Here is a 279,115-nt window from a genome sequence, read left to right on the forward strand (position 1 = left end):
TCTCCTCTTCTCCTTCCTCCTCTTCTATAAATTTATGCTTTTCATCCACTAAAGCTGTTCCAATGAGTTTTTTTTTTCTTTCCTTTTTTAAGATTGATTTGAAAGGCAGAGTTACGAGAGAGAGAGCAAGAGAGATCTTCCATCTGCTGGTTCACTCCCCATATGACTGCAATGGCCAGGGCTGGGCCAGATTGATGCCAGGAGCCTGGAGCACCACCCTGCTCTCCTACGTGGGTGCAGGGGCCAAGTATCTGGGGGCCATCTTCCTCTGCTTTCCCAGGCTCCTTAGCAGGGAGTTACATCGGAAGTGGAGCAGCTGAGCCTGGCGTCACAGGCAGAGACCTGACCCACTGCGCCACACTGCCTGCCCCGGCTGGCTTGCTTCCTTCCGCAGCTCAGAGCTGGCTCCAGGGAACTGACTCCTGCCAACCAAACTCAGGAGAGACTGAAACATTGGAGCTAGAATCTTACAGTTAAGCTGGGTGAATCTGTGGGATCGGGAGGGATTCTTCTCCAGTGAGTAAGTATTTGCACCTGTTCCCCCCACAGTGGTAACAGTGGGAAGAAGTGTATATGCCAGGGATATTTAAATATCAGGGCTGGGTCTGCTGTCATTGGCCCAGCCTGAGGTAGGAGGGCGTGGGGGTCCCAGCGGCCCCTCAGCAGCAGGCACAAGATTTAGCAGGCCAGAGCCTGCTGGACAGCATCTTGTGATGGGGAAGGCCCCCCTGCAGTATTCTCATCAACGCCGCGTTTCATTTTAAATTGCAGCTGAAAGCAGACACCTTCTCTCTCTCTCTCGCCTTTTCCACCTCTTAATTTGTCTCTCCCTCTGCTGTTATTTGTATAAAATGTTTTGCGCGAAAGACCCCCCCGCAGCACAGCGGTGCTTTGCCCTGGGGTAGGCTGAACAGGAGAAGCGAGCGGAGGAAAGTGTGAGGGCGTGGGGCCGAGACCCGTCAGGGGTCCCTGCCTAGTGGGGGTACCTACACGCACGTGTTTGGAGGTATCTGCTGTCGGCCGCGGCTACATGGGGGCCGTGTCAATGTTTGCAGGGAAATACTTCTAAGTCCATGCAGACTTTGGTATGATCACATAATCTCCTGGGCGTTCGCACCTGAGTTAGGTGTGCGAGTGGGCTGAGTGCGGGCTCTGCGTGTACATGCATTCACGCACAGAAGCACACGTGTGCACACATTTAGCTGCACAGATGTCACCTGCTGTGTGTGGGCTCCTGCGCACCCACCAAGCTCGCTTTCTCTCTCTCCCTCTCTTCCTCTCCCTCTATCTTTCTCTCTCTCCCCCTGCCCCACCAGGGATCCCGGACCCCACTGGAGTTGTGGGGTCTCTGGGAGGGCCCGGGGACAGCGCCTTAGACCGACCCAACCGTGGCCCCAGCCACCAGTGACCCTCTTGCTGCAGAAGCTCCAAGACGCCCCGGGCAGCCCCGAGGGATGACAGGGGTCACCCCCGACGGACCGAGCCCTGCAGACTAGCCCGGTCTCCAGCCCTCTCTGGGGCTGCGCGGGCGGGGGCGGGGGTCTCGGTCGCTCGGGTCCAGCGACCGCTGGGCAGTAACCAATGGGCGGCTGTGCCCCAACGGGGATCCCTCGGAGGCAGCCAATGACCTCGCTCCGCTCTCCGCCCCCGCCCCCGCCAGCCCCGCGCAGCTGGACCATTGGTGCCGGTGGGACGGGGGGAGTGTGCGCGGCGCGGGTCTTCGGGCAGGGGGCGTGGCCTGAGTCGCGCCTCCCTCCGCACCCCGGCTCAGCCCCTGCGCCCCCAGACTCCCAGACGCGAGGCCATTGGCCGGGCGGCGGCGCCGCCGGTGCGGCGGTGGTGGCGGGGAGGGGGAGTCCGGGACTCGGGGCGCGCGCAGGTGGGCGTGGCAGGAAGGCGGGGCCTGGCGGGGGCGGGGCCGCGGGCGCTGTCGCAGTGAAAGCCCGGGCGGCGGCGGCGGCGGCAGCAGCGGCGGAGGCGGGCGGCGGGTGTGCGCGCGTGCGGGACGCAGGCTCGGCAGCCGCGGCGGCTCAGCCTGCGGCGGCGGCAGCGGCAACCCGTCTGGAGCGGCCGCGGCGAGGACGCCAGCTGCAGCGGGGGAGGTGCAGCTAGGGCTGCGCGCTCCGAAGAGCCGGCGGGGGCCGGGAACAGGTGATCCCAGCGGGAGCCCCGAGCCCTGCAGAGTTGGCTGGGCGGGAACCCGCGCTCCCGGGTGCAGCTGCAGCTGCCCAGCCGGCGCTCGGCGCCCGGCTCCAGACCCGGGCTCGAGCATCCCCCGGCTCGCGGGGGCCTCGGGAAGCACCCCCGCCCCCGCAGGCTAGGAAGTGCAGGCTCCGGCTGCCGGGCCCCTCTGCGCGCCCCGCGCCCGCTGCCCTGCGGAGCAAAGTTGTGGACGTGTCCCGAGAGCCGCGCCCGGGCGCTGTCGCGACTCTGCGGGCTGTGCCCCGAGCCGGCCCCCTCTGAAAACTGCCTCGGAGGCGGAAACTTTGGGCGCCGGCGAGCGCGGGAGCGAGGCCGGGGCCCGGGCCTGCGGACGGCCCTCGGCGCGGCGGACGGCATGTGACGGCCCCGGCGCGGCCGCAGCGCGGGAAGGCGCGGGCCCCGCGGGCGGCGGGAGGGGCTGCGGCGCGCGGTGACCGCTGCGGGCCCGGTCCCGAGCCGCGCGCCCCGCTCTCCTGGGCCCCCGGCGCGGGAGGCCTGGCTCCAAACTCGCTGAACTTCGGGGACGGTCTCCGAGGCGGCGGCCCTGCCCGGGGACCCCCGCGGCGGGCGGCCTCCGCGGGCCCAGCCCCGCGCGGACACGTGCCTGGTTGCCCAGCGCCGCCGGAGTCCGGCACGGCGCCGACAGGCCCCAGCCCAGTGTCCAGCCACCATGCCCTGGAGGAAAGTGCCGGGCTTGGCGCCGGCCTCCCTGTGGGGGCTCCGGCTGCCGCAGAAGTTCCTCTTCCTCCTCTTCCTCTCGGGCCTCATCACCCTGTGCTTCGGGGCCCTCTTCCTGCTGCCCCACTCCTCTCGCCTCAAGCGCCTTTTCCTGCCGCCGCGGATCCAGCAGCCTGGTCTGGAGGTGGTGGCTGACATCGCCGGCCACCCCCTGGCTCGCGAGCAGGACCTGCTCCCCAACCCAGCGCCCGCGGCCCCTGCCCCGGGCCAGGATGGCCCCAGCAGCCAGTCCAGAGTCCGGCGCAAGAAAGGGTGGGCGCGGCGCGTGCGGCCCACTGGCGCGCGGAGGCTCCCGGACGATGGCACCCGGTTCAGCTTCGACTTCAACGCGTTCCGGAGCCGCCTCCGACACCCAGTCCTGGGGAGCGGGGCTGAGCAGCAGGAGGAGTCCGGCAGTCCAGTGCGAGCCCAGCGCGAGAAAATCAAGGAGGTAAGGGCCCCGCGGGGAAGCCAAGACCTCCTGGTGCCCCCGTGCGCTGTCCCTGGCCCGTGGCGCGCAGTGGGCCCTAGACGTCGCACCTCTACAACCTAGGCGCTTTCCCACTGTGAGCCTCCAGACCCTCGGACTGCCTGCCGCCCACCCCCGGGCTCTGGGCTCCCCGTCCAGTTCTCAGCCCTGGTGGCCTCCACTCCTCCCCCTTGGAGTTGCTGGTGAGAGTGGAGTTAGGGTCATTAGTTGGCACCCTCCGTTTGCCACCTGCCACAGTCATTCTCTCGACGGGCCCTGACTTCTCCGAAACCCCTGTGGGGACCGGCTACCTGGACACCCAGGACTGCAGCCGGGTGTGTTGCCCTGTAATGAATTTGTGAGCAGAGACGCTGTGCGTTCTTGCTGGCCGATTCCGTGGAGCGTGGGAACTGTAGTACATCCTTGTCTGGGGTGTGGGAAGGACGGAGCAGTGCGGAGAGAGGGGTGATGTTTCGGGAGCCCTCAGATGATCGGTTCTTGGGCCGCTTTTCTGTAGGGCTGGGACCAGGGAGGGATTTTGAAGGAGCTGTCCGAGTCAGTTTAAGAAGTCGAAAGCAGACATGGTCTCGCCACCTGGCGAAGATGGTTGCCGCATGGCCACGGGTGCCTGATATCCTGCTGGACCCCTGTTGGAGCTGCTTGCAAGGGGTTTGTGCTCAGCAATGCAGCGGGGGCTGCAGTGACACCCCCAGGCCACGAGGGGGCTGTGGGCCGGCCACCGGGCCAGGGTCTCCTCCCTAGGAAGGAGGATGCTGTGCCCGCCCTGGGGACCCAGAAGGAGAGAGCTGCTAGGTCGGTCTGGACTTCTCTGCTTGCTGCAGAGGCGTCGGCTGGGCTGTCCTGATTTCTAGGGCCGTCAGGCAGCCAGGGTCAGGACCTGTGTGGCTAAGACCTACTTAGCAGAGATGGTGGCGAGCTGCACGGTCCCTTCTTATCTGAAGTCCCCTCCCTGCCTGCGAGCCTCGCATTCACACTCATCTCTGCTGCTGTTCTGTGCTAAGCCCTGCGTGGAGACTCTGTCTTAACTGGCAGTCACAGGGGATTTCGTGAGATTGAGATCAGAAGCCACAAGAAAGCCAGAGTACGTGGTGTGTGTGTGTGTGCACAAGAGCCTGTGTGCACGCTTGTGCTCTCAGTGGCTTCCAAAGTCTTGTTGCAGTTGCAAAGGTAGGTTGAAGGCCGGACTTGGCAGGGGCTCCGCAGGGGGCTTCCTGTCTCCCTTTTCCATTAAGCAGGTGTCCTGTGGCATCTGACCTGGCCCACCGGAAGCTCCCTTCTCAAAGCTGCCTGTGCCCTGCCAGACCTCCTGGGAGGGCAGGAATCCCCTGGAAATGACATATAAATTGCATGCATGCAGTTTTTCATGGGGCGTACAGAGCTGCCATCAGATTTTGCAAAGGATCCCCAAAAGGATTAAGAATGAACTGCTCTCCCCCTCGAAAGACAAACCGTCCACCCTCGCATCCAGACATGTGACCGGTTCCTCAAAGCCTGGGCTTGGGAGCCAAGGCAGGAGAGGTGGGCCAGCTAGCAGGGGCTTGGCTCTCGCCTTCTGTGTGAAGACAGCCTCCTTTGCCAGCACAGGCTTGTGGCGGTGACTTGCCGCTGCCGTGGGGGCAGGGGAGGAGGTGTGAGGACTATGCTGTGCAGATGGGCGTAAGCTAACAGGATGGGAGGAGGGCTCTTCCTATCTCCTTGCACCCCTGGTAGTAGCTGGAGGCCTGTTCACTGCCTGCCATGGTCAGCTGCTGTTGCCCCAGCGGAGGGGCTGCTTTCTCTACACTGTGCCTTGAAGCGTGGTGTGTCCACAGGCTTCTCAGATTTGACCTCCCCCTGCATAGTCCGGGAAAGTGGGGCAGAGTATTTGGCTTGGCTGTTAACATAGACTTTGTGCCCTGCTGTCCTACCTGAGGGAGTGCCTGGGGCCGCTGCCAGAGGGCCCCTTGAGTCCCTTCTGGTTTACATGTCTGTGTTGTGCCTGCGGGGAGACTGTGCTGGTGAGGCAGTGCCTTCACGGAAGGGGCTGTCGCTGTCCTCTCGCGTTTCTTGGCAGACATGGATGGATTAGACCTCAGGAGCACAGGGGGAGCTGGCATCGGATGAAAAGGGTCCTGTTCTTACAAGATGAGTTCTTTTTTTTTTTTAAAGTCAGAGTTACACAGAGAGAGAACAAGAGGCAGAGAGCGAGGTCTTCCATCCACTGGTTCACTCCCTAATTGGCTGCAATGGCTGGAGCTGCGCTGATCTAAAGCCAGGAGCCAGAGCTTCTTCTGGGTCTCCCATGCGGGTGCAGGGGCCCAAGGACTTGGGCCATCTTCTACTGCTTTCCCAGGCTATAGCAGAGAGCTGGATCGGAAGTGGAGCAGCTGGGACTCCAACCGGCACCCATATGGGATGCTGGCTCTGGAAGCGGTGGCTTTACCCACTATGCCATAGCGCTGGCCCCACAAGATGAGGTTTTATAAAAGTGAAACAAACACACCCAGCTTGTATCTCCCCAAAGTGTATTTGTGAACATTCTGTTTGGAGAGATGGACGCGGGCACGGGGTCTATGCTGAGAAGGGGGCTCTGAAGCTATACCCCCAGGCATCTGGGCACAGGGAGACACTCACTAGAGCCCACTGGGTTTTTTTTTTTTTCACTAAAACCTTGGAGAAAGAAAGGTGCAGAGAGGGGCGGCCCAGAGGAAGCAGTGGAGTTGCAGTTTGGCTGTGGTGGTCTGGCTCGAGGCCGGCCGCCTCTTTTCCTCCCTGGGCCTTCCTGTAGAACAGGCCAGGGAGACGTATGTGCCTGCAGCCCTGTTCCTTCAGTGGACAGGGTCTCGTGGACAGGGTCTCGTGGACAGTCGTGTCCTCAGCTATTTCGAGCCATCTCAGTCCCGTGAAGTCTGGGATGATCGTGTGGTGGTGGTGATGGTGAGGAGGTGGGTGGAGGAGGTGGTGGAGTGGTGGTGATGGTGGAGGGGGTGGTGGAGGTGATTGGTGGTGGTGGGTGGAAGAGGTGATGGAGGTGATGGTGGAGGTGGTGGTGGTGGTGGTGATGGTAGAGGTGGTGGTGGAAGAGGTGATGGAGGAGGTGATGGTGGTGGAGGTGATGGTGGAGGTGGTGGTGGTGATGATGGTAGAGGTGGTGGAGGTACTGCAGGAGGAGGTGGAGGGCATGGTGGAGGTGATGGAGGTGGTGGTGATGATGATGGAGGAGGTGGTGGTTGTGGGTGAAAGTGGTGGTGGTAGTGGAGGTGATGGAGGAGGCTGTGGTGATGATGGTAGAGGTGGTGGTGGAAGAGGTGATGGAGGAGGCGGTGGTGATGGTGGAAGGGGTGGTAGAGGTGATGGTGGAGGTGGTGGTGGTGATGATGGTAGAGGTGGTGGTGGAAGAGGTGATGGTGGAGGTGATGGAGGAGGTGATGGTGGTGGAGGTGATGGTGGAGGTGGTGGTGGTGATGGTGATGGTGGTGGTGGTGATGATGGTAGAGGTGGTGGAGATACTACAGGAGGAGGTGGAGGTGGTGGTTGTGGGTGAAAGTGGTGGTGGTAGTGGAGGTGATGGAGGAGGCTGTGGTGATGATGGTAGAGGTGGTGGTGGAAGAGGTGATGGAGGAGGTGATGGAGGAGGTGATGGAGGAGGTGATGGAGGAGGTGATGGAGGAGGTGATGGTGGTGGAGGTGATGGTGGAGGTGGTGGTGGTGATGGTGATGGTGGTGGTGGTGATGATGGTAGAGGTGGTGGAGATACTACAGGAGGAGGTGGAGGTGGTGGTTGTGGGTGAAAGTGGTGGTGGTAGTGGAGGTGATGGAGGAGGTGGTGATGATGGTAGAGGTAATGGAGAGCATCACGCTGGTGGTGGTGACAGGGGTGATAGTCACTGTTGTGTCCCTGGCACATACCCAGGAGCAGGGTATCCGAGAGCGGATGAAGTTCATTGCTCATCTCGCCCAGTGAACTTGGGAGATGGGAAGAATGGAGTTCTCAGCTAGAATGCAGAGGCAGCGTGGCCTGTGAGCAGCCTGCCTTTTCAGATCCAGGGGTGGAGTCAAGTTCAGAAAATGACTCTTCTGACCTGTGATGAGACTTGGTGCTGCACAAGTATGGCTCTTGCGCGTTACGTCCCGATGGAAGAGCCCCGCCTATCTGCACCTGCTGTTGAAGGCTGGCTGCTCCTCTGGGCAGCCCCCGTTGTCCCTTCCGGGAAAGGAACATGATGCTGGGGTGAGACCGCCCGGAGCCCCAGGGCCCTGCTGGCTGGACAGACGCAGCCCTACTCTGAGTGTAGGGCTGACTGGGAAGAAAGGGGGCTGACTCTACCCACCTGCTGCCCCCTCTGCCCAGAGCCTTTATGCATCACTGTGTGTGTGCGGTCCTGCTGAGAATGCAACCTGGGTTCAAGTCCTACCACTCCATCAACTCTGACCTTGGGGGGAAATTCCTGTTTGTCACGGGCCTCACCTTCGTGGCGAGCCCGAGAGGCTGCTGCGACTCTCTGTCCCCCGGCCTCACTTGGGTACCATTTGTGTGTAGGCTTGCTTCAGTGCCTGGCGTGGCTCAGATCCTTGACTGAATGGCTCCGTTAAAGACCTGCAAGTTCCCGTTTCAGTTGTTGGTGGCAGAGGCTGGGTCTTCTCCCTGATGGAATTGTAGGGAGGCTCAGAGCAGGAGCTACAGCCAGGTGTAGGGGCCCAGCAGCTGAGCAACCCAGGGAGACTTTTGGAAGTTGCAGTGGATTTCCAAGTGCAGGTCTGACTCGAAAGGAGTAGGGAGGTGATGCTTTTTTTTTTTTTTCCAAATGTTTATTTATTTATTTGAAAGTCAGAGTTACACAGAGAGAGGAGAGGCAGAGAGAAGGTCTTGCATCTGTTGGTTCATTCTCCAATTGGCTGCAATGGCCAGAGCTGTGCCAATCTGAAGCCAGGAGCCAGGAGCCAGGAGCTTCTTCTGGGTCTCCCACATGGGTGCAGGGGCCCAAGGATTTGGGCCATGTTCTCCTGCTTTCCCAGGCCATAGCAGAGAGCTGGATTGGAAGTGGAGCAGCTAGGACTTGAACCGGTGCCCATATGGGATGCCGGCACCACAGGCAGCAGCTTTACCTGCTACACCACGGTGCCGGCCCTGGGAGGTGATCTTCTTAAGAGAAAGCTTTGACGCCTGGGTAGCAGACACCCTCTGGGCTGCCTTGAGTTGTCCCCGAGTGCCCGCGAAGCCCCAACTCTTGCGGTCCGTGTCTGCTACGCTGTGTGTCCAGGACACTGTTGGTTATGACAGGTGAAGGAGTCTGAATAAGTCATCTTGGCAAATGATCTTTGGCTCCTCATTAAAGGCCTGGTTCATTAGTCGTGTGTGGTTTTTCTGTGCGTCTGATTTATCGTTGCTGGTGCCAGGGACAGGTGGGAAAATGAAAAGGCCTTGTGCTCTTTGTAGCATGTGAATCTGGGCCTGTGAGATGTTCAGGATAACTGATAGCAGACACAGCTCAGATTTAACTGCCTTCCTAGGAAGAGCTCTGAGCTGCAGATCCACCGACGACCCTTGCTTTCCCTCCTGTCTTTCAGTTTTTTCAGTTTCCCTCTTGTCCTGCTCTAAGCTGCCTTTCACAGAGCAGGAGCCTGGCCTGCGAGCCCTGGGTGGGTCCCCAGGGAGACCTTCCACCCTATGCCCCGCCTGGCACCTCCGCCTTCTTCCCTAGAACTCAGTGCATGGTTGGAGTGAAGCTTAGAGCTTGCGCCTACCGGGTCAGGCAGCTTAACGCCTGCAGGGCGGCCGCTCCCTGCTCTGGATGGATTTGCACCGTCCCTGTGGGGGATCAGGCATTCCAGTGGCAGCCGCTTCTCGGGCCTCACATCCTTAACTCCGTCTTCAGTGTTGAGGCTAGAAACAAATAGAACGATAACTTTTACAAGTCAGCTGCTTATTTCACAGTACAGTTAAGGGGGTAAGAATATAGATTCCCCTGTGGTTTTCAGAGTGACTGATTTACATCCAAGTTCAAGAAATGCCTTTTCTCTAGCTTTCCCGGAAGACTGATCCATTACCCCGCCAAAAATAAATATTGTGATGTATATCAGGCATACTTTGCTCAAAGGGACTTACATCTTTTCTCTTATTGCAAAAAATAAATCAGGCTCGCCGATTGTAAAGCCCCATGGAAGGAGGCTGCTCGCCAAGCCAGGTGGGTGCCCAGCCTTGGCGGGTGCTGGCTGTGCCCTGGGAAGGCACCTCTCTGTGCGCCCTGAGTGAGTGTGTGCTCTGGGAAGCGCTGGGAGCCGTGGGAAAGCCCCTCATGCTGCCTTGCTCTCCTTGGCCACACCTGAAAGGTTCAGCGAGGATGGGATGAAAGCGCAGTTGCCCAGGTGGATTCTGGGTATTTATCACACTACTTGAAGAAAGGGGCCACATGTGGAGCAGGGGTCAGTGTCATGAACCAAAGATGATGATGATTCCAGGTCTGTGCACCTGCAGCCCCAGGAGACCTGGCCTACTGAGACCAGAAGCCGTGGTTCTGGTTCCCCACTGCCCCAGGCCAGGAGCTCTGCGCATGGGAGTTCGCATCCTTTGGGGGAAAGAAAGGACAGGATTTTGCTGGCCCTGTGTTTCCGTGGCAGGTGATGGCAGGTGACACCAAACTGAAGGCTCCTCAGAGAGTCCTGAGGCCTGCAGAACCTTAGCCTCCCCTGCTCCCTCTGGGGCCCCAGCCAGCAGCTCAGTCGGTGTAGTTTCGGTGTTCTTAAATTCTGAGTCGTTTCAGCTGAGATTGCTGTACGTCCGCCCTATTTTGGTAGCTCCGCCTGCAAAGAGAGCTCTGAGAAGCCACAGAGAGCACAGCCATGGGGCTCCGTGTGGCGGCTCAGGTGCAGGTGTTTGCTGGTTTCTAAGATCTGGGCTGAGAGCGCCTCCACACCCGGCACCCAGGCAGGCACGTGGGCGGAGCAGCTCTTCCTCAGGAGGATGTCTCCCACCTCTGCAGCTTCTGTAGTTGAAGGTGGAGCAGGGCCCGACCGCGAGTGTAACCCTGGCCTGAGAAACTTGGGCATATTGACTTGTACACTCCTTGGTAGAGAAGCAAAAATTATGCTTTCATCCAGTATCCTCCGGGAGCCAGTCACTTCACCAGTGAGTTTTCACTCAGTAGATTGATTTTCAGTGGCCAAATGGTAGTGCCGTGGGCTGCTGGGGTCCAGGTTCTTGCCTCCAACACAAGAATTTGAGGACAAGGTGTAGGTAAAAGTCAGTAGAGAAGCAGGATTTACTTAGCATGCAAAGCAAAAAACACACACTCAAGAACACACACACTCTCCTGGAGAGACGGCTGCACTCAGCGGGGTTCAGGTCCCCCCTCTGTGGGATTTGGACTCTGGGTGGAGTTTAGTTGAGGATTCATAAGGGGTAGAGTCTGGGGCAGGACTTGCTCTTTTCTGGAGATCTGAGAAGTGTCATGGTGTCAGGTGCATGATGGGAATAAGGGAGTAGGACTGTCAGCCGTGGTGTTAGACATTAGGATGAGCTCAGAGATCCTTGTGGGGATATGGCCGGCCAAGCCCTGGTTTCATGGAAGCTGTGGCTTTCCACTGCGTGGGGTGGGGAGGGTTTGGGCCGTGCAGGCAGGGCTGTGGGGGAGGGCGGGAGACCCCTGCTGCTTCCTGCCAGCTCCCTCCTTTCCCCTTCTCAGAGGTCTTCGTCCCTTCGTCCTTACAGGAGGTCGTGGGGGGAAGGTCTGTCTCTGTAACTTCATGCTGTCGGGGCATCCGTGGTCCCTGCCTACCCAGGGGGTGACAACCCCTGGCCCACTGCGCTGGAGCTCGCGTGGAGGAGCTGCAGGTTCACCACCAGGCGTCGGCAGTGCCTGCGGTCCCTTACGACACCGGCTGTACCCGGAACTGTGGAATTCTGCAAGAGATGCGTTTGGCCATCAGGAGGAGCATCCGTGGGCCAGAAAGGAGCAAGATGAGAGCCGTGCGGGAGAGGAGCAAGCACTTTGGGCTGCTTCCCAGGTGGTGGGAGGCGAGAGAGTTCCCTTTACCGAAGTCATGTCGGTATTAGTGTGTTCACTCAAGAAAAGGCCTTTTATGTGCATCTGAGTTTAAGAAAATTTAAAGATTAATCAGTATGTATTGAAGAGACTGCAAATCAGCGTTGGCCTGGCACAGATGGCTTTAAATATTTTCATCCATGTGATTACTAAGAAAAGAGTCAGCTGGACCTGTTTAATTTGGGTCATGAAGAGATGCAGAAAAAGATCATTCGCCATTTCTGCCGTGCCGTCAGCGCTGGCCCAGAGGCGGCCTCGGGAGCTTTGCAGGCTTTGCCCTCCCCAGGCTGTGTTGAATCTAGTTGTCAGCAGTGGGGCCCAAGAGTTATTTTATTAGCGCAAAACTTAGTCGGAACTCAACAGTTTCTAAATAAAAACGTCAATAACAGCGGAGCTCCAAAATTTGCTGAATTAAATAATCCCCAACTGCCTTTAAACTGCTTTATTTTTAGCAGCATTGCTAAGAGGCTGTGCTGTGTTTCCGGCTCCGACTATAGGTTATGCGCTTGGTGGAAATCGTGACTCAAAGGCAAGGCCGTTCCTCTTCCCCAGGGACAGCACTGTCCATCCTGTGGCCTTCTCATCTCTGGTAGCTATTTCCGTGTCAAGTGCTTGATGACCACCTGGCAGAACGCAAGGCGTAAGGGCTGTGTGGTGGCACAGTTGGCTAAGCCACTGCCTACCATGCTGCCATCCTGTATAAGCTCTGGTTGGAGTCCCAGCTGCTCCGCTTCTGATCTAGCTCCCGGCTAATGCACCTAGGAAAGCAGCGGAAGACTCGGGAGACCTGGTTGGGGCTCTGAGCTCCTGGCTTTGGCTTGGACCAGCCCCAGCTCTTGTGGCCATTGGGGGAGCAAGCCAGTGGATGGAAGAGCTCCCTAATTCTGCCTTTCAAATAAAATTTTTTAAAAATGCAAGTGTAACGCCGGTGCCGTGGCTCAATAGGCTAATCCTCCGCCTGCGGCGCTGGCATACCGGGTTCTAGTCCCGATCGGGTCGCCGGATTCTGTCCCGGTTGCCCCTCTTCCAGGCCAGCTCTCTGCTGTGGCCAGGGAGTGCAGTGGAGGATGGCCCAAGTGCTTGGGCCCTGCACCCCATGGGAGACCAGGAGAAGCACCTGGCTCCTGCCTTCGGATTAGCGCGGTGTGCCGGCCGCGGCGGCCATTTGGGGGGTGAACCAACGGCAAAGGAAGACCTTTCTCTCTGTCTCTCTCTCTCATTGTCCACTCTGCCTGTCAAAAAAAAAAAAAAAAAAAATACTAGGTTGGAGCTTATCCGCGCTGATCCGATGGCAGGAGCCAGGTGCTTCTCCTGGTCTCCCATGGGATGCAGGGCCCAAGTACTTGGGCCATCCTCCACTGAACTCCCTGGCCACAGGAGAGAGCTGGCCTGGAAGAGGGGCAACCGGGACAGAATCCGGTGCCCCGACCAGGACTAGAACCCGGTGTGCCAGCGCTGTAAGGCGGAGGATTAGCCTAGTGAGCCGCGGCGCCAGCCTCCAACCTAGTATTATTTAGAAAATTTATTGTAGTCCTTACAATGAATATTTTTGTAGTCCCTACAATGAGACATTTTGTTGGCATAAATAAGACTTTAGAACTTGGTGATAACTATACTCACATGAAAATATTTTTAGTGAGAATTAGTGTGCATAGTTTGCTGCCTTAAAAAGCAAATGCATTATTCACAAATGTGAGGAATCTAAGTTTGTTACAGTTGATGCATGAGCAGTACTGGCTAAACAAGGAGACTGTAGCTCATAGAAACAGAATTAAAAAAAAAAATTTGTTTTATTTGAAAGGCAGAGTGACGGGGGGCGGGGGGGGGGGGAGATCTGACTGCTGGTTTATTGCCTAAATGCTCGTAACAGCCAGGGCTAAGTCAGCCTGAAACCAGGAGCTAGGAGCTCCATCCACGAGGGGCCCAAACACATAAGCTGTCATGTGCTGCCTCCCCGGTGTGTTAGGGGGAAGCCGGGCCACAGGCAGAGCAGTGGGATTTGCACCAGCGCTCTGAGAAGGAATACGGCCATCGCAAGCAACAGCTTAACCCGCTGTGCTAAGGCGCCCACCCCAAACACGATGGTGGCTGTCACTAGAAGATCTAAATTAATGCATTTTCTGAAGTTCTTTCTATACGTGGACATAGGTTCACGTTCAGAAATACCTGACACGTTTCACCTGCAACTTGAGACGGAACGATTCTGTCAGTGGCAGGATCGAGGGTCCTGCACATGTGACGGGATTTGTGAGGACACGTGTGGCGAATGTCGGCAGAGGTGTTCCTGCTCAGATAGAGGTGGTGTACGTGAGCCGTGAGGGCCTTGCAATCCCACAAGTTCAGCCGCCTTTACGTTTAGCGCTCACACAGTTCAACGTTAATTTTGTTCATGGCATGAGGCAGAGGCTGCAGGTGGTTCTCATTGTGGCGTCCAGTGGATTTGCACTGTTTGTTGAGAAACTTTTCCTTTCCCCATTGCATTGCTTTGACGCCTTTGTCAAGTTAATTGACGTCTCTGCTGGTGAGCGGTTCTGTTTCCGATCTCCCTTTCTGCTGGTTTGTGCTATCCTGATGCTGTGACGTGGTAGTAAGTCTTAAACAGGGAATACCTTCCTCCATCTTTGAAATTCCTTTTCAGGTTGCCTTGGCTAGTACTGGTTGTTTGCATTTCTGTCTACATTTCAGATCATGCTTGTCAGTGTCGATGAAAAATCCGGTTGGGCTTTTGATTTAATTTGCCTTGAATCTGTAGAATAAATTGGAGAGAGTTGTTACCTTAATACTGTTGGGTCTCTCCGTCTCTGAATGTGTTCTTTCTCTCCATTTATTTAGATTTTCTTTAACTTCTCTCAGTTGTGTTTTATAGTTTCCAATTTAGACAATTTGAACATCTGTTATTAACTATATTTCTTTTTAAAACTATTTTCTTTTTTTTATTTGAAAGAATGCTGTATTTTATATTTTGTGCTGTTGTTAATGGTATTTTTATAAGATTTATTTACTTACTGATTTGAAAGGCAGAGTGATAGAGAGAAAGTGAGAGAGAAATTTCCTTTCTGCTGGTTCTCTCCCCCAGTGGCCACAGCAGCCAGATCTGGGCCAGGCCAAGGCCAGGAGCCAGCAACTCCATCTGAGAGGCCCACATGGGTGGCAGAGGCCTGGGTGCCTGGGCCGTCACCCACTGCCTTTCCCGGTGTGGTAGCAGAAGCAGGACAGCCGGCACTCCTGGGACACTGGCAGCGGCCCAGCCTGCGGTACCACTTCCTGGTCCTTGCAGGAACGCCCTTCTCTTCCTGTTTTGTTTTGCTCTTTCATCAAGCGTGGAGTTGAATGTTGTCAAATTCTTTTTCTGCATCTGGGGAGATGGGGTATGGTTTTCCTCTTAATTCTGTTGATAGGATGAATCATATTGATTTGAAAAGAATGCTAAGCTAAACTTGCATTTTATTTTCTGATATTTTGTGGAGGAGTTTGGCATCTGTGGTTATGAGAGACAGTGGTCTGTAGTTTTCTTCTTGTTAAGCCTTTGTCAGCATTATGTTGGGCTCATAAAGTGAACTGAAAAGTGATCTTTTTATTCCATTTCCTGAAATCGTTTGTGGAACACTAATGTTATCTTTCCTAAGTGTTTGATAGAATTTACTGGGAAAGCCTGATAAGGGCCTGTGAGATCTTTTTTTAGGTGGTAGGATGTTTTAAAGTATTAATTGAAGTAAGATACAAGAGTACTTTTAATTCCATTTTCTATGATTTTTAAAGTTAAGTTTATTTCTTATCTTTTTTGGATTAAAAACCATTATTTCTTATTCGTGTGTTGATGGGGCTAAGCTGGGCAGGTCATGTGTGTGAGGTCACACACTTGTGTGTCTGAGGTCACATGTTGTATGTGTCTGAGGTTATATGTGTGTGGTCACACATGTGTGAGGTCACACGTGTGTACCAGAGGTTACATGTTATATGTATCTGAAGTTCCCTGTGTGTGGTCACTTGTGTGTGTCTGAGGTCACATGTGTGAGGTTCTGTGTGTGTCTGAGGTCCTGTGTGAGGTTGCATGTGCGAGGTCACATGTGCCTGGGGTTACATGTGAGGTCATCTGTGTACGAGGTCACATGTGTCTGAGGATAGATTTGTGTGTCTGAGGTCACATGTGTGAGGTCACATTTGTGTGTCTTCATTCATCTGATAATTGCCTGGAACTGAAATGTCTAAGATGGAAGATAAGATTTATTTATTTATTTGAAAGTCAGAGTTACACAGAGAAAACGAGGCAGAGAGAGAGAGAGAGAGAGAGAGAGAGAGAGGGGTCTTCCATCCACTGGTTCACTCCCCGGATGGCCGCAATGGCCAGAGCTGCGCCAATCTGAAGCCAGGAGCTTCTTCTGGGTCTTCCAGGTGGGTGCAGGGGCCCAAGGACTTGGGCCATCGTCCACTGCTTTCCCAGGCCACAGCAGAGCTGGATTGGAAGTGTAGCAGCCAAGACTTGAACCGGCACCCATATGGGATGCCAGCACTGCAGGCGGTGGCGGCTTTACCTGCTACGCCACAGTGCTGGCCCCAATAAGTTTATTTTGATGCAAAAAAATTGAAATCCATGTGTATGAGGGGTGTTCAAAAAGTTCATGAAAAATGCATACTATGAAAAAATGATTCATGGATTTCAAAGGTTTTTGTGTCCAAATGAACTTAGCCTTTTCAAAGATTATTTATTTTAGAAACAGGGAGACACATGTCTAGACAGGGAGCAGGCGAGCTTCTGCCCACTGGTTTACTCCATCCGCTGCCTACTTCCCAGCTGTGAAGGCTAGGGCGGGGCCAGGGCTGCAACCAGGAGCCCAGGGCTCAACCGAGTCTCCTCCGTGAGTGGTGGGAGCCCGATTACTTGGGCCGTTAATTCTGACTCCAGGGTTCACACTAGCAGAAACCTGCAGTCAGGAGCCAAGGCAGGTGTTGAGCCTAGGTGCTCTGGCACGGGACAGGTGCACCCTGACCACTAGGCTGAGCTGCTCTTCCTCCCCTCCCGCCCCTACACTTCCAAATTTTGTTTTTTTCACAGACTTTTTCAGAATCTCTTTTCCTGTATTGATGTTGTCAATTTGACTTGCAAGGAATTTGTCTGTTTTACCCAAGTTGTAGACTTTATTTTATTTTTAAAAATTTTTTTTTTTGACAGGCAGAGTGGACAGTGAGAGAGAGAGAGACAGAGAGAAAGGTCTTCCTTTGCCGTTGGTTCACCCTCCAATGGCCGCCGCGGCTGGCGTGCTGCGGCCGGCGCACCGCGCTGATCCAATGGCAGGAGCCAGGTGCTTATTCTGGTCTCCCATGGGGTGCAGGGCCCAAGCACTTGGGCCATCCTCCACTGCACTCCCTGGCCACAGCAGAGAGCTGGACTGGAAGAGGGGCAACCGGGACAGAATCCGGCGCCCTGACCGGGACTAGAACCCGGTGTGCCGGTGCCACAAGGTGGAGGATTAGCCTAGTGAGCCGCGGTGCCGGCCCCAAGTTGTAGACTTTATCGCAGTGAAATAGTTCTGAGGTTTTTGTTTTCCTTTTAATGTGCACGCTTGTCCCCAGTGGCGTCCTAATCTCCGTGCCAAACACTTGGGGTACCCTGTCGCCAGGGGCCAGCACTGTGGCGCGGCAGGTTAAGCTGCCTCTTGGACGCCGGCATCCTGTATGAGTGCTGGCACAAGTGATTGTTTTAATAATTAGAATTTCATCCTGTCCCATCGACCTTGACGTAGTCTATGGTTTCACCGCTAACTGTAAGCTCTCACAGCTGTGTGTTTCCACCTGCCCTCTCCAGTATGTTCTGTGGTTATCATCTATTCAACATGTTATAAATATTGTAACACAGTGGTATCATTTTTGCTTTAAACAATCAGTTGTCTTTTTAAAAAAGATTTATTTATTTGAAAGTCAGAGTTATGGAGAGAGAGGGAGAGACTAGAGAGATCGTCCATCCGCTGGTTCACTCCCCAGATGGCCACAATGGCCAGGGCTGGGCCAGACTGAAGCCAGGAGCTTCTTCCAGGTCTTCCCCAGGGGTGCAGGGGCCCAAGGACTTGGGCCATCTTCTGCTGCTTTCCCAGGCTACAGCAGAGAGCTGGATTGGAAGTGGAGCAGCCAGGACCCGAATCAGTGCCCATAAGGGATGCCGGCACTGCAGGCGGCGGCTTTACCCACTACGCCACAGCGCCAGCCCCTACTTTGCCTTTTTTTAAAAAGAGTATTTTTGCTGGATATGGAGTTTGAGGTTGACTTGTTCTTTCTTGATGCAGAAGATCGGAGCTGTTGGTTGTTTCTGGTGAGAAGTCACGGGCATTCGTTCTCCCTGGCCGCAGGTCTTCTCCCTGGGGTGGCGCTAAGGCTTTCTGCTTGTCTTTGGTTTTCGGCAGTTTAACCGTGCTGTGCTTTAGGTGTGGCTGTCTGTCTGTATCCTTCTTGGGATTTATTGAGCCTGTCTTGGCCTTGGGTTATTTTTCATTAGTTTGGAAGAAATTTGACCTATGTTTCTGCATACTTTTTTTTATTTTTTTGAGAGGCAGAGTGGACAGTGAGAGAGAGAGACAGAGAGAAAGGTCTTCCTTTGTCGTTGGTTCACCCTCCAGTGGCCTCCGTGGCTGGCACGCTGCAGCCGGCACACCGCGCTGATCCGAAGGCAGGAGCCAGGTGCTTCTCCTGGTCTCCCATGGGGTGCAGGGCCCAAGCACTTGGGCCATCCTCCACTGCACTCCCAGGCCACAGCAGAGAGCTGGACTGGAAGAGGGGCAACTGGGACAGAATCCGGCACCCCTACTGGGACTAGAACCCGGTGTGCTGGCGCCGCAAGGCGGAGGATTAGCCTAGTGAGCCGCAGCGCCGGCCTCTGCATACATTTTTTCCGCCTCCCTTTCTCTCTTCTTTTGGAACTCCAGGTTCAGGTGCGTGGGATTGCCTGGTGCTGGGCTGGAGGCCTGAGTCTGTGCAGGTTCTTTGCAGTGTTTCTTTGTCTCTGTGCGATAGTATGGCTCGTTGGTGGGAACCCAGCTGTAAGCTCACAGAACTTTGCCTCTGTAGGGTACCATCTGTTGTTAAGCCACTCAAGAAACTTTCAGTTTGGGTAGTTTTTATTTGTTGAATCTCCACGTGGGCCTCTCTATGGTTTTTGTTTTTCTGAGATCGCTCATGTGTTCATTCATTGTTCCTGTATTTTTCTGTCATTCCTAAGGGATATTATATCATAGCTTTTTTCCCTAAAATGGAAAACAAGTATTTGAGAGTCAGACACACACACACACACACACAGAATGTGAACGAGAACGAAAGGCCATGCACCACTCCCATCCACTGGTTCCCTCTCCCAGTAGCTACAACAACCAGGGCTGCCGGGCCACATCCGGGAGCCAGGAATCCGCCCAGAACTCCTGCATAGGTGAGAGGGACCCAGCTGCCTGAGCCATCGCCTGCACCACCTGTGTATTAGCAGGAAGCTGGGATCGGCAGTGGAGCTAAAAGTTGAACCCAGGCACGCCTGTGTGGAGTGTGGGTGTCCAGCGGGCGTCTTACCTGCTCCGCCCAGTGCCGGCCCCTGTGGCAGTTTTTTAAAGAAATCTGCTATTCCAACACCATGGCCATGTTTGGTCTGTCTCTACCGACTGATCTGCCCTCTTGTTAAGGGTCACATCTTCTTCTGTTCTTACCCTGTCTAGCTAGTTTTTTAATTCTGTGCCAAACATGGATGCTACTTTTTGTGAAATTCTAGATTCTTCTGCTCAGATTTTTTTTTCCCTTTCTTTTTGTTAACTTGTCAGCTGTCACTTCTTGGAGCCGTCAAGATGCCTGCCTTTGGCTGCTTTATTCTATAGTCTTCCTATTTTGTTCTTTTCAAACCTGTAGTTGGCCAGGTAACCATTTAACTAGATTATTAGCATTACATATGGAGCACAGATAAGCAGAAGCGGAGTAGATCTCTAAAGATTCCTGAGTCAAATGTATGAACTTTAATGAGCAGATCTTAGCAGAGTTTAGATATTTAAGGACTCTTATATTGTAATTGACATTGGGTGTATAATTTTATGCAAAAACTATGTCCTAAATGGAGACAACAGTTCTCATAAAGGCCCTAATTTCTGGTTGATGCCATCTTAAATTACTTGTGCATTTTTGCCCATTTACTTTTTGATGTTGGAAGAAATGTTTGTTCGTATCTGTAATATTCCAGCAGCCTCCATTAATGTGATTTTCCTCTCAAGATGAAAAAATCCTGTTAAATATTTTCTCTGGGCTCTTTGCCTTAAGTCTGATGACTGCATTTTAAAACTTGGTTTGTAGATCTTTACATTAAGAAAAAAAAACCACCCCCATAAGGCAAACTGCTGAGTCACACAGAAGCCAAATTGCTGAGTCACTGATCAGAGGGGAAGCTGAGTGGTCGGTGACTGCTTGTGTTCTGGGAGATCTAATCTCAGCACCCGTCATTCTTTCCTTTCAATAGGAGGTCGAGTCATGTCTTCCCAGAGGCCACCTTCCACGTCACTTGTCCCATTTGGGATGGGCTAGGGTGTTGAATACCAGCCTTAAGCCTCTCATTTAAGATCCTTTAAGACCCCTAGACCTAAACTTTGCCAAGCAAATGCTGATTTCTGGGAAGACATTTCGGCACCTCCTTTGTGGTTCTGTACTTGTGTTCTTGACCTAAATCAGCAAATCCGCCAGGTTTCCAGCCTCCCGAAAGCCGTTCTCCATGTCTGCCACACGCTTCCCCGGGTCCTGGGGTAGTCTTGGTGTTTAATGGTGAGGATCAGTGCGCAGGAAGCTGGAGTTTCTTCCCCTTAGTACTGGACCTTTCAGAGCCCAGTTTGTAAAATACAATCAATTTTGCTACTTCAGGGTATAAGGAAAACCCTTTATAGAAGAAGTTCATGGCTTGGCAGAAAAAGAGCAGCTCTGTCTAGAGACTGATACAGCAGTTTCAGATAGAGTGCTTCTGGGGTGTTCAGTTCCAGGTGGCGTGGAGCTGCCACACTGATCCTCCGGGAATGCGTCATCTGGTGGCTTTGCTGCAGTCCTGCTGGGGGTCTGTGTCGGAGAGGCCGCGGTCCCGGTGGAGCCGAGGGAGGTCGACATTGGACGTTTCCTGTGATTAGGCACTGGATTAGATTACAACGTAAGAAGCCCCTCTGTGCTCCGAGTGCAGAGCTCTGAAGCTGACGCCAGTGAGGGCAGGATTCCAATTTGTCAACCTGGAATTTTTAGTCTACGCTCATGTTAGAGCAAGGGTTCCTGGGTCTGGCGCTGTGGTGCAGCCGGTTAAGCTGCCTGCAGCGCCGGCGTCCTATATGAGCACCGGTTCCAGTCCCGGCTGCTCTGCTTCTGATGCAGCTCCCTGCTAATGCGCCTGGGAAAGCAGCTGAAGATGGCCCGTGTGCTTGGGTCCCTGCCACCCACATGGGAGACCCAGATGGAGTTCTTGGCTCCTGGCTTCAGCTTGGCCCAGCCACAGCCATTTGGTGAATGAACCAGTGGATGGAAGATCTCTCTGTCTCACTTTTTCTCTCTCTCTAACTGCCTTTCAAGTAAATAAATAAATCTTCAAAAAAGAAAAGTAAAAGGATTTCTGATATTTGGCCCACTCCTTGTCTGTTTCTTTAAATGATTATTTATTTATTTGAAAGACGGGGAGGGGCCAGAGACCTCTTCCATCTGCTGGCTTACTCTCCAGTTGTCTGCAGTGGCTGGGGCTGGACCAGGCTAAACCCAGAATCCTGAAACTCCGTCCCAGTCTCCCTGCATTACGCCACCACGCCAGCCCCCCTCGTCTTCTGAGTGAAAGTCTGCTTTGAAGGGAGTGGGCACTGGCTGCTGTGACCACCCACTCCTAGGCAGAACACGTCCGAGATTCCCTGTGTGTGTGCATTGTTCTTAGGAGAGCCCCCGAGCATCCCATGAAGGGTTTAGGTGACCCACTCAGCAGCGCTGTGACAGAGAGGACATGGGCCGTGATCCCGTTTTAGTGCTGGAGAATGAAAATTCTGAGAAGGGGAGCAGCCTGTAGTTTAAGCCGTGGTGCCCCGACCTCACCCCCCGCCAGTGTAAGCCGTGGTGCCCCGACCTCACCCCCTGCCAGTTTAAGCCGCGGTGCCCCGACCTCACCCCCCGCCAGTTTAAGCCGTGGTGCCCCGACCTCACCCCCCGCCAGTTTAGGCCGCGGTGCCCTGACTTCACCCCCCGCCAGTGTAAGCCGCGGTGCCCTGACTTCACCCCCCGCCAGTTTAAGCCGTGGTGCCCCGACTTCACCCCCAGCCAGTTTAAGCCGGGGTGCCCTGACTTCACCCCCCGCCAGTTTAGGCCGCGGTGCCCCGACCTCACCCCCCGCCAGTTTAGGCCGCGGTGCCCCGACTTCACCCCCAGCCAGTGTAAGCCGCGGTGCCCCGACTTCACCCCCCGCCAGTTTAAGCCGCGGTGCCCCGACCTCACCCCCCGCCAGTTTAGGCCACGGTGCCCCAACCTCACCCCCCGCCAGTGTAAGCCGCGGTGCCCCGACCTCACCCCCCGCCAGTTTAAGCCGTGGTGCCCCGACCTCACCCCCCGCCAGTTTAGGCCGCGGTGCCCCGACTTCACCCCCCGCCAGTGTAAGCCGCGGTGCCCTGACTTCACCCCCCGCCAGTGTAAGCCGTGGTGCCCCGACTTCACCCCCCGCCAGTGTAAGCCGCGGTGCCCCGACCTCACCCCCCGCCAGTTTAAGCCGCGGTGCCCTGACTTCACCCCCCGCCAGTGTAAGCCGTGGTGCCCTGACTTCACCTCCTGCCCTGCTGCTTACTTTGAGCTCCTTCTGTTGTGACACCTGAAGGCTGGTGGGTGACAATTTAGAAGAAGAGCTTTTGCTTTGGAATAAAGTAGAAATTGTCATAGTGTTGGTAGACTTTCAAAAGGACTGGTCCTGGAGTGGGTGTTTGGCCTCAGGTCTGACATCGGAGCGCCCAGGTTCAGTTCCCGCCCCTGCTTCCTGACTCCAGCTTCCTGCTAATGGGGCCCCCGGGAAGCAGCAGTGCTGGCTCCAGTAATTGGGTCCTAGGAGACCTGGTTTGAATTGCCAGCTCCCAGCTTTGGCCTGGTCCAGCAGCAGCCACTGTGGGCATTTGGGGAGTGAACCAGCTGATGGGAGCTTTCTCTCTCTGCCTCTCAATCAATCCATCCATCAATCGTTTTAGAAAGGGCTGATCTTTGACTCTTTAAAACACAGATGCTAAACTTCGTTTCTGCCCGGAATCGTCTAGGGGATTTTAGTAAACACAGATGACCCAGTGTCTCCCACTCGACCACACACAGATTCACCTGGTCTGAGCTTCCCGGGTGGTTCTGGTGTGCAGCCGGGCCGGGCAGGGGTCTGGCGCTGCCAAGGCAACTGCAGGCGGGACTGGAAATTCAACAAGCCAATGGCAGGCTAGTTTATAAGTTGATATTTTTGTGCAGCCGACGAATGCTGCTGTCAATATCCACACGGCCCTTGGCGCAAGGAAGGTTCCCCAGCTCTGCCCCAGAACGGCTGACTCCTCTGTTCCCTTTTACCCCTGCTGAGAGAGGTGGGGGATTTTCTTTCTTTCTTAACCCTTCCACCGAGGTTGGGTCAGGAGGAAGCTGGGGAAAAGACAGCTGGAACTCAGTGTTCCAGAGCGAGGCGCATGCGTTGTTCTTCCCGGGCTCCAGAGACGCCTCGGATTTGTTAACAGAGGAAACGGCCGCTGTCGACACTGAGCCCGTGTTGTACACCTGAGCTGGAGGGAAGCGAAGACGGATCTCCGCTGCAGGGAGCCTCCTCGCGCCATGCTGTCCGGCCGCGTCCAGATGTATGGAGGCAGGTGGACGGTGCCGAGTGCATAAACACCTGCCTGTCCCACCTAAATCTTTCTCGGGGAAGCAGGCGAGACAGAAAGAGCTGACATGAAAATATTTGTTGTCCAGAGATTTCCCAGCAGGCCACCGCCTTCACTCCCACGGCTTCCCGTGCCTCTTTCTGGACGCCCGAGTGGGCTTTCGCAGAGCTCTTCAAGCCTTGCGGAAATCCCGCGGGCAGCAGGGCAGATCGCTAGCTGTCACGTCCAGGTGACTGATGGACGCGCTGGAGGAGGGAGACACTGAAGATGCGAAAGAGCAGAACCCAGCCCAGGTGTTGGGCCCAGTGCTCCGCTCTCTTAGGATGCCTGTGCCCTGACTGGTGCCGCGTGAGACAGCCTGAGACTCGCTGCCTGGGGGCTGTCGGATCCCCCTAAGGTGGAAGCTGCAGGAGGCGGGAATATTCCACGGAGCACTGGGAGTGCCCGCGCGGGGGCTTCAGCTCGCAGGGTCCCTGAGCGAGCTCTATGCAGGAACCCTATGAGTTCTCAGCTGTTGCCAACTTGCCCTGTTTCTCCAGTCTGTCCCGTGATTTCTAGCAAATCCTTTGGCTGCTGCAGCCTATGAAGCACATCGCACTTGTCCCACGCGTGTGTCATTCCGGCGCCGAGGGGTGGACATTCAGCCCAGGAACGTTTACGGAGAGCCAGACGTCAGAGGAGAAATGTCGCTGTTGTTGCAGCGTAGACAAACCGCGCATGCCCGGCGACCGCTGGCTGCAGGAGGCGGTGGTGGGGCTGGGGCTTGGCAGATGGCTGCAGCCGAGCGTTCCCGGGGGCCTGTGTGGGAGACGACTGTCTGTGTGTTGGTTTTCATTTATGTGTTGGTCCTATTCTCATCTTCTGGAGGTACCCAGATGTCATGGTGATAGATTGATTGGAAACGACTCATTTGTCAGGGTTCCGTGGGGGACGTGGGTCCCGTCTTGTGCGCAGTGGAGTCTGAAATGTTTAATTAGATGCCGAGGCACTTGTGCCTGGGTCCGTCTCTGCCGGTCCTCCCAGGTGGGTGCCGTTCCCCAGGTTGGGGAGGGACTGGGGGCTTCGCAGGCTCAGCGTCTCTGCCCTGATGCCCTGGTCATGCTCCTCACGCGATCCTCAGTCCTGACTAGTCCTCCCCCGCACCCCGCCCCAGAAAAACTGCTTTTGTGTGACTGCTGGAGTTTTCAGAGAGCCATTCGGGTTGGAAATCTGGTTGCCAAACGGGTCCGAACCAGACTTTACGAAATAACCTAGCCAATAGGCGGAGAGAGGAATGTCAGCGCCCTGCTGCTGACCTGCTGTGTTGCAATCCAGCTTTGCCACGGCACAGGCTGTGCTCGAGATCCTGGGGGTGTCACAAGGGGAGGCTGCCCTCAGCGAGTGGACCGTCTAGTTAACCTGGCACACAGGTGTACACGATGGTAACAGGTGTCGAAGATGCAAACAAAGGGTGAGGGGTCCTGGGGTCACCTCAAGATATGAGCTAGAGGCTTGGGGAAAGGATGGTGTTCCTGGTGCACATGGGCAGTACTGGGAGGTATTGTGGCAGGCTAGCGAGCAGCTGCTCGTGCTGAATCTTTGGAGGTGTTACAGGTATGGACGTGGGATGTGAAGGTAGCACTGGCTCATGTTTCTACCTGGGGCGGATGGTGCCATCAGGAATGGGGACAGTGGGGCTGGCTACTGTGGCACAGCGCATGAAGCCGCTGCTGAGATGTCGGCATCCCATATGGGCACCGGCTCGTGTCCTGGTTGTTCCACTTCTGATCCAGCTCCCTGCTAATGGCCCAGGAAAAGCAGTGGAAGATGGGCCATTAAGTGCTTGGGCTTCTGCCACCCACATGGGGGACCTGATTGAAGCCCTTGGCTTCTGTCCAGCCCAACCTTTATCATTGTAGCCATCTGGGGTGTGAACCAGTGGATGCAAGATGGATCTCTCTCTCTCTCTCTCTCTGTAACACTGCCTTCCAAAATAAATGATAAATAATTCTTTAAAAAAAAAAAAGGGATTAGGGACAGTGAGAAATCACGGGAGGGGGAGATAAGTTTTTAGACATGTTAAAAATGAGGTGCTGGGGCTGGCACTGTGGCGTAGTGGGTAAAGCCGCTGCCTGCAGTGCCGCCATCCCATGTGGGTGCTGATTTGAGACCCGGCTGCTCCACTTCCGATCCAGCTCTCTGCTGTGGCCTGGGAAAGCAGTGGAAGGGCCCCTGTACCCGTGTGGGAGACCTGGAAGAAGTTCCTGGCTGCAGATTGGCACAGGACTCCCCACTCTGACCTCGTCCAGGAAGGGCTGGCTGCTCTGAGCTGTCGGCTTTCTCACTCCGGCTGAGGATGCTCACGTGACTGTTTCTTCTTCTGGCCTCTTGCCAGCCCCTCCTTACCCCAGCAGAGTGCCCAGGGCTGTGCCTCTGCCCCCTCGCTGGAAACAGGCCGAGTGCAGCCCCGCTCAGGCCCCACACTACAGAGTCACGGCGTCTCCATCAGGAAAAGAGGAGACCGTGTGCACGTGGAGAAGGCGTGGCTTAACCCGCATCGTTGTCCAGGAACGGAAGGAGCTGTGGGTGATGAGGCCGCTTTTCGCAGCGGCCACAGGCAGCCCGTGGCCAACGCCACCCCGTCCTTCTCGGCTCGTGGCCGACGCCCCTGCTGGCGTGCTCGTGTTTTTCTTGAAAGCCAGCCCCAGAGCACTGGAGGAGGGCAGAGCGCTGCTGGAACTGCCTCCCGAGGACGCGCTGAGTGCGCCGCCCCCGGCCGCACTCCGGCCTCCTGCTCCCCGTGCTCCTGGCTGGGCCGTGCAGCCAGGGAGAGCCTGCAGACTCGGGTGCCCGAGCAGCCTTGACTCGCAGCCGGGTGGCCTTGGCATTTCCTGCCTTGTCCGAATCCTGCTGCCTTTTTCTTTTTCTTTTAAAAAAGACTTAGTTTTTTATTTATTTATTTGAAAGTCGGAGTATGGGGAGAGAGGGAGGGAGAGAGAGAGATCTTCCATCTGTTGTTGGTTCACTCCCCAAATGGATGTGATGGCCAGGCCTGGGCCAAGCTGAAGCCAGGAGCTTCATCCATGTCTCCCACGTGGGTGTGGGGGCCCCAGCACTTGGGGCTGCGGCTCTCCCAGGAGCTGGGTCAGAAGTGAAGCAGTGGGGACACAAAGCAGCGCCCATATGGGCTTTCTGGCATTGCAGGCTGCAGTTTTAACGCGCTGCGCCACAGCCTCGGCCCCTGCCTTTTTCTTTAGTGGCTTGGGCATCTTGAAGTCTACGCGCACAGGTCTGCTCGCCCCGCCCACCGTACTGGGGCACCAGATGAGACGTGGCCGGTGCTGGTGGACCCCGGCTGATTGCAGAACTGGAAAGCGTGGGGCACCTTTCTCCTCCATGGTCACCGCGTTTCTAGCAGCAGGTGTCGGGTGGTTCGGCCCCCTTAGAGGGGCGCTGAAAGCTGGACTGAGCTCTGGTCCCCTGTCCACGTCGGACCTCTCAGGTGGACCTCGCGGGGTCTGAGCGAGCAGAGGAGCCTGGCGGCGTCTCACAGCTCTGCTGGGAAGCATCGAACTTCCTGACCCCCCACGCTGTGGGGGTGCCGCCCTCCCCACGGTCCCAGCTTTGAGGGCTCCAGAATCTCCATTTCTAGCAAAGGCTGCAGAGGCCGCTGGGTTGCACCCAGGAGCTTCAGAGACCGCTGGGCGAGGAGGTGACCTTTTTAAAAATGGGTGAAAATGTGTCCTTGGAGTCATCTGAGCATGTACGATTCAGTGGCATTAAGTACGTTCACAAGGTTACGTGGCCACCACAACTGTCTGGTTCCAGAACCTCCCCCCCCCCCCCCCGGGAAAGCCTATGCCCAAGAGGCCGTCCCTCCCGAAGCCCCTGGCCCCCGGCAGCCGCCAGCCTCCTCTCTCTGCAGATTCCTGCAACCCCGGGCATCAGCTGCAGTCACCGGGGTGTGGCTTTCTCACATCTGCGCAAGTGTTGGGGTTGCAGGTTTTTTTTTTTTTTTTTTTTAAGTTATTTGGAAGTCAGAGAGGAGAGAAGAGAGATTGATCTTCAGTCTGCTGGTTCATTCTCCAAATGGCAAAAAGCAGCCAGGGCTGGGGCCAGGCCAAAGCCAGGAGCCTGAACCCTCATCCGGGTCTCCCACGAGGGTGGCAGGGGCTCAAACACTTGCACCATCTTCTGCTGTTATCCCAGGCCATCAGCAGGGAGCCGGATCAGAAGTGGAGCAGCTGGGACTCAAACCGGCACTCATATGTGTGCCAGCAGTGGCTTAACCTGCTATGCCACCATGCTGGCTCTGGTCTCATGTCTTTTTATATCTGAATAAAACTCCCCTCTGTGGATAGAACACTTTCCTTTGCCCTGTTGGAGGGAGGGCGTCTGAATTATGTCCACCTCTGGCTATTGTGGATGCTGCTGCCGTGGGCATTCACAGGCCTGTTTTAGGGTGGACCTGTGGTTTTCATTCTTGTGGGTGCAGACCTAGATGTGGAAGCGCTGGGGCACGCGCTGGCGCTGTCCTGTGTGTTGAGGAGCTGCCAGGCTGTGCTGCCTGTGGCTGCACCACTTCACGTCCCCATCAGCTGGGAGGGGAAGATGGGACCTTGGGGGATGAGTGTGGCAGCCGCTGTGACCTAAAGCAGGTCTGCAGAGAGCCTCCATGCAGGGGATCTGGCACCAGCAGGCAGGGGTCACAGGGCCTGGGGGACACAGGTGCAGCTCAGCTCGGGGCAGCCCAGGGCCCCTCCAGTTTGTCAGAAGGGTGTTGGGCAGGCAGGTGACTTGGATGGGGTGGGGGCTGCATGGTGTCTTAGACGGCTGATCTGAGTAATGCCTGTGGGTGGGAGATACTTCACCCTGAGCCTGGGATGGTGGCAGAGTGTGGCCTCACCTGGGGAAGCCAGGTTACAAGGCAGAAGGAGGGGGTGGGCGCAAGGCCAGCCTACACCCTGGGCTGAGGTGGGGAGCGAAGGCACTTCTCGGAGCCCCAGCATGGAACTGCCGGGCCCTCAGCATGGCCACTGGTGGCTTCCCATCTGGGGCTAGCTTCTGAATCAGGATGTGAGGGGAAATCACGTCGGGTCGAAACTGCCCTTGAAAATCTCTCGTTTCCGGGACGCAGGCCCCCGGGAGCTCAGAAGTCAGGGCTTAGCATCTCCCGTTTGCCTCTCAGCGGTGGCTTCTCGTTCCTCTGGGCAGTTGAGGCCCAGGAAGGCATCAAGGAGACTGGAGATGGGGGAGCAGCTGGCAGACAGGTGGAACGTGCGAGGTACATGTGTGTGCTGTGGACCCTGGGCCTCTGGCTGCTGACCAAGAGGAAGCAAGGGGGCAGGGAAAACCAGAAAAGCTGACCCCAGGGCTCTTGGGGCAGGGGCAGGTGCTGTGGGGGCTGTCCTGGCACCCCTTGCTGTACCTGGCCCCGGGACACCATAAACCTGCAGCAGCCTCACCCTGATGCAGGCAATGTTGGGGTGGGCGCCTGTCGCTGTCCCCATGCACCGAGGACCTTCTAGAACAGTGCTCCGGTTCTGCAGTGTCGCAGGGTCGTAGTGATGGCCCCACACCCCAGCCGCCTCGAAGCATCTGACAATCAGGAGGCACATTCCTGAGAGAAAGAGCGGCATTCGGAGTTCCGTGGTTAGGAAGAGACAGAACTGGGCCGTGCAGCTGGGACTTCTGGCTCTGGATTCAGCATTCCTTTTCTTGCATTCCAGCTCTTGGGGAAGCCATCTGATAGTGGAGCCAATCTGTTCCTCCCTCTCTGTGTCAGCACAGATGATAACCTGGGGCCACCCGACCGGGTTCCTGGGGAAGGGTCAGGGCTGTATCGGAATCGAATGCGGGTGGCGTTCTCTCTCCCTGGCCTCTGGCCAGACACGAGATGGCTCTGTTCTCTCTGGTCTGCCCAGGCCCTCGAAACCTCTGGCTGTGCCCCCATCTCTCCGTGCCCCCTTCTGGGCAGCAGCCTCCCAAGGAGACAGGCAGGCCCTCGGCTGACTCAGATGTTCCTGTTAGCAGCCTCTTTTGCAGCCCCAGCTTCGAGCAAATGGTAAGCTCCACTCGAGGGCAACATTCAATTATGAAAAATCTATTTCTCTTGCCACATTCAAAAAGTCTCCTAATGCGCCTTTGTGCACACACAAATTTAGTGACACATCGCTAAATGTGTATGTGGTTGCCATGGAAATGTCTCTCTTGTAATGTGGCATTCCAAGAGCAAAGCCAAGGGAAGTTGTCTTTGTAAAGAGAAGCAGAGCAGAACTTGGCTAATTGTCATCACACTAATCCCCAGACTGTCATTCTTCCCCCACTACCTGTCTCCTCCTCCTGTCGGCGACTTCACAGCGGAAGCCAAATCGGTGTGCGGGCCCGGGTCTCTGCCGTTCCCTGAGGAATTTCACATGCACCGTTCTTAGCCCTTCCACCAGGCACCAGCCGGGGGGAGCCCAGGTCTTGCTGAGTCTTCCCCTGGCAGCCTAGAAGGTGCGCCGTTCTGGACCGACCAGCACCTGCCACTCACCGCTCGCGAGATGCCCCAGCTCCCTTGGCGGTGTTTCTGGGCTTGGGTCTTCTGAAGATGCCTTGTGTTTCCCCTGGAGACCGCGAGCAGTGGTTTTTGTCTCTGGGACACGTGCAGGACCTGACAGCACACACAGCGTGCCGGTACTAAGGCACTGTTTGAACATCAGAAATCCCAGCGAGGGGCCAGTGTTGCGGCCCAGCGGGTTAAGCTGCCACCTGCATCCCATAGGAGTGCCGGTTCGAGTCCTGGATACTCCATTTCTGGTCCAACTCTCTGCTAATGGCCTAGGAAAGCAGTGGAAGATGGCCTGAGTGCTTGGGTCCCTGTACCCATGTGGGAGACCTGGGTGGAGTTTGAGGCTCCTTGGCTTTGTCCAGGCTGCAGCCATTTGAATAGTGAACCAGCTGGTAGGAGCTCACTCTTCCTCCCTCCCTCCTTCACCCCCACTTCCTTCTCTCCCTCCCTCCCCCTTCCTTTTCTCCCTCCCTCCCTCCCCTCCTCCTTCTCTCCCTCCCTCCCTCCCCCCCTTCTTCTCTCCCTCTCTCCCTCTTCCCTCCCTCCCTCCCCCATTCTTAGAAATCTTAGAAAAGAAGGGGGCCAGTGCTGTGGTGTAGTAGGCTAAGTCTCCACCTGTGGTACCAGCATCCCATACAGGTGCCAGTTCCTGTCCCAGCTGCTCTCTGCTTGTGGCCTGGGATAGCAGCAGAAGATGGCCCAAGTCCTTGGGCCCCTGCACCCACGTGGGAGACCTGGGAGAAGCTCCTGGCTTCTGATTGGCACAGCTGCTGTGGCCATTTGGGGAGTGAACCAGCAGATGGAAGACCTTTCTCTCTGTCTCTCTAACTTTCCCTCTCAAGTAGACAAATAAAATCTTAAAGAAAGAAACCGAGTGTGGAGGAAGGTGGGGGACCCCCCACCCCCGAGACCTGAGTCCCGTTGGGAGCCTCTTCCTGGCTCAGCCTTAGGCTAACTCTACCCTCACCCCCTCTTCCCTGGCTTCCTGGCTGAGCCCATCGGTGAGCAGAGAAGTTCTTGCTTTCTGGGTCGTGGGCTGATCGTGAACAAGGTCATTGGGCTGCATTGGCCTCCCCCAGTGTGGGGGCTGGTAGCTAATCTTAACGGTTCTGAAGTTCAAGTGTGAGTGCGTCTTCCGTCAGGTTCACAGTGTTGAGATGGCCTCGGGGCTTCAGAGGCCAGCTCCAGCTTACACACGTTTCTATTCCTGGCATCCAACATACCTGTGCCTTCCGGGGATAGGGGGGTAGGTCCCAGAATGCTGACCCCTTGAGGGTCCCTCTCAGTCCCTGGGGTTCTCAGAGCCCACTCGCTGCCCTGCACCGGATGGCAGCCTCTGGCTCCTGTCTGAGGTCACAGGGTGAACCTCAGGTTGAGCGTCTTCCAACTGTGTTACTTTTAATACTGATAATAGGGTGCTCCATTTTGCCCACGGCTGGACTGGCTCCAAGAAGACTTTTTGCCACTGGCCTGGCTGAGTTGCTAAGTTGGAGAGACAGAACCAGCTTCGACTCAAATCAGGGGCCATTAATGCTGGAATGTTCCCCGCTCCCAACTAATCATGTACATATACCTCCATTCCCAGCGGAGCCTGGAGGGTCTTGCAGGTACCAGGGGTCTCGGCAGGTCTGTGGTCCTATAAGAGTGGCCCTCTTGCTTGTATAAATCGGTCTTCAACATTGTTTCTTATCCAGCGTCGACTTCTCCTGTCCTCCAGAGGTGGACTAGAAGCTAGCTGGCCCAAGCTGTGACCTCACTGAATGTGAGTAAGTTTGCCAGGAGCCGAGGGCACCCAGCAACAGGCCTGGAGGCATTCAGAGCCTTGTGCTACCTGACGGTGAGTGCCCGTGCTCACTGCGCTGAGGTCTCCGCCTGTGACCCCCCCTGCAGACTCTGCGTGTCCTTTTTTGCTTCTGACATTGTCCCGAGCTTATTTTAGGCCCTGTGTTGGGAGCTCGTGACTTTGCTAGAGAGAGACTCTCTGGCTTCTTGGTGGCCTCACCGAGTCTCCCTTCTCCAGCAAAATGCAGGACTTGCAGGGACAATGGTGAACTCCACTGGGGACAGCAAGGAGCTTGAGTTTGACACATCATGTTCTGCAGTCTCTCCCTCCGCCCTTCTCGGCTCTGGTGGTTACCAGATGCGTGTGTTATCGGTGGCAACACGGAGAGCCCCCCTGCGTCTCTCTGCTCTTAGCTTGGGCAGGTAAATACCAATTTAGTCCTCACCAAAGGAAAACGTAGGAGCCTCAGTTGCCTCTAATCCGCAAACCCTGTAATTCTCGCCTGGAAAATCTGGCTCTCCTGCTTCAACTCAGTTTCAATGGCAAAGGCTAAAGGGAGGTTTTATTGCTCTTATCTGAGCTTATTTTTCAACTTATTTTTTTTAGTTGTTCATTGAGTAAATAAGAACCCCTCCGAGGAGACTGCAGGGGACTGGCTTAGGGTGCAAAGGGACAAGACGAGCCGATCCGCGGGAAGTTTGGTGCTGGAGCGGTTTCCTCCTGGCAGAGGCCAGAATAGGGTCCACCAGCCAAATGAGCAGGCAGTCCGGAAATCAGTGGGCCTGAGAATGGCGGAGGGCTGCTGCTACTCCAGGCATCACCCCCGGCCTTTCTTCTGTCCCAGAAGGGCAGCGGCCACAGGGCTCAGAGGCCAGGAAGATAAACTTCCCAGGGCGAGAGATGGGGGTCGTGGTTCTCCTGGGCCTGAGCCCCAAGTCCGCTCATCTTTTGACCTCTCCTGGGTTAGGAGCTGGACAGCTTCCTGTTCCCATTCTGCCCTGGGTGTTTGTAAGTAGCCCTCCTAGCGGGTAGAAGAGATAGCCAGTGCCGTGGGCCAAGGCTCCTCAGCAGATGTCCAACCCCTCCTCTGGCCAAGGGACCATGGCCCAGGGCACAAATCCTTTCTTAAAGATGCTGAGATGGGCATCGTGGCCTCGTGGCAAGCATCCCATACCAGAGCACCAGTTTGAGTCCCAGCTGTTCCACTTCCAATCCTGCTTCCTGCTAATGTGCCTGGGAAGGCAGTGGGAAGATGACCCAAGTGCCTGGGTCTCTGTCACGCACATGTGAGACCCAGATGGAGTCCTAGGCTCCTGGCTTCGGCCTGGCCTAGCCTCGGCTGTTGCAGCCATTTGGGGAGTGAACCAGTGGATGGAAGACTTCTCTCTCCCCCTCTCTCTCTAACTCTACCTTTCAAATAAATAACTTAGGGAAAAAATGTGTTTTCCACAGGGAGAGACAAGGACGCACTCTGGACCCGAGTGCTCAGCAGGTGCTCAGGATTGACAGGCTTATTCTCCCACCACAGACAGATCCTTGCATCAGGTTGGGGCGCGGGGGTCCCCGTCCCAAGGCTGCGACCTGAGCTCAGATGTCAGGTCCCGTCTGTGCTGTGGGGGTTCCACCAGGCTCATCTCGGGGTCTCCTGACTGGTGGGTTGTGGGTGTGACACAGCAGCGGAGTCCTCCCACTGAGGCACAGAGTGGTCCTCGTCCTGGAGCCGAGGGACTGACCGGGGCCTGCCGAGGCTCTTGGGAGCCCAGCCAGCCTGTCCTGCTGCCTGGCCGCGGCCATGCAAGGCCAAGTGCCTCCTCCCCTGGAGTGGCCCCTCCGTAGCAGTTCCTGGCACTTCCCAAGGACTCCTGCAGGCCCCCTCTCCAGGGTCTCTGGGCTGAGAAGCCTCAGCCTGGGTGTCAGGGCTCCTGGCCAGAGGCCTAGGCAGTGCACGAGGGACCCCGCCCCTGGCGGCTGCCACCGCCCCGGTTGCTGTTGGGAAACAAATGGCTTCTCTGACACGGGGCCTCTCACAAGCACCGCTCGCTGCCAGAGAAGCCTGCTCCGTGGGGCGGAGTCACGCTGTCCCTGGAAGTGAGACTCCGCTAATGTGTTCTCAAGTTCTGTTCCAGCTGGCGCCAGCCGTTCCCACCCCACCGGCTGGAAGGCCCCCAGCACCGGCTCAGGCTTGGGCTGAGCGGCTGGCGGCGCTTGGCACGCGGCTGGCTGTTCCAAGCCTTTAGCGGGGCCATCTTTTTCCTGCTGCAGTGGGTCTTGACATGGTCATGGGGTGCCCGGCCCAGAAGCACAGTGTGGGGCCCTCCCTACCCTTAGCCCCGCCCCCACCCCACCAGTACACACAGCGTGCACCTGTGCCTCACATAGAAGGTACCGAACCGCTGCCTCGATTTTCTTTACTGCACAATGGGTAGCAAAGGGAACAGGCTTAGTGGCGGAGTATGTATAAAGTGCTTAGCAGATTACTTGGCGCACAGTAGGTGCTTCATAAAGATGAGTGTCTATTGTCGTTCTTGGCTGAGACCCCTGACCGTTTTCCAGTGCCGCCAGCTCTCCGAGGGGCCTTGAGGGGCCTTGATGGGAAACTACCCTTTGGTGTTTGATTGACCTCTTGGGTCAGCTTACTCAAATTCCTCCTGAATGGGTGGGGAGGTCCTCCAGCCTCGAGGTGGGGAGCATCCCGGACTTGCCCTCTTGAGCCCCCAGGTGTCGGGTCCTGGGCCGCATCCTTTCCCCAGGGCTGGGCTCCAACCCCTGGCCTCGGCTTCTCCTAGGAAAGCTGCCGGGTGGCCTGGGAACAGGCTGAGGCGTGGTTGGGACTGAAGGAGGGGGCACGCTCTGTGAAATGCGCCATGTGCCTCCTGCAGCACTGCTCAGCCAGGCCAGGCTCGTCCGTCTTCCAGGCGACATTTGTCAGTGTCACAACTGGGGTTGCAGCTGGCATCCTGTGGGTGGGGGCCGGGCAGGCTGCTGCAGCCTCAGACACACAGGGCAGCCCTCCACGGCACAGGCCCCCAGCCCCGAATGCCAGCACTGAGACACCCCCATCTCCCCTTGCGCAGCGGGAGGAGTCTGGGGACGCCCAGGCTGTAGGAGCGACTTCGGCCATGGGCCAGCCTGAGGCCTTCATCCCTTCATGTCCCCCAGCCCAAGGACCTGGAGTGGCTCGCCTCTTACTGGTGTGCTGCGTAACTGTGGGCAAATTCACTGACCCCTCCAGGCCTGGTGTCCACGCGTGCACCGCGAGTTTCCTTTCCAGGTTAAAATCCGTCAAAGCTGTGGGGTCTTGTGTAGATGGATTGTTGTTGTAGGGGACCCTGGGCTGTTGTGCTGGGCCACCAGGCACCTGTCTCCTTGCCAAAGGTCAGGCTTTGTAAAGGGAAATCCATTCCTATTTTTATTAGGGGTGGGGGGGGTACTGCTGAGTTGAGTAAATTGTACCAGCTGGGTGGGTGTTCTCCCCTGGGCTCACCCCCAGGCTGTCCCCCAGGCTTCCCTCCCCGTGTCCCCCGGGCTGTCCCCCCGGCTGTCTCCCAGGCTCCCCGCCCTCCCCCCGTGTCCCCCGGGCTGTCCCCTGGGCTCACCCCCCGGCTGTCTCCCAGGCTGTCCCCTGGGCTCACCCCCCGGCTGTCTCCCAGGCTGTCCCCTGGGCTCTCTCTGGTCCTAGCCTTTGCAGAAGCAGCTTTCCTCTTCCCCAAATAATTGCCCTTTCTTATGCTTTGCAAGCTTTGCTTGAATCTGCCTGTGGCCACGTGGGGAAGGCCAGCCTTCTGGCAGGTGCAGGGCTCACGTTGAGGCTGTAGATTTTCCATGCTTCCAGAGTGCTGTGGTGTCACAGGGACACTGGCTGTGCCTCTGGCCACTGAAGGGGCTTAAAGCAAAGCAAGGCCTTACAGGTTTGAAGCAAACCATCTTACGAGCTTGGCTGTCTTGAAAACAAGACTCAGAATGTTTGGGGGAGCTTCAGAAATTTGTGGCAGATTCACATTTTTAAAAAGATTTATTTATTTCAAAGAGTTACAGAGAGGTAGAGAGGTCTTCCATCTGCTGGTTCGCTTCCCAAATGGCTGCAACAGCTGGGTTGTTTTGAAGCCAGGAGCCACGAGCTTCTTTCGAGTCTCCCATGTGGGTGGCACGGGTCCAAGCACTTGGGCCATCTTCCACTGCTTTCCCAGGGGCACTAGCAGGGAGCTGGGTCAGAAGTGGAGCCTCTGAGACTTGAACCAGTGCCCACATGGGATGCTTGGAGCTGCAGGCCGGGGCTCTAACTCTCTGCGCCACAGCACCGGGCCCCTCATTCTCTTTTAATTCTCCTGAACCTTTTGAAGCCTACTTGTAGCTCTGGTTGACCACCACAGCCGGCTTTGTCCCCAGGGTCAGGGATTAGGGAATTAATTTGCCATTGCTCTTAACTCCCCCAGGTCTGAGTTTCATCTCTAGAATCATGGGGACAAAGCCAGCTCCCCAAGTCACCTTCCTGCTGCCTCTTGTTGGGTCCTGGATCCGTGGGACTAAGGGAGGAGGGAACCTGAGTGGGTGCAGGCTGCTCTTCCAGGGTTAAATTGCGCCTTCTGACAGGTGTGTGTGGGCGAGCCACAGAAGTGAGCCCGTCTCCTCGCCTCCGTAATTAGCACCCCAGATGCTCTCAGAACACCGGACGGCCGGGTGAGTTACAGGGACCCGCAGGCACTTGCAGTTTAAATCTCTTTGCTTGGCTTCGAGGGAGTGAGCCAAGTTTGACAAATACAAATGGAAAGATGTTCTCCGGCTCGTTCCTCGGGCCCCCGGGGACAGCATATGACGGCTGCGCAGGTCTGGCTACCTGGCAGCTCTTCCTCCAGCCCCTCCCCAGCCCACGGCTTCTCTGCTCGTCTGGTCCACTTCAGATCCTGTTACTGCTGGATGGACTCTCTTCCTTTTGAACGTGGAAAATGCCATTTTCCCCTCTGGGACTTGTTCTGGGGGTTAATCAGAGAGCACGCGGAAGTTCGTTTTGCTCCGGAAACTTCAATTTCTCCCGTTCCATTTTGATTTAAAGAAGGAAATCTAGCTCTGGAGCCTGATAGTAGGAAATAGCTTCAGGCGTGGGGGGAGGGGAGGGGGGCTGTGGCCAGCAGCTTGTCCTGGCCTTGGGTTGGGGGTTGCCGGGAGCTGTACCCCCTTTTCAGGGGGGCCCAATGTTCTGCGCCACCAGTGTCTGTGGGTGCTGGGTTGGGATGGTGTCTCTTTAAAAGACACTGTTTTGGCATTTGGCTACAGGTACATTTGGCACTGGCCCCATGGCTACTGATTTGCCAGTTTTAGCGTTGGCTGAAACACCTTCCTCGACTTACCGGGGTCAGCTTCACGTTTGGCAGAAATGTGGCTGAGTGTGGGATCCCTTCTGGGGTCCGCACCTCCCGCGGTGAATGACATCATCAGGCCGAGTCCCGGCCTGCTCAGTTGTGGGGTTCGTTCAAGAGGGGCCGCGTGTCTGGTCACGCTCCGGAGCCAGCATCCAGCTGTCTGTCTGGGTTTCCTGGTCGGAGAGGAGTCAAGGAGAGAGTGAGGGAGGGGCCCACCTGGCTGTCAGCCAGGCAGAGGACCGGTCTCTGGGTCCCCATCCCTCGGCCTCTAGGCAAGAGCCGATGCTTAGCACACGCCCCGCCGTGGGACTTTCTGTTCTGAAAACCCCTTTTTCCAGGAGTGCAGGAGCCTCGAGCCCGCTGCCCTGCACGCGCGCCTCTCTTAGCACCTGTTCCCAGAGCTGGAGGCCAGCCTGGCTGGGGTGCCTGTGGGTGGGACCACTGGGAGTACAGGGCCCCGGGCATGGCCGTGGTGGCACCGCCTGTCTCAGACAGTTGCTCACCTCCTGGCGAGGCCCGCATACGACAGCGGGTGGTGCGCTGCACTGTTCTCTCTCGGGAAATCAGGTCCTCCATGCTTCGTCCCCTGCAGACTCCGGCCTCACATTGAGGCTGCGCTGGCTATGTGCTTCTCTTCTGCTTACATCCCGTGTGGGAGGCCGGGGGCTGCCCCCCCCCACACACACACACTGACAGAGTGAGAGCCGTCGAGGAAGGAGGGCGGTGACCGCATGTCACGCTCTGTTACCCACGGGGCCCTGAGCGATCCCCTGGGTGTTACTGCTGTGCCTTGGCTGTGTCAGCCTCACCAGGGTAAAAACACCCATGCACCTGGTACTGCGCCAACCCGCTGGTTGCTTGCCGAGTGACATGGTGCCGGCTCTGAGCTCTAGGCCGCAGCCTGCCTCCTGGTAGAGGGAGAGGGGGCACCCCCTTCCAGAGCTCCCCGATTGCAGGAGCATTGAAGCCAGGCCCCCTGGTGCTCAGCAGGGGTCTCCCCGCCCCAGGCCTTGGAGCACAGTGCCTGTAATCCAGGAGCAACTGGCCCCACGCTGGGTGGCCCAGCAGGTGTTGGCCACCCGCAGGGAGCAGCTCAGTGACCTCCATTGGGGGAGGGCTTTGGCCAAGGTGGTGGCTCTGGAGACGGGGTGGGTCTCGTTTATAGGAGGAGGTCAAGGTCTAGAGAGGTTACGCAGTTAGAAAGTGACGCGGCCAGGGTCTGGGCCCTAGAGCCAGGATGACGCCAAAGGAGCCTTGGCTAGGTTAGCCCAACTGTCCTTGATCCCAGGTGTGCAGGCTGCAGCCTGAGGGCTGGCTTGGTGGGGAGGGGGCCCCGTGTCGAGATTGTGCAGGGGGTGGGATGAGCCGGAGACGGCCTGGTGCACACCCAAGCCTGCCTCTGAGGCTCCTCTGACCTGCCCACCCAGCCCTCTAACAGGGTCCTCTTTCAGTCTCGCCTTTGATCTGGAACATGGTCCTCAAAGGTCGCCTCTCTTCCCTGTGAAGACGCCGGGGCTGGGGGACAAGCCTGAACACAGTGGTGTCGCGGACTGCAAAGCTGGGGCTTGTGGGGCCCGAGTCGTGCGGACTCCAGGTTCCGTCCCGCACCCCCAGCCTCCGTCTGCTGTGCTGGGGATTCCTGGCTCTCCTGAACCCCAGGCCTGATCGTCCTATGGGATGGGCTCTGGGCTGCGGCCTGGGGTGATCTCTGTTCATTGAGCTGCTCTCCCCTGCCCTGGCCCTCCCAGCGGCTCCACCCAGCACTTCTCACTTCCCCAAATTCTATCAAGCTTAGAACCACCACGTGCCGCCAGGAGGCTGGGAGAGGGTGTCCTGCGCTCTTGTGTCCCCTGAAGTCTGCGTCCTCTGTCCCTGGCTGGCCGTGTCGTCAACGGCGCTGGCCCTGCAAGGATTTTCCCAGCATGCCCCCTCGTTCAGGCCAGGCCCCTGCCCAGGGGAGAAAGGTGGGGAGGAACCAGAGGCCGCCGTGGGGCCTTTCTCCTTCCCAGCCCCTGACTGAAGAAGCCACTGGCTCGCACGGCTGCTGCCTAATTTAACCACGACTGCTCCCAGCTGGGGCTCAGCTGGGCCGCGGGCTGGGTTTTGGTTTGCCTTGTCGCCGAGCCAGCCAGCGCCACGGGCAGCTTTCTTTCAAAGTCAGAAAAGTCACTCACGTCTTTGACAAACAGATGAAATTCTGGCATTTAAAAAAAAATGTTTATTTAAAAGGCAGAGAGACAAAAAGAGACTTCCCACCTGCTGGTTTGTTCCCCAAATGCCCACAACAGCCAGAGCTGGGCCAGGCTGAAGCTGGGAGCCAGAAATTCTGTGGAGTCTCCCATGCGAGTGGCAGGGACCCAAGGACTTGCGCCATCATCTGCTGCCTCCCGGACTGCATTCCTGCACATTAACGGGAAGCTACAGCCGTTCAGGAGCGGAGCCAGAACTGGAACCCAGACGCCGATCATGGGATGCAGTGTCCCAGGCAGAGGCTTAACGGCTGCACCAGTGCCCGCCCCCGGTTGTTTTTGTGGTTCCTACTGGTTAAATGAAAATAGCAGCCAGGGTTCCGGTTGGAAGTGCGTCCGGAGAGCTGGTGGTGACACACACACCGCATTGGAGCTTTGCTGCACGGCCCGTGGGCTTTACCACCTCCTTGCCTTTGTGTCTGGCTAGTTCCTCTGACTGTCATGCCCAAGTCCCCTTTCATTCGCTGATTCATTTATTTCGCAAGTATTGAGCGTGTGCAGTGAACAAAACAGACACAAGCGCAAACATCGCTCTAGTGGAGAGAGAGAGAGGAAGGGCGGCGACTCCGTCCTGCGTGTTGGCAGGCCCTGCCCCCGCTCCTTGGGGGCACAAGGGTCCCCCTCTGTCTCTTGTCTTAAAAAAACATTTTGTAAAATTTTCTCGTTCCCTGAGCCATCGCTGCTGCCTCCCAGGCTGAGCGGAGCTGGAACCCAGGCACTCGGATATCCCAGAGAGTGAGCGCTGTGCCAAGCACCCCTGCCCCGTGCCTTGATCTGCTGCCCAGAGCGTGAGCTCTGCCGCCATGGGGGTCGCGTCCTCAGCCTCACATGGGTGGGACTGAGTCTAGCTTGAGGAAGGGGCCGGAACCGAGTTGTGGATGAGTGGTGAGGAACCTGGCGTGACGGCCGGGGGTGGAAGTGGAGCAGCTCTGTGGGAGGGAGAAAGCCACAATGGGGACCAGCTTCCTCCCAGTCTCGTGATTTGTTAGCTCTTCTCCCGTGCTGTGTGTGGGTTTGAAGGAGATCTGAAACCTTTGCACCTCCAACGAGTTAAAAATACTTAATATGAGAACTATCCCAGGAGCGCCTGCTCAGTCTCCTGCCTGTTTGTTCAGCAAATACAAGCGCCTACCCAGCACCAGGTGCTGCAGGCTCTGTGAGCTGTGATGCCAAGTGCAGTTTCTCCCTTAGAGAAATTTGCAAACTTGCACGGTGGATTATAATCCAAATTGCTGGCCAGTGAGCATAGCGATCGGAGTGCTACAGAAGCCATTCCCCTGTCTCTGAAATCCTCAGTCCCCCACCCCAGGTATCCATTGTCCCCTCTCTCTGTCCTCTCCCTACTTGGCATGGCCCTGAGTTTGTAGTTGTACATCTGTGTGTTGTGTGTGTATGTGTGTCTGTATGATTTTTTAAAAATTTTACTTTGATAGCATGATAGAGGGAGTTACAGAGAAAGAGAAATATTCTATCTGCTAGTTCACTCCCCAAATGGACCAGGCCAAAGCCAGGAGCCTGGAACTCCATCCACGTCTCCCACATGGGTGGCAGGGGCCCAAGCACTTGGGCCATCATCCACTGCCTCCCAAGCAGGGAGCTGGACTGGAAGCAGAGCAGCCAGGGCTTGAACCGGCACTCGATATCACAGGCAGTGGCTTAACCTGCTGAGCCACGACGCCAGCCCCCTCTGTCTCTCACGGGCACGGCAGCCCCAGGAGGGCGGGCGCCCAGGTCCGTCTGGTACACAGCGCTCAGCCCAAGGAGGCGCTCAGGAAACAAATGAGCAGAGGGAGGAGAGAGCATGGAGGAGGGAGATAGGGAGCTGGGTGAGGGTGAGACCTCAGGGGCCATCCGGGAGCAAGAGGCTTGAGCTGGAAGAACGAAGCCTTGGTTCTTGGGCATCAGGCTGGGAAGACCAGACTCCTGGTCAGGCCGAACATTGCCTCTGCTGGGTAGCTTTTTCTTGCCCTTCTCTGTGGATGGGTTTCTGTAACCGAACACAGAGATTTGTTTTCCGGCTTTTATGTGACTTTTTTTTTTTTTTTTTTTTTAAGATTTAGTCATTTAGTTATGGAGAGAGATTGTCCATCTGTTAGTTCACTCCTCAAATGGCTGCAACAGCTGGGGCTGGGCTAGGCCAAAGCCAAGAGCTAGGGGCTTCTTCCAGGTCTCCAAGGTGGATGGCAGGGGCCTGAACACTTGGGCCATCTTCTGTTGCTCTTTCCAGGCCATTAGCAGGGAGCTGATCAAAAGTGGAGCAGCCAGGACTCGAACCAGCACCCATATGGGATGCCAGCATCGCAGGTGGAAGCTTTACCTGCTATGTCGCAATGCTAGCCCCATGGTTCTTATTTTTTTTGGGTCATAGACCCTTGTGCTAATCAGATAAAAACCATATTCTGCTCTGAGTAATACTGGTGGCACACACAAGCACGCACACATGTTAAGTTTCAAGGGGTTCACAGGTTCTCCGAAATCCATCCATAAATTCTAAACCAAGAACCTTGCTTTAAAAAACATGATCCCAGGGATGGTGTTGTGGCATGGCTAGTTAAGCCTCTGCCTGCAGTGCTGTCATCCTGTATGGACACTGGTTCAAGACCCGGCTGTTCCATTTCTGATCCAGCTTCCTGCTAATGTGCCTGGGAAAGCAGCAGATGATGTCCCCAGTCCTTGGGCCCCTGCATCCATGTAGGAGACCAGAATGAAGCTCCTGGCTTCAGCCTGGCCCAGCCCTGGCCATTGCAAACATCTGGGGAGTGAACCAGCAGATGGAAGACCTCTCTCTGTCTCTACCTCTCTGTGTAACTCTGCCTTTCAAAAACAAAGAACCGTGGTCCCCAGAGCAGCCATACACCCTGTCCCTCCAGGGCCCCAGCTTACAGACGGGGGGAGATGAGTGGGAGGTGACTGGGTGCACGGCTGTGATGACAGTGTCCTGACTTGCTAGGACCTGTGGAGCAGAACAGAGTAGATCCCCTGGATGTCGTGGGGAGGGGTCAGCCTGAGCCAGTAGTGGCAGCTCTTGCACTCAGAGCTGCCCAGGCCCCGGGACTGGGGCTCTGCCCTCACTCAGCATGCTTGCTGCAGCCTGGAGACTGTTTGCCAAACACACACAGAACATACACCACGTTCTGACTCATTGTCCGATTGTCTGTCTCATTGTCTGATGGGGAGACAGAAGGTTCAAAGTCTGGTTCAGCAGACTGCGGCTGTGTGGTTTTGAAGGAACCAAACCCAGTCCTGGGCCTTAATGGGATGTCCTGGGGGCATTTGTTAAGCCCCAGCTGGGGGTGGTCAGGGACTGGGTTAGTGCCCCCGTTCTGGGTGGAGGGGCCCTCAGCGTGCCCTGTGATCTCCTGTGCTGGGGCACCGGGCCTGGGATCCCCTGCTGAGGGTACCCACCCTCCCCTCTCCAAATAAAGTGTTGAATCCCTCCCTGGCTTTTAAAGCTCTGAACTCTGGAAGCCTGTGTTTGTGCCCAGTTTGTTGCTGTTATTTCTGTTTTGATCCCTATTTTCCACATTAGGGCATTTGACAATGTTGATTTTTAGATACCAGAATTGTTCAAAACCCTACAGTTCCAGAGTTTGCCTGGAAAACAGTTGTCAAGGAAATAGATTTTGCAAAACATTTCCTCCCCAGACAGCTGTCTTTTCCCCTGTATTCCCACACTGAACATTATTCTGCTGTGCAGTAGTGGCAGGTGAGTTGTCTAGCCAGCATCTAATCATGAGTTAAAGCCCTGGCTGGCACTTGTGTAGCTCAGCAGCCAGTGGTGGACCAAGTTCAAGTTCAGGGAATAGGGCATCTGAAATGTTCTTGGACACAAGAGAATGACGGAAGATTTCTTGGCCCTGGCCTACAGATGGGGAAATAGGATTCCGTAAGCTCTATTAGCAGACAAGGCTGGGCCTGATAAATGGAGCTGAAACTGCAACATGTTGCTCCATTAGAAGACGGAATGAAGGCTGTGGTGGGAAGGGGGCTGTGGCGGTGGGGAGGGGGCTGTGGCTCAAGGCCCTCACCTGAGGCGATGCCTATTTCATGATGAGCCGCGCCGGCCTGCCAGGCAGCAGCCACAGCTACTCGGGGAAGCCGTCCCGAGAGACGTGCCGGAGCATGGATGTACCACTCCGTGCTGAGCCGGGCTGGCGGCTTTAATTAGCGTGTGAGAACTTAGTCAAGAAGTGCCAGCCCAGTTAGGTCTGGCACTGACCCTGGCAGGTGGTTAATTACCAACCTCTGCTTCTCCATGGCGTGCACGGCCGTGTGTAGACAGTCGGAGAGGTGCTGGCAGTGGCCGAGCCGGGGCCCTTTCTCTCCATTATGCCTGCTTCTGTTGGGATCTGTTTGCGGGAATCTTTATAAAAGCGATTGCTCTGGAATGCATTATCAATGTTACTCATTTCGGAATGTTGCCTGGTAACGTTGCTTTGTGCCCACGACCCACCCGTTCCTGTCGTCACAGGCTGAAGAAGTGACACCTCCCCTCTCCCTTAGCCATTTCACCGTCATGATGTTCCAAAGAGCTATTTTAAGGGTTGCGAAAGCCCGGTCGGTGGGGTGAAAAATGGATAGCCTGCGTCGTCAAAAAGACTTAATTTCAACCAGTTATTCTTCACCATGCAACATCCCCCAGGAGCAAAAAACGAGGGCTCCTAAGCACCCTGCCACATCCGCTCTCCGTTCTGGGTACCGCTCTGTCCCATCGCAGACCACTGTCTGCCCCGGGACCCAGCTGTAGGAGACGCGAGAAGTTATGGGTCTTCAGGTTTTTGATGATTTCCACCCTAAGAAATGATCGTTGATGGGAAAGTAGGGCATTAGATACGGCAGGTGGAGCCCGTGCACCCCCGTGGCGCCAGGTCATCATCTTAAATGCCCCATTTGTGGGAGAGATGGTGGCTGTTCTGTCCAGAAGTACTCAAAAGTCATTCTCTTTAAAGGTCACATGGTGGAGTTTTCAGATAATACTTGGCATTGCTGGTTTTTTTTTTTTTTTCTTCAAGTGGAAAAGCAGCTGCCCTGGGCTTGGGAAGGGGTCACCCACTGGGCTTCAGATCTCAAGTTTGATCTGTAACCCTATAAAATTGGTTATTGCTTAAAGGTAATTACATTCCACATTGTTCATGCTAAACTCTTGAGATGGACTGATTGGCATATTTAAATCTTGTCTCCCAGGCATTTGCTAATTATCATAGCCTTGTTGGGGGAAAAACCTAATCAAATAGCTGTTTAGAGATGCTTTGCATTTTAAAATTTTGCTGCTGTTCATAGGAAGAGAGAAGATGTGCCTTTGACTTTCCTCTGGTTCTTTCCCTGACCTCAAGCGGGTTTAAACTTTTAATGGTTTAAATGGCCCTTGCTAATCACTCGGGAAACATTGTTGCATTTAAATTCTCCATCTTCTTGCATCATCTCTATCCTGATGGCTTCCTCACTGAGCCACTTCCCACCCAGGAAGGAGGCTGTTGAAATCCAGCTAATGAGGCTCATCTTTTTATCTGTTTTAAGTGGTCCCAGCTAGGCCTGGAGTCGAGAGCAAACGGTTACATCTTTTTCAGGTTCATAAGTGGAAGATCAAGTCCATGATCAAAGTGAGAGCGGTGTTTCTTCCTCCTGCTGGGGAAAAGAAAAGCAAAAGGAGCAGCCCTCGGGTCAGCAGAAGCCACTGTTCTTGGGAAAGGCACCAAGAGGCGGGTGTTTCGTGCAGTGGATAAGTCACTGCTTGGGAAGCCTGCATCCCATTTCAGAGTTCCTGGTTCAAGCCCTGGCTGCTCCAGTTCCCATCCAGCTCCCTGCTATGCACCCTGACAGGCAGCAGGTGATCGCTGAAGGGCCTGGGCCCCCACCACCCACACGAGGGACCTGGATGGAGTTCTTGGCTCTTGGCTTCGGTTTGGTCCAGCCCTGGTTGTTGTGGACATGTGGGGAGTGAGCCAGCAGGTGGAAGATCTTTCGGTGTGTCTTTCTTTCTACCTTTCAAACAAAATGATTTTTTTTTTTTTTTCAAAAAGGAGAGGCACTGAGACTTGGTGTTACTTAATGAATGGCAGCTAGGGAAGACCCCGCCCCCTTCCCACAGCAGCTGGCTGAATTGACTTCGTGGGACACAATGGCTTTTTTCAGCCTTTGTGCTGAGTTGTGAGCCAACCTGGTGGTTGACTCCTTTGTGTAGGACGTGTGGCTGTCAGCGACAGAAATCTTACCAAGGCCTTGCTTTGTAGGGAGGTTCTGAAAAGGCCCAGGCTGGTACCTCAAAAGCAACAACAGGGAAGAGGAATTCTGTGTCGGTTTTGTCAAATTGCCTGTCTGGGCTGTCAGTTCATTTGTCTCCCTTCCGTGATGGTTGTGTTTTGCCCACTCGGCAGGAGCTGCCACTTCCTGCAGCAGGTTCCCAGGCCCCGGCAGGGAGCCGCAGAGCAGGGGGCAGCTTAGGAGAGAGAACCCCCCAGGCCTGGCAGGAACCAGAGCGGCAGAGCTGGAGACAGGCGCGTTCAGCTCTGGGGAGGCAGGAGTGTGGACTGCAGGGATGACACGGAGAAAGCCACGGAGCCAGCGCGAGGCCCGCGTGAGCTTTGATGCTGAGCCTTCAAACAGCCCAGACAATCTGTGCCGCTTGCAGATCTGAGTTTCCGCTCCCTCCGCCTGTCCCATCAGCTCACCACGATGAGAGTCTTTTGGTTTCGCGGTTAATTGTTCTTTTGTATTCTACTTCAGGGGTTTGAAATCTGAGTGGCTGCTGTCTCCCGGCTCCTTCCTGTGTGATCAGGTTGTCTTTTAGCTCATGGCTGGGGTGAGCCCTGCCAACAAAGCACAGTGCTTCCGAGTGCCCCGTGAAATTCAGAGAATACCACGGCCCCTTGTGAGGAATCCAGAAGTGGTCCCGCACGTCATCCATCACCGCAGACCTAGAAAAATGAGAAGAAAACCCACATGGAGCTGTGTGAGCGCGTAGACCAGGGAGGTTATGGGGTGGTGGCTCCTTGGCTTCCTAGCGGACCGGAGCCATTTCCTGTGGCTGAGCCAGCCTCTTCACCGCTTTGGAATTCTCTCCCTGGGGTGCACCCAGGGAGAGCAGTGGGTTTTGTAAGCCCTTTTAGCCCACACCCACACCGACACCCCCCCATACACACACACATACACAAAAGCAAATATGTGCTTGGAACCCTGTTGATGAGGACCTAGGAGGAACAAAGAGAAAACCCCAATGCACTTTGCAGGTATAAACTGCAAACAGGAGGAGCGGCCCCTTTCTCTTTGTAAAAAGATTAATTAAGGCCTCGACTGCGCCATCACCTTGCTCGCCCTTACCTCCCCTGCTGGGCCACCTTCTGCCCCCTTCCTTGCTTCTTCTCTCTCCCTGGGGCGTCTCTTTGTTCAGGATTCTCTTGCGTGTTACTTTCTGCTGCCCCATATGCAGGTGTGCACGCCCTGCAGGTCGCCACTACTGCAGGCACCACACGCGTGGCCGCGGTCCATGGTCTGTCCGTGTTTTCTGAGTGGATGTCAGGCGGGGGAAGGTGAGAACAGGAAGAGGCAAAGGTTGCGATCAAATAGACCTGGCTTTGAAAGCAGCCTCTGCTTACTGGCTGTGTGCCTTTACAGTAGTTGCTGAACCTCAGTTTCCTTGTCTATGAAATGGGCTTAACACCTGCTTCCCCGCCTGGCCGTGGTGGATTAAATGGCACAGAGGCTGGAATATGGTGGTGCTCATTAAATGCTGGCTTACCCTGCAAGCCTTGATTGAGATAACTTTACTGGACAAGAAGCAGAGCCCTCCCCTGCCCTAGAGGGTCCTGGGCCAGGAGTGGGATCTCCCAGGAGAGCCCGGCTGAGCCTCTTCTGGCTTCAGGGAGAACCACTTGGAGATGCAGATGGCTCCAGGAGCTTTAGCACAGACCCCCAAGGACTCTGTCCCCAAAACCTGGCATCCCAAGAGCTGATGACCCCAGCTCAGACAGGGGACTCCCGCCCTGGCCCAGGGCCTCCTTGTGAGCCGTAGGCCCTGAAGCAGGTGCCCAGAGGCCGCAGAGCAGTCTTGGGCCGGTGATATGGGGCTGGCCTCGGCGGGGTCCTTTCCTCAGGAAGCCCAGTCCCTGCCTCCAGCCCAGCCTCTGCCGCCGGCTTTGGTATTTTCCTGGTGTCTTTCTTTCTTTTAAATCCTTCAGGCTTCCTGTTTCTGCCTCCTTCCTGTTTCCAGGCTCTTCATTCTCTTCAGCAGGCTGAGCCTTCAGGGAGCGGATTTGGGCGTTTCTCATTTTCAAAGAGCAGCAGACACGAGGATGGGCCGCTTGGCGCTGGCACTGGGCAGCAGCCAGCCCGCGGTTGGTTGTCTGTGTGCCGCCGTCTGGGGTGCTGGGTTGATGTGTTGTTGCTGTGCTCATTTGTGCAGTGGAGCCTGGTGAGACGGAAGAGGCACAGCCTTTCGAATCAGCCAGAGCCCGGCTTCCGACGCTGGCTCTGCCACCTGCCAGCTGCATGGCCCTCGGCGTTGGGACACGGAGGGGCTCGTCCCGCCTCACAGGGCTGCTGGGTGGGAAGCAGTTTGCTGTTCTGGCTGAATGCAGGCTCCCGAGCCACCCTCGCACGGCAGTGCCTGGCTCTGCCTCTGTCCTGTGTCCTCAAGCCAGAGTGTTCCAGGTTGTAAAATGGATCGTGAGGACGACCCCACCTGGGCGTGGGCTCAGCACACTGGCAGTGCTCAGTGGAAGTCATTACTGGGTGACAGGCGATGCCTGAGCCACTGGGGGGACTGCTGTGCTCTGTGCTAGGGGTGGGATGCACAAGGGAACGGCTCACAGTACTCCAGGGCAGCGAGACAGACATGAAAGAGGTGACCACCCTGCAGAGGTGTGGTCTGGGCACACCACTGGCAGGGGCTGTAGTGAATGCCAGGATGCTTGTACCCAGATCCCAGGATGTCAGAATTCCTGCTGCACACAAGTGCTATGGAGGAGTGGAGCGAGTGCTGGAGATCGGTGGTTGCCTTGTTCATCTGGTTGTTCCTTGGCAGGTAACAAAGGTCCTGGGGTGGCGTCTTAGGTTCCTGTTGCCACAGTAACAAATGTGCCTCCTGTCACAGCTCTGGAGGCCACGGTCTGACATGGGTCTCAACAGGGCTACATTCAGGGTGTTGCCCAGGTTGTGTTCCTTTCTGGAGGCGCTAGAGGGGTGTGTTAGTGAGGGTCTCTGGGGCAGTAGAGCCAGTAAGATACGGATACACAACTCGGACGGACGGATGGACGGACAGATGGCTAGATGAATGGATGGACAGATAGACTGATGGATGGATGGACAAATGTGTGGATGGATAGAGGGACGGACAGATGGGCAGATGGACAGACAGACATGCTAGATGGACAGATGGATGCATGGACACATGGACAGACAGATAGAAATGGACAGGTGGATGGAGGGAGGGTGGGCATGGAGTCATGTGACTGTGAAGGCCTGAACAGGCTATCTGCAGGCAGAAAAGCCCACAGTGTGGCTCAGTCCAAGTTCATGGCCCGAGAACCAGGGGAGCTGACGTTTATAACTGTTGGTCTAAGGTCAGAGGCCTGGGGTCTAGGGGCTGAGGAGGGACGTTCTTGAGTTCCAGGGCTGCAGAACTGGGGTTCTCATGTCCAACCGCAGGAGAAAGAGGTGTCCCAGCCCACAGAGCGAGCACATTCACCTTCCCTCCGGCGTTTTGCTGTCTGGAACCTCTGCTGATTGGATGGTGCCCACACACAGTGCTTGAGGGCAGATTTTTCTTTAAAAAAAAAATCATTTATTTGAAAGAGTTACACATACAGAGGGAGAAAGAGAGAGAGAGAGTTATTCTATTTGCTGGTTCACTCCCCAATGGCTGCAACAGCAGGGGCTGGACCAGGCTGAAGCCACAAGACTGGAGCTCCATCTGGGTCTCCACATGGGAGCACTTGGGCCACCTTCTACTGCCTTCCCAGGCACATTGAAGGGCACTGGATTGGAAGTGGAGCAGCTGGGACATGAACCAGCGCTCCTGTGGGATGTCGGCATTGCCGGCCCCAGGGGCAGATCTTTCTTACCCAGCCTGCTGACACACACACACCAGCCTGTCCAGGAAGCTTGCTCACAGACATGCCCAGAGTCATGCTTAACTGGTTACCTGGTGTCCCTTGGCCAGTCGAGTGGACACCTACAGCCAGCCACTGTGGGGGGAGAGGGTTCCTTCCCAAGGCTGCCTTCCCAGGCTTGTGGTCCACTTCCTCCACCTCCCAGACCTCCCATAGCAGGTGGCGTCTCTCTCCCATCTGCACCTTGTTGCTTTGACCCTGGCTCCTGCCTTCCCACCCCCTCCCTTAGGAGGGATCTTGAGATTACCTTGGGCTCCTCTGGGCGTCAGCCTGATCGCTCCCTGTCGCAGGTGGCTGGCACACCACTTTTGTTCTGTCTTACCCTGTAATCTGGTAGCCCCATCCATGATCAGTGGTTAGGGCCTGGGCATCTTTGGGGGCTGTTGGTCTGCATGGCTGGGAGGGGGTGATGCATGTTGGAGGTGGCATTCAGAAGCCCCTGGGGATGAAGTATGGGGCGCTGGGATGGGTGGGGAGAAGCCACCAAGCAGGCGGTTCAGGCTCCGTGCCCTGGGGGGGGGGGGTGTCTTGGAGACTCCCACGCAGAGGAAGGATGTTTGGTGGTTTGTGTTTTCTAAGACTCGCTCTTCTGGTTGCATGGAGAAAGGAAGCAAGAATGTCTGCCTCAGTTTCCCCATCTGAGGCTGAGAGCAGTGAGATAGAATCTCGGAAGCTCAGTGTGAGGGTTAAGCAAGAGTCAGGATCTTCAGGCTGTTCACGGAAGATGTGTGTTAAGGAAGAAAACTGTATGCGTGCACTTCCGAATTCTGTTGCCCAACAATAAATGTTATCTTTTAACTCCATTTTCCGGGGGCATTTTAAAGTACCTGCGTGTGTAACGTCCTGGTGACTCCCAGGAAACCCTGGACCGGGGTGACGGACCCGTATCCCAGCCTTTAAAGGGATGAGCAGGTGGAGGCAGAGAGGCTCAGCGTCTGTCAGAGGAGACACAGCTGGGTGGCGCTGGGGTCAGAGCTCAGCTCTTGCCTGCTGCTCCCCACTTCCTCTTTTGGAGCGCCTCCCGCAGGTGTGCTGGGAACTGGTCTTGCCAGTGCACCCCTGAAGAACTTCCCGGTGCTCCTTTGGTTGGCTCTCCGTCCTCAGTGTGTAGCCAGCACCCCACTTCCTCCCTTCCTCGAGTGCTCCCTTCCTGTCCGGGTCCCATTGTTCTGTCTCCATGTGGGACTTGGGTGCTTTTCTGTGGGAGAGAATTCTCCTCGAGCCCTGAGGGTAACTGGCCCGTGTCTGCCTGTGGGATGCAGCTTCTTTGTAAAATGGGGGCACTGCCCCCACCCTGCCTAACTCAGAAATGACCAGAAGGCATGGATGAAGGAGGCAAAGCGCTTTGGGAGTGTGGAGCCGCCCACGCACAGGAACGTGTGTTTCCTTGAACAGGTCCTGCTGAGCAGTTTCTCATTGGAGCTTCACTTGCAGGTGCTCCGAGGCCCTGCCCGTGTTGCTCATCTTTGCTCTGTCTCCTGCCCCCTCTCCCTGACCTGTCCCTCAGCCTGTGAAGGGATGGGGGCGGGGCCGGGGGTGGGGGTGGGGGCGGGGGCGAGATGCGCCTAACCGCACTGCAGGGCTGCTGTTGGGTCCTGGGTCTTGTGACCACCTCCACCGTTACACCTGTCTGCAGACTGTGCCACGGTCAGAAAGACCTCTCCCCAGAGAGCGTCTCACCCCTTCTTGCTCCGCCTCTGCCCTCCCCCTTCATGGGCCTTTGGACAGTCCTTGTGCAGGAAGTCAGAGCCACTGGCCAGTGGGTCTCTCCATCCTGGGCACGCCCCTCTCTTGTGGCCTCAGGACAGGAGCTGCCCAGGGGAGGTTCCTGGGTGCCCAGGTGTGCTGTGGGAGAGCAGGGATCGGGCCACACCACAGTTGCCTTCGTCCCTCTGCGTTCCGGTCGTCCAAGCAAACCCGAAAGCAAGAGGCTGGAGGCAGCACCTCCCCCTACCACATCCTGACTCCCTGCACAACCAAACCCCCGCCGTGTCCAGCTTCTGACTCTAGACTGGGGCCTCTTCGGCCGGCGCCCATCACATCGCACCGGTCCGTGGTGGGGAGAACCATATACCTGATGCAGCGGGTTTCTGGCGACCGAGCTGTCAGCCATGCTCAGTCCTCAGGGCTGACTCTGTGTAGTCGTTAGACCCCAAGATCGCCAGCGACCAAGCCCGTTCCTGCACAGCCCCTGCACACGGGGCCAAGTGTCACCGCGGGGCTGGACATCACAGTGTGAGCCCTTGTCTTTAACGACAGAGAAAATCCATTTCCTTCTTGGCAGCTTTGCGACGGGGCCACTGTGGTTCCGGTCACTGCCAGACCAGACCCCACATGTGTGTGCCTTGTTTTTAAAAGTGGGGAGGCATCTCGTCCAGGGCTCACCCACTCCCACCCCAGCTGCACCCCCGAAGAACTTCCTGGTGCTCATTTGGTTGCTTTCCATCCTTGGGGCGCACTGCCAGCACCCGGTTCCTCCTGTCCTGGTCCCATTGTCCTGTCTCGACGTGGGACTCCACGGATTTAGGTGCTTTTCTGTAGGAGAGAATTCTCTTTGAGCTCTGAGGCGGGTAGAAGAGAATCTTAAACAAAATGATCATGCCTGCCTTGAGCTCGTAAATATTTTTCATGCTACAGTTTCGTGTCATTGTCACACATTCAGGTGGACAAGAACATCCTTTGTTGCAAAGAACTGAAGTGGCGTCCTGGGCCTCGGCTTCCACGGCTCTGCCGGCGTCTCTGTCGTTGGAGCTTTGTGTCCCTGCCTTCGTGGGGTGCGGGTGAAGGGAAGGCTTTGTGTTTGCGTGTGCAGAGTGTGGGCACAGCGTGGGCTGCTGCAGGGGAGGGGCTTAGCGAGAGCACCTGCAGCTGCCCCGGTCTGGCAGACAGCACCACGCACACGATGACCGTGACGGTGACGGTGGCCCCCGTGCGTTTCTGGAGCCCGGTGGGGACAGAGTCTTGCCTCCTGACTCCTGCAGCCCTGTGCTGGAGTCTGTGCTGAGTCTTGCTGCAGTGCCGGCCGCCACAGTCCCGTTAGCTCCTTCAGTGCCCCGGCCCTCAGTCCTGGAGACATGATGGCTGCTGTCCTGTTCATTTCCGTGTCCCGGCTGTCCATGGTGTGCCACTTCCTGTCTCTGGGGAAGTTCATACATGCTTAATTTAAAATGTGGCTTTGGGAATAGATGATGTCTCCGGCCCTCAGTTTCTGTTTGACTTTGAAATTCTGCATCTGTGCTTGTTTGTTTCTTCTGCTGCATGGGCTGCTCTGACGCAGCTGTGAAGACCTCCTCTTGGCCAGCGAAGTCTAGCTCACTTCCAGCTGTGCAGGCACCCTGCTGGGTCACTCCCCAGATGACCACAAAGGCCAGAGCTGGGCCAGGCCCAAGCCAGGAGCCTGGAGCTCCATCTGGGTCTCCCATGTGGCTGCAGGGGTCCCAGTACTTGGGCCGCCATCTACTGCTTTCCCAGGCCATCAGCAGGGAGCTGGATTGGAAGTGGAGCAGCCGTGAATTGAACCGGCGCCCTGATATATGGGATGCCGGCATCCCAGGCGGCCGCTAAACCTGCGGCACCACACTGCCGACCCCTGTGTTCTGTCTCCACCTATTTCTTTTTTCTCATTTTAACAATTTTTTTTAAAGATTGTATTTATTTGAGAGGTAGAGTTACAGACAGTGAGAGGTAGAGACAGAGAGAGAGAGGTCTTCTGTCTGCTGGTTCACTCCCCAGTAGGCTGCAACAGCTGGAGCTGTGCCGATCTGAAGCCAGGAGCCAGGAGCTTCTTCTGGGTCTCCCACATGGGTGCAGGGTCCCAAGCACTTGGGCCATCCTCCACTGCCTTCCCAGGCCATAGCAGAGAGCTGGATCGGAAGAGGAGCAGCTGTGGGATCCCAGTGCTACAGGCAGAGGCTTCGCCCACTAAGCCACAGTGCCAGCTCCAACAATCTTTCTTTTCTACATTACAGCTATTTCTAGGTATTTGTTAAAGAAAAATAAAAAATATAGATCAATGAGAAGAAAAAATAGAAATCACTGAACTTCTCACTCTCAGACATAACCACTGCCAGTCTCCATTTCTGTGTATTTTCCTTGAACCATAGATAAAACAATGAGGCTTTTAAAAAAAAATTAAAAATTTATTTTCATTTTATTCAAAAGACAGAGAGATGGAGAGAAATTTGCCATCTGCTGTTCATTCCCCAAATGCCTGCAACACCCAGGTCTGGCCTAGGCCCAAGCTAGGACCTGGCACTCCATGGCTGATCTTGCACAGGGGTGGCAGGGACCCAGGCACGTGAGCCAACTGCTGCCTCCCTGGGTGCACACTAGCAGGAAGCTGGAATTGGAAATGAGCAGAGTTGGGACTAGAACCCAGGCACTGCCCTGTGGGCTACTGGTGTCCCAAGCAGGAACCTAACAGCTGTGCTATGTATCTGCCCCCACCAGCAAGCTTTATAATAGAGAATTTGATATCCTGCTTTTCACCTTAATGTTATACAATGAACATGTTTGTTTATCACTAAACATTGGAAAGCATCATTTAAAATTTCTGTTTATGGGTCCGACGTTGTGGTGTAGCAGCATCCCATGTGGGCGCCGGTTCCTAATCCTAATGCGCCTGGGAAAGCAGTGGAAGATGGCCCAAGTGTTTGGGCCTCTGTATCCATGTGGGAGACCCTCCTGGCTCCTGGCTTTGGCCTGGCCCAGCCCCAGCCATTGCAACCATTTGGGGAGTGAACCAGCAGATGAAAGACCTTTCTCTCTCTCTCCCTCTCCCTCTCCTTCTCCCGCCCTGCCCCACCCAGTAACTCTGCCTTTCAAATAAATAAAATAAATCTTTAAAATATTTTCTGTTTACTACAGTACATATCCTATTTATTTAGCCCCTGCGTAATGATTTCTGAACGGGATGATACTGATTGAGTGAAGCCACCGACCTGCATGAATCAGGAGATGAAGTCTGCCAGGAGCTGTGGGCAGGGCCCTCTGCCCCCGGGAACCGCTGAGCTGTGTCTTTGCGGAATTGTGGAACCGCTCTGCACAGTGGTGGGCAGAACAAGCTGCCCGGCCGCGGTCTTCCAAAAGGCACGTACATATCAATGACCTTTCCTCCCTAGCAGTTTCCTAGAGAAGAACTGGAAATATCTCATGCACAAGGATGTCCTCTATGGCATTGTTTACGGTGGCCTCACGCTAGAAGTCCCCAACATGTCTGGTTCTATGGGAAGATGATGAAGTAAGTGACGACGCATCTTCTTGCAGGGCCTGGTATGGGCCTTGTATGGCCATTAGAAATGATATGAACACAGCCTTTGCAATAAAACGGAAAATGCTTATGTCATAATCACGGGAAGAATCAAAGTTAAAGAGGTGGAAAAAGAATAGAAAGACACCAAAATGAGGATGGTGGTTAGAGCAGAGGACAGGTGCCCCTTTCTGCAGTGGGCGTGTGCACCCCCTATGTGAGAAGGTAGATAGGCAGGCCCCAGCGTTGTGGTGCAGCCAGCTAAACTACCGCATGCAATGCCGGCATCTCACATGGGTGCTGTTTTGAGTCCTGGCTGCTCCATTTCCGATCCAGCTCCCTGCTAGTGCTCCTGGGAAAGTGGTGGAAGATGGCCCAAGTACTTGGGCCCCTGCACCATGTGGGAGACCCAGATGGAGTTCCAGGCTCCTGGCTCCGATCTGGCTCAGTCCCGGCCGTGGTGGCCACTTGAGGAGTGCATTTGGAAGATCTCTTTCTGTGTCTCTCTCTGTAACTCTGCCTTTCAAATAAATGAGTAAAATTTTTTTTTAAAGTTAGATGGACAGATGGATAGGTAGATAGACAAGATGAATGGATGGATGGATGGATAGACAGACATAGGTAGACAGGTGGAGATCCACCTTATTTTTGAAATGATCTGAAAGGATGCCTCCGTCCATTCTGTGCTGTAACGGAACACCTGTACCCCAGCCAGGGCTGGTACTGTGCTCACGGGCCGGGAGGCCCAAGCATGTGCTGCCCTGTTGGCTTCTGGTTGAGGGCCTTGTGTGGTGGCACATCGGGGAGGAGACGCAGGGAGGGGAAGAAGAGAGACAGCACAGGAGAGCAGATGGAAAAAGCTGTGCTCACATCCCAGCAGCCCGCTCTCGGAAGCACCAGCCAGTCCCGTCCTGCAGAACCCCTCCTGGGGCAGTGCCCCCAAGCCCTGGTCACCTCAACCATAGAAGTGCCATTGCACAGGGCCAACCTCGGGCACAGGAACCCTCCCCCTGGGAACCAACCACAGCCAAACCGTGGCAGTGGACACAGGCAGGAGAGCTGGGGCAGCTGGCCCCCAGCCTTCTGGAAAACGCTCAGAACCACAGAAGCGGCCTTTGGATTTATTTGGGGCGGGGAAGGGCGGGAGAAGCAGGAAGAACAGGTGTGCCCCTGGTTTCAAGTGGCAACGTAAAATCTCTAGTGTCTGATCTGTTTGCTGGGCTCCATCCTCTGCCTGGAGTTGGGGGCTGGGGACCCATACGCAGAGCCAGCCAGGCTCCGAGCAGCTGGGGTAGGAGGAGTCCCGAGGAGACTGGCGGTGGGCATGCTGTCACCATTGATAAAACGTGGGGAAATCAAAATGGTTTAAGGATACATTTGGGTGATAGTGGAATCCCTAATGGTTCTGAAAAAATAAGGTCAGACCCTAACACAGACCTCACATTTGCCTTTCCCAGATTCCTCAAATGTTAACATTTTATCCAGTTCCCTTTCTCTCTTTTGCTCATTCATTCTCTGTGTGTGTGTGTGTGTGTGTAATGTGTCCCCTTCCCAGGCTGTCACTGCAGATCACACACACACACACACACACGCACGTGGCTGCTTTCTGAACCACTGAAAGTGGCCTCCCTCGGGTGGAAATCCCCCAGTCCTCCCTCCTCTTCCAGGACCTTGTTGTTTGTGAAGGGCAGGACGCCCCATGTTTGGGTTGTCCAGGGTTTCTTCTCCAGCAGTTCAGGTTATGCGTTCTTGGCAGAATCGTCATGGAAGTGACATGGTGTCTGTCTCCGTGCTCGTGTCAGGGGCTTGGACCCAGGGACTCCCAGATGTGAGTCTGGGATGTTAAGCTAGTGTCTCAACCGCTGCGCCAAGTGCACAACCAGTAATAGCTTGGTTGAGATAGAACTCGCATGCTATAAAAGTCACCTTTACAAAGCGGAGTCACAGAGTCACAGAGTCGCACAGTCTTAATCATGTTCCACTTTAGAACACTTTGCTCACTCCAGAGAGACCGCACCCCTCCCCACCCTCGCCCCGAGCAGACACTGGCCGTGGAATCACACAGACCTCACCCCTCCCCACACTCGCCCCAACAGACACTGCTCTGCTTTCTCTCTGTGGATCTTCTTCCCCTGGGTGTCTTCGGAATCATGTACTGGGTTGTGTTTTGTGTCTGGTTTCTTTCATTTATCGTAATGTTTAAAAGTTCACATTTTATTTATTTGAAAGAGTTACAGAGAAAAAGGGAGTGACAACAGAGAGAGAGAGAGAGAGAGAGAGGTCTGCCATCTGCTGCTCCATCCCCAGATGGTTGAAACGGCTGGGCCTGGGCCACACCAAAGCCAGGAGCCAGGAGCTTCTTCTGAGTCTCCCCTGTGGCTGGCAGGGACCTAAGACTGGAGCCATCTGCTGCTGGTTTCCCCAGGCCATTAACAGGGAGCTGAATTGGAAGTGGAGCAGCTGGGACTCAGACTGGCACCCATGTGGGATGCCACTGTCACAGGCAGCAGCTTTACCTGCTGTGCCACAACACGGGCCCAAAGTTTCACGTTTTTAACATATACAGGCCTTTGTTCCTTTTCATGGCTGAATAATATTCCACCATATTATGGATATGCCACATTTTCTTGATCCACCCATCAGGCCTTGCACATTCAGGCTCTTTCCACTCCGGGGCTGTTACAGATAATATGCTGTGAGTATTTGTGCCTACGTCTTTGTGTAGACGTGTGTTTTTATTCTTCTTGGGCATGTGTTGGGGATCCCCAGGCATAGTCCTACTCATGCCCGTGACTTGTTACAGTTGAAGGGGTGCAGAGCAAAACCAGCAAAGAGTTGGAAACTGGGCAGAAACCGAGAGGAACCGCGCGCAAACTTAGCTTCCCCCAGCATCGAATCGGGACCCTGGTAAGAGGCTGTGTGCCGCTGGAGCTCCACAAAGACGCGGGGCCAGGGTTTCTGCTGGGGGCTGGTACGGAGGCTCCCTCTGCCTGCGTGAATGAAACCCAGACTCCCAGCAGGACGGCAGGTGTCCGGCGCGTGCCGTGGTGTTTTCACCGTCTCGGCACAGGCACTCAGAAATCCACCTGCCTCTTCCCGCACGAGTCGCGGGGCACGCCATACGTGGATTTTTTTTTTTTTTCCAAACTGTTTTCCTTCCCACTCACCGTGTGTGAGGGTTCCGATTTCTCCAGCTGCTGGATGACATTCCGTCGTCCGTCGTTTTGATTGAAGCCATCCGAGGGGGACTCGTGGGTTTTTAAGTTTGTGATTTTTCAGCCTGAGAACAAAAGCGTGCCGCTCAGGAGTCGCCCAAATGAGCTCTCAGAGCAGCCGTGCCGGTCCAGCCTCTTATTTCCTTTTTTTTTTTTTAAGCAATTTTTTCTGTACTAGCTGTACCAGGACAGAGTGCTTCTATGTTTCAGCCTTGTCTTTCACAATATCTTCATGTGCAAAAATGGAGCCCCAGGGCTGCGCTGATGGCAGGTTCCTCGGTGCTCCGGTCCAGGAGGGAAGCCCCAGCCGCCGGCCTCACACAGCAGCGTCTGTTCCTTCCCGGGGAGGCACGGAAGACAGCCCCATCAGGCTTGCCGATTACCTGCAGCCGGCGCGTGTGCACACACACACACACACACTCGTCACTTGGTGAGAGCTGTTCCAGGAAGATCCAGACCGCGTGGAATGGTGGGCAGAGTCCCGTGATGTGGAGTTGTCAGGGACCCTCCCACCCGACCACCTCCCCTCCACACCTACGGGATCGGCCAGCAGCAAGCAGGGCGAGTCTGACCTTGGGTTTTGAATCACTAAGGAAAGAATCATCAGCGTGAACAAACGGCCCCACCCACGGTCTGGGGACACCCTGGGGCAGCCGTGTGTGGGCCTGTGGCCTCAGAGGCCATGGTGGCTGAGCGGTGCCAGAAGGGGAGGTGTTGAAGGGGCCGGGCTGTTCTGCCAGCCAGCAGGCAGCTTCTGATGCCTGCAGGGTTGGATCTCCACGGGAAACCAGATTTGGACGGGCTGAGAAAGAGCTCAGCCCAGTGCTGCGTTCCGGGGCCTGCGTGGTCAGGTGGTGAGCACGCCGTCGCTGGGGAGGCTCAGAGATGCGAAGGAACTTCTCCGGGGCCAGGAGGTGGCCCGGGAGACCTCTGAGGTCTTCAGGCTGCCCAACCATGAAGCAGGAACTGAACACCTGTAAAGAAAGCCAAGGTGGGGGTCGCTGACGGCGCGGTCACTGGTTCTACAGGTCACAAGTTTGTGTCTCTGTAGCGGGGGTCATCTGTGGCCCTCCCAGTCTTCCTGGCCTTCGGGACACTGCCCCTCGACACGTGACCTTGCCCCCTCTAGCACACCTGCTGCCCGGGAGCGCCTCGTCTCCTCCTGGTGGCCTGTTCCACATTTGCCCTTGGGTTTAGCTGTGATGTGTGGTGTCCGTCCAGTGTTCTGGTCAGGTGTTAAGGTCCAGTCAGTTTTCTTGTTTGTTCTTACCTTCATTCCACAAATGGTAGCGCCGGGATAAGTTGTGGGCCCATGGCAGTGAGTAGGGGAGGGCGACTGACCACATGGGAGTCCAAGAGGCTGACCACTGGCTAGTGCCCGGGGCTGTGCATCAGGAACCTGGTGCGAGTCTGGTTACAGGGCCTGGCTGAGACACGGCTGGGAGGGAGGTCCCCACAAAAGCAGCCCTTTGGCTGGGCCCTGGCAGGAGAAGGAGAGCTGGCAGGGGGCGGGCAAGCGGCTGAGAGCGTTCCCACCACTGCTGCCACCATGCTGTGGCCCCAGCACAGCACAGGGCACCCGGCGGGTGTGTGGTTAGGGTGTGCCAGGGACGAGAGAAGGGTCACGTGGCTGGGAGCATTCCCAGGCCCTGGCCGAGCCCTCTAGTGATAGGAGTGGGAGGGGCATGTCTCCTGTGGGTCTGCACCTAGAGGCAGAACCCAGTCCCAAGTGACGGGGGGTTGCTGGTGGGTGACGCTGGGAGAACGGGCCCCATTGCAAACATCGGCCCGTCCCTGCGATGTGATTACCCAGCTCCCAGCCCCAGACCTCTGCTCCTCCTGTCACTCAACACCCTCCCACCCGACCACCTCCCCTGACCCCGGCTTGTGAGCCAGAACCCCCAGAGGAGAGAGACTGAGGGAGGAGGCCGGTCTCCCTCAGGCACTCCTACCCAGCAATTATTTTCTGTTATTGCCAATTCAAGATAAGTAGAAAATAACAGAGGAGTGGAACCGGGACTCAAAGCCCACACCAGGCGCCTGGCATGCGCTCCTGTGATATCTGCGTGTGGCCCGCGTCAGGCCAGGTGTGGGCTGGGGCTGCCGCCTGGCCGCCTGTACAACCCTGGCCACTCTCCACCTGTGAGCCCCAGTGTCATCGGCCGTGGGTTGTGGCGCTGGGCTGTTCTGCCCCCTCACGGAGAGTCCAGGCCATACACATCTCTCAGGCGAGCCCTCTGGGTCCGAGGTCTCAGCTGGTCAGTGAGCCCTGCTGTGGTGACCTCCCCGATGTGCCAGGAAGAGGTGGCTTCCGAGGTTGGCACCAGGAGTGGCTGAGCAGGTAGATGTCCTAGAGAGAGGGGCCCCGAGGCAGGAATCACAGGCAGGGGAGGGGAGGGGAGGGACAGAGGACAGGGTCTGGAAGGGAAATGAGCCACAGAGAGAACACACGTGACCGACGGGGCCCTCAGATGTGGTCGTGGCCCTGCTGCGTCACACGGGAACTTGTCAGAAAGCCAAGGTCCTGGGGTCGGCTCTGTGGCATAGTGGTTAAAGCTGCTGCCTGCAATGCCAGCATCCCGTAGGGGTGCTGGTTCAAGCCTCAGCTGCTCCACTTCCTATCCAGCTCCCTGCTAATGTGTCTGGGAAAGCAGCAGATGATGGCCCAAGTGCTTGGGCCCCTGTCTTCTACATGGGAGACCTGGATGAAATACCTGGCCCAGCCCTGGGTGTTGCACAGCCATCTGGGGAGTGAACCAGTGGATGGAAGATCTCCCCTTCCTTCCCCTCCCCTTCCCTCCCTCCTTCCCTCCCTCTCTCTCTAACTCTGCCTTCCAAATAAATAAATAAATAAATAATTCTTTAAAAAAAAATAGAAGAAAGACAAGGTTTTGGGTTCCACTGCAGACTCCGTTTTGTTTTTGCTCCTCAGTAACTCAGGGATGGCTAAAGCTCCCTCCTGGTTGTAGCAGCCCCTGGTCCCCAGCCCCCGGCTCCCAGCTCCAGGCCCCTGGTGGTGCTGATGCCTGCTGACATGTGAGAGCTAATGACCTGGCTGGCTGGGTGGGGCCTGGAGAACCAGGCGGGTACCCTGGAGGCCATGGAGGGAGGAGAGCAAGCGTGCTCATCACCCCTGTCACCCTGTCACCCTGTCACCTCTGTCGGAAGTGGGCGTGGCCCTGGTGTGCTTTCATTTAGACTTTGTTTTTTTTCAATTGCCAGATGGTCATTCTGTCAGGTTGTTTGAGCGCTAATTTCTCCTGGTTTGCCATGCAGAGTCATTGCCTGAAGTCTGCTGGGGTGAGTGTGTGTGTGTGAGAGTGTGAGTGTGTGTGTGAGTGTGTGTGTTTGTGAGTGTGAGTGTGTGTTTGTGAGTGTCAGTGTGTGTGTATGTGTGTGTGTGAGTGTGAGTGTGTGTGTGAGTGTGTGTTTGTGAGTGTGTGTTTGTGAGTGTGTGTTTGAGTGTGAGTGTGTGAGTGTGTGTGAGTGTGTGAGTGTGAGTGTGTGAGTGTGTGTGTTTGTGAGTGTGTGAGTGTGTGTGTTTGTGTGTGTGAGTGTGAGTGTGTGTGAGTGTGTGAGTGTGTGTGTGTGTGTTTGTGAGTGTGAGTGTGTGTGTGTTTCCAAAGCTCTTCGGCACAGTTTCCTGGGGCCACCACAAGAGGAGTGGGGAGAGAGCTTTTCTTCCACGCTGCCCATTCGGAGCATTTCGATTTTGGTTTGTTTGGGTTGTGGCTCTTTTTGTGTTTGAAGTCTGGGTGCTTTACTTGTAACAGTTGTGTTTTTCTATATCCTCTAACTCCAGGGATGTGTCCTGCCAGCTCCCCCTGCGTCTCCTCCCCCGCGGAGCCCTGGGACAGGCGCCTTGATGAACAGAGCAGGACAGGCGCTCTGACCGTTCGTCAGTGTTTTCCCTAGAATAATTCAGAACAAAACAAAACCTAAAGAGCGTCTTTCCATTTTTTCTTTTACATCTCTCGTGCTGCATCTGTAGATAGAGCGTCGGTTGTATCAAATGCACCATCCAACCCTGTGTTTTCTGGAGAAAAGAAACCTCAGTGACTTGTTGAGAATGTGGATGTCGCCTCACTCACACACACTTGTTCTCGGGCTGCACAAACCCCTCCCTCGCCCTCCTCCTCCCGGCCGGCAGGCACACCGGGCCACGTGCAACAGAGGTGGGCTCGAGAGCCAGGCCCCTTCTTTGTCCTCTGTAGCGCATCTAAACTTCTCAGGGCCTCGCGATGCCTGGCGCCGGAGGCCTCAGATGAGCAAATGAGACAGAGAATTCAGTTGCGTGCTGCAAAGGTAGCAGTAGAGGTGGGATTAGAACCCAGGCCTCTCTAGACTGCAGCCTGAGATTCTTTCACTGCACCTGGCTGCTTCCCCACCCCCACCCCATGCCTCCCCCATGTGCCCATGGCCCCCTCTCTGCCCCACTGTCACCCCAGACCTCCGCTCTGCTGTCCCCGTGCAGCCTGCCGTGCATAGACAACAGGCATGCACCATGTAAGCGAATGAGGGGGACCTCGGGCATCAAGCAGTGGGGGTGGGGTCATCATCTTCAGCCTTCAGTCTAAATGAAAGCACACCAGGGCCACGCCCACTTCCAACAGAGGTGACAGAGGTGATAGGGTGACAGGGGTGACAGGGGGATGAGGTGCTGGTGGTGCTGCTGAGAGGCCCGCACAGTGGCTCTCCATAGGAAGCACTTGTGCACACACCGGGTGCTAAAGTCCACGTGCCCATGGCTGCTTGTGTGTCCCAAGCCTGTGCTGGGTGCTGGGGGAAACTGAGGCAAGGAAAACGTAGGATCTGACCTCTGCGAGCTTACGGCCCAGAGTGGGGGGAACAGTGACCAGCTGGGGTCTCCGGAGCTGGGGAGGCCAAGGAGGTCAAGGTAGCTCGGAGAAGCTCATGCCGAGACTGTGGCTTTGGGGGATGGACCTAAGGCTTCAGAGCTGGGGGCATGGGTTCGATTCTCAACTCCCTCAGTGGTCTTTGCCCTGGCTCCTTGCCTACAGCGTGGGGTTAACACCTGGCTCGGGGTGGTCCTGCTCGGTGATGGCAGGCGCTCACTCAGCGAGGCTTGGCTTCGATCCCAGCAGCATAGGGTGGCCTCAGGCCAGAGCAAACCAGTGAAGGCTTCACGGAAGAGGTGGCTTTCCATGTGGCCCTGAAGCGTGGCTGGGATTCAGTGGATGCTTTCCGTGGCTTCTCTAGGAAATCTGCGGGGAGACTGGACGCCCGGCATTCTCCCGGGAGAGTGACCTTAGGCAGCTGTAACTGAGTGGAGCTGTGGTGAGACGGAGCCGTCTTCCCCAGTGTGCACAGTTGTTTTTTTAAAAAATAGGGTTCGGAATCCTGGTGCAGAAGGCAGTGCGGCTGAGCGCGCGGCTGGGTCAGGGAGCGTCACCCTGGGCCAGGGAGCGTCACCCTGGGCTGTTTCTCTTGCAGATGATGCAGTTCGCCTGGCAGAGCTACAAGCGCTACGCCATGGGGAGAAACGAGCTCCGCCCGCTCACGCGAGACGGCTACGAGGGCAGCATGTTCGGTGAGTCGCTGTCGCCGCCACCGTGTCGGGGCGCCCGCCGAGTCCTGGCGCTGAGCGCGGTTCTCTTTCCGGTTTTCGCCTCCTGAGCTCTGTACTGTTTTCTCCAGGGCAGGGGCCGGGGCGCGGGGGAGGGGGAAATTCTGGGTCTGCGTTCCTCCTCTTGGGCTGTTCTGGAGGCTTCCTGGGTTTGGGGAGAGCCAGGTGCTGCTCTGGGACCTTGGCGATGCCACCATTGGCTGTGTTAGGGCAGCGAAACTTGGAGCTGTGAGCCAGGGCAGCACGAGGCGGAGGTGTGTTTCCCCGGAGGAGGTGGCTGAGTTTAAACCTGTGGGTGGGGAGAAACCGATCCCGGCTCCGATGACACTGGGCACCCTTGGAGTCGGGGGGCACAGGGAGTCTTGCACACACTGCTCAGGTGACCACAGAACAGCCATGCGTCAGGGCTGCGTGCTCTTGGCCTCTTTACCTTATCCTGGCTGGGGAGTTCTCCTCCAGAGCCCGGGAGCATCCCTCCGTCTTAGAGGGACCGCGAGGTGCTGGGCATGGCCTGATTCCAAGCACGATGCCCACCGCAGGGCCCGCTCCCCTCCCTGCAGGCCTTCCAGGGGAAAAGCTGCTGGTGGCAGCCTGCGGGGACACAGGAGCTGCCAGGGGAAATGCGCCACCCAACCCTCACCCCTGAGAGACATGCGCTGCTCAAGTCAGGAACCAAGGGCCACGTCTGAGATGGCTTCGCCGGGTTTACTGGGGGTGGCCCTGATGCCGATGGCCTCTGGCCCCTTTCCCAGCACCGAGCCTGGCAGAGCAGGGGCCACCTGGAGTGCTGGGAAGGATCTGGAGCTGGAGTCAGGAGGCCTGAGCACAAGTCCGCACCGTATCCTGAGCTGTGTGGCCAAGTCCAAGTGCCTTAGCCTCCCCAGGCCCCTGTTCATTTCCCCTTCAGACCGGGGCTGCCATGAGGAGAGAGGTGTATGGACACACAGAGGGCCGGGCAGGTGTGAGTGGTGCACGACGTGTGTGGCCAGCGAGGCTGGCAGTTGCCACAGTGAGTCCCTGTGCGCTCTGAGGTCCCCTGGGTTGTCTGTCTTCCGGGAGCAGCCTTGGCAGGGTCTGGGAGCCCAGCACCTGCCGTCCTCCTGGCCTTGAGGCAGCCAAGGAGCCACCATGGCGGCCGGCTCCTGGGAAAGGAGGAGGCAGAGGGAGGAGGCCAGGCAGCAGGCGGGGAGAGCGGCTCTGGGTTTACTCACTCGTTCTCTCAGCCAATGCTTGTCGGTTGCCGTGCCCAGGGCTGACTGCCGGGGCTACAGCGGCCAGTGGTGCAGAGAAAGCATCAGCAGCTCTGCCAAGACACGCGCTGGCCTCTCTGGGGCGTGCCCGGTGCTCTCCGAGAGAGGGACAAGCGGAGGCAGCCCCAAGCGGTGGCAGGAACAGACGTTCCTGGCTTGGCTGCTGCACTTCTGGAGCCAGCCAAACCTCGCTTCAAAAGCTGTGTCTTGGTGGTGCGATCCTGCGAGGGCATCTCTCCCTGAGGCTGTTCCTCCGGGCACTGAGACCAGCGGCCACCTCGGATCCTGAATCCATGGCCTGTGTGGTACATGGAACGCGGGAGCAGGTGGGAACTGTGGTTACCATTGTGGGTCCGGGGATCCAGAGGCTCCTGGCTCCCCCGCAGGCTGGGGCTGCGGGAGGGGCTCTGAGTGAGTGGGCTGCCAAGGGGCTTTGCAGCTCTGTTCCCAGAGGTAGAGGAGAGCTGGACTCAGCCGCTTGTCACGCCTCCGCTGCTTTTCCTGGACCTGTGGGGGCCGCTGGCTCGTGTCGTTCCTGGGCTCGGCCACTGCCATTTTTGGGTAACTTGCTGTAGCCGGCCCTGCAGACACGGGACGTTTTGGATAAGGTCAGCTGAAGGCAGTGCCCACCCTGCCCGGTGCAGCGGAGCCAGGAGCGCAGAGCCCCACCCCCACTCTAGCAGCGCCAGTGCTCGGGCTGCACGTGGGCAGCCGCAGCCTCGTCCTGGGGCCTGCGGGCTTGCACGCACATGGGAAGGGCGGGAGGGCAGCCGTGGGCCTGGGCCTGGTCTCTGCAGCGTCTCACCCAATGGCATCCCCTCCCGACCGCCTGTTTGTTCTTTCCTGAGTCTCTTCTTTCTTTGAGGACGAGGCCTCTGGGTCAGCTGTCTCTCCAGCCAGATGTGTGTCCTGAGCAGTTCAATGTCAAAGCGACTTCCTTTTACCCGTTTGTGGCTCAGCAGGTCCTGTCAGAACCACTCCTGAGACCCCCGTGGTCCCCAGCAGAGGACACGGCCTGCTCCTGGCCCTTTGGCTCAGGCCCAGGCAGATACCCACTCTGTCCCCTCCTCTGAGAGGTGGCCAGATGGGACGATTAGTGTCCAGCCAGGTGGCAGGAAGAGCAGGGAGGTTTTCTTGCATCCAGGGTGGCCTCAGCCTCCCTCAGTCTCCGCGTGGGGCAGGGCCCCCATCTCTGGTCCTGGGGTGGCAGAAAGGAGATAGCCCAGCCCCTGCCAACACAGAGCAGGCATTGATGGGGGCGCTGCCATCGCTATGAAGTCACAGAGGGGACTTTGCAGCTTGAAGACCACAACGGGCAGTGAGGCAGGGATGGGGTAGCCCCGTGCCGTTGGCCAGCGCTCGGTGCCATGAGAGCGGCTTCTTCACCCGTGGAGAGAGCAGGTGTTTATATCTGCCGCTGAGACCGGGGGACCAGCAAACAAGCCGGCTAACGGGCACAGAGCCAGCGCCGGTGGCTTGGGTCTGCACCTGCTCTGCCAATCACCAGCGGCAAGTTTCTTAACCTCTCTGGCCTCAGTTTTCCCAGCTACGAAAGTGGGACAACAGTAACACTTCTTTTATGGAAGCATTTCCAGAACAAAGTCGGCCAGTAGCCGTGATGTGCTTGCATTCACGCTGGACATGTAGAAGCGTCATTTGCGTGTCCCCTGCTTGGCTTTGACCGGGGCATCCCCTGTCCCCTGGGCCCAGCCCTGATCCCTCCTGCCCTCAAGTCCCCAGGGCAGAGATCTTGGTGGGCAAGGCACCTCTCCCCTACATGTGAGCAGCCTCTCTGGGATTGTCCCCAGGGAAGAGAGAAGGTTAGGGCTCAAGGCCTTGACACAGATCAGCATCCTGCCAGCCTAACGGTTTCCGAGCAAGTTCCAAGTGATGCTGGCGCGGTAGCGTAGCAGGTAAAGCCGCTGCCTATGACGCCAGCATTCCACGTGGGAGCTGGTTTGACTCCTGGCTGCTCCACTTCTGATCCAGCTCCCTGCTATGGCCTGGGAAAGCAGGAAGATGGCCCAAGTACTCGGGCCCCTGCACCTGCTTGGGAGACCCAGAAGAAGCTCCTGGCTCCTGGCTTCAGCCTGGCTCAGCCCTGGCTGTTGTGACCATCTGAGGAGTGAACCAATGGTTGGAAGATCTCTCTGTCTCTCTGTTTTTTCTTTCTCTGTAACTCTGCTTTTCAACTGAATAAAACATAAATATTTAAAGGGGGGGCAGCGCTGTAGTATAGCAGGTTAATCCTCCACCTGTGGCTCCAGGATCCCATATGGGCGCCAGTTCGTGTCCCAGGATGCTTCTCTTCCATCTCCTATGGCCTGGGAAGACAGTGAAAAATGGCCCAAGTGCTTGGGCCTCTGCACCTGCGTGGGAGACCTGGAGGAAGCTCCTGGCTCCTGTTTTTGGGTTGGCCCAGCTGTGGATTCTGTGGTCATTTGGGGAGTGAACCTGGGTGGAAGACCTCTCTGTCTCTGTCTCCCTCTGTAACTCTGCTTTTCAAATAAATAAATAAATCTTGAATAAAAACAAATGCAGCACTCATCTTTGCAGCAGCCAGCATACTCAGGAGAGCTTCATTAACCCTTCGCAGCAGGGAGCCTTGTCACGGTACACAGAGTCCGGGGGTCTCGCTGCTGCAGGGCCTCTGGTGGGGACTCACACCCTCGTTTTAGAGTGGTGGGGACAGGCTCAGAAGGGACGAGACCTGCCTGAGGTGACAGCTCATGAACGTCGGTCCATGGCTGGGACCCCACGAGCCCGAGTCCCTGTGCTCTGTGCACCTCCTGCTCTGAGCTTAGCCAAGCTGTTGGAGACGACATTGTTGCAACCCAGGCCCGCAGTAGTGGCCTGGTCACCACCAGGAGCTTGGAATTCTCAGGGCTTCAGGAACAAACTGCCCTTCAGAAGGCAGTCATCCCGGGGCCACAGTTTCCAGGGCCACAGACTCCGAGGCCACAGACTCACTCCGGGGCCACGGACTCCCTGGGCATGCATCCTGTCGGGCGCTACAGCGGCGTTCTCCTGTGTCCACCTCACAGCCCTCGTAAGGTGGCCGTTTCCCAGCTCATCTCCAGTTCACAGAGAAGGAGCTGAGGCTTGGCGAGTGTAGGGACCCGCGGCGACTGAATCCTGCATCTGTGAGTCCAGGCTCCACGTGCTGCCCACCCGGAGCAGGACAGGGCGTGGCCTCGGAGCTGCTGCCCCGCTGCCCCGTGGACGGCGGGGAAGGTGCACGCCTCTTGGCAGGGTCTTCTGCTGCCCATCTCCAGCTGCCTGTCTACGAATCGGACATGAGCCGAGGGGCGGAGCTTGGAGAGAACTCAGTTCCCTTTCTCTTCCACACAGGAAAATCTTTTGTCTTGTTCCAGTAGCCTAAGATCACCTACTTGCAGAGCACACTTACGTTGGTTCCAGCGCGATGACCTGAGAGGGGCATGGGTTTGAGAACCAGGTCAACCCGAGTTTGAGTCCCAGCCCTGCCACGGAGGTGCTTGGGCGATTCGGAACCTCTCTGCTCCTCAGTTGCTCCATCTTTGCAATGGGGATGGCACCTCCATCACTGAGCAGCTCTAAGCACAGCCAGGACACAGTGGTTCAATGTCAGCCGCTGTCGTCACCACATGTGTTAAAAAATACTAATGAGCGTAATTAGAGCCCAAGAACAACCAGTGCCTGGCGCGCAGCGGCCTCTCGATAGATACCGCGGCCCACGTGAGTCCCCTGCTGCAGTCTCTGCCCGCTGTTCCCCTCCCACCCCTGGCCTTGGCGTGGCTGGGGCCCGGCTGGCGCTGGCCGCGCCCTGTGCCTCGCAGGCACTTCAGCCGCCCTGACCTCCGGCCGCTCAGTGCGCTGAGAACCAGCAGATGGACCCTGTACAAGTAGTGCTTCTGCTCAGTCAGCAGATCTGACCCCGGGGAGGGTGGAGGTGCTTACGCGGCCAGAGACAGCGCCCCCTCCCCAAGCCAGCCGGCCCCGGGGTAACCACAACCATGAGAGCCCCGAGTGGGATTCCGCCTCCGCCCTGAGAACCCTTGCTAGAGCTGCTGACCAATTCCCTGTTTGCTGGGATGATTGATGGCCTTGGGTGAGCTAAGAGGCAACACGAACACGGCATGGTTTTCAGATCACAGGCGGGGAGTGTTCGGCCTTGGCAGAGAGAAAAATCATCTTTGCCTTATGAACGGAGTAGATACGATGCTGGAGAGGGAATTAATCCAGGCCCCGGGATGGCGTGTTTACAATGGCTTTGTGGTGTCTTAGCATTGCCTTCTACTGACTGCTTACACTCTCCCACAAGTGAGCACACACATGTACACACACGTGCACACGGGCACACACGTGCACACACACGTACACACGTACACACACATACACATGGGCATACACACGGGCACGCACACATGTACACACACATACGTACACACAGGCACACCGGCCTCACTGGGTCCTTCATGGAACAAGCGCTGCTCCACCAGCACGGCCCCCTCGCAGCTGCAGCATCGCCGGCCGTTGGTGAGAGCCCCCGCGTCGCGGCCTGCCGTGGAGCTCCCCCCGCCTGCTCTAAGTTTGTTTCTGGGAGGGAGCAGATTTCATGTCAGCGGGGATTTCAAGCCCAGCCCCCCATCTCCCAGCTGACCACACATCTCTCTGGGCCTCAGTTCATGCCCTGTGCCCTGGGGGGTTGGCACCCAGCAAGCCCTCCCCAGATAGACGAGCTCCTCGCCACACCCTGCCCAAAGCCGTTAGCCTCTTTGGGTTGGGAACCAGAGCATTTTGATTTATCTGGTGAGAATTCCATCTTTTGTGACTTTTGGTTTTTGATTTTCCCTGGAAAAATCAGTGTCGGGCTGTGTGGATCCCTGAGCCTGGCGGGCCATGGTGCTTTGAGTGATTTCTTTATTATTGTTTTGTTTTGTTTTTGTGAAAGAACTGTGGCCAGCCTGGCGCGCGATGATGTTGCAAGGCCTCGGCTAGGACGGGTCAGGCCTCAGGGTACTCACGTGTTTTGGAGCCAGAGGCAGTGAACACACAGAGGAAGTGGAGCAGAAGTCCTGGCCACCAGCAGACAGGCCTCTCAACGGGAGGGCGGTGGGATGAAAACAGTGACCACCCGCTCTGAAGGACGGGCAGAGCTTGCGGGCACCGGACAGCTGCTGCGGCCCCAGGGTGGTCTCCCCGTGGCCTGAAAACGACAGATCCTCTGCCGGCTTCTGACAGCCAGTGTCCCTTGGGTCGCCGTGGCTGACTGTCAAAGCTGAACGCTCGTGCCGGAGCCGCCTGCCGGGCCTTGCCACGCTCCGGCCACTGACCACCCGTGCCCCCGGCTCTGCCCTCTTCTCCCACAAAACCCTGTTTCCCGAGCGCTCTCTAATTAAGATGCATCTTGGCCGCCTTCCTTCCCTCTCTCTCTCTCTTTAAAAGGCCTCCCACCAGCACGGAGCATGATTGATTTCTCCAGAAAGGAGTAGCAGGCTGTTGGACAAAGGAAACTCGAGGTTAGGAGCGGCGGGGCCGGCGCCGGCAGCCATGTGAGCCGGCCGCCTCCCTGGGGCCTGCCTGCCTTCACCCCTACACGGGGGTCTGCGTCCAGGGCCCTCACGCCCCTCTCTGTGGTCCTGGGTTGACTGTTTTTCCCCCTCCATCTCTGGGAGCGTATTTGGACTATTGCTGATTCTCTTGGAATCTGAAATGTTAGCAACAAGTCTTGTTCCCGTCAGGAGCGCAGTGAGTCAGGGTATCTGTTCCCAGAGCAGGTTGCTGGGGATGCATCAGATGATTCAGATTGAAACTGACATTCCCTCCTGGTGGCGGCGTGTTCCGCCCACTTCCCAAAGCCCTTTCCTTCCCGGCAAGCAGGGCTGCACCTAAGCAACCAGCCCCCTTCTCACCACGCCGATGCCAGCCACTTGCCGGATCGCCCAGCAAGCCGTGTGACAGGTGTGGGGGCCGCAGAACCCAGGTGCCGGGGCCGGCTCTGTTCTTTGCAGCCATCTCGTCCGAGCCCTGAGGCTAGGGGATCCATGCTGGACTCACTGGAGGCCTGACGGGCAGGATTTGAACCCTGGTTTCCTAACTTGAACCTCTTCTTAAACACAGTTTTTTAAAAACTGCTATAGGGGCTGGCTCTGTGGCGTAGTAGGCTAAGCATCTGCCTGTGGCACTGGCATCTCGTATTGGGCGCCAGTTCATGTCCTGGCTGCTCCTCTTCTGATCCAGCTCTTTGCTATGGCCTGGGAAAGCAATGGAAGATGGTCCAAGTGCCTGGGGCCCTGTACCCACATGGGAGATCCAGAAGAAGCTCCTGGCTCCTGGCTTCAGATCAGCTCAGCTCCAGCCGTTGTGGCCATTTGGGGAGTGAACCAGCCGATGTCTATAACTCTACCTCTCAAATAAATAAATCTTTAAAACAAAACACACACACAAAAAAAACTGAGCAATATTGGATACCTAGAGCAAAAGGCACAGGTCTTACGTGGCAAACCCATTGGATTTTACGTGTTGGAGCTCCTGGGTGGCCACCTGCAGGTGCAGGCATCGGGCACTCCCACGGCCCGGGAAGGTCCCCTTTGGTCCCCCCGGAGTTGCCGCTGTTCCAACATGCATCGCCGTGGGTTAGTTTTTCTGCTTTAGAACTCCACCTCACGCTGCACGTGCTCGTCTGTGGTTTGGTGTCTTCACTCCTTCGTAGCCCGTTCTATGTCAAGTTTACCCGCCCATTCGACTGTTCCTGGACGTCTTTGTCCCCGGTATTCGGCCGTTCCGAGTGAAGCTGCTGGGACACATTTGTTCACAGTTTGGTGATTTTTTTATAATGTATTCACAGATTTACAAGCATCGCCATTGACCATTGCAGGTCATTTCCATCGTCCCTAAAAGATACTCTGCACCCATTAGCAGTGACTTCACACCCCTCCCCCCCAGCCCTCCCTGGGCAGCTGCCCAGCTCCTCTCGCCCCGTGGGTTTGTCTGTCTGGAAGACTTTGTGTGAAGGGTACGGTGTGTCTGGTCTTTGGTGACGGGCTTCCTAGGAGGCTGAGGATTCGAGGTGCGTGGCTGGGGCAGGCATCAGGACTTCATCGTCCTCCCGACTGCAGAATTAGTCCCTGGAGTGGCCGATGGGTGTTTGCTTGGTTCTGCTTTTTGGTTGGTTGGTTTTACCCTTCTGAACGATGCCACATTTGAATTGTCAGGTGTTAAGTTTTTCTGTGGGCCGGGGTCTTCATTGTCTCGGGTGCGTGCCTGGACGCGGAGTCACTGGGCCACGTGAGAACCACGCACGCAACTGCCAGGAGCTGCCGGCCTGCTTTCCACGCGCCTGCAGCTCTGTGCATCCCACCGGGAGCGTTCCGGGGTTAGGAACACTTTTGTACCTTTAGAGGTTGTTTTTGTTTTTTATTTCCCGGAAATAAGCTGGCATTTATGTTGGGATACATCCCTGGGTGTGAATCGCTGGGTCACACCCCGTGAGCTTGGGCCGGATGCTGCCAGGTTAGAGGTGAAGCCGGTGACGCCCCCCACCGCCACTTTCCACTGATGCACCTGCTGTACGTGACGGTTCCTGCCGCGCCCTTATCTTTGCCAGCACTTGCCATTGTCCATGTGCTCACTCTAGCCTCCTGCTGCCTGCAGCCTCCCTCTTTATCAACCCCACCATGTGCAAAGCCCCAGCTTCCTGGCCCTGTGCTCCCCAGAGCTGCCCCCCACTGCCTGCTCAGCCCTGGTCTGGAGGGGGTCCTGCTCTTCCTGCCTTCATGTGGGGGTGAGTCGGACCCTCAAGTGCATCTTACAACTGGCGAAGGCCCCTCTCACCCCCTCCTCACAGTCTCCCCAGCGCCACGGGGCAGCTGCTGGACTTCCAGTCCACCCCAGCTGGGGCACGGCCGGCTTCAGAGGGAGGAAGTAGAACTCCCCCAGTTTGGTGACTTCCGGGAAAGAGATATTTATGGGACAGGTGTTGAGCTGGGAGTCAGGAAACTGGGTTTTCTGAATGCTGGCTCTCCCTCTAAATCACCGGTCAGGGGCCACGGCTGCTCTCTCAGCCTCAGTTTTCTCTCCTGTAGAATGGGGATGAAGAATTCTCTCTACAGGGTGGATGTTGGGACCCGGGAGACCATGCCTTTGTGGGTCAGTGAGTGTTCAGTGCCTGCTGGGTACCAGGCTCTGTTCTAGGCACAAGGCAGACACACCCGTGGCCCTCCCCAGCTACTGGGGAGTTAGATGCATGAGCCCCTGGTGTCAATGAAGGCAGCACAACACGCCCAGGGCTCCTGCACTCCTTCCTGGAGGGCCAGGCTTCCTGGAGGAGGAGGGTGAAGAGGCATGGGAGGGGGTCACAGTACAGAGGGGAGACTGAGCAAGACCACGGCCCCTCAGGCTTGGAAGGGTGATGGTTGGAATGCGTGAGAGCCTAAGAGAGACCATGTGTGAGCAGAGGCGGGCCTGTACGTGGGTCCCACGAAGGTGAGCAGAGGCGAGCTTACAGATGGGGCCATGACAGCTGCCAGTGCTTCCTTCCCACCCCTGCCCCGAGCCAGGGGCCCTCTCCAGCCCTCGGGCTGTGCTTCCTGACCTGCGGGCTCTTGGGCTACTTCCCGGTCCTTAAGCAGCAGGCAATTGGGCCACTTCTGGGTGTGCCGCACCCTGGCCGCAGGGAGAGGGGTGGAGACGGAGGTGCCCGAGTCCCGGCCACTGCTCAGGGCCTCGGAGGCAGGAGGATGGGTTTCCTGGCTCTGGACAGGGCTGCTCTCCCAAGCATAAACAGTCGCATGAGAACCCTGCGGCGATCAATAGAACCGGGGAAGGATTCTGAAAAGAGGGCCCCGCGGAGGGCAGAGAGAGCCGGAAGTGTGTTGTCAGCACAATTTGGCGCGGGCACTCAAGGCTGTTTTCCTTTTCATCAAGTCTGAGAGGCGGTTTGGAGCCCCCCCGCCCCCGCCCCGTTAATGACTGGACAACACTCGGCCGCATTTTCTCCCCCAGTGACTCTGAATTCTTGGAACAGACCACGTGGGGATAACTGCCGAGAGCCCCCCAGCCGCTGGGGCACAGCCCCCGCCTGCGCCTTGTGCCCACGCCTCCATTTGTCCGTCCATCAGGGGCACATACCTCCCCGTGGAAGACTGTCCCGGAAGTGTGCCGGCTAGCGTCTCACCGCCACCAGCCCCCCCACGGCCTGTGCAGATGGGAGCATCCGAGTTACCTTGAGTTTCCATTCGGTTCAGCAACTTTGTTCCATGTCTGAGTGTGTGCCAGGCTCTGAGCTGGTGCGGAGAAGGGGAGAAAGTGTGGAAAGGAGCCAGGCCCAGTGGGCTGGTTGGTGGCAGAGCAGACGGTGCGCCCGCCTCGGCCACCAGACAGAGATGTGCCCGGGGGCACGACCATAGAGAGGAAGCCAGCCTCCCGGGAGGGGTCCTCCCTGGTTCCTGGGACTGCTTGGAATGTGTTTCTTTTCATCCCGTGTGAAATGCAGAGTCACACAGAGAGCTCTCCATGCACTGGTTCACTCCTCAAATGCCCACAGCCGTCAGGACTGGGCCAGGCTGAAGCCAAGAGCCAGGAACTCCATCCGGGTCCCCTCCGTGAGTGGCAGGAACCCAAGCACTTGAGCCTTCACCTGCTGCCTCCCAGGGTGTGCGTTATCAGGGAGGGGGACCATGTGGTCTCCCTGCTTTGTGCTGTGGGGGAGCCACAGAAATGCAGAGTTAGAAGGGAGGGGCAGAGTCCTCCGTGCCGGAGGTGCTGGGCTGGGTTCGTCAGACTTCAGTGAGATACCTGTTATGGGCAGGGGTCAGCACAGGCCGTGCCAGGAAGTGTTGGTGCTGCAGACCATGGGGGGCGGGGCAGGGCTGTTCCCTCTCCCTGCCTCTGGCCTGGCCAAACCCTGCGCCACACAGTCCTCCACTGGGCACTGTGCCCAGGGGCCCACAACAATGTTGTAATTTTAATTTCCTTTAAAATGAGAAGAGCAAAATGAACATCACAATCCGTTAAGCCTGGATTATCCCCTTTCTTGTGCCCACGTAATTGTAAACAATGATTTTTAATATTTTTTATGGAGGAAGGTGCTCTGGAAGGCGTCATTGCCAGGGCCCGGGGACATCGTAACACAGTCCTGCTCCTGGTCCTGGCCTTCCTCACCGTGAGGCCTGGAAGCTGGCGCCTGCTCGGGCTGCTTGAGGGGGACCCCTTCCTTCTCCCTGTTGTCCCGAATTGACAGGAAGGCCAGGGCAGCGCGGGCTCTTTGTGTTAGTGTTGAACCCGAAGGGCTTAGCCATGATGCCCGCCTGCCGGGCCAGGCGCCTTCTCGTGAGTTTGGTTTCTCTGCAGATCTCACCACGATGAGGAGCTGTGACTCCCGCCCCCTCCCCGCTGCACACCTGCTACAGACAACAGCGCGGCCCTTCACTGCCCGTTTCCTCGTCCCCTGCACGGGGACCTCAGCTTCCTGTTTCACCACCCTGCACAGCACCATGGGCACCAGGCCCAGGCGAGGGGCAAGGCAGTGTCTGCATGTTCTTTTGGTTGGAAGACAGCCACGAGGTCCGTGGGTGCTGCTCACCCTGGCCACTGGCTCCCTCTTCCCACGTCGGGCATTAAACATAAAGCCACATGGTTACTTTTACCTTCCCCAGACCGAGGAGGACGAAGTCCCCCATGCCGCAGACCAGGCTGGCGTCCCCGTGGGGATGCAGCTGTCGGCTCTGGGTCTTGCCCAGAGGCGGCAGTGAACCACGCCTGGTGTGACCCCTTTGAAGAGGCCTTGAATTCCCAAAACACAGACCGCGCCTGGAATAAGTGCAAAAGCAGGCAGGTCATGCAGCCCACGGAGACTCCCACTCCCCCAGCTCCGTGGCTTAGAGCCATGGCTCTCCCTCCTCCTCCAGGGAGCAGGGCTGGGCAGCTCTTCTGGGGTCAGGATCTATAGCTCCACCCACAGGCTGGGGAGAAAACAAAAACCTGGGGTGCAGAGGATCCTGGTGATTTGAGGCAGTTGAGCCCATTGGTTAGGAACACAGGCTTTGGCACCACTTCTGGCTGTGTGACCTTGAGCAAGTGGATTAACCTTTCTGTGACTCAGTTTCCTACAATTACTCTGCAGATTTTCCCTACTCTGAAATCTGAAATGCTCCAAAATCTGAAACTAAATATATATATGTATTTTATTTGAAAGGCAGGCAGACCACAGAGATCTTCCTCCCACTGGTTCACTCCCCAGATGTCCGTAACAGCCATGGATGGAGCAGGGTGAAGCCAGGAGCACGGAGCTCCATCTGGGTCTCCCACACGGGTGGCAGGGACCCAGCTATCTGAGTTGTCACTGCTGCCTCCCAGGGTATATGTTAGCAGGAAGCTGGGATCAGAAGTGGAGCTGGGACTGCAGCCTAGGTACCCCAGTATGGGATGCGGGAGTGCCAACTGGTGCTCTAACTCCTGCCAAACACCCACCTCAATCTGAAACATTCTGAGCATCCTCTCTGCTCAAAAAAGCTTTGGATTCTAGGGCATTTTTTTAAAAAAAGATTTATTTATTGTATTTGAAACAGTTACAGAGAGGCAGAGGCAGAGAGAGAGAGAGAGGTCTTCCATCTGCTGGTTTACTCCCCAGATGACCACAATGGCCGGAGCTGCGCCAATCCTAAGCCAGGAGCCAGGAGCTTCTTCTTGATCTCTCATGCAGGTACAGGGGCCCAAGGACTTGGGCCATCTTCTCCTGCTTTCCCAGGCCATAGCAGTTGAGCTGGATTGGAAGTGGAGCAGCCGGGACTCAAACCGGCACCCATATGGGGTGCCAGCACTGCACCCGATGCACCATCAACCCCTCTAGAGCATTTTAGGTTTGAGGTTTTCTGATTAGGGATACTCACCCTATAATGTCTATGCAGACATTCCAAAGCTCCCAAAAACAACAAGATCTGGAACGCTTCTGATTCCAAGCCTTTCTGGTAAGGAGATTACTCAACCTTCACCTACTTCATAGAGTGGTTGTAGAAATTCAGTTAGTTAATTCACTGCGAAGGCAGCAAGTAGTTCCAGTAAGCAGCAGCTGCCTTCGCCGTCATCATCACCTTCATCATTCGTGCTGGCAGGGCTGGGAGCAGGGGAGTTGGGTCCTACCCTGCCCGTGTGACTTCCCCGTCTCTCCCTGGGATTCAGTCTTTCATCCTGTGAAGTGAGCAGCTGGGCGGTTTGTGCCTCTGAACTGGGAGGAAGCAGCAGAATTCCCTGCTGGGCTTTTGCAACATGAACTTCAGGTTCCATCCCCAGAAATTCCAATTCCGTGCGTCTGGCACTGGGCCAATGATCTGCATTCAAAATAGAATCTGTAGTGCCAGCATCCCATATGGGCGACAGTTCACGTCCCGGCTGCTCCACTTCCGATCCAGCTCTCTGCTGTGGCCTGGGAAAGCAGTGGAGGATGGCCCGAGTACTTGGGTCCCTGCACCTGCGTAGGAGATCTGGAGGAAGCTCCTGGCTCCTGGCTTCAGATCGGCGCATGGCCAAAGGACACGGGCTGTTTGTGATGTTGCAGCCATCTGGAGAGTGAACCAGTGAATGGAAGACCTCTCTTTCTTTCTCTCTCTCTCTCTCTCTGCGCCTCTGTGCTTCTGCCTCTCTGTAACTCTGCCTTTCAAATAAATAATCTTTAAAATAAAATTAAAAAAAATAGAATCTCTGGGAGTGGCCACTGAGTCCAGCAGTATAGACACCTGCATTCAGCATCGAAGTCTTGGGTTTGAGTCTTGGCTCCGGCCCCGGCCTCCAGCTTCCTGCCCTGGGAGATACACGGACTCAAGTTACTGGGTTCCTGCCGCCCAGGTAGGAAATCCCTATTGAGTTCTGGGCTCTTGGCTTAGGTTTGGCCCAGCCCTGGTTATTGCAGACATTTGGAGAATGAATCAGTGAAGGGGCGGTGGGGGGGGGGGGGGGGAATACCCGGAAATACCCAGGTTAGGAACCACAGTTACAGAACCAGGGTAGAATCCTGAGGTGATGGCTTGCCCTGCCCCCCATATTCGCCTTAGCCCAGGCAGTGCTTTGCAGAGGGCGAGCCCCCTGCTGCCTCTGTGGGTGCCGAGGGTGCCTCTGTCACCTAAGGGAGTGGGGTCCTGCTTTATTGGTGTGGCAGCAGGAGGGCAGCGCTGGCCTGGAAAAGGCCGCCTGGTGTGGACATCCTGCAGCCCTAGGACTTTTCACACAGCAGGTGTTGGGGTCCGGGCCTTTGCCAATAGCAGTCAGCTGTGGTGTGACAAGAAGGTGCTGGGGGCTGGCCCTGCCTTGGAACCCAGGGGACTCTCTGCAACTTTGTGCAGCTTCTGAAGCATGGCGGAGAGGGGGCTGGGATGTGGATGGACGTGTGGCAGCCCCCGCCTCCTGCTTTTGGGTGCCTTTGGTGAGAAAAGCCTTGCAGGAACTTTATCATCACAAATGGCCCATGTCCTTCGGCCCTACAGAGTCCTTCACGCCCTCGCTCTCTCCCAAGGCTGAGGGCACGAGCCTCCCCGGCCCGTGCAGGCTCTCTTTTGGGTCCTACCCTGCTCTTGGCCTGCTGTCGCCTGCGTGGGGAGATTGGCTTTGTGTATCCCGGGAGACCTGCTCTGCTGCTGAAACCGGCCCTGCCTGGGCCTGGCCCCCGAGCCCAGCACAGCCCGGCCGCCCACGGTGCAGGTGCTGAGAACAGGTGGCTGAACAGACGCGGCCCCAGGACAGGAGAAGACAGCAGCAGGCGGGGCTCCGGGCCGCTCGGCGCGTGCTCGCTCAAGCTGCAGACTCCACGGTGTAGCTGCCACGGCTGGCGCACAGAGCCACTTCACTCCGGCGTCTGTGTCGAGGTGGCGTCTTGCCGGCTAAGCGTCTTGTCAGCTTCAGTGCCGCTGACAGAGCTGTGACACGGATGGTGTTTAGCCTCTGTGGTTACCCCAGCCTCCAGCTGATGCCGTGCTGGTGTCCCCTCTCCGTCCGCAGGGCTCATTGGCGTCCCACGTGCCATCGCAGTGGGCAGGGTCTCTGCCGGTGAAGCCGTAATTCCTCTCACCCTGAGCCGGCAGGTGGGCTCCTTTCGCGTCTGGTTGGGTGCTGATTTTCAAGGCTGGTTTCTCGCAGGATGGAGCGAGGAGGGAGGCTGGCGGGGTGGCTGAAGATGCTCATTTCCCAGCTTGTCCTCAGACACAGCCTCCCCAGAGCTGTGCTCGTCCCTGCCCTAAAGGCTGCTGTTTTCCGTGCACCCTCTCAGGCAGGCAGGGATAAAGGCTGAGCAAATCCCCTTATCCGTGTTAGAATCAGGAGCGTGAAAATCCTTTTCTTTCTTATCTCTCTCTCTCTCTCTCTCTTTTTTTTTTTAAGATTTATTTATTTATTTGAAAGGTAGGGTAACAGAGAAAGAGGGAGAGACAAAGAGAGCTTTCATCTGCTGGTTCATTCCCCAAGTGGCCACAATGGCCAGGGCTGGGCCAGGACGAAGCCAGGAGCTTCCCACATAGGTGGCAGGAGCCCAAGCACTTGAGCCATCTTCCGCTGTTTTCCCAGGTGCATTAGTAGGAAGCTGGATTGGCAGTGGAGCCGCCAGGACTCGAACCAGCACCCACAGGGAATACTGGTATTGCAGATGGCAACTTAACCCCCTGTGCTGCAGTGCCAGCCCTGTGAAAATCCTTTTTTACCCTTAAAGTTATTCTACCTCTGTTTTCCTTTTTAAAAATGGTATACATAGGCCGGCGCCGCGGCTCAATAGGCTAATCCTCCGCCTTGCAGCGCTGGCACCCTGGGTTCTAGTCCCGCTTGGGGCGCCGGATTCTGTCCCGGTTGCCCCTCTTCCAGGCCAGCTCTCTGCTGTGGCCCGGGAGGGCAGTGGAGGATGGCCCAAGTGCTTGGGCCCTGCACCCCATGGGAGACCAGGATAAGCACTTGGCTCCTGCCATTGATCAGTGCGGTGCGCCGGCCGCAGCAGCCATTGGAGGGTGCACCAACGGTAAAGGAAGACCTTTCTCTCTGTCTCTCTCTCTCTCTCTCACTGTCCACTCTGCCTGTCAAAAAAAAAAAAAAAAGGTATACATGATATACACCTATTGTAGAGAAATTAGAGGTTATGAATAAGAACGTAAAGCTCGAGGCCGATGCTGTGGCGTAGCGGGTAAAGCCACTGCCTGCAGGCTGGCATCCCATATGGGCACCAGTTCGAGTCCCGGCTGCTCCACTTCCGATCCAGCTCTCTGCTATGGTCTGGGAAAGCAGTGGAAGATGGCCCGGGTCCTTGGACCCCTGTACCCACGTGGGAGACCTGGACGAAGCTCCTGGCTCCTGGCTTCAGATCAGCCCAACCCCAGCCATTGTGGCTATCTGGGGAGTGAACCAGTGGATGGAAGACCTGTCTCTTTCTCTGTACGTCTGCCTTTCAAATAAATAAATAAATCTTAAAAAAGAGGATTAGGCACCACGTGTGAGCACTGGCCACGTGCTAAGTGCTTTACATGTGTGTCTAGAGGCTCCTGCGGGGATTCCGTGCAGAGCCCACATTTCACAGTGGAGACACAGAGGTCAAGCACCTCGGCCTGGTCGCACAGCTGCGCATTGCAGAGGGGGGTCAGAACCCAAGCAGCTTCTGCTGTGAAAGGGCGGGGGCTGTGCGGCCCCCTGCTGTGAGGTGGGAGGGTGCCTGCCCCGCCTCCTCACACCGCAGTCTCGTCTTGAAACCGAGCGGAAGAGCAGGAGTTGGCTGTGTTTAGCGTTGTCCCTGGACCCCTTCCTGGATTCTCAGTCCTTGGGAGGGGCTGTCAGGGCCTGGAGGAAGTGGCCAGTGCAGCCCGGCCGTAGGGGAAGTTGTAGGCGTCCCTGGCTGAGATCCAGGGGCTGAGCGAGCGCTGTGCCTGGGGCCTGGTTCCTGCAGGGCCTGGGCTCTGGCTGGAGAGAAGCCTTGCCGGCCAGGACAAGGGCAGGCACGAGCAGCCTGGGAGTGTGAGCCCTGGGCAGGGAGGAGGCTGAGCAGGTGGCAGGGCCCAGACGGGAGCTGTGGGCCTGCAGAGAGCCACCGGACTGGACAGATCTAAGACCAGGGCCCTGTCCTCACGACCTTCCCTGGGCCTGGCTCGTTGTCAGTGGCTCTGCCCTTTAGGGAGAACCAGAGGCCCGACTGCCTTTGCCAGGAGCCAAGGGGTGCGATGTGGCCGGTCCCCATGCAAGGCAGAGTGGGACCAAACATCTCTGGGCAGTGGAGGCCTGGCGGGGGGTCCCTCCTTGGCCGCCTTGCGGGGGCTGTTTCTGCCCAGCAGGAGAGAAGGGGGAGGCCTTGTCCCCTGCTCAGCCCAGGCGCCTCTCCCCGATGTAGCCATAGAGTGAGCTTGATGATCCGTGCTGATATTCATCCAGCTAATCACGCGAGTTATTTCTGCAATTTAGGCCTTCGAATAAGTGCACTTGGTTGCTGAATGTGTGATCAGCCACAGATTTCTCATTCTCTAAAACCCAGGGAGCGGAAACGCCAGCGTAGAAAGCCATGGACACGAAGCAGAGATTTCCAAAGCGTGGAAATCAGCCCGTGCAGCGCGTCTGCCCCTGGACCTCCCATCAGGCTGCCGCTGGGCCAGCAGTGCCCCGGCATTGCCGTGGGGGGCTGATCTGTGAAGCCGCAGGAGGGTGGCCATCAATAGATAACTGCTCACATTCCTTTTGCTTAACCAGGGCTTTGGTTTGCCTCTGGAGGAGAAAATGCGTCCGAGGGCCTCCAAAGAGGAAGGTGCTGTAGGCCCGACACTGGGAGGCCAGCGTCCGACTCTCACTGCCCTGGCCTTGGCTGCAGCCTTGAGCTACTTTTCTTTCTCCCCTTTCTGCTTTTTCTTTTGTTTTTATTTTGAAATATTTATTTATTTGGGGCCGGTGTTGTGGCGTAGTGGGTAAAGCTGCTGCCTATGACTCCCAGCATCCCAAATGAGTGCCAGTTTGAGACCTGGCTGCTCCACTTCCGACCCAGCTCCCTGCTCATGTGCCTGGGAAAGCAGTGGAAGTTGGTCCAAGTGCTTGGGCCCCTGTACCCACGTGGGAGACCCAGAAGAAGCTCCTGGCTTCTGCCTGGCTCAGCCCTAGAGCTTGTGGCCATTTGGGAAGTGAACCAGCAGATGGAAGATCTTTCTCTCTCTCACTCTCTCTGTCTCTTCCCTCTCTGTGTAATTCTTTCAAATAGATAAACAAGCCTTAAAAAATAATAAGATTTATTTACTTGAAAGTCGCTGCTACAGAGAGAAAGAGGGTTCTTACATCTACCGCTTTACTCTGCAGATGGCCACAATGACTGGGGCTGGGCCAGGCTGAAGCCAGCAGCTTTCTCTGGGTCTCCCATGTAGGTGGCAGGGGCCCAAGTACTTGGGGCATCTTCCACTGCTTTTCCCAGGCCGTTAGCAGGGAGCTGGATGGGAAGTGGAGCAGCCGGGACACGAGCTGGTACCTGTATAGGGTGCTGCATCACAGGCAGCAGCTTTACCCGCTACACCACAGTGCCAGGCTCCCTTGCGTCTTCATCATTTTGTCGTGGGCACTGAACCAGCTGAGTCCCTGGTTCAGTAAAGCAGTCACTGACTGCGCGGGACTTGTCACTCATTCCGTCTTTGGTTCATTCAAGGAGCCGCTGTTGAACTATGGAGTTCCAGGGACTGGAGTGGGCGCTGGAGGTCTCAGAGGTAAACCGGGCCTGGGCCCTGCCTTGTCCTGCCTGTGTCCTCTCAGGGAGGAGGGCAGCAAACGACAGAATGCAGGAGCCTGGGCCGGGTGTGGGGTGCAACGTGACATCACCCTCGGGATACCCCATCCCGTATCACAGGGCTGGGGTTCAAGCCCCACCCACTCCACTTCTGATCCCACTTCCTGCTAATGCCCCCCCTGGAGGCAGCAGACAATGAACCAATACCTGGGCCTCTGTGGGAGACCAGGATGGAGTTCCCGCTCCTGGCTTTGGCCTGGCCCGGCCCAGGCTGGAGCAGGCATCTGGGGGAGTGAACCAGCCGATGGAAGGTCTCTCTCTGTCTCTGCCTTTCAAATAAAATGAAAATCAATGAATACAGTGTAGGTGTGGGAGACAGTATTGGGATGAGAAGAGAGGGGGCCTGGAGCCCCTGGCCTGCGGCTGTGTGGAGGAGCCGGGGTGAGGCGCTCAGCTTCCACTTCCCGTCCAGTTGGGAACCAGCTGTTTGTTCCTGCCTCTGCAGGGCGTCGGGTGCCGCACGCTGGGCGCCCCGCACCAGCATTCTTCCTTGTCCGCGGCCAGGGCCCCGTGGGCGGAGGAGCCGGCGGTGAGGGTGTGCAGAGGGCGGAAGCCGTCTTGGCCGGGCCCCAGGAGCACGGCTGCCTAATCGGGCTCTGGGCCAGCTGTCATCCTCTCAGACAGACAGGATCATTGTCTTTGATCAAATCTTGTTTTACAAAACAAACCTGCTAGACTGATGGGCGGCTCCTCCTCTCAGGCCTCAGGGAGAGGCTGGCTCCCTGGCCCGGGGCTGCCCCAACCTCCCACGGATTTGTTATCACTCTTGGGACTGTGGCCCCAGGGAACCCTGATTTTAGAAAGTAGTTCTCTGCGGCTGGCTCTGTGGCATAGTGAGCTAAGCCTCCACCTGCAGTGCCGGCATCTCATATGGGCGCTGGTTCAAGTCCTGGCTGCTCCTCTTCCAGTCCAGCTCTCTGCTGTGTCCTGGGAAAGCAGAAGAAGATGGCCCAACTCCTTGGGCCCCTGCACCCACGTGGGAGACCCGGAGGAGGCTCCTGGCTCCCGGCTTCAGATTGGCTCAGCCCTGGCTGTTCCAGCCATTTGGGCAGTGAACCAGCGGATGGAAGATCTTTCTCTCTCTCTGCCTCTTCTCTGTGTCTCTGACTCTACCTCTCAAATAAATAAAATCTTTAGAAAGAATTAAACAAAACAAAACAAAAAAAAAAAAACAAAAAGCAGCTCCCTGCTGCTGCTGTGGAGTTTGGAAACCTGGGCATGAAATTGGTTTTGCCATTGTGATGCTGGGAAAATCCACTCACCTTCCTGGGTCTGTTTTCTCATCTGTAAAATGGGTATGGTGCAGGTCATTCGACTGGTAAGGTTTGCATAAGGTAGCAGAAAAGCACCTAGCAGTGTGCAGGTTCCTAGCGCTCTGCTCCCTGGCCTCACCTCACTTGTGGGAAGACGTGAGATATCATAGGAACAGCACTGGATTCAGTGTCAGGAAAGAGGCCCGTGTGCGCCCTCTCTGGCCTCAGTTTCCTCGTCTGTAAAATGGGAAGAACAGATCCTAACTCCGGCAACCTCGGAGGGCTGAGGTTAGAAGGAGTAAGAAAGAAGGCTCCTGTGGAAGTGTCTAAAATAGAAAATTCTGGACTCTGATCCCTGCCCCTGGGCTGGCGGTGAGTCAGTCCCGAGGGACCGCCGTCCTGGCCAGTGTCAGACTCCCTGGGAAACTTCTCACTCAGAAAACTCCAGCCGGGCCTCTGGTGCTGGCCAGCCCCGGGGAATCCACAGAGCTGTGGCCATCCCCTGGGCACTGAGCCAGGGAAGGCAGGAAGGTGGCCCTGCCCCCACCACACAGCCCCCTGACGAGGAGAGGTGCAGGCAGGGGAGAGGTCACCCGGCCCGAGCCCGGAAGGCAGGTGCGGATGGCGTCCTCACCACCCTGCCGTGTAGGCAGCATCTCCTGCTCCAGCTGGGGCACGTGGGGCCCCAGTGCAGCCCAGGCAGCAGGCACCAGCAGGCCGAGCTGGTCTAGAACCCAGCGGGACCCCTCCTGGTGTTGGATTCGCAGCAGCAGCTCCAGGCCCTCCGTGCTGCATACAGTAGGTAATCAATAAATGTCTGCAGAAGCCATGCTGGGCAGACCAGCGTCCCAGGGGCTGCTTGTCCACCCTCACTGTCCAGCTCCGTCAGCCCCCTCAGCTCTGTCCGTCATTCACGCTGTGTGGGCAGCCAGGGTGGAGCAGGGCGACGGAGCGAGGAGGGCTCCAGTGGCTCCGTATCCTCGCCGGGGCTTTGCAAGTCGTCTGCCGTTCAGCCTTTGTGGAGCAAGGGTGCGCTGGATTCTTTGATGAGCCCCCTGAGTTTGTTTCTTTCCCCCTTCCGCACCTGCGTTCAGCCCCTCCCCAGGGGCGTGGGCCGGGCTTCTGGGGTGGGACTGTAACTGGGGGCGGATCCGCCTCACCGGGCCTCAGCTGCTGCATCTGTAAGACGGGGTTGGGGCCCCAAGTGCTGTAAGATTCCCAGTGTGGCTGTTCGTGGAAGGCCGGCGCAGGCGTTCAGCGGGGTCAGCCGTGGCTGGTTCTGTCCATTCGCTTTGCTGCTTGGCTGATGAATGGCGACACCAAAGGTTTAAGACGACTTTGTGAGAGAATTTGATAATAATAGCTAGCTCTTACTGAACACTGACTGTGTGCCCAATGCCTTTTATAGATTACTATTACGAATCCTGTTGATTTCCATCATTTTTCACAGATGGGCAAAGGCCAGCGTGGTTTGCTTTTCGTGTCGGAACACGTGCTTGCAGTTTGTGGAAACCCAGCGGCTTTCCAGAGGTGGGGTCTGGCTGGGAGATGACGGGATGCCCTTGACCGTTTGTGGCTGCTCCGTGACCTTCATGTCCCTGCCCCCACCCTTTGTTCAGAACCTCGGAGCCAAGGACTCCGTGCAGGTGGGAGGCAGTGGGTTCCTGCAGGAAGCTCGGGTTTTGGTGTATTGGAAGGGCCCTTGGCAATGATGCTGCCCTTGGATGCCCGCACTGGCCAGTGCGGTGACGGGGACGGTCCCTCTGGGCCTGCGGGTCCCCAGCTGTTCGAAATGCTGAGCTCTGTTAGCGCCTGCTGTGTCACGAGCCACTCTGAAACTCAGTGGCTTGGAACAAAAGCCACTCATGGTTTCTCCTGTCTGTGGGTCTCCTGGCTAACGCAGTGTGTGGTCAGCCGGGGGCCGCCCAGCCCGGGGACCTCGCTCGGAGGAGGCTCAGCTCCTTATGTCCTCGTTGTGCTGTTTCTCGTGCAGAGACTTGGTCTGAAAGAGCAGGTGGACGTGGGTGTGGCCTTGGAAGACCCCCTCTCTTACGGGGACAACTGCCGAGTCACGTGGCCAAAGCCATAGACATGGGGATGATCAGGAACAACATCGCAGTCGACCCCACCCAGATCCCACCCGCCTGGCGCGGCTCTGAAGTGAGACAGCTCTCACAGCAGGCTGGGAAGAAGCAGCTGAGCTCCCGTCTGGGGACGCCGGTGCTGGACCCGCCTTCCTGGCTCAGGGATCAATGGGCTGGGTACTGAGTCGCTGTCGGCTCTCAACTCAGCTCCACTTGGTCAAACGGGCAGCACGAATGGACGTGTTTTTACTGCATAACACATTCGGCATCTATTGAGCACCACTGTATGCCCGTCCCGAGCTGAACCTGCAGCAGGGTGCCCGCCCCTGCTTGGCTCTTTGGGGTACACAGACAGGCACACCATCACGGTGCGGTTGCACAGATCCAAGGCCACGGAGAAGGCATTCCTGGGGCCCGTGTTAACACGACCCCAGAGGCCGGCCGGCCTGCCTGCAGTTCCAGCTTCCTCCAGCTCTGTGCTGGGGCAGATCCGCGAGCCTTTTCCCACAGCACATGGCGCATTGGGAAGCTCAGCGCCTGGCAGCCCCATGTAGGATCCGTGGCATTGGGGTTAGCCCCCTCCGGTCCCCTTCCCCCCGGCCCGGCCCTGGGCCACCAGGAAATGCACCAGCAGAGTCAGGGGTCCTGAGCCAGCCGCGAGACTGACAGGGTCACCCCTTGAACTGCCATTAGCTGCCGCAAAGCAAGGCCATGGTCACCCGTGCACCTGCAAGCAGCTGGCGCGGCAGAGGGAGTGACACCAACCCTCGCGTTTCCTCCGCCCCTCCTCAAATAGAGGCCCAGCTGGCATTTTCCGTAAATACCGCTCATTTGTAAGGGGAATCGCTGGTGGCATTCAAGTCGACCCCGCTGTAAAATGCAGAGCGGCAGAGGCCCTTCGAACGAGCCCCTCAGTAGAGTCCTTGGGAGCGAGGAAGTGACAAGGGGACGTGAGCACTCCTGCTGGGGCGCAAACCTAGGACCTCGGCCGTGTGTCTGCAGCAGGCACTCGGTTCCCAGGGCAAGGGGTCTTCAATGAACGAGATCAGGTGTCGGGTGGTCGGGGGCGAGGCCGGCCCGAGCCCCAGACTAACAGGAATGTCTTTCCCTTCGAAAGTTAAAAAGCGCACAGCACATGTGTTCCATTACAGTTCCTTCTTGATCTGATAATTAGGGAAAAGCTTTGTTTAGAAGTAGAACCGCTCTGGCTCCGGTCCATGCCCAGGCCTTTTTTGCACTAAGGCCTCTGAGACGCGTGGAAACATTTCCGTAGCGATCCTGGTAAAAATGCACGCCCCGGCATTGATTTTTGTAGCTGAAGTGCAGTATGTGTTTTGCATGAGCTTTTGAAAGCTTAGATAAATGAGGTGGCTCAGAAAGCAGATAAAAAAATATGGGAGGAAATTATACCGATCCAAAAGAAGATAAATGTCCACTAATTCTCAGATTAACATTTTAGACTCCTGTGTTTTCATAGGGGGATTTTTGCAGTGCTGATAACGTGAGATTGGTTTACAGTGTCACATACCAGGTGGAATCAACGAGGCCTTGTTTGAGTTCTCGGAGCCGGCTCTGCTCACAGGGGAGCGGAGGTAACGCCCGACCCGGCGGAGCCCTGGCCCCTGCCTGGTGTAGGAGCTGGCGCCGCACCTCACGTGAGGTATTGTAAGGGTGACGTTGCCCTTCAAGGTTAACTGTGTCCATCTTTCTGGGTGGTCAGAGTACTGAAGACCCAGAAGAGATTTTCAGGAGGTGGGGAATGGCTGCCCGTGGACCTAGAAGGCGCACAGATCGTTTGTTCTGGCCCTAAGCACCCACAGGCGGCACTCAGGGTTGAGTACAGGTACAGCAGGCTAATTTTGTAAGTTGATGATTATGGATGGCTTGTGAATGGTGTGGTACAGATCCTCCCGTAAGATCATCTGATTGGAAGTCACTAGGATTAGCCTTCAGGCACGGCTTGATCCAGGGCTCAAATGAAGAGCCAGGCCCAGTTTCTGTGTCTCTGGGTTGGCTTCATTCTCAGATCGCTGCCTCCTCCAGGTTAGCAACGTCAGCCTCCGTCTACCCAATCTGTGTCTGGTTCAGAGGCGCTGGAGCCACTGTCTTGGTTATTTCAGTCCCAAGGGTAGGAATCCTGCTGGGTCTTCACCGGGCCCTTGGCTCTGTGCCTAACTCGCCGTAGGTGCCGAGGGATGGAAGGAGTGGACTGGGCGGAGCACAGACCTCGCGTTCGCCCATGGCTGGGGGTGCGCACAGCCCTCCCCCAAGCAGAACACAGCACTGGAGCTGATGATGAGGGGAGGGGCCCTAGGAGGCCACGCGGGGACCTGCACACCGGCCATCTGGGAGGACGGGGGCAGGCTGGGCGGCGAAGCCCCTGACCTGTGGCGTCAGCCTTTCCTTCCCTCCTCCTGCGATTCCTGAGCACGCAGCAGGGCTGGGCAAGGCTCACTGCGGGGAACAGGAGGGTCGGGCCCTGCCTTCAGGAAGCATCGTGTCCGTCTTGTGCTGGCGCTTGAACAGGCCCTGGTCTTTGGCCACCCGGAGGATTTTACTGAGCACCTGCTGTGTGCCAAACCCTAGAAACAGAAGCGGGGAGACCAGGGCCTCACCTCGAGCAGCGTAGGGCAGAGCACCGACGGTGCTGTCCAGAGCGCCCAGCGCACCGGGGACCTTAGCACCGCGCCTTTCTCTGCCTTTCTTCGATACATTAGAGTTGGGTTCTGCTGGAATTAATGGAAAACTCCAGACAGCAGGCACTTAAACAACATAAGTTTATTTCTCTCACGCTTACAAGTCCAGGGAGTCTGTCCAGGCCTGGAGCAGCGATGTTGCCGTCATCATCGACGTGGGTTTCACCATCCATTCATCCTCAGGAGTGGCTTCTCCCTTGTGGTCCAAGATGGCTGCCATGGCTCCAGCCATCATGACCACCTGCTAGCCAGCAGGAAGGGAAAAGAAGAGAACAAAGTGTCGCTTTTCTTAGCCTGTTTTCTGGATGCTGCACACACTGCTTCAGCTGGCATACCGCTGCGGGACTTTGCTCATGTGCCCAGGATATGTGGTCTTTATTCTTAGGGCCTTGTTCTCAGCTACAGCTGTAGCTTGTTTCTTTCCTTCTTCTTCGTTAAGATTTATTTTATTTGAAAAGCGGAGTTGCAGGGGTTGGGGCAGGGGGAGAGATCTTTGATCCACTGGTTCTCTCCCCAAGTGGCCACAACAGCCCAGGCTGAATCCAGGAGCCAGGAACTCCATCCAGGTCTCCCACATGGGTGACAGGAGCCCAAATACCTGGGCCGTCGTCTGCTGCTTTCCCAGGTGCATTAGCAGGGAGCTGGATTGCAAGCTGAGCGGCTGGGACTTGAGCTGGCACTCATGAGGTGCTGGCCACTGTGCCGCCGCAATGCCAGCCCCGTGGCTTATCTCTGTAGCAGTCAAAAATAATTGATGTTAGGATCAACCAGGAGATCTGGACACACTCATGTTTGCTCTGACCGGCCCCAGCCCTTTCTTCTGCATGTCTCTCAAATTCGGTTTTTTAAAGGATTTATTTTCTTTTTATTTGAGAGGCAGAGTTACACAGAGAGAGGAAGAGACAGAGAGAAAGAGCGATCTTTCTTCCTTTGGTTGATTCCCTAAATGGCCACAACAGCCACGGCTGGCCAGACTGAAGCCAGGAGCCAAGAATTTCTTCTGAGTCTCCCATGTGGGTGCAGGGGCCCAAGCACCTGGGCCATCTTCTGCTGCTTGCCCAGGCACATTAGCAGGGAGTTGGATCAGAAGTGGAGCAGCCAGCGCTTGAACCAGCGCTCCCATATGGGATGGCAGCATCACAGGCAGCAGCTTTATCCTCTACACCACAATGCTGGCCCTCAAATTCTTTTTTTTTTTTTTTAGATTTATTCATTTATTTGAAAGCGTTACACAGGGAGAGAAGGAGAGGCAGAGAGAGAGAGAGAGAGAGAGAGAGAGAGAGGTCTTCCATCCGCTGGTTCACTCCCCAATTGGCTGCAACTACCAGAGCTGAGACGATCCAAAGCCAGAAACCAGGAGCTTCTTCCGGGTCTCCCACGCAGGTGCAGGGGCCCAAGGACTTGGGCCATCTTCTACTGCTTTCCCAGGCCATAGCAGAGAGCTGGATCAGAAGTGGAGCCGCTGGATCTTGAATTGGTGCCCATATGGGATGCTGGTGCCACAGGTGGTGGCTTTACCAGCTACACGAGAGCACCACATCCTCAAATTCATTTTTAAAGACCAAGCTTTTGGAGCGGACACACTGGCATCCCATATGGGTGCCGGTTCGAGTCATGCCTGCTCCACTTCCAATCCAGCTCCCTGCTAATGCCCTGGGAAAATAGTGAAAGATGGGCCAAAATGCTTGGGCACCTGCACCCATGTGGGAGACCCTGAAGAAGCTCCTGGCTTGGGATTGGCACAGCTCTGGCTATTTTGGACATTTTGGAGTGAACCTGCAGATGGAAGACCTCTTTCTGTCTCTCCCTCTCTCTGTAACTTTGCCTCTCAAATAAATAAATCTTTAAAAAAAAGACCAAGCTTTTAAACTGCCTCCTCCCTAAAGTCTCCTTAGTTTTAATCCCAGTTGGAATCAATAGCTCTATCCACTTTTTTTAAAACTTTCAGATCAGTTATATCGAGGTGTAGTTAAATGCAATAAGCTGTACCCATTTTAAGTGTGCAGGTCAAGTGCATTCTGGGAAAAGCTTTTCACCACCACCGGAATCGAGATAGGGAGCACGTTTTGCCCCTGAGAGTCTCTGCCCTTACGAGTCATCTCACATCTTCCAGCCTGGATGACCCCTGCGCTTTCTGTCACTCTGGATTGGCTTGAACCTCGGAGGGACCTGGAATCCTGCAGCGGGGAGTCTCCCCGGGCTGTGGCTCCAGGTCGTGCGTGTTGTCGGATGGTTCAGTATTTGCTCCGCCTCCTGGCCGAGTAGGATTCCATTGCAGGGATGGACCACGATTGGCCTTTCCCATTGGCCAGGTGCTGGGCTTGGGGGTGGTTGCTGATTTGGGGCCATTGGAAGTGAAGCTGCTTTGAACATTGGTGTACGGGGTTTGGTGAGAGCGTGTGTCCCGAGGGGCCCCGTTGGGTCCTGTGTTCGGCGGGTGTGTGACTGTCAGAGGCTGGCGCCGTGTTGGGGGTGCACGTGCCATTCCCTGTTCCTTGCTCCACATTCCTGCCAGCGCCTGGGGAATCAGACTTGCTTTTTCACAGCTGTTCCAGCAGATGTGCCTGGTCTCCCTCTAGTTTTATTCCCGCACACAACATCCCGTCCCCATTCCTGCCGGTACAGTCATCACCGTAGTGATCCTCCGGTGCTGGACGGCGTGACAGCTGTGTACCCACGCTGCCTCCTGGCCGATCCCCTCCTTTCCTACTGAAGTCTCGGTTTTCTCTGGAGCGACTCCTTGTCTTGGGCGCTGCTGCTGAGCTTGGACTCCTCCCTGCTGTGCAGCTGACCCCTCCGTGAGTTCAAATCGTTGGGCACTACTCAACTTCTTCCTCTTGAAGAAGTCTCTCCTAGGGGGGCCGGCGTTGTGCAGCAGGTAAAGCCACCGACTGTGACGCCAGCGGTCTCACATGGACGCAGGTTGGAGTCCTGGCTGCTCCACTTCCGATCCAGCTCCCTGCTGGTGTGTCTGGGAAGGCAGCGGAGGAGGGCCCAAGTGCTTGGGCCACTGCCATCTACGTGGGAGACTCGGAGCTCCTGGCTCCTGGCTTCTGGCTGTTGCAGCCACCTAGGGAGTGAACCAGAGGATGGAAGACCTCTCTGTGTCTCTCCCTCTCTCTGTAACTCCGCCTTTGAAGATCGATTAATTAATCTTGAAGGAGAAGGAGTCTCTCGCGGTGCCGTCCATCTCGTCCCCTCTGGAGACGGTGACGCCGAGGGCTGCTGCACAGCTCCTGTCTCTGGGGATGTTTTTACCTCTCTGTCTTTTTAAAGTCCTTTTGTGGATGCGCAGTTTATGCCACGTGAAGGTTGCCCGCCGTGGGTGTGCTGAGCTGTCTCTCCCGGACAGAGTTGCGTAAGCGTCGTCACGGTCTAATTATGGAACATCTCCTTCACCTCAAAAGAAAAACTCGTCACTTCCCATGCTGGCTGCCAGCGCTAGGCAACCACGGAGCTGTTCCCCCCCGGCTGTACATTAGCCTGTGTCGGCCGCGGCCTAGAAACGCAGCCCTCCAAGCTGTGGTCTTTTGTGCCTGGCTGGCTTCTTTCACTGAGCGTGGTTTTGCCAAGGTTCAACCATGCCGGAGCGTCATTTCTTTCTGTTACCGAGCAGGGTTTCATAGCGGATCCACCACGTTTGGTTTATCCTTTGGCGGGGGTGGACGTCTGTGCTGTCTCTATTCTGCTGCTAGGATCGGCGTTGGCCAACTTTGATGTGAGCGTGTGCGTTTGTTTCTCTTGGCCACAGAGGCCAAGGTCATGTGACGGTTATGGCAGTTGCTGGTCGTGCTGGACTGTTTTTGAGGAACTGCCCAATTGGGTTCTTTTAAAAGTATTTTTATTTGAACATCAGAGTTATAGAGAAAGAGGAAGAGACAGAGATAGATCTTCCATCTTCTGGTTCATTCCCCAAATGGCTGCGATGGCCAGGGCTGGGCCAGGCTGAAGCCAGGAGCCAGGAGCTCCATTTGGATCTTTCACGTTGCGGACAGAGGCCCAAGCCCTTGAGCCATCATCCTCTGCTTCCTGGGAACATCAGCAGGAAGTTGGGTTGGAAGTGGAGCAGCCAGGACTCAAACCAGCGCTCTGATATGGGATGCCAGCATCAGAAGTGGTGGCCTCAGGGCCGGCACTGTGGCGCAGCGGGTTAACGCCCTGGCCTGAAGCACCGGCATCCCATATGGGCACCAGTTCAAGACCCAGCTGCTCCACTTCCGATCCAGCTCTAAGCTATGGCCTGGGAAAGCAGTAGAAGATGGCCCAAGTCCTGGCTTTGGATCTGCGCAGCTCCGGCCGTTGTAGCCAACTGGGGAGTGAACCAGCGGATGGAAGACCTCTCTCTCTCTCTCTCTCTCTCTCTCTCTCTTTCCCCCACTCTTCCCTCCCTCCTCCCTCCCTCCCTCCCTCCCTCTCTGTAACTCTGACTTTCAAATAAATAAATGAATCTTAAAAAAAAAAAAAAAAGTGGCGGCCTAGCCCTCTGCCCCACGACACACCCCCACACTGCTTTGCTTATTGGAGCTTTGCAGTTTTTCCAGTGGGGACTGTGCGTCTTCTACCTCTGTTCTTTCGTAACTATTTCACTGCTGTGGGTTCCTTGCATTTTGGGGTCAGCTTGTCAGCTTCTGCAGGGACACCGCCTGGCAGGGATCACATTGCAACTGTGGGTCAGTCTGGGGAGCCTGGCCGTCGTGACCGTGCAGAGTGTCTCTCCCTCGAGGTAGGCCTTCCTTAGTTCGTCTCCACAGTGTTTTCTAGTTGTCAGCAGACAAGGCTTATAACAACTGTAAGAAATGTATACTTCAATACATTCTTCTTTTCAGATCTATTGTAAACGGAATGTTATCTTTCATTTTCAGACTATTCATTGATGAAAGATAAGAATCCGATCTGTGAGCCCTAAGAGTGCCGTAGTAGGTGCCTGAAGACTCTGTGCACAAGCTAGGTCCAGTGCAGACACGCGGCCTCAGCCCGTCTTCCCGGCACGGGTGCTTCTGTCTCTCCCTTGCCTGATGCCCTGCCTAGGACTTGCAGCTCAGTGCTGCATACAGGAGGACAGCCTCGTTTGCCCTGGCCCTGGGGGAAGCTGGCCGCCATTCCTATTGGGTGTGGCGTCAGGGGCCAGCGCCGGGGCATAGCAGGTAAAGCCGTGGCCTGCAGTGCCGGCATCCCATATGGGCACCGGTTTGAGTCCCGGCTGCTCCCAGTGTCACGCATAGTGGATGACACTGCTGACTGTGATGCCAGCATTCCATCGGGGCCAGGTTCGAGTCCCGCTGCTCCACTTCCAATCCAGCTCCCTGCTAAGGCACCTGGAAAAGCAGCAGAAGATGGCCCAAGTGCTTGGGCCGCTACTCCCACGTGGAAGATCTGGATTAATCTCCTGACTCCTGGCTTTGACCTGTTGCAGCTTTCTGGGGAGTGAGCCAGGAGATGGAATAGTCTCTCTCTCTCTCTCTCTCTCTCTCTCTCATCAGACTTTCAAATGAATAAAAATTTTTTTGACAGGCAGAGTTAGTGAGAGAGAGAAAGACAGAAAGTTCTTCCTTTTTCCGTTGGTTCACCCCCCAAGTGGCCACTACGGCTGGTGTGCTGCGGCCGGTGCACTGCGCTGATCTGAAGCCAGGAGCCAGGTGCCTCTCCTGGTCTCCCATGCGGGTGCAGGGCCCAAGCACTTGGGCCATCCTCCACTGCCTTCCCGGGCCACAGCAGAGAGCTGGCCTGGAAGAGGGGCAACCAGGATAGAATCTGGCGCCCCAACCGGGACTAGAACCCAGGGTGCCAGCCCCGCAGGCAGAGGATTAGCCTAGTGAGCCGTGGCGCAGTAGGACCCCTAGATCTGCTGTCAAGAAAACACCCCCTCTCTCATTTCATCCAAAAACTGTGAGACACAGGAAGGAGTGGGACAGTTGGCCCTTGGGCTAAGTGAAGGTGTCTGGCCTGTCCCATGGGATCCCCAAGCCCTCTCGCTCACCCAGCTCTCAGAGAGCTACAACAGGGGCCCTCTCCCTGGGCAGTGGACTGGCAGTGCCCCCCACGCAGGGTCAAGCCCACCCCAGAGGAGCTACCCGTGAGGCCTCAGTGCACACGGCCCACTCCCACACTGGAGCCCCCACCACCTTGTTTCCTGCCCCACAGGCTGTCCACTGCTCAGAGAGACCACGCGGCCAACTCAGCGCTGCTCCACTGGAACGTGGCAAAGGGGCAAGACAGCAAGTGGAACAGGCGGGTGCTTTTCCCAGCCCACGCTCCCAACCTGCGTTCTGTCATTAGCTGAAGTCGGCCACGTGGCTGAGCCCAGGGTAGGACGACAGATACCAGGTGTGCGTGCAGCAAAGGGTGAGGGATCAGGGCCGCAGCGGCAGCCTCTCGGCCCTGGGTGTGCGGCCGGCCCTGGAGCAGGGGACACCAGCCGTGCTCAGAGCTGCTTCTGCTAACCCAGAGCCTTCTCCCTCAGCAGGCGGGCTGGGCCCACCCCCTGCTGTGCACTCAGCTGAAGGACTCTAACCAACTGGGGGGGGGGGGGGGCTCGGCTCGGAGGAAGTGCCGCCTGTCTCTGGTCTCTGAGGCCGTCAGAAGTGATCTCCCTCCGACAGGTCACAGCCGTGCGTTCCCCGGGCCCGGCCGGGGCTGCGGTTCAGAGGCGGCCGATCTAATCTGCTTAATTATTTGATTCAATCAAAGTTGGCTTAATTATTTTCCTGCTTCTCACCCCTTTTGAATCCATTCTGAAAACTGATTATGTCTTTAACACCAGCCCAGAGATAAGCATTTCAATTGGGAAATGTAATTAGCCAAGGAAAATGAACTTGGGAGCTGCCTTTTGTCAGAGGACCATTAAAAACCAGCTCTGGTCCATACAGACGTGGTGTGGACAGAGGATGAGGTCTGCTCCTCTTGTGACCCAGGCGGAGGGCCCAGCAGGGAGTGGGGAAGTGGGCATCTTGGGATCATTCATTTTTTAAGAAAAAAAAATTTACTGATTTATTTGAAAGGCAAAGTTTCAGAAAGAGAGAGAGACATCTTCCATCCTCTGGTTCACTTCCCAAATGGTGGCAATGGCCAGGGCTGGGCCAGGCCAAAGCCAGGAGCCAGGGGCTTCATCTGGGTCTCCCACGTGGGTGGCAGCAGTCCAGGGACTTGGGCCATCTTCTGCTGCTTTCCCAGGCATGTTAACAGGGAGCTGGATGGAAAGCAGGGCAGCCAGGACTCCTGGCACCCATGTGGGATGCCGACGCTACAGGTGGCAGCTTTACCTGCTACACCACAGCAACGGCCCTGAGATCATTCCCTTCTAGGCCAGATCTGGATGCTATAGAGAGGCAGAGGGGAGTCGGCCGTGTCCTTGGCCACCAGAGGGTCCTTGTCCTGGAGGAAAGCCCTAAAGCACCCTGGGGACACAGAGAAAGGAGCCACTGACTCCACTTCTGGGAGCTTGACAGATCAGGGGACCCTGAGCGGGGCTTCCCAGGCAGACAGGAGCAGACGGGCAGAGGACACTCTGTGCAGGGGCGTGGTCGTGTGAGCACAGCGTTCAGGGACCGCAGGGGCTCACGGGGCCTCCTGGACGAGGCGTGCAATGAGTCCTGGCATCACCCCACCTCACTCTCCCGTCCCCCTCTCCCTCTCCAATCCCCCCTCCACCCCACTTTGTCCTCTAGGCAGTTATTAGGGGTTCTCCTAATACCTTGTTTGAGTGGAAGTTTAAGGTATATGACTTTTTTTTTCAAGATTTATTTATTTGAAAGAGTTACAGAGAGAGATCTTCTATCCACTGGTTCACTCCCTAAGTGGCTGCAAAGGCTAGGGCTGAAGCCAGGAGCTTCATCCAGGTCCCCCACGTGGTGCAGGGGCCCAAGCCCTTGGGCCATCTTCCGCTTCTCTCCCAGGCACATCAGCAGGGAGCTGGATGGAAAGTGAAGCAGCCAGGATACGAACAGGTGCCCGTGTGGGATGCCAGCTTTGCCCACTCTGCTACAGCACTGGCCCAAAGCTGTGTGACTTTTAAGGAGACGCTGGCCCATCTGGAAGCTGGAGATGGGCTCGGGGAGGCAGAGGAAGGAGGGTAGTCAGGCAGAAGGCACAGCCCTGGCGGCTCCACTCTGTGGCAGATTAAACGCAGTGTGACTGTGGCATGAAATTGAAGGTGGGTGGCGAGCCGCCGGCTGGGCTGGGGCTGGATCTCAAAGGGCCTTTCAGGGCGCTCCGTGGCCTTGGCCCCTCGGATGGGGGACTGCCTCTGAACACTGCTGCATTGTTGGCCGATGCCTCGGCCCCTCTCCTGCAGGTCTTTGCTTTCTCAAAAGCTCTAAGAGCTCAGCACAGCGCTCTCTGGCTTGCTTGGATCTCTCCTGCGACCTGAGACCATCTGGAACGCGGTGGGGTGGAGAGGTTACCTGGCCAGGTGGCTCTTGCACCTGAAGTGGGGAGGGCCCCTCCTCCAGGGCCAGGGGGAGGTGGAGCCACCACACCTGCACCTGCCTGGTTCGTAGTCACCTAACCCTTAGCTGCTCTCGCAAGGAAGAGTTTAGCCAAGGACCTGAGCTAACAGAAGCTGGCAGGCCCCACCCCACTCTGAGACACGTGCGCATGGTCCACCAGACCCCACCCATCTCAGCCGTGTACCCATGGTCTCTGGGCAGTCTTCTCAAGCCTTCTGCTTGTAGCATAGTTTTTGTTTTTTAAAGAGAATATTTTTTGAAGATTTATTTATTCGAAAGGAAAAGTGATAGAGAGGGAGACAGAGACAGGTATCTCTCCCATCCACTGGTTCACTCCCCAAATGACCACAACCGCCAGGGCTGAGCCAAGAACCAGAAGCTCCGTCCAGGTCTCCCGCATGGGTGCAGGGACCCAAGCACTTGGGCCGTCTTCCACTGCCTTCCCAGGCCATAGCAGAGAGCTGGATTGGAAGCCGTGCATCTGGGTCTCCAGCTGGCGCTCAGATACAGATGTAGGCGTTGCGAGCAGCAGCTTACCCCACTGTGCCACACGCCAGCCCCTCGATGGGATCTTCATGCCTCTTGCTCTGCCTTCCCTGGGTGGACGCCGTCTCGCCTGTGGAGTGACTGGTGCAGGGACAGAGCACTAACCCTGTGGGCAGTCAGGCCAGAATTTCTGCTTATTTGCTGTCACTTAACCTCTCTGAGCCTCAGCTTTGTTTTCAGGAAATGGAGAGAACATAGCCACCTATGCTGTAGAGCTGTTAGGATTAAGAATAAAATTCTTGGCCGGCGCCGTGGCTCAACAGGCTAATCCTCCGCCTTGCGGCGCCGGCACACCGGGTTCTAGTCCCGGTCGGGGCGCCGGATTCTGTCCAGGTTGCCCCTCTTCCAGGCCAGCTCTCTGCTGTGGCCAGGGAGTGCAGTGGAGGATGGCCCAAGTGCTTGGGCCCTACACCCCATGGGAGACCAGGAGAAGCACCTGGCTCCTGCCTTTGGATCAGTGAGGTGCACCCGCTGCAGCACGCCAGCCGCGGCAGCCATTGGAAGGTGAACCAACGGCAAAAGGAAGACCTTTCTCTCTGTCTCTCTCTCTCTCTCTCTCTCTCATTGTCCACTCTGCCTGTCAAAAAATAAAAATAAAAAATAAAATTCAAAAAATAATAAAATAAAAAAAAGAATAAAATTCTCGGGTGCTGTGGCGCAGCTGGTAAAGCCGCCACCTGCAGTGCCTGTATCCCATATGGGCGCTGGTTCCTGTCCCGGCTGTTCCACTTCCAATCCAGCTCTCTGCTGTGACCTGGGAAAGCAGCGGAAGATGGCCCAAGTGCTTGGGCCCCTGCACCCGCGTGGGAGACCTGGAAGAAGCTCCTGGCCTCCTGGTTTCAGATTGGCGCAGCTCTGACCACTGTGGCCATTTGGGGGAGTGAACCAATGCATGGAAGACCTCTCTCTCTGTCTCTGCCTCTCTATACAGCCTTTCAAATAAATAAATAAATCTTTTTTTTTTTTAAAAAAAGGAATAGAAGTCTGGGTTTAGGTCTTAGCTCGTAGGATTTATTAAACGTGGGCATTACGGTGGCTCTGCTGCCCGGCTCAGATGACCACTAGTGGACAGCTGAGGGACCTCAGGCACCGGTCATGGAATTTCTACAAATCTCAGGTTTTTTTCACCTGTGCTCAGGGGAATGTCAGGAACAAGCAGAAGTGTGTGTGGGGACTGTGGGGACGGGTGCTACCATCCAGGGTGGGCCATTCAGGGGCTCCTCACTCGCCCAGCTGGCATCGGAGCAGGGGAGGTGGCCAGGGCTGTGTCAGCACCAGCCGCTGACTCCAGGCCCCAGGGAGTGAGCAGGGACCTGGGATGTCGCCGCTGGCCAGAGGCCTCCGATCTCATCACACGCCACCCAGGCCTTCCTCCTGACTCCCTGTGGGGCCTCACACGGTCCTGGGCAGGAGTGCGGGGCCCAGACAGAGTGTCCACCGCCCATGTGGCCTCCCGTCCTGAGCCCTGAGAAGGCACAGCCCCAGGCCAGGTTCTCCGTGCTGTGCACTGTGCCAGGCCATGTGGGGGCTGGGTAGAGGTGGACAAGGGTTTGGTAAGGCGTCTCCCTGACGTGTCTGAGCCAGGCGGGAGTCTTCTGGGAGGGAGCACAGCTTCCCTTAATGAGCTGTGAGAAGCTGGAACCAGCTACAAGGGGGAGGCTGGGCCGACTCCTTCCCAGGGGAGCCCCCAGCAGGTGGAAGCCAGGCGCCAGCCTCCTTGCTCAGGGGTTCCGAAGTAAAGCCTGGAGTGAGAGCCCAAGGTAGGGTCAGGACGTGCTGGTGGCCTCGAGCCCTGGCCGGGAGCTTCTCCCTGCTCCTGCTCTCAGGGACACCAAAGGCAGCAAGCCCTGGGAGCACGGCACCTGCTAGTGTGTCCTCTTCCTGGGCCCTCTCACGGTGTCTGTGAGAGAGCCTGAGGCTCAGAGAGGGGCGGGCGCAGCCGAGCACGTTCTGCTTGGTGGTCGTCTGCCTGGCGGTGGTGTGTCTGCTTCACATCAGGCAGCCCAGAGACCTGCGCAGGTTGAAATGACAGACCGCGATTTCTCGCTCCTGGAGAGCCCCAGGGGCGGGGTGGGGGGGGGCTCTGTTCCTCCCGCTCACTCAGGGACCCAGGGTGCCAGAGGTGCCATCGCCTTCCAGTCGTGACCCCCAAGGTCAGCTTGGCTGTGAGGACCCCACGGGTGGTTTTAATGGAGCAATGCTCCAAGTGGCATGTTGCCCCATCCCACGGGCCAGAGCTTGGCGCGGGCCCCACGGAGATGCAGAGCCAGCCACTCCAATGCTGGGGACCCTGAGCGAGCGCTCCAGGTCGGGTGGTCACTTAGACATCCATGACAAGCGCCCGCGTGGCCTGAGACCCAGGGGCAAGTACACCATGAGGCTCTAGAGTGAGGGAGGTGTCTGGATCCCCACGCTGTCCGAGCCTTCGCCACACACCTCCGTCAGCCTGCAGTTCACGGGCCGCCCGCAGGCCTGCACTGCTGACACCTCGCTGCTCCCCACTGCCCTCAGCATGGGGGCCGGCCCCTGACCCTGCATCCACGATGCTCCCAGGAGGGCTGCAGCTTGGCCAGCAGCGCTGCCTCCCCCACCCTCTCCCTCCATGCCCCGAGCTCCTCCCTCACCAACATTCATCTCGGCCTTTCACCTGCTGGGCCCTGCCTGGAATGTGCCTCTTGCCCTGTCCCTCATTCCTGGCCCAGAGGAAGTCTCCGTTGAGGCTCCTGCCAGCAGGCATAGCGGCTCAGCAGGCGTTCTTTGAGGGCTTACTCTGCTCCAGGCACTGTAACCAAGACCTTATGGGAATGAGCTCCTTCGCCCCTGAGCCTGTGGGGTGAGCATCCCATGTTACAGACAGGATCCTGGGCCTCGGAGAGACACAGGAACCTGGGTGAGGTCCCACAGCTGGTGAGTGTTGACGTCAGAGTCCAAAGCTGGGTCCCCAAGGGCTACAGCCTGGCCCTGACCACAGCCCCCGGTCTCCTACCCTATTAACGGCACCTGCCACAGGGCGTCCTGATGGCTTGTGTTTTGATGGTTTGCTGTGAATTTCTTTCTTTCTGGAGTCTGCGAGGGCAGAGGTCAGGCCCGAGCCATCCTGGTGTCTCCCCCGTCTCCCTCGCCACGGTGCCCACCGCCACCACGGCCGAGGTCTGGGTGGTGATCTTCCGTCAACTAAATCCTTCGCCCTCTGAGAGCCACTTATTGTCCGTCACAGTCCCTCCCTGCCTGCCTGTCAATTTTTGAAAGTTACCCTGAAACCATGTAGAAATGATCCGAGAGGCGTGGGCCGGCCTTGCCCTGCGAGATTAAGCAGGACGGCGTCTTACTGACTTGAGCCGTGCCTTCGCAGATCGACAAAAATGGATTGGCATGCATTTCTGAAACCCGTTCTGCTGCCGGCATCAGGTTTCCAGCGTGTTCTCCGTCGTCCTGGCAAACCTTTGCTGAGCGTGACAAGCCCTGGTGGGGGAGGGGGGGGCTGTAATTGCTCGGTCACCCGAGGGTGCTGCCCCCCTCCCCTGGGTTCCCAGAAACGACTTCTCCAGGAAAACCTGGAAGCGCTGCCGGGGCTCGATCTTTAGGAAATTGAACTGTGTGTCTCCTCTGAAGCGGAGCGAGCTGTCTCGGGCGTGTTTGCTGCATTAGTGAATTGGTTTGGCCCGAGATCTAAAACAGAGGCAGTTCTCACCCAGGAAGCACGCCCAGGGCTGCCACACGCAGGGTGTGGGTGAGCAGGGCAGGGGGCTCTCCCTGCACCAACCCTGCCCCCTCCTGCTCCTGTTTCTTGCCAGATTTTATTCAAGGAGTCCTGTGCCTGTCACCTGCGAGGGGGATGTCTTTGGTCCCTTGGGCAGATACAGGCTGGCTGCTGGCTCAGAGAGGGTGAGCCTCTTGGTTGTGGTCACACAGCCTGTAAGCCACAGAGCTGAGTCCAAAAGCTTTGAGAAGCTTATGATTTTCCAACTAAAAAGTCAGGTCGCTCATGGGCGCCCCCTGCAGCTCATTTGCATGAAAAGAAGCCAACCTCATCAGGCACCTGCTGACGTCAGTTGCCTCTGTGACGTTCGTTATCCCATTCCACAGAGGAGGATGTGGGGACCACACAGCTGACCAGAGGTCACACCACTAGGAGCAGGCCACGCAGATCTGACCTGAGCCTACTTGGAGCCAGGGTAACTGCCTCGCCTGTCCTGTGCCAGAAGGCTTCCCCCAGTAGGTGAGCGAGATGTAAATGTAAAATGAGAGCGAGTAGCTTTTCAGGTAAAGGCAGGCAGTGCGCTGGCTTCTGGTAGATTCTGGAATAGTCTATGGACCAAAGACTTCACTCACTGCTGGGAATGGAGCAGGCAGGTCTCTCTGGGCCGGCCTCTGGCCCCGCCTACTCTCAGCTCCTCCTTCTTATGCCTTCAGGTGAGCTCCGCCTATCCTTACTGGGAACCCACCGTGTTCCTGGTGCTGTGCTAGGCACCAAAGAGGAATGCGGGAGCATCTCTGCCTTCCAGGGCTCCACTGTCAGAGACACAGACCCAGCACAGACCCTGGCTCCTGGGAGACAGCCTGGGCTCAGCCGCGGGACCCAGGATGGCATCAGGAGGACGTGTCACCCCTTGAGGGGGTCACGGGGAGACTTCATGGAGGAGGCAGTGTGAGGCTGGGCCCTGTGTTACAGGGAGGCTCCTGCAGAGGGTACCAGGCCTCCAGGGAGAGGCACCCAGCCGCTCTCAGATGGCAGCACCTGTTCCAGAGGGGGCACTGCTGCGGCCCCAGGTGTGAGACGTGGCCAGGCCCTGGCGTGGGGACTCTGGGATCCGCTGGAGCTGGCTGTCCCCAGGAGTGTATATACAGCAGCAAACCAGGAGCCCCCGGGGCAGGCGTGGAGTCCCGGCTCCCCAGTCACCCACCTCAGGAAGTCGTCGTCATCCTCTGGGCCTCCGTCTCCCCTTCTGTAGAGCAGGGGTGGGAATTGTGAGGCTTAAAAGAGGGGCTGCCCGCCGGGTGCTCAGCGCTCGGGCTTGGCGGCTGTCAGCCATTGCTGCGGTCATGGCCAAGGCCAGCCTTGGGCAGCTGGTACAGCAGCGTGTTGCACGCTTTCAGGGCCTTGGGGTCGTCTACAAGGTGGAGGTGTGGTTGTCCCATTGTACAGATGAGGAAACTGAGGCTGCTATAACTGGCAGATCCCAACTCGGGTCTTTGTGGCCTCAGGGTTTGACCCATTCCCTGCAGCCCAGCCAGCCCAGCAGCTGGAAGGACGCTGGTTGGGGGCTGCGCTCCGTGCCAGGCTCTCCAGGCGCTGTCCCCGCATCTCTGTGTCTCGGGGTGAATGGCGCCCTCTGATTGTCTTTCTGGTACTCGTCGTTCATCATCTTATTATCTGGGCCCTGCATCTGGGCCTCCTGGCGCTGGCCCAAGCCCATGTTTGGCCATGATCAATGCATAGCTCTGTGTGGCCACAGTGTACACCCACGATGCCGCTGTGACCCTGTCACACCCCTGGGCCAGGAGGCTCCGGCCAGGCAGAGGCAGCTGGCGCTCCCCCGGGCCTGAGAGGGGCAGCTTCCAGCACCCCGCCGGCCACCGAATTCTCCTTGTTCCTGGACAGGGGAACAGCTGCCCCTCCCCAACCCCTACCTGCACCCCAGCCGCCTTCCAGGGGTCTCGAAGCACAGATCCCAGTGCTCCGCCTCCCTGTGTCCCATCTGGAAGTGACCAGACCAGGACAGGGATCTGTGTGGTCAGCCTCATGTCCTTGCCCTCTGCTCTTCTCCCCCTGTCTCGCAGCCAATCCGAAGCCAGGAGCCAGGAGCTTCTCCCACGTGAGTGCAAGGCCCAAGGACTTGGGACATCCGCTGCTTTCCCAGGCCATAGCAGAGAGCTAGATCAGAAGTGGAGCAGCCGGGACTCAAACCAGGACTTGAACTGGCGACCACATGGGATGCTGGTGCTGCAGGCGGCAGCTTTACTTGCTATGTCACAGTGCTGGCCCCTAAAATATATCTTAAAAACAGAGCTCTCTGCTGTGGCCCGGGAAGGCAGTGGAAGATGGCCCAAGTGCTTGGACCCCCGCACCTGCATGGGAGACCAGGAGGAAGCACCTGGCTTCTGGCTTCGGATCGGTGCAGCGCTGGCCGTGGTGGCCACTTGGGGAGTGAACCAACGGAAGGAAGACCTTTCTCTCTCTCTCTCTCTCTCTCTCTCTCTCTCTCACTGTCTATAACTCTACCTGTCAAATTAAAAAAAAAGAAAGAAAGAAAACAGAAACATGTCTGGGAGGGCATGGTGTCACCAGCTACTTCCACACTGGTGCTGGGTAACAACAGATTATTCCACGGTGAGCGGCCCCAGCAGGGAGGGCTGGGCGGGGGGCTGCAGGGGCTGGCATTTGACGTCTCCAGGCTGCGCTCCTGTGGGCCATCAGCCCACTGCTCTTCTTGGATTTGGTTCTCTGTGTGTCAAAAGGTGGGCACCTGCGGGAGCAAGCCCCTGACCCTGTGCACGTGTCCAAGCCTCTGCTGGGGTCCAGTCTAGGAATCCCACTGGCAGGTGTCATAGCTCAGCCAAAAACCCCGGGGGGCAGCTCAGTTTCCTGCCCGCTGTGAAGCCCAAGCAAGTTACCTGGAAGAGCCCTGGCTGGCGGGACGGGGTGTTTATGGCAGGGGCGGGGGTGGAGTTGCTGTGATCTGCTCGGGCAGGGAGCAGCCTCGGAGCCCACCAAGCCACAGCCCGGTTGTGCTGTCTGCTGGGATGAGTGGCTGGGGGCTTGGGATTTTACTCTTCCCCCGTTGTGGCAAGGAGAGCGCCGTCATCACATGAGGTCATTTTTTATGTATGTATGCATTTGAAAGGCAGGCAGACATAGGGAGAAGGAGAGATCGTTCATCCACTGGGTCACTCCCCAAGTTTCCTACAACAGCCTGGGCCAGGCCAGACTGAAGCCAGGAGCCCAGAACTGCACCTGGGGCTCCCATGTAGGTTGCAGGGACCCAAGTACCTGGGCCACTCTGGGGCAGTCGCAGCAGTCTGGCTTGGAAGCAGAGCTGGGACTGATCCCAGATACTGCAGGACGGGATGCGGGCGTCCCAAGCAGAGACCTGTCCCGCTGCACCACAGTGCCATGTCGGGTCGCTAAAATGGCACGGTCCCTGCCCAGCTCCATCCTGCCCTCCGTGGGGCTCACCCTTCTGCCTGCCTGGTGCAGAGGTGGTACCACCGTCCCCTGCTGGGCCACGTGTGTGGTTTTCTCTGCTGGACCTGGGCCTAGGAGTCCCGGTGTGTCCCCTTCTCTTGCCTGCTGAGTGCTGGGCGGCGCCTGGTGGTCAGTCTTTGCATCTGAACTCATCCCCACAGCGCTCTGCCAGGGAGACCTCATCACCCCATTGCACTGAGTCCCAGAGTGGTCAAGTGAGTTGTCCAGGGTCACACAGCTAGGAAGGGACTCGGCTGGGACTGGAACCCACGCACTGTGCCCTGCGGAAGCTGCCTCACAGGAAGCCGCAGGGTCATGGGTACAGAGGGGGTTTTGGTTCCACTTCTGCCCTGAGCCGCCATGTGAGTTTGGAGACACCGTTGCAGCGTTCCGGGCTCTGGTTGCTCCACCTGCCCCTTTCCTTCCCCCGGAGTCGTCTCGAGAAAACAGTGCAGAGCTTGCTTTGTGGCACCGTCAGTGGGAGCTTGCACCCCGGATTTCCAGGTCACACAGCACCCTCAGCTCAGGCTTCAGAGCCAACAAATGAAACGAGCCTTCCACACGTCCTGTTTTCCCACAGAGAGCCGTATCCGGCCTCATCCGGCAGCCGGCCGGGGCTGATGTCCTCCAGCCGGCCGGGGCAGCAAAGCCTGGCATGGCTGGGGACGGTGGAGGGAGCCGCTGGCTTCCCCAGGACCCTGGCGTCTGTGCCTGCCAGTTCTGGCTGCCGCCATGCATGCTGTGTCTTCTCTGGGGCCCAGAGGCCTTGTCAGGTGTCAGGTGGTCCCCGAGAAAGTACCACTGGCCTCTGCCGCGGTCACTCAGTCATCCATCAGCCACCTGCTCTTGCCTGCCTTGTGCCCAGCCTGGGGACAGCTGCCGGCACTGTTGTCCCCGAGTGTTCCCAAGCTCGGAGCAGAGGTGCTGCACACAGTGCGAGCAGGGCTGCAATGAGGGGCACTGGACCAGGGCAGGGCAGGGAGGCCTCCGCTTTGCTTGGAGACCTGGGATGCCTGGGGAGAACGCTCAATGCGTGAGCGGAGGCCAGGACGAGAGGGCGTTTTCACAGCAGTGTCTGCATGTTGTGCTGCTGTCCCGGAACCCCCGCCACGGGGCCCCTGTGATGCACAAAACGTCTCTGACCGGGAAGTCCCAGCTCAAGGGGCCTCATGGAGCCAGGGTCCGTGCTGCTGTGTCACCGCTGGCGGGAGGCAGAGGGCAGGAGAGGGCCTGGGCACAGGAGGGAAGGGGCTGGAACTTGTCCATCCCTGGGGGCACACACAGCCCTCCCACCTGAGCACCAATTAGAGGTCCCACTTCTCGATCCTGTTCTGTTGAGGATTCAGTTTTGCCCTCGTGAACTTGGAGCACAGGAGGTGTCTGGGCAGAGGGGCCCGTGCCAGCAGGCAGCCTGGGTTCGATGTGGGTGCAGCATCACAGGGCAGGGGCAGTGGGGCCGTGAGGCTGGAGGGGTTGCCAAGGCCTGGCCCGAAGCTCCACATGCTGTGCCTGCGAGTTTGGATGTGGAGAACAGGGAAGGCGGGGGTGGGTGGGTAGGGGGCTTGAGGGCTCTGAAACAGGACAGGGATGTGGGCGGATCTTTCCTTAATCAGCCCCTACCAGGAACTTTCTGGTGGGTCACGGGCATGGCTCTTAAGAAATATCTTTCTGGGGCCGGCACTGTATCGTGGTGGGCTAAGCCTCTGCCTGCAGTGTAGGCATCCCATATGGGCACAGGTTCTAGTCCCAGCTGCTCCTCTTCAATCCAGCTCTCTGCTATGGCCTGGGAAAGCAGCAGAAAAAGGCCCAAGTCCTAGGGCCCCTGCACCCACATAGGAGACCTGGAAGAAGCTCCTGGCTCCTGGCTTCGGATTGGCGCAGTTCCGGCTGTTGCGGCCAATTGGGGAGTGAACCAGCAGATGGACAACCTCTCTCTCTCTCTGTAACTCTACCTCTCAAATAAACGAATAAAAATCTTAAAAAAAAAAAAATAGAAAAAGAAAGATCTTTCCTTCCAGAGGCTGCAGGTGGCCTTTGCCTGGAACCAGGCAGCCTCCGAGAACAACCCAGGATGCAGCCAGCAGACGAAAATGTAAGGCAAATACCGCTGTTGCAGAGGACAAAATTAAAAAAAAAAAAAAAATTAAAAAGCCAGCCCAGATAGAAAGGGAAAGGTCACCACCCCTAAAACGGCTTAGTGCAGCCAGAGCCCGGCACCAGGGTGCTGGGTTACACGGTGTACTGCGGGGTAGCAGGCTTGTCACTCTAATTCATCTTCCTGGAAACGCAGGTGGCGGAACGTTCCCATCTAGCACAGCACTAACGGGCGACTCCGAGACTTAACGGCTCACACACTTTATTGCTGTCCTGGGTTCAGGGGGTCAGGAATCCAGAAAGGGCACAGCAGCCCAGCTCCTCTGTGCCCAGCCGTGATCGACCGGCCCTGCGCTGGGAGGGGCTGGAGGTGGGGCTGCCCCGGCAGCCCAGTCACCGGGAAGCGGTCTCCTCTGTGTGTCTGGAAGTGATGCCGGCTGTGGCCCACGCTCAGACAGGACATCAGTGGGACGCTTGTTTTCTCCCTGGGGCCATCTGGGGCTTCCTCACAGTATGGCTGCTGCTTCCAAGAGGCGGGAAGTGCATGCTGCCAGGTTTCCTGAGGTCTGGGCCTGGGAACCAGCCCGCCATCGTGTGCTTCATTCTGCTGGTCCTTGGGCCCAATGGGCTGCCCAGGTTCAGGGGAGGAGCCAGGGAGGGGAGGGCCGCCCAGGTTCAGGGGAGGAGCCAGGGAGGGGAGGGCCGCCCAGGTTCAGGGGAGGAGCCAGGGAGGGGAGGGCTGCCCAGGTTCAGGGGAGGAGCCAGGGAGGGGAGGGCTGCCCAGGTTCAGGGGAGGAGCATCATTCCTGCTGGGGTCTGGAGAAACCACAGCGGCCATCTTTGGAAATGTGGTCCCTGTGTCGGTTTATTCAAAAGCTGAGAAAAATATGGGTGCTGGTCTTTCTTTTGGGGCTGGCGCTGTGGTGTAGCAGGTAAAGCTGTCACTTGCAATGCCAGCATCCCACATGGGCGCCAGTTCGAGACCCAGATGCTCCACTTCTGATCCAGCTCTCTGCTATGGCCTGGGAAAGCAGTGGAAGATGGCCTAAGTGCCTGGGCCCCTGCACCCGTATGGGAGACCCAGAAGAAGTTCCTGGCTCTTGGCTTCAGATTGGCACAGCTCTGGCCAGTGTGGCCATCTGGGGAGTGAACCAGTGGATGGAAGACATTCCTCTCTCTCTCTCTCTGCCTCTGTCTCTCTGTAACTCTGCCTTTCAAATAATAAAAAAAAAATTTTTTTTTAATTTAAAGGTAAAGATACACAGAAGGAGGATGAGCCAGCAAGATCTTCCATCCACTGGTTCACTTCCTGAATGGCCACAACATCCAGGGCTGGGCCAGGCTGAAGCCAGGAGCCAGGAGCTCTTTCTGGTTCTTTCACGTGGATGCAGGAGCCCAAGCACTTGGCCATCTTCCACTGCTTGCCCAGGCCACAGCAGAGAGCTGGATAGAAAGTGGAGCAGCCAGGACCTGAACCGGCGCCCACATGGGATGCCGGCACTGCTGGCAGAGGTTTAGCCCACTACACCAGCCCTATGTGTTGTTTCTTCACAAATTGGGGAAAGTCTCATGGAGCCTTGAAAGCAGCCATTAGTGTGTGGCTCTGGGGAGACTGGTAGCGGGCCACGCCATGGGTGGTGCTTTTCCTTCTAACTTTGCTGAGTTTGCGTGGCCCAGCCCGACCCATCTCCCTCCGCTAACGTAGCGTCTCGTGCAGACTTCGTGAGTGGCTGAGTTGGTGACATCCAGGCGTGCAGAGGGCTCCCTTCTGGGCAGCGTGGGGGAGGAGGAGGTTGCGGGAGCTGGGTGGGTGCCACCGTAGAAACTAACATGCTGTTGGCAAAGAGCTGTGCTGGGCGGTGTGGGCACCCTGGTCACCCTGGCCAACCTGGGCACAGCCTGGGGCGATCTGCTTTGTCAGCACCAGCCCCTGAGACTGACCTTGCCCAGGACATGGTCGCTGAATATGCTGCTCAGCAGGGCACCCCTGTACCCCTCCTGCGCCTGGCCCACAGCACACCCCTGCACCCCTCCCCATGCCTGGCCCACAGCACACCCCTGCACCCCTCCCCGCGCCTGCCCCACAGCCGGGCACTGAGGGTGTGAGCGAGCCTCCCCCAGCTTGCGGCAGGGGCCTTTTCTTTCCAGAGACTCCCGGCCCCTGGTTGTTCCATGCAGGTACAGGAGGCACTGAACAGATTCCTCCCAGGGAGCTGGAGGCGGAGAGCAGTGAGGCTCTGCTGGTGAAGGCTGGGCGTGGGGGGCGTTCTGTGAACAGGGCACCCTGATGTCAGGGCTGAGGGAGGGAGCAGGGCTCAAGGAGCAGAGTGCGACTGAGGAGGGGGCCGAGGGCCAGGGCACGGCCGCCAGCGACCACCAGGACGTGGGCTTTTCCTCCAAGCCAGGTGGGAGCCACGGGAGGGTTTTGAGCTCACGTGACTTGCATTTTCATCGGCTTCCGCGGCTGCCCAAGCCAGAGGCCCGAGGAAGTGCTGCTGGCGCCCTCTGGGCAGGAGGAGGTTAGCTGTGGCATCCTGGGAGCTTGGGAGAGGGTGTGGGCTCTGGCCATGCCCAGATGCCATGGGAGCTTGCTTGGCAGAGGAGCCGCACATGCCGCGGTGTGGGGAGGCTGTGGATCTGGCTTCATTAGGAAGACAGCTCAGATGGTAGCATACAGGAGGAGAGGGGAGCAGTCCTGGAGGCGGGTGCACACCCTACTCAGGCACGGTTATGGCCCTGGCAGCGGAACCGGCCGGGGGCCCCAAGGACCTTGTGGAGGGGCTGCCCGGAGCTAGGCACTTCTGTTTACTGTGTTCAGCCCAGACGCAGCCAGCTCCCTCCCATCCACCACTCCGACCCGCCTGCAGGAGGCCTGGTGTCATCCCCATCACACAGATGTGTACACTGAGGCGCTGAAAGGCTGCACGTGACGGAGTCAAGACTTGAACTTACGTCTCCCGAACACCAAAGCCAGCCTCTCTGAGCCCCCGTGTGAGGCTGCCTTGGAAAGCTTTCTTCAGGAGCCGGGGGTCAGAGCAGCAGAGTGGGAGCATCCCCCACCTCCCAAAGGCAGGGGCCAAGAGAGTCTCCCACACCCGGCCGCCCTCCCTGCCCCCTGGCCAGGCTGCTGTTCCCGGTGAGTGAGGGTAAGAATGGTGGACCGATGTGTGGAGCACGCAGGCCTGCCAGGCAGGTGCGGGCGGGTTTATCAGGTGTGTTTCCGCCAGGTGTGTAGATGAGACTGGCCCGGCTCAGGAGCCTGCAGCGGCTCCCCAGGGCCCTGGCCCAGGGTCTCAACTTCATTTTCCCAGTGAGGACTTTGATGTTTACAGCAGCTGTGTTGTTGGTCTGCACTGAGATGTGAACCCGGGGCCTTCTCCTCCCTGGGCCTGCATCCCACCCTGGCACCCAGCGCAGCCCCATCGGCTCCTTGCCTAGCAGCCATGGGCCTGTTTATGGACAGAGCTGCAGAGCTGCCCCAAGGCAGCCGAGGGGGCACATGGGGCGAATTCGGGGGAGGGCCTCCGCCCCTGCCCAGCCTGGCCGCTCGGTAACCTCTGGCCCAAATGGAAGGCTCTCCCCTAAGTGCCTTGCTGGCCTGCAGCCCAGCACCACGCTAGGTGGGGGCAGGGACGGGAGCAAAACCCAGACAAGGATCCAGGAGCCGTGCCAGGGCCTTGCCAGCAAATCTCTTAGCAAGCTGCCTTCATTGTCAGCCCCACCGAGCTGTCCCCAGAGACGTCACGAGGAGCGGGGCCTAGGGGCAGGGGGGCCCACGGGGCGAAAACAACCGGCAGCCCAGGGCCAGAGTCAGAAACCGGATCCCGTGGCCACCTCCTGACCTTACACAGCCTGGGAGTGGTCAGTGCGGGTGGGGTGGGGTGGGGTGGGAGTCCGATCCCAGGTTGTTTTCCCAGAGAACCCAGCCGCCACGTGTGCAGTGTCTGGCTCCGAGCGGGGCTGGTGCTCCCTCGGTCTCATCCCGGTGCCTTGTCTAGGAGATAAACGGGTGAGGCAGCAGGATCTCGAGGACTCGGCCAGGCCCTGAAAGCATCCCCCCGCAGAGCCACGGTGTGCACTCCCGGCTGGCACCCCGGAGCCTGGGCTTGGCTCGGCCTCGCGGTGCCCTGGCCTGAGTCGTGGGCAGGAGAAGGATGCTCCCAGCAGCCTTGCTCAGCCCCGACACCCTCAGGGAAGGATCCACGCCACTTTGGGGCTTGCGTCCTCCCAATCCTGGATCCTGGCAGGGGCTGGCTTTCTGGAAATTCACTGGAGCCCAAGGACAGAGCCCTACCCCCACCCCGGGGCCCTTGCTGCCTCCCTGTAGGGAAATCTGTAACTTCAGCCTCCTCTCCTCCAGCTGTGCCCCCCTCCCTCCCCGCCGCCCCATTCTTCCCCAGGCCCTGCCTTCTGTCAGACCTTGCCCGGCCCAGAGAGTGGGGAAGTGTCTCAGTGTCTCTGCGGCAAGGTCAATGCCACGGAGGGCGGTTGGGGAAGCGCTAATTAAGGAGGCGAGATGCTGACCCGCAGAGCCTGCACCTGGACTCAGGTGGGGTGAGCGTGTGTCAGGGCTCCCTGGAGCTTCTGCGGGGGTCTGCGGGCTGGTGACGCCGCGCTCAGCCCCTGCAGCCGGGGCGCCGAAGCCACCGTCACCATCATCTCAGGGCTGCGTCTGTACCTCCGCCCCTGCAGCTCAGCCAGGCACTGCTTGAAGAGGGGGGTTCCTTCTGTGTAAGGTTTCTTTCTTTCTTTATTTGAAAGGCAGAATTAGCAGGGGGAGAGAGAGATCTTCCATCCACTGGTTCACTCTCTACCTGCAAAAGCCAGGAGCCTGATCTCCCATGTGGGTGCAGGACCCCAAGCCCTTGGGCCGTCCTCCACTGCTTTCCCAGGTGCATTAGCAGGGAGCTGCATCGGAAGTGGAGCAGCTGGGACTCAAACCACTGCTCACGTGGGATGCCGGCGTGGCAGGTGGCGGCTTAACCCACTGGGCCACAACACCAGCCCCCAAAATATCTTTTTTTAAATTTACGTCTGTATTAAATGTGTACAGACATTTTCCTTGTTGTTACTCCCTGAATGCATCCATCTTAGCACCTGTTGTAGAGCATTTATGTTACATTAGGTGTTATAAGTCATCTAGAGAGGATTTAGAGCCTGGGTTACCTGCAGATACGCTGCCGTTTCATGTAAGGCACTTGGCGCAGCCATGGATTTGGGTATCCGTGCAGAGTTCTGGAACCAGTCCCTCCGAGGACTGGTCCCTCTGGTAGCTCTGTGGTGGGAGGCGGTCACCTCTTCCCAGAAGCCCTCCAGAAGGCACCGGGTGTATCTCTGTGTCCCTTCCCTCTTCCTCCACAGTTCTCTAGGCTCCAGGCTCTGGCTGTGCAAGGCAAGGGCTTCCTCACCACCCTGCTGCCTCGTTCGGGTGGGGAGAGCTGTTGTTTGCTGCTACTCCCAGGTCAAGCAGGTGCAGGGGCAGAGGCCGGGCCTCATAGCTCTTTGTCCCGGAAGGCCAGTGACCATGACATTTTTTGGATTGTGCACTTTTTATATTATCCTTGCCCAAGCTTTTTTATTTCAGCAGGAATAAGGTTAAGCCCATGAACTGGGGAGGCGAGCGCACCTGCAGTGCTCAGAGGTAACTGCTGGGGCCAGCACGGTGGCTCACTAGGCTAATCCTCCGCCTTGCGGCGCCGGCACTCCAGGTTCTGGTCCTGGTCGGGGCACCGGATTCTGTCCCAGTTGCCCCTCTTCCAGGCCAGCTCTCTGCTATGGCCAGGGAGTGCAGTGGAGGATGGCCCAAGTGCTTGGGCCCTGCACCCCATGGGAGACCAGGAGAAGCACCTGGCTCCTGCCTTTGGATCAACGCAGTGCACCGGCCGCAGTGCGGCAGCCATTGGAGGGTGAACCAATGGCAAAGGAAGACCTTTCTCTCTGTCTCTCTCTCTCTCACTGTCCACTCTGCCTGTCAAAAAAAAGAAAAAAAAAAAAAGTAACTGCTAGATCACGCCCGTTAGACTCAGTCTGCACACTCACACTGCATGGCAAGAGTTTTTAATATTTACTTATTTGAGAGCCTGAGTCACAGAAAGAGAGGGAGAGGCAGTCAGAGAGAGAGATCTTCCATCTGTTGGTTCTCTCCCCAAGTGGCCACAATGGCTGGGGCTGGGCCAGGCTGAAGCCAGGATACAGGAGCTTCATCCAGGTCTCCCATATGGGTGGTGCTTGGACCATCTTCTGCTGCTCTTCTCAGGCCATTAGCAGGGAGCTGGACCAGAAGTGGAGCAGCTGGGACTTGAACCAGCGCCCATATGGGATGCCAGCACTGCAGACGGCAGCTTTACCCGCTACGCCACAGCCCTGACCTTTGTGGTTGCATTTAAGAGATGAATGACGCTGCTTTTTTCTTTGCAGCCTGTTTTGTTCTTTTTTCTTTCTGTCTCTAAGTAGAATTGGAACGTTTTTCCCCAGACTTTCCCCATTATCCACAAGACTGCAATATGGATCTTCCTGGAGACATAGTTATGAACATCTTTGTTTTGTCTCAGAATCGAAGTCAGAGGACTTGCACATTTGGTGGGATTTTTGTAGGCACTTCAGAGAAAAGTGGGGTGCTTGGCTGGTCCCCTGACCCACAGGAGAGTGAACCAAGGTCTGGGGTGGCCCCGCCTGGGACCTGGGTCTCTCCCCATCCCTACGCCGCCGGCCGTGTCTTTGCATCCCTCTGGGTCCCAGCCTCACCCTTGCTGGTAGTGTTGGAGTGCCCTGGATCAGGCCTGGGGCGCGTGCTTTGCCCAGAGCCTGCTCGGGCACTCTGGGGGCTTGTTGAGATGGGGGTGGAGAGGCCAGGAGTGACCTGGGTGCCACCTTGGAATCTCTGTGCCTGCAGGAGGCCTCAGCGGGGCGACCATCATTGACTCCCTGGATACCCTCTACCTCATGGAGCTGAAGGAGGAGTTCCAGGAGGCCAAGGCCTGGGTTGAAGACAGTTTCCACCTGAACGTGGTGAGTCCAAGACCCTCTGGGTGTCAAGGCCAAAAGCGGCCCAAGAGGTCAGTGCTGGCTGCCCCTGAGAACCCTGGAACCCAGAGCCATGGAGGCTCTCGCCTCAGGCTGCACAGCCGACCTGTCCCAGAATCACGCTGCGTGGTCCATGCTTCATCCCCCACCTTAACGCCAGCCTTGACGTGGGGACACCCCTGCCCGGCCTCCTCCTGGGCACACTGCCCACCCCCAGGGCAGCCCCTCACACAACTCTAAGACAGGAGTGACAGTGACAGCAGTGCCAGGGGCGTGGGCCGAGCTGCGGATTGAAGACAGTGGAGGGTTTAAAGGCCATGTGTGACACTGTGAAGTCTGATACAGCTGTAGCTTGGAGTTGCCATCATGGTCATGGTCACCTGGAGTGTCCCGAGGCTGGTCAGGGCCTCTGGTGACCTGGGGGGTGGGGGCAGGGAACTTAGAATCCTCCCACCCATTCCCTCCTTCTTCACTGAATTGGAGGAAGCAGAGGCAGGAGGAGGAAGGAGCAGCCTCGTGAATCCCCACCCCGACCCCGCTGCCTCTGGACAGGAAGTGGGCATCGGGGAGCTGCCCAGGGGCCCGGAGCGCCTGGGGACATTCATGCGGGCTGGCGCAGGGTAGGGAGTGTCCCTGGAGGAAGGCAAGGTGGGGTCGCTCCTCCACCTCTCTGAACCTTGGCTTTCTCACCTGGAAATGGCAGTGAGCCTGGCTACCCGCTGGACCGCTGCGAAGGCGGCTTTGTCAGTGGACTCCTCTCCCAGACGGAGGGCGCTGGCACTGGTTACCGGTCGTGAGAACTGTCAGACAGCAGGTGCCCCACGTGGAGCCCCACCCTCTGCAGCAACCGCAGAACCCTGGGCACCTGTGTGAAGCCACGCCCCGCTCTGGCAGCCACTGCACCTGCACCGCCGTGGCTTGCAGCTGCCCTGCGCAGAGCTGGTGAACGCAGGCAGGGGAAGGCTGGAGAGCATGCCTGAAGCCACAGTAGGGGTGCAGGTGGGGTTAGTCCTTTGCACCCTGATTTTCAATCTCAGCTGAAGAAAGAAAGAGAGAGAGATGTTGAAGGCAGGTGTCGGTGTGCCCCTTGGGCCCTGGAGCTGAGGCCCGGGACACTGCAGCTCCTTGCACACGAATCTGCCTGGCACCTCTGTCCAGCCCTGGGCCCACCCCGTCTGCCTCTCATCCTCCTTCTAGAACCTTCTGCTGGTCTGTCACCCCAGGGAGGGCCTCAGTATCCCACAGGGACACCCCCGAGAAGGGCAGGAAGCCCAACAGGAGGAGAATTTTCCTCCCCTTGGGCTAAGCTTCAGCCCAAGCTCCGAGTGCCCACTTCCAGCGCCTTGGGCAGCAGCCAGGCTAACCTTGCTCCAATGGCCTCAGGCAAGGGCTGGGGAAGGAAGCCAAACCCAGTGTTTATTTGGAACCTTTTAAGTGTTCAGTGGCAGCCACCGCCTGGCAGCTTCCTATCCTGCTTAGCTTTTGCTGTGAAAACTGAGCATTGCCTGGCCCCTGGGGCAAGCCCTGTGCCTGGTGCAGGTGTGGAGGTGGAGGATGGTGGTGCAGGTGTGGAGGTGGAGGATGGTGGTGCAGGTGTGGAGGTGGGGGGTGCAGCTGGGGGAAGACAGTGTCTCGGAGCCCCACGGGCATCTCACGTGTGTCCCCCTGTGCTCCCCCTGCCGTGTGTCCTGCAGAGCGGGGAAGCGTCCCTGTTTGAGGTCAACATCCGCTACATCGGAGGACTGCTCTCCGCCTTCTACCTGACGGGGGAAGAGGTGAGTGCTGGGAAGAGCTCTGGGGGACATCCAGTCCCCACGGGGCAGCGGAGGCCCCCAGGGAGCAAGGGGCCGCCTGGGACCCCATGGCTCCCTGCCCCCTCAAGAGCCCGTTTGCCAAGTTCCACCTGCAGACTCTGCCTCCTCCTCTCTGCTGCCAGGCAAACGCAGCTGCTGCTCGGTTAGTAAGCTCCCCAGAGCCCACAATGGATCTGCTCATCGGCCACTCCGATCAAACTCCACGGCCACCCTGCCCTGTCCTCCTGGGCCAGCCACCAGCCACGTCTCCGCTCCAGGCCTCAAAGGGGACTGCAGGGGAGATGGGGCAGCCACTGCTGGTCAGGCACTGTAGGTCCTAGGCCTTGTTCCTGGCAGTGGAGTCAGCTTCCGGGAGGGGGCAGTGAAGTGCGGCACCAGGAAGGCCCCTCTCCTTTCTGCCACTGTTACCTGGGAAGTCGTTTCCACTTCTCTCAGTGGCACAGGCAGTGGGCCGAAGTCAGGGCTGGGAGGCCACGGGCTGGGGGGCCACAGGCTGGTGCTTTCTCTCTCTGGCCATGGCCTCCCCGCATCCATGGAGCACGCTGTCCTCAGCACAGATTACTGCCTGTACCAATTTGTCCCCAGTAACCTGCAGGTGGGAGCCCTTGACTTGGAGCCACCTGAAGCCTAAATTTCATATGAAAACCCTAGGAGAGGGAAATGACTGGAGGAGCGTAGAGGAGGCACCCGTGGCCTTCATGGCGTCTGCCAGCCTCCTGGGTAGTGGGGAGGAGAGGGGCAGCTCGCGGCTCACGGAGGCTGGTGTGGGGTTGGCGATGCGGGAAGGAGCTGGGGCTCCTCAGGCTGTATCCCCACCCCTCCCTCCTCTGAGGACGTCGGCGACTCTGAACTCCCTTCAAGGCCTTGACCATTAGGATCATCAACCTGACCTTCAGGACTGCACAGGAGCCCCTGGGACTTAGGGACACTCGGGAGGCTCAGGGAGGGGCCCACGTGGCTGAAGTCTATCAGTGCAGCCCCTGCCCTCCCTGGCCTCTCCCTGCCCCGCCCTCATCGTAGCCACAGGCCTAGTGTGCACGCTCCCACCGGGCCCTCAGCAGCCCCATCGCGTGGCCACTGTCCCCGATTCGCAGGTAACAATGCTGAGACTTAGAAGAGGGGACTCTAGGGCTGTGCTAACTCTGGCTCCTGACCCCCGGGGCCTCTCTGCCGTGTGCTGGGGTCGCGCCCTGGCCCGGTGGCACTGCTCGTCCCCTGGATTCAGCCACCCTCTCAGTGCCTGTGGAGGGTGTCTCCCCCCCCCTCTACTGTGTGCAGAGCGACTGTCATTGGAAGCCCCGCCCCTCCCCTGGACCGAGCCCTTTCCTGCCCCTGTGGGCAGCTGCAGGAGAATCCCATGACTCCAGCTGCACCCGATGGGCTGGCGCAGCACTTCACAGTTTGTAAGGTACATTCACTTGCACACGTGCCTCGTTTGATTTCTTTCTTTCTTTTTTCTTTAAGATTTATTTGAAAAGAAGAGTTACAGAAAGGCAGAGGCAGAGGGAGAGAGGTCTTCCATCTGCTGGTTCACCGTCCCCCCCCAAAATGGCCTCAACGGCTGGAGCTGGGCCAATACAAAGCCAGGAGCCAAGAGTTCCTTCTGGGTCTCCCACATCAGTGCAGGAGCCCAGGGACTTGGGCCATCTTCTACTGCTATCCCAGGCCACAGCAGAGAGCTGGATCAGAAATGGAGCAGCCGGGTCTTGAACCGGTGCCCATATGGGATGCCAGTGCTCCAGATGGCATCTCTACCAGCTACGCCACAGCACCGGCGCCTCACTTGGTTTCTATGAAACCATGTAAAGCGGCCGGGGCACATGCTACCGTATGTGCCATTATGCAGATGGGGAAACTGAGGCCGGAGACTACACGTGGCTTGCCCAAGCTCCTACAGCTGCTGAGTGGGAACATGAGATCCGGGCTCCTGCCAGCGCCTTCCCCACGCTCCAGCATGGCCTTCTTGCTGCCCCCTCTCACCGCACTCTGGGACCGCGGCCGTGGAGGCCGTGTCACGGTGCGGGAGAGCCACTGACAGGCTCCAGGGCCCTGAGCCAGGCGCATCGCAGGCTCAGCTTCTCATCCCGCAGTGGGCCAGCCTCTGCCCCACAAGGCTGTGGCAAGAGCTGAAGGTCGTGTGGACGACACCTGGCGTCTCCTCACTGCCAGGGTGGCCAGGGGACGGCTGCTCTGCTCCAGGGTGAGCGCTGCTGTCCACATGTCCCACAACAGCCGCCCTGAGGTGGGGGAGACCTGGGGTGCCGCTGGTAGCAGGGCCTGCTCCGGGGCCGCAGCCTCCCAGCTCGGCTGCACCGCGTTCATGTGCTTTCCCCGGGCAGCTGCTCAGGTGTGAAATGATCTTTGGAGCCTCACATGAGACAAGGCCCTTTGAGGCTCTGAGCCGGTGGTCTGCAAACCTGGCTTCCTGGGACCCCCAGGGGCACGTCCTGCGTGCTTCTGGGGGGACACAGAACCCACGGGGTTCTTTGAGAGAAGGCTGATCCACTGGTTCATACCCACCCCCCAATTCCCACAAAGGCTGGGGCTGCCGGAGGCCAAATCTGGGAGCTGGATGCAGGTTTCCCCCACGGGTTTCAGGAACCCAACTACTTGAGCCACCATTGCTGCCGTCTCCAGCCGAAAGCTGGAGTCAGGAGCCGGGTCTGGGCATCAAACCCAGGTATTCTGATGCAGGGCGTGAGTGTCTTACCCAGCACCTTAGCTGCTGGGCTGAACGCCCGCTCCCCCAACAGGTCCCATGTGGCTGGGCCTTGCCCACTGTGGCAGGTACTGTCCAGCACTGGACCCTGTCATCGTCTCTGGCCTGTCGCTGCCAGCCCCCAGAGGCCTCCAGTGCACATCCCAGTCTGAAGTTCTGAACCTCCTGCCCCACTGCATTCACAACAGTTGGCCATCGTTGGGGGAGGGGGGTGGGGACTGAGGGAGGCCTTGCTCTGCTGCCCCTCAGGAGGTCAGCAAACTGGGCCCCACTCAAGCTCCGGAAGTAGAAAGAGAAGTGTGCTCCCACCAGGGCCACTCCCTCCGGGGCCGGCATGGACACGGCTCATGGTGATGGCTCTTGGCCCCTGCCACCCATGGGAGACCCAGAGGGACTTCTAGGCTCCTGGCCGCAGCCTGACCCGGTGCTGGCTGTTGCAGGCATTTGGGGACTGAACCCGAAGATGGAAGATCACCCTTGCTCTCTCCCCTTCTCGCTCTGCCTTTCAAAAAACTGCTTTTTCGGCCAGCACCGCGGCTCAACAGGCTAATCCTCCGCCTTGCGGCGCCAGCACACCGGGTTCTAGTCCTGGTCGGGGCGCCGGATTCTGTCCCGGTTGCTCCTCTTCCAGTCCAGCTCTCTGCTGTAGCCCGGGAAGGCAGTGGAGGATGGCCCAAGTGCTTGGGCCCTGCACCCCATGGGAGACCAGGAGAGAAGCACCTGGCTCCTGGCTTCGGATCAGCGCGGTGTGCCGGCCGCGGTGGCCATTAGAGAGTGAACCAACGGCAAAAAGGAAGACCTTTCTCTCTGTCTCTCTCTCTCACTGTCCACTCTGCCTGTCAAAAACAAAAACAAAAACAAAAACCTGCTTTTTCAAAAGGAATCTGCTGGGAATTGGTTCCAGGACTCCACCCCCCCCCCCCCAACACATACACATACACACCTACAGTAACCAGACCCCATGGATGCTCAAGTCCCTTTTGGAAAATGGCGTAGGAAGATTTGTACACCTGCACACGTGGTCCTGTGCACGAAATCGTCTCTGGGTGACGTACATCACCTAAAGCCACGTAAAGGCAGCGTGAGGAGTGATCGCGCTGGATCAGCTGGGGAATGCGACAGGGGAAAAAGTCTGACCCGCTCTGCACAGAGACGGCCTCTGCTTTCAAGCTGTGTCAGCCTTGTGTTGGACTCCTGAGATCTGTAGCCTGTGGGCCCCGCGAGAGAATCCAAGGAAAGTGAAGCGACCCTTGGCGCCCGCCCTGCGAAGGCCCCGTGGGCCTTGTGCTGCACTGGCTTGTGGCCGTGGACTTGGGAGGAAGCTGGAGCTCGCCGTTGTGGAAGGCTTGTCTCCTCGGGCACAAACCCTCGCTGTGCTGTTAAACTCTCTCCCCGGCAGCCTCACGGCGGCTGCGCGGTCTCCACTGTGGGAACGAGCCATGCAAGAGCCATCAGCCTTTTCCTGTCCACAGCGCCCTGATTGATGTATATCTCCTGCCTGCCCGCTGGGTGGTTTAGGCTAAGCCCTTCCTCCCCTGCCTCTGATGGGGGCAGAGGGCAGTCAGAAAGTCAAAGGGGGGAGGCCCTCCACCTGCTGTCCCCCTGGAGGAGCAGTGGTTTCTGGACCCTGGGCACTGGGGTGGCCTTGGCTCCCTGTCCACTTTCAGTCTCATCTCGGTGGCATTGCTCTTTCCCCACATCCTCAGCTTTTTTTAAAAAAAGAAAAAGATTTATTTATTTGAAAGAGCGATCTTCCAAGTCTTCCATGTGGGTATAGGGGCCCAAACACTTGTGACATCTTCCGCTGCTTTCCCAGTGGAAAAGAGAGCTGGATCAGAAGTGGAGCAGCCGGGGCTCGAACCGGCCTCCATATGGGATGCTGGCACCACAGACAGCAGTTTAACTCACTATGCCACAGCACCGACCCCATACTCGGCTTCTGACACTCTGGCCCGCCCCAGGGTGGACAGCACTGACCGTTGGAGATCCGCCCCATCTCAGCCAAGTCTTCCTGTGAATTTGGAGGGAACATCCCAACATGTACACATACACACGCGTTCCCAGTGCTCACCTAACCCAGTACAGACACTGAGCCCTGGTCATCGTCTGGACACCAGGGTGTCCGTCCTCTCCCCAAAGTCCGTACCTCCCAGCAACCCATGGGGGGAGGCCCACGTCAGCCTCGTTTTACAGATAAAGAAACTGAGGCTCCCCTAAGGCCACGGAGCCTCCCAGCCAACTAACTGCAGACACAGCACCACCTTCCCCCACCCCCCAGGCCTGCAGCCTTGATGGCTTTGTCCTGGGAGTGTTCCTGTCCCAGCTGGCCTGGAATCTCAGTGCCCTTGACCCTTGCATTACAGGTGTTCAGAGTGAAGGCCATCCAGCTGGGCGAGAAGCTCCTGCCAGCCTTCAAGACCCCCACGGGAATCCCAAAGAGCTCCGTCAACTTCAAAAGGTAGGACCCCGGCCCCTCCCCGCCGGGGCTCCAGCTCTGGGGCCTGTCTGGAGGGGACCTGGTAGGGAGGCCCGGGGGCAGGTGGCAGATAAGCCCAGGGGAGGCCCATGTCTGTCAAACCCATCCTGTTACAGATGTGGAAACTGAGGCACAGGAGAGGAAGAACCCTCCCTTGGGAAGCACAGCAAGTCGGGGGCACAGTGAGGACCTGCTTGGCCAAGGACTCTCCCAGACAGGTGTTTGTCCCCACGCCTGGATCTCAGGGTTTAGGCCACGCAGACCTGGTGGTCTGTCCTGGGTGGGAAAGGCACCTGCCCCTCGCCAACACCGCATAGCACTGAGGGCCCTCCCAGGCCCGCACCCTACTCCCTCCATCCCCAGCTCAGGTTCGGGAGCAGCAGGCACAGCCTTCCCTCCCCCATGAGCAGGAACCCAAAGCTGCTGGGCCAGGGGTGGGGGGCATCTCGGGAACCTGGCTGTTCCTGGAACAGGAAGTCTGCTGTCCCTGTGTCTTGTGGGAGACAGAGAAGGTACATGACTATGGTCCTGAGCAGCCAGGAGCTCTTTGGGGCCATGCCAAGGCCCCGCTGGCAGCCCCGGGCCTGGGAGGAGGGAAGCCATAGGGTTCGCATTGCCCTGGGCTCGCCATCCACCTCCTAGATTGAGTGCTTGTCAGCGGGCTCTGACCTCATGGGCACTCTAGCCAGCCGCCTGGGAGGGGGTGGGGCAGGGGTCTTCGCATGTCAGCCTCGGTGGCAGTGGGTGCCCCGCACCGCCACCTCCCGCCCTGCTCTGTGGGAAGGCAGCATTCCTAGGTGCGGCCTCATCCTCCATGCTGCCGGGCTCAGAGCCGGGCCGGTGGGCCTCTGCTCAGATGTCTGCTCCATGGATGCTGGCCCAGTGGAACTTGGCCAGGTGCTGTGGTGCAGGGACACGGCCTGTCCCTCTGCCTGCGTCTCCCGGGGCCTGGGGTGGCAGCACCTCCGGGTGTCTGTCCCGGGACCCTCGGACCACGCTGCTGATCAGACGCGGCTCCTGGCCCTGCTGGGGAAGGGAGTGTGTTTATTCTAGGCTGTTTGTGCTGGGTACATTTGTAAGCGTGTGCGGATCTCCTGGCAACAGCGCCCTTTCATTTTCGGGATAAGAGAGTCTACTGCTAAAAATGCCTCCTCCTCCTGTTGGGGACAGCAGCCAGGGACGTCCAGGGCGGTGGGGCTGTGGGGCTGAGTCCACTCCTCAGAGAGGGCCTGCTGCTGGGAGCTGGACCGCACGCAGTGGCCCCACTCCGGCCAGGCTTGCTGTGGGCAGCTCCGGGAGGAAGGGCGAGAGGTTGGGCCCCACAAGTGAGGAAGGTGACCAGGTCTGCTCCAGCACTGCGAGGCGGGGCGGTGGGCGAGGCAGGGCCAGCCGGGACCTGTGACCTGCGGAGACCCCCGGGCTGTCTGGGAACAGGACACTGGCCGGTCCCCAGGGCCTCTGCGGCAGAGTTGGTCTGTTTTACTTGCTCTGTCTTAGACACAGCCCCGTATACAAGCACCCGACCGCCTCTCACACAGATAAATCATGCAGGCTGTCATGCAAGCCCACCTCTGCCTCTCTGCATAGGCACGCACGCGACATGCAGACACACACGCATCTTCCTACTTGCCAGTGCCTATCGACCATCCTCTGTGTGTCAGCGCCACGTAAGCAGGTGGTGTGAATTCTGTCTCCAGCCCCATGGCAACCACAGGGAGCTGGTTTTACCAGTAGAGAAGCCGAGGCCTAAAGAGGGGAACGAGCTTACCCAAGGTCACACAGCAAGGTTAGGATCTCAGGGGCAGCGTTGTGGCGCAGCGGGCTAAGCCCCTGCCTGCAACACCAGCATCCATATATCCAAGCACCGGTTCGAGTCCCAGCTTCTCCACTTCCAAAACAACCTCCTACTAATGTGCCCGGGAGGCAGCAGATGTTGGCTCAAGAACTTAGGTCCTGCTACACATACGGGAGATCCAGATGGAGCTCCTGGCTTCAGCCTGGCACAGACCTGGCTATGTGTCTATTTGGGCAGTGAACCAGAGGAAGAGAGAGTCATTCTCTCTCTCTCTCTCTGCCTTTCAGATAAATAAATGTTTTTTTAAAAAAAAATGAATTAGAGGGGCTGGCATTGTGGCACAGCAGGTTAAACCTCTGCCTGTGACACTGACATCCATATGGGCACCACTTCATGTCCCCTGTCCCGGCTGCTCCACTTCCAATCCAGCTCCCTGCCAGTGAGCCTGGGAAAGCAGCAGAGGATGGCCCAAGTCCTGCCACCCGTGTGGGAGACCCAGAGGAAGCTCCTGGCTCCTAGCTTAGGCCTGGCCCAGCCCTGGCCACTGTGGCCATTTAGGAAGTGAACCAGGCAGATAGAAGATCTCTCTCTCTCTCTCTCTCTCTTCTCCCTCTCTGTCTCATGCAAGCTCTCTGTCTCTCTGTAACTCTTTCTTTCAAGTAAAAAAAAATCTTAGAAGAATTAGACTCCAGCTCTGCATGGCTGCCGAGTTGATGCTTACACCATCCACGTGCGCCTGTGCGGTGCAGGTCCATGCGCACACACAAGCTTCAGCCAGGCTGCGGGCAGGCCCACGTGTGCCTGAAAGACTGAGACAGGAGGGGAGGGGAGAGGGGCAAGGCTTCCCCGGCTGCCCGCAGGCTCACAGGACTGTCCAGAGGATCTCCTGGTCTTGGGATGCTGCCCAGAACAGGTTGCCTTTGGGGTACACAGTACCTCGGATTTGGGTTTGGACTCAGCTCTCTTGCTTACTGTGTGTCCTTGCAGAAATGTCTCCCCCTCTCTGAGCCCAAGTGCCCACCTGGGAAATAAAGAGGGTGGCACCTAGAATTGGATATGAAGATAAGATACCAGGGCTGCCTGGCACAAATTGGGAAATTAACAACAGTGGAGGAAACAACACACAACTCACGTGTGTGCAATTACACGCATGACTGGGGCGGCAGGGGCACCACCATGTATGAGTACGGATGAGGAAGTTGAGGTCGAGGGAGGTTGACCAGTCTCCCTGAGGGGTCTCGCTGGGACCTTGGGGCGGGGAGGGGGCAGCGTTTGGAGCCAGGCAGGAGAGAGGGACAAGGACGCAGCCACCTGGCTACCTCTGCCCAGGGCAGGCCCCAGTACAGGAAGCCCGCATGGGGGGGTGAGCAGGGGAGGAAGGAAGGAGAGGCCCTCCGGGGAAATGAGAACAAAAGGTAACTGAGGGACTGGCTTTTTTTTTTTTTTTTTCCTACCTTGAACTTCCTGCAAAAGCAGGAAGGATCAATTATTCAGGAAACCCTGTGTGGGCACCCGGGCTCCCACGGAGCTCCCAGCCCCAGCCCGCGAGGGAGGGGCGGGCTGACATCGAGGAGCGCCTTGGGGCCCTCCCTCACCACCGCAGGCTCTGGCCTCCAGCTCCTGACTCCTGCAAGTGGATGGCCTGGTGACGCACACACAGCGCCTCAGGCCCTGGCACGCTGCTCTGCTTGTCTCCAGCCAGGAGCCAGGTTTCCCCTGCTGTGCCCGTCTGGTGGCAGCGACTTGCCCACGCCTGCCTCCCTGCACCCTGTCCCTGACCCAAACTGCACCAGGAAGCCCCTCCCCATGGGAGGTCACTACCCCTGCTCTGTCCCCATACCCCCAGCTGCCTGCAGAGGCCCCATGACCCTGACAGGTGAGCTGTGGGACAGGCACGCGGCCTACACTAACCCCCATCCCGCTCTCGGCCTCTCCATGCCCACGAAAGCCCTGGGCGTGGAGACTGGGCTGTGCGATCCTCAGCCTGTCTCGCGGCTGCGGGAACTAAGGTATGTGAGGGTTAAGCACTTTGCCCATGGCCTCCAGCCAACAAGCACTCGAACCTGCCCCTTCTGCCTCCAGGCCCCAGGAAAGCCTTAAGGGAAGCCCCTAGAAAGGCTGGGTCCTTGCTCATTGCTGTGGGTGAGAGGCAGGCAGGCCGCACCGTGGCCCGGAGCATGGGCGCTGGTGTCAGCCAGCTCCAGGCCCGGCCGCTCCACTTACTGTGTGATCTCGGCAGGTGATGTCACTATCATGCACTAGAGGTGTCTCTGCAGAAGGGGCAGGTGCGAGGACTGGCTGGGAGCCCGGCTCCGCACTGTCCCTCCATATGACAGCCAGAGCCGGAAGTGGCTGTCCTGCCCCACCAGCCCCCAGGGGAGCGCTGGGCCTTTCTCTGCTGGTTCACAGAGAAGGAAACCTTAGCTTTAAGAGACTCTGCCGCTCTCTGTCCTAACCCCGGGCTTGCCCAGGGTCTGGCAGCCCCAGACGGTGTGGTCACCCCAGAGCTGCCTGCCCAGCACGTGAAAGTCAAGGCCAGGGCCACTGTGTGTCCTTGACCAGCACTGACAGTGTGGAAAGGAGGGGCCCTGCTTCCCATCTTCCATCTGGGACCCCAGTGCCACTTATTTGCCACGTGCAGAGCCACCGATCGGAAGCCAGCAGGTGCCTTCAGCCAGCGGACGGGGGTTGCATTCTGGGGGGGTCTTTGAAGTCCCTGGCAGCATTGTCATTTGTCACCTGTAACACTAACGCGACCCCTGTGTCAGATCTCAGGTCCCTGAGTCTTCTGGGCACAGCTTAATGATGGAAACAAAGAATACTACAAGTCAGACAGGCCTGGGTCCAGCCTGGGTCCCTTCGCCTCTGCGCCCCCAGTGTGCTCACAGGAGGAGGATGGCCACCCCCCAGCTGAAGAGCGGCCATTGCTCTCAGCAGGGGTGACACTGGTACGTCTCTTTTCAGCGGGAGCTGGGGCTGGGCCACGGCAGGCAGCAGCAGCATCCTGGCTGAGTTCGGATCCCTGCACTTGGAGTTCTTACACCTCACCGAGCTCTCCGGCCAGCAGGTCTTCGCGAAAAAGGCAAGTCCCCGCCCCCACCCAGAGAGCCAAGGGTGAGCGTTGGGCTGTCCTGGGGTGTTAGACGGTGCCGTGCACGGGGCGCCCCCTCCTGGATCAGCAGGTGGATCTGGGGTGGGAGCCCGGAGCCCCTGAGCCACCTGTCCCATGGTGCATGCTGATTCGTCCTGGCCGTCCAGCTGGCGAGAGTTAAAGCCAGGGTTCAAGGCCAGGATTTTGTGTCTCCCTTCCCAGGCATAGCAGGCTGTGGGCTTTTCCTCTGACACCTGCCCGCCCGCCCGTCCGTCCCCCTCCGTTTACATAACCTGGCTATTGTCACCTCCCACTTGTGCCTCCCACAGAGGCGACTATTGGCGGTCCACGTTCTAGAAGCACCTGCCCCTCTGGGAGAGCAAATCGAGCCCACTTTGCTGCTCTCCACAGGGACAGGGGCACAGGCGAAAGTCACTGAGGTGCAAGCAGTTCCACGGCCCCGGTAATGGCCTCCACTAGCAGGTGGATGGGAGCGCCGGCCCCTGGAGAGGAAGGCCTGGCAGCCATGAGGCTGCTCGTCCCGCTTCTCACCCATGGTCCGTCTGTGGCATGCGGCCGTGTGGGCCCCCAGGGGACCCTGAACTAGGTAGGATGCCAGGCAGGAAACCAAGTCTCAGGCTCGGTGACCTGCCGACAGCCACCTGGTTCCCGCAGGTCACTCAAAGTCCCTGTCCTAGTACCGCAGCCCCTGGGGCCAATAGAGACCAAGGAGGTGACCACACAGTTAACCTCTCCCTGCAGGAGCAGGCCAAGGCTGCACCAGGAACCTTTGGGGCCAGCAAGGGCGAGAAGCAGGATTCAGGGGGCTCTCTCCAGGGTGTCTCTCTCCGGTGGAGCCTGCTGTGCCGAGGCAGCCCTCCCTTCCCGCCTCCCATCCTTGCACCCCATGCGTGCATGGGCACGGCCACCTGTCCTGGAGGGCAGCCGTCGCTGGGCTTCTTCGGGAAGTGAAAGCGCTCTGGTGCCGTCTCTCGCAGGTCCGGAACATTCGCAGTGTCCTCAGGAACTTGGAGAAGCCCTTCGGCCTCTACCCCAACTTCCTCAGCCCAGTGAGCGGCACCTGGGTACAGCGTGAGTACGCAGCCCCGATTTCAGCCCCAGCCCTGGGCTCGGCCCCCGGGCAGGCGAGGAGCGATGCTTGTATCAGAGCCACGGGCCAGGCCAAAGCCGGGAGCCTGGAGCTCCATCTGGGTCTCCCGCGCGGGTGGCAGGGACCCGGTGCTTGATCTGTCCCCAGCTGCTTCCCGGGCGCATTAGCAGGAAGCCGGAGTGGGAAGCTGAGGCAGGACTTGATCTCACACCTCCCGTATGGAATGTGGGCATCCCACAAGCATACCCCCCAAGCTTCATTTAAGAAGGAAAACTTTTAAGCAAGGCCTCAACTATTTAATGTAAAAATCATGAATTCTCTCCTCTTTCTTAAAGCTGCAGTCTTCAGTGTCTCTGTTCATAGACTTTGCCCCTCCAACAGGTGTTTGTCAGTCACCCAGGGATGGGATTGGGGGTCACCTAGGTGCGACAAGTCTCCAGGTGCCAGGGACATGCACCCTGGGAGAAGCAGGCTCTGTGCCCTTCTAACCAAGGCCAGGTCCTCGGTCACGGTCAGCCTTTCACGGGCATTGCCTCGAGGGCCATCCCAGGACCTGGCCAGAGCTCCCACCTCCACTGCCTCCAACCCCCAGTCTTGCGGCAAGGGCTCAGGACCGGGCCAAGCAGATGCCTGATTATTGCACAGCTTGGGGGATTCCCTTTGCACCTCGAGCCCTCGGAGGCAGAGGCGTGGGAGTAATGGTCAAAGGCTGCAGGAGACAGATTTCAGCTCTTGTCTCCCAAAGGTGGCCTGGCTTGTCCCCAACAGGAACGGTAGCAGCAGGGTGTGGAGGGCGGCTGGAGCAGGGGTGCCATGGGGAGACAGCCGAGGCTTTCCCATCTGCCCAGGCCTCTGCCATCGGCTGGTCTAAGGAGCCTCGGGAAGTTGACCCAGGAATTTCCCCCAGGGATGTTCTCACCCCAAGTGGCCTCCAGGAAAAAGACACTTGGAGAAATGCAAGGTCTTTTCAGCCAAAACACACTGCCAAGTCCAAAAGTGCAGGCAGAGAACGAAGACTCGGATTACAGGTCGAGGCCCTGGGATGAGACAGTTGGCCGACTGCAGTTGCTTTCCATCGCACGGCCTGGTGGAGAAGGAGGGAGATGACTCTGCTGGCCTGAGCTGCCCCCGGACAGTGCAGCAAAACCCGTAAACAGGAGGGGGAGGCTGTCCCGTGCCACCTTGACCTCAGTGACTGTGAGGGGAGCCTGCCCCCGAGAAGTCTTCGTGGCTTTTCCTGGTACTCTGGGGAATGCAGGTTTGGGCAAGGTTGGGCACACATGTGAAATTGTCTCTTATTAATAAAATATGAACCGGTGGCCTGCCAGAGAGCAGAGGGAGGGCTCCACGGCCCCACTGCTCTGGGCCTGCCCCCTCCTCCTCCTGTCCCTCCTCCTCCTCCTCCCCTGGTGTTGGTGCCGGGGTCATCTCAGGTTTTCCGGGAGGGGAGTTGGTCGGATTTTTTCAGCGGATGATAGCATTCCCACCTTGCACTAAGTACATTCACGTACTTTTCTCTCCTTGAAACCTGCACGCAGAACAGGCAGGGCCTGGCCAGCCCATTTGCAGCCACAGCGACTGCAGCTTAGAGAGCAGAAGGAGGGCTCGGAGCTGCCTCCCACTTCTCCAGGCCTCTGCCCCACCTGCTTCCGCCCCGAGGCTGAGCCTCAGCCCTCCGGCCGCTGACTGTGACACTGAGCACATCTGAGCCGACCCTCAGCCCTCCCCACCCAGAGCTCAGGGAAGGGGCAGCAGCCCCTCAACTCAGCCCCAAGGGACTCGCCTCCTTGTCCACGGTCTGCAGGGGGCAGGTGCAGGTGTGGCTGCCCTCCAGCGACAGGAGTGCCAGTTGCCCATCTGCTCCGGCCGGCAGCTTCCCCAGCTCGCTCTCTGCTGCACCCCCAGACTCAAGGCCTCGCCTCCTGCTGCTGCCAGGTGTGACGTGAACTGTCTCTGCTCTAGGCTCCCGGGCGCTTCCCCTTCTCCCATTCTACAGGTCAGGAGACTGAGGCCCGGAGTGAGCAGTCGCTGCCCTGAGCTCGTGCAGATGGGCATCTATTCCCACGCCTGTGCTTCTCCCTGTGCAGCACACAGTGACAGGGACACACACGTGCACACACATACACACACAGTGACGGGGACACACACGTGCACACACATACACACACAGTGATGGGGACACACGTGCACACACACAGTGACAGGGACACACACATGCACACACACAGTGACGGGGACATACATGTGCACACACAGTGACGGGGACACACGTGCACACACACATGCACATACGCACACATGTGCACGTACACACGTGCACGTACATGCACACATATGCACATATGCACACATGTGCACACGCATGCACACACACATGCACGTACACACACCCACACACACAAGCTGTGAAGTCGCGGGACCTCCTAGTGACAGGTGACGCACATGTCCCCAAGACAGAGTCCTGCCATCAGCACCATGGAGCCCTGGCGACCTGGCTCCCCTCCCACACACCCAAGCCTTAGACTGTGCCACACAGTCAACAGTAGCTCAAGGCGGCCCAAACCCCGGGGTTTGGCATTCGAGGCCCTGCCCACCACAGCAGAAAACTTCCCTTCCCTTGGTTCGCTCAGCACCACCGGGCACAAGATGAGCCCCACACAGCCCCGCTCCACTGAGCGCCTGCAGTCTGTGGAAGGCAGAGCTGGAGCCCGGTGCCAGGGGCCTCAGTGACAGGGCAGGCACCAGGCCTGGCGCACGCCTCACTCACACAGTCTCCATGCACCCTGTGGGGAGGGGCCGTGAACAGGACCGTGGGGACCCAGGGACAAGGACAGCCTCTCAGGAGGCTCCCGGGCTGAAGCAACAGACAAGGAAGGGTTAGCTGTGCAGGGCTGGGAGACGGAGGGGCAGCGCGAGCCCGGAGGGGAGGAGTGGCCGAGCCTGGAGGGGAGGAGTGGCTCCTTGGAGGCCAGGAGCCGGGGGTGTTCAGGAGGCAGCAGAAGCAGGGAGAGGAACAGGGGCTGAGGTGCAGGTGGCAGGGCCCCGCCCTGGGGCTGTATAGCCCGTAAGCAGAGACTCATCCGGCCTGGCTCCCAGCTGTGCACACCGTCCGCATGCTGGGCCTAGCCTTGCCTGGCTGTGCCTCCCACCCCGCCTGGGAATGGGGGGGTGGGGGCTGGACCCCGAGCTGGTCCTCCTGTCTCCTCCCCATGGCTAGGTCTGGCACATACTTCCTCTTGTCTGTTCCAGTGTCTGTCAAGGTGGCCGGAGGGGCGGGGCGGGGAGGGCTGGGTGGCTGCTTGGCCTCCCCTCGGCCTCTCTCCTGGGTCCCGTCTGTCTTTGCCCGCCGTCTTGGCCCCTCGCTCGTCCACTTGCCCTTTTCTTGGCGTGCACCTGCGACCTTGCTTGGCTGCAGAAGCACGGAGGCCTTGGACCCGTGACTGAGGCTCACTCTCGGTCTTCCCACCTGGGAAAGGGAGCCCAACGTGCCTGCCTTGCAGAGCTGCTGGGAAGGTAGAAATCATTCAGGAAGGCTCCCAGCCCATAGCAGACACAGCAAACAGTAGCTGTTGGCCAGCGCCACGGCTCAATAGGCTAATCCTCCACCTGCGGCGCTGGCACCCCGGGTTCTAGTCCTGGTTGGGGTGCCGGATTCTGTCCTGGTTGCCCCTCTTCCAGGCCAGCTCTCTGCTGTGGCCCAGAAGTGCAGTGGAGGATGGCCCAAGTCCTTGGGCCCTGCACCTGCTTGGGAGACCAGGAGAAGCACCTGGCTCCTGGCTTCGGATCAGCGTGGTACGCCGGCCGCAGCGGCCATTGGAGGGTGAACCAACGGCAAAAGGAAGACCTCTCTCTCTCTCACTGTCCACTCTGCCAGTCAAAAAAAAAAAAAAAAAAAAACAGTAGCTGTTGAAGGGTTTTCTCCTCTCTCCCCTGCACTGACCCGGCCTCCTCTGCTCTCCCCTGTGCCGCCCCAGCCTTCAGTCCCCCTGTTTCACCTCCTCTGTCTCCACTTGAGTTGAGTCAGAACGCAGAAGTGAAGCGTGTTCTCTGTTAAACCTGCCTGCCTCCGCCTCCTAGCACGGGCACAGCTGTGGCCGACTCCTGCGGGCACTTGCTCCTCTGGGCCCGCCCTTCCCTGGGGTGGCGCAGGCTGGAGGCACCTGCTCGCTCCCGACAGCCGGGCCTGCTCTGTTCTGGGGACGGCTCTGGCTCCCAACTGTCCCCGCCGGTTCCTGTGGGGCTGGTGCTACCAGGACGGACAGAGCTTCTCTCCTGTCCTTCCCTGATTTGCTGAGTTGAAGCCCCGTTTATCCCGAGTGTCCTCCTCCCACCCGACAGTCGTCGCCACGTCTGCCCTTGGGTAATAAAAGCTATGAACTCCCCGCCACCAGGTTCTCTCTTTAAAGAAATGGTTCATAGGCAGCGGCCCTGCGTGCTCAGCCTGCTGCAGCGGGATGACGTACAGCAGCCGGATGCACGGGGCCAGCCTCGCTCGGCTCAGCCTGACCCTCAGTGGCTGCCCGTTAGATGCCGGCTCCCAGCCGTGCACACGGCTCCAGGTCCCCAGGGTGGGGCACGTGCTGCCACCCAGTTAGTCCCCGACAGCCGGCACGGGTGGATAATGACGTTCTTGCCTCTTGCCCATGACAGAGCACGTCTCGGTCGGAGGACTCGGGGACAGTTTTTATGAATATTTGATCAAATCCTGGTTGATGTCGGCCAAGACAGATGTGGAGGCTAAAACCATGTACTACGAAGCCTTAGAGGTAAGACGTACCCTGCATTCTTCGCGGACAGGGGGGGGCCTCCCCAGCTGGGCACGTCGCACCCTTGTGACTCTCCCTGAAAATGGAACACCAAGCCCGAGGGAGGTTGTCCACAGTCCCCTGGGAAGGGACAGCCGGTTCAGAAGTCCCCCACCCATGCTGGTGTTTGCTCCGATGACTGTGCCAGACCACCAGAGGTGACCGTGAGCGTGGCCCAGTGGGGAGGCAGGGTGCAGCCTGCTCCCTGTGTGGCTGGGAGCCAAGGCAGACAGGAGAAGGCGCTCGCTCAAGGCCTCGCAGCACAGAGCGGCAGAGCTGGAAGCGCCGCGGCTGTGCCTGGCGTGTGGCGTGACGAGGGTGGCAGGCTGACTGATCCCTCCAAGGAGGGGACACAAGCAGGGGGCTGCTTAGCTCTAGATATGGGGAAGGGGGTGAGGGGATCCCACAGCCCATCAACAGCCAGCTTTGAGCCCAACCAGTGAAAGGCCACCGGGCAAGCTCTGGGCCTCAGTTTCCCCATAAAGTGAGTTGAGCAACCACCTGCTCCCAGCGTCCACCTCCGGCCTCTAACTGGACTCTGGGCTTCCCTCTTCGGTGCCCTCAGTCCCTCTGCACACAGCAGCCAGAAGAGCTGAAATCTCAGGGGTTTCCCGTGGCTGGATCCCTCGGCACTGGCGTGAATCGGACCCCTCCCCTTTGCCCAGCAGGCCCCACCTGGCCGGAGCCCTGCTGATCGCCCTGACTTCATCTCCTCACTCTTTTCCCTCCACTTCCTCGGGCACTCGAGGCTTAGTCCCACCTCAGGACCTTTGCACTCACCAGCCCCTCTCCTGGTAGTGTTCACATGGCAGGGTCCCAACTCAGATGCTCCTGAAGTTACCTTTCCGGCCTCTCCCCCGCGCCCAGGCTTGTTTTCTTCTTCACCTTGACCAGTGTCTGAAACTGTCCTGTGCGCGGGTGTGCTTGCTTCATGACTGTCATCTGCCCCAAGTAGAACGTGAGTTATCTGGGGTCAGGGACTTTATCTGCATTTACCCCGTATGCCTCCCTCCTACAACAGAACCTTGTGCGTAGTAGGCACCCAGTGACTATTTTGTGATAAAAGAATGGGTAAATACATAGCCGGCGTCGCGGCTCACTAGGCTAATCCTCCGCCTTGCGGCGCCGGCACACCGGGTTCTAGTCCCGGTCGGGGTACCGGATTCTGTCCCGGTTGCCCCTCTTCCAGGCCAGCTCTCTGCTGTGGCCAGGGAGTGCAGTGGAGGATGGCCCAAGTGCTTGGGCTCTGCAGCCCATGGGAGACCAGGAGAAGCACCTGGCTCCTGGCTTCGGATCAGCGCAGTGTGCCGGTCACAGCACACCGGCCGCGGTGGCCACTGGAGGGTGAACCAACGGCAAAGGAAGACCTTTCTCTCTGTCTCTCTCTCACTGTCCACTCTGCCTGTCCAAAAAAAAAAAAAAAAACAAACAAACATAAAGGATGGTTGAAGGGAAGGATGGATGGGTGGTGGACAGGTAGATGGAAGGGTGTATGAGTGGGTGGGTGGGTATGGGCAATCCAGTGGGTCCAGAGGTGATGGGTGGGTGGATGGAAGAGTGGGAGGGTGAGGACAGGCAGTCCAGTGGCTGGGTGGATGATGGCTGAGCTCCGAGTACCCTCTGTTCCCATGCATCTGGCCGGAAATGACAGTACGTAAAGAACATAGAGACCTCCAGAGCTGTGGGCCCTTTACACCGTGGGCTCAGCGGTGACCTTCCCCTGCCCGGCTCCCCAACACCAAGACCCCAGTCATGAAGCAGCTCCTGGGCTCCGGGCCCAGCCCTGTCCACGCCGGGCCTTGGCAGCACCAGCGTCCCCTGTCTGCTGGAGGAGCAGCCTCGGCGCCTTTCTCCCGGTTCTCTGCAGAGTAAGCTTGAGTTTCCCGGGCAGCCTGGCTGCCTGCCCTCAGGGCACCCTGGGGTTGCGGCTTCAAGGGAAGAAGTGGCCATGAATTATTTAAGCAAAGCTGGAGCCGAAGGAAAGCCCTTGATGGAGCGCGAGAGGGCTCAGCCCCGCTCCCACATGTGATCTCCCGGCGGAAGAGCCCTGGGCAGCTCTGACCCCAGTGAAGCTGGGCCTCTGGCAAGTTTGGAACTTTGAAGAATGTCCTGGCTGTGCTCACCCTGATAGCATGTTTAACTCGCCCTGGGACTTTATGTAATCCCACATCCAGCGGCACCCCGACCAGTTACCCCAGAACCTCCGGGGTGGGGCCTGGCGACAGCATCTGGAAGTGTGCAGTGGGGGAGCTTCTGAAAGCCCCATGCCCAAGCCACACCCCAGCCCAATCGGATCAGCTGTTCTTTTTTTGTCTTTCCTTTTTTTTTTTTTTTTTTAAGATTTACTTGTTTGGGGCTGGCGCTGTGGCATAGTGGATTAAACTCTGCCTGCAGCGCCGGCATCTCATATGGGCGCCGGTTTGAATCCCAGCTGCTCCACTTTGATCCAGCTCCCTGCTAATGGTCTGGCACAGTAAATTAATCCTCTGCCTACAGTGCCATCATCCCATATGGGCACCGGTTCTAGTCCTGGCTGCCCATCTTCCAGTCCAGCCCTGCTATGGCCTGGGAAAGCAGGAGAACATGGCCCAAGTCCTTGGGCCCCTGCACCCATGTGGGAGACCTGGAAGAAGCTCCTGGCTCCTGGCTTCCGATCCAGCTCTGGCCATTGTGGTCATTTGGGGAGTGAAACAGCAGATGGAAGTCCTCTCTCTCTGTGTCTCTCGCTCTCTCTATCACTCTGCCTCTCAAATAAATAAATAAATATTTTTTAAAAAACTACTGTTTATTTGAAAGAGCTACAGAGAGGGAGAGACAGAGCTCTTCCATCTGCTGGTTCGCTCCCCAGATGACTACAACGGCCAGGGCTGGGCCAGACCAAAGCCAGGAGCTTCATGTGAGTCTCCCACGTTGGGTGTCAGGGGCCCAAACACTTGGGTCATCTTCTTCTGCTTTTCCCAGAGCATTAGCAGGGATCTGGATCAGAAGTGGAGCAGCTGGGACTTGAACTAGCGCCAAAGGGATGCGGGTGTCTCAGGAGACGGCTTTATTCACTGCACCACAATACCAGCCCCTCAGCTTGAAAATCACCCGTTAGACCCGTGTCCAGCCAGTGTAGGCATGGGAGGTGCAGGCCGGTCCAACTGGGCGCGCCCAGGGTCTCCTGCAGGCAAACGCTCTGAAGTACCTGGTCTTGCAGAACACCCTTCTTACACATGATAAAAATGAAGTTCCGAGAGGCCCCGATCCCACAGCAACAAGTGTCAGAGTCGGGATGCATGCGTGGTGCTGACTGGCTCCAAACCCCGCATTGCTTCCCTGCTTGCCAGCGGCCACGGCAGAGAAAAGTCCGGCTATTGTGAAATCCCACAGGAGCACCCAGGTGGGCTCCACAAATCATTGTTCCCATGTCATCAGCTGAGAGTCTTGGACAAGTGGAATGGCGTGCCCGGTGTCGCCAATTCCACAGTCAAGCCAAGCACCGACCCCAGACTCAGGGCGTGGCCCTGTCTTGCTGCGACCAAAGTTGACCTTTGACCAGTCGGTCACCAGCCCACGCCATCTTCTGCTTGAGAAAGCCGTGTTTCCTGTGTCTCAACTGCGTCTCCAAAGAGACTCTGCTCTGTAGTCTCGTCTTTACTGTGATTGCTCAGCTCAGCTCAGGAAGCGTCTGGAAGCCGTCTGCAGGGTGCAGATTGCCCACGTCCGTGCCCAGCACCGGGGCCTCCCTGGAGGTCTGTGCTCTCTCCAGTTCACACCTGGGGACTCGGAGCCAGGACTTGGCCCTGTGCTAGCCCTGACCCCATGCTTAGCCACGCCCAGCAGCTGCCAGGCAGCTCCCCAGGCCTCTCCGTGCTCCCTCCACTCTCAGCAGGTATCCCAGCCTGCCACATCCCCAGCACCTGTCCATCTGGCACTCAGTGAGGGTGCTGGGCCCTGACAGGAGAGGGAACTGCTTAGGCATTCCCGTGAGCCTGGCCCTGCCCGTGGCTTTGCTGCCCAAGGCACTCAGGGTCCTGGGAGGAAGACGGGTGCTCATCAAACAGCCCAGCGTGACTGCCACTCTATGGAAAGCTGACGGGTGTGGGAGTAGGATGGACAGTGGTGGGGCGAGTGCCCGTGAAGTCGGGGCATCCCGCCAAGGAAGCCGCCCCGGAGGAGGCCTCACAGCCGGGCCCGATGGAACACAGTTGGGGCAGAGCAGTGGGCGAGGAAATGCAGCTCTGGGAGTCCCTGCGGCAGGCTGGCCGGCATCGCCACGGTCCCTGCGCACAGACCGCCTCTGACCTCCCTCAGCCAGGCAGGGCGCTCCCAGTGCTTGTCTCGTCCCTGCCCTTGGGTTCTTTGCAGACCGAGCCCGTCAGAATTCTCGCACGTCTGGCTTGCCAGGGGGTCTGTTAGGGTGAGCTGGGCCCAGGCCCGTCTACACGGCAGCTGCCTGCCCAGCGCTGGCACTGGTAGTGGCTGATGGTCTTGAGGCGGGGGGCACATGCATGTACCCAGGCCGCTGTGGCTGGGGTGTGGCGTGAGGGGGGGGGGGGGAGACCGGCTGCAGGGAGCCACAGTAGCCAGTGTTGGAGGGGGACTCTGCTGGGGAATGCACCAGCCCCTGAAGGTGCAGCTCGTTCACTTCTCACAGTGAGACAGTTCATGCACTGCTCCCCCATTTTACACACGAAGAAACTGAGGCACACAGAGCCTATGAGCTGCCCAGTGTTGCGGAATTGGAGCTGGTGGAGACGCGCCTGGACGCGAAGCATGTGCGCCCAGAGCCACGTCCGAAGTGCCAGGTCAAACCTCAGCGATCGGGGGCGGCCTCTCGGAGGCCATGACTCGCTGGGCTGAGGCCTAAAGGCCCTGGGAGGCCCTGAGGGCTCTGAGCCAGTGCCTGCTGAGCCCCCGCTCGGGGGGCAAGAGGGGACCGAGGCTGCCCAGGGCCCCTGCCACAGGCCCAGGGCTGAAGCCATGGGAGCAGCTGCCCCACCTCCAAGGACTGCCCACAGGGAGTCGGGCATGATGGCTACAGACCTGCCTGCCCCCAGCCTCCTAGCAGCCATGGTGGGTGGAAGAGCAGGGCCCGGGGCATCCAGGGGTGTGGCTGGTGGTCCTGGGCAGGGCGCTGCACCCTTTTTTCTATAGAGGGCGCTACAGCCCATGTGCCTAATTGAGCAAACCTTTGATAAAGGACACACAGGGAGCAGCTCTTAATTCTCCATGCTCCTTTTGGAGAATCTGATTTAAAAAAAAAAAAAAGTTGTCTTCCCATAAAGACACATCTCCAGAAGTGTTGGGTACAATTTTAGGAGTGTTCTGGACCCCAAAACCCATCCATAGACCAGCTGGGCTTCAGGCTAAGACCTCCCAGCAGAGGACGTAAAGGAGAATGAGAACCCCTTGAAGAATTTTGTTAAGATTTACTTTACTTATTTGAAATGCAGAGTGGCAGAGAGAAGCCAAGACAGAATCTTTCGTCTGCTTCTTCACTCCCCAAATGACCACAATTGCCTGGGACTGGGACCCGCTAACGCCAGGGGCCAGGAACTCCATCCGGGTGTCCCACATGGTGGCAGGGGCCCAAACACCTGGGCCATTTCCTGCTGCTTTTCCAGGTGCACTAGCCGAGTAGCTCAGACTCAAACCTGTGTTCATATGGGATGCCGGCATTGTAGGAGGTGGCTGAACCCACTGCACCGTAACACCGCCATCCGACCTTAAAAGATTTTAAGTGTTTGGCAAGGGGCTGGTGTTGTGACGGAGCAGGATGAGCCACCTCCTGCAATGCCAGCATCTGATATGGACCTGGTTCGAGCCCCGGCTGCTGCTCTTCCGATCCAGCTCCCTGCTAATTTGCCTGGGAAAGCAATAGAGGATGGCCTGGGTGCTTGGGCCCCTGCTACCCATGCAGGAGACCTGGAAGAAGCTCCTGGATCCTGGCTTCCAACTGGCCCAGCTTGAGCCATTTGGGGAGTGAGCCAGCAGATGGAAGATTCTCTCTCTCTCTCTCTCTCTAACTCTGCTTTTCAAATAAATAAAATCTTAAAAAGTAGAAGGAAGTAAAAGTCTGTGAGACGCCTGCCCTGGCTCGGCCTTGGCTCCAAGCCCCCCCCCCCCGCCGCCGCCGCCACAGGCTCCAGGCCCAGCTGGCCAGCAGCGGTCAGGGCCTGGCTGGCAGGGACCACGGGGCCGCCTTTGCCTGGGGTGGAGCCGCAGAGCGGGTCCTCCTGCCATCTCCACGGTGCTCATTGTCCGGCCTCTCGTCCTCTCCTTCCGCTTCCTGCCCCGCCTCGTTCCAGGCCATTGAGACCTACCTGCTGAATGTCTCTCCTGGGGGCCTGACCTACATTGCTGAGTGGCGAGGGGGGATTCTCGACCACAAGATGGGGCACCTGGCCTGTTTCTCGGGGGGCATGATCGCCCTGGGCGCTGAGGACGCCGAGGAAGAGAAGAGGAACCACTACCGAGAGCTCGCGGCCGAGATCACCAAGACCTGCCACGAGTCGTACGCCCGCTCAGGTACCCCGCCGGGGACAGGGCAGCAGCATAGGCTGAGGCTAGACATCAGGATGGACTGGAAGGAGCAGCAGGGCAGCAGTGGGTGAAGGGAGGGCTGTGTGTCCCGGCGCTGAGCTGCCGCCCTGAGCGAAGGGGGAGGGGAGGATGCACTGAGTCCTCTGCACCCACTGGCCCCCGCGGCACAGACAGGACCCTGAGGCTCAGGGGCCTTGGCCAAGGTGGTAGGAGGAGGGTGCAGGGCAGAGTGTGCTCTGGTCCCCGAGGCTGGGGCGTAGGCCCCCTGAGCCCAGAAAACCCCTCGCCCCAAGCCTCACCGCTCTGCCTTCCCCTCGGCACCCCTCCATACTGGCGTCTCACCACCTCCTGGAAGCACCATTTAATCCCCCCACTTGGGCCCAAGGCCCCGAATCGTCCAGTGCTGACGTCTGAAGACGCAGCAGAGAGCCAGGGCCCAGCCCGTCTCCTTACCCAAGCAAACAGGGAAGCTGAGGCAGCCCCAGTCCCGCTGCTCACGGGAAGCCGAGCCTGGCTGCGAGCGGGTGTGGTGATGTCCGGCTCCCCCTTTTGCGCGGGGCCTCTGCCCAGCCCCACCCCCAAGCCCCCGCCACTGTAGTCCCTGTCTCAGTGAGAGGAGAGGACCCAAGATTGGCAGCAAAAGTCTCAGGCTCAAGCGTGGCTGCCAAGCTGAATGGCCTCTGTTTTCCCATCTGTGCAATGGGGAGAATAACTGGGGTCTCCCTGGTGACACAGAGGTTTCCGTGACAACGCAGTAGGGTGACTTTGTCAGCTGACCGCACGGGGCACTGTGCGGGTGGCCAGCGGCCGCCTCTGGGCACTGCAGCTACTCTGGTTTGGCCAGAGCCGTTCCCAGGAAGTCACACGCTCGCCTTGGCTCCTTCTCTTCAAAGAGCTCGCTCTGTCAGGACCATAAGCAAACGGGGAAACTCAGGAATAGTAAAAAGCTCCCTGTTTGTCTGGGACGATCGGCCCGGGCCGTAAAAGACAGCCGCTTAATGGGGCGCCTTGTGCCGGCCGGCCGGGCTTGGCCCACGGACGCCTGCCACACTGCTGCCGCCCTCGCCCCATTAGCAACTTGGCAGAGCAGCTCTGCCGTGGGAGAGGACCGGGGCGCTGGGTCTGGTGCCTTGTGTGGAGGGGTGCGATGCGCTCCAGGGCTCTGAGCACCCAGGTCCCTGCTAATGGGACCGAGAACAGAGCTGGGCCCTCAGGGACCAGGGGAAGGAAGACCCTGCCACAGCGCCCTGAATGTGTAGCTAAGGACTCACACTCGGGAGGGGACGAGCCTGGGGAAAGGACCTCAGGCTGACCCGGGTCACCCCGCAGCGCAGCCGCTGCTCGGACAAATACCTTAGCCTCTCTGTGCCTCAGTGTCCCCGTGTGTGTGATCACAGCGGCTAAACTTATCACCCAAAACCCCCGCCTCAGGGACTGAAGTCACCCACTCCAAGCCTCCGGCACAGCCCTCACCCCAGGGCCTGCGGCCTCTTCCCCCCCGCCGTCCAACCTGAGTCTGTTTCCGGGTCACGTCCATAGAGCTGGCATCCCAAAGTCCACAGCCGCGTCGTCTTCCCGCGCTGCCCAGACGCTCGTTGGGACGCTTGGAGCCCAAAGCCGCAAGGTGGGGAGGCCTTCAGGGCCTCGCTTTGCCAGCCCAGGCCAAGGAAGATGCGGCGCACCTGCCCAGCGCAGCCTGGTGGGGCCGGGGGCGGGGAGCAGCCCGGCAGGGCCCACTCCGGGCCGCCCAGCCAGGGGCTCACAGGCAGCCGAAAGCTCTCGTGGGACAGCTGCTTTCAGAACGTCTGACCGCTCCCCCTGCTTGGCCCTTCCCGCAGACACCAAACTGGGGCCCGAGGCCTTCTGGTTCAACTCTGGCAGAGAGGCGGTGGCCACCCAGCTGAGCGAGAGCTACTACATCCTGCGGCCCGAGGTGGTCGAGAGCTACATGTACCTGTGGCGCCAGACCCACAACCCCATCTACAGGGAGTGGGGCTGGGAGGTGGTGACGGTGAGTGGCGCCCCTGAGGACACACAGGCGGGCTGCAAGCCCCTGGCCCCGGCCAGCCAGGGGCCAAGTCAGGCTGACCTCTGGCTAGGGCTCAGAGTGGACAGGCTCACCATGGCGGTCAATGCAGTGGTCGCAGGCCAAGAGTACCCCGCTGTGCAGGAGCTGCCCCAGGGCCCTGCAGGCCAGGGAAGGCGGTCCCGAGTGCCTTGGCCTTTGGGGCCTGGCCTGGGTGTCAGCAGGCCTAGAGCGTCGGAGGCTGGGGGGTCCCGCAGGTGCTGTCCTGAGCCCAGAGCCCAGTCAGGCGGCTGTGGACCCCTCTTTTCAGCCACTGCCTGCCTCGGGCCCTGTTTCCTGCCATTCAAAGGCCAACTGCTTTGTGCCCTGGTGCCCAGCCCACAGGCCCCCCAGGGAGTGAAAGTGGCCGTCCTACACAAGGGCAGGCAGCCCAGGGCCCACACACCTCTGGAGCACCCTGGGGGTGTGGCAAGTCCATCCCCTTTAAGCTCCACCCACCACTGTGGGCCAATCCATGAGGTCAGCGAGAGGCAGAGAGAGGAGAGGCAGGTGAAGCGCTGGGGGCAGCCGCCCACCTGCTCAGGGTTCTTAGAGGCGGGCGGAGAGAGTGTGGGTCCTGCAGCCTGGGCCAGGGCGGCTGAACCTCAAAAGGGTACTATAGCCTTCTGCTCCCGCTCAGAGAGGGGTCCGGGACTCTGGTCTGCTGGGCAGGCGTGAGTCTTGGGGGCTGCCTTCCTCCCGAGCAGGCCTTGGAGAAATACTGCCGCACGGAAGCCGGGTTCTCGGGGATCCAGGACGTGTACAGCGTCGTCCCCAGCCACGACAACAAGCAGCAGAGCTTCTTCCTGGCGGAGACCCTCAAGTGAGTGGGGGCCTGGGCGTGTTCTTGCCAGAGGCACTCGGGGGCTTCTGCCGGGGGCAGTCCCGCTCCAACCAACAGGCAGTCTCTGTGGGCACAGGACGGGCGCCCAGGAGGGATGGAGACCTTGGGCTCCAGGGGTTAGGCCCCAAGGTGAGCCGGGGGCCAGGCCAGTTCCACACAGTTCACTGTGTGATTTCCCAGGTTACTTTGGTTCTTTAACCAGCCCCCTTGGGTTGCAAAGTTCTCCCAAAATACGTTCTCCTCCGAGAAACAGGGATGACGGGGATGGTGGTGATGGTGATGGTGATGGTAGTGTCAGTTCTGTGCCTCCCGCCCTGCCCACCCTACCCCAGCAGCAGCCTCTGCAGGGTCTTGAGGCAGCAGGTGGCCACCCCACCCCCTTACTGCCCCCCGGAGCAAGCCCCTCATGCCTGAACACTTTAGGATGGGGTGAGGTCCCCACGCCCCGGGAGCATCTGTCCCAGGGCCTGGCGGTCCACTTGGGGGGTGGCTCACGTCCCCAGCCGGGCCTGGGAGACAGCCTGTGAACTGGCTGTGTGTGAAATGACAGCGTGGAGGCCAGGAGCAGAGCCAGGATTAGGCCCAGTGCCCCCGACCCCAGAGCAGCACTCGGGCGTGAGGCCCCTGGCGAGGGCTGACGGCCGTGTCCGGGCGCAGGTATCTCTACCTTCTGTTCTCCGACGATGATGTGCTCTCCCTGGAAGACTGGGTGTTCAACACCGAGGCCCACCCGCTCCCCATCAACCACTCGGGCAGCTCCGCCGGGGCCCGGCGCCCGCGCTGACCGGCTCCCCGCCGCCCCCGGGCCGTCTCAGGGATGCCACGCCTCCTCGGGATTTGGGACTGTTCTCAGAGGGACTGGGAACACGGACCCCACAGGGCAGACCCCGGCCAGCTGCGTCGGGCTCGCTACTCTCCTCTGTGAGGAGACAGGACTGGGAGACGCCCCGGCGTCGGAGCAGGGCTGCGGGTGCGCCGGCCCCACATTCCTTTCTCGGAGAAATTTCTATGAAACCCACAAAGCGGCCGTGGCAGGGCCACGGGGCCGGAGGTCTGCGTGTCCGCCCCACGTAGCTGCGTCACTTCCACTGGGGCTCTGCTTGATTTGGCTTTTTCTTTACTATTCGGTTTTGTTACGCTCTCTCGAGTCATGGGCTTTCTAAGGGGGTCACCCGCCCCCCATCTCCACCCCGTCTCTCCACGTTCAATGCCTTTGAGCCAACACTTACTCTGCGTTCATGTCCCCATCAGTTCGCTTACCATGGCAGGAGGGGGCTCCTTTGACTTGGGCCCACCCAACTGTTAGGACTGGCTGTGCTATTCTCATTACTGTAATGGAAAAAAAAAAATCTGGGAACTAGAAAAAAGAGTTTATTGAATAACAAGAGCAAGCTCATTGCACAGCAGTCACTGCTGGGGAAGCATCGCCAGGCTTGCGACAGACACAGAGGAGCCTCAGCCAGCCATTGCCGGAAGGTCCCGTGCGGCCAGCGACGCCTCTCCTCTTACCTTGCCTTAACTTGGTCCTAATGTATTCAGGAAATATGAGCTAGATGTGCATGCTCAGGCCGAGGCTCAGGAGAGACCAGAGAGGAGCAGCAACTCGCCTGAAGTCACACGGGGGGGGGGGGGGGGGGAGCAGCAAGGAGCCTCACCCTGCCCTCCCCTGGCCACCCCAGTCCTGCTTCCCAGACACAGAGGAGAGAGGCAGACAGGGCCCCGCAGTCCCGAGGGAGGCAGAGCAGGAAGGTCGCAGAAGCACCTCCAAGACAATCAAGCCAAGGTAGCAACAGCCAGGACCGACTATGGCGGGGTGGAGAGCGCAGGGGACCTTCAAGCCAAGCCCTAGACGGTGAGGAGTGGCCAGAGAGGACATCCCACAGATCCAGACCCCCTCCACCCTCCCTGGGGCCCACCTCTTGCTGCCCCCGCCAGGGGCCCCGAAACACTGAGCCTGTTCTGCAGAGAAAGGAGTTCATGTGTTCATGCGCCAGCACCGAGGTGAGCACAGGCCCTGCTCCCTGACGGCCCAGCCGCTCGGCCAAGGGCACGGGACCGTGCTCAGCCCTGCCCCAGGCTCGGCCGCTCCGTCATGGCTCTGCTCTTCATCTCCACTGACCCTCAGGCTGCTGGGGCTCCGTGCCGATGACCTTAAATCCCTGCTGTGTGGACCCAGGCAGGGCCCCCAGCTCCCTGGGCTCTTCTTTGCAAGCAGAGGGAGACCCTGCACCTGCCAAGGTTGTCAAAAGATGAAGTGGGAAGCCAGGGGCGCAGGAAGCGCTTCCTCCTTGTTCTGGGGACTTGGACACCCCACCACCCTGACCCCGGGATCATCTCAAACAGCCGTCGTGAGCAGCCCCGATCTGAAAGGGGCAGGTCACCGCACACTTCCTCGGCGTCCAGGAAAGTGGGGCTCCTGCCACCACCTGCCCTCCTGTGAAAAAAACAGCTCCCTACAGAAACCTCGTAGACAGATTAGGAAATAAAGCAAAGCAGACAGAAAACGTCACCATCCGTCTCTCCAGAATGGATACTGTTACGCAAGTATTTTCTTCTAGACCTTTTTCTATGAATGTATAGAATCTATGTTTTGGAACATGGTATCATACTATGCATACTATTTTCTTATAATCTGCTGTTGCACTTAACTGTGTATTGTGGACCTCTTTCCCCGTCAACAAATACACACGTATCTCATCACTGTGCCTGGCTGTGTAGCGTTCCGTGGTGTGCCGTGGCGTGTCCGGGGCTCTGCGCCTCTCCCACTGGGCGTCTGGGGTTGGGTTCATTTGAGATCTTAATCACAGATAACAGAAACCAACTCTGCCGAACTGAAGTGAAAAACAGGAGCTTATTGAAGTGCCACGGGGTGGCTCGTCAACTCAGGAAAGCAGCCAGACTTGAAGAAAAATGACAACGAGGATTTGGCCGGGAATCCTGCGGGGGCCTGGGGGGCATCCCTCCCCCTATCCCAGCACCGCCGTCAGAATGGCTGAATCCAGTGTTTCCAGACCCTTCCGGGCCCACTCTCCGTTTGGCCTGGGCCCGTACCCGCCCCTCGCCAAAGGCAGGGCCATGGGCATCTTGGCTGGAGGGGAAAATGGGGTTCATTACCCAGATGAGGGCCCCGCATGCCGGGTAAGCGGCCCAGCAGGACTGTCGGCAGTCGGCTGTGCTTTGTGCTTTTCTCAGTGGGGGGGAGGGGGGGACAGCACACATGCCCTTCCCTCTCCCCTTGTCCTCATATCGCCTTCGCATCAGCTCCCGAATGTCTCCTCGGCGCCACTCCATGGTCCCCAAGGCCCCGCTTCCCCTGCTGGGCCCACGCCAGCGCTGTCCCTGTCTCTCCAGCATCGGTGCCCTCTGCTTCCTTGCTGGGAGCAAATAGCAGAAGATGAATTTTACAGAATTCCTCCCCCAGGAGGGCCTTGCAGGTGGAGAAAGGTCACCCTTTAGCAACTGAGCCCCGTTCCAGGGATAAAAATAAGTCAGAGCCAAGGTAGGCTGCGAGGACAGAGGCCCGAGCGATGCGTCACCCCCACTGAAGGTAGCAGAGCGCTTAGCCAGCTGCAGGAGGCAAAGCCCGGCTTTCCCTGCAGCGGCTGTGTCCGGGCCCAGCCGGGAAGCACGCGGCCGCCAGCCTCCTTGGCCCACGCTGTGGACAGAGCCCCCCTACACCTGCGTTCTTCCTCCGTGGGCTTGATGCTGCCGCCCTCCCCGAGAGCTGGCCCCAGGCAGCGGGGCCTCCAGAGCCCCCCAGGTCTGGGAAGGGAGCAGGGGACATCGGCCTCTTGCAGGCGCCTCCCTGGTATTGTGGTTTTCTTCAGACCTGGCCAGACTCTGGGGAGGGGGCGGAGCACAAGTAGGAAATCCGGCTTCGCCTCTGCTCCCCTGGCTTTGTGGCTGGAGAGGGAGCGGGCCAGCTCCCACCAGCTCTCCCTGCAGGAGTCAATTCGGGAAGGGATGCACATGGCTCACGGGACTCTGGTGGCTCGGGGAGGCCGAGCCCTCTCTGCGGCCCCGTGGCACAGCTGCAGGGGAGAGGCGCCCGCGCTAGCTTTTACATCTGAAAACATGGGTCTGCTTTCCCATACTTGGAGCGGTGTTTTAATCCTGCTCAGCCTGCCTTGCGCCAGAGCTTCTCAGACTTGAACGTGCACATGCGTCACCTGGGGATCTCGTTACGCTGCAGGTTTGCGTTCAGTGGGTCTGGCGTCCAGCACTGGGTTCTGCTGTTCTAACAAGCTCCCTGGAGACGCTGGTACAGCCGGGCCTGGGACCACACTCATCGTGGCGAGGCCTCGGCCAGTGGCCACTCCTTTGGTTTCTGCTATTTATTTATTTACTTATTTATTTAGCAGCCCTGGAGCTGCAGATCGGAGAAGGGCTCAGGTGCTGGGATGGCACCTGTAGCTACCTTGGCTGCGGAGGGACCCATCTCAAAACAGGGGTGCCTATCACCTGCGTCTGCGGCTCCCCTCGTCCAGGACCGTCAGGGTGAGGAGGGAGCAGGCTGCTGGGGGCTCAGAGCCGTGTGGGTCAGGAGCGCCCTCTGCAGAGCCGGGGCTGTCCCACAAGGGAGCTGCCTGTGGATGTTGAGCACTTAAATGTGGCAAGTGTGAATCAAGAACAAAATGTTAATTTTATTCCGTCTTAATTAAGCTTAAACAGCCATATGTGGTTCCTGGCTGCCGTTTTGGATAGCGCAGAATTAGAACTTGGAGAGAGAGTCCCCTGCTCTCGTCCTGCCATGCCCTCCACCCCCTGCGTCATTACAAAACGAATCCAGCTCTGAGCAGATGGTGTGGGGACCAGGGTTCCCTTGACCAGTGGTCTGCTTATTTTTATACCTGCTCCAGCCTCCAGCTGTCTCCTGCACAAGCCTCTGCGTTCTGTTGTGTTTTTCCTCACTCACGGTGTATCTGCACTTGGCATGCATCAGGTCAGGTTCAAGTTTCGAGAGGCAGGATGACACCGCGGGAGGAGACTGGCACTGCCTCGGAAACCGGGCGGACCTGCCCTTCCCTCCGTGAGCCTCTGCTTCTCCATCTCAGAGAGGGAGGTGGGATCAAGGATTAACTGAGCCCCGACCCTCACCCTGGGGATGGGAACTAGCACACGATAGCAAAGATTGTTACTGCTACGTGAACCGCTTTGTAAACCATAAAACCTTGCGGAAATGGGAGAAAAACGCTGCTGTAAAAATTCCTCTTTTAAAACAAAATGCTCTGAAACTTGGAAGAAGCGGCATCCACAGGCCCAGGAGACAGCGGAGTCTCAGAGCAATAAATCTGAACATTTTCCGCTTTTTGCATTGAGCGAGCATTTTGCTGTTAACCCAGAACCTACTGAAATTGAGAAACTGGGCTGAAGGTTTGTTGAGTGACTGTCCAAGGGTTTCCAGAGGCTGGCCCCGTGTGGGGGATGACAGAATGTTTGAGCAGGGGCGGAGGGCTGGGGGGAGACGCTGGGAGCTGACCCGGGCGTCTGGCAGGGCGGTGGGGGTCCCTGATAAATCCTTCCTGTACCTTTAAGGAAGGCTGGGCAGGGAAAGATGGCACCCCATCTGCCCAGGGGGAGACTGAAGCCCCAAGAGGCTTGCTCAGGGCAGACAGCTGCTCCTGCTTCTTCGCAGGCTCCCTGGCACGCCCCGTGCCTGCAGCTCCCACACCCTTATGCAAATGACCCGAGATCCAGGGTGACCCTCAGCCCGTCCGTGACCTCGGCTCGGGACAGTTTTGTCTTTAACCTGGGTTTCCAACGTAATGTACCCCCTTCACTCTCTAAAGTGCACCCTGTGGGTAATGAATTCTCTGCCCCGCCCTGCGATCTAAGTGGAGCAAAGATTCCCGAGATGTTTCTTCCAGAAGCCCACGGTGCCCTGGGGACATAGATACCCCATCTGGAAAGCTCACAGGTGTCCCAGAACCTGTCCTGTACACCCCAGGCGGAGCCCTGCCAGGGTCACAGGCTGTACACACACACACACACACACCCAGCTGACTGCTGCTTTTCTCTGTATCTCTCAGTCCAGCAGTTTCATGGTTCCAGAATCCTCCAGCCTTTGTCATTCATTGAGTGACCCTGGACCCCGCAGTGGCAGGGCCCTAACCCTGCAGCTGGGGAGGACACATGGGCCACCCTGGCTAGGGGCAGGGTGGGAGGCCAGGGCCAGAAATGCAGTCGCATCAGACAGGTGTGTGCGGAGAGCTGGCTGAGGGGGCCACGGCCAGAAGAGAGCCGCTCAGGGCCCGAAACGTCTGCAGGAGGGCGTTGCCGGCAGAGGGAACAGCGAGTGCAATGGCCCTGAGGCAGGAAGGGGCTGGCATGCGGTGGGCGGGGCTGCGTGGTGGGGGCTGGGGTGAAAGTTGAATTCTACCCTGGGGGCAGCGAGAAGGGAGGGGGGTGAGCTGCCGCCTTTGCATTTCTGTTTCCTCGGACTTCTCAGCTGAAAGACTATGGGTGCCTTCCCTGCCCTCTGCCTCGGTGGAAAACCCTCCTCAGGTCCCTGGGAAGTTTTAAAAAGCTGTGCCCGCCCAGGGTTGGGGGAGAACCGAGTGTTCTCTGCTGGGTCCTCCCTTTTGCGGGTTTTGGCTCTGAGGAGCCTGGGAGACTCCAAGGGCACCCGAGACCTGGGCTCTGACCCTTGGCCCTTCCCGCTCCCTTCCAGCAGGCCCAGCTGCACGCATCTTTAGAGAGTTATCTATTTTTGCAAAAGGCAGAATGACAGGGAGAGCGAGCTGCACAGAGTTCCCATCCACTGGTTCACTCCCCAAGTGGCCACGATGGCCAAGGCTGGGCCAAGCTGAAGCCAGGAGCCTGAAAGCACTGGGTCTGCCACGTGGGTGGTAGGGACCCAACTGCTTGGGCCATCTTCCACTGCCTTCCCAGGCACGTTAGCAGGAGACAGAGTGGCCAGGACTAGAACCTGCACTCCAGTATGGGACATCAGTGTTGCAAGTGGTGGCTTAACCGGCTGCACCGCAGCGCCGGCCCCACCAGGTGCACTTTTAAAGAACTGAAGTCACCTCCGGCTGTGATCTTTCTCCCTCGCCAAATGTGCAGAACCCAGGCTGTCTATAGGGCCTGGGGCCTCTTCTCTGGTTGAAAAGGTCTGGATTTGTGGCAGACATTCAATCAGTGAGTCCTGGCTCTATCAGGAGTAAATATTGGTTGGGGCTGGCACTGTGGGGTAGCAGGTAAAGCCACTGCTTGCAGCGTCGGCATCCCATATGGGCACTGGTCTGAGTCCCAGCTGCTCCACTTCTGATCCTGTACGGCCTGGGAAAGCAGTAGAAGATGGCCCAAGTGCTTGGGCCCCTGCAACCGCATAGGAGACCCAGAAGAAGCTCCTGGCTCCTGGCTTTGGATCAGCCCAGTTTCGGCTGTTGCAGCCATTTAGGGAGTGAACCAGTGGATGGAAGGCCCCTTTCTCTGTCTCTCCCTCTTGCTGTCTGTAACTCTACTTTTCTTTCTTTATTTCTTTCTTTCTTTTCTTTCTTTCTTTTTTTTTTTTTTAAACAGGCAAAGTTAGACAGTGAGAAAGAGAAAGACAGAAAGAATGGTCTTCCTTCCATTGGTTCACCCCCCAAATGGCTGCTACAGCCGGAGCTATGCCAATCCGAAGCCAGGTGCTTCCTCCTGGTCTCCCATGTGGGTGCAGGGCCCAAGCACTTGGGCCATCCTCCACTGCCTTCCCAGCCCACAGCAGAAAGCTGGACTGGAAGAGGAGCAACCAGGACTAGAACCCGCATCCCAACTGGGACTAGAAACCGGGGTACTGGCGCCACAGGCAGAGGATTAGCTAAGTGAGCCACGGCGCCGGCCTGTAACTCTACTTTTCAAATAAAGAAAATATCTTTAAAAAGATTTGTTAATTTATTTGAGAGGTAGAGTTACAGAGAGAGAGGGAGAGACAGAGCTTCCATCCACTGATTCACTACCCAAATGGCCGGAGCCAGGAACTCCTTCTGGGTCCCCCATGTGGGTGCAGAAGCCCAAGGACTTGGGCCATCTTCTGCTGCCTTCCCAGGCACATTGGCAGGGAGCTGGATCAGAAGTAGAGCATCAGGGACTGGAATCTGTGCCCATATAGGATGCTGGTGTCGGAAGCAGCAGCTTGACCCACTGTGCCACAACGTTGGTCTTCCCACACTCGTGATCAAAACCGGGACAGTGCACAGCCCAGCAGGGAACAGCATCTCGGGGCCCTCCGAGTCCCACCTCCCTCCTCATGTGACCGGCACCCTGGCTTTGCCTTGCCTGCATTAGAACTGGAATCCCACACCCTAGGTCCCTGTCAGTCCTCAGCAACTGAGTGGGGCTGATCCTGCTCCTTCTGCTGTCCTGGGCCCTGGACACGGCTCAAAGCAGGCAGGACCTGAGGAAGAGGAGCCAGCCAGTGACCACAGCACCTCTGCCTGGCCCTGGCACTGACTGTGGGCAGGTCCCCAGAGCCACTTGTGGTAGCGTGTGTGGAACTCGGCTGTCTCCACCCCTCGTCCTGACCGAGCAGAGGGAGGAAGGGAGCGGCTCCACCAGCATCAGCGACTCCTGCGGATCTGAGCACCCCCAGGTCTCATCCAGGACGTGCGGCCCCAGCTGGGGAGCTTGTGAAAACGTCCTCCTGCCACCAGCCCAGTGGAGATGGGCTGGGGCACTGAGGCCTGACCCAAGGCCTCTGCACCCCTGGTGCCGAGAGTCCAGCTGTCCTGGGGCAGGCGTGGTGGGGCGGCGGGCTAAGCTGCGGCTTGGGATGCCTGCATCCCGTATCGGAGGGCCGGTGTGAGACCCAGCTACTGCGCTCTCCACCCAGCTTCCTCTGAGGCAGCCTGGGGGACAGCGGACAGCGGATGATGGCTCAATGCTTAGGCCCCTGCCATCCACGTGGGAGACCTGGACGGAGATTCTGGCTCCTGGCCTCAGCTTGGCACTGACCAGGTTGTTGAGGGCATCTGGGGAGTGAACCAGCAGATGGAAGATCTCTCTGTCTCCTCTCTCTTACTCAAATAAATAAGCCTTTGGGGGTGGAGAACAAAGCTACCTATTTGGGGGTAGACTTCCCACAGCCTCTCCTGACCCCAGGAAACCAATCTGTCTTCCTGCCAGGTGGGAGCCACGCCTATTGTGGGCCCTAGAATGAATCCACTCACTGGCTGATCCCAGCCCCAGCTCCCGACTGTGGACCCAGCAGAAGCCACTGAGCACTCCCGGGCATGGCGGCACCGGTGCCCTCCCAGGCAGACCACCTCTCTCCTCCCTCCTCCAATGGCCTCCCTGAACCCTGTGGCTCTCCATGCCTTGTTTATAGGCTGGCAAGTGCGAGCCCACGCCCTCCTGCCTGGGAGCTCAGAGAATCAGACTCACACCTCGGCTGTGGCACCGCCAGACCCGGCCCGAGCCCAGCCGCTGTTGTCCCTCCTGTGGCCGGCCCGGCCGCCTCTCACCCACCAGCAGGTCCCCTCGCAGCTCCACCACAGCCCTGCCTCTTCTGCCCCTGCCCAGGTCCTAGCCGTCCGACGCCTGGGAAACAGCGCTGGCCTCCTGTCTCCCTCCTTCCTCTCCTGCTCCTCTCAATTCCAAAACAAAAAAACTAAACAGCTTTTCTAGGACATCCTCTCCATGCCATCAGATTCACCAATTTAAAGTGTACGATTTGGGGGCCAGTGGGTTGGGCCACTGCCTACAACGCCATCATCCCATATGGGTGCTGATTCAAGTCCTGGCTGCTCCACTTCCGATCCAGCTCCCTGCTAGTGTGCCTGGGAAAGCAGCAGAAGATGGCCCAAGCGCTTGAGCCTTTGCATCCACGTGGGTGACCTGGAAGAAGCTCCTGGCTATTGGTTCTGGCCTGGCCTAGTCCCAGCCATTGCAGCCAACTGGAGAGTGAACCTGCTGATGGAAGATCTCCTTCTATCTCTGTCTCTCCCTCTCTGTGTAACTCTGCCTTTCAAATAAATAAATCTTAAAAAAAAAAACAACAAAAAGCAAGTGTGCAATTTGGGGCCAGCATTGTAGCGCAGCAGGTCAGGCCTCCATCTGTGACACTGGCATCCACGTTCAAGTCCCAGCTGCTCTGCTTGCCAGTCTGGCTCTCTGAAAGCAGGGAAAAGCAGCAGAAGATGCCTCAAGTGCTTGGGCCCCTGCGCCCACACTGGAGACCCAGATGGAGCTCCTGGCTCCTGGCTGCAGCCTGGCCCCAGCGTGGCTGTTGCCGCCAGCAAATGGAAGATCTCTCACTCTCTCTATTTCTCCCGCCTCCCTCTGTCAGTCTGCCTTTCAAGTAAATATGATAAATGTTTTTAAGCAGAAACTTCTCTTGTGAAAAGCCATACGTTTATAAAAAATAAAGCGTACAGTTCAGGGCCGGCGCTGTGGTGTAGCGGGTAAAGCTGCCGCCTGCGGTGCCGGCATTCCATATGGGCACCAGTTTGAGTCCCAGCTGCTCCACTTCCGATCCAGCTCCCTGCTATGGCCTGGGAAAAGCAGCAGAAGATGGCCCAAGTGCTTGGGCCCCTGCCCCCGACACGGGAGACCCAGAAGAAGCTCCTGGCTTCGGTTTGGCCTAGTGCTGGCTTTTGAGGCCATCTGGGGCGTGAACCAGCAGATGGAATCTCTCTTTTTCTTTCTGCAGCTCTCACTTTCAAATAAATAAATAAATAAATCTTTTTAAAAAGCGTACACTGCATGCATTTGTAGGATGCTCAGGTTTGCAGCCATCACCGTAATCCAATCCGGGCCCACGTTATCCCTGCAGAAAGCCCTGCCCCCATCTGCAGCCACAGCCCCCTCCCCACACCCACCTCCACCCCCTCCACACTCCCCTTCCAACCCCTCCACATCTGCTCTCCACACCCCCTCCACCCCCTCCACAACCCCCTCCACCCCACACACCCTCTCCACACTCCCCCTTCACATCCCCCTCCAAACTCCCTTCCATAACCCTCTCCATACCCCCCACACCCCCACATGCCCCCTCCACACAACCCCATACCCTCCCTCCAATCCTCCCACACCCCCTCTACACCCCCTCCACACCCCCTCCACACTCCCCCTTCACATCCCCCTCCAAACTCCCTTCCATAACCTCTCTCTATACTCCCCACACCCCCACATGCCCCCTCCAGACAACCCCCATACGCTCCCTCCACACTCCCCACACCCCCACGCCCCCCTCCACACCCTCCACACCCCCCTCCAGCCCCAGGCAACCACTCATCCACTTCCGGTCTCGAAGGATCTGTCTGCTCTGGACAGTTCACAGAGACGGAGTCTTGCGCTCTGTGGTCTGAGGGCCTGGCTCCTGGGTTTGCCTGGGCTGTAGCACACATCCGTCCACGTTTCCTTTGTGTCGCCACATACGAATGCCAGCCGCTATACAGACCTACCCGTTCTATTTACCCGTTCATTGGTGGGAATTTGGGTTGCTCTGCTTTTTGACTGTTTCAAAGGTCTTTTTAAAGCAAGCCACCCCTGGTCACACCCCTGGTCACACCCCTACGATGTTCTCACATCTTACCTAGAATGAAACTTGTTGCCTGGCCTAGCCACTGTCACCAACCTCTCCACTGTCCCAGTAACAGAGGAAAAACACAAAAAGATGAGACCAAAGGGCCCTGTTCCCTGGTTTACTATCCCTGGCAGAGCAGGAATGGAAAACCCCAATGTGCTCTTGCTCCCCGGAGAGCAGCAGCGCCCCCTGCAGGAGGAAGGGCCTTCGCCTCGTGCCCAGGGAGACAGGATGCTATTGGAGGGAGACACAGAGAGACACAGACAGGCCAGGGCTCAAGTATGAGAGAGACACAGAGACACAGACAGCCCAGGGCTCAAGGCAGGCTCAAGTGGCTGCAGCCGGCAGGGCCGCCCCCTCTTCCAGCAGGAGGGTGGAGCAGCCCAGATGTTTACGTCTGCACCCTCACAGCTGTGAAGCCGGGCGGAAACCAGAGCTCGGCGCCTCCAGGCGGAAGCAGGGCCCAGGGAGAGGAGAGGACAGCATGCGGAGCGCCTGGATGTCACCCAGACCGCATTCCCCTCCCAGCCACAGCGTCTGAAGGGCGACGCCCAGGCTCTCCACGAGCTGGCTCCCCGCCTCCTCCTCTCCCTTCAAGCACCCTGGGCTCCCCTGCTTGCGGCCACTGGACTGTGTCCTGGCAACGCCACGGGCGCCACCAAGCTTCCTGCCACTGGGCCTCGTCTCTGCTGTGCCCACCCGCAGTGGGCTCCTCCCTGCAGGCTGTGGCTCAACAGTGGCTGGACCTTTGCCCTGTGTCGTGTCTTCTGAGGCTGGGGAGGAGACCCAGGAGCCACTGACTTCCCCAGGGGAGGGGAGGGAGGACCCCGCTGCGTCCCCTGACCAATCCCCGATCCCAGAACAGACTAGCTGGCCCTTCGTGAACATCTACGGTCCCTGCTAAGCCACGCGATCATCGAGGACCCGGCCATGCATCACTGACCTCCCGGTTTCCATTTGCTACTAGTTTCCAGCTGCCATGCTTGCCCGCCCTGGGGCCAGAAAGGAGCTGCCGGGGACACCACCCAAGGCTACCTCTTGCCACAGCTGCCTCGTGGCCCTGCCCTGCCCTGCCCAGGGTCTGGGTTGGGAGCCAAGCCCTCTCGGGAATGGTGCCTACCAGGCCCTGCTCTGTCGCAGGGCTGACATCCCCCAGAGCCAGCCCCAAGGGCTAGCCTCTTCCCGGAAGCTCACTGACCTGAGCTCAAGCTACACCGCACCCACGCCCTCCTGCCCTCCTGAGCCCCGCAACAGGGACCAGTGGGGTGTTTGTCTTTTTTTTTTTTTTTTAGGCAGAATGACAGAGATCTTCCATTCACTGTTTCACTCCCCAAATGGCCACAATGGCCAGCGCTGGGCCAGGCTGAAGCCAGGAGCCACAAACTCTATCCGGGTCTCCCACATGGGTGGCAGGGGCCTAAGTCCTTTGGCCATCATCTGCTGCTTCCCCAGGTGCGTTTGCAGGGAGCTGGGTCAGAAGTGGAGCGGCCAGGACTTGAACCAGCGCTCACAGGGGACGCCGCTGATGCAGGCCGGGGCTTGACCTGCTCTGCCACAGCACCAGCCCCTCGCTGTGTCGTTAACAAAAAGCTGGAGTAACAAATAAGAGTCACCTGGCCAGGCCAGGGGACCGCCCCTCCCTTATTTCCCAGGGGCCCGGGCCCATCCGTCTTGTCTCCCAGCCTGCTTTCTGCTCTGTTAGTTCTGCTTCCTGATAGAACAGTTTGGTTTTCTAACAGCATCTGTCATACGCAGGGTGTCCCCAAACATTAGCAATAATGAGTTGGAAGTGGCACTGCTGGGAGGTGGGAAGCCAGCGCCAGATGTCAGCTCTTCTGTGGGTGCCCCTGAGACACGGGCCAGAGCACAGGGCAGGGGCTGGGTTGAGCGAGCCACTCATGCCACTGACACTGTGGAGGGGCCACACAGCCCTGCAAGCACGCGCTGTTGGCATGACCGGACACCAAGGCCAGCCAGTGGTGGAGCAGGCCCCGCCTCTGCCACTGGCTGGGCCATCCCCTGAGGCCCCGGGAGGCTGGATGGCAAGAGATTTGGACTGAGATCTGAGTGCCAGAGCTCTGGCGGCTTCACCTGAACACGGGGTGGACAATCCTGAGTGGCAGGTGCACAGGCACTGGGGTCCACATGTCCTCGGAGCACGGGTGCTGCTGGCTGCCTGGGGCCCAGAGCCCTCCTGTGGGGGGCAACGCAGGTGGGCCTCTGCCCGGAAGTACAGACGGAGCCCTCCAGGGGCCCCGAGGGGCCTGTAGGGCACAGGCAGCAGGCTGCTGGGGACCCCGCCCACACGGAAACCTTTCCTCCACCAGCCCCCCTCCCTGAGGCTCCCGCCAAGCAGGCCCAGCGCTGCTCTCCAGAAAGACCCTCCCCAGGGCGCCCCAGCTCCAGCAGGGAGGGCATCCCTGGGCCTAGGGAGGGGGATGTGGCCTGCTGGGTACCCGCAGCCCCTGCTCACCACAACCCCCTGAAACTGAGGCCACCACCCCTGCGCCAGGGCCGGACTGGGCTGGGACCACAGAGACCCCGCTGCGCGTTTTTCCTCAGTGTTTGGTTGCCTGAGAAAACAGGAGGGGTAGAAGGGAGGTGGGATCCCTGGCAGGGGGACCGGCTGTGCCCGCCTCCGGCCTCCCCGCACCTGCCCACTGCGGGGACCCTGAAGCCCTTCCCCCCGACCCCGACCCCGGGACCCGCGGACGCACGGATTCCCCCCCACCCCGCGGCCCGGCCCCCTTCTGCGTCCCTGCCCCCTGTCTGGAGCGGCTCTCTGGGCTCGGCCGGGCGGGACGGGAGCGGAGGCCTGGTGCAGGCCTGATCCACCGCAGCCGGGGAAGGAGGCCCGCGTTCCCTCCCAGACTGCACCGACGCCTTGGGCACCGCGGGCGGCCGCCGTGCGCGGGCCGGAAGCGCCCGGCTCGGGGAGAGCGCGGAGCCCGCAGCTGCGGACGGACCCCGGCCCGGCCCCTGCCGCTGCCCCGCCCCCGGCCCCGGCCCCGGCCCGGGCCCCGCCCGCAACGGCCCGCGAGTCGCACTGGGGCCGCCCGGGAACCGCAGCCGCGCCGCCGCCATGGGCCGGGCCCGGCCGGCCGAGCGCCCGCCGCCCAGCCCGGAGCCGGACGCGCCGCCGCCCGCGCCTCCGAGCCGCCGCGCCCGCGCCCTGGCGCTGCTCGGGGCCCTGCTCGCCGCCGCTGCCGCCGCCGCCGCCGCCCGGGCCTGCGCCCGCCACGCAGAGACCCAAGCCGCCGCGCGGCAGGTGGGCTGGGCCTGGCCGGGCCGCGCGGGGTCTTGGTGGGCAGGGGTCGGGTGGGCGCAGAGGGTGTGTGGGCGGAGGTGGCTGGGCCGGCCGAGCCGAGCATCCGCCCGGGTGAGGTCGGGGCTGCCTTGGACAGTGACCGCAGACAAAGGCGCGGTGCGAGGCTGGGGTCATAAGAAGGGAGAAGGCGGTGGTGCAAGAGCCGGGTGAAGTGGGCAGGCCCTGAGGGCAGGGTGGGACAGACTGCGAGGGGCATCAGATGAGGAAGCCGGGACCAGAGGGACCGGACGGGGCTGGGGGCCCCAGGGCGGTGCAGAGGTTTGCAGGGAGACACTGGGAGGTCCTGGGGGATATGGGACCATGGTGGCTGAGTGGCTTCATCAGGGGACACAGGGAGCGTCCATGTGGTGCTCAGCCCAGCCCCTTCCTCCCGAGCAGGAATCCGCGCGGAAGGCCCTGGGCACCGAAGGCTTCTTTCTCTTCTCCTCCCTGGACACGGACCAGGATCTGTCCATCAGCCCCGAGGAGTTCAGGCCCATTGCTGAAAAGCTCACAGGTAAGGAGAGGCTGGGCCCGTGCAGGACGTGTCCCGGCTTCTCTGCCTGCACTGAGCTGCAGCCTGGAGGGGAGGGACGATCCCTCGGGGGTCCTCGCGGCCCCGACCCCTCTGGCTGGTGGCTTGGGGGAGCTGCCTCCTTCCCCAGGGTCGTGAGTAGTGATGTAGTTAACAGGCCTTGCCCAGCTCCAGGGTGCCTCACAACGCCTTCAGGGGACGTCTCTCCGGAAACCTTGGCACAGCCCTGTGTGCAGGTCCTGTGTCCTGTGTCCACAGTCCTGTGTCCATCATCTGGGACGCTAAGCCACAAGCCAGGAGGGTGGAGAGCCGGGGATAGGGCCGTGGTCTGGTTCCAGGGTCCTGCGCCGATCTGAGAACTGGAGAGCATGCAGGCCAGGGGCCAGTACGCATACTCAGGACACAGGAGCTGGTACCTGTCGCCAGCTGCTGTCATCATGTACCCATCCCATTCCTGCCATCCATTTGTGCCCGGTGACTTGGGGAGGGGGGCTCGATGAGGGGCTGGAGCACTCTAATGAATTATAACTTGCCCCTCTGCCACCCGCACCCGCCCTCCCACTGCGCCCTTTGCGCCCACGTCCTCTCGAATTCCTGTGACATTTCTCGGGCTTGTGACTTTGCTCCCAGGATGCTGGTATGGGCCTGTCAGTAGGTGGCGGAAGGCGCGGGGGCCTGAGCACCAAAGCGCTGCCCTGGGTTGGTTGGTCCAGACGCAGGTCGGGTAGGCTGGCCACTTGCTGGCCTGCGACGCGTGGCCACTGGCAGCGGGGGCAGGTCAGAGAGCAAATGCTAATTGGCCACAAGGCTGTGTATCAGTGTCTCCGGGAGGCAGGAGGCAGGCAGCTCTGTCCCGAAAGCAGATGGGCTGGCAAACAGGTCAGCCCTTGCGGCCTTGCTTTTCGCTCGCATTCTGCATACATTTCTCCGAGCGTCTGCACAGCCTCCTGTGCGCCCTTTTTTTACAGCCAGAGAGCGGGAGTTCCTTTTAGCCAAGCCACTGGGCTTATGGGCCCTTTCATTTAAAGATTTATTTAATGTATTTGAAGGGCAGAGTGGCAGAGAGAGATCTTCCATCCACTGGTTCACTTCCCAGATGGCTGCAACAGCTGGGGCTGGGCCAGAGAAAGCCAGAGCCAGGAACTCCATCCGGGTCTCCCACGAGGATGGCAGGGGCCCAAGGACTTGGGCCATCTTCTGCTGTTTTCCTGGGCACGTTAGCCAGGAGCTGGATTGGAAGCCGAGCAGCCGGGACTCGGGCAGGTGCTCACTTGGGATACCAGCATCGCAGGCAGTGGCTTTACCCACTGCGCCACAGCGCTGGCCCCACTTTTAATTTAAATGTCTTTCTCCACCAGGGGGAGAGGATAGCTCCAGGCTGTGGGCCAAGTTTTAGGAAAGCAGAGACAAAACAAATCAATCCTAGCGGGAAACAGAGGCCAGGCAGTGGGATTGTGGGCGCGGTTCCTTTCCTGCTTTTTACAGTTTTACCAATTGTCCATAACGAGCAACGTTACAGGTAAGTCAGGAAGTACAACTTCCTGTTTAAAAACCAGAGGGCTTTCCAATGCCCAGAGGTGTGACTATTGATCTGAGATAGCGGTCAAACCAGCAAGGTCCACTAACAGCCCCTGTGTGTTCCCTTCACTCCCGGGCTCGGAGGCTCCGGTGGCTCTGCTCTGGAAAGGCTGCCGGCCTGGACCGGCCAGGCAGCAATCAGAGTGCTCCTTGGGAACCAGGGCTTGCAGCAGGAGCCCCCGGGGGGGTCGCAGTCAAAGGCAGAGGCCTGATCCTGGCCCCTTCCTCTCTCCCTCAGTGGCCTATGGGGTGGATTCTGAGCATCTGTAGTTGTTTTTCTTTTTTAACTTGCATGTTTTTCCAAAGATTTATTTTTATTTAATTGTAAAGCAGAGTTAGAGAGAGAGAGAGAGAGAGAGGGCGCTCCCTCTACACTCCCCAAATGACTTCAGTGACAAGGCTGAGCCAGGCCAGGAGCCGGGCACTCAGCCCAGGTCCCCCACGTGGGCGGCAGGGACCCAACTCCTTGAGGCATCGCCTGCGGCCTCCTGGGGTGCACAGTAGCAGGGAGCTGGAATGGGGGTCAGGATCGGGACTTGAACCCAGGCGCTGTGATGTGGGATGTGATACGCCAGCTTCCCAGTGGCCTCTTAACTACACTGCACCAACGCCCGCCTGCATCCTGGTGGTTCCCAGGGCCCCTGGCTGGGGACCGCTCCCAGGCTTGCGTTCCGCCTGCCAGCGCCAGGCCTCCTCGCCCTATCACAGGCCTGCCCTGGGAGAGCAGATGCCACAGACCCCGCCCCACTTCATTCTGCACCTGCCTTGCTCCGCCTGTCACTCGCCTCTCTAGCAGCCGGCTTTCTTCCTCCCTAAGGCCTCCTGGTGACTCCGGCACACTTGCCGGTCGGCACACCTGGCAGGTCTGCAAGCAGGAGATTCAAGGGCTGCAGTGCAGCGGCTGCCAGTCCAGCCCCGCCTTCCACAGAGGGGGACCGGGCAGGGCTCCTCTGGGGACGCGGAGCAGGGCCTGTGTCGCTTGCCCGCCCTTTCTGGCTTTCATTCACTCTGATTCCCTTGATTGGGTCCCTGTCAGTCCCAGGAGAGCCCCCAGAGCCATGGCTAGGGGTGGGCTTTGAGTGTAACAGGCCTGGGTGTGAGTCCTGTCACCCCCACCTGGCTCTGTGACCCCTGGGGAAGCAGCTTCTCCCCCCGAGCCCCGCTTTCTCATTCAGCGCCTCCCAGGACTGTCGGGAGCTGGAACAGGTCCCACTGACGTTGCCTTGGTGGGTCACAAACAGCCACCTGTGTCCCACAGGGTCCACCACAGCCACCAGCTATGAGGACGAGGAGCTGCCCACTGACCCCAGCGAGGAGACGTTCACCATAGAAGCCCGATTCCAGCCTCTGCTCCCAGAGACCATGACCAAGAGCAAGGACGGGTTCCTGGGGGTGAGTGGGACAGGGGCACAGCGGGACCCCCTGCACACACCCACACCTGGCCCTGTGCCAGCTGCCCACTGTGCCAGGCCCTGGGGCTCTGGTGGCTGTGATGCTGTCCCTGCCATCTGGACCCATAGTCTGGTGGGGGAGCAGGAGATAGAAGTGAGTCCCTGCTGCAGGTGGGGGAATCTGGGGTGGCTTCCTGGAGGGAGTGACATCTGATGGAGACTGACCACAGGGTAGGAAAGTGTGGTTGGAGGAAACAGCAGTGGACACTTCTTGTCGGAGTTCCTTTCTGTCCATCTGTCCCGTCTCGGCCCACAGGCCCCTAGCACAGCGCCTGGCACTCACAGGTGCTCTGTTGGGTGCTGATGGAGCAGACCTGCGGTTCAGCCCCTGGCAGAGTGTGGCCAAGGAGGAGGCGGACAAATGCTGTCCCCATCGAGGCCCTACACCCGCCATGGGCTGGAGCTACTCAAACCTGGCCCCCTGCTCCCTGCCGCTGCCCCTGCCCCTGCCCCCATCCCTGCCCCCTATCCCTGCTCCCAGCCCTGCCCCCTGCCCCTGCCCCTGTCCCTCCCCTGCCCCCTGCCCCCATCCCTGTCCCGCCCCCATCCCTGCCCTGCCCCCATCCCTGCCCCCATCCCTGCCCCTGTCCCTCCTCTGCCCCCATCCCTGCCCCTGCCCCCATCCCTGCCCCCTGCCCCCATCCCTGCCCCTGCCCCCTGCCCCTGCCCCTGCCCCCTGTCCTAGGTAGGGGGGAGCCATGGGAGACACAGCTGTCACGAGGGGCCCCTGGGGCTCCCGGGCCCTGCCTCTGAGCTCCAGCTCATCAGAAGGAAGGGCCTCTGCCCAGGGTGCCTGCCAGGGGCCGGGTCAGGTGGCCCAGGCCTCACTGAGGCAGTGGCTGCCTTCCCCTGTTCCGTGGCCTCGTCCTGCTCTTCGCCCTAGGGACTTCCATCCAAAGATGGCCACCCACCTCCCTCTTCAAGCCTAACGGGGATTAGGGAGCTGAAAACAAGGCTGCTGGGAGATACAGAGATGACCCCCCCACACACCCTTCCAGTCCTGGGCCCCTCTGGCTCCCTTGGATGCCCTGCCCTGGAGTTGGCTGCTGTGGCTGGGGCTGCACCTGCTGGGCCCCAGGGATGGCCACAGGGGCTTCTCTCTGGCAGGACAGGGCCAGGCACGCGGCAAAAGTCTCCCCATGCCCTCGGTTGCCTCCTCCGCCCACACCTGGGATGGGGTGCCTGCGTGCTGGTGCCCAGTGCCCAGAGCTCCGGCTCTTCCTGGCCCAGGTCTCCCGCCTCGCCCTGTCCGGCCTCCGCAACTGGACGACCCCAGCCTCGCCGAGTGCCGTGTTCGCGGCCCGCCACTTCCAGCCCTTCCTGCCGCCGCGGGGCCAGGAGCTGGGCGAGCCCTGGTGGATCATCCCAAGTGAGCTGAGCGTCTTCACCGGCTACCTGTCCAACAACCGCTTCTACCCCCCGCCGCCCAAGGGCAAGGAGGTGAGGGCAGCCGCGGGGAGACCAGGGCCCCTGGCCTGGGCCCAGTGTGGTCCTGACCCCTGCGCCTGCAGCTCCCCTGCCTCCCGCTGGGCCTCCGTCTTCACCGTCCCAGGGCCCCTGGGCCTTCAGTCCAGGGCTGAGCCTCACCCGGGGCCCCCAGGCCCGGAGGGAGCCCGCGCGCCAGTCTGGGGTCTACACCCCTCCCTAGGTCATCATCCACCGGCTCCTGAGCATGTTCCACCCGCGCCCCTTCGTGAAGACCCGCTTCGCCCCGCAGGGGGCCGTGGCCTGTCTGACTGCCATCAGCGACTCCTACTACATGGTCGTGTTCCGGTGAGCCGGCCGCCCAGCCGGGCCTGGGGCACCTGGAGGGGGGGGGGGGGAGGCCCTTTAGTACCCCCAACTCAACTGTCCCGGTGCCTCAGCCAGAGTTCCCCAGCTGTGGGTCAGGGTGCTGGTGACAAGCACACAAGCGTTCAGAGGGAAATGTGGGGGGCTGGTGGCCGCCATGGTGTCGTCCACACGGAGGTGTCGTCCACCCAGAACGCCCTGCAGCGGCCATGGGAGACCTGGGCCCCCACGGATGGCAACGTATGGCGGGCCTCGCGCCGCTGCCTGCCCCTAGCCCAGCCCTGCCCCCACACACAGGCGCTAGGGGAGGCTGGGGGCACCCTGGCTCAGCAGACCCCTTCCCTGCAGGATCCACGCCGAGTTCCAGCTCAGTGAGCCGCCCGACTTCCCCTTCTGGTTCTCCCCCGGCCAGTTTACCGGCCACATCATCCTCTCCAAGGACGCCACCCATGTCCGTGACTTCCACCTCTTTGTGCCCAACCACAGGTGGGAGCCGCTGTGAACCTGCTGGGGGAGGCAGGCCACTGGCCGGGCTGCCTGCAACCCAGGGGCACTGAGCAGGGGGCTCCTGAACTGGGTAGGACAAAAGGATACAGCCAGTGGTCAGACCCTGGCTGCGTGGACCACCCACCTCCTCCAGGGCCCAGCTCCAGGCTCTGCCTCACCCAGCCCCAGGCAGTGGGTTGTCAGTCCTGGGGCGCCCCCAAGTGGTGGATCTGCAGATTGCACCGGGCAGACCCCACTCCTGCTGTCCATGGGAGGCTGTGGAGCGAGGCAGTGGCGCAAGGATGGCCCTCACTCCTGCCCCACCGTGGCCCTGACCATCTCGCAGCCTCAAAGGCTCGTGGGCTGTGCGTGAGATCTGGCTGGGAGAGCTGCTTGTGAACTGTCAAGGGCATGGCCGAGGGAGGCTAATGTGGCTGGAGCAGCTTGGAGAGAGGAAAGGGCCCGGGCTCTGAGGTCAGAGTCTGGCAGCAGTGAGATCCCGGGTCTACCTGGCGCAGCCTCAGTGTCCTCATCTGTGTAATGGGGACAGTCTGGGTTCCCGAGATGCAGCCTGACACAGGGTGTCCTCTGCCCCGGCCACCCCAGGTCTCTGAACGTGGACATGGAGTGGCTGTATGGGGCCAGCGAGAGCAGCAGCATGGAGGTGGACATCGGCTACATACCGCAGGTGAGCACACAGGCGGCCCCGCCTCGGGAGGCCCCGCTGCAGGGCCTCTCAGGGCCTCTGTCTGAGCCGCCCCCCGCCCCCGCCCAGATGGAGCTGGAGGCCACGGGCCCCTCGGTGCCCTCTGTGATCCTGGACGAGGATGGCAACCTGGTTGCCAGCCGCCTGCCCTCGGGGGAGCCCCTGCAGTTTGTGTTTGAGGACATCACGTGGCAGCAGGAGCTGAGCTGGGAGGAGGCCGCCCGGCGCCTGGAGGTGGCCATGTACCCCTTCAAGAAGGTGAGGGGGCCGGCGTGATGGCCGGGACAGCCGCGTGGGGCTGAGGCGGGAGCTGTGGAGCAGCCAGCAGGCAGGGGGGCTGAAGACCTGGCGGCCCGGCCTTGCCTTGGGAGCCTGCCCTGTGCTGTTCAGAACTTGGAGCAACACACTGCCAACAGCACCCTCGGCATGCACACAGCCACACTCAGACACACGGAGACACACGCAGACACGCAGACACACGTGTACTTGCATAGACACACACAGCATAGACACATACACATTTAAAACAACGTGCACGCATGGAGACACTCGCATACACACAGACACACGTGTACTTGCATAGACACACACTCAGACACACAGAGACACACGCAGACACGCAGACACACGTGTACTTGCATAGACACACACACATTTAAAACAACGTGCACACACGGAGACACACGCATACACGCAGACCCCTGTGTACTTACACAGGCACACACGCATAGACACACATTTATAACGATGTGCACACACAGAGACACGTGTACACAGGCACACAGACACATGGATACACACATGCATACATAGACACGTTATACATATGTGCACACACAGACACACACACGCATCACACAGACATCCACAGGAATGCACGCACATTCCCACACAGACACACAGGCACACGCGCACGCGCACTGTGCATTCACAGGACTGCGCCACACACAATAGCTCTGCCCCGTCTTGGCTCGGCTCCAGGTCACCTACCTGCCGTTCACCGAGGCCTTCGACCGCGCCAAGGCCGAGAAGAAGCTGGTGCACTCGATCCTGCTGTGGGGGGCGCTGGACGACCAGTCCTGCTGAGGTGAGGGGGAACGGGGACCCTTAGCCCTGTCACGTCACGCCAATGCCAACGCCAACGCCAACGCCACTCTCCTGGAGGAGCGCCGAGGGCATGGGGCGTGCAGAGAGGAAGCTTCCGGACACGGAAGGAAGGGCAGACTAGGCTCAGACCCCACGCTTTGTAGCCTGGTGACCTTGACAGAGTGACCACCCCCCGTCCCCAGCCTGCACTGTCTCCCCTCCCCCAAAGCCAGTGCTGTCTCCCCCACCCCCACCCCCAGCCTCCGCTGTCCCCCCCAAAGCCAGTGCTGTCTCCACCCCCACCCTCAGCCTGCGCTGTCCCCCCCAAGCCAGTGCTATCTCCCCCCAAAGCCAGTGCTGTCCCCACCCCCACCCCCAGCCTGCGCTGTCCCCCCCCAAAGCCAGTGCTGTCTCCCCCCAACCCCCAGCCTGCACTGTCTCCCCCCCAAAGCCAGTGCTGTCTCCCCCCCAAAGCTAGTGCTGTCTCCCCCCCACCCCCAGCCTGCACTGTCTCCCCCCCAAAGCCAGTGCTGTCTCCCCCCACCCCCAGCCTGCACTGTCTCCCCCCCAAAGCCAGTGCTATCTCCCCCCCAAAGCCAGTGCTGTCTCCCCCCCACCCCCAGCCTACACTGTCTCCCCCCCAAAGCCAGTGCTGTCTCCCCCCCAAAGCCAGTGCTGTCTCCACCCCACCCCCAGCCTGCGCTGTCCCCCCCAAGCCAGTGCTGTCTCCCCCCAAAGCCAGTGCTGTCCCCACCCCCACCCCCAGCCTGCGCTGTCCCCCCCCAAAGCCAGTGCTGTCTCCCCCCCATCCCCAGCCTGCGCTGTCCCCCCCAAAGCCAGTGCTGTCTCCCCCCAAAGCCAGTGCTGTCTCCCCCCCAAAGCCAGTGCTGTCTCCACCCCTACCCCTGAGCCTGCACTGTCTTCCCAGAGGACATTGGAGTTGGCCCCCAGAGCTGTGAGGATGGTGGCAGCGCAGCCTGACCCTTGAGAGAGTTGCATACGCGTGAGAAGGGACAGGGCACGCTCTAGGGCATCGCACACGCGTGGCCTGGGGGAGGGGCAGAGGGCCAGAGCAGACACGGCCCTGGAGACCTCAGGGTGTCGGGTGTGGGCAGGGATGAGTGCCCGCAGCCGGCCAGTCCCAGGTCCTGGCTCCTGCATGCCGAGCAGCAGGTGAGGTGCTGCCGACCAGGATGGGAGGGGGCCTGACTTAGGGAGCACACAGTGTGGCACAGAGGCTGACGCTGATCGAGGAAGTGCAGGCGAGGTGTCACCAGGCCAGAGTGGCGCCGGGTGTGGCTTCTTAGAGAAGTGACTTTTCAGCTGAGACCCTAAAGGACGGGGTAGGAGTTTGTCAAGTGACAGGAGGGTGTTCCTGGTGGAGGGACCATCTGTGCAAAGGCCCTGGGGCACAGAGAGGGCCATGGATTTAAGGGGCTGTCGCTGTCTACAGGTCCCTGAGTCATGTAGACCCCCCACCCCACACCTCCGCCCTGCAATCCAGGACGGCACCGAGGTGAATCGTGGTCACCAGCTGCTCCCTGCCGACTCTGCGGCAGCTCCGTTCTGTCTCCCGGTGCAGGGCGCACTGTGGGGCCCAGGACGTTTGCCCAAAGCCAGACTTGCTGATGGAACCCCCTTGCCGTCCCTCTGGACAGGTTCGGGGCGAACTCTCCGGGAGACTGTCCTGGAAAGTTCGCCCATCCTCACCCTGCTCAACGAGAGCTTCGTCAGCACCTGGTCCCTGGTGAAGGAGCTGGAGGACCTGCAGGTGAGCGGGCAGGTGCGCAGGACAGCCCCGCAGGGGCCCGGGTCAGGGCTGGGGCGGAGAGCTCAGGAGCGCCCCCTGTCCCCGCAGAACAAGCAGGGGAACCCGTCCCACCAGGAGCTGGCCAGCCTGCACCTGGAGAAGTACAGCTTCCCCGTGGAGATGATGATTTGCCTGCCCAACGGCACCGTGGTAGGCACCCCGCCCCGGCCCACGGGTCTGGGCTGCCTTCTCGTGACTGCGAAGCCTCGAGCTTGTCTCCTGACCAGCCTGGGCCCCGGTCATTCGTATCCATACGCGGGGACAGCGGGAAGGGCGACTCTCACCACCCTCTGGGCTGCAGCCAGCACGGCCCAGGGCCAATCAGCACAGCCCTGGGAGAAGCAGATCCCGGAAGGTCCTCCTGGGAAGGAAGGGAGCAGAGCCAGGCAGGGTGCCCCAGGGGCGGGCCCAGCCTGAGCCAGGGTTCAAGGCCCACCCCTGCCTGAGGACCCCTTGGGCGGCCTCGCGCACGTCTCTGCTGGGGTCTTCACAACAGCCTTGGGAGGCAGATGGTCTCTAGGGACAGGGAGGCTTACAAAGGCTCCGGGACTGGGCCAGAGTTGCAGACGGTGACCAGGGGCAGCTGGTGGCGAAATGAGCTGGCTGCGGTGAGGCAGCTGGGGAGCAGCCCTGGCAAACGTGGGCATTCTGGTAGCAGGGGTCGCAGAGCTCAGGGGCACAGGAACGGAGGACAGAGGCCATTTTGAGCGGCGGGGGTCAGAGAGGTGGTGAAGGTGACGCGGGAGGCACTAGGGTTTTGCCTTGAGGCCGGGGTGGGGAGGAGCTCTGTCATTGTCAGGGCCCTGCAGGAGCAGAGGCAACAGAGGTGGCAGCCGGGTCGGGGTGGGCACGGCCCATCGCTGCACCACCTGTCTGCTGTTGCCCCAGAGTGGCCGAGCCGGGGCCCCCCTCACCCAGCCCTTCCCCCAGGTCCACCACATCAACGCCAACTACTTCCTGGACATCACTGCCCTGAAGCCCGAGGACGTGGAGAGCAATGTCTTCCGCTTCTCGTCCACCTTCGAAGACCCGTCCACGGCCACCTACCTGCGCTTCCTGCAGGAGGGGCTGCGTCGCGGCTTGCCCCTCCTCCAGCCCTAGCTCGGGGCGCCGGATCTGCAGCCCCCACCTGGCTCCCGCGGTCAGCCAAGGGTGGCGGCCCTAGCTCTGCCTCGGCGACGGTGGCAGACGGCAGGGGGAGGGACCCGGGGCACAGGTGGGGGAACCCCTAGCTCAGACCACTACCAGCAGCCCCTGCCCACCCACCTGGCTCTGGAAGCTGCTGGGAGCTCCCCAGAATGCGCCTGGGGTGCTCTCCCTGGGCCTCACCTCACCCCACCCGGTCACACAGCCCAGGTCCTCACGGGCTGCCCTGTCCTTGCTGTGACCCCACTCCCAAAGGAAACCTCAAGGAGCCCCCGCCCGGGCAGCACTCCTGTCTGTCTGGAGCCCTCTTCCCGGCCACTGCCCTGCTGTGCCCGATGTCCCCGCTGGGGCCATCGCCGTTGGACACAACATTCCAGAGCCCCTGGGCGGAGCCTCCCTTTCAAGAAGTGGAAATTGCACTGCACCCCTGTGCTCCCCAGCCCACGCGGCGGCCTCATGATGGGACACCGGAGCCCCGGCCGGGACTCACGGTGCCAGCTGCCCGGGCTGGGCGTGTCTGGGGTGAAGCAGGTCCCTGCCTCCAGCTAGGAGCCCCGCTGAGGCTAGCCCGGAACCCGGGGCCCTGCAAGACGGCCGGTGCCCAGCAGTCAAAGAACACAAGCTCCCCCGGGCCAGCTCTGTCTCGGCCACCAGGCGTGCCCAGACCAGCTTGCCCACGACCCCGGGGCGGGGGCTGGGGGAGCAGCACAGCCGGCTCTCCTGGGCCACTCCTGAGCCACGGGCCATGCCCAGCCTCTTTTTTATACAAGCAGAAAAACGTTTTTACAGAACTTCCGCAGTTTGTAGGTATTTTGATAACCCCGTGATGAGAAGGGAGGGGCTCTAGTCCCCAGACAGCAGCTCCATGACAGCTGGGTCTGAAACCCCAGAGGACCCAGCCCGATGTCCCTGCTGCTGTGCGGGTGGGACGATGGCCCCTCCCTTCTCTTCAGCTCTGACTCGCCCTCCGCCCGGCCCCAGGGCGCCTGCCTGGAAGTGGGGCCTGTCTCTGCCTGCCCCCTTCTCTGTCCCCCACCCCAGGGGTTCACCTCTCCCTCACCCGCCCTCCGTGGGAGTGCCCACACGGAGCCAGCCACGTTCCCCACGCCGTGTCGGGTATAAATCAGCAGCAGGTGCCGAGCTGGCTACAATGACGCGTCCTTGTGTTTTCTTGCATCCAGCCTGCAGGGCGGGCAGGGCATGGTCAGCGGGCCCATTTTGCAGGTGACTTGAGGCTCAGGACAGGGACAGGACTCTGAAGTCACCCAGAGTGGGGGAATTGAGATTCAAGCCCACGGGTGACTCTGAAACCTACGTCTTGATTGTGTGTTGGGGGGGGGCGGCTTGGTGCTGCACACATGCCCCCCCACTCCCTGCCCATTTTCCCTGGGCAGAAGGAAAGCCCAGACCCAGGCTGTCTCAGTCTCCCCTGGCCTGCAGACAGGCGGAGCGCACGCCAGTGAGCACGGCAATGCATCCCCTGAGCCTCCCTCCCGGTGCCAGCACACACCTGGCCCCCCCACCCCGGCAGGTTCCGCCTTGCGCTGCCTGGGGAGGGCAGGCTCCACACGGGACTGTCCTAGTCCTGGGCGACGTGCCGGGTGGTTGGGCTTCCGGATCCACCGGGGACCTCTGCCTGTGCTCCTCTGGGCCTCGAGGCCCCCAGCCGCCTCTGTCCTTGCTCTGCCAGCTCCCTCCCCGGGCCCCTACATGTCCTCGAATCTGTTCTCTCCTCCCCCAGTCAGGCCCCTCCGTCGATGGGACTGGCTGTGCAGAGTGGAGCTGGAATGACTGGCGACCAGCTTATCTGCCACCAGAGAGCCCGAGTGCCTTGCCAAAATGTTTGTGGTAGACCACGCGGTGAACTTACCATTTTCAAAGTCTGGTGTTCTATATTGAAAAAGATTCTGAAGTTAACCCATTGTCTTAGAAGATGGGTCTTCTTCTAAGCCAGGCATTACGCGATCTTTTTCAAAATTATGTATTTATTTGAAAGGCAGAGAGACAAATCTCGCATCTGGTGGCTCACTCCCCAAAAGCCCACAACCCTAGGAGCTAGTCGGCCAGGCCAATGCTAGGAACTGGGAACTCAATCCAGGTCTCCCATGTGGGTGGCAGGGGCCCAAGCACTTGGGGCACCCTTTGCTGTTTTTCCCAGGCCATCAGCAGGGAGCTGGAGCAGCTGGGATATGAACGGGTGCCCGTATGGGATGCCGGCGTCACAGGTGGCAGCTTTGCCCACTGTGCCACAGCGCCGGCCAGGATTCATTCATTTGAACGCAGACATTCTGGTGGGGGCTAGGGGTGTCCTCCCCAGCACGTTAACTGCTGGCCCAAACGCCCGCCCTCATGGATTTGACGTGCACTTCAGGGAAAGACCTGTAAAACGACAAGGGAGCAGAAGAGGGAAGGGTTAGGGTCTCAGCCACTGGGCTCGGCCACATCCATGGGGGAGGCTCGGTCACAAACCACACTGCACAGCTGTGCCGGCCTTTCACATCTACTGGCCTGAGAGTAGCGGAGTAAACGCCCAGGTTGGTGGGCTTCGTTCTCCTGCGAGGGGAGCTGGGTGAGACGCCACAATTATCCCTACCACCCAACAGCTCGTACACCCAGGAGAGGCGGCATGAGGCCTTGCGGGATCCCTACCACCCCACAGCACGTACACCCAGGAGAGGCGGCATGAGGCCTTGCGGGATCTGCCATTGCCCCAGGACCAGGGAGGAACTATTAGAGCATGATTTGCCATCCTGGAAAAAGAGCTGGACTCGGAAGCCAACCTTCCAAGACGGATGTCCTCTGAGGCGTCTGGCCAGGACCAGCTTTGTATCTGCAAGGCTCTGCAAAGTGAAAATGCAAGACCCCCAGTGTAGAAATCATTAGTAATTTCAAGAGGGCAGCTGCTCAGCACTGAGCTGAGTGTGAGGTTCTGGAAATGGGGCTCTGTGGGACTGCACCAGCTGTTCACCCAGGAAGCCAGCCCTGGCCCTGGCACACGGGGATTCAGGCATTGGGACCAAGGGATTGCATCCCAGGAGCCAGGCTGGGGTCAGGGAAGAAACGGTGGCCTAGGAACTAGGTGCCACCGAGACCAGGGTAGTGAGGGAGTTGGTCTGACCAGTGTGGGTCTCTCTCCCAGGGCTTCTGGGGTCTGGCCTGCCTAACCGATTTTGGAAGGTGCCGCGTGTGGGGCCGGTGCAGTGGTGCAGTGGGCTGGGCCGCAGGGTGGGTTGCCCACAGCCCATAGCGTAGTGCTGGGCTGTGGTGCTTCTGACCCCCTTCCCCCAGTGTGCAGCAGAGGATACCCGAGTACCTGGACTCTTTCGCCCGCGCGGGGGACCCACATGGAGTTCCCGGCTCCTGATCTCCGCCTGGGCGGGCGGTGGCTCTTGCGGGCATTTGGGAAGTGAACCAGCTTCCCTCCCACTTTTTTTTTTTTGGTCACTCTGCCTTTCAAATAAATAAACCTTTAAATATATATGTATACATATATATACACACACATATATATGCCGTGTGTGGCTGTGCGTCTAAGGGCGAGATAAAGGCTAAGACAGAAGAAAGCTCCAATGACTGGAGACCCACGGACTCTGAGGGCCACGCAGAGGAGGCGCCAGAGCCCGGGGGACAACGGACCCCGCACATTTTAAAGGCGGAGCTGGGAAGACCTCGGCTTCCGGAAGTCGAAGGGGTACAAACATGTAAAGCAACAAAGCGACGGAGCCCAGCGCCGGAAGCGACGAATCAGAACCCTCGGGGCTCTCCAGGCGCTGTCTGCAGACGGGGCGTGCCCGCCCCGCCCCCTCGGAGGCCGCGCCCCAGCCACGCCCCCTCGGAGGCCGCGCCCCCAGCCCCGCCCCCGCCCTGGGCCCGCCTGCCGAGGGCGCGCGGGGGCGCGGCTCGGTGCGCAGCTGCAGAGGATCGCTTCCGGGGGGGGCGGGTCAGCGGAAGTCGGGGTGGTTGAGGCCGGGCTGCGGGCTGTGGTAGGAGGGGCCGTGAGGTGAGTGAGCCCCGGAGCCGCAGTCTGAGGTGAGGAGGGTCCGAGGGCGGCCGGAGAGACGGAGGCGCGGCCTTCCGGCCCGGCCGCAGGCGGGGTCTCGGTGCCAGGCGCTGTGCGGGGCCCGCGGCTCCTGTTCCCGCGCGACTTCTCGCGGGAGCCGCCGCCGTCCGCCTCCTTTGGCACGGGGAAGCCGAGGCCCGAGAGGGGAGCTACTCCTCCGAGCCGAGGCAGACCGGAGGTTTCGGCCTTTCTGAGACCCGGCCGCGGGGCCGCGAGGCCGCTGGGGCGCTGGGCAGGCGGCGAGGACCTGGCCGACCTTGATCCGGGCCGGCTGGGTGCTGGGGGCGGGGACGCGCGTCCTGGCTGGTTCCCAGCAGCGGCTTCCCCGCGCGGCTGCGTGACCCACCGCGCGGGGCTCCGACCGTCGGTGCGCGCCGCGAAGTTTGCGCCGTCTCCCCGGGGGGACGCGCGTGAACGGAGCGTGACGGCGGCCTCGGAAGGGGCGGTGGGGGCGCAGCGGCGCCGACGGCCGGCCGAGCGGTGTTGCCAGCCAGCAGCCCTTGGGGCGGGGAGCTTGGAGGCCGAGGTGGCCGTCTCCGGCTCCACGGATGTTCGAGCGCTTAGTCTTCCGGCAGATGCCGTGCGGCCCCTCCGGGAAACGCAGTTCGCGGCGGTGCTGCAGGGAACCAGGGCGCCCCCGACCCGGGCAGGACGGCCGGTGACGCTGGGGCCGAGCTGGAGAAGCGGGTGCTGGCGTCGCCTGCCCGGGCGCGGGAGGTGTGCCCGCGACGCGGGGGCCGCTCCGCACCGGCCTCGGGGCAGTCTGGGGTCCACGTTCTATCTTAATGTCTCTAGCCAGCCAGTTTTAATCATAGGACCGAAGTGTTTGGGAAAATGCCTGCAGCTGTTGCATCAGGCCCACCGGAGGAAGTGGCCGTAAGGATTTGAGACAGGCACTGGGGCGCGTATGGAAGGCTTGGACTGGGGTGTGGAGGCAGCGACACCTGGGCCAGCCCGGGGCCCTTCCTCGGTCCAGCTTCCCTTCCCCGACACCTCCTTTCCCAAGGGTGAGACCCTCCGGGGGGACTCGCCAGAAAGAGCTGCTTTGCCAGTCTGCTCCGCAGTGACCTCCCCCGGCGTCCCCAGCCCTCAGGACTTGACCCCCAGCCTGCCTCGTAGCTTCTCATACTCCACCCCTCACCTTCCTACTCCCTCTGAACTCACCTAGCCTCCTCCTTAGTACAAGTTACTATCCAGGTCCTATCTCAGCTGGGTGAACAAGGGAATGAATAGGAGCGGACTGCACCTGCCAGGAGTGACCCCTTCCATCTGTGGCGTGTTTAACGGTTCATTAAGCACTTAAACCCATTTCACTGCTCCTTAAGGTCAAGTGGAGAACCATTGAGAAAGATTAAATGACCTGCCGGGGCTACAAAGACGGCAGGTGGCTGAACCAAGATGGACTTTGGGCTCTTCTCCCCCGTCTGAGGTCGGCTGGCTGTTCACTCTCCTGCTGCCGCTCCAGCCCCTGGCAGGGGCCCAGCAATGCTGTTCCAACCCTAAGAATGAACGCTGGGCTTGGACAGTACCTTCCTTTTGGCTCTCCCATGAACTTTGTACATACCAACAGGTTCTATTTATGTCTTTAGAACATATTTTCTATTTATGTTCTTTTGCCTCAAGAAACCTTAGCGCCCAGGGAGGTTCCCCAGGTTGGCCGAGCTAACCCACAAAGTCTGGAACAGAACCTTTAGGGGTCTGGATTTGGAGCCTGTGGTGGGTGAAGGCAGCCTCTTGGAGTGGTTTTCTCCTCGTGTGAAACAGAAGTCTTGGTGTAGTCGAGGCTCTGCGGGGCCTACTTTTGTGGGGCTTGGGGCCACTGAGTTCCCACTGTGGGGGTTGTTTCACAGGAAGGAAAGTCGGGCATTCCTCAAGATGGCCTGATGTGCAGGCGCCACACCTCCCGCCTCTCCCTGCTGCCGTGGCTGCCCTGTCCAAGCGCAGGAGCTGGCTGCAATGTCGGGAATGGAAGCCAATGTGGTAAGGGACATTCCCAGGGCAAGGTATGGTGGGGAGAGTGGAGCACCGAGCCAGCCCAAGGACGGTACGAGGTTCTGACTCCCACAATTCTTCCTTCTCCCTGGAGGCCTGGAACTGGAGCAAGGCTGCCCTTCCATCCGCTTCTCTGAGGAATCTGCTAGGCACTGGAGAAGCTTCAGGGCTCAGCGTAGTTCCGCCTTCCTGTGCAGAGGGAGGGGAGGGGCACCCAGCTAACTCCTGGCCCCTTCACTGGCCTTCCTGACACTACTGCTCTAGCAGCAGCATGTCCCTTGGTGCTGGCCGTGGAGGAACCTGTCCTCCCTCATGGTGGAGACCTGACTTAGCCCCAGAGGGTACCCTGCCTCTGAGATTTGGAATCCAGTCTTCCTCTAGAGTGGGCAGGGACAAAGGTAGCTGGACTCTGTCTCTGAAGTTGTGGCCATCCTGTCCCTCTTTGCCTAGACTATCCCAATCTGGCAAAACAAGCCTCACGGAGCTGCCCGAAGTGTGGTGAGGAGAATTGGGACCAACCTTCCCTTGAAGCCATGCCCCCGGGCAGCCTTTGAGGTGAGTGTGCTGAGGGCGAGGAGAGAAGAGGCTCTGTGCCTCAGACCTGTTGGCGTGTGCCAAGGCAAGCTGCCTTCCTGCTTACTTTTTCATTGGATCAAGAAGTATTCAGTAAGTGGTCCAGATAGCTCCTGCTCACAGTACCTTCTGATGGCACACACACCTGCGGCTACACGGCCTTCCAGTCTGTTCATAAGTGAACACTGACACCCTGGTGGCCTCTGCTGAGACTCCGATTTCATCAGGCTTCAGCAGTGTACCAGAGCAGGCCAAATCTGCACGAGTATGCACGTCCACGCTCGAGCTGTTTGCCAACCTGAGGGTCCCCATGTGGGCACTGAGTGTTATATGGACTCTTGAGAGCAATCTCTTCCATTTGCTGGTTCATTCCCTAAACGGCTGCAAAGGCTAGAGCTGGGCCAGGCTGAAGCCAGGAGCTCGATCTGTGTCTCCCATTTGGGTAGCAGAGGCCCAGGTATTGGATCATCTGCTGCTTCACCAGGTGCATTAGCTTATCAGGGAGCTTAATCAGAAATGGAGCAGCCAGGACTCAAACTGGCTCATATGGGATGCCAGTGTCACAGGTGGTAGCTTAAACCACTATGCCAGCCCATGTGTGTCTCTTGAGCTTAACTCTCTTCTTCAGCTCTAAGTCCTAAGACTTGGCCACTTAGCCACTTGTAGTGTTTCTGAGGCCTTAATTCCCCAGCTTCCTCTTTCTGGCTAAGTCTGGCCACTCCTTTACCAGGCTACTTCAGTGTTACCTCCCTGACTGGGAGACTTTAGCTCTTCTGTAGCAGAGAATTCTGCCTGGCCCAGGTCTGAGACCCCCTTCTACCTTGAACGCTGAGCAGCATCTGTCAGTCCCAGCTGCCTCCCCGGGGAACCAATGGTGAAGCATCAGTTCCAGACTGATGGTTAAGGTGTCTGTGCTCAGGACGCTGGGACACACCCACCTCTGCTTTCTGTCTATGCAGAGGAAACCCACATACGAATGAAAGGTGTGCCCAGGCAGGAACAGAGTGAGGGAGCTTGTATATCAGATGCTAAACTGCAGGCTGTGTAGGAACTGGATCTAGAGTTGGAAGTGGTATCAGGCATGGTGTTAGTTCTGGAATGAGGTTGGAAAGGGCTATCCCATAACCCAACTTGCCAATCACCCAGAATTGCCTAACTGGCAGGGGCAGGAGGACGTGGGTCCCAGCTGCCTTGGAAGCACTGGACAACAGGGAAAGACGGCTGACCCCATGCAGGTTGCCCCACACTTGGCTGTCTCCCCTGCAGGCCTTGGACAGATGCTGCCAGGCACAGGGAGGAGCAGTGATACTGACGAGGGGCACACACTGTGCAAGCACTTTGCACATTACCTCAGTTAACTGCCAACAGCAAGGGAACATTCACAGCTAATCCCGGAAAGCAAACATAGCTCTCCCTGAATGGCTCACTCTGGCAGTAGCTCTGGGTCAGTGACACTCATCCTCCTCGTGCCCTTGGAGTGTCACTTAATTCCCGTCAGTCCCAGGTTCCCTATCTAAAAGCAAGAACTGGCAACCCCTCATCCACCTAATAAACAATTTGTAACATGGAATTTAACTCATACAGGTGTGCTACTGTCTTAGTTATACCTAGATTTCTGTAAATTATCAAATATTAAAAGGAATCTTATTTTTAAAATTTAGCCCTATAAAAATTGTGAAAAGTAGGCTGGCGCCGTGGCTCACTTGGCTAATCCTCCACCTACGGCGCCGGCATCCCATATGGGCACCGGGTTCTAGTCCTGGTTGCTCCTTTTCCAGTCCAGCTCTCTGCTGTGGCCCGGGAGGGCAGTGGAGGATGGCCCAAGTGCTTGGGCCCTGCACCCGCGTGGGAGACCAGGAGGAAACACCTGGCTCCTGGCTTCGGATCGGCACAGTGCTGGTCGTAGCGGCCATTTGGGGGGTGAACCAATGGAAGGAAGACCTTTCTGTCTGTCTCTATTTCTACCTGTCAAATAAGTAAAAAAAAAAAAAAAATTGTGGAAAGTAAAATAAGTTACCTAGAATCACACCATGACACAGCCACAAGAAATTTCCCGTGGCTAGAACAGATTTTGGATGACCCTGTACCCATATATTCTTTAAAAGATTTATTTATTTATTTGAAAGAGTTACACAGAAGAGGAGGCAGAAAGAGATCTTCCATCTGCTGGTTCACTCCCCAAATGGCCGCAACGGCCAGAGCTGTGCCGATATGAAGCCAGGAGCTTCTTCCAGGTCTCCCATGCACCTCTGCCATGCAGGTGCAGGGGCCCAAGGACTTGGGCCATCTTGTACTGCTTTCCCAGGCCATAGTAGAGAGCTGGGTTGGAAGTGGATCAGCCGGGTCTTAAACCGGCACCCATATGGGATGCCAGCACTGCAGACAGCAGCCTTACCTGCTATACCACAGCGCCAGCCCCTGTACCCATATTCTCACAATCAAAGGGCAAGATGACTATCTGTTTTTTTCATCTTATTTGAAAGGCAGAATTACAGACTAATCTTCCATTCACTATTCATTCCCCAAAGATCCAAAACAGCCAGAGCTGGGCCAGGCTGACGCCAGGTCTGACATGGTGGCAGGAGCCCAAGTACTTGTGCCATCATCCACTGCTTCCCAGGTGCATCAGCAGGGAGCTGGGTGAAACGCAGAGTAGCCAGGACTGGAACCAGGTCTCCTTGTGGGATACAGGTGTCCCAAGCAGTGGCCTAATCTGGTATACCACAACACCTGTCTCTTGGCCAGCCCTGTTAAAAGATCACTCAGGCCAGCTGGGAAGGCAGTGAAGGATGGCCCAAGTCCTTGGGCCTCTGCACCCACATGGGAGACCAGGAGGAAGTACCTGGCTCCAGATCAGCACAGCTCCAACCATTGTGGCCATTTGGGGAGTGAACCAATGGAAGGAAGACCTTTCTGTCTGTCTCTGTCTGTAACTCTACCTGTCAAATAAAAATCTTAAAAAAAAAAAATCACACAGGCCAGTACCAATGAAGATCCTAAACTATTTGTAATCTCACAAACTGTCCTGCTTTTGGCCTGTTATGCAAGCTGTTTCCAATCAGGACCGTTATTCCACCCCTTCTAGGAAGCCTTCCTGACACCCAGTACTGGGTTAGGTGCTCCTCCTGTGTATTCTGCAATGTCTAATTGGCTTTTTGTGGAGTCAATGTTTGTTGACGAATTTTATTTCCCCACAGACCCTGCCCAACATCTCTGACCTGTGTTTGAGAGATGTGCCCCCAGTCCCTACCCTGGCTGACATTGCCTGGATCGCTGCAGATGAAGAGGAGACGTACGCCCGGGTCAGGTAGCTGAGGCAGTGGCGGGTCTGCTGGGGAACAGGGACCTTCCTCCCAGAAGTGGCAGGCAGCAGTGAGAGTGCTTGTGAGAGGCTGAGGGCAGCAGGAATGAGAACTGTTCACCAGAGGGAAGCAGGACCTGTCACTCTTAGCAGTAGATGAAGGGGTTTTTGCAGGAGTGCGGTGCCAGCTCTTTGTGACTGCTGTGCTCGTTTTCCTCTGGTCCAGGAGTGACACACGCCCCCTGAGGCACACCTGGAAACCCAGCCCTCTGATGGTCATGCAGCGCAATGCCTCAGTGCCCAACCTGCGCGGATCTGAGGAAAGGCTCCTGGCCCTGAAGAAGCCAGCGCTGCCTGCCCTGAGCCGCACCACTGAGCTGCAGGACGAGCTGAGTCACCTGCGCAGCCAGATTGCCAAGATAGTGGCAGCTGATTCAGGTAGGAGCCCCTAAACTGGAGCTTGGGATATAGTAGGCTGTCCCCTTGTTTTTGGAGGGACAGCATAGGGTTAAGGAAAATGGTGCTCCCTGGTTCAGGGGGACTTAGGCCCACGGCTCTGGGCAGTGAGGCTTAGGCAGACTCTAGTACTCCCTTGGAGAGTTTCTACCAACCATTTTGGACTGAATAGTTTGGTTAGGAACAAATAATCACTTAACCTGTGACCCCAGGCAGATTCCTTTCCTTAACTACAAAAACCAGTACCCTCTTCTAAGTTTTTTTTAAATTATTTGAGAGGCAGAGTTACAGAGAGAGAAAGAAAGATTTTCCATCCACCGGTTTACTCCCCAGATGGCTGCAACAGCTGGAGTTGGGCCAATCTGAAGTCAGAAGCTTCTTCCAGGTTTCCCACCTGGGTGCTACTTGGGCCATCTTCCACATAAGCAGAAAGCTGGATCAGAAGTGGAGCAGCCAGAGGCTTAGCCTGCTGTCATAGCACTGGCCCCTTAAGTGTCTCCATGAGCCCACAGCAACAACTCCTCCTCAGTTTATTAAGCATTCCCCACCATCACCTCCCTGTTCCTTGCCCTCTGTATCAGAGGTCACCTCCCCACTCTTCCAGATTTCTAGTTAAGGCAGAACCAATGGAAATGGATGAGAGCCTGTCTTGACCAGAGGCATGAACACCCAATACATTAAAGTTACTAAGCATCTTGGGAGAGATCAAACTCCTAGCTCCCAAACCTTATCAGTCAGCAGGGCACATAAAAATCATGGTATTATTTAATTCCATCACATGGGAGTTTCATGGATGAGCTGCACTTATATTTCCATTTCTAGGCTATTTTTTTTTGTCATTCAAGAGACTTATATAAGAAGCCAGACTTAGAAATTGAAGTTCTTTGTTAAAGAATCATTCTAGTTGTTTTCAGAGTTAGAAGCACTAGATCAGTTAGAGAAAAAGAACAAATGCAGGCCTCGACTCTGTCGCTTTAATCAAAGGCTGCCATCCAATTGCTGCAGAATGGGCATTTTTAGGAGCCAAGGGTGGGGAGGACTCCCCCAGACTGTTCCTGTCAGCCTAGGAGATGGATGTTCTCTAGGGAGTGTTTGCTTTATTCTAGCTCCAGTGTTCATCTATGCCTGTTGTTTTCTCTTTCAGCTTCGGCTTCGTTAACGCCAGATTTCTTATCTCCAGGAAGTTCAAATGTTTCTTCTCCTTTGCCTTGTTTTGGATCCTCATTCCACTCTACAACTTCCTTTGTCATTAGTGACATCACTGAGGAGACTGAGGTAGAGGTCCCTGAGCTCCCATCAGTCCCTCTGCTTTGTTCTGCCAGCCCTGCATGTTGTAAAACAGAACACAAGGCTACCTGTAGCTCCTCTGAAGACGATGACTGCATCTCTCTGTCCAAGGCCAGCAGCTTTGCAGACATGATGGGTATCCTGAAGGATTTTCACCGAATAAAACAGAGCCAAGATTTGTAAGTATTCTGGTGATGCATGTACTGTTTTAAAAATTGTTTTATTTAGAGAGGCAGAGACAAATGGAGAGCAATCTTCCATCTGCCCACCACTGCCAAGACTGGGCTAGGACACTGGGACTCCATCTGGGTGCGGCCCCAACTACTTGGGTGATCACCTGCTGCCTCCCAGGTGCAAATTAGCAGAAAGTTGGACAAGAAGAGTACCTGGGACTCAAACCAAGGACTCCGATATAAGATGCAGGAGTTGCAGCAGCGATTTAACAGCTATACCACAGGCCTACCCCATTCTGAGTCACACTTGGTCAGTGATCCAGTCTAGCAGATTTAAGAACATTTTACATTTGCTGGGTTAAATCACCCCAGCCAAAGTTATGACTAGTAGGGATTTTACAAAAAAGGCTCATTCAACCCAACTTCTGCCCTAGGCAGCTTCACCACTTCAGTTTTCATACTGAGTTTCCCCATGCCCTACCTTTCGTAATGGGAGGTTGTTATCTCAAATTGGTAGGTGTTTTTGGTGGAAGGAGAATTTCTGAAGTTAGGAATTCTGCTTTAAAGTGCTATGGATGTTTAGCTGCTGAGATCAATGCCCAACTCTGGCTCCAGCTTCCTGCTGATGGAGACCTGGGAAGCCACAAGAGCGGCTTGAGTAATTGGGTTCCTGCCACCCACGTGGAGACCTGGATTCTTCTTTGGCCCTGGCCTTTGCAGACACAAACGGTCCAAAATCCAAGACAATGTAAATGCAGATATTTGAAAACAGGCTTTTTAAGAGACATAAAAGCTGGTTATCAGAATGGCACAGATTTGTTTAAAAAACAAACAATCTTCTAATTGGGTGTAAGGGAATACCTACCTTTGACAAACTCATCTTACAGAGAAACCCTGGAGCCCTAGGTCCATTTCTCCAAGTGTGGTCTGAGCAGTGGCATGGAACTCACCAGAGGGGCTTGATATTCTAAAATGCAAGTTTCTGGGCACTTCAGTGTGAGATCCAACCTTACTGGCCAGCACCCAGATTGTACAGCTCTGTGAATGCAGGTCAAGAAGCTGCCCTGAGGGCTGGGAGGTTGATCTTTGTTTCCTAGGCCCCATTTCCCTCTGGAAACCAGACAGGGTCACTGCTTACTAGCAGGCTGATCCTGACCTGCAGTTCTTTAATTTTCCACATCCCCACGTGCAGTTAACTGCTGCTGCTTTTGGTCACGTTTTATGGATTCTCATACTTTTCTGGCTTGTCTTTTGGATCAAACAGATCCCAGATCCTTATTGTCAAGACTCTTTTCTCCTTTGTAGAACAAGCTGGGCCAATGACTATGGGTAAAGGTTCAGAAATGTGGTAAGACAAAAAATAATTTTACATTCAAGGCTTAATGACTAATGACAAGTAAAACATCTGCATGGGGATGTTCACTAGAATTATTTTTCAAGTTTAAGACCCTCTTGGGGCCTGTGCTGTGGCGTAGCAGGTAAAGCCACCGCCTGAAGTGCCAGCATCCCACATGGGCACTGGTTCGAATCCCGGCTGCTCTTCCGATCCCGCTCTCTGCTGTGGCCTGGAAAAGCAGATGGCCCAGGTCCTTGGGCCCCTGTACCCGGGAAGAAGCTTCAGATCAGCCCAGCTTTGGCTATTGCAGCCAGTTGGGAAGTGAACCAACAGATGAAAGACTTCTCCCTAACTCTGCCTTTCAAATAAATCTTTAAAAACAAAAAAATTTGAGCCTACCCCACCCTGGAGCTGGTTTTTGTTCCCACAAGTTCCTGATGATACGCATGTTTAGCTATAATTCTGGGTTTCCTCTGTTGGGGAACCAGGGTAGTAGCTTCTTCCCCAGAGCTAGTAAGGATCAGAGGCTGGCGCCCCGGCTCAATAGGCTAATCCTCCGCCTGCAGCGTCACCACACCGGGTTCTAGTCCCAGTCGGGGCGCTGGATTCTGTCCCGGTTGCCCCTCTTCCAGGCCAGCTCTCTGCTATGGCCTGGGAGTGCAGTGGAGGATGGCCCAAGTCCTTGGGCCCTGCACCCGCATAGGAGACCAGGAGAAGCACCTGGCTTCGGATCAGCACGGTGCGCTGGAGGCAGCATGCCAGCCGCAGCAGCCATTGGAGGGTGAACCAACGGCAAAAGGAAGACCTTTCTCTGTCTCTCACTGACCACTCTGTAAAAAAAAAAAAAGGATCAGAATGGCCAACTCACCAGTCACTTCCCCTGCAAACCTTGTGGTAAAATGTTCCTACGATAGCGTCAAAGGGTGGGAGCAGAAGCTTAGCCATCAGGCCAACTCTAGCAAGTTGATGGTCCTTTATTTTGCCCACACTTTGTAGCCATTAAAGAAACATTAGAAGGCAGCACTGTGGCATAGTGGGTAAAGCCACTGCTTGCAGTGCCAGCATCCCAAATGGGTGCCAATTTGAGTCTTGGCTGCTCTACTTCCAGTCCAGCTCTCTGCTGTCGCCTGGGAAAGCAAAATTGGGCCCCGTGGGGGAGACCTGGAAGAAACTTCTGGCTTAGATTGGCCCAGCTCTGGCCGTTGCAGCCATCTGGGGAGTGAACCAGTGGATGAAAGACAGTTACAGAGAGGGGTAGAAACAGGTCTTCCACTGTACCACAGTGCCGGCTCCAAAATAAAAATTACAAAAAAAAAAAAAAAAAAAAAAAAAAAAAAAGCCTTCTACTTAAGAGATGAAATCTGGAACCAGTACTTGGTTTTGAACTCTGAATTCACTTGGTGAGTGACTAGTGTCTTTGGACAAACTATATAGCCTTTCTGTGATTTACTTTTCTCATAAAAGGGAACTATAAGTGGCTGGTGCTGTGGCACAGCAGGTTAAAGCCCCCGTGTCCCATATGGGCGCTAGTTCTAGTCCCGGCTGCTCCACTTCCAATCCAGCTCCCTGCTAATGTGCCTGGGAAAGCAGTGGAAGATGGCCCAAGTCTCTGGGCCCCTGCACCCAAGTGGGAGACCCGGAAGAAGCTCCTGGCTCCTAGCTTCAGATCAGCACAGCTCTGGACGTTGTTGCCATGTGGGGAGTGAATTAGCAAATGGAAGACCCCTCTCTCTGTAACTCTGTCATTCAAATAAATGAAATAAATCTTTAAAAAACTGTAAAAGCATTTACCTCTAGTGGTTATTGTGAGAATTAGGTCGGGTAATGTGCACAAAGACACAAACTCAAATATAATTTTATCTGTGATTATATCACCAGGAACCGGAGTTTAGTGAAGGAAGAAGACCCTGCTGTTCTTATCTCTGAGGTCCTAAGGAGGAAGTTTGCTCTGAAGGAAGAAGATATTAGTAGAAAAGGAAACTGACACCACTCAGCTCTGCAAACTCAGTTTCACGCTCCTGGAACTCCTTCAACAGCTGCCTTCCTCACCACAGACAGATGTTTCTGCGTCTCAGCCAGAAATCTGTAACAGTCTGGCAGACAAGCTAGAGCTTGGACTGAGAGAGAAGAGCTGGATGACATGTTTCCCATGTTTCCACCTTAGCAGAAGCTAAGGCCTGGGACTTGTGCTGAGACATTTGTTACAGGTGATTATGTATGGTGGAATGTCTCAGTTTAAGGAGACAGAAGTTTGTTTTTTCCGTGGCTCTGTGTGAAAATAGGTCCTAACTGAATGACTTAATTCACCGCATCAGACCCCATAACTGGTCTCATCGGTCACTTTGTTGTGCCCAGCTGTCACTCACTCTCAGCTGCTGCCTTGCAGCAGAGCAGGGCTGAGGGGAAGGCTGTCACAGTTTATGTACACGTTTGCACACTGCACAGGGCAGGGAAGATCTTAATGCTGCTCCATCATAAACCTACACCAATGCCCAGCAATCACCCTTTCCCTGTCTAGATGTAGAGGTCAGGCCACTGGACCAGCTAACACTTGGGCTGCTACTGAAGGCCCTGGCTATTTTTTCTTAAGCATATTTTATAATACTGTATACAACCAGACCTAGCCTCCAAGGCCCCAGAGCCTCATCAGTTTCACTGATTGAAAACTTTCTCTTCCATGGGACTCTAGTTTAAGCCCAATAGGAACGGGAAATGGGAAGGGAGAGAGCATACCATCCTTCCAGGCCCATTGGGCTGGGCCAAGGTTTGTACCTACAGCACCATGCATGACACAGACGCCCTCAGGTCCCTTTCTCTATGGTATGTCTACTGTGTGTGTGGGTTAAACATTACCCAACATTAAATGAAGGATTTGGAGAAGCACTACATTTGCTGTGTCTGTCTCTTGAGTTGTGATCACTTAGTATCTCTTAGGAATATAGGACCCCTAAAATTTTAAGGGGTATGAACCTAAAAGCCAGATTTCTGGCTTTGTTTTTCCTTATTAGGTCCTGCCCTTAAAAAGGAAAACTTCCGGCCAGTGCCGCGGCTCACTAGGCTAATCCTCCGCCTTGCAGCGCCAGCACTCCGTGTTCTAGTCCCGGTTGGGGTGCCAGATTCTGTCCTGGTTGCTCCTCTTCCAGTCCAGCTCTCTGCTGTGGCCTGGGAAGGCAGTGGAGGATGGCCCAAGTGCTTGGGCCCTGCACCCACATGGGATACCAGGAGGAAGCTCTGGCTTAGGTAGCAGCCATTTGAGGGGTGAACCAGCGGAAGGAAGATCTTTCTGTCTCTCCCTTTCACTGTCTAACTCTGTCAAAAAAAAAAAAAAAAAAAAAAGGAAAACTTCCCTAGGTGCTTTCCCCTTTCTGTAGATTTTTCCCTAAACTCTTAAAAATAGTTTAATCTTACAACTTGCAGGTTTGCTCTCGTAAGCCTTTTAGGTGCCATACCTGCAATGAGAAAAACTGCCGCCTAGTAGATTAATGCCTTGAGTGGAGCATAGGCCAAACTCATGACTCAAGTTCATACTGAACCTAGGGCAGTGATAGAACATGCTATTGCTAAGTTACTTTTTCAAACATAAAACATTACAAATTTTAATTACAGTCAGTTTTCTACTTCCTGGAAGACTACAAAAAGCTCTTGGAACTTTGTATTACAAAAAGACTACACACCAAAAATCTTAATTCCATTTTAGCATGACCTTTTTGAAGTACCCTCATAAAATCACATTCAGACTATTATATGGCTTAGACTTTTTTAAAAAGGAGATATTGAAACAAAATATATAACTTTAAAGTACTATACAGTTAACACTAAATAAAGAAAATAATGGAACTACTGCCAGCCTACCTCTTTCCTGCAAACTCCTGCACACTTGCGTTAGGGGAATATGCCTCTGTTTCTCAGAAAGCTATCAAGAATAATGGTCCCAAGGCCAGCGCCGTGGCTTAACAGGCTAATCCTCCACCTTCTGGTGCTGGCACACCGGGTTCTAGTCCCGGTTGCCCCTCTTCCAGGCCAGCTCTCTGCTATGGCCCGGGAAGGCAGTGGAGGATGGCCCAAGTGCTTGGGCCCTGCACCCACATGGGAGACCAGGAGAAGCAGCTGGCTCCTGGCTTCGGATCAGCACGATGCACCGGCTGCAGCGGCCATTGGAGGGTGAACCAATGGCAAAAAGGAAGACCTTTCTCTCTGTCTCTCTCTCACTATCCACTCTGCCTGTCAAAAAAAAAAGAATAATGGTCCCATTATTGAGAAGGATTACAGCCAAAGGTAACACACACATCCTGAAGAAGCAAGGTCCCAGCCAGGCATCAGAAAGGGCGACGAGGAGAGTGCAGGCTGCATAGCAGGGTCTTCCGTGGAGGGCTCAGTACCAGTCTGCCTCCCCGGGGCACAGCTCACCCTTGTTCAGGGAATTCACCAGTCACCTTATGAGGGAAAGGCACAAAGCCAACACACTGTCTTAATGAGGGATACTGCCTGCTTTATTCACACAAAGAAAATGTTTGATAATGCCAACAGCTATATCACACTGCCTCCTTCCCTCCTAAAAACACTTCTCTCACCGCCAACTACAGATGTCTTCCTACATCTCTTATTTGAAGGTACTTTAGAACCAAACCCACATTAAAAACATTTACAGCTGATGCTTGATAACCTGATTACCTTCAGAGTCCTGGGTAAAGAGAAGGTCAGGGGGCAGGTGGAACTGTGTCGGTCCCACCTGGCACAGAGCCTGAGTGCTGTCAGGAAACTGTGCCAAGCCCTGATGGCAGCTGTTGCTTATGTTCTGGAAAGGGGCTCGAGAGTTGTGGGCAATGACCTGCTGGCCCTGAGAATCTTCAGTGAAAAGCTGATTCCATGAGTCCTTGTCATTCTTTTCACTATCCCAGGAAAATACAGAAACAGGACAAGGGCTTCGTTCCACTGCTATGTTTTTTCCATTCCAGGATTCCCTGTGAGTCCGAGGGACCTCCCTGTTTTCTTTGGCAGACACCTTCCTTTCCAATTTAGCTTTGTCCAAGGATTGAGGGCATTTTCTCCTAGCTGGGCTGCTGTGTCCCTCCAGGCCCTGAGACTTCTTTTTAGATCCATGAAGCCATTCCCTTATGGAAGAATCCTTCTGTCCCTCCTTCTGGTCCAGTAAACAAGAACTTCCCAAGTCCTGGGTAAAGGAAAAAGCCAGTGAGGCTTCACTCTGTCCGGCACAGACTAGGGTATCAGGCTGCAGCAAAGACAGCTCAGTCAAAAGTGAATTTCCCATTTTGTGGTGGCCAGAAGTCTGGAGGAGCTGAGGAGAAAATCCCGTCTCTGGGATGTCTGCTGGGGTTGAAGTGGCAAAAGGGAGTGCCATGCAACCATCCCCAGAGCCTTGGATCAAATGGCCCCTTAGAGGGGAGGCATCATTCTTGGATTCTTTGTTGATCTGTCTTTCTGCAGGAGATGGAACACTTCTCTGGTCACCACCATTTGTCTTTCCTAGTGAAACAGGAATAAACAAGTTACTGTCAGAAAATTGCCCTCAACAGAATCTAGTTGGCTTTTTCTGAAATCAACACCAGTGACTATTACTGCCTGGTGCAGGGTTCTTAAGATTCTTCACCTAACTCGGTAGTTAATCTTCCTGCTTTCAACGTTGTTATGCTTTCAGAATGGTCTAAAACATAAATCTTAAATTCTCCTATGCAAGTGTATGGATGCTGTCATGACCTTCCTCAACCTAATAAAGTCAAACATGGTTACAATCAAACCAGCACCTACCTTTCCAGCCGAGCGTCCACATTATGTGGTTTAACACAGGACACGTCAGTGCTGCTCTTTTTATTTAACATGATTTCTACTAAATAGTGATCCTGGCAAATATATACTCCAGAATATTATGCTTAAACAAGCCAACATGTATTCATTTGTTAGATCGGAAAGATCACATTTAGCATCCAACTCTAAGAAACCTGGTGACAGTAGAAAGAACCTAAGTTCCCTTCTCCTCAAACATTTCCTGGAAAAGGAGTGAAGACAAAATCAGGATGCTAAGACAACAATGATGATAAAACAACTACTACTGTCCAGCCCGTCCACTTTACCAAGCATAAAATGGATCCTGTTCTGCTTTAAGATATGGATGAACGACTTGGAATTCCCATTCCCCTGAAGTCACACCAAGATCTAATTACAAAACAAAACAGAATGATTTCCTTTTTCCTTCTCCAAGAATTATATTGCACAAATTTTATTTTGCGAGAATTTCCAACTTTGCCTAAGAATTCAAAGTAGACCATAAATAAACTAGAATCTGTAATTTAAAAAATGTTTTTGAAAAAAAATGTTTTCCTTGTTATACAAAGCAGAAGGAAGGGAGGGAAGAGAGCATTTTGATAGAAAGCAACACTGAGAATCCCACTAAGAATTACAGCACTCCCTGCAAAGCCCTCCAACTGCAGGAGCCCTCCTCTAGAAACTCCACGCGTTCCAGACCTCAGCTTTCTCCAGAGACACATGCAAGCAAAGAGCCACCGAAGGATGATGAGAGGGGTAGGCATTTAGCACAGTGGTAAAGATGCCACTTGGGATACCCGCATCCCGTATCAAAGGAGCTGAGTTCAAGTCCCAGCTCTGTTCTCAATTCCAGCTTCCTGCTAGTTCACACCCTGGAAGGTAGCAGGTGGCGGCTGAAGTGATTGAGTCTCTGCACCCACTGTGGGAAACTCTGAATTCCTCGTTCCTGACTTCAGCCTGGCCAACCCCAGCTGTTGAAAGCATTTAGGGAGTGAGCCAGCAGATGCAAAAAATCTCTTATTTCTCTCCCCTTTCTGGTCTGCCTTTGAAAAAATAAAAATTTGGAGAAAAAAAAGGATGAGAAACAAGCCAACTCTATGCCAACCTAAGAAAAATAATCTTTCAATTTACTTTTTTTGACAGGCAGAGTGGACAGTGAGAGAGAGACAGACAGAGAGAAAGGTCTTCCTTTTTTGCCGTTGGTTCACCCTCCAGTGGCCACCACGGCCGGCGCGCTACGGCCAGCATGCTGTGGCCGGCGCACCGCGCTGATCCGAAGCCAGGAGCCAGGTGCTTCTCCTGGTCTCCCATGTGGGTGCAGGGCCCAAGCACTTGGGCCATCCTCCACTGCACTCCCGGGCCGCAGCAGAGAGCTGGCCTGGAAGAGGGGCAACCGGGACAGAATCCGGTGCCCTGACTGGGACTAGAACCTGGTGTGCCGGCGCCACAGGCAGAGGATTAGCCTAGTGAGCCGTGGTGCTGGCCCAATTTACTTTTTAATTTTTTATTTGCCTTGAGAGGCAGAGAGAAAGAGACACAGAGATTTTCCATCTGCTGGTTCACTCCCCAAATGCCTGCAACAGCCAGGCCTGGATTAGGTTGAAACCAAAGCCTGGAACTCAACCTGGGTCTCCTACATGGGTGGCAGGCACCCAAGTACTTGAACCATCACCTGCTGCCTTTCAGAGTATTCACTGGCAGGCAGCTAGAATCAGAAGCCAGGCTGGGAGTCAAACCCAGGCACTGATAAGGGATGTGGAAGTCTCCAAGGGGTGTCTTAACTACTGTGTCAAATGCCTGCCCCATCTTTGAACTTTTGAGATGTTTCCTACAGAAATAACAATTAACTTGAGAAATTTTATACAGAAATAACATCAATTAACCTTATACAGATTACTCATTGTGGCTAATCCTAACCAATGCCAAGTCAACTCCCTTAGGTATTCCCAATTCCCAAATACACCTTTCCTCACTACTGTCAGTAAACACAAATAGTTAATATTATACAACAAAACCAGAAAAGTATATAAATGCATTTTATATGCTTTTTTAAAAAGGCAATGATTTCTTGTTTGATAATCTCTCTCAATAGGTCAGCTTATTTTAATGCAATGCACTGATTTCAATACTTCTCCTGAATATCCCAACATGGAAAAATAAACAGACTCCTTTTGTCTTTCCTGGATAATGAAGTATCCCCAGATGGGTCATCATACCTGGTTGCAAGGTAAAGAAGGAAGCAATGCTGGTCTGCTTAACACATGCATGTGGAGTTCTTCTTTGAGTTAAATAAATATTAGTCTTTCTCTCTTCAGGAAGCAGTGTTAGTATTTTGGTGCTTGGTTTGATTAAATGTGTCTGAAAAGGGAAGGGGAAAAAAAAACCTATTAATATCAAAAGAGCTGCCAGTTGAGAGTGAATCAACACTACTGTAAATATACATATATATATTTGTATGTATATATATATGTATACACACAAACACACACCCCATTAAAACAAAATACAAAAATCTGAATTCAGGGGCTAGCACTGTGGCACAGCAAGTAAAGCTCCCACCTATGACACTGGCATCCGAAACAGGTGCCGGTTCAAGACCCAGCTGATCCACTTCCCATCCAGCTCCCCACTAAGGCTCCTGGTAAAGCAGGGGAAGATGGCTCTACTGTTTGGGACCCAACACCCACGTGGGAGACCCGAATGAAGCTCCTGGCTTCAATCTAGCCCAGCTCTAGCTGTTGTGGCCATTTAAGGAGTGAACCAGCAGATGGAAGAGATCTCCCTCACCCCTTCTCTATTTAACTCTGCCTTTATTTAAATAAAATACATCTTTAAAAACAAAAAATCATGGCACAGTGGGTTAAGCTGTTGCCTGTAACGCTAGCATCCATGTGAGCAGTGATTCAAGTCCCAGCTGCTTCACCTCTGGTCTAGTTCCCTGCTAATGTGCCTGGGAAAACAGTCAAAGATGGTCCAAGTGCTTGGCCCCCCGCATCCACTTGAGAGATCAGAAAGATGCTTCTGGCTCCTGGCTTCATCTTGGCCCAGGTACAGCCATTGCAGCCATTTGGGGAATGAACCAGAGGATGGAAGATCAATCAGTGTCTCTCCCTCTAACTCTGCATTTCAAATAAATAAATAAATCTTTAAAAAATCTGAATTCATATTAAAAACAAAACCAATAAACACCAGTGACCCTCTTGGATCCACACTAAGCCTTCGGACTCCACTCCTGCCTACTCTCTAGGTAGCTGGAATGAGACATCTTCCGCTATTTCCTGGCTTCCTGGTGATTTTTCCCTCAGGAATCACACATTCCGACTATAGCCCAACCCCCCACTTCCCCACAGAAGTCAGACTAAACTAACAGGATTTGATACAGTGATTCCAGAGATGATGCATTCTCATTTGTATCTGAGGATAATCAATGATTCTACATTAGGAGCAGCTGACATGTTCAATAGTTTTTTTGTATTTTTGACAGGCAGAGTTAGAGAGAGAGAGAGAGAGAGAGAAAGGTCGTCTTCCTTTCCATTGGTTCAACCCCCAAATGGCCGCTATGGTTGGCGCGCTGCGCTGATCCGAAGCCTGGAGCCAGGTGCTTCCTCCTGGTCTCCCATGCGGGTGCAGGGCCCAAGCACTTGGGCCATCCTCCACTGCCTTCCTGGGCCACAGCAGAGAGCTGGACTGGAAGAGGAGCAACCGGGACAGAATCCGGCGCTCCAACAGGGACTAGAACCCTGTGTGCTGGCGCCGCAGGCAGAGGATTAGCCAAGTGAGCCGTGGCGCCAGCCTGTTCAAAAGTTTTTGAACAGTCATATTGTGGTTAACAGCACAGCTCTAGAATCATAAAGCGTGCATTCAAATCAACCCCAATTCTGCCATTGCCATCTATTAGTTATCTGACCTATACAAATTGTTTAATTTCTGTGTCTCATTCTCATGTGTCTGAAATGAGCACAATAACAGTGCTAGTTCCATAAGGCAGTCCCGCTTCTAGAACATAGAAAGCACTCAACAACAGCTGGCAATTACTAAGAGCAGGAACCAGGCTCATCATCTCAAGCCTTCTCATGCTTTCAAGTGTAGAATGGGAAGATGGACAAGAAGGTTTGGCAAGTAAATTTTGTCAATTAACTATAATTATAACCTCATCCTTACTGTGATTTGTATTTATTTCCATTTGTTATGGAGTACCTGAGAAGCAGGGAGAGTAGTATTAGGTTTATTCAGATTGGCTGTGATTGCCAAAGAAATGGGACTTGCCAATATTTATGCAAGTTAGAAGCAGGCCTGAAAGTTGAACCCAAATCATTAATTCTAGCTCAAAGTTGACTTCATCTCAATAAGTGGTTAAAAGAAGGAAATCCTGGATTAAAATTCATACTTCAACTTGTTGCAGTACTGGTTTAGAGCTTTCTCTTCAACTATACACAACCAGAAAATTGGATCAAAGATACAGTTTAACTTTTTTTCCTTATTATTTGCACGTCTTAAAGATTTTGCTTCAAATCAATTCAGTATTTTTACTATTCATATGGCCTTCAAGTCTAGAACATAATGTGATCCAACTTCCTTTTTTCATAATGGTCATTCTGGTACACATTTGTGTGAAGCCTCATTTTCTACACATATTGACAAATCTTGAAAACATGAAAATCCTATTTGGACCTAGTGTTTAGCCTAGCAGTTAAGACCACCTGCATCCTCTATAAGATGGTTTGGCTTTAATTCCCAGTTCTGACTCCTGATTCCAGCATTTTGCTGATATAGATCCTGGGAGACAGCAGTGATGCTCAAGTAATTGGGTTCTTATCACTCACAGGAAGAACTGCATTGAGTGCTTGGCTCCTGGCTTTGGCCCAGTCTAGTTCTGGCCTTTGCAAAATGAACCAGCAGACGTTCTCTGTCCTTCTTCCTCTCAAAAGAGAGATACAGGGGCTGGTACTATGGCACAGCAGGTTAAGCCTATGCCTATGGTACCAGCATCCCATAGGGGTGCTGGTTTGAGTCCCGGCTACTCCACTTCTGATCCAGCTCCCTACTAACGCATCTGGGAAAGCAGTGGAGGATGGCCCCAGTGTTTGGCCATGTGGGAGCTCCTGTCTCCTCACTTCGGATAGGCCCAGCTCTGGCCATTACAGTCATTTGGGGAGTAAACCAGTGGATGGAAGATATTCTCTCTCTCTCTCTCTGACTCTCAAATAAATCTTAAACAAACAAACAAACAAACAAACAAAAAAAAACGAGAGAGACACACACATACTCTGGGACTGTGGACTATTGGCAACTGGGTGGGTGACAGGCCACATGGGCCCACTGACCATTTCCCAGGCAGGAGGCTGCCACCACTTGCATGGAAGGCGAGGGTGCCCAAGACCCTGAAGTGATCACCCTGCTGTCCAGTTGGTGCCCTTAGGCCTGAAGTACTGTGGGAGGCCAGAGTAGCAGTCAGTCTTGGGACAATGATGCAGTACGTGTAAACCCCTGCTCCTTGATCCCTACACCCAACAAGGAAGAGGATGACCTAGTATATGCATATCCCACATTTGATCCTCAGGGTGTCATACCATCCAGAGCCTCATTGCTGCCTGTACTGAACTGGGCAGAGAGGGGAAGTCTGGAAAATCATGTTAAATGAGGAAAAGAAGTACTTAGGGGATAAGCACTTTTGAAGCAACATCCTCTTCTGCAGCCTAAAATGCGATTCTTCTGGACTGGTTAACGGAGGTATGTGATGTCTATAAACTTCACAGGAAGACATTTTACTTGACGCAGGGTTTCTTTGATCAGTGTGTGGCAACACAAGAAAATATTGTAAAAACACTTGTTCAGCTTACTGGAATTTCATCTTTATTCACTGCTGCTAAACATGAGGAAATCTATTCTCCCAAGCTGCATCCATTTTCTTGTGTTACAGATAGGGCTTGTGCAGGTGATGGAATAGTTACCAAGGAATTAGCAACAGTGAAGGCCCGTAAGTGGCAATTAAGTCTCCTGAGCCCCTGTGTCTTAGCTGAATGTATACAGACAGGATGCCTATCTAAATGATGAGTATGAAGTGCTACTGCCACAGTATCCCCAGGAAATCTTTATAGGAACTGCAGAACTTTTTGATCTCTGTCCCAGACGTTGACTACTGAGAAATTTTATATAATATTCTTGCTGCTTCTGCCTTATATCATTTCTTTTCATCTGAATTGATACAAAAAGTTTCCAAGTATCAGTGCTGTGACACAGAGAAGTGAGTTAAGTGGATAGTTCCATTTGCCATGGTCATAAAAGAGTTAGGAAGTTCCAACTTAAGCACTTCTCTTGGCTGGGGCAGGGGCGGGGTCGGGGTCGGGGGTGGGGGTGGGGGCAGAGGTTGTCCTGCAGACACAGATCTGTATCCACAGCTTAGTTTTGCTAGACAAAGCCCAAGCAAAGAAAGCTATATGTCTGAACAAAACAGGGTTTCTCCTTTCCCCACTGGGGTCCTTCCTCCCCTGAGTCTCCCCACAGGGCAGTAGAAGCAGAGCAGTCCGCAGGGAACATTGTGATCACACCAGCACTCTCCACCACAGAGAGCTGTATAGACATGCCTGCTCCAAGTTCTGTTTCTACTGAAGCAGGAGTGCATTGGCTTTTACACGTGTTTCAAAGGAAGAGTACATCTCTTCAGCAACAGTATTTCTGCCATAACACTGGGCAAGGGGAAGTGATTTTTATTGATTTTTTAAATGAGTCGAGTACACCAGCCACCTCCAGAACACAAAGGAGTGCTCCAGATGCTGCTAAGCAGGGTGATTCTTGACTTGCCTGACCATTCACACAGTGACACAGGCATGGAGTTGAGGAGTGCCCCAGGTGTTCTGGGTATACCCTGTTATGCGCAGCAGGCGGCTGCAGACTACCACTGTGATGCAGAGCCCACAGTCCGCTGAGCTGGGGCTTGTCCTATTCACACTATCAGTTAATAGCCTATAACACCTTTCATGGGCTCTTGTTTTCTAAGTGCTGCTATGTCTGTTTTTAATAAAGATAATACTATCTTTGAAACAGCTGGTTTGATGACCTATGTCTGTTCATTTAAGTAAGAAGTCAACTTTCATTGTTGCTATAATTAGGTCCTCCCCCCCTCCCTTTCATGCTTACTGAGGCACCAGTCTTTCAAGCAAATATATTTAAAAGTGAACCCTGAAAGCGAGCTTCAGGTATAGACCTGTCTGCCTTCTGAGGCCCCTGAGCTGGGAGTGAGGCTTCAGTGTGGCATTCCTACCATGGTGCCCTGTGCAAGTGGCTGCTCACATCCAGCTAGTTAGCCATTGGTGGCAGTAGAGCTAAATTATTTTCACATCTAACAGGATTCATAGGTACAATTTCTTCCCTAGGACAGGTTAAATGTCATAATCTATGGGTTATTTAATACTCTTTTTCACTCTTACCAAATCTTTTAAATAATTAATTTGATAGGCAGAGTTACAGATAGGGAGGACATACAGAGTTCCTCCATTCACTGGTTTGCTCCTCAGTTGGCCACAACGGCCAGGGCTAGGCCAGACAGAAGCCAGGAGCTTCATCTGGGTCTCTCATGTGAATGGCAGGGGATCAAGCACTTAGGCCATGTTCCACTTCTTTCCTAGGCCATTAGCAGGAAGCTGGTTCAGAAGTGGAACAGCTGGAACTCAAACTGGAACCCATAAGGGATTCTGGTGTCACAGGTGGTGGCTGAAACCCCTACACCACAATGCCAGCCCCAATCTTACCCTAAAAATTAAATGAACTTTTATTTGGAGAATCTCCTAACACAGTAACTCAAAATTATACTTGGGACTGGTGCTGTGGCATAGCAGGTAAGCCTGCCATCTGCAGTCCTGGCATCCCATATGTGCACTGCTTTGAGTCCCAGCAGCTCCACTTCCAACCCAGCTCTCTGCCGTGGCCTGGGAAAGCAGGAGAACATGGCTCAAGTCCTTGGGCCCTCCACCCACATGGGAGACCAGGAAGAAGCTCCAGGTTCCTGGCTTTGGATCAGCACAGCTCCAGCCGTTGCCGTCATCTGGGGAGTGAACCAGCAGATGAAGACCTCTCTATACATTTGCCTCTCTGTAACTCTGCCGTTCAAATAAATCTTAAAACAAAACAAAACTGGACTTTTAAGAAGAAATTACAAAGTGAAGCTGTATGTTGCTCAGGGCCATGACGCCAATATACAGTCCACTCCTTGGCCATTGATGGTCACCCCCTGTTAATGGTCACTGTCCACTTGAAGGCCTACGGCACAGCTGGCCTTGCTTTTTTGTTGAACATTCTCCCAAGTGATTTTTCAACTCCGATGTTTTACTAACTGCTCTCCCCTGTATAGCAAACAAATACTACTTATTTTCAACTTGTTGTTTCATTTCACTTTGCAAAAATCTAAGAGAAAGAAAAACAGCCATTAAAACCCTGTACCATATTTATATGAAGTTGAGAGACTCTACTTTTTGACATTGATGTTCTAATTCTGCCAAGTTTTGATTCATTTTTCTTAATAAACCCATTATAAATCTAAAAAAGAAAAGGGGGAGACACACAATTGACACAACAGTTAAAACACTGCTTGGGATGCCTGTATCCCATCTTGGAATGAATGGAGTTCAAGTTCTGGCTCCACTTTCAATTTGTTCCTCCTGCTAATGTATATCCTAGAAAGCAGCAGTTGATAGTTTAAGTACTTGAGACCCTGCCACCTACTGGGGAGACCCAGACTCAGTTCTTTCACAGCATCAATTTGGTGAAATTTAGGATGGAAAACTTTTCCAACCAGTACGGTCATGCCTCATCAAGTTAGGCTGAAAGGATGATGCTACTTAACAAAGCGGACTGTTGAAGGAGCATGATCAAGAAAACCTGTCAATATTCTCATCACCGGGCATCTCCAACAACACAGCAGCTCTGTGAATGAGTAACAGTACAGTATGCTCCATCTAAGGATCACACATATGATGGTGGTCCTATAGGATCACAATGGAACTGAAAAATTCCTATTGCTCAGTGATGTCATAGTTGTCATGTTATAGTGCAACACATTACTCATATGTTGGTGGGGATGCTACACTGCCAGTCATACAAAAGTACAGCAATACAATTATGTACATTGCATAATACTTGATAATAAACTGTTACTGCTTTCCCTACTTTACATTTCATTATTTTGGAGTGTACGCCTACTTATCAAGAAACAAGCTGCCATGAAGCAGTGTGCCACAGCAGTCTAATATAAGTACATCTCATTTATTGCATCTCTTGGTTGTACTTAGAGGCTATGACAAGTTATTGACCTAAGCCATCCAGGTTTGTTTAAGTATATACTCTACTCGTTTGCACAATGATGAAATCGCATAACGACACATTTCTCAGAACATACTTCTGTTTTTAAGCTACACATGACTGTATTAATTCAGAATTTGCTTCATTTAAGCACAAGAAACAAAAGCAAAAATAGACAAATTTGATTTTATCAAACTAAAAAAAGCTTCTGTAGAGCAAAGGAAGCCATAAACAGTGAAAAGATAAACCTATAGAATGGGAGAAGATATTTGCAAGCTATACATCTAACAAGGGATTAATAACCAGGATACATAAACCAATAGCAAAAAATCCAAATATTCATCTTAAAAATGAGCAGATCTAAACAATCTTTTTTCAAAGGAAGACACATAAATGGCCAACAGGTACATGAAAAAGTACTGAATATCACTAATCATTAGAAAAATGTGAAACAAAGCCACAGTTAGAACAGCTTTACCAAAAACACAAAAGATAACAAGTGTTAGGAGTTTGTGGAGAAAAGGGAACTTGTATCCACTGTTGTTGGAACTTTAAATTAGGACGGCCATGGTGGAAAACCTAAAAACCCTAAAAATCGATCTACCATATACCTGACCCAGCAATCTAACTACTGAGCATATTTCACAGAGAAATGAAATCAGTCCTTAAAGAGACATCTGCACTCTATACTGCAGCACTATTTACAACAGCCAAAGAAATGGAAACCACCCGAATGTCCATCAGCTGATTAATGGATAAAGAAAATGTGCTACAAATACACAATGGAAAACTGCCCAGCAGTAAAACAGATGAAATCTTGTCATTTGCAACAACGTGGATGGAATTGCATGGTAAGTGAAATAAGCCAAGCACGGAAAGACAAGTACCCACCATCTCATGCATACAAAGATTCTAAAAATGTTTATCTCATAGAAGTTGAGAGTATAACTGGTTACCAGAACCAGAAGGTGGGGGAAGAAGGAGCATGGGAAAGGGAAAGGTTAAGGGATACTAAGTTAGACTGGAGTAAGAAGTGCTAGTGAGGCTGGCACTGTGGTGTAGCAGGTAAAGCTGCCACCTGCAGTGCCAGCATCCCATAGGGCACCAGTTTGAGTCCTAGCTGCTCCACTTCTGATCCAGCTCTCTGCTATGGCCTGGAAAGCAGCAGAAGATGGCCCAAGTCCTTGGGCCCCTGCACCCAGGTGGAAGACCCGGAAGAAGCTCCTGGCTTCAGATCGGTGCAGCTCCAGCTGTTGCGACCATCTGGGGAGTAAACCAGCAAATGGAAGACCTCTCTGTCTCTACCTCTCTCTGTAATTCTGTCTTTCAAATAAATAAATCTTTAAAAAAGAAAAAAGGGGTGGAACACTAACCTGTAATGCTGGCATCACAGGCAGCAGCTTAACCCACTGCACCACAACTCTGCCCCCTGCACAGGGCCTTTAAAGGGGAAAAGGCACTAGAGCTATAGATAACTGGAACAAAATCATAGCTTAAAAGACCCATCCCAAGCCTATTTAAAAATAGTTCCTTCTTGAGCAAAACCACATGTTTAAAAAAAATTCTTTTTGTATTTATTTGAAAGGCAGAGAGACAGAGTGCTCCCATGTACTGGTTTGCTCTCAAAATGCATGAAATGGCAAGGGCTGGGCCACGCAAAACTGAAAGTCAGAACTTCAATCTAGATCTCCCAAATGAGTGGTAGAAATCCAGCTACTTGAGCCATCACCACTGCCTCCCAGGGTGCACATTAGTAAGAAGCTGGAATTGGGAGTGGAGCCAAATATCAAGCCCAGGCACTTGGATATAGAATGCAGGCCTCCCAACCAGTGTCTTAAACACTAGGTCAAACAGCTACCCACTAAGAACAACTTTCTATTTCTATTATCCTAGATTAGGTCTTTGTTATTTCTTTTTTTTTTTTTTTAAGATTTTTATTTATTTATCTGAGTTACACAGAGAGAGGAGGAGAGGGATAGGCAGAGGCAGAGAGAGAGAGGGAGGGAGGGACGGAGGGAGGGAGGGAGGGGTCTTTCATCCACTGGTTCGCTCCTAATTGGAGCTGCACAGATCTGAAGGCAGGAGCCAGGAGTTTCCTTGGGGTGTCCCACGTGGGTGCAGGGGCCCAAGGACTTGGGCCATCTTCTGCTGCTTTCCCAGGCCATAGCAGAGAGCTGGATCTGAAGTGGAGCAGCTAGGACTAGAACCAACGCCCATATGGGATGCTGGCACTGCATGCGGCAGCTTTACCTGCTACGCCACAGCGCTGGCCCCTTTGTTATTTCTTGACTAAACTTAGCAATATCCTCCAAATTTCTCTAAGCTAACTATTCAGGGTACCACATACTGTTACACTGTAACCATTATTGGGTTAACCTTAGAAACACTTCCTATTACATCATATGCCTTGCATAAATTTACAACAGCATGACATTTAGTTGACCCACCTAATCTCACCTTCGACCACCTCCATGTACTTTACACTTTAGTTTACCCATCTAATCTCACCTTCAACCACCTCCACGTACCTTACACTTTAACTAACTTGAATTACTGCCTGTGCAGCAAAAAATCTTCTGGAAGCCAGTGTTGTGGCACAGCCAGCATTCTACATGGGCACCAGTTTGAGTCCTGGCTGTTTCACTTATGATCCAGTTCCCTTATGTACCTGGAAAGCAGTGAAGATGGCCGAAGTAATTGGGCCTCTGCATCCATTGGGGAGATCCAGATTAAGCTTCCAGTTTCAGCCTTGCCCAGCCCTGGCTGTTGCGGCTGGACATTTGGGGAATGATCCAGTGGATGGAAGATCTGTCTCTTCTCTTTCTATAACTCTGCCTTTCAAATAAATAAATAAATCTTTAAAAAGAAAATCTTCCCCAAAGAGAGATCTGGCCTTTGCCCTTGGCTCCTGAGAAGTAATCTCCAAGTCTTTGTAATGTCCAATCTATTCGGATTTCTTTTTTTTGTACCTGAGGAGCCTTGGTCATGCTAGACAGCCTAAGCTAACAAAGAGATGCATCAGTGGGGACTTTGGGCCATGAAGTATCACCTTGACCTCCACATCGGCTGAAAACTAAAGTAGCTCCCAAAATACACCGGACACCAAGGCCAGGAGAACTTCCATGATTGGCAGTCCTCTGGGTGTATTGACTATTTCACTGCTGTGAGCAGTTAGTGCTATCCAATACTTCACTGGAAGATGCAGGATTGGAATTCCACTCGTCTCTGCCCTAACTGCCCCTGCCGTTCACTGATTTTCATCTGTACTTCTTAGGTGTAATAAACTGTGACCATGAGCATAATAGTTTTCAGTGGGATCTGACAGTGGTTTTGGGATCCCCCAAACTTGCAGCTGATATCAGAAATGAGATCTTGGTGACTCCCTTTCACTTGTTTCAAAAACATCCCTTCCTATTTCCTTCCTCTGTGGCACTGAGTCACACTATCTCTGGAATGCCCACTCTACTTCCACTGCTTTCCAACAAAATCTGACCCTTATTTCAATGTGCACCTCAAATGTCACCTCTCCCACAAAGCCTTTGTATCTTCAATTTTGTTAAGATAAAATTCATATACCATTAAACACATCCATTTAAACGCACAGTTAAGTGACTTTTAGTAAATAAGATCATTAATAAACAAGTTAGTGGAAAAATGTATTCTGAAACATCATGGAGGTCAGCATTGTGGTATAATTGATAAAGCTACCGCCTGTGACACTGGCATCCCATATGGGCACCAGTTCATGTCCCAGCTGCTCCACTTCTCATCTAGCTCCCTGTTAATGGCCTGGGAAAGCAATGACAGGTGGTCTACCCAACAGTGGGCCCCTGCCACCCATGTGGGAGACCTGGATGAAGTTCCCAGCTCCTGGCTTAGAACTGGCCCACTCCTGGCCACTATGGCCATTTTGGGAAGAAAACAAGCAGACGGATGGAAGATCTGTGTGTCTCCCTCTTTCAAAATAAATAAATCCTTTAAAAAAGGAAAAATTATGCATGGGTGTCAAAAATTTTTGCACCAAAATAAACTTTTTATTTTCATTTTACTTGAAAAGCAGAGAAATACAGAGACAAATTTTCTATTCTCTGGCTTACCCTCGGATGTCCACAATAGCCAGTGCCAAGACAGAGCAAAGTAAAGAGCCTGGAACCCCATCTGGTCTCCTACATGGGTAGCAGAGGCTCAACTTCTTGACCCATCATCTACTGACTCCCAGGATGCACATTAGCAAGAAGCATCCTAAGCAGCATCTTAGTGCCAAATGCCCACCCCAATTTTACAGAAATTCTTTGAAATACCCTTCATAATCACAATGTTGTATAAATATCACTCAACCTAATTTTCTAAAAAAGAAACCCTGTAGCCCCTAGCAGTCATTCTTAATTCCCATTCAATCACAGGCTCAGAAAACAGTTTCTGTAAGTTTGCCTACTCTGGACTTCTCATTTGTCATACAATATCTGGTCTTTGGTGACTCCGTCTTTCACTGAACCTCCTGTTTTGGAGATCCATCCATGTTACAGTATGTACCAGAACTTCACTCTATTTGTTGTCAAATAACATTCCAATGTATAGATATATTTTATTTATCCATTTATCAGTTGATGGACACTTGGGTGGTTTCCAATTTGGAGCTATTGTGGGAAACGACGCTAAGAGCATTCATGTACAAGGTTTTGTGCAGACATGTTTTCCTATCTCTAGGGTATCATCCCAGAAAAACTGTCAAGTCATTCAGTCACTAAGTTTAACATTCTGAGGCACTGTCAAACTATATATAAAGTACTATATCATTTTATGTATTTCTAGTAAAGTATGAGGGTTCCAATTTCAACTTGCTACGACTTGTTATTAGCTTTTTGAATATAGCCATCCTAGTGAGTATGATGTATTTCATTATGGTTTTCATTTGCATTTCCTTAGATGTTGAGTATCTTTTCATGTGTGCACCAGCCATGTACACACGTTCCCTAGAAAAATGTCTACACAGACTCTTTAGTTCAGTTGTCAATTTTGATGAATTCCAATTTTCCTATTTTAAAGGTAGCTCTACCTAACTTAAGATCATGAATAGGGGAGCCGGCGCAGCGGCTCACTAGGCTAATCCTCCGCCTTGCGGCGCCGGCACAGCGGGTTCTAGTCCCGGTCGGGGCACCAATCCTGTCCCGGTTGCCCCCCTTCCAGGCCAGCTCTCTGCTGTGGCCAGGGAGTGCAGTGGAGGTTGGCCCAAGTGCTTGGGCCCTGCACCCCATGGGAGACCAGGATAAGCACCTGGCTCCTGCCATCGGATCAGCGCGGTGCGCCGGCCGCAGCGCGCCTACTGCGGCGGCCATGGGAGGGTGAACCAACGGCAAAAAGGAAGACCTTTCTCTCTGTCTCTCTCACTGTCCACTCTGCCTGTCAAAAAAAAAAAAAAAAAAAGATCATGAATAGGGGCCGGCGCTGTGGCACAGCAGGTTAACGCCCTAGCCTGAAGCGCTGACATCCCATATAGGCGCCGGTTCGAGTCTCAGCTGCTCCACTTCCAATCCAGTTCTCTGCTATGGCCGAGAGAGCAGTACAAGATGGCCCAAGTCCTTGGGCACCTGCGCCCGCGTGGGAGACCCAGAAGAGGCTCCAGGCTCCTGGTTTTGGATTGGCACAGCTCTGGCCATTGCAGCCAATTGGGGAGTGAATCATCGGATGGAAGACCTCTCTCTCTCTGCCTCTCCTCTCTCTGTGTAACTCATTCAAATAAATAAATAAATCTTAAAAAAAACAAAGATCATGAATATTTACTCCTATCTTTTCTCCATTAATTTTGTAGTTTCATATCTTAAATTTAACATACCATTTTGAATTAATTTGTGTATGATGTAGGGGTCCAAAATCATTCTTTTGAATGTGGATATGCAGTTGCTCTGAGACCATTTATTGAAAAAAAAAAAAATTCCCATTTCCAGGCAATTAAATTATCCTGTAAATTTAAGAATTTCTTTCTGGACTTTGAATTTTATTATTTTGGCCTACATGTATGTCCTTACAAGAGTACAGAACTCTCCTAAGCACTATGGCTTTATAGTAATTGAAATCAATTAAGTGTGAATCCTCTTTTTTTCTAAGCTTCTTTTGGTCATTCTGGATTCTTGCATTTTATATGAATTTTAAGATCAGATTGTCAATTTCTACAAAATGGCAACTGAGATTTTGATAGGGGTTGAACTGCTTCTACAGAGAAATTTGGGGAGCACTTTCTTTTTTTTGATGTTTATATGAGGGGAGAGGGAGAGGAAGGAAGGAGGGAGGGGACTGAGAGATCTCACATCTGGTGGTTCACTCTCCCAAATGCCCAGCTCAGCCAGGCTGAAGCCATGAACCAGGAACTCAACTGAGGACTTCCACATGGGTAAGCCATCACCAATGTCTCTCAATTTATGCACAGGCAGGAAGCTGGAAAGGGGAGCAGAACCAGGACTCTGGCCGGCACCACAGCTCAATAGGCTAATCCTCTGCCTGTGGCGCCGGCACACCAGGTTCTAGTCCCGGTCGGGGTGCCAGATTCTGTCCCGGTTGCCTCTCTTCCAGGCCAGCTCTCTGCTATGGCCCGGGAAGGCAGTGGAGGATGGCCCAAGTCCTTGGGCCCTGCACCCGCATGAGGGACCAGGAGAAGCACCTGGCTCCTGGCTTCGGATCAGCGAGATGCGCCGGCCGCAGCAGCCATTGGAGGGTGAACCAACGGCAAAAAGGAAGACCTTTCTCTCTGTCTCTCTCTCACTATCCACTCTGCCTGTCAAAAAAAAAAAAAAAAAAAAAGGATCCCAATAAACACCTGCCAAGGCTGCCAAGGGGGCATTTTGCCTGTTTAAGACTCACCTTATCACAGCAGATGTGGGTCTTTGCATAAATACACAGTCCTTTCCCAGGCAAGCAGCATAAAAGGACAACTGCCCACTATGCCAGCAGAAGGGGGTGCCAGCAGGAGGGCACTAAACCTCTTTTCAGACCCACCCACCCACCCACCCGCCGCTTGCCAATGAAGCTTATCCTTCACCTCCTTTATTATGTTGTCCTGTCTACAATAAGTCTTTCCTGCCCTGACCCACTGTCTGGGTGCTTTGTTTCAAACTTAAAAGTCTACAATCTAATGTTCAGGATAGAAGCATTCAATCTTTATTAAGTATGATGTCATCCATGGGTTTTCACAGATTATTCTTATCAGGTTGAGAAAGTTCCCTTCTATTTCTAGTTTAATTATTTTAATCAAGAAATGGTATTAGTCAACTGCTTTTTCTGTGTCTTCTGAGATGATCATACGGGTTTTGCTCTGACAGTTGTGGCCATTTGAGGAGTGAACCAGAGAATGGATGATCTCTCTCTGTGCCTTTGTCTCTGCCTCTCAGTAACTCTGCCTTTCAAATAAATAAATAAATCTTTAAAAAAAATAAAGTCCATTTAGATTATTGCTTCTTGAGTTAGTTTTAGTAGTTTTTTTTTTTTTTTAACTTTCTAGGAATTTGTTCACTAAATCTAAGCTATCTCAATTTGTTAGAATACAGTTGTTTAAAGCATTCCTTTATAATTCTTTTCCTTTCCGTAAGGTCAGTAGTGATACCCCTCTTTCATTATTGTTTTTAGCAACTTGACTCTTAGTTTTGACTAGGTTAATTTTTTTTTCTTTTTTTTCTTTTTTTTTTTTTGACAGGCAGAGTGGACAGTGAGAGAGAGAGAGACAGAGAGAAAGGTCTTCCTTTTTGCCGCTGGTTCACCCTCCAATGGCTGCTGCGGCCAGTGCATCTCGCTGATCCGAAGCCAGGAGCCAGGTGCTTATCCTGGTCTCCCATGGGGTGCAGGGCCCAAGCACTTGGGCCATCCTCCACTGAACTCCCGGGCCATAGCAGAGAGCTGGCCTGGAAGAGGGGCAACCGGGACAGGATTGGTGCCCCGACCGGGACTAGAACCTGGGGTGCCGACGCCGCAGGCGGAGGATTAGCCTGTTGAGCCACGGCGCCAGCCTATAAATACCTTCTAAGTACGATGTTGGCTGCTGCTTATAAATTTTGATACACTGTGTTTTGTTTTAATTTACCTCGAAGTAACTTTTTAAAAAATTTATTGATATGAAAGAACTGGAGAGAGGGAGGGAGGGAGAGACAGAAATCTCTCATCCATTGGTTCACTCCCCAGATGGCTGCAATGACCAGCTCCTGGCCAGGTCTGAAGCCAGGAGCCTCTTCTGGGTCTTTTCCACGGGTGCAGAGGCCCAAGGACTTGACTCATCTTCCACTGCTTTCCCAGGCAGGGAGATGGATCAGAAGTGAAGCAACCAAGACTTGAACCAGTGCCCATAAGGAATGCCAGCATCACAGGCAGTGGCTTTACCCACTATGCCACAGCACCAGCCCCTCAAAGTCAACCTTTAAAAAAGATTCATTACATATTTATTTGAAAGGCAGAGTGACAGAGAGAAAGAGAGATCGATCTTCCATCTGCTAGTTCAGTCTCCCAAAATGGCCACGACAGCCAGGGTGGGGCCAGGCTGAAGTCAGGAGCCAGGAACTCCATCTTGTCTCCCATGTGGGTGGCAGGGGCCCAAGTTTTTGACATCCATTACCTTCCCAGGCACATCAGCAGGAAGCTGGATCGGAAGCAGAGTAGCCAGGGCTGGTGTCACAAGTGGTAGCATCACAATGCTACCCACCTAAAATACTTTTTTTTAAAAATAGGCTATCTTTAGCTGTGTTTTTTTTTTTTTTTATTGACATTCCCCCCCCTTTAAAAAAAAAAAAGATGTATTTATTTGAGAGGTAGAGTTACAGACAGTGAGAGGGAGATACAGAGAGAAAGGTCTTCCATATGCTGGTTCACTCCCCAATGGCCGCAATGGCCAGAGCTGAGCCAATCCGAAGCTAGGAACCAGCAGCTTCTTCCAGGTCTCCCATGTGGGTGCAGGGGCCCAAGTGCTTGGGCCACCCTCCACTGCTTTCCCAGGCCACAGCAGAGAGCCAGATTGGAAGAGGAGCAGCAAGGACTAGAACTGGCGCCCATACGGGTTGCTGGCACCACAGGCAGAGGATTAACCTACTGTGCCACAAAGTACTTTCTAATTTCCTTTTTGATTTATTCTCTGACATCTGGTTACTTAGGCAAGTGCTATTTAATTTCAACATATTATACATTTTTTACTTTACCTCCTGTTATTGACTTCATGCTTCATTCCATTATAGATACAGGTTATACATTATGATTTAGATCTTTCCAAATTAGGGCAAGCATTAGGTGCAGTGGTTAAGTCACCACTCGGGCACCTGAATCCCATCTTGAAGTTCCTGGTTTGAGTTCTGGCTACTCTGCTTCCAATCCAACTCCTTGCAAATGTACACACTGGGAGGCAGATGATGGCTCAAGTACTTGGGTCCTTACCACCCATGTGGAGACCCAGACTGAGTCCTGGGCTCCTGGCTTCAGCCTGGCCCAAACCTGACTATTATGGGCTTCTGAAGAGTGAACCTGTCTCCTCTCACCTTTCAAATTAAAATGAAGGTAAATTAATAAAATTTTTAATTGGGGTAGGCATTTGACACAGCAGTTAAGAATGCTCCTTGGGTTATCCACATCTCAGAGTGCTTGGGTTTGAGTCCCAGCTCTGGTCCTAATTCTGGCTTCCCGTTGACACACACCCTGGGAGGAGGCCTGGGTTGAGTTTCCAGCTTCTGGCTTCGGCCTGGCCCTGTCCCAGATGTTGTACGCATTTAGGGAACTGAACAAGTGGATGGGAGCTCTCTCTGCCTCTCAAATAAAAAATATGTAAGAAAATACTTAGGAAAAAAAGGTAAACAAGTGAGTCACCAATCAATTCCAATTCTAAAATCTAGCCAAGCAAATAATCAAAGTTCTTTGATTAGAATTCATTCCTGCCCCTGCTAGAGAATCATTCTTGGTTCTCCATTCTGGATTATCCTGTGTTTGCAGCTGAGTTTTCTCAGCCTGCTCCAGTCTGCAGAAGTTTTGGGCTCCCGGCCGGCGCCGCAGCTCACTAGGCTAATCCTCCACCTTGCGGCGCCGGCACACCAGGTTCTAGTCCCGGTCGGGGCACCAATCCTGTCCCGGTTGCCCCTCTTCCAGGCCAGCTCTCTGCTGTGGCCAGGGAGTGCAGTGGAGGATGGCCCAAGTCCTTGGGCCCTGCACCCCATGGGAGACCAGGATAAGCACCTGGCTCCTGCCATTGGATCAGCGCGGTGCGCAGGCCGCAGCGCGCCGGCCGCGGCGGCCATTGGAGGGTGAACCAATGGCAAAAGGAAGACCTTTCTCTCTGTCTCTCTCTCACTGTCCACTCTGCCTGTCAAAAATAAAAATAAAATAAAATTTAAAAAAAAGAAGTTTTGGGCTCCCAAGACTTCATTTGTACTATCTCTGTCATTTTCATCCAAGCGGGTAGTAATGATACCAATGTAATTTCTTAAAAACCGAGTCTTCCATGAATACTATTGGAGTATACTCCATTAATGAAAAGCTACATCCTCCACCTTCTCTGAAGTAAGCCTCTTCTACCTTGGGCTTTGCTGAGTGATAACACCCATAAGATTCTCACATTCTTAGAAGTTCTAGCACTTTGAGTAAATCGTGCTGAGGGACCACCTTAGAACTTCCTGGTCTTAACAAGGTTTACAGCCATCCTCAGCTCCTATCTTCAATCCCACTGTCCTTGCTGTCCTCTAAATTAGATCCTTCCCCAGAAGTGCTTTCTTAATTTAAGCATTTGTGTGCTACCTGAGGAAGCTGGGAATTTTCAAAATCACTAAGTTTTAGCACCTTTTTGTTTAACCTATCTCATCCTCTGCTAGTATTGTGTTACTCCCAGCAAAAAGAAACAAGAGATCACCTACAGCACTGCTTGTAAATCTTAGCCACATGACCTAGCCTATGAGGTACACTCACGGCCTCCCACCCTACTACAACCAACACGGTCACTAAGCCTTCTGTAATGACAAGGATAACCTTCCCTCCAGTCTCCCAGACCTTCTTACTGTCCTCTGCACCCTCACCCACAGCCTCCTTAAAGATCATAATTCTAGAAAGTTTCTTAGAAGCTCTTCAAGCTTTCACTAGATTTGCTTCAGTCCTTCCAGCTGCCACCTGAATCATTCCAAAGCCCTTTGTCTGGTAGCATTCTACTTCCAAGACCAAAAGCTTATACAGTTTCCTATCAATGTATAACAAATTACCACAAAACTCAGCAACTTATAAAACAAACATCTTTTATCTCACTTCTGTGCATCAAGAACTTGGGAGAGGGGCCGGCAATGCAGCACAGAAGGTTAAGCCTCTGCCTGCTGTGCTGGCATCCCAAGTGGGCACCTCTTCTGGCTCTCTGCTACGGCCTGGGAAAGCAGCAAAGGATGGCCCAAGTCCTTGGGCCCCTACAACCACATGGGAGACTCAGAAGCTCCTGGCCCAGTTCCAGCTATTGCAGCCAGTGGCTGGAAGCACATGCTGTCGTTCAAGTAAATTAATTAATCTTAAAAAAAAAAAAAAAAAGAACTTGGGAGAAGCCTAGTTGAGTGGTTCTGCCTCAGCCTCATGAAGCTGTATTCAAGACAGCACAGGTGAACATTTGGTGTAGCAGTTAAGACATCACTTAGTATACACCTACTTCCCATATCAGAGTGCTGGGTTCGAGTCCCGACTCTGTTACCGGTTCCAGCTTCCTGCTAATGTGCACCTCAGGAGGCAGCAGGAGATGGCTCAAATAATTGGGACTCTGCCACCAACATGAGAGACCTAAATGAGTTCTTGTCCTCACACCAACCCCACTTAGGCTGTCATGGGCATTTGGAGAATGAACCAGAAGCTAGGAGTTCTCTGTTTGCATCTCTGCCTTTCAAATAAAAAAAAATAAAAAATAAAAAATTTTAAAAGCCCATGCCTGCACACCTCTTTCTAAAGAAGTCGCTAGAGGGTGGGGGTGATGAGTAGGCATTTTGTCTAGCAGTTAAGCCACTGGTTATGACGCCTGCATTTGACATTACAGCACCTGAGTTCAACACTCAGTTCTAGCTCCTAACTACAGCTTCCAGCTAACGGGGACCCGGAGAGGCAGTGATGATGGCACAAGCAGTTAGGTTCCTGCCACACATACAGGAAACCTGGATTGTGGTCCCCACTTCTAGCTTTGGCCCTGGCTCAGCCCCAGCTGTTGCAGTCATTTGGAGAGTGAACCAGTACATGGTAGCACTCTTTCAAATTAATAAGTTTTTTTAAAAAAGATAATCAACCAGGCCGGTGCCGTGGCTTAACAGGCTAATCCTCCGCCTTGTGGCGCCGGCACACCGGGTTCTAGTCCCGGTTGGGGCGCCGGATTCTATCCCGGTTGCCCCTCTTCCAGGCCAGCTCTCTGCTGTGGCCAGGGAGTGCAGTGGAGGATGGCCCAAGTCCTTGGGCCCTGCACCCGCATGGGAGACCAGGAGAAGCACCTGGCTCCTGGCTTCGGATCAGCACGATGCGCTGGCTGCAGCGGCCATTGGAGGGTGAACCAGCAGCAAACAGGAAGACCTTTCTCTCTGTGTCTCTCACTATCCTCTCTGCCTGTCAAAAAAAAAAAAAAAAGATAATCAACCAAAGTCCAAAGCCATCAAGATACCTCACTCAGAGGACTGCTGACATTACATGGACCTCTCCATAGAGCTGCTTCTTTGTCCTCACAACACAATGGCCAGCTTCTCCCAAAGTGAGAAAGAAACAGGAGCTGCGAAGTCATTTATGATCTAGGATCAGAATTCTGACACTAACACTTGTAAGCACATTTTATTCATTAGAGTCACTAAATGTAAATGTAGTCCAACTCAAGGGGAAGGCAGTTGAGCTGCATCTTTTAAAGGAAGTATTGAAGAATTTGTGAACTTATTTTAAAAACACTACACTTGGGCCAGCATTGTGGCACAGCAGGTTAAGCTGCCACCTGAGATGCCGGCATCCCATGTGAGCACAGTCCAGGTTGCTCCACTTCCCAGCCAGCTCTCTACTAATGCACCTAGGAAAGTATCAGCAGATGGCCCAAGAGCTTGGGCCCCTGCACCCACAAGACCCAGATGAGTCTCCTGGCTTCAGCCTGGCTGTTGTGGCCATTTGGGGAGTGAACCAACGGATGAAGATCTCTCTCTCTCTCGTTCTGTAATTCCACCTTTCAAATAAGTAAATAAATCTTAAAAAAAAAAAAAAAATCATGCCACACCATAACACTCAGCTCCAAGAAGAGGGATTACACTTAACAGTGAGCAAAGGGTCTCTGGCTCAGGTGGTAATGGTGAAGATAGTGAGAAATGATTAAATTCTAAACACATTTAAAGGCAGAGGCCAGAAAATCTGCTGACAAATTAAAGGGTCAAAGCTGTTGAGTATTATCAGAGTGGCACTCTGTGCTCTGCCAAGGCTGGCCAGGAAAGCAAGGATGACTTGGCCAAGATTTCTGGAATCTTCACATTTCCATTTCTTAGTTATGACTCATTTCTCCTTCTCTGTTACACATTTCAAGGGTAAAAAACTAAATCATATTACAGTAGAGAAATTTTTATGACATTTAAAATATAAGAAAAAGCAAATATACAAATCACATTTGAAAGCTTTTTGACTGTGTAGAAAAATCTGTTAGAAATATTTTTCAATGTTTTAATAGAGAGGAAAGTTAAAATATAAAATTTGAACATCAGCTATATTAAAATAACCTTTTAAAATACCCAATTAAAACCTGTGTGTCTTACAGAGAAAGTTCAAGTCCTTGCTGCTCCACTTCTAATCCAGCTAATGTGCCTGGGAAAGTAGAAGATGGCCCAAGTGCCCACATGGGAGACCCAGAGTTTGCTCGAGGCTCCTGGCTCTTGCCTGGCCCATCCCTGGACGTTGCGGCCATCTGGGGAGTGAACCAGCAGATGGAAGACCTCTCTCTCTGCCTTTCAGAAGTAAACAGGTGTGTAGACTTTCCCTCACCCACCAAACAAGCAATGCTATGGAAGGGGACACCAGCTGTGTGTCCTTCAATTCAATTCTGACAGTTATCTACCCGGATACAGTGTCAGACTTCCCTCCCCTGCAGATGCCAATCACAAGCCCCAAGTAGTTTTACCGGTAATTCTTTTATTTTTCTTTCTTTAAAGATTTATTTATTTATTTGAAAGGCAGAGTTACAGAGAGGCAGAGAGAGAGAGAGAAGTCAGTGGTTCACTCTCCAGATGGCTGAAATGGCTGGAGCTGGGCTGATCTGAAGCTAGGAGCTTCTTCTGGGTCTCCCTCGTGAGTGCAGGGACCTAAGCACTTGGGCCATTCTCTGCTGCTTTCCCAGGCACATTAGCAAGGAGGGGGATCAGAAGTGCAGCAGCCAGGACTTGAACCCACACCAATATGGGATGGTGGCACTGCAGGTGACAGCTTAATTTGTTACGCCACCTAATTTGTTATTTCTCCAAAAACAACTTCAGTTGTAAAATACTTTTTAACAGTCATTAACTGATTTTGTCCAGCAGGTTGTAGCCACATACAAAAAGGAGTCTTACTCACAGTTTAGACACTTAGATTAACCACTTGATCTTTACACTACTGATCAGACTGGCCAAACCCAGCACATTCTTCAAATTTCAAATCCCCTTCTACCGATGCAGTGAAATCTTCCCTGATAAACGCAAGTCAAAGTAATCCCCCCAAAATCACACACACATCCCAGAGACCACTCACCTGGACTCAATCCTGCCTTATTGTGGGTTAAGAGCAACCAGAACTGTGCTTGAGCCCCTGCTGACTTGACTCACTCCTTAATCTAAACCTCAATTTTCTCAACGTATACAACGTATCTACCTCGTTGGATTTTGCTGAGTGCCTGCTACTAAGAAGGGGTGTAACGTCTCAGAAAAGTGGCCCATGCTGAAGACTCAGTAAATGCCAGGCGTTGTAATTACCCGTAGATCTCTTTCCTCCTTAATACACCGAGAGCAACCGGACAGCAAGAACCCCGCCCTTGGTGTCTGTTTTAAGCCTCGGTTTTTCATATCCCGGGATTATCCGACAGAGTCGCACAAAACAAGATAAACGCATGGAAAATGCTTAGCACAGTGGCCAGCACAAAGTGCTCTGTAAACACAAACCAGTGACTGCCCACACGTGTGTTTCTTTGTAATGATCACAGAGCGTCCAGGTTAGGCGACAGGCCCGGGTGCGGTCCCTCCCCCTCAAAGTTACTGGATCTGGGCAAGTAAGGCCTGCAACCTGGCAAGTTTGGGGCAGAGACCCTCGGGGCGAGAGTTTCCCAGTGTGCACCCGTCTCCCAGCCCTGAGCTCCCGACGAGAGCAAATTGCCTCCCCGCTCTCCCCGCAGCTGGACACCCCGCCCGGCCTCTCTTCCCCAACCCACCTCCTCAGCCTTCCTCAATCCCTCTCGCCACCGACTCTCCAAAGCTGGTCCTGTCTCTGCCCCCCACTTCCCCTGGGCCACCTCCACGTCCTCCCAAACTCCTGCCTCCTTTCCGCCTCCGCCAGGCCCCGACCCTCGCCCCAACGTCCCACCTGCACTTTCCGCCTCTTCAGAGCCGCCGCGTCCAGCCACACGCCGCAGGCCTCCTCCGCTGGGCCTCTCCGCCTCATGGCCACCGAAAAGACGCCGCCGCCAAGCCACAAAGGCGCGGGCTGGGGACGCCTCAGGGCCCGGCCGGAGCCGCTTCAGCGCTCGGCAGGAGCCGCCTCCCACAGCATTCGGATCTCGCGCCAACGCTGGGGGCGGGGCTACGCCGCGGCCTCTCCGGACGCAGGCCCCGCCCCCGGCGCCGCCGCGTTCCCGCGTCGGGCCCGCCCCTTCCCCGAGCCCCGCCCACCGCGCCGCCGCGTCCCCGCGTCGGGCCCGCCCCTTCCCCGAGCCCCGCCCACCGCGCCGCCGCGTTCCCACGTCGGGCCCGCCCTTCCCCGAGCCCCGCCCACCGCGCCGCCGCGTTCCCGCGTCGGGCCCGCCCCTTCCCCGAGCCCCGCCCACCGCGCCGCCCGTAGCGGGCCCTGGGGGCGCGTTACCCCGCCGTGTCAGCCGCGTGTTGCGGAAGCCGCTACCCGACGACGTACCCGTACAGTTTCCTTTCCGCCGAACTGCGTCTGTCCTCACCGTAACTGCCCCGCGGCTCAGTCCTCGCCAGAGGAAGCGGAGGGCGCGGGCGCAGGCCGGCCGACTCCGCCCGTGGGGTCTTCCACACGACCCTCAGTGGCTGTCAGACCCTCGAGGGTGTGGATTGCTTCCTTCGTCAAAAACAAACGCTGAGACTGCATGGAGCAGGGTTTTGGAAGCACGGCGACGGCGCGACCTCAGATGTTAAAGAGCACCAGGAGAGAACTTTGTGAATTCCGGAAGCTCTTGGAGATGCACAGTCTGCGTCCTGCCCACCTGCGGTCTCCGTATGGAATATTTATTGTTTACTATAAACAGTCACATGCGAGGGCACTTCAGAAAGGTCATGGGAAATGTAATGAAAAGCTGTTCACTTTGGTGCACGAAGAGTCTGCCATCCGGGGCAGGCACTGGGCTTACCGGTTATGACAGGTTCCTGGCTTGTATTCCCTGCTCTGGCTCCCGACTCCAGCTTCCTGCCAATGGGCACCTGTGAGGCAGGGTTGACGGGCAGATGGCCGAGTACCTGCCACCAGTGTGGGAGACCTGATTGGTTTGCAGCTCCTGGTCTGGGGAATGGACCAGCTGATGGGAGCTCGCTCTCTGTGTCTCTCCCAAAAAAAGGCTGGGGCCAGCGTCGTGGCACAGTGGGTGACGCTGGCATCCCTATGAGCACAACCTCTAGCTGCTCCATACCATCCACCTCCCCACTAATGCACCTGGGCAAGCAGCAGACGGTGGCCCAAGTGCCTGTGCCCCAGTGTGGGAAATCCAGAGGGAGTTTCAGGCTTCTGGCTTCTGCGTGGCCCAGCCGTGGCTGTTGTGGCCACTTGGGGAGTGAACCAGCATATGGAAGTAACTCCGCCTTTCAAAAGAAAAAAAAAAAAAGCCCGGCGCCGTGGCTCACTAGGCTAATCCTCCACCTGTGGCGCCAGCACCCCAGGTTCTAGTCCCAGTTGGGGCGCCAGATTCTGTCCCAGTTGCTCCTCTTCCAGGCCAGCTCTCTGCTGTGGCCCAGGGAAGGCAGTGGAGGATGGCCCAAGTGCTTGGGCCCTACACCTGCATGGGAGACCAGGAGGAAGTGCCTGAATCCTGGCTTCGGATCGGCGCAGTGTGCCAGCCGTAGCGGCCATTTAGGGGGTGAACCAACGGAAGGAAGACCTTTGTCTCTCTCTCACTGTCTAACTCTTCCTGTAAAAATAAATAAATAAGATAAATGCCACATTAAAAATATATTTTTAAAACCACGCAGTTTTAAACAATACGCACTTTCCATTAGCTTTCAATGACCTTAGTAATATGTATTGTATGTTTTATAGTATAAGATGCCCCAGAATATTATAGCAGTGAATAGATTTTTTTTTCATTCATTTGAGGCTTTTTTTGCTTCCTAATTTCCCTTCATGTCTCATACATATGTTGGTGTGTGCTATGGAAGAAAGCAGCAATGTAAAAGTTAACGTAAGGGGCAGGCATTTGGCGTGTGATTAAGTCATTGCTTAGGACATCCACATCCCATACTGCATTGCCTGTGCTTGAGTCCAGCCCCACTCACGATTCCAGTTTCCTGCTAATTTGCACCCTAGGAGATGGCAGGTGATGGCTCAAGTACTTAGGTCCCTGCCACCTTAGTGGGAGACCAGGACTGAGTTCTGGGCTCCAGGCTTTAGCCTGGCCCAGCCCCAGCTGTGGTGGGCATTTGTGGCATGAACCAGTAGATCGGAGATTGGTCTCCATCTGTTTCCTGTCCCTATTTCTGCCTTTCAAAAAAAATTATAAAGTCAATATATAAAATCCTCCTTTGTTAAATTATAAGGTGGGTTTATATATGTTAGACACATTCTTTTAACTACTTTAAAAGTTTATTTAGTAATAAAATGTCCCCACTCCCTTGCCAAAAAGTTTCATGTTACATATTTTATGTGTGTAGTGTGTGTATTAAATATATATAAATGTATACATGTGTATATCTATAAAATATAGAAAGCCGTAACCCTACCCAGGCAAATATAAAACAGGAACTGCTCCCTGCTCCACCACGTCCACCCCCAGGGGCCCTAGCTTCCTCAGGAAAACCTCTCCCGACACTGCAAACAGGGCCCATCCCCTGGGACCAGAGACAGAAAGCAGAGAGGCAGCTGTAGTTGCAGTCACTTTATTGCATCCAGGATCTGTCAGAGTGCAGGCCACCACCAGCTCAGCTCCACTAACTCTTCCCTCTGCACCTCTGGGTCTCTGTAATGTCCATCCTGTTCTGAGCAAGCTCCTGTTTACCCTTCCCAGCCCGAGAGCCGCAGGGTCTCGGGAAAGCCGCTCCCTCCCCAGGGCTCTTCACCATCCTGCATCAATCCACAGGGCCCAGCTGGGTGCCTGCCTCTGTCTCGAGAAACACTGAGTAGATAATGGACTCGTGAGCCAGGAAACCAGGAGAGAAGCTGGGGACAGGCTCCACGGGACAAGGAGGCCAGAGCGAGAGATCTGGGGCTCACTGGGGCAGTGACTGGAGGAGCAGGGGGGTCCCAAGTGGGATCGATGTGCATTTGGCACAATCTTCTACTTCTGGGGGCTCTCCAGAGCGCCAACACCTCGCGAACTACAGTTCAAGGGACAGTAAGATTCTACTCCAAGTTTGGGCCTGCCTCTTCCCCATCCATCAGTGACATCTGGACAGAGGTGGGCTGCTGAGGCCTCTCCCGCCTCTCAGCTCAAATCTGACTGTGATCCAAGTTTCACCTCTCACCCAAATAACCCGGAAGGCCCAAATTCACCCCTAGAGAGAGGCAGTAAAGGGGTGCGTCAGGATGGCCCAAACCGTCACCTCTGTCCCTCTCCAGGACAGGGAGCTGAGGCGGGTCCAACAGTGGACCCAAGCAGCTCTGAGCCAGTCCCCAAATCCAAGCATTGGCTAGTGCCACCCTTGGCGTTGAGTGTGCAGGGAGTCACCGCGGGCCAGACACAACCAACTTTACCAGGCCTTGTTCCCCCACTACACCTCCCTCCCTGCCAGCTGCCTCCCCTCACTTGGTCTTCTGCTCGAGTTTGCGTCGCACGAGCTGGCTCAGGAAGAACGCCGTGAGGACACTGCTGCCCACGGTGAGCAGGAAGAGGCCGGAGAAGTTGTGGGGCCAGTGGGTGTGCAGAGGCTCATAGATGGGCCGCCGGGCCTCATAGTCCAGCGTCACGGCCTCCAGCTGAGCCAGCGTGCACAGCACCAAGAAGACGTGGAAGAGTTGGTGGCCCTGCCCGAAGACGTGGCAGCTCCCAGGGAACCAGCGCTCAGGCATGACGGTAGAGAAGAAAGCAGCAGCCAGCAGAAAAAACACCACCTGGCACTTGTGGTAGAGCAGGGCGGGGTCGTCTGCGGCAGGGTCAGGGGTCACCAAGATGCGGTGTACCACAGGGCTGATGTCCAGGGCGTAGGCCAGCACGGAGGGTACCTCCTGGCAAGTGCGGCCCAGCAGGCCTGGCTTCTGGATGTACTTGTTGTAGCAGGAGCCCGTACAGGAAAGCCAGGCGAGGAAGGCAGCTGTGGGCAGGAATATGGCCTGCACCTGCGAGTGCCAGGCGGGCTCGATGGCATAATAGAAGTGCGCCAGGGCACTGCCGAACTGGTACACGGCCACACCCACGTAGTCCAGGAAGAAGAAGCTGTAATGCCAGAACTCGGACTTGGCCTGCAGGAGGTGAGCCAGGGCACTGAAGGAGAGGTAGGTGAAGGAGGCGACGACGATGATGAAGAGGGGCAGGGCGTGCGGGTCCCCTCGGAAGTCCACGGTCCCCATGAAGACGGCCAGCCGCAGCAGCAGCACCAGGGCCGCCAGCAGGTGGGTCCACACGTTCACAGCCTCGTTGTGCTGCTGGAAGAGTGTGCGGAAGTAGAAGCGCCAGGTCTGATGCAGCGGCCGGTAGCCCACGTAGATGTACGGCTTCCAGAAGAGGGGCGGCACCTCGGCTCGGTCCACCGTGAAGACGGGCTCTGGCTGTGGAGACTCCTGGGCGACCTGGCGCAGACTGTACAGGAAGTGGCTGAACTTCTGGGCCACTGCCATGGCCATGGGCCTGGGCAGGGAGCTGGGAGAGAGGCCAGACCAAAGTCAGGGACCTAGTGTCCTCATTACCCAAGGCTCAGGTCTTACCCCCTCCTCCCACACCCTCACACGTCCGCTGGTCTGAGCAGGGGTAGATTCACCCCACGGAGGAGCTCAGCTCTGCGCTTGAAAGCGAGGATCATGGTTTTGTTCCCCGACGGATCCCACGTGCTGAGTGGGAGCTACTGCCTGACACGTAGTAGGTGCTCAGTCACGTAGTAGGGGCATTACATAACAAGGCTCCCTACCTCCATCATTTCCTCTCCAGTCCTGGCTCCACAAAGCAGCCCCAGCTGTTTTCTCTGCTGAAGGACAGATGTGGCCAGGCCAAACATACGAGATGGAGGCAGGCGCTCTCAGCCCCTGTGTTTGTGCCGCCATCGGTGTTCACCTGGTGGCAGGGATGACCTTGCTAAGAGACCGGATGTCCCTGCCTATAGCCCCTTCAGGGTGGCCAAGGCCTCCCTCCGGCCTCCAGCACTCTGCAGGAGCGGCTCCCTGCCTCCGTCTTCAGCCTCGTTGCTCAGCTGCAACGCACTAAACCCCGCCACCGCCCCCAGACTCTTGTGTCTGCAGCTTTGCATAAGCTGCTCTCTCGCCTCACCCTGCGTACTGGACAAACTCCTCCTCATCTCTCAAAACCCATTCCTTCTCCGAGACTTTCCTCAGCTCCCTGGACCTCCTGCGATGATCCCTGCATTCAAGTGCCTGCTGCTCTGACCCTCATTGAGGGCAGGCAACCTGTCTCATTATTCCGTGAACCCGTGGTGCTTAGCACGTAGCTGACGCTCAGCGTTTGCTGAATGACAGAAGAGCAGTGTTCTGACCACACTTCCTACTCTTCAAGGCCCAACTCAAAAAGCTACTTTTCCCCTGCAAGTCCCCGGCTGATAACCAAGCCTATAAAACCAGCCCCTTTGTTCAGCCTCACCCCGACTCTCAAGTTCCCCCACCTCCAGGCCCTCCCCGCCACTGCCCATGGTTGCTTGTTCCAAACACATCCCATCTAACCCCACCTCAGGACCGGCACGCGCCCCTATGTCCCACCTAACCCTAACAGCATCACGCTCTGAGCCAGCGTCCCTTCTCTGCACTGAAATCAAAGTGTAAGTTTCTGGCATCCCCCTTTTCCCCAACCTACAATGGATTACACAGTTTAGCCTTTAAAACGCATTCATTCATTCATTCAGCAAACACTTACCAAGCCCTTCTCTGTCTCACAGCCTATGCTAGATCCAGGGGCAGGTGGAGCAGAAGAGGACCTGATCCCTGCCCTTGGGGACGCCATGGTCTGCCGGAGGCTACAGGAGAGAAATAAGCCACAGCAGATGCTGACCCAGCACTCGCTATGTGCCAGGCACTGTTTTAAGCACTGTGTGGATAACTGACTCTTTGGAGCTTTGAAGCCAGCCTTGTGAAGTAGACACTATCAGGATTTCCATTTTCCAGATAAGGAAACTGAGGCACAGGGACGTTAAGGACCTTGCCTCTCTACGCTGCCAGGAAGTCACAGGGACTCGCTCTGAACCCTGCACTCCCCAGCACTCACCCTAAATGGCCCTTTGCAGAATCTTGGGGCCAGTGCTGTTAGTCATCTCGAAATGACACACTGTTTCATCTGATACCAGCCGCTTACCTCAGCCTTATCTTCCTTTTCTGTGTCATTCATTAACTCAAATATTTATCGAAAATCCTTCCAGACAACTCCCGCACTGCCAAATCAATTCCCCTCAACAAGCATATTATCCATCGTCCACCAGATAGCTCCTGCCACTGCCTTGGCTCCCGGCCCCGTAGGAAGCAGAGACTCGGGCAGGACCGAGCACTCAAGTTCTCTGCCAGCTGCGGCACCGTGATCGCCCCCAAGCCACCCAAACAGTCCGCACACAGCGTAAGTTCAGGCACTCACGGTGCCAAGGCAGCGGCAAGCCCAGCCCTCCATGGCCCGAGCGCATCCCGAAGCTCCTCCTGCACCAGCGCCCTGGGGTCAGCGCCGGTTCTTGGCTCTTCCTGGTCTGGTGGGAGGCAGGAGTTCAGTCAGTCACACAGCGCTGAACACAGGGGAGGCCAGAACTTGGCTCCTGCCTGTTCCCAGAGAGCCCGACACCGGGCAGCTTTAGGAAACAAACCTTGCTCGTGAGTGAACTCATTAACGGGGGCTCTGCGTGCACCCCCTGGCCTGCCGGCGCTGGACTTCCTCCTCTCCCCAGGGTCTCCTGCCTTGGCACTCTGGCCTCCACCCCTGGTGGCAACTTTGTCTTCTCAACTTGGAAAAGACCCCAGAAGCATCCAGGGCAGCCCCTTGTCTCCCGTGGAGAAGACCGGACCCCAGAAACAGGAAGGCCTTGCCTAGAGCGGGGTGCCAGCAGGATTTCTGTCCTGCCACGGGAAAAGACCAAAGAGAACGAGGAAGGTTGCTGGCCCTGTCCAGGACTCTAAGTCCAGTTTCTGTGCTCCGTACGCCACTGCTGGAACCTCCCGAGGCTTAACAGCATAGGAAAGGCCTGAGAAGTCCTGCCGCAAAAAAGCCTGCCAGCTTTTATAAAAAATGTATCTGAGAGGTAGACACACACACACACACACACAGAGTTAGAGAGGGAGCTCCCTTCTCTGGCTTACTCCCCGGTGCCTACAACCATCCAGGTCAGGGCAGGAGCCAGGAGCTGGGAACTCAATCCAGGTCTCCCACCTGGGTGACAGGAACCCAAACACTTGAGCCATCACCACTGCCACGCAGGGTCCACAACAGTAGGAAGCTGGAGCCGGAGGTGGATCCCAGGAACTCTGATGTGGGATGCGGGCATCTTAATCAGCACCTCACCCACCAGGCCAGCGCCGGCCCTGCCTAGCTCTGTGTAGCTGCATTTGCCTCACTCCCGCAACCATGGATTCCTGTCCCAGTAACGATGATAAAGCCAGTGGGGACACAAGAAGCTCTTCGCTGTCGCACTGTAATTCACTCTCCTAACCTGCCTGGGAGGTGGGGATTACAATGTCCATTCCATTGCTGTGGATGGTGATGTTCAGGAAGGTTAAGAACCCTTATCCAGGGACCAGCGTTGTGGTGTAGCAGGTAAAGCTGCCACCTGTGATGCCAGCATCCCATATGGGCACTAGTTCACGTCCCAGCTGCTCCACTTCTGGTCTAGCTCCCTGCTAATGGTCTAGGAAAGGCACCGGAAGATGGTCCAAGTGCTTGGGCTGCTGCACCCACGTGGGAGACCCGGAGGAAGGTCCTGACTCCTGGCTTCAGCCTGGCCCAGCGCTGGCCATTGCAGTGATCTAGGGAGTAAATCAATAGATGGGAGATCTCTCTGTCTCTCCCTGTCCCTCTGCAACTCTTTCAAAATAAACCTTAAAAAGAAATAAATATGAAAATTAAAAATGACCCCTTATCGGAGGTCATGGAGAAAGAGAGGAAGAGTCTGTGTGGAGCCCGGGCTTGGGCCCAGCTCTCTGGCCGCAGAGCAGACCCCCCGAGCCCTCTCTGCCGCCGTCCTGGTCCCGGTCACGCCGTACGTGTCCCACAGAACGACTCTGGGTAACACTGGTCTCAGGCAGGCCCAGGTACTTTCCTGCAGGCTGCGAGTAACCGACGCACCTGGGGCCCGCGGTCTCTGCAACCGGGCAGTGCCGGCTCCCAGGTGTGCCAGTGCACACTCACAGCCTCCCTCCCCGCTGCGTGGGGGGCCCTAGCGACACCACCCGGAGGAACGGACCAGGAGGACAGAGGTCCTGCTGGCCCGTTTCCTTTAGAGCTCAGCCAGAGGCCCCAGGCCATCCAAACAGGTCTGCCCTCAGAATTCATTCCTGTCTTAACTGTGCAAAGGGACCATGAGTCCGGGGGAAAGGAAGGCACAAGGGCAGGGACGCGGGTGGGTATCCGGAGGTGCCAGTGGGGCCCGCCATGCTGCGAGGCCCTGCCCTTCCTGGCTGCCCAGCCCTGTCCAGCCCCACGGCCCCCTCCAAGCCCCTCAGTGGTGCTGGGTACCTGGAGCTTCTCTCAAGCCTGGGGGCCGATGGCCTGCTGTGGGACAAGGCAAATGTGCCAGATGCCAAGCACCAGGTGGCACTTCCACAGGTAAGGGGCGCCGGGGCGGGGCTTCCAGGGACTGGGGGTGTCTTGTGTGATGTCACCAGAGGGCGGGGCTAACTGCAGCCTCCCACACCTCTGTCCTTGCTCCCTTTATCACTCCCACATTGGTAGAAAGCCCCTGTGCTCTTCTAGCCAGGCCTTGGCTGCAGAGAGAAGAGAAGCTCACCATCAACCTCTGCAGGAGATGTGCGGGGAGACCGAGGACGGCTGAAATGCCGTGACTCGCGCTGCAAGGCAAGGGCGAAGGCGGGGAGAGGCCAGGCGCCCAGGACCTGGTTCATGGATGTCAGGCCAGGGTGGCTGGTTCCTGACCCCTAGGGAAGCTAGGAATAAAAGCGAAAGCAGATGTGACGGAGGCCCGTGACTTCAGATTCAGAGAAGCAAGTTTGGCTCCTGATGCTGTAACATCAACTGTGTGACCTTGGACAAGTGACTCAGCTTCTCCGATCCTCAGTTGCCCCATGGGAATCACAATATTATCTACTTCACAGATTGCTGCAAAGATTAAATCTCCGAGGACTAATCTTAGCACAGATTAGGGATCCAGTAAATGCAGCAATATATAAAACAGCCCTGGCCTGAGAGATTCGCGTGAGGTTCCCTAATGAACTCAGTCCACCTGTAGCCCTCAGTAACTGCTTCTGCTGGTAACTGCGCCTCCTTAAACGCTCACCTAAACATGTGGCTAGAGTCGGCACTACGACCTTACTTACTAACTAAATTGTTCCTGGCAAAGACTTTCAAGAAAACCCCTCCGGATCAGAACCTTGACAACTGGCACTTGTACCCAGAGAGGTGGCTGGAAAGGACCCACCAAGAAGGGGACTACACCCCAGCAGCCCCAGAGGCCCTGTCCCCAGAAGGGCACAGCAGGGGGGAGGGGTATTTTAGCAGACAACAAATCTTGGGGGGAGTAAAAATGTCATTTTGGGCATTATCAAGGTCAAGATTTTCCTGCAAAAAAGTTCACAGAAAAATGGAATTAAGAAAAGAAGAAGTTTAGGGGTAGGTGTTTGACCCAGGGGTTAAGGCACCAGCTGGGAGGCCCGCAGCTCCTGTCAGAGTGCCTGAGTTCAAGCCATGGCTCTGCTGATGCCAGCTCTCTGCTGGTGCACACCCTGACAACACCCTGACAAGCAGTTGATGGCTCATGGGTCTGGGTTCCTGACCCAGCTTCAGGCTGGCCCAGCCCAGGTCAGCTGCGTGCAGGCGTCTGGGGAGTGGATCAGCAAAGGAAAGATCAATCTGTCTCCCTCTCTCTCTTTCCTTTTTTTTTTTTTTAATTTATTTGACAGAGTTAGTGAGAGAGAGACAGAGAGAAAGTGGCCAAATGGCCACTACGGCCGGCGCTGTGCCAATCCGAAGCCAGGAGCCAGGTACTTCCTCCTGGTCTCCCATGCAGGTGCAGGCCCAAGCACTTGGGCCATCCTCCACTGCACTCCCAGGCCACAGCAGAGAGCTGGACTGGAAGAGGAGCAACCGAGACAGAATCCGGCGCCCCAACTGGGACTAGAACCCAGTGCCCATATGGGATGCCGGCACCACAGGCGGAGTATTAACCTAGTGAGCCCCAGCGCTGGCCCCATCTCTCTTTCTCTTTCTCTCTTCACCCTCTCTCTGATTTTCAAGTAGATGAAAAGAAACATAAAACATTTTTTTAAAAAATTCCAAAAGATGAGGTTGAAGATTAGTTCAAGACTTCCAGCAACTGATAAAAGTGTGATCCTGAGGTCTTCTGTACCGTCAGCCCTGTGTCCCCAGGCGTGGATTCAAACAACTGCAGATTGAAGATACTCTTGAAATGCCGTCTGTACTGGACATGTTCACTGTTCCTGTCATTGCTCCCTAAACAGTACAGTGTAAGAACTATTCATGTAGTGTTTACATCACATTAGACATTGCTGGTAGCCCAGAGGTGACTTAAAGTGTATGAGAGGATTGCATAGGCGATAGGCAAACACTGCCTTTTCTATAAGGGACGTGGGCATCCATGGATTTGGGTTCCCATGGGGTCCTGGAGCCAATGCCCACCCCCCACCCCCCGCACCGTACCAAGTTCCAGAGCCTCAGGCTTCACTGTCCACGTGCCTTCCGATGCCCAGGGCTCACGGTAACGACGGTTGCTCAGCCTTCCTCAGCGTTCCAGCTGAGTCAATATTTGTCTTCCTTTACTTGGAAAACAGCAAGCCAGCCCTGCACTGCCAGGCTCAGATGGCTCACTGCGCCCCAGGCACTGCATCAGGGCTTAGCCCTGCAGCTCCCTCCAGCGCCACTCACTGGGAAGGGAGATGGCCTGTCACTGCGCTTTCCTCCCAAACAGTGCCCTGGGAGCGGCCGAGTCCCGGCTGCTCCACTTCCGATACGGCTCCCTGCTAGTGCACCTGGTGACCCAAGTCCCTGGGCCTCTGCACCCATGTAGGAGACCCAGGGGAAGCTCCTGGCCTGGCCATCCCAGCCATTTGGGGAGTAAACCAGCAGATGGAAGATCTCTGTCTCCTTCCCTTTCTCTGTAATTCTACCTTTCAAATACATAAATCAATCTTTTTAAAAAACAGCAGTAGTAAAATTCACCAAGCATTTACTCTATAAAGAGAGAGAGGGAGGGAGGGAGGGAGGGAGGGAGGGAGGGAGAGAGAGAGCGAGCTCGAGCTCTGAAAGGGACTCAGCCGATCCCCTACAGCAGTGCACACACACAGGTCACAGTGTGTCCACAGAGAAACTTGTACTTTCAAAGGAAAAGTCCACTGTGTAAGACATGACCTGACTGCTGAAGGGAGGTGCCCCGGGGCCTGAGAACAAACACTATTCCAAGCTCCCCCCAGCCTACAGCCGACACACAGGGAAGAGCTTTGCCTGGACATGCGGGCTACAGCAGAGCCCGGGCTCCAGACGCCTCTCTGGCAGCGTCACCATTCTCTGAGCTCACTGGGAATTCAGCCCCAGAGCCTTCACCACAGGGAGAGTGCCAGGGGCGGGCCTGGGCTCCAATGAAAGGGCCTTACAGCAGCCTCTGGCTTTAGGGCTTCCAGACTGCACTACGCCTTTCACTGCGTTCATTCATAAATGTAACAATCATTAAGGCATCCAGCGTCTTTAACCAAGAACCAGAGGTAGGGGAGGGGAGGTGGACCCACAGGCCCACCGCATACTGCAGGCGGCAATTAGGCCCAACAGCTATGAAATCTCCTGGTTAAAAGCAGTCGCAGCAGCAGCAGCAGCAATCTTGATAGAAATGTCATCTGATTGTGTGTTAGGACATGCACTTTCTTTTTTAAAGATTTATTTATTTATTCATTTATTTGAAAGGCAGAGGGTCAGAGAGAGATTTTTCCCTCCACTGATTCACATCCCAGGGCTCGGCCAGGCCAAAGCCAGGAGCCAGGAATTCCATCCAGGTCTCCCACATGGGTGTCAGGGGACCAAACACTTGGGCCATCTTTTGTTGCCTTCCCAGACACCTCAGCAGGAAACTGAATCAGAAGCAAAGAAGCCAGGACTTGCACTGTCACTCCAATATGGGACGCCAGTATTGCAAGAGACAGCTTAACCCACTAAACCACAACACCAGCCCCAGGACATGAACTTGGTCCCAGTCCCATAGGCGGTTAGAAAATCTACTAAGTTCCCATGAAACTCGGTGTCTTTCAGCAAGGAGACTCACATCTTGGGAGATCTGCTGTGTCCTTCTAATCTCCACCTGAAACACTGCAACTTACCCTGCCACTCTCCAGCCTCGGGCCGGTGGGGACCGCCGCCGTGTGAGTGCACTGAGCCGCCTCTCAGGCTGACTTAGGAGATACTCCTTGGACAACTCTAAGCTAAAAAAAATTTCTAAAGATTTATTATTTTGAAAGAGCTACAGAGAGAGAGGGAAAGAGAGAAAGAGAGAGATCTTCCATCTGTTGGTTCACTCCCCAGGCTGGTTCACATCAGCCTGACCGGCAGAGGCTGGGAGCTTCATCAGGATCTTCTACATGGGTGCAGGGGCCCAAATACTTGGTTCATCTTCTGCTGCTTTTCCAAGGCCATTAGCAAGGAGCAGCATCAGAACTGGAGCAGCCGGGACACAAACAGGTGCCCATATGATAGGATGCCAATGTCACACAGGCAGTGGTTTTACCTGCTGCGCCATAATACCAGCCCTGGTAATTCTTATTGACAGGTCTCATTCCAAAAACTCAGAAGGGAGATATCAGGCAGGGTATGCCGCTGCAGCCCAGAGTGAGCTGACAGCAAAGGGAACTCCCCCACCACGTCAAGTTAGCTCAGCCTGCAGAACCAGCGTCCTGTTTTCCCAAGCCTGCTGAGTGGCAGAGGACAAATCAGCCCTGGGAGCTACTATCGTGCATGGGGACGTCACAGCAGTTCCTTCTGGCCAGCTCCAAGACAGAAAGGCAGAGGAAGCTTAGGGTGCAGTTTCAGGGTCTCTGACCCAGGCTGGGGAAGAGCGAGTCCAGCCTCCCTGGCCGGCCTGGGGGAGGAAAAGCAGCAGGTGGACAACGGGCAGCAGAGAGGCCCTGCCTTGGAAAGCTGCTCTCGGGTCCACAGCACCCCAACATCACAACCAAAGTCTGTCACCTTTAAAGCTCGGAACCTGTTCCAAAACGACAAGGCCTATGGGAGTTGTGAGCCAGGAACCATGGACGAAAACCAAACCATGAGGCGGGCCTCGTGGCACAGCGGTATTGGAGAGCCTGGATTCGAGTATTGGCTCTCCCACTTCTGATCCGGCTCCCTGCCCATGTGCCTGGGAAAGCAGTGGAACATGGCCCAAGTGCTTGGGCCCCTGTTGGCCATGTAGGAGACCCAGATGGAGCTCCTGGCTCTGGCGTAGCCCAGCTCTGGTTGTTGCAAGCATTTGGGGAGTGAACCAGAACATAGAAGCATAACACGCATTCTGTCACTCAGCTTTTCAAATCAATAAAGTTATACATTTTAAAAAATGTGTATTATAGGCCGGCGCCATGGCTCACTAGGCTAATCCTCCGCCTGTGGTGCCGGCACCCCGGGGGTTCTAGTCCCGGCTGGGGCACCGGATTCTGTCCCGGTTGTTCCTCTTCCAGTCCAGCTCTCTGCTGTGGCCCAGGAATGCAGTGGAGGATGGCCCAAGTGCTTGGGCCCTGCACCCGCATGGGAGACCAGGAGAGGCACCTGGCTCCTGGCTTCAGATCAGCACAGCTCCGGCCGTAGCAGCCATTTGGGGGGTGAACCAATGGAAAAAGGAGGACCTTTCTCTCTCTCTCTCACTGTCTAACTCTGCCTGTCAAAAAAAACGAATGTGTATTATAATATCATACCTCCCATAACCAGAGGCCAAAGCAGTCAATACCAAGTTTGTACCAACCACCAGGTATATGAGGGTAAGTTTGTTTCCCAGAGGAGAGGTCCCAATGGGGCCCCTGGGGTGCACCCTTGGTGGAAGTGGGGTGCTGGTTACAGAGAATTTGAGCTAATCCCTAAGTTGGGGAAAAACCTTGGAATATGCAGCCCATCAAATCTCCTTAGAGTTCAGACAGGGAGAAGCCCATTTCAAAAGGTGGATGAGAGGGGCTGGTGCTGTGATGTAGTGGATAATGCTATTGCCTGCAGTACCAGCATCCCATATGGACACCAGTTTGAGTCCCAGCTGCTCCATATCCAATCAAGCTCCCTGCTAATGCACCTGGGAAAGCAGTGGAAGATGGCCCAAGTACTTGGGCCCCTGCTACCCATGTGGGAGAGCCGGATGAAGATCCTGGCTCCTTGCTTCGGTCTGGTCCAGCCCTGACTGTTGGAGCTATTTAGGGAGTGAACCAGTAGATGGAAGACTTCTCTCTCTCTCTGCCACACTCCCTTTCTGTAACTCTGCCTTACAAATAAATAAATCTTTAAAAGAAAATGTGGACAAGAACATTTGTGTGCAACAAAAACACCTAACAAAGATCACACAGGTTTTGATCTCCTCGTTGCCCATGGTGGGCTCATATTTGATGCGGAACCAAAGTGAATGGTGCACTTATCTTTCTGTTGATTTTACAACCACAGAAAGCTTCTTTGAAAAGGTGGCCAACACTGCTGTTTATCTCTAGCGCTGCACCGAACAGGAGTGGCAAGGAAACTTGGGAAAGACATGACGTGTGCATGCAAGCAGCCAGGCCAGCAGACGGTCTGCAGGTGGCCAGAACAGTGGGTGTGGCGAGTGGCAAGTGTGGCTTCTCCAAGGTCTCCTCATCTTTCTGTTTCTTTGAGTGCGGCTCCAGGTTGCTACGACTTGGGTCACCAGGCCCACTACCAAATGGACACCTCTTCACAGCAGGCCATTTCACAGCCACCTTCAGTCATCACCAGGCCCCGGGCAAGGACTATAACCCACTGTGCTTAAGTACTGCTGCCGGTCTGCAGTGCCTGAACTGTGCATCGTGCCATTTTGACCAGCTGGGTTTGTGGAGACCGCTGTCAGGGTGCGCACGTTGGCTTCTCGCTGGGACCCTCCCGACAGCCATCAGAATGGCCTCCGTGTGCAGTGTCCTCTCTGGAGTCCTAAGTGATTGTGAGCGGCCATTCCTTGTACCTCATTGTGCACAGTCTCATTACACAAAGGATCCTCCAACTAGTTTGACAATGTGAACGCAGGATCTATATTGAAAGCAAACAAGTTGGCAACACAGAGTGAGGTCGGTGCCTGAGGTTTGGGTCAACTTCTCAAAACTGAGAGGCAGATCCCAAAGGGAGAACCGTCAGATCAAATAGAATTTGGCCTAAAGCTGCCTCTGTGGGAGGGGACAAGAACCTACGTAATAGGTAGACAAACTGCAACCTAACTTGGGAGCATCATCTTCTAGCAAGGAGCTGAGTCTCACCCACTCAGCCCCGGGAACCTCAGTGGGCCACGGGCTGGAAACTGCTAGAACACAGAACCAGAACAGCTCACCATTTCCCTGCCATGCTCCTGTGCTGAACCCCAGTCCTTTCTTTGCTCAAACAAACTCTGCTAGATTTCATTTGTCTCTGGTTTTTCTTTGAGTAGATGTGTTTAGAGACCAGGGAAACGTAGCTGGAGTTTGGACTTCTGAGGACAGTGACCTTATTTAATAATTAAATGTTGCTCAGCAAAGACCACTCCAAGTCACCACGCTGGATTCACTGAAAACTGGCACTTGGCCCCAGACCAGAGAGAGCTGGCCAGGCAGTGAGATCCCCAGTAGCCTCCCCACGTGCCGGGAGGGCCAGAAGGGGTGGACCTGGTTAGCGAGCAAGCCAAGGGCTTGTGGCCGAGCCCGGGCAAGTCTTGCAGGTCTTGAAGGTTTCCAGGTTGGACAGACCCCAGAAAGGAGCTCTCCAGGGCTCCAGCAGGCCTTCTCCACTCTCCCCTCATCTTCCCTCCCAATTCACATGCACTTTCTGAACTCTGGATCAACCTCCTAGCTCCCTCAGCCAAGGCTGGCCACCCCCGGTTTCTCCTAGTCTCCCCAGGTCCACAGGCCAAGGCTCCACAGCATCCCTGGGGTGAAACCGAAGGCTGAGTCATGAGGACAGAGAAGAGGGGGCCTGGCTTACCTGGCCCCACAGATGTCACTCCGTGTTGGCGAGCCAGCCACAAAGCTACTGCTCCCCAGGCTGGGCCACAAGGAGCAGACCGGCTCCCTGCCCTGTGCTCACCTACACAGACGCCCCGGGACTTAGGAAGATCCAGCCCCAGGGTGTGTGTGTGGGGGGGGGTGGCCGCCCAGGTGGTGACCCCGGGAGCCGCACAGTCACTGCCCCAAGGGTGTGCCTCCACCTCTCAGCTCTGGCAGGCTCCTTCAGGGGGAGCCGGGATCCCCAGTTTCCTGCAAAGATGGGACTTCAGGTCAGGAACTCACAAGCCATGTGACTTACAAAAGTCCTGTTCGCCTCCGAGTTTGCTTCCTCCGTCACAGCCAGGAGAGGAAACCGTTCCTCTTGGGCTCCTGCGAGAGCAGAACCTTGGCGCCCCTACTTTTGTTGGTTTCTCGTCCAAGCTCAGCCACTCAACCCAAGTGACCTTGGACAAGTCCCTTCACCCCTTGTCCCTGTTTCCCTACATGTCGATGGAGAGAGGGAATTCTCCGGTGACTTCGAAGGGCCTTGGAGAACCTGACATTCTCAGAATATTCCTTTTAGACCTACTGTGTCTGGCGCTTCAACAGTGAACAGCGCCATTTAAAACACTGCCTGCATAGAACTAACGGCCCAGCAAATCAGTCCCTCGGGCGACATCTCCGTGGGCTCAGAACCTGACTCAGGGGCACCCGTTGTGAGGGGCTTCACAAAGCTCATGGAAGGGGCAGAGTTGGGACGCAGTGGGTTCGGCTGTTGCTCGCGAAGCTGGCATCACCTATGACAGCTGCTCCACTTCCCATCCAGCTCACTGCTAATGCACCTGGGAAGATGCCCCAAGTCCCTGGGCACCCATGTGAGAGAGCTGGATGGGGATTCTGGGCGCCTGGCTTCAGCCTGGACCAGCCCTGATTGTTGTGGGCCATTTGGGCAGTGAACCAGCAGATGGAAGATTCTCATTCTCTCTCTCTCTCTCTCTCTCTCTGACTTTGCCTTTCAGATACATAAATAAATAAAATCTTAAAAAAAAAGTTAGTGGGGGAACCTGTGCTGTGTAGTAGTGGGTTAAGCCTCCACCTGTGGCGCCAGCATCCTATATGGGCACTGGTTTGAGTCCTGGTTGCTCCACTTGTGATCCAGCTCTCTCTGCTATGGGCCTGAGAAAGCAGCAGAAGATGGCTCAAGTGCTTGGACCCCCCATACTCATGTGGGAGACCTGGAAGAGGCTCCTGGCTTTGGATCCGCCCAGCTCTGGCTGCTGTTGCAGCCATTTGGGGAGTGAACCAGTGGACAGAAGACCTTTCTCTCTTATCTTTCCTTCTCTGTGTCTGTAACTCTGCCTCTCAAATAAATAATCTTTTTTTTAAAAAAGTTGCTGGAAAATGCATATTATGAGAAAACAAAATCGGTTTCAAAAATTGTGTGTCAAAATAAACTTTTAAAATTCCATTTCCTAGGAGGTTTTTGAAATGCCCTTGTGTAGGTACGATTTGGTTTTAATTTTACTTCCTCTTTTTGCCTCCTTTCTGGCATGCAAAATATTCATTGTTGTTTTGCTGAGCCCTCATATTCTCTTAGAGACAAGCATGCAAGGCAAAGTCTACCCTCCTTAGATAATAAGGCCAGACCCGCGTGAACGCTGGGGCTATCAGCGGTAAACCGTCGTAAGGGGCCCCGGGGAGGACGGCACACAGGGCAGACTGAAGAATTGCTGATGAGATCGGGCCACGTTGGTGACGGCGGCCTGCTGCGCACTGAGCTGCACCTGGCTTCTCCTGCGTGCCTCTCTGGCCCGCCCCTCACCTGGCCTCACAGCCCTGCAGGCAGGTTGGCAGACCATGTCTGGAGGGAGCCAGAACCAGCACTCCTGCCCTGCTCCTCAGCTCCCAGGAACCCAGCGGTGGCCCTGGAAATCCACAAGCCAAGTTTTCAGTCCTGGCTAACCTCCCCATCTCTCAGCAACTGAGTTACCTCCCCCAATGCAAACCAAGTCCCCAGTGTGTTTAAAGAAAAAGCCCCTCGGTCTTCCAGAAGGGAACAGAAACGGTTTCTGTTTTCCTGTGACTGCGCACTGGGCCTCCATTCGTACTGGAAAATGTGATCAGAATGGAATAATCCCTTCAACGGAGCTCAGACCAGGGGGCCCAGGAGCAGGAGAGCAGGCCCAGAGAGGTTGGGGGAGCTGGCCAGGGTCCCCGGGCACGGGACCCCCTGGGCCAGGAGCTGAGGCTGGAAGGCAAAGCCCAGAGGTGGCAGAAGCTCCCAACAGGATTCTGAGTCTCTCTCCAAGGGGGGTGGGGGTGGGGGGCTCAAACATGGGGTCAGGGCCACCCACCAGGTGCGGCCAAGTGCTCCATGGAGCACTTGAAACTCCAAGACCTTGACCTGACACAGCCCCACAGGGCTCTGGGTCTGCCCCCAGGGAAGTCTCTGGGTGGGGGTGGGGGGTCCTTGAAGCCTAGGCCTGAGCCTTGTTGCCCCATCCCTTTCCCTCACTGGGTGTGTGTGGGGGGCAATCCCTCCTGCCACCAGGGTGGAGTCCCCCCCCAAGGCTCCCCGACCTCAGGGCCCCAGAGCCCAGCTGGGACCACCCACGCTCCCTCCCCCAAGCTCCCCCATTCCTCCTCCGGGGAGCAGCGAGTTCCCCAGGCCAGCCCCCGCCCACTCCATCACGGACGTGCTCCCTCCACGGTTCTGCCTGCTCCCTCCTCCCAGCCGAGGCATCCCTCCCCTCGGCGCGGTCCTCCCCAGCCCCGCCGCCCTCTGCCCTCCCGTGCGACCCCCGGCTGCCCCCGAGCCCGGCCGCCGCGCCCCCCCTCCCCGCGCCCGCCGGCTGCGTCCTCCCGCGCGCGCTGTCCGTGCTGCGCTCCGCCGCTCGGCCTCGGGTCCTTCCCCTTCCGCCCGCCCCCCGCGCCCACATACGTGCTGCGCCCGCGGGGAGACCCCCTCTGCGGCCCGTCCGTACCTGCGGCCGGGCAGAGATGGCAGCGCCGCCGCGTCCCGGGCGGCCGAGCGCTGATAAAGGGGCGGCCGGGCGGCCCCGCCCCGAGCCGAGAGGGCGGCGGCGGCGCGGGCGGGAGCGGCGCTCGGGGCGCGGGGGCTGCGGCCGCCTCGCGGGGCCTGGGCGAGCCCGGGCGCCCCGCAGCCGGCCTGGACTTTGCGCACGCTCCTCTCCAGCGCTCCGTGCGCGGGTTGCTCCCGCAGACCGAGGGGTCACCCACAGCGGCGCCACAGACCCCCAGAGAAACAGTTGCCCAAGTTTCTGGGCCGGGGAGTGGCGCTGCGGAGGCTCCGGCCCGTTTCCCCGCTTGAGGACGACTGGAGCTACGGCTCCCGTTTCTGGCCTGGCCGTTCTCCGAGGACACGGCCCAGCACGGCCCCGGGCGCCCCTGGCTTTCTCAAGTTACCCCCGCGAAGGCCGTTCTTCCGGCGGCTTCCCCTGACCGCCAGCCCCGTGCACCTGCCCGGACCTGCACTGAAACCCCCTGGCTGCATTCCCTGCCGGAGGGGCGCAGCTGCAGGCCCAGGAACACTGCTCACTGCTCGTAGTTAACTTTCGGTAAATAACGGACGCCGCCGCGGATCGCCCGTCCCTCCAGCAGGGTGCGGGCACCATCCTCGGGCCGAGAGGAAGCTGCGCCGCGTCCGGGAGCTCTGCGTCCGCTGGGGCAGGCCGCTGGGTGTGGGCTCAGTGATGGCGCCGGAGCCCTGGAGCTGCTCCGACCTCGCCGTGCGCCTCGCTCCCAGTGCCTGTAACGCGGAGGCGACACCACTCCACCTCAGAGGCTCGTTAGGATTCCGTGGAACAACGGGCACGAAGGTTCTGTTTGCTGCAAAGCGTTAGAGGACCACGTGTTGCTGTCACAATGACACAGAGACTGGCGTGCAACTGCTCTCTTCAGACAAACCCACAGAATTAGTTAACTCTGCATTACCCATGTGGAAAGGAAAAGAGAAAATCCTCACTGAGAACAGAGTACAGGAGACGAAAACAAGTAAGGACATTATGGAGAAAATATTCTATTCAGTGAATATACTGTATCAGAATGGACAACCATTAAAAACCTGGAAGGGGATTGGGTTCAGGTTCCGTTTTTGGAACACCTGCTGTGTGCTTTGCGCTGTACTTGGCCAGGTTTTGTTTTGTGTGTGTGTGTTTTTCTTTTTAAGACTTTTTATTATTATTATTTGAAAGGCAGAGAGAGATATCTTTCACCCACTGGTTCACTCCTCAAATGCCCACAACAGCCAGGGCTGGGCCAGGCCAAAGCCAAGAGGCCTGAACTCCATCCGGGTCTCTCACATGGGTGGCAGGGACCCAAGTACTTGTGCTGTTGTTAGTGGAGATGGCTGGAATAGAGGGTCTTGTTTTGGTGCAAGAAAGAATTCAGGCGGGACTCAGTGGAGTAGCGAGCAAGGAAGCGCAGTGGGATGAGGCTGCGCAGAAGGAATGGGCCCCTCTTCTGGCGGATTCTGAGAGAGCGCCCGGCCGTTCAGACTGGGTCAGACAGGGCCACGGAGCTTAATGGGGAGAACGCACCTGATAGCCATGAGCAAAACACCTGACGGAGCAGCCAGGCGCCCAGGAAAGGGCTGAGCGCGCAGTCTGGGTGCAGAGTGGCGCTTACCAGGGAACGAGGTCCAGTTCTCCCCACCAGGTTTCCCTCTCCCCACCCTCTTCTCTGGGACAAAGGGTTTGTGGGTGTGAAACAGGGAAAATCCCTCCAAGGTTTTATTACCCAGTGTAGCACACTTGGCACACAGCAGAGAGGATTCTCCTGGGGAGCTTGCTTTTGTGCGGAGGGGGGGACCACCTGTAAAATCACGGGTATGGGCAGTGCTTTGTAATGAAACACACTGGCTGCTTCCAGGGTGTGTTCGCATCTTTTCTTTAAAGATTTATTTATGGAAGTCAGTTAGAGAGAGAGAAGGAACAACTGAAAGAGAGACAGAGAGATCTTCCATCTGATGGTTCGCTCCCCAGTTGGTGGCAATGGCCAGGATTGGGCCAGGACAAAGCCAGGAGCCAAGAGCAACTTCCAGGCCTCCCCCATGGGTATCAGGGGCTCAAACACTTAGGCCATCATTTGTTGCTTTTCCTTGGCCATTAGCAGGGAGCTGGACCAGACATGGAATAGCTGGGACACGAACTGATGTCCACATGGAATGCCAGCATTGCAGGTGACGGCTTTACCTGCTGCGCCCGTACCCGCAAGGCCGTTCCCCAGGGCGTGCTGCCGAGGCCGCTGGAGGCCACTGCATTCCTTTCCAGGGGTGCTTTATTCCCCTCAGGCCCCTCTCACACTTCCTACTTAACACCAGCTCCTGCCGCCCCCCAAGGTACACATTCGCAGGGAGCTAGATCCAAAGCAGAGCAGGGACTTGATCCTGGAGTGGGGACTTGAACCCGGGCACTCTGATACAGGATGAGATGTGAGCACTCCAAGCAGCAGGCTGACCACTGGGCCACAACACCAACTTCCAGACTTGGTTCTAGAACTTTCACTTGTTAAGTTCCCACCATGTGCCAGGTGGTTCACTAACGGTACCTGCGACCACCTCCTTTAAACCGGAAAACCCTATGAAACAGGTACCACAATTAACCCATTTTACAAGTTGGGAAACAGCCTCAGAGATGTGACAGAAGACATCTCATTTGAGCTTCATGCATTCTTTTGAGGCAGGTGTGATGACCCCCATTTTATGGACAGAAAAACTGGTGCCCAGGGAGAAACCAGGTGTCCGGTCACATAGCTCCACAGGTGTATTCTGGTTCTGGGAAGTGGACCTAGAGGTGTGGTCGCAGAAGCCACTTAACCGTGAAACTGGCTGTGGCTACTTGAGAACTGAATCAGAAAGATAATGAAACTGCAGGGCCAACATTGTGGCGAAGCGGGCTAAGCTGCCGCCTGCGACCCCGGCATCCCTTACAGGTGCCAGTTTGAGTCCTGGCTCCTCTGCTTCCGATCCAGCTCCTTGTTAGTGTACCTGGGCAAGCAGAGGAAGATGGCCCAAGTGTTTGGGCCCCTGCACCCATGTGGGAGACCAGAATGAAGCTCCTGCCTCCTGGCTTCCACCTGGCCCAACCCTGGCTGTTGAGGCCATTTGGGGAGTGAACCAATAGATGAAAGATCTCTCTCGCTCTCTCTTTCTCTCCTTCAATCTCTGTAACTCTGCCTTTCCAATAAATAAATATTTAAAAAAGAAAGGAAGGAAGCAAGCCGACGTTGGTGATTGCTTCTTGCTAGCTGCCAGGCCCTCTGGATAGCCCCCGCCCCCACCCCCACCCACCACCATGCACTGTGGTCCCCGAAGCTGCTGTCATTTCCTCAGTGTGGGGATGAGGACACAGGCTTGGGAGGATGCCACCTTCCCAAGGCCACCCAGTTGGCCAGTGGCATTCCTGGCCTCAAGCCTCGCTCTTATCTGCTCACTGGCACCAGGGATAAAGTTGGGACAGGAACATTTTCTCCCCCGCCCTACTCTGCTCCACCTCCTTCACCAAGCCCAGGCAAGGTGAGACTAGCCCCCGTCCCCCAGCACAGCCAAGGGCACCTCCCCGGCTCAGTCTGGGACTCTGACCGCTTTCTGGCCCGCAGTCAAGGCCGACGACTCACTGCCCCAGGATCCTGGACCACCACAGCCCTTTGAGCTCAGAACCCTGGAAGGGGAACCTGTCTGTCATCCAGCTGCCCCCCCAGGTAGCAGGTTCTGTCCCCAGAGGGATAAGGTCTCCAGGGGAAGCTGGCTTCCTGGGCAGGTCTCAGCTGAGTACCTGGAAGGGGGAACAGCCAGGTTCTAAGCTGGGAGACCGTCGGGCAGGGCTGTCCGTGGAGACAGGAGGAATGTGTGGTGCTGAGCTGACCCCAGCCAGGTCATCTGTTCTTGGAGGCGGCAAGTAGTGGAGCGCGTGGCGCCTTCTGCCTGGGCTCACGTCTCAGCTCTGCCACACACCAGCTGTGGTCCCCTCAACCCTGAGTCAGGATGGCCTGGGGAGTGGGTGGGACAAGACAGCATAGAGGGCTCACGGTGCCTGGCACACAGTAACTGCTCAGTAAGTGCCAAGCCCTGCTCTGGTTCTTCCCTCTCCTTGCCCTTTGCCGGTAAGTTTGCTGTAAGCCCCTGGATTTCGCGGTGGTTTGTTATGCATTACCACGTTGCCGCAGCCATTTCTGCTTCCTACACAGAGCAAAGCCAGGATTCAAGCCTCATGAGTCTGGCTGCAGACCACAGCCTCAGCCATGTGGCGGGGGCACCATGCAGAGGGCCCTGGGAGAGATTCATGTCCTTATGGCCTTCCGGGATGGTCTCCCAGGAAGAAGAGGAGTTCATGGAGCCACCAGGAGAGGAGAGAATTTGTGCAGGCAGTGGGGACAGCACATGAAAAGTGCACAGATGTGGGGGCGGGGGAACGAGCCTCCAGGTTGTAGGACAGGAGCACAAGGGACCGCGTGGCAGCAATGATATTAGCAAGGGCGGGGTTGGGCTGTATCCTGGAGGCACCTAGGGACTGAGTCTGAGATCAGACAGGGGTATCCATTGGAAGGAGAGAGCTGGGTGGGATGGCGTGGCTTCCTGCTTATTGAAGCCCAGTGAGGGGCTTCAGGGAGACCAGATCTGGGCCTGGTGTCTGCCTCTCACCCAGGATCCCAAGGAGGATGGACAGGCTGCAGCAGCCCAAGACGGCAGGGGAGGGGCTGTGGGAAGGAGGGGGCTACATTCCAAGCTTCCCAGGCTAGGGGGCGGGGGAGGATACACAGAGTCAGCCAGTCTCCTCTGGGACCTTTAGAGAGTCCTGGGATGAGGGAATCTTAAGCAACTGGCGGTGGAAACATATCTGCCCCTAAGGGGGTATGCAGCAGACTCAAGAGTGCCCCGGGTCACACCTCCTGGTCCAGCTCAGAGGCAGCCTGAGTCTCAGCACCCCGGATATCCCTCCACCTTCCTACCACGGGGCTATCTCCAGAGCTCGGAGCTCGGGGAGCCGCTGGGCCTGCTGGCTCAGGTACTGGCTACGAGTGCAGGCAGCCAGCAGCCGGCAGACAGTACCCATCCAAAAGTGTGCAGCTGTGGGAGAAGCCCCTGCTTCAGGCCTTAAGAAGTTGCCTCGTCCTGTCTACGTGTCAGGCTTCCTGAAACCCAGGAGCCATCACCCTAAGTAGCACCAGGAAGATACATCCAGACCTTGCCTGGCCCTGGACTCTGCCCATTCCCTCCTGGGTCAGTCGAGGAGGAGCTGGAGCCACAGTGGGCAGCTGTGGGAGGAGGGGAGAAGCCGCCAGCCCTGGCCTCCCGTCCTGCTCCAGACCTGCCCACCTCCTGACCTTGGCACTTGAAGTTCCTTTTGCCTGGAACACACTTTGGCCCAGACAGGACCAGCTATCTAATTTGTGGGTCTCTGTACCAAATGAAGAACCAAGCCCTTGTTCAAGATTTCAGAATTTTGAGGGGCCAGTGCTGTGGCACAGTGGGTAAAGCCACCGCCTGCAATGCCAGCATCCCATATGGGCGCTGGTTCAAGTCTCAGCTGCTCCTCTTCTGATCCAGCTCTCTGCTGTGGCCTGGGAAAGCAGTAGAAGATGGCCCTAGCCCTTGGGCCCCTGCACCCATGTAGGAGGCCTAGAAGAAATTCCTGGCTCCTGGTTTTAGATTGGCCAAGCTCCTACAGTTGCAGCCATTTGGGGAGTGAGCCAGCAGATAGAAGACCTCTCTCTCTGAAACTCTCTCTCTCTCTGTGTGTGTCTGTAACTCTGCCTCTCAAATAAATAAATAAATCTTAAAAAAAAAAAAAAAAGGTTTACAAGGACAATGACCCAAAGAAACCAGCAGTTGACAAATGGATAACCCGTCTTAAGAAGGGCGCAGATGAAGCCATGGTGGCAGACATTCACATCAATTTGTGAAGAAAAAACTCATCTTGGGGCTGGCGTTGTGGTGTAACAGGCTAAGCCGCTGCCTGTGACTCCTGCATCCTATATGGGCACTGATTTGTGTCTTGGTTACTCCACTTCTGATCCAGCTCCCTGCTAATGTTAGGTAGGAAGTCAGAGATGAGCGTATGTGTGTGTGACAAAGGCCTAAGGAATGGACATCTAGGTCTAGCATCCGCATCTCAAAGTCATCCCGATAACCTTCCAGGTGCAGCCCAGTATCTGCACTTCGAACATCCTGCCCCTTCTACGATAACCATCCTTCCTCTAAGGCAGGGCGACGCCAGCCAGGCTTCCCCTGTCTGATAACTTCAAGAGGAAAACTCAGAAAGGAATTCTTCGTATTACATCCAACAAGTCCTTTGTTCGGGAGGAGAAGGAGAAGGGGAGGGAAGGCAAGACTCATCCCCTTGGAAACCCCAGCCTAATGTGCACTGCGCACTCTCTCTCAGGTCCTGTCTGGAGAGGTGCCCATCCGTTTTTACGGATGTCCCTACCCTAATAAACTTTGCTGTTTTGCTTTCTACTGCTCTCTGTCTTATGCCTGAATTCTTTCTTGCATGAAGACAAGGACCCTTTGCTTCTCCTGTAACACTATACACCTGGGAAAGCAGTGGAACATGACCCAAGTGCTTGGGTCCCTGCACCTGCGTGGGAGACCTGGAAGAAGCTCCTAGCTTCCTGCTTCAGCCCGGCCTGACCCTGGTCATTGGGGCCATTTGAGGAGTGAACCAGTGGATGGAAGATTTTCTCTCTGTTACTCTGCCTTTCAAATAAATAAAATAAATCTCAAAAAAAAAAAAAAAAGAAAAAAAAAAAAGAAAAAATCATCTTGTTTGTGCCCTGACTCAAGCAGATTAATGACTAACAGTAAAAACAACAGCCGGCACCATAGGCATCTCAACCGGCTCAGCTTACGCCATCGTGAGTGAAAATTCCGTCAGAACTGCTGTGCTGAGCTCAGCTGCAGGCACGGGCAGAGCCTCCGATGGAAATGTGAAACAAGCGCCAACAAGACCCACGCGCTGTCTGAAGATCCATAACAGCAGATGGAACTCGGCTGTTCCCAGAGATCCCGAGGGCACAGTAGGATCAGAGCAGCGGCTACCAAGAGGTGGACGTGGGCGAGCCAGAGCAGACCAGTCAAGAGCGAAGGCCGTGGCAGTGGGTTTGGGGGACGCCCAGGCATTTTGCCTGTGGACTTTGTGGAGGGCCAAAGAATGACAGCAACGGCTCATTACGAGAGTGTTCAGAGGGAGACAAGCTTTAGCAGCAAAGCTCCTGGGAAAGCTGCGCCATTGTCCTTCTCCACAGCAACGTTTCTGGGCTGGGCCAAGCGGGAGCCAGGAGCCAGAAACTCCACCCATGTCTCCTACAGGGTGACAAGGACCCAGCTACCTGAGCCATCGCCTGCTGCCTTCCGGGAAGGGCATGAGCAGGAAGCTGGAATGAGAAGCAGAGCCAGGACTCGAACCCAGGCCCTCCATCTGGGTGCTGGTGTCCCAGGGAGCATCACTTGCCCCCTGGAGATGGTGAAGTCATAGGAACTGCTCGTGCTTTCAGTCAAGAACCAGCCCTGCGAAAGGCAGCCGGCGCCAAACACAGAACTGTTGTCTTTGGTTCTACACAAACCCCGCCTTGTTCAATGTGCTGGCTCCCGGTGCACATGTACACGCACACACACACCCTCACCAAATAGCGCTACACCGGCTAACGTGTGTGCTGCTGTGCCTCGTTACTTAACATTCCTGGAGATCAGTCCTCGCGTGTGCGCTGAGGCTTCCTCATTTGCTCGGCCCACCTCCTGATGGACATTTAGAGGGTTTCCAGTCATTTGCTAATGAGCAGCCTTTCACCACCTCATTTCACTAGTGGGCAAAGACGCAGGCCTGGAAGCAGAATGAGCGGGTGAAGGGGATTTGGTAGGCATGGCCAAGCTCCTGGAGCGGTGGGTCGAAGCGCCTCCTCCTCTCGCCAGTGGAGCGTGGGCCAAGCCTTGTGTTCCCCGCCCACCTGCGGGTGAAGATGGACTCTCGGTTCCCTTTCAGCTCACGTTTCTCTTGAGAGGCTGAACAGCCGTTAAGTACATTTGAAGAAGAAATCCAGCCCAGAGCCCTCCTCCAACACACCAGCCCCTTTAAGTTCCTTATTCCCTGAGGTTTCCTGTCCGTATTCCGGGAGTTTCTGCTTTAGACAGAGAAGACAGAGGCAGTGCTGTGCTCTTGTGTTTCCTCCACGTTTCGCACACGCGTTCACCCCGGTGCTGGTCAGGATGAGCTCGGGCAGGGCGCAGTGACTTAGTCGGCCTGCGTTTCCTGCCCAGGCCGCATGTCTGTTGGCTGAATCGCTCCTCCGGGTCGTCCCCACGCTGGGCCCGGGCTGATGGTGCAGCCGCCCCTGCAGAGGTTGAGGGAGTATGGCACAGCGGCGAAGGGAAGTCTCCCTGGAATACAGTGAGAGAGATGAAGCAGGAGAAAAGGCACACAAACACATTAGTGTGCAAAGGGGGTGGGGGAGCCCCAGGAATGTGATTGTGTTGTGCCTGAGCGAGTGCAAACAGAGAGCACCACACAGTCTGACCAAGGTCATTTATTGCCCGAGGTGGAGAGCGGGCGCAGGCCCTAAAGAACCCTCCACCCGAAGCTCAAAGCAACAGGGTTTATAAAGGCAAAAAGCACAAGCAGGGGAGGGGAATACATGGTTGCTAGGCTGGGGGGATCCATGGTCACTAGGGTCAAGCTGACCTAAGGCCTACGGAAAACTAATATCAATTACAGTCTTGACAGTAGACGAATAACAATGTTAACGTGAATCCAGGTGCAGCCTGTTTTAAGCTTGAGTGACCATGCTGGGGAGTTTCTGTGCTCTGCCAAGTGGGAAGCAGTGTGCTGTCAGTGTCCGAGTACTGTTCACGTCTGAGTTTTCCATCATAGTTTCAGGCCAGAGTCTCGGGGTGGGGGTGCTTTCTCAAGATGGAGTCTCAGGTGCTCTAAAATGGGGTCCCTCCTGTCAAGGCGTCACTTCAAAGGGAGAGAGAGAGAGAGACCTTCCATTTGCTCATTTACTCCTCAGTTGCCTGCCACAGCCAGTGCGGGGCCAGGCAAGGCCAGGAGAAGGGGAGCTCCATCTAGTTTCCCACGTGGTGGCAGGGACCTAAGAACTTGGACCATCATCAGTCACTCTCCCCAGATGCATCAACAGGAAGCTGGGTAGAACAGGCAGAGCCAGGACAGGAACCGGCATGCCCATACGGAGTGCTAGTGTTGCATCCCAAGAGGTGGCTTTACCCATCGGACCATAACGCCTACCCCAAGAGGTGGAATTTCATGTGTCAATTATGCCTCAATAAAGCTGTTATAACATTTTGATTGATATCTTTTTTGGGCCGGCGCCGTGGCTCAACAGGCTAATCCTCCGCCTGTGGCACCGGTCACCGGGTTCTAGTCCCGGTCAGGGCGCCGGATTCTGTCCCGGTTGCCCCTCTTCCAGGCCAGCTCTCTGCTGTGGCCCAGGAAGGCAGTGGAGGATGGCCCAAGTGCTTGGGCCCTGCACCCGCATGGGAGACCAGGAGAAGCACCTGGCTCCTGGCTTCGGATCAGCACAGTGCGCCGGCCGCAGCGGTCTTTGGGGGATGAACCAACGGAAAAAGGAAGACCTTTTTCTCTGTCTCTCTCTCTCTCACTGCCCACTCTGCCTGTCAAAAAAATATATATATCTTTTTTGGAATTAGCATCTTTAAACAATGTATTTTGAAATCTCTATCTCCTCACTGTACAGAGGGTATCATTTTTCAGACTCTGTGACGTGCTGGGACATACAAGTGTGTTTGAGCTCTGGGCTTGGGGTACGCTCATTTTGCCTGCTTTCCCGAGGGGCTCTATCTTCTTGAAGCCTGGCTGAGCCTGATAGGGCCCATTGGGCACAGGTATTTCACAGCCAGAGAAAACTGGGGCTGAGAGAAACAAAAGGCCTTGCCAAGCTGCACAGGCTTTAGGCAGCGATTTTGTTGTTGTCCAGTGCAGACCGGCTTCGTGACACAAGCACCAGGAAGCAGTCCCGAGCAAGCTACACTTGGTACGCCACAGGCAGCCCCTCCGTTCCTTCTTGCCCAAGCCACTTCAACCCCTCCGGACACTGCTTGCAGCCTGGTGCTCTTCCCGTTCATGTGTGCAGGCACAATCTCCTCTTCCCAGATTTAGAAAGTCCAAACTTTCAAACTAACAAAATTCTCATCTTCTGAGGCCAGCACTGTGGCGCAGAGGGTCAGGCTGCCGCTCACAACACCAGCATCCCATTCTCAGAGCGCTGGTTCGAGTCCTGGCTGCTCCATTTCTGATGCAGCTCCCTGCTAAGGGTCTGGGAAGGCAGCGGAAATGGCCCGAGTGCTTGGGCCCCTGCCACCCACATGGGGGTCCTGGATGATGCTCCTGGCTCCTGGCTTTGTCTAGACCAGCTCGGAGCTACAGTAGCCATTTGAGTAGCACACCAGTGGATGACATCTCTTTCCCTCTCTGTGTTATTATACCTGTCCAACAAATGAATAATTAAGTCTTTTTTTTTTTTTTAAACAACAAGCAAATCTCAGGATGCCTGTTTAGTTTCTATACTTTTTTTTTTTTTTGGACAGGCAGAATGGATAGTGAGAGAGAGAGACAGAGAGAAAGGTCTTCCTTTGCCGTTGGTTCACCTGCCAATGGCCGCTGCGGCCGGCTCATCTCGCTGATCCGAAGCCAGGAGCCAGGTGCCTCCCCCGGTCTCCCATGCGGGTGCAGGGCCCAAGCACTTGGGCCATCCTCCACTGCCTTCCCGGGCCATAGCAGAGAGCTGGCCTGGAAGAGGGGCAACCGGGATAGAATCCGGCTCCCCAACCGGGACTAGAACCCGGTGTTCTGGCACCTCAAGGTGGAGGATTAGCCTGTTAAGCCACGGCACTGGCCATAATTAAGTCTTTAAAACACTTTTTTCGTCTATTGTTTGATCAGAAGCTTCACTGCGTGCTCTGGAAGAACGGAGCCGGGCAGGAGAGAGAGAAGCTTAGAGGGGGCTTCTCCATCCTTTCTCGCCTGTGGTCATAGCTGGGCTTTGCTGCCTTTGGGAATAGCAGGCACCCCAAATGCTGATTCTGTCTCCTTGGGTCCTTCTGTGGATTTCCAGACCTCCTCCAACACACCAGCTCGTTTCAGTTCCTTATTCCCCGAGGTTTCCTGTCCATGTTCCTGTGGATTTCCAGGCAAACCACCATGGACCTCCCCCTGCATTCTCCAGGCATGGGCAGCACCCTGGTTCAGCCCGCGGCTTCACCCCTTAGCTTCTGCACTTCCCCTACTCCCGCCCTGGGAACAAAGCCCCTTGGGCAGGGCACCTTTCTTCCTAAGGTTCCATTTACCCCCTACGGAAAGCCGCCAGCCCCCCACCCCCAGGACAGGACAAGAGTCGCCTGCTCCCAGAACTACCGCTTATGGCTGCTGGCCCTTCATGTACATGCCGGAGACGCTCAGAGTCCTGGGGCGGAAGGCAAGCTTGGCTTTCACATTTCCAGCTCTCACATTTCCTTCACAGATGAGTAGACTCAGGCCCAAACACAGAGAGCAGAACTGGTGGTAGTAGAACCCCAGGTTGCCTGACCCCAAAACCCTTTTTGTTCTTCCACGTCAAAGGAGCCCCTTGGCATGCCTGTTCATCAGTTTCAAGGTCATTGCCGTCATCTGGAGCAAATATTTAGTAAGCAAGTGATGATAGACAGGTCAAACAATCTGGGCAGACTAGAGGCCCAGGGCTGGGCAAAGGGCAGCAGCAGCAGGGAGACAGAACTGCTTAGCTAAGGTCTGTCCTGTGGTCCCGGCCCAGGAATCCAGAAAGTAAGGGGAAAACACTGGGTTATCTGCAGCTCAGGGGTCAAGGAAAAGGAGGTCGCCGCCACCGTCCAGGGCTAACAGAGTGGTTTCCAAACCTTGCTGCAAATGGAGTCACAGAGCCTTTAAACAATCCTGATGCCTGGCCCAACCCCTGACCCCGGGGTCTGAGCGGGATGGGGACAGCAAGCACTTCGGCGATTCTAAGTGTGTGGCAGAGTTTGGAGCAGGGACAGGGTGTGGGGCCTGTGTCTACCTCTTAGCAACCTCCCTGGAGCTCAGATAGGAGGAGGTGGCAGTGGCATAGCCTCCACGAGCCCAGGGTTCTGGGGCAGAGAGCTCAGGGGGCTGGGCTGGCCCACGCGGTGGAGTGAGCCTATTCTGTGTCATTGACTGCGTGTGACCTTGAACAAGCTGCTTGCCCTCTCTGGCCTCAGGCCATCTGTCTGGAGAAGGAGATTGAACTTGTTGAGGTTAAGGAACCCTCTGTCCCCCTGTTCTGGAACACCCTAGGCCCACACAGGCTGCACCCCTAGTGTGAGATAAGCCCGGATGGAGCCGGATCTCAGATTTGTAAACAACGCTGTGCTCTCTGTAAGTCTGGGCAGGGGGCAGGCACAGATGTTCCCCGGGGCAGCCGTGGCCCCTCCCTGGATGGCCAGGCCACTCCGCTCAGATGGCCAGGCCGGGTGTATGGCCATGGAAATTTCCTCTCTGCCCCTCTTGCCCAGCCCAGGAAACGTGGCTGTACTTCAGCTTCCAAGTGGAAATTTCCACTCTGCCCTGACAGCTGGTGGGAGATGCAGCCCTGGCGAGCTGGAGACAGACAGAGAGCATGGCCATCGGGGGCGGGGGGACTCATGGCTACAGGCCTTACGGGGTCAGCCAGGGCTCCAGGGAGCTGCCTCAACCGATGCTCACTGAGCACGTTGCCTCCAGGGACACAGTGGCCAATAAGTGGACAGATGACCCCTCCAGCAGCGAATCACGGAGAGGGGCAGGGAGTCTTCACAAATCCTGTGAATAAAAACGCAGCAGCCAGAGAGGCTGGGCACGGGGCGCTGCTGTGACCAAGGGGACACTTGTGTGACCACTAGGGGGAACAGGACACAGCAGGGTCACGAGGAGAAGGTGACCAGAACACCGAGAAGAGAGGGCCTGGGGACTCTGGATTTTGTGTGGTACTAGACAGAGCCACGGGAGGGTTTTTAGCAAGGGGTGCTAACATCAGACTCACATTTTATTTACATAATTACTTATTTTACTTCCTTCTTCTCAGGCTTTTTCTCTAAGGCTAGATCCAGGTTCATGCGGCTGGCATGGGTGTACATCTCTCACCCAGGAACCCCACTTGGAGGGACTGGGGGGAGGGCGGAGGTGTGCCCGACTCCGCCCCGCCTGCAGCAGAGCCACGTCCACCTGCTGCAAGGGGAGAGCGCAGACTCGGGAGCCGCCAGCCCGGAGGCCTGAGCCCCAGCGAGCAGCCCTCTCGGTTTTCTCTGCACTGTGATTTTTGCTCTGTGCTGTTGGCAACTCCAGGGTACATGCGGGGACCCAGGCGTGTCAGCCTCACTTGCCAGGACCACGCTGACGTGGTGTTGTGACATGCCACTGGATTCCAAGCCCAGGAAACGTGGCTAGAGGAGGTGCCTGAATCATCGCCATGGGCCCTCCTTGGACCGGTTCCCTCTCTGCCGTGAGCTCCTCTTGTCTGAATCTTCATGGGTGGTCCCTCAGGTCACAGCCCCAGTGCTGGAACAGCACCCCGGGGGCCTGCAACAATCCTGGGGATGTGAACAGAGGCCTGTGGGGAGGGCAGCACCCCCCTCCCCGAGCACACACAGCGGGTCCTGAGGGTCAGACCTGTCCAGGTCCTCTGTCCAGTCTGCTGGGTCAGGTGTGCACAGGGCTTGGGGGAAGGAGACACGTATTGCTGGGGGCAACGTGAAGCCTGGCTAGAGCGGGTGAGCCTGGGCTTTTCTTCACATCGGCCCGGCTCGGTGGGGTACATTAGGGTCACTGCAGTGCCCTGGCTCGGAGCTTGTTGCCTTCAGCTCTGTCCCACGTGACACTGACTTCTGGGGGCATCATTTGCCCAAGGCCAGCTCGGCACAGGCCAGAGCCCTCGTGGAGGACGAGCACAGCGACTTCTTCCATTTGCAGGGAGCTGATGCACTGATGCACTGGTTGGAGGATCCGGCTCTGGCTGCCTGTGGGAACAGCTGCAGGGGACAAGGTCAGAAGGCGCAGGGCCTGGGATGCACAGGGCAGTCCCGGAGGAGGTCGTGGGGCTGGCTGGCGTCCATCTGTCTGGCCTGTCCTCCCACTGCTCCTCCGTGCGGGGCGTGCACACGGCCTCCCCGCACCCTGTCCCCCCGGGGAAATGGTTGCTCTTCTCAAATATCCACTGCACCGACAAGCATTCACAGAGCGCTGGGCGAACCTGACCTGGACCCACCCCGCTCTCACCCACCATCGGCTCCCCAGTATCTACCCAATCACGTCCAAACTCCAATCTCCCCGTCCTGTGCTCTTTCCAGCCCCACGTCCCCTACCACAGTCCAGCCACAGTCCAGCCACCCCTCCCTCCATGCTGCCACCTCACCTCTCAGCCCCCCACCTGCTCCTGGGGTCTGAAACACACACTGCTGCTTTTTACTTTTTCAAGCCGCCTTACCTCCTGCTTCTCCTTTTACGCTCAGCTCACGTCTGGTGTCAGCTCCTCCAGGAAGCCCTCCCACTGCTCTGACTTGATTGCCCTTTCCTGTACTTGTCTTCATCTCTCTGACGACCCTGCCAGCCTCTACCCCACTATGACACCTGGCAATCGCCTGTCTCCCTGCTGGGCTATGTGTCTCCCTCTATGACTTGTCCCATTTCCCAGCCCCTCGCTCAGAGGAAGCTTCCTGGAAGGCAGGAGTGACGGGTGCCAGGCCCCTGCTAGGAGCTTGGACTACAGAGATGAACGGGACACAGTCCCTGTCCAAGCAGGGAGAGAGGCAGTCAGGACACAGCTTCTGAAGCCCCAACGTGAGGGGGCCGGAGGCTGCCCGGCGCGTGAGCGGCGCAGTGGAGTCCTGGAGTCAGGCAGCCTTGGTTCTGACCCAGCACAGCCACTTCGCTGTGGGATGGAGCTTGCTCGGCCTTCCTGTGGGCCGTGGAAGGGAAGAACCCTTCCCTCGCTGGACAGACGCACGCAGCCCGGCGTCGCCCTGGGGAGACATGCCAACCATTTCAATTTGCCAACACGATAGGTGGGTGAGGAGGGCTGGGGGACAGACATGCCACGTCAGCGGCGCCACCTGCTCACGCTTCGGGGTCGAACCTAGGCGTCAGCTCTGGCTGCCAGATGCCCCCATGGCGCACGCTCTGGAGTACGGGTGGTGTTGTCTCTGATTCCCTGCTACTTTTTTAGCACCTAGCACAGTGCCTGGCGCATAGTAGGTCCTCCATAAATATTTCCTGAACAGACGACTGAATTCGGCGTGGCTGCCCTGGCGCGGGCGGGCAACCTCCTTCCTCCCGGTCCCCCGTCAGTCTCAAGCTCAACGTGACTCTGTCGGCTCTGGGCTCCGTCAGCAGCGAGCAGCAGAAAGCCACAGAGCAGTGGCTGAACAAGCAAAGGGATGAATTCGCCTCCCACGCCAAGAGGCTGGGGCGTGGGTGGCCAAGCCAGCTTCTGTCCGCTCAGTGACACCATCAGGGGCCTGGGCTGTACCCACCCGCTGCTCCAGCTGTCCTGTGACTTTCAGCCTCACAGTCACAAGGTGGCTGCTGTGCTCCCAGGCATCCTGTCTCTGTCTCAGGCAGAGAGGGGGATGGTCAGTTAAAAAGATGAAACAGGTCAGTTAAAAAAAAAAAGCTTTCAGGCCCTTAAGGGAGGAGGAGAAAGTGGGTACTGAGGTTGGGGGGCAGCCAGCACGGCCTGCCACACAGGCTAAACGGGACCATCCCCTCTCTCCACTCTCCCCCCACACCTGCTCCTGCCCCAGGCTTCTTCAGGTGAGCAGATGGCACCTCGGGTCACTCAGTTTCCCCGGGAGTCACCCTGGGCAGCCTGAGTCTGGGCAGGACCGTTCCTCTCCGCCCCGTGGTCCAAGCCGCTCTCACTTCTCCCTCGTGCACTCCCAGCTCGCCTGCTCCCCATTTCCCTTCACACACTGCTCCCCCCTTCCGTCTCCCAGGGGCCCCTCACCCTGGCCCACAGGCCGCGTGGACCCTGGCCACCCTCCAAGCTGCACGCTTTCCCCCTTGCTCTCCCTGTCCAGCCAGGCTCCAGGCTCCTTCCTCACACCTGCTGCTCCCTGCGTTCGGGCCTTTGCACAAGCTGCTCCCTGTGCAGGGCCACGCTGCCCCCTGCCCGCCTCCTCTGTGGAGGACCCTCGCCCAGCCCCTGTTTGTTACATTCCACCTTTGCACTTTCTCCATGGTGCTCATCATCATCTTTTTTTTTTTTTTTTTTTTTAAGATTTATTTATGTATTTGAAAGAGTTACAGAGAGGCAGAGGCAGAGGGGGAGAGAGAGGTCTTCAGTCTGCTGGTTCACTCCCCAAATGGCTGCAAAGGCCAGAGCTAGGCCAATCCGAAGCCAGGAGCCAGGAACTTCCTCCAGGTCTCCCACGTGGGTACAGGGGCCCAAGGACTTGGGCCATCTTCCGCTGCTTTCCCAGGCCATAGCAGAGAACTGGATCAGAAATGGAGCAGCCCAGACTTGAACTGGCGCCCACTGCAGGTGGTGGCTTTACCTACTACGTCACAGCGCCAGCCACCATCAACCTTCTTTTTCAAAACAAACAAACAAACAAATAAACAAACAGTAACAAGGGGCCGGCACTGCGGCACAGTGGATTAAGCCTCCACCTGTGGCACCGGCATCCCATATTGGCACTGGTTTGAGTCCTGGCTGCTCCACTTCCAATCCAGTTCCCTGCTGATGGCCTGGAAAAACAGTGGAAGATGGCCCAAGTGGTTAGGACCCTGTACCCATGTGGGAGACTAGATGAAGCTCCTGGCTTTGGGGCTTCGGGGCTTTGGCCTGGCCCAGCCCTGGCTGTTGTGGCCATTTGGGGAGTGAACCAGTGGATGGAAGATCTCTCTTTCTCTCCCTCTCTCTCTGTAAATGCCTTTCAAATAAATAAATAAATAAAGCTTAAAAAATATTAAGCTCTTTCTTTTTATTTATTCTTATTTTATTCTATTTTAAAGGCAGAGAGACAGAAAGAGAGCTTGTCTGTGCTGGTTCACGTCCCCAAATCTACAACAGCCAGGGCTGGGCCAAGCTGAAGCTGGGAACTTGAACCTTCACGAGCCTCTCACGTGGCTGGCAGGGCACAGTTCCTTCTGCCATCAGCTGCTGCCTCCCTGGGTGTGCATTAGCAGGAAGCCCGAATGGAGAGTGCAGCCGGGACCCGAGACGGGACGCAGACGTCCCCGGTGGTGGCTTTGCTGTGCCAAGTGCCCTGCCCACCTTCAGCTTTCCTGTGGCCTGTCAACCCCCCAAGAATGAACTCAGAGAGCAGCAACCACATCAGCCCTTCTCCCAGCTGTGTCCCCGGAGCCCAACACTGTGCCCGGCACGCCGCGCTCTTCTGCGTTTGCTCAGTGAGCAGAGAGGCTCCCTTGGGGAGTCTTCCAGCGTGTGGCCTTCCAAAGAGAAAGGTGAGGCAGGAGATCGAGATCAGGGGGGAGGACAGGGTACGTGAGGTGTGTTAGAGACTGGAACAAGTGGCATGTTCCCCCCAGAGCCTGCCGTGCAGAGGCAGAGAGAGACGGTGTGGGAACAACAGGAAGAAGGTGAGCACAAGCGCCCACCGCACTGGACCTGCAGGAATTGGGGCAGAATGGGCCCTGGGAAATGGGGTTGGGATAGCAGCCTGCTGGCTTTGCCCCCCACCAGCTGTGGTCCACCTCCTAGCCTCTCTGAACCTATTTCCTCATCTGGAAAATGAGATTAGAATAGTATCTACTTCCCAAGGCTGTCCTAAGGATTTAATAGGATGCAATATGTAGAATATTATATAATATGTGGCAAATAGCAAGAGCCCAGAAAACCACAGCCGTAGGAGAGAAGAGACAGAAGGGAGTGAGAGAACAGAGCGAGGCAGCCTCAGAGCAGACGGCCTCGCAGCCAGGGCAGGGCAGTCAAACCCTGCAGGTGTGTCCCCCAGGAGACCACTGACACTGAAACCTTGAACTCTCCAACTTCAGCATCCCCTCCCGGGAATGAACCTCTGGGTGCGTCTGGCCCAACCGTGCATTTGTTGATGTGTTCTGAGCCCAGGAAGACAGACACCCAGGGAGTTGGTGGAAGAGTCAAGTGCAGGGAGAAGGCCAGCTGGGGGGGAGGGAGAGGCTCCGGTGGGCGGGGCATAGGGCTGGGGCGGGGCCTGCCTTCCCCTGGGCCCTCACCCCCAGGCCTGGGCTGCACACTCCTCCTGCCTGCGGGGGATCATCCCTGGCTTACAGATGAGGCTAAGGACGCTCAGGCCCCTGGAGAGCTACTAGAGGGAGAACTTGAATCCATTCTGCATGACTGTAAAATCTCTGCTCTGCTTCAGCGGGGGCACTGACAGGCCTGGATCTGAGACCATCAGCAGCCGCCGAGACCTGGGCAAATCCTTGCTTTTGGGCCTCAGGCGCCCCCTCTCAACCAGCAAGGAGACACCAGGGTTGCTGGGGCCCTTCCAGCTGCCGCTGACATTCTAAACACCGACTCCAGGAGTCAGGAGGAGGCCTGCTGGGCGTGGCACAGCCTGGCTGTCCAGCCCCGGCCCCGGCCCCAGGCTGCGCCGTGCCTGCTGGCCTCCTTCTGCTTAGCCTGGCCTGGGCCGGCTGCAGTCTCCGAGGCCCATTCCCAGGCAGTGACAGGGAAGTGAAGCGAAGCTCAGTGTTGTCATCAGCTCCTTCTGTTGCGTGTTTGTCTCCCCCAAACCTTCAAGGCTTTGGGAAGCCCCTGGGGATACATTTAGGCCAGTGCTTCTCAGACTAAATTAAAAAAAAACTTTTTAAGGAATCTGATGATATTTTGATAAAAATTTTTAAAAAATTATTAGATAGTTGGGGGCTGGCGTTGAGGTGCAGTAGGTTAATCCTCCGCATGTGGCACCAGCATCCCATATGGCACAGGTTCGAATCCTGGCTGCTCCTCTTTCAATCCAGCTCCCTGCTATGGCCTGGGAAAGCAGTAGAAGATGGCCCAAATCCTTGGGCCCCTGTACCCACGTGGGAGACCCAGATGGAGTCCTAGGCTCCTAGCTTCAGCCTGGCCCAGCCTCAGCTGTTACAGCCATTTGGGGAGTGAACCAGTGGATGGAATGCCTTTCTCTCTGCCTCTCCCTCTCTGTAACTCTACCTCTCAAATAAATAAATACAATTTTTAAAAAATTAGATAATGGTAATGGTTGCTTAACATTGTAGGTATAAATAATGCCACTGAACCATATACTAAAGAATGGTTAGATAGTACATTTATATTGTGCATATTTTAGCACAATAACTTTTTTCAAATATAAAGATGAAAAAAGGATGCAAAATACTAGCCTCAACTTTAATCGTTTTCAACAGACCTTGCAGAATGCCGGTAAAAGTCTCCAAATGCTTACTCGCAGTTTCTGAGCTTATCCCACTGCAGAACAGGAGCGGTTTGTGGACTGGCGGTGGCCCCAGACTACACTTTCTTTTTGATGCAAAAATAGTTTATTATGATATAGCTTACATAAAGTTAGGGAGTATTTACAAAACACTAGTGATCAGCTACATCAATGGGAATCTAGCTTATCACACGAAGGAAGAAATACGTGGACAAAATCACACTTCACTGAAGAGTGGGCAGTTGACCACACTCTGTAGGAATAAAACAAGCCTCAAACAAAACCATCAAGTCTTGAATTCAGATTACATTTAAAAAAAAGTTTTACTTATTTGTATTTGAAAGGCAGAGAGAAGACAGAATCGTCCATCTGCTGGTTTGCTCTCCAAATGCCACCAACAGCCAAGGCTGGGCCAGGCCAAAACTGAACACGAGGAGCCAGGAACTCACTGTGGGTGCCACAGGGACCCAAGGACTTGAGCCGTCACCTGCTGCCTCCTGGGTGCACCTCAGCAGGAAGCTGGAATGGGCAGTGCAGCCAGGACTCCCGGCGTGGGAGCACCTGCTGCCCCAAACGCCCACGCCTGCGCTGCTCTGAGACAGTACCGATCCAGGCTGCTGAGAGGTGGCTCTGGCCTTGCAGAACCTCACAGGCTCTCAGCAAGGTGCGAGACTCCCACGTCCCCAGCCCCCCAGCAGGCACTTCTGGACACTGAGACAGTCAACCCCAAGCAGCCCGGGGCAGGCACAGCAGTCTGCTTATGGTGGTCCCTCCTTCCAATCCAATCTGGCCCTCGGGGTCTTCTTGAGGTACAGTTATTAAAGAGTCCCTGACAAAAAAAGTCTAGGAGCAGCCACAGCATGGAGGAAGGGGGGCGGGGCTGATAATCACAGAGAGCCAAGGCACAGAGATAGGGTAGGGTGGGCTGGGAGAGGCAAGTACAGGCTGGCTTCTAATCCCAGCACCGAACGTGGCCCAAGCATCGTTTCCTGCAGCTGGACTGAGGAATCCCCGTGTGCCCCGCTCACAGCACAGGTCTCCCTGCATCTGTACCGGGTATGGCAGACCAGAAAGCAGTGCTGCCCCTGGGAGCCTTGGTCCTCAGGTACGGCTGGACTTCAGGCTCAAGCCCCTCTGCTGGGTGGCCCTGTGCAGGATACAACCCGCACACGGGGAGCAGTGGCCTCCATGGTTGGAGCTCCAGGGCCTGGAGAGTGGCACTGCACCTGGGATGTCACGTGCTGCGTAGAACACCCTCTGCGGGCTGAGCAGCAGAGTCCTGGAGGAGCTGGGAAAATCTAGACCCCAGCTCCAGCTGTAGAAACCCAGCCGCCCAGGTCTGCACGGAGCTGCGGCCGTGGTCTCTGTTCCACAGGATGGGGTTTGTTGGTCGTCAAGAACAAGGCCTCCTTTAAGGGACACCAAGTAACATTTAGAAGACAATGTGAGGGTTCAGAAACGCCTGGGGATCCAGGGTGAAAACAAGTACAACATGCTCAGATCCAGGACGACGGTTGGTGTAACTCAGAGATGTAACTCGTCAGATCACTTGTACTCATACAGCAGGGGCTATGAGTCGCACAGCTGATGCACATAACCAAGATACGGAGTGGGAGTTCGGCTGACCCATCTCACTGCCGCCTGTGTGCCAGCCTGCTGCTGGCTCCCAGGATTCTCGGGAGGTTAGGCATGGACAAGAACTATGAAGGCCAAGTGGAGGCGACTGGAGGAGAACACCATGTGGAAGGCACCCATGGCCAACCTGGTGTCTTTACCTGCTGTTTGAATGCGGGCCTCGCAGAACTCCTGGCAATCAGGTTTTTGGAGCCCTGAATGGAGTCCGACCCTCACAGTACAAACAGTGCCCTGGTTATGATTCTGAAAGCAAGGAGTTGGATACAGCAGTGCACCATGGGTCAGAACGTGGCAGGCTGTATGCGTTATCTGATGAAGGAGGATGAAGATGCTTACAAAAAACAGCTCTCAATACATAAAGGACGACGTTAACTCCAGACATGATGGAGATGCACAAACAAGCTCATGCTGTGAGCCAAGGGAATCCAGAGTGAGAAGAAGCCCAAGAGAGGTTACGGGCCAGTGTTTAACTAGTCTTTAACTGGTGTCTGTATCAGTTTGAGTTCAGGCTGCTCTGCTTTGGAACCAGTTCCCTGCTAATGTGCCTGGGAGGCAGAGGTCTGCCACCCACTTGGGACACCAGAATGGAGTTCCTGGCTTCAGCCCTGGATGTAGTAGGCATTTAGGGAGCGAACCGGCAGAAGATCTCTCTCCACATCACTCTGCTTTTCAAACACAAATGAAAACCTTTGAGAGATAGAGATGGGGGGGGGGTGTTACAGAGAAGAGTGGAACTGTCCCCAGACACCCAGACATCTCTTGCCCAGAAGACTGGGTACGCAGCAGGAGCAAGCGTCCTCAGAGCTCAGGAATGGGCTGCTGAGCACCAAGCCAGTTTTCTTTTTCTTTTTTTTTTTTTTAGGGAGACAGAGAGAAAGGTCTTCCTTTTGCCGTTGGTTCACCCTCCAATGGCCGCCGCAGTAGGCGCGCTGTGGCCGGCGCACCGCGCTGTTCCGATGGCAGGAGCCAGGTGCTTCCTCCTGGTCTCCCATGCGGGTGCAGGGCCCAAGGACTTGGGCCATCCTCCACTGCACTCCCTGGCCACAGCAGAGAGCTGGCCTGGAAGAGGGGCAACCGGGACAGGATCAGTGCCCCAACCGGGACTAGAACCCGGTGTGCCAGTGCCGCAAGGCGGAGGATTAGCCTGTTAAGCCACAGCGCCGGCCCCAAGCCAGTTTTCTATGAAGATTTTTCTGATAGACAGTGAACTTATTCACCAAGCAACTAAAGAAAGAAAAACCGAAGAAATTCTACCTCCCCACATCTGAGGAGGGTCCCGAGGTCCTGAGGCTCCGTATCTTTGGAGGGTCCACTGTGACCCTGAAGCCCAGCCAATGTGCAGCCTGTAGAAAGCGCTAGTGAGGCCGGCACCGCGGCTCACTTGGCTAATCCTCTGCCTGCAGCGCCAGCACCCTGGGTTCTAGTCCCGGTTGGGGCACCAGGTACTAGTTCCAGTTGCTCCTCTTCCAGTCCAGCTCTCTGTTGTGGAGGATGGCCCAAGTGCTTGGGCCCTGCACCCGCATGGGAGACCAGGAGGAAGCACCTGGCTCCTGGCTTCAGATTGGCGCAGTGCACTGGCCATGGTGGCCATTTGGGGGGTGAACCAATGGGAAAAGGAAGAGCTTTCTCTCTCCCTCTCCCTCTAATTCTGCCTGTCCAAAAAAAAAAAAGTGCTAGTGAGCCTGCAGAGCGCCTGCAGAGCTCAGCTACCTCTGGGAGGAGGACTTGCTCTTTTTGTCTTTTTGTACTGATTGGACTTTTGACCTAGAGAAATAAGTCCGACTGATGAAATGGTTGCTTCGGGGCCTGCAAACCCTGGGTCTCAGGCTGGTCCTTAGGACAGAGGCTGGTGGGCCAGACCCAGGGAGAGCTGCAGTGCACAAGCCCAGCCTCCAGGGGGCAGCAGCCACCCAAGTCCGGGGATATGTCTGCATGAGACTGGGAGTCCACAGTTGCCAGATCTTCCAGTTTTTCAAGACAGGCCTGAAATTAGATTTCATGTGGAATTGTCAAATAATTCAACAATTCGAGACACAGCATGGGACAATCACAACATGCCTTCGGATTGCTGCTGGCTGCAGGCCACCAGCTTGTGCCTTCAGATTTAGGATGTAATCAAGGATTGGGTACCTCGGAGGCCAGTCTGCAAAGCTAGGGCAGAGCCATTCTTCGCTTCTAAAAAAGCATACTGATTCCCCATGGGGTCCACACTCGGAAGCTGCGGGCCTCCGAGTCACTTGTCCACTCATAATTAATTCAATAGCTACTTATTAACCTCCCATTATGAGCCAGGCGGATCCTGATCCAGTGGCAAATATGACAGTTCTACTCTCAGGGACCCACAGGGACTCCCGATCCCAACACAAACCGCATAACGGACTAAGTTTGTGATGCATGAGGGACTGTGGGATGGCACGGGGGGTTAAAACTTGGGCTTGCAGGGCTGGTGTTGTGGTGCAGCCGGTTAAGCTGCTGCTGTGGCACCAGCTCTCCTATCAAAGCACCAGGTCAACTCCCAGCTGCTCCACTTCCAATCCAGCTCCTTGCTAATGTGCCTGGGAGAGCTGCAGAAGACGGCGCAAGTGCTTAGGCCCCTGCCCTGATGGAATTCCAGGCTCCTGGATTCGGCCATTTGGAAAGTGAACCAGTGGGTGGAAGCTCTCCCTCCCTCCCAATCTCCTTCTAACTCTTTCAAATAAATAAATTTTAAAAAGAAATTCTTAGCTGCTACTACTAAGCACCAAGAACTGTGACAACACCAAAGAGGGGAAACCAGGGTTAGCACAGGGAGCCCCACCAATGCCACCCCTACCCCCACCCCAGGAAATACCAGGGCTTTGGCAGTGAAGGGAGCAGGAGTCCCGCGGACCGAAGCCCATGTAGAGGCTCAGTCCTCTCTCCCGTCATTTGGCCGGGCTGGCAGCCATGGAACACCTGCCTCATTCCCACTTCTTCCTCCCTGGGATCCAGTTTCAGCAGCCCACTTGTCCCGGTAGGATTTGGTGCCCAAGGCCAGGGAAAGGACTGTCCTGGGCCACCCTGGGGGAAGCCGGGCCTTTCCGGTCATGGGCCAGAGCCCCTCCACCGATGCCCTACATTCTTACAATGTAGGTGCATATACAAAGCAAGCAGAGACCCTCCCTGTGGCCCTGAAGTGCAGAACACCAGCTCCCCCTGGCAGGGCTCCCAGCCACAGGGTCTGGACTTGCTGCTTCAGCTGAGCAGAGGCTGCGGCAGGTGTCAGGAGACTCCGCTAGCTCCCTGCAGCAGCTCGGGGAACACTCCACTCCTCCTTCCCTCCCAAACAAGAAGTCTGGAGCAGAAGCTACTTAGCTGACTCAGCCAAGCACCTCATCCCATCCAGGAGAAAACTGGAGCCCAGGACTAAGTACTTCCTGAAGCTCAGAGGTTAAGCAGCAAAGCTGGCATTTCTATCTCACGGCTGGGATGTGCGCCCTCCTTTCCCGGCAACATTGCTATCTCGAGCTGGGGGCTCGGGTGAGCCTTCGGGTAGAAGTCAGGGCACTGCGGCTGGCTGGAACCAGCTAGGAAATCCTCCTTCAGGCCCATCTCAACTCCTCGGCCTTCTCCTGAGGTCTGCTCTTCTCTCCACGGACCCTGGGTGAACACCAGCTTACTGCCATCTGCAGGACACCTGGTGTCATTACTCCAAATGTCTACCTTCACACCCACTCAGAGCTGTTCCCAAGATCCTGAAAGCCCCACCTCACTCCCTGCAAACCTTTAACACCTACTGTGTGCCAGAGACAGGATCTACGGCCAAAGCCGAGCCCTGCACACATGGCTCCCCTCTCCCCCGTCACTCACGTACTGCTCAAACTATCTGTATATTAAACCAACTTCGACCTTGCTCCAGTGGCTCTATGTGCCAGTTCACTCTTCATACTGTTTTTTAGAACTCCTATGATCATCTTAGTCTAAGATTAAGTCAATTCAAGACACACTGAAACTGCATCAGCTCCAACCCAGAGTATAAACCAGATCACTCCTTAGCTGCTGGTTGAAAATGATAGTCATTAGTTATATATAGTGCTAAGTATACCCTAAACACTTCTAAGCGTGCTCTCTCCACACACTCATTCACTCCTAACACGAGATACACTGAAGTAGGCTATTATTTTGCTCATAAATAAGTTTAGTAAAACCCAAGGTAAGATAAAGTCAGAGTTGGGGCTGGCATTGTGGTACAGTGGGTTAAGCCTCCGCCTGTGTTGCCTGCATCCCATATGAGTGCTGGGGTAACTCCTGGCCGCTCCGCTTCTGATCTAACTACCTGCTAATACACCTGGGAAAGCAACAGCAGATGACTTGGGGCCGTGATACACACATGGGAGACCTGGATGAAGTTCTAGGCTCGTGGCTTTGGCCTGGCTCAGCTCTGGCCAATGAGGTAATCTGGGAAAGGATGCAGTGAATGGAAGATCATCTCTTTCTCTGTAACTCGTCTTTTCAAATAGATAAATCTTTTAAAAACACACGACTATTAACAGAGAGAGAGAGACAAAGCCAGAATTGCAAAAGCATATGCATCAGCAACACGTGGACCCCACTTACCAGCAGTCATCCCACACCCATCCTCCTGTAAGTGCTTGGCTTCCAACAGCTTTTATATGATGTCTGAGAAGCAAATTGTCCTGTGTAATTAGGCCATTTCCCAAGTGGCCTAGGAAAGTCGCCAAAGGCTTTCCCTGAACGGAGACAATGATCTGACATGGTGGGTATCACAGCTTCTAGACACAAGCTGAAGCCATCTGCCAACTCTGGCCACCCAAGTCCAATGCTACTCGGGGAAATAAAGTCCCTTTCTATCATTCCACAGAAGTGGGGACACGGCAGGCAAAGCATTAGGTGGCACCCCTCCCCCGGCTGCAACAAAGCAAACCAACCAGCTAATGTCCTAGGAGCTTAAGGTTCCCTCAAGACCGTTCTCCAGAAACACCATTTGTGCCTTTAATCTGCCTCTTTAACAGGGACAGAGGAACAAAAAAATGCTTGTTTGCAAATAAACATCTGAAAGAATATAGTAACAGCTGATCTGGGCCGAGGCACCCACACAAAGTGATGATTGTGGGAGAAGACAATGCAAGCGACTCTGGAGCGAGAAACTCGAGGGCAGGGAACTCGCAGGGCTGTGCACGCTGGGTACTTCACTGGCCCAGAGGCCTCCTCTGTAACAAATATGAACTCGAGGGTCTCTACGGCTTGGTCATTTATCACCCGAATAAAAACAAGTCCCGGCCACCAACAGCACTGTGCAGTTTTATTAACCATTCAAGTACAGTAGCATCTGGTAAGATGGGGACATAATTGGGATTGAAAAGTGAACAGATAATCAGCGTCTAACGGTTCGGAAGGAGCCACTACATACTCTTTTCACAAACATGTTTTCACAGAGCCAATACAGTACTAGCCATTAACCCAGTACACCAAGTGTACTGAAGTAGAAAAGATGCAAGAAAAATAGCTACATTAGAAAGACCAACACTTTAGAAAAAGAGTCAAACACTTTCAGTTTCTCCCCTTAGCCCCTAAAACAACATCTTACGGTCTGGGTCTACCTATACAGTCCTACATCAGCTGCTAGGATATTTGTCAGGAGGGAACAAATGAACGACACTGGCCAGTACAGTCTTTGGATATTTAGGAAGGGGAAGGGGAGAAAGTCAATTCTCAGAACTTAGTCAGCTTCAGTCTCATCAGCGGGGTCTTTGGATTCTTTGTTCTTCCGCACTTCCTCAATGTGCTTATCCTGAAAAGAAACGGGGTCGTCAATCAAACCACAAAGCCTGTCAGGTCGGGTCACACCCACCGCCCCAGCCCCAGCCCCAGGCCACACTGTGCAGCCCGTGGGCATCACACAGCTGGAGTCCTGACATCATCATCTGTGAACCTCCTGCAGAACTTGTGGAACCTGGAAACTTCCCAGGAACGTGCAGTTACGCTGGGCGGCACTCAAGATTCCCCCTGAAAATCGGACTCCTCTCAAGGGGTCCAGCCTCTCAATTGATGACAGAGACACCAAGCACCTTTGATCAACGCAGGAAGTCCAGGCAAGCACTGATACGATACATCGACCTCCGGCCCTGCGCCCTCTGCCAAGCAGGCACCCACCTTCTCTCGCAAACGCTCCAGCTTGGCAGCCATCTGGGCCTCCCGGTTCTCTTTGTTGGCCTCCATCTTGTGGGTCAGTTTCTCTTCCGCCATTTTGCTGAAGTTGTTGTTCTCTTCGATCGCTTTCTGCAGCACTTCTTTCTCGTGCTCTCGTTTCTCGGCAAGCTGCTTCAAGACCTCAGCTTCATGGGACTGGAAGAAAGTGTACAGGCTAGGCTCTGCAGTGCATGGAGCAGCACTGGTTAGAATGACAGTAGAAACTGCGTATCAGGGAGACTGGAGAGACAGAGCGCGAATACAGCTCCTCTAACTAACGCTGAGGTTAGCACCTGAATTCTCCCTATCATAAATACTGCAAAAATCATTTTTGCTAGTGTTTGTATTTACTTTGGAAAGCTGCCCACATTTGTTCAGTGATTTCATGCCCAAGTGTTAAGACATCCTCCCAAGATCTACTGCTTCGTGGAATCCTGGTGACTCCAACAACTGTTCCCTTAGGAACGGCACGCCGCTGAGAAGCATTCTGGTTATTGACCTTCCAAGGCTGCCCAGAGAAATCTCCTCACTGCAGAAACTTTAGCCAGAACTGACAGAAATGGACACATACCTCCTCCCACCGCCCCACAACAAGTGACAGAAAATTTAAAACTAAGCCTCCAAATTACTGTGTAAACGAGGATTTCTACTGTGAGAAGGCAAACGCCCCAGGCTGGGAAGAGCTTGCTGTCACAGAGTGGGTACGTGGGGCAGCGATGGCTTGGGGGGCAACTGCAAAGCACCTGCCCCTGGCTCGGCCAGCCCTGCCATGCCGAATCCCTGTCCTCAGCCAGTCAGCATGTGACACACCAGCCAGGAACCAGAGGCCATCGTCAGCTTCTGAAGAACCCCCCCTGCGCAGCCTACGATGACATTGCTTCCTCCTACTGCACGAACGCCAGGCACGGAGAAGGACACAGCAGTGCAAACCCTGCCACTCTTCCTGGGGAAATGATTCCCAGTGTTGACAGTGGGTCAGGGCACACACAGGGCAAGTGGCACGGAAAGGGACAGGGCACAGCTACAGCAGCTTAGCAAGGAGACCACATGTGCGCGTGCACAGCGGTCTGCAAATCAGATCAACACTTCACCTTTTGGTGCCTTAGTTTCCCACTTCAAAATTAAACCCATCTATGCCAATTAGCGCTGCTGGGAAGAGGGAGACTGACAATTTATGTAACGTCATTTACGAATATCTGTTTCTCATTTTATTTGAAAGTCAGACACAGCCAGAGATTTCCATCTGCTGGTTCACTCCTCAGATGGCTCCATCAGCCAGGGCTGGCCCAGGCAAAGCTAGGAGGTGACTCCAGCCAGGTCCCCTCTGTGGGCGGCAGGGCCCAAAGGACTTGAACTTTCACCTGCTGTCTCCAGCGTGTCCATCAGCAGGAAACTGGAATCAGAAGTGCGGCCAGGACTCAAACCCAGGCACTTGGGCATCTTAACCACCGTCCCCAAAGACCACCCCTGCATAAACTTCTCAAAGAGAATAATGTTGACAGGTGGAACGTGTACCAAAATGCCAACAAGGCTTATTTCTGGGAAGTGGGGTAATAAAATATTTTTAATTTCCATTTATAAACACTGAGTTTCCCAATTTTTCTACAGTAAGGATATTAATACTTGTTGATTTTTCTGACTAGTTGTTTTTAAAGATGGCTACTTGATAACAGAATGGCTTAGATAAAAGAACTTGCAAACCAGTTGAGCAGCACAACCATATTATCAGCAATTTAAAACGTTTCTATTGTATAGCTTTCAGAAAACAAAACCAGAGATAATCACCTGCCAAACATCTGCTGTTTTGCAAAGAGAAGCACAGGGGGCATGAGCTTTGGTTTATGCCAAAGTGGGCTTGCATCTGGTCCCCACACCACCTGTGTGACCTGAGGAAAACGTTCCCAAGACTATCTTCCAGCCTGCCTGCCTGGGACAGCGTCTGCCCCACAGGATCGCTGAGTTAGTGCAGGGGCTGGCACAACACAGCAGCTCAGCAAACAATGGATGCTGCTCTCTGCCAGCTACCGGCACCGTTAATCTCCAGCGATGATGACGGTGTACCTACAACTGTTTTCCTCCTATTATGGAAATCAAACAAATCTGCCCCATTTCATTATAAACATCTTGTTTTCTGCAAATTGTGATGTTTACCTTGCGTCTTTCTTCAGCAGCTTCTAATTTCTTCTGAATTTCCTCCAGGGAAAGATCCTTCTTCTTTGGAGGGGAAAGGGGGAAATCTGGGACAGACTCTTTCGACCGAGGGCTGAGAATTAGCTCAAAAGCCTGGCCCGAAGCACGCTTCTCCAGTTCTTTCACCTGAATATCTGCAGTTGATCATATTTATGACAAATGAGAAAAATGGGCGTCTCCAATCAACTGTCCTCTAATTTTCTAAAAACCAAGGCAACTGAATGAATAGAATTAAGGCTGATGAAGATGATATGCCTGCAGGCAAGAAATCATTATTGAAACGCCACCTCCCAGAAAAACAGAGCTCAACATGCTTGAACGAATAATGACTATTCTGAGACATCAGTATTTGACAGTCACTCTCATGAACAAAAGAAAGACTCGTGCGAACGCCACAATTTTGCTTTGGACAAGCCAAATCATCTGATAATGAAACAGTCATGAGTCCTTAGTACATTCTTTTCTTTTCTCCTCCTTTACATGAATTGGATTTTTGAGAAGACCAAAACACAAGTGCCACATGAAAGCCTTAACCTGAGCCGCCTGTTCATCACCATTTCAGCTTATCTAAGCATATCACCTACCAGAAGACGCCATGGTGAAGGAAGACAAGAGACTGGCAGTGCGCTACAGAGTCCAGTGGTGAGGGAAGCCCTGAAAACGACGTGCAGAAGCATGCCATCAGTGTCTTTGCATTTCCCTAGGTCACCCACACAAAGGAACCTCACACCACCTCCACATAAATCAGTGACAGAAAAATCACTACGTGGAATTAAATAAGACATCATGAATCAGGGAAGAGGACGAGCAAAATCGATCAAATACTGCAGCACACTGGGAAATCGGAATCGAAGAACAAAACACGGATTGCAGAAAATCCAGTGAATGGAGATGGCTCCTTCCAAAAAACGACACTTGGATTTCTTAAAATTAGCAGAGGTTAAGGGGCAAGGTTGAGGGATCCCCCACCCCCCCACCCCGGGCCCCAAGCCGAGAAAATTCAAATGCCACTCGCGGGGCGGGCCCGGAGCCATCTTATCACTGCCGACCACAGCGCATTGTGCGCACCGACACCCGCCCTGCTTTGTCTGCGTCTGCCAGGGTGGATGACAAAACGCCCAGGCTGGGATCCACCAATAATGTGGAGCGCCTATTGTTCGTGACGTCTCAGCTACCTGCCCAACAGCGGGCAAAATGAAATTTCAGCAACCTCTGGGTTCTAAGTTATCACATTTGCTGCCATATGTCACGACACATCCTACACCCTTTGTTGATTTTATTTTTTCAAAGTCACGATTTTTGCAAGACCCCACGCGATCACCGAAAACACAGGACCACGGGTTCCCAACAGTCAGGGGCGGCGAAATCGCCTCGGCGCCGCAGAGCCCGGGACCCGGCATGGGCGTGGTCCCGGCCGGGCGGGGACGCCGGGCCGCGCCCGGCCAATCAGAGCACGCCCTGCACTCCGGCCCCGGGCCCCGCCCCCTTCCTCCCCGCGCCTTTTCGAATCTCCGCGAACTCCCAACACCCTAGAGCCCGCGCGCGTGGGAAGGGGAGGGGTGGGCGTGGCTAACGGTCCAATCCGGGTAACTCCGCCCCTCCCGGGCTCGCCGCGCGCGGACGCCCCCCCCAACTCCCGCCAAAAACACCTCGAGGCCGCCGCCACCTCAGCCGCAGCACGGCGGGTGGGGCAGGCGGCGGGAACGGTTGGCCCGGCACCTCCGCCGCCGGCTCGCCGCCTCCTCCCGTCGCCCCAGTCCCCGGTCTGCCGCCCCCCGCGCTGTCTGCACCCTTGGCCGCGAGGGCTGGAGCGCCTTGGCGGGGCGCCGCCCCTCAGTCCCCCACGCGGGTCGCCGCGGGCAGGGGACGCGCCGCGGGCCGCCCGCCGTCCGCAGCTCCCTGGAGGCGCCGCCCCTCCCCTCCCGACAATGGGGACCCCAGAGGGGCCGCGCCCGCAGAGGGGGAAAGGGAGGGGGCAGAAGGAAGGAGGAAAACGAGGGCCCACGCCCCCTATTGTCTCCTGGACGGCACCCCCGAGCTGAGGCCGGGAGCTCCCCCGGCTGGCCGCGCCCCCTCCCCACGACAGCCGCGCCCCCAGGGAGCGGGGACAAAGCCGAGGCTCCGCCCGAGCCACACACAAAGCGCTGCGACCCCCGCCCTCCAGCCCCTCCGAGGCCGCCGCCCCGCCCGCCGCCTTCCAGCAGGGGGCGGCGGCTCCGGCGCGGCCCCTCCCGCCCGCCGCGTCCCCCACGCCGGGCTCAGCCCGCGGCCGCCGCCGCCGGCTCCGGGGGCCCCGCACCCACCTGCGCAGTCCGAGCCGCCTGGCCACACTCTGAGCACCAACAGACCTGGGCGCGCACAAAAGCGCCAAACAGCGGCACGTGACTCCCCCGCAGGGCTCCGCATTGGCTGCGCGCGGCGGCACGTGCCGGCCCCTCCCCCGCCGGCGAGTGGGCGCCGCCCCCCGGGACCCTGGAGCACCTCGGGAAGCGTAGTCCGGGCTGCAGGGGCAGGGGGACAATGCGGGGGTGGGGGGCGCTCAGGGGGCCGCCCCAGGGGTGAACCCGGGGCTGGGGAGGCTGTCTCGCCGCGGGGGAGTGCGTTGCGGGGGCCCCCGGGCCGGGGTCCGAGCCAAGTCTCTTGTCCCTAGGAGAAGGGCGGGGCAGGGCGGGGCCGGGGTCCCTCCCCACCTCTCGGACGGTGGCCGCCCGGACTCCGCCCCTGTGGAGCCACGTGCCCCGCAGTGCCCCAAGGGCAGCGCTCGGACACAGCGGTGTCCCTTCTGGTGGACTCCGGCCCCGCACCGTCGCCCCGGACCCCCGAGCCCCTGTGACAGGACAGTGCGGCTTCGCTCCCCGGCGTGTCCCACCGCCTCCGGCGCCCTGTCCCGGGCAGACGCCGGCCTGTCACCTGCGATCCCTAACCCGGACAGCGCCGCAGGGTCCCGGGCGCGGCCCCTCCCTCACTGGGCGCGCCCTCGCCCCCATCCCCAGCACCCGGACCGGTGCGGAGCGGCCTGCGGGCTCCGGAATTTGATCTAGGGTGGAACAAAGCCCCTCGGCTCGCATGCACCCTCCATCTGTTGTGCCCAAGCCCTTGGCCGGGGCCCGGGAAAGAAGAGCCCAGCAGTTCTCGACCCCACAGACTGCGTTTATGTGCTGGCTTTGTTCTTGGAGCACGTGCTTCCCGGAGCTGTCCGGGGCTCTTTTTGAGAATCAAAACAAAAGAAGCTCAAGGTCGCCGGTGCTCCGGCCTGCAGGGAACAGAGTCAGAGCAGAGGCACAGAGGAAACTTGTCTGACCCCGGCTATCTTAGAATGAAGCCGAGCCCTCACCCCTCTACAACAAGAGCCGCCTCTATTTTCCTACAGAAAGGCAAAAAAAAAAAAAAAAAAAAAGCAAAATGTACACAGTTCTTGGACTCCCTTGATGACGGTCGTGTCCTTGGGTGGTGGTCGTTATACCAAGGCACCTGCTTTGAGAGCCTAAGCAAGACACCTGTGTTTTATTCATGGGTTGTGTCTCCCCATACCCAGAGGCAAATGGGACCAACGCCCTAGAAGTCTTAATTTAAAGCAACTTCCACAGCCAGCTAGTCACTAGGGATGTGCCGGAGATAAAGCACCATTAATAGGTGCCAGGGACAATGAAAAACACCACACGGGGAGCAGACACCACACAAAGCAGACAATTAGCAACTTGGCCATTGCCTGAACTGCATTTTTCTCCAACAATCGCCCTTGTGTGGGGGTCAGCCCCTCCCCAGCCAATGGGAGGGGGTCTCGCTTAGTCTGTGAGCGGGAGTGGTTCCGATTCTCAGCCCCTCTCGATTAAACTTCGCCATGTGCGTCTTTCGGTTTTGTGAGTGGGACCTCAGAAATTATTTAAACGGCTAGAGAGGGGTGGGATAAGACCTTGCTAAAAGGTGGCAGATCAGCAGGCAACGCGAGTGCGGGAGCCACGCCATGCAGGCCCGTTATGCCTGGACCCCGCCTTCTGTCCTGAAGTCTTCCCGGTCAGAGGTCTCACCCAGTGGATGCACAGGGATTTTTTTTTAGACATACGAAATTGCCACACAAAAATCTCACATTTCTGACTATTCATGTTGTGACAGGGGAGCAAAATTAACCTTTCAAAACACTGATTATTTTAAAGCACTTACACCACTTCCCCCACCTTTTCTTTCTCCCCAGAGCAGATGTCTGTTTCCATGGAAACCACAGCCAGGAACGTAGATGTTAGAACTCACATAGGTTTTTAATCTTTCCTAGCGATGCTGCTTGGCGCTGGCCCTATGAGTCTGTGATAAGGATTTCACTGCTGCTTGAGGACAGAGGGGCTTGGTGGGGGCAGGATCCCCTTGGAATGTTCCTAGGAGTGAAGAGGTGCTTGTGAGGTGGGATGTTCCCTGTTCTTAAGGGTGGGGTGGCCTTTCTGCGAGCCAGACCAGACCCTCGCTATCCATGGAGGACTCTTTTGGGTGTTCACACATGAGGGGACTTCAAAATGTTCATGGAAAATGGAATTTAAAATATGAACTCATTTTGGTGCAAAACACTTCTGATGCAAAAAAAATTTCATAAGATGGAGAATATGCATATTATGAAAAACTGCATATATTTCAAAAATTTTCTGACACCAAAATAAACTCATACTTTAAAAGTTTTTTTTTTTTTTTTAATTGGAGACATAAAGAAAGACAGAGAGAGCTCCTACCTGCTGGTTCACTCCCTAAATGCCCACAATGGCCAGGGTGGACTGTGGCCAAAGCCAGAAGCCAGCAGCTGCATCCAGGTTTCCCACGTGGGGAGCGGGAACCCAGGGACTTAAGACATCACCACTGCCTCCCCACCATCTGCGTTAGCAAGGAACTGGAGTCAGGAGCCGGAACTGGGTTACTGTGATTGGGGAGCGCAGGTGTCTCTACAGCCTGCTAGCCCGAGCGCCTGCCCCTCAATTCATACGTTCGTTTTTTCCCGTGAACTTTTTGAAGCATCCTCCCACAGACCCTGGGCCGGGAAGGGCTGAGGTCGTTGAGGAAGGAAGACCGCGTTGATGCTCCACCTTGGGGGTACAGGCTCTCCCTTCTCAAAGCTTCCTGAAGCCACTTGCAGACCCGCTCCCTGCTGAAGCGCCAGCGAGGAGTTAACGCTCACAGCTTGAGACTGTCTCTCTTTGCCCATGAGAATTATTTTTGCCTCTGCTCAGATGGCTCGGTCGGTCAGGTTGCCGCGGAGCTGGCTTAGCACACAGTGCATGGAGCTGTGGCAGTCCTCCAGCTCATTCGATCTGTGTAGACAGCAGAAGAGCGCTCCAGGCTTCCAAGTCCAGAAGGGATGTCTACACTGATCAAACGGCTTGGGCTGTTGTCAGATCTCCCTGATTCCCAGGGAGCACCGGGCAGCCTTTGTTCATTGTTGGTTCTCAGGCTGCAGCGCTTGTCTCCCACGTAGGCGCCAGCGAGGTCCCCTGCTGCTCACAGGGCCTGTCCTTGGCAAAGGGTGTCGTGGGAGAGGCTGTCTCCCTGTCCCCAGCTCCTCTGGTGCTTTGTTCCCTGCGCTCTAAGCCTGTGCTCTAAACCTCCCTTCCCTGTTCACAGCTGATCGGAGGATCTGTGATTTCTGTCTCCCTCACTAAACCACTGGGTCCTAGAGCGCAGGGGTGCTGTCCTTGTCTTGGTGTCCTTAGCACCCTGCACAGGGGCAGGCCCAGGATGGTGGGTCCTGGACATTTGCAGAAAACGTTAGGCATGAAACAACCTCTCTGGCGCTCAGCTTCCTCTTGGGTGACACTAGACATCTGCACGCAGCCGGGTGGGAAGCATTAAATGAGATAGTGTGCATGAAAACACTCGGCACCATGCCGGGCGTGTTGTGAGCACTGAACAATTGTTAACTCTCATTGCTAGAGAAGTTTCTGGATTACTACAGGGTATTGAGTGAATAAACGAATGAATATTAGACTTTCACCTTTTATTACCTTTTTTTAAAGATTTATTTATTTATCTGAGACAGAGAGGTCTTCCATCCACCGGTTCACTACCCAGATGGCCGCAGTGGCTGGAGCTGGGCTGATCTGAAGCCAGGAGCTTCCTACAAGTCTACCATGTGAGTGCAGCGGCCCAATCGCTTGGGCCATCCTCTGATGGCTTCCCAGGGCGTTAGTGGAAAGCAGGTTTGGAAATGAAGCAGCTGGGACACCAACTGGTGACCAAACGGGATGCCAGTGCTGCAGGCAGAAGCTTAACCTACTATGCCACAGCTCCGGCCCCTAGACTTTCACCTTTTAATGAGAGTTGTAGTCACTGGGTTAATTCTTCCCATGTGGTATTTTTAAAATTTTTGACAAATTTAACGTTTTGAGTAGATAACACACTCACATGGTTTAAAAACAAAATATGGGGCTGACGTTGTGGCAAAGCAGGGTAAGCCACCCCCTGCGATGCTGGCTTTCCACTTGAGTGCTGGGTTCGAGTCCTAGCCTCTGCAGTTCTGGTCCAGCTCCCTGCTCATGCACCTGGGAAAGCAGTGGAAGATGACTCAGGTGGAATTCTAGGCTCCTGACTGCAATCTAGCCAAGCCCTGGCCATTGCAGCTCTTTAGGGAGTAAACCAGCAGATGGAAGATCTCTCTCTGTCTCTACCTCTCTCTCCTCTCTCTCTCTCTGAAACTCTGCCTTACACATACTTACATAAATCTTAGGGGAAAACAATCCTCCTCCATTTTCCATTCTCTATTCCTATCTGCCAAATTCTCCACCTGCCTCTCCCCCACACATATCTCCCCATAATCATCATAGTCAGTTCCCTGTATCCTAGAGCCATCACCACTGCTTCCCAGGATCTACGTTAGCAGGAAGCTGGAGACCTGAGCCAGGAGACAAACCCAGGCACTCAGACGTTGGGGGATGGGCATCTTAACTGCTAGGCTAACCGACCACCTCTACATACCCATTCCTACCCCTCCTTTTTATTTTATGTTTTTAATCCAAGTGGTATCCTGCTGTAACTGTTCTGTGCTTAGCAGTTTCCACCTAGCGCTGCATGCCAGGGATCTTCTCCAGAACTCCCATCCAGGACTTCCTTGCTCTGGTGTCCGTGGAATGAATGTACTGGCTCTTGGGTTATTCCCGGTGATGTACTATTTCAGAGAATGCTGTCATGAATGACCTTGGACCTATGACATTTCCTGTGTGGTTGAGTGCACCTGCAAGGTGCGAGTCTACCCTTGGCATTGCAGGGTCCAAGGCAAACGTTAGAAATTTGGATAATGCCAAATTGCATGCCCTGGGAGTTGTACCAACGTGACGCTCACCGGCTGGTGTTTTAATTCATGATTTCAGTTCATTCAAAAACGATTTGAAAGGCTGTGTCTCTAGATATTTCAGGCATTGGGGAAAAGAGGGGGAGGACCAGAAATTCCAGGAAAGACGTGGCTGTCAATCCCGTCTGTGTTAATAGCAGCTGCTGACGTCAGAGCAGTTCTGGGGCCCCCACAGTGGCACTTGGCTGAGTCAGTCTAGGGATAGAAGTCTGTGCTGGTGTCGCCATGGCATTGGCTTTTTGAAGGCAGGGTCTTTCCCGTCCCCTCCGTGATGCCTGGCATGCCTTGTATTTGATGAAGACCTTCCCCTCCCCCACCACGTTTTTGTACTGTTGGAGACACTTGGGCCTGATAGGGAGTGGCATGTCCTATTATTGGTAGCATTTTTCTTGGTGGGACATAACACAATGATATGTCTGAAAATCAGTGGCATTGCCAGGTCAATACCTACAGGAAAACACACGTCTCATACATGTGAGTGGTATGGGGGGGCTAAAGGCCCTGCCCCTGACCGGTCTTCTCACTCCACCTTCTGACCCTTATCCCTCTTATTGGAGTCTGTAATTTTTTCTAACAATTCCTCTAATGGGGACAACTGATACACACTGAACCAGCCGCTGCCCGCCAACCACATCAGGGGTTCCCCTTTCAGCCAGTGGCTCTGCTAGACTCTTGCCCTTCTGTTTTTGTTTTTATTTTAATCTATTGAATTTATTTGAAAGGCGGAGTGAGAGACAGAGACAGATGGAGAGGTCTTCCATCTCCCCAACTGCCCAAATGCCCACAAGAGCCAAGGCTGGGCAAGGCTGAAGCCAGAAGCCTGGAGCCTCCAACCAGGTCTCCCACGTGGGTGACAAGAACCCAAGTCCTTGAGCCACCTGCTGCCTCCCAGGGTGTGCGTTAGCAGGAAGCTGGAACTGTAAACAGAGGAGCCAGGACTGGAACCGTGCACTCTAATATGATGTTTTCACCACTGTGCCAAATACATGGCTGCCCCATACCCTCCAGGTTGAAAACTTCACTGAGCCTCAACTCTCCTTTCTTTCTCACCTAAGAAAAAAAAATTTAGTATTTTCCAGTAAAATGGAACCTTCCCAGTGATAATAGCTAACACAGAATGCTTATCACATGACCGACACTAACGTTCCATACATTTACTCACTCAGGCCTCGTGACGATCTTCAGAGATATTAATAGACTAATTGTAAAGAGGAGGAAGTGCAGGTGACCCACCGTTTTGGTTGCCTGGGGCTGAAGGCTTCCTCTAGGAGGCAGGGTCCCGGGCCAGCCTGCCTAAGTTGGTCACCCTGAAGGAAACTGAGGCACAGAGAGACAGTGCCAAGTGGGGTCCTTGCCCCAACCCTCCTCTGGCTGTGTCCCTCACACTGGCAGGGAGTCCCCTGGGGTAGAGAGATGAGCCCACCTGGAACCTGGGGCACCCCTTCTAGACCATCCTCTAGTTAAGTGGGACTCCCTAATAACCCAAGTCCCCTTTTTAAAAAATTTTTTAAAATATATTTGAAGGGCAGCATTGCAGAAAGAGTGAGAGAAAGAGAGGGATCTTCCATCCATTGGCTTACTCCCCAAATGACCACAAAAGCCGGTGCTGGGGACGGTAGAAGCCAGGAGCCAGGAGCTTCTTCCAGCTCTCCCATGTGGGTGCAGGGGCCCAAGCACTTGGGCCATCTTCTGCTGCTTTCCCAGGCACATTAGCAGGGCGCTGGATTGGAAGTGGAGCAGCCTGGAATCCAACCAGCACCTATATGAGATGCTGGCATTGCAGTTGGTAGCTTAACCTGCTATGGGAAAACATTTGCCCCAAAAGATGTTTTTTGCTTATTTGACAGGCAGAGTTACACACACACACACACACACAGATCTTCCATCCACTAGTTCACTCTCCAAATGGCTACAGCAGCTGGGGCTGTACTAAACCAACACCTGGAGCCTGGAGCTCCATCCAGGTCTCCCACGTGGGTGGCATCATCGCTGCTTTCCCGGGTACATAAGCAGGGAGCTGGAATGAGAGCCACCTTCAGGGACAGTGACTTAGGAGTCTGGCGTCAGGAGGGAGGGGCACTAAAAGACCTCTCTTCCTGCTTTAAGATTCTTCTCTGATGGGATGGGGGAAAGGCTTGTGAAATTATGCTAAATGAGACGATGAAAGCTAGCCATCTGTGTGTACTATCTGGGTTCAACGAGCACAAGAAAGGAAGAAAATGCACCAAACTATTACCAATTGAATTTGGTTTTCTTCTTTGCACTATTCTAGATTCTCCAAATTTCTTCAAGTAAAAGTGCATTACTTTTATTAATAACAACAAATTATATTTAGGGGCGAGCATTGGGGTGCAGTGGGTTCAGCTGCAGCTTGGGACAACCACATCCCATATTGTATTCTGCTCTCTGGTCCGGTTGAAATTCGAAAAGTGCCATTCCAGTAATGTATCTTTCTTTTCTTTTAAAAAACATGCTCTATTTCCAAACTTTAATTTTGAACTCATGGTCCATTCGTCCAGACTAAGACATTAACACTGGCACAATACCGAACAGCTAACTGCATCCCTGCCCCCACCCCCATTTTCCACTGGTGTCCCTTTTGTGTTCCAAGATCTAACCAGGACACCAGCTTGCGAGTTGTGTCTTGTCTCCTTAGCCAGCGACATTTCCTTCAGGGAGGAGCTGGATTTGTTCATTCATTCTTTCTTTTAAAAAGATCTTTTTATTTGGAAGGCAGAGTTTTAAAAATATTATTCATTTATTTATGTATCTATGTTCTCTTTTTAAAAAAGATTTATTTTACTTATTTGAAAGACAGAGTTACAGAGAGAGGCAGAGCCAGAGAGAGAGGTTTTCCATCCACTGGTTCACTCCCCAAATGACCACAATGGTCAGAGCTGAGCTGATCTGAAGACGGGAGCCTCTTCTGGGTCTCCCACACAGGTGCAGGGGCCCAAGGATTTGGGCCATCTTCTACTGCTTTTCCAGGCCATAGCAGAGAGCTGGATCAGAAGTAGAGCAGCCAGGACTCAAACCGGTGCCCATATGGGATGCCGGCACTGCAGGCCAGGGCTTTAACCTGCTGCGCCACAGTGCCGGCCCCTATTTTATTTCTTTATGTATTTGAAAAGCAGAGCAACAGAGAGAGGAGAGACAAACAGTGAGAGAGGAGATCTTCTATCTGCTGGTTCACGCCCCAAAATGGCCGCATCAGCTGGGGCTGGATCAGGCCAAAGCTAGGAGCCCAGAATTCCATCCCAATCTCCCACATGGGTGGTAGTCCCCCAGGAACTTGGGCCACCTTCAGCTGCTTTCCCAGGCACAGGAGCAGGGAGTCAGATTAGAAGCAGAGCGGCCCCTAGACTCAAATGAGCATTCCAGTACCGGATGCCAGCACTGCAGGTGGTAGCTTGAGCTGCTGTGCCACAGCACCCCGAGGTTTTTGCTTCCTACTGTTTCCTCCCACCAATCTTTCCCAATTAAAATGTGAGCCAGGAAAATGGCCAGGGGCTGGTGGCGTTGACTTCCGCCCTCTGCGGGGCTCTGGAGCTTCCCAGGAGTCGGTTGACGGTTCTCCTACGTAGGGCCAGGAGGATGGTTTTCATTTTATGTCTGGTCTACCTTGTGTATGGGCTTCTATGGGCCCAAGCCTGGGGCAGGAAGGACCGCTGATTTCTTCCAGCCATTACATTTCTGGCCAGTCATCTCTGGAGCTGAACACAGGACCGTGTCAGAGTTGAAAGATGTCCAGCTCTGAGGACCTTCCTAAAGAGCTGTCACCCAGCTGGCTGTTCCACTTCTTCTTCATCTTCTTTTTAAGATTTTATTTTATTTATTTGAAAGAGTTACTGAGAGGGGTAGCGACAGAGAGAGAAGTCTTCCATCCGCTGGTTCACTCCCCAATTGGCTGCAACGGCCAGAGCTGTGCCAATCCGAAGCCAGGAGCCAGGAGCTTCTTCTGGGTCTCCCACATGGGTGCAGAGGCCCAAGGACTGGGGCCATCTTCTACTGCTTTCCCAGGCCATAGCAGAGAGCTGGATTGGAAGAGGAGCAGCCGGGACTAGAACTGGCACCCATATGAGATGCCAGTGCTTCAGGCCAGGGCTTTAACCCACTGTGCCACAGCGCTGGCCCTGTTCTACTTCCATTCCAGCTCACTGCTAGTGCTTCTGGGAAAACAGCATAAGACAGCTGAAGTGCTTGGGCCCCTGCCACCCTCAAGGGAGACCAGGATGAAGCTTTTCTGCCTCTGGGTTTCGGCCTGGCCCGGTCTGGCCACTGTGGCCATTTGGGGAGTGAACCAGAAGACCTCTTTGTGTCCCTCCCTCTCTGCGACTCTGCCTTTTGAATAAATAATTAAATCTTTAAAATAAACAAATAAAAAAATTCAGAGCCGTTCTCTAGCCCATTTTGCCATTCTCTGGAACGGGCACAGTTTCCGTCACTCACAAAGCTTCCAAGCACTTGGTATTTATCAGCAATGCCAGCAATTCAGTGAGAACGGAGGTCACAGCTGTCACAGGAAGCTGACACCAAGGCTGCTGAAGTCACACTCATTCCAAGGTGGGGTGAAAGTCTACGCTGCGAGGAATTCAAGCCAGGAGCTGGGGTGGCTGCGAGGAGTGCGGGATGCTGTGCGAGAGGAAGCATGGGCGTGGGGGAGGGGAGAAGAGCAGGTGCGTCCTTGGAACTCAGGGTTGATTTACAGACCCGAGGGGCTTCATGCTAATAGAGCTCTTGCAGCAGTTAGTAGGCAGCAGGGTGAGTGCTCCAGCCCCTAAGTAGTCTTCAGTCTGCCCTTCCCCCCACTCCATTCCCAACTCAAATCCCTGCAGAGGAGCCTGGGAGAAGGGGCAGCCCTAGAGGGGACTGTAGCAAACCCGAGACAGCAGGCCCCATCTAAGCAGGAGAATGAGAGTTGCATTAGCCAGAGGAGCTATTTGTGAAGGAGGAGATTAACTTGAGCTCGTGGTTTGGAGGCTCACAGTGCAAGATCAAGCAGCCCCGACGTCTGATGAGGCTGGCCACAGCAGGTGCACGTGGGTGGAAGGAGTACGTGGCAAGCCAGAGAGCAGAGAGAGACAGGAAGCACGCGTGCTTACGTGATCGCTCCTTATAGAGACACTGTGTCCATCGAGGGGGCTACAATCCAAGCAGCCTGGTCCAAGCCAACCACTCCCCCAAGGCCACATCTTTTAAAATTTATTTTTTTAAAGATTTGTTCATTTATTTATTTGAAAGTCAGGGTTACAGAGAGAGGGATGTACACACACACAGACACAGAGAGAGAGAGAGAGAGAGAGAGAGAGATTGATCTTCCATGCACTGATTCACTCCCTAGATGGCTGCAACAGCCTGGTCTGAGCCAGGCTGAAGCCACGACCCAGGAGCTTAACCCCAGTGTCCCACATGGGTGGCCGAAGATCTTTCACTGCTTTGCCTGGGCCGTTAGTAGGGAGCTGAGTTGGAAGTGGAGCAGCCAGGACACAAACTGGCACCCATCCATATAGGATGCTGGCATGGCAGGCTGCAGCTTTACCTGCTGTGCTACAACACTGGCTCCATTTGCTTTTTTAAAGATTTATTTATTTGTCTGAAAGACAGAGTGACAGAAAGGGGGAGAGAGGAGGACCACAAGAGAGCAAGAGAGCACTTCCATCTGCTGGTTCATTCCCCAAATGCCTGCAACAGCCAATGCTGGGCCAGGTTGATGTAAGGAACCTGGAACTCCATCCAGGTCCCTCACACGGGTGGCAGGGACCCAAGTATCTGGGACATCATGTGCAGACTTCCCAAGGCATTAGCATAAAGTTGGATGGCAAGCAGAGTAGCCAAGACTCAAACTAGCACTCCCATATGGGATGCTCACAGCATCAACCCCTCACCGGGTCGCATTCACAGGTGGTGAAGACTTCCACGTCTTTTTGGGGGTCACAGCTCAATCCTCGACAGAGAGCTTCCTCTCAGCCTTGGCTGCTGGCTGTCCTCCGACAGTGTGTGGCTACAGAATATAGAATTTTCTTGTGAAAGCACTGGATATTTTATTCTTTTAAAGATTTATTCATTTAGGGGCTGGCGCTGTGGTGTAGTAGGTAAATCCTCTGCCTGCAGTGCCGGCATCCCATATGGGTGACAGTTCTAGTCTCGGCTGTTCCTCTTCCAATCCAGCTCTCTGCTATGGCCTGGAAAAGCAGTAGAAGATGGCCCCAGTCCTTGGGCCTCTGCACCCACGTGGGAGATCAGGAAGAAGCTCCTGGTTCCTGGCTTTAGGCTAGCTCAGCTCTGGCCATTGCGGCCATCTGGGGCGTGAACTAGCAGATGGAAGAGCTTTCTCTCAGTCTCTCTCTCTCACTGTCTGTAACTCTACCTCTCAAATAAATTAAAAAAAAAAAACTTAAAGAACTATTGAAGTTATTAAAAAAAAGATTCATTCATTTACCTATTTGAAAGGCAGAGTTGGGGAGGGAGAGAGAGAGAGGGAGAGAGAGGGAGAGAGAGGGAGAGAGACAGGGAGAGAGACAGAGATCTTCCATCCACCTGTTCACTTTCCAAATGCCCACAATAACAAGGGCTGAGTTAGGCTGAAACCATGAGCCTGGGACCATCCTCCCAGATGGATTAGCAGGAAACTGGATGGGAAGTGGAGCAGGTAGGACTCGAACCTGTACTCAGATACAGGATGCTGATATTGCAAGGGGCAGCTGAAGCCTCCTGATAATTTCAAACATTGGCATCCAATTTGATGTAAGCAAGTCAGCCTTGTTGGTCCCCTTGTATCACAAGGTTCTCTCTGAAACTCAGATCCGGTCCTTCACTTTACTCCAGTCCCTACGGATGCAAGGGCAATTCCTGGGTGTGCACAGCAGTTAGGCCCTCCTAGGGACAGTTGAGCGTCCTGCTAATGTGCACATGGGAGACAGCAAATAGGTAAAAGCTCAAGTTCATGGGTGCCTCCCACCCACATGGGAGACCTGGATGGAGTTCCAGGCTTCTGGCTTCATCTTGGCTTAACCACAGCTGTTGTGAACATTTGGGGAGTGAACCAGCATATGGAAATCTCTCTCTTTCTATCTGTTGCTTTGTCTTTCAGATAAATAAAAATAAAACGTAAAAAAAAAAGAATGAAGTCAACTCCTCGCAGGGCCCCAATGCCTCCACAATCCGACCTTTGCCCATCTCTCCAGGGATTGTCCTGCTCCTGCCACGCCCTGCACCCTGCACTGCCTCGTCCAAGGACCTGCCCTTCCCCCAGTGTGCCACCTTGCTGTGCGCCTCTGTGCTTCTGTAGGCTCGCTCTGTCTGGAATGCTTTCTCCCTTCCAGTCCACCCAGAAACTCCCGTCTGTCTTACAGTGCCCTCTCATTGCCACCTGCTCTGTGAAGCCTTCCCTGGTTGTTGCTAAACAGAGTTAACTTTTCCTTTTCTTAAGTGCATGCTTCATTTCCCTAGAATAGCACTTAACTGCCCGTTTGCTATGATTTCATTACAGGTCTGCCTCCTGTCTGGACCACGGCTCTTTGAAGGTAGGAAGTATCCATCTGGAGTACTTAGCACAGACCCCGGTGTACAGTGGGTACTCAGTAAATGCTGATTAAAGAAAAGCTCTCTACACATCACCCAATTAAGTGTCATGAGGGACCCAAAGAAGCATCATGTGAAGTCCCTGTCCTCAAGGTCCTTACAGTCCAGTTGGGTCACAAGCTCTGCACCAAAGACAATGGACAACACGTTGGTGGCAGTATGACAACAGGCAGGAGAGGTTCCGGGTCCTGTAGGGTTCAATGCAGTCTCATTGGTGGCCTGAGAGAGCAGTGTTTTTGTGTGAAGGAAGGTCAAGATCATCTGATAAACTCCACCCTAGAAGCAGGATTCGCTGTACTGCATGCTCAGAGGCAAGGCCAGCTCTGGTGCTCACTGGAAGAGAGGGCAGGAGCTGGCACTCTAGCGCAGTGGGTAAAAACACCACCTGCAGCACTGGCATCCCACATGGGCACCACTTTGAGTCCCGCCTGCTCCACTTCCCATCCTGCTCTCTGCTATGGCCTGGGAAAGCAGTGGAGGATGGCCCAAGTGTTTAGGCCCTGAGACGTGGAGGAAGCTCCTGGCTCCTGGCTTCAGACAAGCCTAGCTCCTGCTGTTGCCATCTGGGGAGTGAACCAGTGGATGGGAGATCTCCTCCCACCACCCCCGCTCTGTCTCTCCCTCTCTTTCTCTGTAGCTCTTTCAAATAAATAAATAAATCTTAAAAAAGAACATAAAGGAGAAGAGAAATGGGAGAGGAGAAGAGGCAGTAGCCAACACATGGATGCAGAAATGAAGACGGGCAGGGAAAGCGGTACAGAAAGCACCTGGGAACGCGTCCTTGTACCAAAGGCCCCTGTGCATCAGTGTTTCCCTTGCTACCAGACCTTTGCTGTCCACAAAGACACGTGCTGCAATCCACTCCACCTTAAACCCGCAGGCACCTCTTCCCCCTTCCAGAGCCCCCGTTCCTCTGCTCTCTGTTTAACTACACTCTTTGCTGCTGTCTCCCTAGCCTTTCTCTTTACACCTTCTTTGTGAGGGCTCTTGTTCCCACCATGGTATGGGCGCTGCCTGGTCAGGATCACCCATAAACTGCTGGTACACATTGTAGAACCCAACGCCAAATCCAAAGTCCCTCATCCTGGCCGCAGCTGACCTGGAACCGCTTGGTTCACCTGGCTTCCAGGATGCTACCTGCTTCCGGTTTTCCTCCTATTTGCTGGATATTCCCTTAAAAAAAAAAAAAAAAAAATGGGATGCCGGCACTGCAGGCAGCAGCTTTAACCGCTACACCACAGCACTGGACCCTTACCCTCTTTTTTTTTTTTTTTCTTCAAGATTTTAATTTATTTATTTGAAAGGTAGAGTTACAGACAGTGAAGGAGACACAGAGAGAAAATCCTCCCATCCGCTGGTTCACTCCCCAAATGGCTGCAATGACAGGAGCTGGGCGGTTTCAAACCAGGATCCCACGAGGGTACAGGGGCCCAAGCGCCTGGGGCATCTTCCACTGCTTTCCCAGGCCAGAGCAGAGAGCTGGATCAGAAGAGAAGCAGCTGAGACTAGAACCTGGCGCCCCTAGGGGATGTGGGTGCGGTAGGTGGAGGATTAACCTACTGTGCCACGGGCCGCCCCAATGAATAAATCTTAAAAAGAAAACAAACCCACAATGACATTAAAGCCTTTATTTAAACACATACACAAGCCAAAACGATACACACAAAGAAAATAACAATTACTCCTATTTTTTCCAGGATTTTCTTTATGATTATAGAGCTAAAATGTTCTTAGCTAATAATGAACGCACTGCCGTGTATCACAAAGAAAGCTGACACTCCCTGTCACCTCCGCCTGTCTCCCCAGAGACGCTTGTGGGCTACGAGTGGGTCTTTTCAGTCTTTTAAGGAATGCTTTACATATGCTTGACTACAACCATAGAAAATCCACGGTGCTGTCGGATGCGCTGGCGCAAATTGCATTATGTTGTGCGCATTATCCCGCAACCTTCTGCTTTTTCCTTCAGGCATTTGAGCTTTATCCCCACCCCGCACCTCCGGGCGGAGCTGACTCCCTCCGACTGCGCCGCGGCGCCCCGGGGTGCACCGGTCTCCGGCTGTGAGGCGAGGGTCCTGCGATGACAGCCCCCTGAGGACAGGGGCAAGCGGGTCTGGCGGGTGGAGGCCGTGAACACGACAGGCAGGCACTGGTTCTGTGTTCAGTTTTTCTAGACATGGGCAAACGGAGGGATGCACCTGCTTGGTAGCGCCTGCCACAGCCGGGTTTCAGTCCTTCCCAGCATTGTTGAGCTTTTTTTTTTTTTTTTTTTTTTTTTTTTTTTTTTTTTTTAAGAGAGAGATTTAAAAAAAAAATTATTTACTTGAAAGGCAGAATTAAGAGATGTAATGACTGGGGCTTGGGGCTGAGGCCCGCAGCGGGTGAGGTTCGGGACCAGGAGCAGATCCCAGCCAGGTCAGCCGCTCCCCGTGGCGCCGTCTCCGCCCGCACAGCACCGTCCGCGTGCGTTCTCGCTGGAACAGCCCGGAAAGAGCGCGGGGTGCGCTGCGGGTGGGCGGGGAGGCAACGGCCGAAATCCCCAACTTGGTGACCACGCCACGAATGGAAATGACTGCCGATGCCGCCAGAACATGGCCGCGTGCGCGGCGCGCCCCCGCCCCACTCTCGCTCGCACCCGACCCGCACCTCGCACGGCGGCGCGCGGGCCCTGGACCAGGTGGGAGCCGCAATGGCATCTCCCGCAGCAGAGTTTTCAGGGCAGCGCCTCGAGGATAACGGCGGAAGCCAGGGCTCTCCCGAGCTGCGGAGGTGCGGAGCCCCCAGCGCCGTCCTGAATCCCCGCAGAGGGGCCGGCGCGACCCCAACACCCGCACCCCGCACCCGCCGCGGCCACACCTCCCTGCGGCGCGCGGGTGAGCCTCCGGCCGGCGAGAACGCGCGGGTCCCGCCTGGCAGGTGGCTCGAGCGGCCCGCGCACCTGGGACGTCCCGCGCGCCTCTGCCGCGCCCGCTGGGGACCCGCGGCCGCGGGCTTTGCAGAGCGGAGCTGAATCGGAAACGAGTACGAACGGCAGCACCCCGCACTCGCAGGCGGGGACGGAGCTGCTGGCGCCCCCGACGGGCTCTGTCCTCCAGCGGCGCTGGGTGCCGCCGAGGAGGGGGTCGACCGCAGACCCCCGAGCCCTATCCGGCCCGGGACGCTTCCCCGAGGGAGCTGGGGGCAGATTTCCGTTGTGCTGTTCCCGCAGGAAAGGGCCGGGGAGAACCGGAGCGCGAGAACAAAGCCGCCGCCCCGCCCGGCCAGCCTTCCCCTTCCTCCGACCCCGGGCAGGCGCGTCCCCGAGGCTGCCACCCTGGGAGCCCCCGCCGAGTGCCAGGGCCCTCCCGAGCGTCTCCCGTGGCTCGTCCTCGGGACAGTGCGGAGACCCTGCAGGCCTGGACAGGGCCAGCCGTGTGCCAAGGCCACTCCGACACACCGGCAAAGCTGAGAGTAGGAAGGAGATTCTACCGGACTCTGGGTCTTTAATTTTTTAAAAAAATTTATTAAGAAAAAGGTTTTCAAAAACGAACTGCTCAGTTTTGTCCATTTTTCACGGATCCTTTTTTGGGGGGGCGGTGGGGAGACTGTGAACAAGCTCTGGGAACACGGCCGTGCTGTGTGCGCCCGTCTTTGGGCGATCAGAGGGAGGAGTGCCAGCGCAGTGAGGGTGGGGCAGGTGAGCAGGGGAGGTAGCTGCCCCAGCCGGCCGTTTGTGGCAGGAGTGCAGAACCCGACTCCAGCCCTCTAATGGGGCTCCAAACGATGGTCCCTGGGACCCAGCCATGCCACACCATGAGCAGGCGACAAAACAGCACGGCTGGATGACAGCCCCTGCTCGTGTGAAATGTGTCCATAGAAGTGACGGGCTCAGCTAGGGCACGCGCATTTAAAGGAGCTCCCGGCAATGTGGTAGAACAGCAGGCATCTTATGTGTGGGGCAGCCATCCAGGGATATTAAGTGAACAAGAGAAAAGGGGCTGCCCCCAACACCAGCTTCCCGTGTGAGCCCTGGTTCCAGCCCTGACTGCCCCGCTAGTGCACCTAGGGAGGCAGCCGGACACGGCCCAGGTACTTGGGCACCTGCACCCATGTGGGAGACCCGGGGGAGTTTCACGCTCCTGGTATGGCTTGGGGCAGACCCAACTGTTTAGGTCATTTGGGGAGTGAACCAGGGGATGGAAGATCGATCTCTCTCTGTCTCACCCTCTCTCTAACTCTGCTTTTCAAATCAATAATTTTTTTAAAAGTGCAAAAGTATGTATCTGATGGGCTATTTCCAAATGCAAAAATGAAGAGATAAAGATATACAAAGTGTGTCTCTGTTTTTCGCCCCATAAGAAACACACACAGAAGAGGATGGGAGGAAAGCCACTACTGAAGAGCAGTTCAGAGAAGGGCATTCTTCACTGTGTACCTTCAATATCTGGAATTCTGTACCATGTGTGCAACTCACATGTAGGGGCTGGTGTTGTGGCACAGCAGGCTAAGCTGGCAACACAAAAATCCAGCAATAGAGGGGCAGACAAAAATAATTATGTACATGTAATATCCATCATGAGGGTCCAGTGCTGTGGTGTAGTGGGCGCTGGTTAGAGTCCCAGCTGCTCCACTTCCGATCCAGCTCTCTGCTGTGGCCTGGGAAAGCAGTAGAAGATGGCCCAAGTGCTTGGACCCCTGCACCCGTGTGGGAGACCTGGAAGAAGCTCCTGGCTCCTGGTTTTGGATTGGCCTAGCTCCGGCTGTTGAGGCTGTTGGGGAGTGAACTAGCAGATGGAAGACCTCTCTTTCTCTCTCTGCCTCTGCCTCTCTGTAACTCTGCCTTTCAAATAAATAAATAAATAAATAAATAAATCTTTAAAAAATCTACCATGAAAGAGTATAAAGGTGTTTATAAAAATATTTTAGGGGCTGGCGCTGTGGCGCAGTGGGTTAACACCCTGGCCTGAAGTGCCAGCATCCCATATGGGCACTGGTTCGAGTCCCGGCTGCTCCCCTTCCGATCCAGCTCTCTGCTATGGCCTGGGAAAGCAGTGGAAGATGGCCCCAAGTCCTTGGGCCCCTGCACTCACGTGGGAGATCCAAAAGAAGCTCCTGGCTCCTGGCTCCTGGCTCCTGGCTTTGGATCAGCACAGCTCCGGCCATTGCGGCCAATTGGAGAGTGGACCATTGGATGGAAGACCTCTCTCTCTCTCTCTCTCTCTCTCTCTCTCTCTCTCTCTCTCTCCCCTCCCTCTGTGTAACTCTTTAATAAATAAATAAATAAATAAATAAATCTTTAAAAATTAAATAAATAAATAAAAATATTTTAGTCTTGGGGCTGGCACCATGGCATAGCGGGTTTAACCACTGCCTGCAATGCCAGCATCCCATATGGCTGCCTGTTCAAGTCTTGGCAGCTCCATTTCCTATC

General features: G+C 56.0%; 6 protein-coding genes and 1 pseudogene across 10 annotated transcripts; 4 read left to right on the forward strand and 3 right to left on the reverse strand.

Moving 5' to 3' along the window:
- Nucleotides 1-2,794: 2,794 nt before the first annotated feature.
- Nucleotides 2,795-143,630, forward strand: MAN1C1 (mannosidase alpha class 1C member 1). Its single transcript, XM_062190662.1, has 12 exons — nt 2,795-3,370; nt 63,227-63,323; nt 113,554-113,669; nt 115,379-115,459; nt 120,581-120,675; nt 125,453-125,570; nt 126,578-126,671; nt 131,341-131,456; nt 137,789-138,008; nt 139,862-140,034; nt 140,796-140,911; nt 141,590-143,630. Exons 1-12 carry the CDS (start codon nt 2,873-2,875, stop codon nt 141,714-141,716), a joined length of 1,851 nt encoding a protein of 616 aa, XP_062046646.1. The 5' UTR covers nt 2,795-2,872; the 3' UTR covers nt 141,717-143,630.
- Nucleotides 143,631-155,523: 11,893 nt separating this feature from the next.
- On the forward strand, nt 155,524-167,488 carry SELENON (selenoprotein N). Its single transcript, XM_062190663.1, has 12 exons — nt 155,524-155,709; nt 156,148-156,265; nt 159,120-159,253; nt 160,543-160,752; nt 160,961-161,085; nt 161,452-161,589; nt 162,196-162,277; nt 162,365-162,553; nt 163,277-163,382; nt 165,040-165,152; nt 165,240-165,341; nt 166,122-167,488. The coding sequence occupies exons 1-12, from the start codon at nt 155,524-155,526 to the stop codon at nt 166,290-166,292; spliced, it is 1,674 nt and encodes a 557-aa protein (XP_062046647.1). The 3' UTR covers nt 166,293-167,488.
- Nucleotides 167,489-170,253: 2,765 nt separating this feature from the next.
- Nucleotides 170,254-181,499, forward strand: MTFR1L (mitochondrial fission regulator 1 like). Of its 3 annotated transcripts, none has more exons than XM_062190666.1 (7): nt 170,254-170,337; nt 172,248-172,377; nt 172,840-172,944; nt 176,160-176,269; nt 176,490-176,701; nt 177,864-178,185; nt 181,394-181,499. In XM_062190666.1, exons 2-7 carry the CDS (start codon nt 172,354-172,356, stop codon nt 181,497-181,499), a joined length of 879 nt encoding a protein of 292 aa, XP_062046650.1. In that variant the 5' UTR covers nt 170,254-170,337; nt 172,248-172,353. The 3 variants fall into 3 exon arrangements, with proteins under 3 accessions (XP_062046650.1, XP_062046648.1, XP_062046649.1); XM_062190664.1 differs by having other exon boundaries at nt 170,279-170,366; XM_062190665.1 differs by lacking the exon at nt 170,254-170,337 and adding an exon at nt 171,157-171,404.
- A 26-nt stretch (nt 181,500-181,525) lies between these two features.
- AUNIP (aurora kinase A and ninein interacting protein) lies at nt 181,526-210,260 on the reverse strand. Its single transcript, XM_062190667.1, has 4 exons — nt 210,119-210,260; nt 187,513-187,654; nt 184,187-184,999; nt 181,526-181,632 (listed from the first exon to the last, which is right to left on the reverse strand). Exons 1-4 carry the CDS (start codon nt 210,194-210,196, stop codon nt 181,526-181,528), a joined length of 1,140 nt encoding a protein of 379 aa, XP_062046651.1. The 5' UTR covers nt 210,197-210,260.
- On the forward strand, nt 189,395-191,808 carry LOC133760478 (G1/S-specific cyclin-E1-like; annotated as a pseudogene).
- A 2,330-nt stretch (nt 210,261-212,590) lies between the features above and the next one.
- PAQR7 (progestin and adipoQ receptor family member 7) lies at nt 212,591-229,470 on the reverse strand. 3 transcript variants are annotated; one of them, XM_062190668.1, is made up of 2 exons: nt 229,408-229,470; nt 212,591-214,772 (listed from the first exon to the last, which is right to left on the reverse strand). In XM_062190668.1, exon 2 carries the CDS (start codon nt 214,754-214,756, stop codon nt 213,719-213,721), a length of 1,038 nt encoding a protein of 345 aa, XP_062046652.1. In that variant the 5' UTR covers nt 214,757-214,772; nt 229,408-229,470; the 3' UTR covers nt 212,591-213,718. The 3 variants fall into 3 exon arrangements, with proteins under 3 accessions (XP_062046652.1, XP_062046655.1, XP_062046653.1); XM_062190671.1 differs by having other exon boundaries at nt 229,365-229,416; XM_062190669.1 differs by lacking the exon at nt 229,408-229,470 and adding an exon at nt 215,038-215,744.
- A 26,236-nt stretch (nt 229,471-255,706) lies between these two features.
- STMN1 (stathmin 1) lies at nt 255,707-261,173 on the reverse strand. The gene is made up of 5 exons (XM_062190672.1): nt 261,110-261,173; nt 259,391-259,460; nt 258,768-258,940; nt 256,581-256,772; nt 255,707-256,218 (listed from the first exon to the last, which is right to left on the reverse strand). Exons 2-5 carry the CDS (start codon nt 259,401-259,403, stop codon nt 256,147-256,149), a joined length of 450 nt encoding a protein of 149 aa, XP_062046656.1. The 5' UTR covers nt 259,404-259,460; nt 261,110-261,173; the 3' UTR covers nt 255,707-256,146.
- Nucleotides 261,174-279,115: the final 17,942 nt, after the last annotated feature.

This window comes from Lepus europaeus, chromosome 5 (assembly GCF_033115175.1).
Source record: "Lepus europaeus isolate LE1 chromosome 5, mLepTim1.pri, whole genome shotgun sequence".
NCBI classification, from domain to species: domain Eukaryota; kingdom Metazoa; phylum Chordata; class Mammalia; order Lagomorpha; family Leporidae; genus Lepus; species Lepus europaeus.

Coding starts and splice junctions, on each gene's coding strand:
- PAQR7 (XM_062190668.1), bottom strand. CDS start 214,756: ATGGCCATGGCAGTGGCCCAGAAGTTCAGCCACTTCCTGTACAGTCTG.
- MAN1C1 (XM_062190662.1), top strand. CDS start 2,873: ATGCCCTGGAGGAAAGTGCCGGGCTTGGCGCCGGCCTCCCTGTGGGGG. Junction 63,324..113,553: donor CTACGAGGGCAGCATGTTCG/GTGAGTCGCTGT, acceptor CTGTGCCTGCAG/GAGGCCTCAGCGGGGCGACC. Junction 113,670..115,378: donor ACAGTTTCCACCTGAACGTG/GTGAGTCCAAGA, acceptor TGTGTCCTGCAG/AGCGGGGAAGCGTCCCTGTT.
- STMN1 (XM_062190672.1), bottom strand. Junction 256,773..258,767: donor CTGCTGAAGAAAGACGCAAG/GTAAACATCACA, acceptor ACTTTCTTCCAG/TCCCATGAAGCTGAGGTCTT. Junction 256,219..256,580: donor TGGAGCGTTTGCGAGAGAAG/GTGGGTGCCTGC, acceptor GTTTCTTTTCAG/GATAAGCACATTGAGGAAGT.
- MTFR1L (XM_062190666.1), top strand. CDS start 172,354: ATGTCGGGAATGGAAGCCAATGTG. Junction 172,378..172,839: donor CGGGAATGGAAGCCAATGTG/GTAAGGGACATT, acceptor CTCTTTGCCTAG/ACTATCCCAATCTGGCAAAA. Junction 176,270..176,489: donor GAGACGTACGCCCGGGTCAG/GTAGCTGAGGCA, acceptor CCTCTGGTCCAG/GAGTGACACACGCCCCCTGA.
- AUNIP (XM_062190667.1), bottom strand. CDS start 210,196: ATGAGGCGGAGAGGCCCAGCGGAGGAGGCCTGCGGCGTGTGGCTGGAC. Junction 187,655..210,118: donor TGAAGAGGCGGAAAGTGCAG/GTGGGACGTTGG, acceptor TTCCCTTTTCAG/ACACATTTAATCAAACCAAG. Junction 185,000..187,512: donor CTTCTTTACCTTGCAACCAG/GTATGATGACCC, acceptor CTGTTTCACTAG/GAAAGACAAATGGTGGTGAC.